Raw genomic sequence first — 276,430 nt, 5'->3', positions numbered from 1 at the left:
GGCATCAAGGGAACTTATAATCCATTTATTATATTACATCCACTACAGAGAAATTCCAGTTCCAGGCCAGCCTGTTCAGCAGAGTGGTGGGCCAGCCAAGGCTATCTAGTGAAACCCTGTCTCACATATATTTGTGTGCGAATGAACAAATAATTATTATTACTATATAATACAATATAGCAGTGGTTAAACAGATGTGTGGTCTCCTGAGCCTACAAACTTCACTAACTGTTGAGGATACCATAGGCAAGAGATGGAAAAAGAGGCAAATCTTGCCTCTGTCACTTGTCTTCTTGCCATCGGGAGAAACGTTTGCCTCTGTGTCACCGCCTTTAGGAATTGCCATCACATGCAAAAACTGTCCAATCTCAGTCCATTTTCTGGTCCTGAGGCCCCTTCCCCCACAAGCCCACCTTCCTCCAGTGCTGAAAGATGCCGGAGAAACCAAAGGCAGTCTCCATTTCACACCACGGGGAGTCGACCTTAGGGGCTCATTATCCCAAGCGGGAGTGCAGTTTGGGGCTATAAATAGGTCTTTAACAACAGGTTTAACTCAACCCTAGTGGCCTGGAGAGAAATAGTGACTAGCAACAGTGCGCCTGCCTGGCCTCAGCTCCGTGGTAGTGGTATCTCGGGCAAGCAATGGACGGGGGCACTGAAGTGATAGTAAGGAGATAACCAGGACTCCACCGGGTGAACTCCTGAGCGCACGACTCTGGTCAGTCTCCTCAGGTGTCACAGCCATGTTAGGAGTATCTAAGGACCCACCTGTGATTGCAGCACACAGCGCATTTGCAGCACCTGGTGAGGGCTCAGTAAGCACCTGTTATGACAGCGCAGCCATCTCCTGCAGAAGATCCGGCCTGGAGTCCGCTAGACCAGATGTTGGGTGCCTTTTCCTGGGAGACATGAACCAACATCTGCTCACTCCAGATATGGACAGCAAACCAAAGGAGCAGCTCTCCTCCAGTCTATCTTGGTGAACCAAGTTCACCGAGTTCACTGGGGTTGCTATGGGTAACTCCAAGGCATTGCATCTCAAAAGCCCACCCCATGGATGATTCACAAATGCTGTGCCTTCAGGGCTCTGGCCTAGCTTGCAGGCAGCTCGGCTGAAGAGACTCCCCTCCCCCAGCAGGTATGTAGGATTTGTATAACCTTGGTAGGGGGGTCTCAAGAGTTTTTCCACTTTGAGTTTCCTGGACCTTATGAGTTTTGTTTCCTGAGCCTCGGAGGTTCCATTTGCTAATGCCTCGATGGCTTGCATCCAAAACAAGACAGGTCTTTAGAAGTAGGGTCTCACACCTCATTCTGCCGTGTCTGTTCCTTAAGATTTCCATTACTGTGATGGAACAGAGCACCATATCCAAAAAACAATTTGGAGGAGAAGGTTTATTTGGCTCACACTTCCACATCGATGTTCATCATCAAAGAAAGTCAGGGCAGAGGTTGGCGAGATGGCTCAGCAGTGAAGAGCACTGGCGGCTCTTCCAGGGGTCCTGAGTTCAAATCCCAGCAACCACGAGGTGGCTGGCAACCATCTACAAGGGGATCTGGGATATGTGGGTGTACAGGTGCCAGAGTACTCATAAATAAATAAGTAAACAAACAAACAAACTCAAGCAGGGCATAAACTTGGAAGCGGGAGCTGATGCAGAGGCCATGGAGAAGTGCAGTTTACTGGCTTGCTCTAGCTTGCTCAGACGGCTTTCTGATAGAACCTAGGACCACCAGCCCAGGGATGGCACCATACGCAATGATTTGGGCTCTTACCCAATCAATCACTGATTAAGAAAAATGCCCTATGGGCTTTTGTAGAGTCCAATGTCATGGAGACATTTTCTTTCTTTTTTTTTTTTTCTTTCTTTTTTTTTCTTTTTTTTTTTCTTTCTTTCTTTTTTTTTCGGAGCTGGGGACCAAACCCAGGGCCTTGTGCTTGCTAGGCAAGCGCTCTACCACTGAGCTAAATCCCCAACCCCCATGGAGACATTTTCTTTCTTTTTTTTTTTTTTTTTTTTTGGTTCTTTTTTTCGGAGCTGGGGACCGAACCCAGGGCCTTGCGCTTCCTAGGCAAGCGCTCTACCACTGAGCTAAATCCCCAACCCGAGACATTTTCTTAATTGAGGTTCCCTCCTCTCAGATGACTTTCACTTGTATTGACAAAAAAACTATCCAGTACACGACAACAGTTTTTACTGTTTTGGAGGCCTCAGAGGACTCCATGTCCAGAAATGTATAGAGGTAGTCCACCCCTGGCACTGGGGTTTCCACTCAACAGTATATGGCTTCTGGGGGTGTCTTTCCCAAGCCATAAGCTGCTGCAGTCATTCTTCCTTCCTGTTGATTTTGTTCTTTCAGACATTCTCCCAGATCTGTAAGATGCTCAGGGTTAGCACTGTGTACTGAACTCTTTCTGTAGAGGGTGGGCAGGGGCTCTGAAGGCTCTACCAACTGTTCCAGGAAAATGATAATTCATCTTTGGCAGCTAATGGAATACTAAAAAAGAAACACTAGCAAGGCCCAACGCAGCAAGAAAAACCTATTGTTTGTATCAATTATTTCTTTAAAAAAAAAAAAAAAAACCTGTGTATGGGGCTAGAGAGTTGCCTCAGTGGTTAAGAGCACTATTCTTCCAGAGGTCCTGAGTTCAAATCCCAGCAACCACGTGGTGGCTCACAACCATCTGTGATTTTTTTTTCTTTTCTTTTTTTTTGGAGCTGGGGACCGAACCCAGGGCCTTGCGCTTGCTAGGCAAGCGGTCTACCACTGAGCTAAATCCCCAACCCCGCTAACAATCATCTGTAATGAGATCTGTTACCCTCTTCTGGTGTCTGGAGACAGCTACAGTAACTTATAATAAATACATAAATCTTTTTAAAAATATGTTTATGCATGTAGGTGCATATATGTCTGTGCTGTGTCCCAAGAGGCCAGAAGAGGGCATCAGATCTCCTGGAACTGCATTAAGTCAGTGAGCTGCAGTGTGCTTGGTGGAAATTGAACCTGGGTCCTCTGGAAGAGCAGTCAGTGTTCTCATCTACTGCAGGGCTGTCCCTCCAGCCCTTTAATCAATCATTTCATCAAAAAGGCAGTGCTGATAGCTTCAGGGAGAATGTCACTACCTGTCCATCTCTCTGCAATCTGATGTCATTCCCCCCAAAACATCCCCGTTTTCATCCTGATGCATGGTTGTGGGGCTACAGCTCATCTCCATACCCACTGGGCTTGCTGGGGGCTGTCTGGCATTGCTCAGCCTAGAACAGGACCAAGAGGCAGCAAGCACTGGGCTTGGCAGTGTGTAGTTTTAATCCCAGCACTGGGGAGGGAGGCAGGTGGTCTCTGAGTTCCAGGCCAGCAAGCGCTATACAGTGAGACCCTGTCTTTAAAATCAGCCATACCTGCCTGCAGAAAGGGCCAAGACTGAACAGACAATCTCCATTCCTGATACACTTTCTCCCATGGGACAAGTGCACACAGCATACCTAAGAGAAGTAAGCGACCAGTTCTAGAAGCCTAGTGATTTTCTCCTGTAGTGTGTGAGCATCTGCTCCTTCTTTGGTAAACTGTTGCTCAGGCATTAAAGCTTTCAACAAACTCACAAACAACAGCATTTCACTTCCTTTTTCTTTTGGGGGGTTGGGCGTGGAGTGGGGCAGGAACTCTAGCCTCACTCCAACGCTCGCTGCCTATGTGCTTTTGACTTACCACATAAGCCCTGGTCTGCTTTGCCACTCTCTCGCCACCTCCTGACTGCTTTAGCACTTTATGAATCGATTTACAGGTTGGTCTGAATCATTCAGCCCTGATAGAGCCCCGCCTACCTTGTAAAGGTCATGCCTACCCCGGGCTTGTCAAAGCCACTAAAGTTGCACATCACAGTCCCTTTTGGATGAACTTGTCACCTGTGAACACAGCTTTACCAGGCTGAGCAAACTACATATCAAATACCACTGGCTCCGTGTCTCGTCTTCTTAGTAGCGTCTGTCCTTCCTGCTATCTACCAATCCCTGACGCTCATGGGACTTCAGGTTGTGACCTTGAGTCCACATGGTTTACAGCAGCCAGTCCATCCCGGGCTAGTTTTCCTTGAGTTTCCTCAGGTAATGCGCTCTGTCTAGAAGAGGTAGGTACTTACTTTCCCATTCCTATAACAATCATAGGAATCCCACCTGCCCTGAGTCCTACAGCCTCCGGAGCTAGGCCCTTCCATCTCATTTTAAAAGCTTCCCCAATTCATAGAGCTCAGAGGGAGAAGACTTCTGATTCTCGGTTTTCTACACCGGGTATTAGTCAGGTCAGTTAAATGCTGGGTCACAGGTTGCTCTGCACAAGGCTAACGGTTGGCCCCAAGACACCATCAATCAATCCCACCTCTCTCTCCATCTCTGTTCTCTGAATTTTTCTGTTTTTTTTTGTTTTGTTTTGTTTTTTTAGTTTTGAGTCCCAAGAAGGGCTAATTTGTGCCCTCCCGTCAGTCCCGGCCCTTAAAGGAAATGATTGCCAACATTTGTGCCTCATCTCTCACCATGTCTTCGGCCAAATCAGAGGCTAATGTCGTCAGCTCATCGTGACTTTGCACTGTCGTATTGCTGTTTCGAGGAGATACCATGACCAAGGCAACTATTACAAGAGAAAGCACAGCTTTTTTTGTGGGGAGGAGCTCAGCTCTGGCAGTGTACCTGAGAGAGCTGCATCCTTATCCACAGGCAGAGAGGCAGGCAGGCAGGCAGGCAGACAGACACTGGCCCGGCTTGGACTTCTGAAACCTCAAAGCCTACCCCTACACACTTCCTCCAACAAGGCCACACTTTCTAATCCCTCTAATTCTCAAACAGTTCCATGCTCTAGTGACTTGAGCATTCAAACATTGGAGGCCATGGGGACCATTCTCATTCAGACCAGCACAGCTCACACCCCACCACTCTTCTGTGACCCTGGAGAAGTCTCTCTTCATCCTCAGGTTTCTTCTCTCTGTGTGGAAGACAACCTTTTGCTATGAACTTGGGCATAAGGTCTCTCTCTGCCCCAAACTGTCTGTATGGAAGGCTTGGTCCTCGGTTGATGATCGATTGAGAAGTGACTGGAGGGGGTTGGGGATTTGGCTCAGTGGTAGAGCGCTTACCTAGGAAGCGCAAGGTCCTGGGTTCGGTCCCCAGCCCCGGAAAAAAAAAAAAGGAAAAAAAAAAAAAAAGAGAAGTGACTGGATTGTGAAGTGCTAAATTCACCACTGAATTCATAGCAAAGTTACTACTAGGTGGTACCTTCTTGAAGGGTCACTGCCTTTGAAGATATAGTACTACTTTGTCCCTGTCCCACCCACTCCCCTCTACCCACCATGACTGGTTCTTTACATTTGTCCCAGGCCCAAAGCAGACATCTGACTGGACAGAAACCTTTGACATGATCCAAACGCAATCATCCTCTCCTGTTGTTACTGAAAGGGTTCAGATTTGGGGAGTATGCTGGCTAGTTTTATATCAACCTGATAAAAACTAGTCAGAGAGGAGGGAGCCTCAATTGTAAAAATGCTTCCATATGACTGGGCTGTTGGTAAGTAAGCCAGTTTAGTGATCCAGGTAGGAGGGTCTGGACCCATTGTGGGTGATGACACCCTGAGCTGGTGGTCCTGGGTTCTATAAGAAAGCAGGCTGAATATTCAGATGAGCTTCTGCTTCTGTTGAAAAGGATGCTGTGTTTGATTGTGGTCCGAAGCTTTGAAGCACTACTTGGCATCTCCTTCCTTGGAGGTCTCACTGTTTTAACATAACAGATTTGATAGCTTGTTGGTAAGGTGAGGTCCAGCTTGTCTCCACTAGGTCATCTTCATGTGAATCCGGTGGTTATACGGTTTTGTTCTAGGGATATTTCATTTTTTTAATAACGGTTTTAGCTGACATTCATGGAGAGAATGAATCCTTAGAACTGTGCCACTAGTGAAAGGAAATCCTGTCTAGAGTATGTTTCTTTACAAAGCTGTGTCACACCATCCTTTGGGCCCTCTGCTGGAAAAGTAGAATCAAGTCTCAAATAATGCCTTTTAAATTGTATCCTCTAGTATTGTAGATGTAGGACAGTACTGTATCATACCTCTGTGGATGTAAAATAGCTTGTACCTGCTTTATGATACGTAGTAGTGACCGTGCTTTATCAGAGATGTTTTTAATGATGTTGCTCAGAATGTTTTCTTTCCAGATGATGATTGAGAAGCTAATTTAAAAAAAAAATGGTGCCAGGTACCACAAGAGTAACAGAACTGTGCTGTTTCTCGGGTTTTGTTTTTTTACTTTTTTTTTTTTAATGGAGTGTGCTGGATGTCTCTACAGTTTTGTTCAGATGACTGCAGAACCTGGAAAAGCTGTTGCTGCTGTTGATGCATAACACACTGCTATTATTGGTCTTTTTATATAAATATAAATATATATATACAGATATATAATTTGAATTTTTTGAAACTTTACCTGTGCTGTCAACTTTCGAAAAAAGCATCCCTGTTTACTGTGTTGAGTTGGCACTGTACAGAAATTAACAGCCATATTGGTCTAGAAATGTTGAACTTAAGTTTTTTCCATTTGTACAGGGGTAACACACTGTATTAAATATGTAAGGTCTTATATACGTGGGTTTGATTACAAAAACTAATAAAGTATTCTCTAAATTAAAAAAAAAAATAAAAGAAAGCAGGCTGAGCAAGCCAGGAGGAGCAAGTGAGTAAGCAGCCCCCCTCCACGGCCTCTGCATCAGCTCCTGCATTCAAGTTCCCGCCTTGGTTGAGTCCTGTCTTCATTTCCTTTGAAGAGGAACCTGATAAGGAAGAGAAACAAAATAAACTCTCTCCTTCTCAAGTTGCTCTTGGTCATAATATTAAATCACAGCAAAAAAAAAAAAAAAAAAAAATCCCCAAACAGGGTTCAAAGGCCATATTGAAGTTGATTTTTCTTTGTAAAATAAACTTACTAGAAGAATATTAATGAATAGACAGCAACATGGCAGGGCACTGAGGGGACAGCAATCTCAAACCTTTTGGTTACCTCAAATATTTTGCCAGTAACCACAACAACAATTAAAAACAAACAAACAAAAACAAAAATCCCCAATATCTTAGATATATTTCTATTGCTGTGAAGAGACCCCATGACCAAGGCGATTTATAAAAGAAAAAAATTAGGGGCTGGGGATTTAGCTCAGTGGTAGAGCGCTTACCTAGGAAGCGCAAGGTCCTGGGTTCGGTCCCCAGCTCCGAAAAAAAAGAACCAAAAAAAAAAAAAAAAAAAAAAAAAGAAAGAAAAAAATTATTCAGGCTCATGGTTCCAGAAGGTTGAGTCCATGTTCATCATGGCCAGGAGCCTGGCAGCAGGCAGGAAGGCATGAAGCTAGCCCAGTAGCTAAGAACATACGTACATCCTCATCTACAAGTCAAAGGCGGAAAGAGTTAACTAGGAATGGGGTGAGCTTCTGAAACCTCAAAGCACACCTCCCAGTGACACACCTCTTCCAACAAGGCCATAATCCCTAACCCCTCCCAAACAGTCCTACCATTTGGAAAAAAGCACTCAAATGTAAGGGGGTGGGTGTTCTCATTTAACCCCTCCTCCTGTGCTTTAAGAGGTGCTGGGCATGGCGATATGCGTTGATAATTCTGATGCTCAGAAGGCAGGAGTTCCAGGCCGGTGTGATTACACAATGACACACTGACATGCCCATAGTGCCTGGTACAGTTCCTCCTCTTCCTTCTGGGTTTCTCAACTGTCCACTTTAACATCCTTGGGTGAGAGCAGCTGTCTTCACTGCTTTCAGAATTTTTTTCCAACAACACGCTCTGCTGAGAACCCTGGACTGGTGGTCAGGAAAGCAGGGTTTGAACTCGGCTTAGTGGCTCATGCCTTATAATTCAGGCTGTTGTCAGGAGAGGCAGGAGTATTAGGAGGTTGGGTCAGCCTTGGCTAAGCAGCAAGTTCAAGGCCAACCTAGGTCTCATTAGTGTGTGTGTGCAAGCACCTTTTTAATTGGCTTAATCTCTGTTCTTGAAGTTGTACATGCATGCATGTCTGTGTTGAGGTATGCAAAGTGACTGTACATGCATGCATGTCTGTGTTGAGGTATGCAAAGTGACTGCAGCTGTCCAGGAAGGGCCAGAAGAGGATCCCCCTAGAGCTGAGTTACTGGTAGCTGTGACCACCAGAAGTGGCCGCAGGAACTGTCTATGCCATTAATCACTGAGCCCCCTCTCCTGCAGACCTAGTTTCCCAAACCCAACACAACAGAGGTGGGAAGCAGAGGGTGAACCAAGGAAACCAGCCACCAAGAGAACCTGAGCCATCTTTGTCTGTCTTGGCCCTGCTCTTTTCTGCTCCATGATCAGGCTGCTAACACCCACACCAGGATATTCTGGAATCCTGTCATCAGGTTAGGGTTGGAATTGGGTAGCCTGACGTAGGTGACTTGGACAGAGAAAGAAGGCACCTATAGAAGTGTTAAAACCAGCCTGCCATGAAGCCAGCCTGAACACAAGTCTCGGGGATTGTTCTAGAGGCCTGGTAATGCTGGGTGGGAAGGAGGGTCAGACAGACAGAACACAGACCTCCTGGCCTATTTCTACCAAAGAGGAAACACGAGGAAGGGAGGACTTTTTGTGACAAGATCGTAGGAGCCCTCGTGTCCAGGTGCTGGCAATTAACTCAAAGCAGCTGTCTTTTTCACTACATTGCTTTTTCTTCTCTCCTCCTCCTCTTTTTTTTTTTTTTTTTAAAGACACGGTTTCTTTATGTAGCCTTGGCTGTCCTGGAACTAGCTCTGTAGACCAGGCTGGCTTTGAACTCACAGAGATCCATCTGTTTCTGCCTCTCCAGTTCTGGGTTTAAAGGTGTGTGCCACTATTCCCTGGCTCTTATTCCTTTCTTTTGGTTGTTTTGTTTTGAGATAGGGTCCCAGAGCAGGTTGGCCTCGAAGTCACAAAATCTGCCTGCCTCTGCTTCCCAAGTGCTAGGACTTAAATAGCATGCACCAGCACTGTCCGGCTTTAAGCATTTATTTATTGTTATGTCTGTGAGGGCACACATGCGACAAAAAGCATGTGGAGGTGGGAGGACAGCCTGGAAGAGACTGTTCTCTCCTTTTACCATGCGGATTCTGGGAAAAACTCACTACGTAGCCCCAGCTGGTCTATGTGAACTCAAATGAGGTTAGCCTGCCTCTCCCGAGTGCTGGATTAAAAGTCTAAGCCACCACAGTGGGCCCAAGAACTGCAGGCTTCTAAAAATACCTAATACTGCGCACGTGTGTATGCTAAGAATCGAACCCAGGGCCTCATGTTTGCCACTGAGCTAATTCCCCAACTTCTAAACACACCTACACTATCTACAATGACCAGAGGACAGCTGGGTGTCTGAACCTACAGTCCTAATAATGTTAAAAAATACATGGGTTGGGGATTTAGCTCAGTGGTAAAGCGCTTGCCTAGGAAGCGCAAGGCCCTGGGTTCGGTCCCCAGCTCCGAAAAAAAGAAAAAAAAAAAAAATACAGCTCGAAGTGCACCATGGTCCAAGCATTAAATCTCCAAAACTCCCTGACCTCCCTATCTGCCAAGTCGCCTTAGCTGTGACTCCGGATCAGCCTTTCCTGTCCTCAAATCTGTTTTCCCATCTGTATACGCTCCCTCCCCACGGTACAGCAAACCTAACCCCGGAGGACCCGATCCGGATCGAGAGGACCTTTAAGCTATAGGTGAAAAGCCAAGAAAAACACTGACGTCTCCTCCCCTCTGAACGCCTCTAAGCCATCCTAGGTCGCTGCGGTTCCCTAAGCGACCCCTGGAGGTGTGGCTAGACGCTGGAGGCCACGCCCACGAGAGCTCGGAGCCTCCGCCGCGCCTCGTCCTGGGAGCCTAGGATGGGACCTGCGTGACGTCACTCCACTTCCCGTGTAGCCATCCGCCACGAGAGAAAGTAGTCCCCGGGCCCAGCTGACCGCAGCCCCAATACTAGGCAACGTACAAACTTCTAGAGTCCTTTTGGGCCCGACGACGGTTCTGAGTCCTCTGAGAGACCTTCTGAAACTCCGCAAATCTGCCTTTCCCCGGGGGGCGGCGGCGGAAGTAGTTCCGGTTCGAGGGAGGCTGATGGGTTCCTCCGCGACGGGGGTGAGAGGATGGCGACCTCGTCGATGCCGGAGTCGGAGAGCGACACAGCAGCCAGAGGCTCAGGTTAGTGACAGCCGGAGGCGAGCCGCCCCACTGCACACTGCCGTGCACTGGGGCTCTACCGCGGGGCTGCCGGGTGGCGAGCTCCCGGGCCGGCGGGGCTGTCCGAACAGGGCCCCGGGGTCCCAGGCCCTTTAGCCGCTCTCGCATTTGCCTGAGCGGAAACCCGGCGCCGCCACAAGATGGCGTCGGGCCTGGAGCTCAGGCAGCGCCGGGGACAGCCCCGAGTCACCAGGCCCCGCGACCGTCTCTGTCAGCCCCCTCCGCTGGGGAGCCCGGGGAGGGGGAGCGAACCACTGACCCCGGGGGCCTGCGGGCTGTACCATTGGCTCCTCATCCGAGGGGACGCGAAGTCCGGAGGGCTGAACTGCCGTGTCCGCCCAGGGTCGATTCACGCCTCTGGGAGGAGCAAAGGGTCGTGATCACTCACCAGGACTACCCTTCCTAGAGGGGCCCTACCCTGAGAGGCCAGGCGTCCCTGTTCTTTTCTGGAAGGTTCCCTTTCCAGGAAACCCCGCCCCGTCTAGTCTGATGCTCAGTCTGTGCATCTGCGGAATGGGCACACCCGTGCATCTGTGTGGGTCCTGCTTGTCCGGGCCCGAAAGGTGGACCACTTGTTGCAACCATGGTCGTATCATCCGGCAGAGTGAAAGCCTCATACCCTGCGCTTCGCTGTCAATCGGTCCCCAGAACCAATGGAGGAGAACGAGGTGGAGAGCAGTAGCGACGCGGCCCCTCGGCCTGGCCAGCCGGAGGAGCCTTCTGAGAGCGGCCTGGGTGTGGGCACCTCGGAAGCTGTGTCCGCGGACAGTACGGACGCTGCGACCGCCCCAGGATTAACGGAGGCCGATGACTCTGGAGTGGGGCAGAGCTCAGACAGTGGCAGCCGCTCTGTGGTATGGATCAGTCTGGATAGTGTGGGCCGGGGGACCGTATGCAACGCTTACTTGTAGAAAACAATTGCTTTTGAGGCAGACGCCATGTGGTGACAAACTGCTATCTTAGGTTTTATCGTCTGACACGCCTCATAGTTAAGAGACATACTTAAACCACTTGTTTCCAGAATCTGCAGAAAGGGAAACTGAGGCGGAGCATGCCTTCAGAGCCACAATTCATTATCTACTGTCTTACCCTCAGGCTCTGTGAGCCCTTCCTGGTTCAAGTGTTGATTGTCTTAGTTAGTTACCTTAGTCCTCCCATCGGTCAGTTGGAATGGGAGGGCCTAGTTCTGTGAGTTCTAGGCTGTAAGGGGAACACTGAGCCATCTCTTCCCCACCCCGTACTTTGTGATTTCTGCATGCTACCCAGGTTCTGGCCCTCTGTTAAGTGAGAATGAGAATATATTTATCTCTGGTAGCTTCATGAGTAATTTTGGGAGGTAGGGGTTGTATCTGGACTCCCCTTGATGGAGATATGAGGCAGTGGCCCTGGATGGGCAGTCGAGGGTTTCATTATGTCAGCAGAAGTGGCCCTACTCTGAGTCTAACGTATGCTAAATTACAGGGTTACTGCTAGGGACAGGACAGGTGTGGTCTAGGTCTTTGCAGAGAACACAGCATGGTGTGGAAAACGTTGAAGTGCAGAGGTGGGATGGACCTGGGTCCATATAAGAAGGCTTCTCTTCTCAGTGTAGACCGAACCTGTCATTCCAGAGTGATAAGGTGACAGAGTCTCTGCAGAGTGCTGGAGGAGAAAGGTCCTAAGTGAGATCTAGCTTGTCCTCCAGAGCGGGCAGTGCCTAAGTGGTTGTGAGAGGACTGGTGTAGACTTGGTGGGCAACCATCGAAGAGTTTGCAGCAGAGGGAGTTGATTGATGCAAAAGCCCAGAGACAGTTGTCCCTCCTGACTGGGATGATTGTCCCTCCTGGCTATGGCCTGTAGTCTAGAGAGGTTCTTTTCTAACCCTGGGGGAGTACCTGACCACACCCATAGGCTCTAGAGCTCTTACTGACTACAGCACTTTCCTAGTCCTCTGTAGGGTTGAAGTATGGCTGGCTTTGTTCGGTGTTTCTTGGATGTCTACAGGCTGCTCTGCCCTGCCCCACCCCTGGCTCCTGAACTGCCCTCTGCTTCCTACTCCTAGGAGGAGGTATCCGAGAGCATTTCAACAGAGCCCTTGCCTCAGGGCTACCTCCCTGATTCATCTTCTGTGTCCCGGGGACCAGTGGCAGAAGTGCCAGGTGGCCCCCCAGCCCTGGTGCATTCCAGTGCTCTCCCAGACCCCAGCATGCTGGTGTCTGACTGCACAGCTTCCTCTTCAGACCTAGGCTCCGCCATTGACAAGATCATTGAATCTACCATTGGCCCGGACCTCATCCAGAGTGAGTAGGGAGAGGGTGTGGCCCTATAGAATCCCACAGCCATCCGAGTGAGCGAATGAATGAGTAAAGATTAGTTACCTTACTGTGGAATGTGTAAGGGAGACTTCTAACTGTCTCCTAGTGGTAAATAGCACAAGAATCAAAGAAGATGTCACAGTAAGTTCTTAGTATGATGCCTGGATGTCACAGTGCTCAGAAGTAGGGAGAGTTGTAGCTGGGGGCCAGTAAGATGGCTCAGCTGGTAATAGTGCTTGCCAGGCAGACATGGTGACTGCCGCTGAACCCACGTAACAGCGGAATGATGGAGCCAACTCCCAAAGTTGTCATCTAACTAGCACATGCATGCACGTACACACATGGAGTACATGCAACAGTACTAGTTTTTTTTTGTTTTTTGTTTTTTTTTTTTTCTTTTTTCTTTTTTTCGAAGCTGGGGACTGAACCCAGGGCCTTGCGCTTGCTAGGCAAGTGCTCTACCACTGAGCTAAATCCCCAACCCCACAGTACTAGTTTTAAGAAGTAGAAGCAGTTGTATCTGGCCTTGTGCGGGGGGGGGTGGGGTGGGGGGGGCAGTTATAAACACTTGACACATGGGAGGTGACTGATCTTCCAGGAACCTCCAGAGGAGATGGCTGCCATTAACCTAGTCCATATGAGAAGTATAAGGCACTTGAGAGAGACACCAAAAAATGACTTACCCAGTGACACTCTTAAGTAGAAGGTGCTCCTGGCAGTAAGCCCAGACAGCTGAGCCCTGAGTTCAAGTTGCTTACTGTTATGCTGGGTCTTTATGGTTAGTAACTTTCGTAGAAGCACCAGCATTCCAAAAGCTCTGGCATAGTCTGAGAAGGAAGCATTCTGAGACAGGGTGCCTGCAGGATCTGTGTCCCGAGGAAGTTTAGAGAGGATAGAGGACCACTAGGCCCATTTGTCAAACCCCAGGCAGCCAGGGTAGCTCTGGCATCCTGGTGACTGGGCCAGCACATCACCTACAGCAGACCTTGCACCAGCCTGCAGTGGGTGTGCCCAGGGCGCAAGGGGGTGACACAGCTGGTCTCCAGTTGCCAAGTAGAGTCTAAGGGTGTGGGCCTGCTGCCAGGATCCCTCTGAGAGTGTCACCCTCTGCCTTTTCTGCCAGGCTGCATCACTGTGACCAGTGGTGAAGAGGGAGGAGCTGAGACCACACAGTACCTGATCCTGCAGGGCCCAGATGATGGTATGACTACCCCCAGGAGCCTGTGATGATGGGAGTAGAAGACGAGACTCCATATGACCCTGCAGGGTTAGCCCTGGCCTCTGATAAGATGGCCTCTGGGAAACTTGGACCTGCCAGTGAAGAACAGCTGAAGCTCATGGTCAGTCTTGCCTTCTATTTTCTCTCCTGTCCTCAGGTGCTCCCATGGCGTCATCAATGTCTACTTCCACCTTGGCCAACAGTCTGGCAGCCATTGAAGCCCTGGCTGATGGTCCCACATCCACATCTACTTGCCTGGAGCCTGCTGAGCAGCCACCGGGAGAGCCTAGTTCTCTAGCACAGCCCCCAGCACCTGTTGTCGAGGAGCTGGACCTGCAGGGCCTGGAGGCCATGATGGAGGTGGTGGTTGTGCAGCAGTTCAAGTGCAAGATGTGCCAGTACCGGAGCAGCACCAAGGCCACCCTGCTCCGCCACATGCGGGAGCGGCACTTCCGCCCAGGTGCGCTGCAGTAGCCAGTGGGCCCGATGTGGGGGGACACGCCAGATGGGGGGACGCAGCTGGAAGTGGCAGCTTGTTTTGTTCTCATTCTTTCAGCAGCACTAGCAGTAGCAGCAGCAGCAGCTGGTAAAAGGGGACGTGTACGGAAGTGGGGCACTTCCACCAAGACTACAGAGGAGGAGGGGCCCGAGGAAGAGGAGGAGGACGACGACATTGTGGATGCTGGGGCAATTGATGATCTGGAGGGTGAGGCAGCGTACTGCTTAGCCCTCTGTCCTCACACTCATGTATAAAGACAGAGAGAACCAGGAGCACAGGAGAAGGTTCAGCTGTGGAGCAGAGCAAGAGTGCCAGTGAAAGCATAGATGCACTGCTGTTAGTTGATTACCTGTGCATCTGAAGTGATTCAGTGTGTGCATATAAAAGCTGTTAGTAAAACTAGGCATGGTAGCAAACGCCTACGTCCCAGCACTGGGGAGGCAGAGGCAGGAGGATGGGGAGCTCATCATCACTTTAACTACATAATTTGAGGCCCACCTCAAATGAGACCCCAATTCAACCCAAAACAAAAATAATTCACTTTTTTCTTGCCCCGCCCCATATGTGTTGTATGTGAGTGTATGTGCAGCCAGAGGCAGTGTCAGGCGTCTTCCACAATTGCTCTCTGTCTCACTTTTTGAGGCAGGGTTTCTCGCTGCATCTAGAGCTTGCTGATTGTACCAGAACAGCTAGCCAAGAAGTCCAGGGACCCTCCTGTCTCTCTCTCCAGTGTTGGACTGCTGTCAAGCTCCACTTTTTGACATGGGTTTTGGGAGGTTGAACTCAGATCCTAATGTTTCACACCAAGTACTTCATCGACAGGGCCGCTTCCCTGACCCCTTGATTCGCTCCCAAGTGTTTGTTTTAATTCTGTGTATGCCTGTGTGTGGGTGTGTGCATTGTTGAGTGCAATGCCGATGGAGGCCAGCAGAGGGTGCTGTCCCCGGGCTAGAGTTATAGGCAGTTGGGGCTGTTCCCTGTGAGTGTTGGGAACTGAGTGTGACTCCCTGCAAAAGCAGCAAATGAGCGCTCTCTCTCTAGTCTCTTTTCCTAACTTAGGGGTGGGATTTCCCTGTGGGTAGTCCTGGCTGGGCTCAGATGTTTTCCTCCCGAATGTTGGGATTCAGTAACTGGCTCACTTTTCCCCCTAAACTTTATGAGATCTAGCATGCATTTTTGTTAATAGGATGCTTGAACCTGATTCTAGCTAGGGTGTGGCTCAGCCAGTAGCACACACCTTTAATCCCTCTGGCTGGAATACACACATGCCCATAGTACAGGACACACCTCTAACCCCAGGCAGTGAAGAGAAAGTTTGTTTATGGAAGGAAGCACCGTGTTTGAAAGTCTAATTGAGTGGCAGACAAAATGATGACTAATCAGAAAGATTTGACAGAATAGGATATGCCCAACTCATGAGAAGAGAGGGAAGCTACTAAAGGTAGAGATAGTACAGAACAGTGCAGGGCAGGAATACAGTCGAGCTCACCGAGAGCCGTGCAGTAGAGTTGAGAGGGAGAGTAGAGCATCAGGGAGGGAGAAGGAGGCAGGTTGACTGGGAGAGTTTTACAGAAACAGGTGGAAGACAGAACAAACTAGACATGGGTAAAGACAGATCGGAAAGAAAAAGGCAGAAGGCTAGAAAAGGTTCCTGGAGTTATTTTGAGGCAAAGCAGAGCAATTCAGAGGCTGAGAGAAAAGCCAGATTGAGTAGTCAGCAGGCTTTTGAGCCAGAAGAGCTGAGTTAACAAGCCAGCCAGAGCTCAGAAGGAACTAGAAAGGGTGAGCTTATTCAGCAGCAAGTGTCAGGCTGAGAGTGGTCTGGGCCTAGATAAGATTGTATGGAGGCCAGGAAGTTTCCAGGACCAGGCCTAGGTCAGCAGCTTCCCAAACAACAGAACAGGAGAGTAAAAGTTACTTTTTACACATTACTTTATAAAGTTTCTCTGTGTTGGACTGCACCCATTTTACTATTGAGTGTTTTTGCTGTTGTCCACCTGGTGGGACAGTTCAGCTAGGAGTTTGTAGACACTGCTTTCTACCAGTGGCTCAAGTGGCTTTAGAACCAGATACCTCTTTGTGCTTCTGGTTGAGGTGAGCTATTGGCAGGTGCCAGGAGAGGTACAGAGAAAGGAGGGATAGTTAGACCCTTGTAGGGGAAGATGCAGAGGGCCTCCTAGGAACACCTCACTGGTGGAGAGAAGTACGCACTGACAGATGGGGCAGTGGGTGTCAGCAGGGTAAGGGTCAGGACTAGAAGTGTGGGTCTACACGCTGTCCTTTACTGTGGCCACAGAGGACAGTGACTACAACCCAGCTGAGGATGAGCCCCGGGGCCGGCAGCTACGGCTTCAGCGTCCCACACCGAGTACCCTGAGACCTCGACGGAGGCCTGGCCGGCCCCGAAAGTTGCCTCGCCTAGAGACCTCAGACCTCCATGATGGTAAGATTTGGTCATGTGAAGGGCTGTATGTGTGGATAACATGTGGCTCTGCCGCCTGGTGCTTGGGTGCACCAGACACTGAGTGTACGCAAAGCAGCCATTTCTAGCCACTGGCTGCAGGCTTCCCAAGAAAGGACCCTCCTTTGTCGGTCTAGAGAAACCTAGCCTTGGTGGCTATGCAGGCTTTTGGAGATGCCCTCTGGCAACAAATTGTCACAGTGAGAGAAGGGGTTGGGCCTTTTTACTGAACAGGTAAAAGCTTAAACTGATTAGGAAGTGAGAGAAGCCAGTGGTTGAGTGGTGTCTGAGACACTGACTGGTCAGAGCGCTGCAGTGGGCACAGGAATGGCTCAGCACAGCCGTGAGAACAAGCTCTTTCACAGACTAGCTCTGACTGGAGCATGCCGCTTTGGGGCTCTTGTTTATGAGTGGAGGGGTGACAGTGTCTACTTGTGTGGTGGCCACTGTGTATGCACCATTCGGAGGCAGATTCTGCAGTCTGTCCAGAAGAACTGTCCTGCACAGAAAAGTAAACATGCCCCCACAGGCCGAGGCTTCATGAAGACAATGACGGCCTTGTTTCAGGGGACCAAGGAAGTGGCTCAGTGGGTGAGAGAATCTGCTGTGAAAGCATGTCCTGAGTTCAAACCCCAGCACCACAAGGAAAACTTGTGATGTCAGTGTGTGTCTGTGTCCCCAGTGTTGGGCTACAGAAACAGGATGACCCTGGGAGTTCATTGACCATCAAGCCTAGCCAAGATACGGAACTTCAGGTTTGGTGGGATATCCTGTCTCAAGTGAATAAGGCAAAGAGAGGAGCACTTTTGCTGGTATAAGAACTGCTACATGTATTCACACACACAGACACACACACACACACACACACACACACACACACACACAGGAGACACTGTTTCTAATCTGTATCATTCTTAATTTTTTAAAAAGTAGTTCATATTTGTGTGTGTATGTGTGTGTGAGCATGACACAGCATGTGCAGGTCAGAGGACAACCTACTAGAGTTGGTTCTCTCCTTTGCCCAGTGGGCACTGGTGATTGAACTCAGTGGGCCGGCTTGGCTGCAGAGGACTGTTTACTCACTAAGCCTTCACTCTGGATCTGGTCTGTCTGTCCGTCTGTCTGTCTTGTTGTATGATCTGAGCCAGGGTCTCACTTATGTAGTTTTGGCAGGCCTGGAACTCACTATGTAGAAAGATCCACCTAAATTCTGAGATTAAAGGTGTGTAGCACACTAGTTGATGTCACTCTTAATATTAACACAGGACTTTGTTTGTTGATAATGCTAGGGATTGCAGTAGATTTTTTTTTTTTTTCTTTTTTTCGGAGCTGGGGACAGAACCCAGGGCCTTGCGCTTGCTAGGCAAGCGCTCTACCACTGAGCTAAATCCCCAACCCCTTGCAGTAGATTTTATGGGTTTGTTTGGTGTTTTATTTCTACATGCTCAGGCATCTGTATGTATGTTTACCATATGTACTCAGTGCCTGTGAAGGCATCACATCCCTTGGGACTGGTGTCACAGACAGCTCTGAACTGCCCTGTGGGTGCTGAGTACTCTGAAAGAGCAGCCAGTGCTCATAACCACAGAGCCGTCTCTCCAGCCCCTTAGATGGTATTTTTACACACTGAAAAGCTATCACATTCAAACTAGACTTCAAAGAGTTTATACGCTGTCTATGGAAGTCCTCTTGCCACAGACCCTCCCTTTCATCAGCCTTTCAAGGGTGTGCCAGTGTCAAAGACACTGTTGTCTCAGGAACCCACAGTATCCCTGTGGGTGACTAGATCAGTCGGCAGATGGGACAGATGAGGCTCAGGGAGAGAAGACTTGCTTGAGGGTGCACAGCCACCCAGGGAGGGTGCTGAATCTGGAACTGAGCTGTGGGAGCCATTGCTGAGACTATCCCACTTCAGTCTTGCTTTGCTGAGTAGGTCAGGTCCGAAGCGTGTGGCATCTGTACTGCCTTCTGACCGTGGGCTGTCTGTGTGTGATCTGATGTACCCATCAGTGCTCAGCTTGGGGGTTGACTGGCCTTGGTCCTAGCACGTGCGACTGATGGTTGTGTTCTTTGTGTCCATGGCAGGCATAGGAGAGCCGCTAGTGAGTTCGCAGAGCACACAGAGCCCTCCAGAGCTTCAGGATCTCGAGGCTCCCAGCTCCTCCGACCTAAGGGCCCTGGGCAAAGTGGGGAGAGGCCTGGTGGAAACTGGTGTGAGTCAGTCAGATGCTGAGAATGCAGCCCCGTCTTGCCAGGATGAAGCTGATGTCCCACCCCGCCGCCGTGGAAGACCTTCCAGGCGGTTCCTAGGGAAGAAATACCGAAAGTAAGTAGAACAGAACATAGGTGAGCTTGACTGGGTGTGGGGATGAGAGGGGGGTGGGGAGGGTGGGTGCTCCCTGAGCCTGCAGCCCAGCCAGTGCCTCCACCCCTTTCTGGCAGGTACTACTACAAGTCGCCCAAGCCACTGCTCAGGCCTTACCTGTGCCGCATATGTGGCTCACGATTCCTGTCCCATGAAGACCTTCGCTTCCATGTCAACTCCCATGAGGCTGGTGACCCACAGCTCTTTAAGTGCCTACAATGTAGCTACCGCTCCCGCCGCTGGTCCTCACTGAAGGTGTGGTGTTCAGGGGCTCCCAGGGCTGGAAGGACCACCCAGGAGTGGGGCGCTTCTGCACTCCAGTCACGTAGCTTGTGAAGGATGCTGGGACATGGGGTCCTGAGGAGGCTGCCACAAGTGTTCAGTGAGCAACACCTGACCTTCAAGGATTCACTTCACATTAGAGAGAACATAGACCTGCTTATTCTGACTGCAGGACTGGCCTGTGGGTGATTTCTTCACAGTGAATCCTTCCAGCAGATGGCAGTGGTCTGTCTCAAGGAAGGTTCCTTTCCTCTTACCTGAGAATGTAGTCAACAGCAGTCCAAGCTGCAGTTGGTCATTCTGTGCCCCAGTGAGGTTTGGTCTGTCGTACCAATGTGCTGTGGAGGACTGCACCTTGGCTGCAGCCGTGCTGTGGCATAGTGGCCTGTAGGTGGGGTCCTTCAGGCCCTGGCGGCCTGGCCTAGAGACCGTTCCATAGGACATAGTTAGGAAAGGCGTGGGCTACAGAGCCACAGTGCCCAGCTCCAAACTCTATCTTGGCAAGGCCCCTGCACTCTTGAGCGTTTGTTTCCTTTCTGGTCAGATGGTAAGCCAGCAGCAGAACTGGCACAGTAGGTGCTATCTCTCCGGGGAGGATTCTCAGTGTTGCACAGGCTCTGCTGTCCACATTCACCCCAAGGGTGTGAACACAGGTGGGGAACTGGGAGAAGGATGGGACACTGAGCCTCCAGTGCTCTCTCTCTCTCCCAGGAGCACATGTTCAACCACGTGGGCAGCAAACCCTACAAGTGTGACGAATGCAGCTACACCAGTGTCTACCGCAAGGATGTTATTCGGCATGCGGCCGTGCACAGCCAGGACCGGTCAGTGAGTAGTGCGGGGGCAGTGGAGGGTAGACAGGGAGAACATGTGTCCTGTGTAGCACACCCACTCTGGGCCTGTGTCGTTCATATGGTATTAGAAATATTCAGAGTCCAGGTGAATCATCCCTGACAGTTGTCCGAGAATCCTCAGGGCCTTGAGGGCCCCAGTTCAGGCTCTTCCTTCTTCTGGGAAATGGAGGCAGTGTTGAGGAACCTGAGGGAAATTGTGAGACTACAGGCTTTACACATGATCAGAAGGCCTTATGGTCAGCTGCAGCTCCCCCTTCCCAGTGCTGAGAGCAGATGAGGACTGGGCAAATCAGATGTCTCCAGGCCTAGTGCCTACTCAGGGACTTACAGCTAGGCCTGTGGCTTCAGCAGCAAAGAATTGGTTTCTTTGGCATATGACCTATGAACAGAGAGTAGATAGAGACCTGAGAACCAGGGTGTATGACAGTTTTCCAAGATGTTACTGGTTTCTTTAAAGAGGAGGAGTTGTGTTGCCAGCTAGGATTCTGGTCACCAGGTTGAAGCCCGTTCCCCAGGGCTTTCTCCTGTGGAACTTGTTTGAGCCTGTCATGTCATGTAGTGTTCTGTAAATGGCGAGAAGACCCTTGTCCCAGATTAACCAGCATAGGGCGGTCACCAGTGGAGACTTAGTGTTCTCCCCAGAGGACACCAGCTGGTTTTCCATGTGTTCAGAAGACAGGGCATGGGTAATGAGGAGTGATAATCAGGCCTAAGGCTGGGCGGCCCATGGGGAACTGTGGTGTAATGCTTTCTTCTTTCCTAGAAAGAAGAGGCCGGATCCGGTGAGTGTGGGGCCCTGGTCTGGGAAGAGCCCTAGACTGCTGATGGGTGGTGGGTGGGCAGGAAGTGAGCACTCCTGCCGTTTCCGTTTCCCCTCTTTTTCCCTCTGACCTCTCATTATACCTTCCCAGACCCCAAAGCTGAGCTCTTTCCCTTGCCCAGTGTGTGGCCGTGTATACCCCATGCAGAAGAGACTAACACAGCACATGAAGACTCACAGTACGGAGAAGCCACACATGTGCGATAAGGTGGGTGAGCCAGGCAGAGCCGTGACTAGAGGCAGGACTTGCTCCATCCCCATCTAATTCCACCTTCCCCACCCTCAGTGTGGAAAGTCCTTTAAGAAGCGGTACACCTTCAAAATGCACTTGCTCACACACATCCAGGCTGTTGCCAACCGCAGGTATGTCCCCACTGGAGGCCCATGGCCTAGGGAGAAATGTCCCCACTAGAGGCCCATGGCCTAGGGAGAATGTCCCCACTGGAGGTCTGTGGGCTAGGGAGAATGTTCCCACTGGAGGCCCATGGCCTAGGGAGAATGTTCCCACTGGAGGCCCATGGCCTAGGGAGAATGTCCCCACTGGAGGTCTGTGGCCTAGGGAGAATGTCCCCACTGGAGGCCCTGGGCTAGGGAGAAATTCTTGTGTTTTTGAGCTTCCCTTCTTCAAATCACCTCCAGATTCAAGTGTGAGTTCTGCGAGTTTGTTTGTGAGGACAAGAAAGCACTGTTGAACCACCAGCTGTCCCATGTTAGCGACAAGCCCTTCAAATGCAGCTTTTGTCCCTATCGCACCTTCCGTGAGGACTTCCTGCTGTCTCATGTGGCTGTGAAGCACACAGGTCAGGCCAGCCCACCAGTCCCTTCACCCACGGCAGAGCTCAGCTCTCTGTCCCTCGCCATAGCCCAAGCCACAAATGAACTTTTCCTTGTGCCATTCTCTCTGGCTGAGCCCAGTGCCAGCAGCAGCTTTCCCTGACTCAGTTATGAAGGAGGAAGTGGGCTGTATCTGCTTGGTTAGGAGGGTGGCCTTGAGAATGAACCCTTGGAGAAAGGCTAGAGATGGAAGTAGGTCTGGTCCTTTCCGCTCTGACCCACCAGAGTGGACAGTAGTGTCTGTCCAAATGGTAATGACTTGCGACTAGGGACCCCCGGGGCAGGGCTGCAAGCTTTGCCTTGTTCCCATAGGAGCCAAGCCCTTCGCCTGTGAGTACTGCCACTTCAGCACTCGCCACAAGAAGAACCTGCGCCTGCATGTACGGTGCCGACATGCGAACAGCTTTGAGGAGTGGGGACGGCGCCACCCTGAGGAGCCTCCATCCCGTCGCCGCCCCTTCTTCTCTCTGCAACAGATAGAAGAGCTGAAGCAGCAGCACAGTGCGGCCCCTGGCCCTCCCCTCAGCTCAGCAGGCCCCGAGGTAGGCTGGGACCCAGCACAGGCATGGGGACAGGTGGTGTCTCGCTTGCCTCTGCCGCTGTGGCAGACACCAGCCTAGATGTGGGTGCACCTCTCAGCTCAGAGAAAGGCAGCTTTCCAGTGCTGGTCCAGACAGCAGAGAAACCTACAGCAGCAGCTTCTGATGCTTACATGTGAGACATGATGTGACTAGGAAACTCAGTGGTCCTGAGCGGCTGCGTCCCCAACTCTTGAATATTTTTGCACACTGACATTGGATCTGACATTGGTCTTTGTGGTTACCTTCATGGTCCAGCAGAGCTGCAAGAACACCCTCCTAGCTACATTCCAGGCCAGAAGCAAAAGGAAGGGCTGGGGAAATGGTAAAAAAGATGCCTGCTGTCATCTACCCATGTATTCCTCATAAATTCCTGGGAATCCCTGCTTAGTTAAGTGGCTACACTTTGGAAAGAGCCCTGAATGAATGATTGAAAAGTCTAGTCTTGTCGATGGGTATGCTGCCCTCCCTGACGAAACATAAGATACTTGTGACAAGAAAGAGATAAATAAAGGTGCTTGTGAGGTGGCTTGGCAAGTCAGGGTGTTTGCTGCCGAGCCTGATGATGTGACTCAGATCCCAGGTCCTAGAGGTGGAAGTGGAACGCTGACTCTCCAAGTTGTCCTCTGATATCACTATGTGTACTATGGCGTTCATGTGCCTATAACACGCACACACACACACACACACACACACACTAAAATGTATTTAAAATTAAAGAGGAGGACGGATTGGACTTGGGGTGAGCAGGCTTGAGATGAGCAGCTAGTATTCTGTCCCGGGAGTTCCCAGCGGTCCTGGGAAGATGACCACACTCAGTTCACGGGCTCTAAAGTTGGCTGTTTTGAGTTCAAATTCCAACCCTTCATTTTTCTGATTCTCACCATTCCACTGAGCACTGAGCTGGTAAATACCTTTCAAAATAGTAGGTGAGATAAAAAAGGGACTGGGAGGGAATGGTGGCATCAGATGTACTTGGGAAATGCACTTCTGGATACCCCCTCAGGCTCTACCCATTCCCCTCCTCAGGCCCCCCAAGAACCAGCACCTTTCCAGCCACCTGAGACTCCCCCACTACTCTGTCCTGATGCCCTAGGTGGTGCCACAATCATCTACCAGCAAGGTGAGCCTTGAATAAGGCAGGGTTAAGGTATGAACATGACAGGGGTGGCATTGGGTGCCAGGTGTACAGCCTGTTCTCCCAACCCAGGCGCTGAGGAGTCCACTGCAATGGCCACTCAGACAGCCTTGGATCTACTGTTGAACATGAGCGCCCAACGAGAGCTGGGGGCCACAGCCTTGCAGGTAAGCACCCAGGACTTCCCAATGCCCAGTTACCAAACATCAGCTCCTTTGTGGGACACGAAGCAAAGGAAAGTAGTGACTCCAACCTACCCTGTCAGGGACAGGTCACCTAAGCTTGAAGAAAGTGGACTCTGTAGGGCCAAGGTGGGCAGTCTTTCCCAGTGCACTCCCTGGCTACTAGTAACCATTTGTATTAGGCAACCATTTGTATTCTGTTGCTGTGAAGAGACACCATAACCAAGGCAACTCTTATAAAAGAAAGCATTTGAGAACTTGCTTACAATTTCAGAGACTAATTCTATGTGCTGAGGAGTAGCTGAAAGCTAGATCCTGATCCTGCAGCCTTAGAGACTCAGAAGAGACTGGGTCTGGCATGGGCTTTTGAGACTTAGAACCCTTCCCCAGTGACACACTTCCTTCAACAAGAGCACACTACTAATCCTTTCTAAGAGTTCCACTTGGTGGTGACTAAGCATTCAAATATATAAGCCTGTGGGGCCGTTCTCATCCAGACCACCGCACGACTGCTGTGTGTAGGCCATGCTCTCCTTGGCTTGCTGTCTCAGTCTACCATTCCTGTGAAGCTCCTGAGGGTGAAACAGCTCCCTTCTGTACAGCATATTCCCAAGCCCTTGTCTCCCCAGAGGCAAGGCTAGAGCTCTCTTGGCTCTTAAGCAGCCCTAACACCATCTCATACCCCACACACCTCCCCCCAGTTCACCAATACTCCTCCATACCGACAACCTAGCCCTCCTTCAAAACATAATTCTGTTCAGGTGTAAGCCAACACCTCGATGTCCCTAGAAGATAGGCTCCCTACTCAGCCCCTCAGTGAGGTTGTGCAGGATGTCACGCACAGCTTGGCCACTGTGTGCACATGTCATTCTTCGTAATGTGCCTCTCAAGGATGGAGGTATAGTTTATGATCCTACTTTTTAACTTTGTTAAATACGGTACAGGGATAGATGTCTGTCCACAAGTTCAGTCTGAATCGCCTGTTTGCTGCTCTTTTCTCTAAGTTGCTAGTCCTTTGTTACTTTTTGCAAAAGCATACTCTTTGAATATGAAGATGCCTATCTCTCATGTAATTCTTGATAATGTCCCCTCCATATTCTGTCTCCTTTAATACATGGTTTCTTTTAGTTGGTCATGGTTACAAAACTCTCCTATGTACATTGGGTTTTTGTGAGACCATGTTTCATGTAGCCTTAAATACCTCAAATGGCTTTAAACTCTGATCCTAGTGCTTCTGCCTGTGTACTGGAGTTAGAAATGTGTGTGTCACCACACCTGGCTATGGGTTTTCACGTGGTTTGCCATTTGACCCTCTACCCCAAGGTGTCATGGTTACAGTGCTGATGTCCTTGTTGTGGAGGTCACTCTGCACTTTGTAGGGTGTTTAGTAGCCTCGCTGGTCTCCACCACCACTTGACAGCATCATTCTCCATACCTAGAAGGTTGGCAGATATTGCTAGATGCTCCCTCCCAAGTCCATTCTTGCCCATCTGTCTGCAGTTGCCAAGTGTGCTTTGCAGTACCACTGTGTGTGTGTGTGTGTGTGTGTGTGTGTGTGTGTGTGTGTGTGTGTGTGTGTGTGTGTGTGTCCTGGAATTTACTCTGTAGACCATGCTGGTTTGACTCTCAGATCCGCCTGTTTCTGCCTTTGAGTGCTAGGAGAAAAGCCCAGCTGCCAAAAGTGTGTTTTAGGAAGGACTTGGGCTGGGTAATGAGAGGTGACAGCAGAGGCCCAAGAAGGGCCTTGGACAGCGGCTCTGTTCCGGAAGTGCCTGTTGGTATTACAGGTGGCTGTGGTGAAGTCAGAGGACGTGGAGGCAGAGTTGACATCTACTGCTAGGCAGCCTTCCTCTGAAGACACCACTCCACGGGTGGTGACACTTCATGTGGCAGAGTCAGGGAGCAGTGTGGCAGCTGAGAGCCAGCTAGGCCCGTCTGACCTACAGCAGATTGCCTTGCCACCTGGGCCATTCAGTGGGGCCAGCTACAGTGTCATCACAGCACCCCCCGTGGAGGGGAGGGCATCAGCTTCCGGCCCACCTTACAGGTAACTCTACCCCTTTCAGTCTTTAATAGGGGCTCCCCATTCCTTAAATGTGCCTATGTGCATCTGTGTACTGTGTGCATCTATGTGCACCATGTGCATGCGGGAGCCTTCAGAGACCAGAAGACATTGGATCCCCTGGGCCTGGAGTTACCAGGGTTGTGAGCCATCATGTAGGTACTAGGAACCAATCCTGGTCCTCTGCAAGAGCAGTCAGTGTTCTTAGGTGCTGTACCATCTTGCCACCTCCCCACCCCCCAACTTTTACCATCCTGAGCATTTGAACAAGTATGGGCTCTTTTGTTGACCTGCTGCATAAACCTGTGCTTGGCTTCCCTCTGCTGCAAATCTGTGACGTTTCTCCACTCACTGAACTCTTCAGCCATCTGAGGAACTCTGACCTGTGCTAGTAGCCACACTAGCTACTGTTGTTGGCTTGGCACCCCACCCCACCCCTGTCCCTTTGGCCAGACCTGACTGAACTCCTGGAGCTATCTTCTTCCTACTGAGGGGATGAGGGTCACCCTTTAACTAGGGTGAACCACTGAGCTCTTGGGAGTCATTTATGAAGAGACAGCTGGGGTCCAGGTTGGAGCCCTACATTCACTCAGATTCCTTGAGTTTGATTGTTGCTTGAAGAGGGATTCTTAGAGCGTTTGGTCCTTTTCTGGAGCCCTACCTCATGCCTCCATTCTCTGTGCCCTCAGGGAAGAACCTCCAGGAGAGGCAGCCCAGGCTGTGGTTGTGAACGACACTCTCAAGGAAGCTGGCACCCACTATATCATGGCAGCTGATGGGACCCAGTTGCACCACATTGAGGTGAGCCTTGAGCGTGGACACCCTACCCAGTGTCCCGCCTCTCCCCCTCTACAGCATCTCATGCTGTCTTTTCTACAGCTGACTGCAGATGGCTCCATCTCCTTCCCAAGCCCAGATACTCTGGCCCCTGGAACCAAGTGGCCCCTGCTGCAGTGTGGAGGGCCACCTAGAGATGGTCCTGAGGTTCTGTCTCCAACGAAGACCCACCATACGGGAGGCTCCCAGGGCTCTTCCACCCCACCCCCTGCAACCAGCCATGCCCTAGGCCTGCTAGTACCCCACTCCCCACCGTCTGCAGCAGCTTCATCAACAAAGAAGTTCTCCTGCAAGGTGTGCTCAGAGGCCTTCCCTAGCCGTGCAGAGATGGAGAGTCACAAGCGGGCCCATGCTGGGCCTGCTGCCTTCAAGTGCCCTGACTGCCCCTTCAGTGCTCGCCAATGGCCCGAGGTCCGGGTAGGTGCTCTCTGCCATGCCTCTGCCTTCATTCCTGTGGCCACTCATTTATATAACAGCTCTTTATTGAGTATCTCCTCAAGCCTGGTCCTCTGGTCCCCTTTAGGGTCAGAGATGACTCTGCAGGATTCCAGCTCGAGGAGCTGCCTGGTCAGGAAACTAACCAGATATAAAGTGACTAATGCCATACTGTTCCCATTGTGAAGGGCAGGGAATGTAGAGCAGGGACAGCAAGGATGGGAGGGGGAGCCAGGGAGACACCAGGTGACAGTGGAGCCAGGCACAGAGGATGACAACATGAGCGAGGGAGAGGGGGAGGGGGAGAAGACATCAGGGCAGCTTCTGATGTGTTTCTGGAGCTGCTTCCACTTGCCAGAGGGTTCCCAGCTTCCGTTCTACGTCTTCTGAGCGCTGTCGTCTTCTGAGCTGTAAGCCAGGGCCTAGAGACCAGGCCTCCAGTAGGGAAGCTAAGACCCAGTGAAGCAGGGCTGAGCCCAGGCGTGGTGCAGGAGGCCCCTCCCCAGTTCCTCTAAGTTACAAAACAGCCACAAACTGACATAGAATTGACAGTGCAGCCTGTGGCTTCAAGCTTTCTGTCTGGTAGACCAATCCCTATCAAGTCCGCGTTTTTGATCCTCACTGACACATGGTTTAGTTCTCATGGAGACTTACTGCCTTTCATGCTGACCCACTGGCGCCTGGCCTCTACCCTGTCTAGGCTCACATGGCACAGCACTCCAGTCTGAGGCCCCACCAGTGCAATCAGTGTAGCTTCGCCTCCAAGAACAAGAAGGACCTCAGGCGGCACATGCTGACACACACCAATGAGAAGCCTTTCTCATGCCACGTCTGTGGGCAGCGGTGAGACGGGAATGGCTAAGAACGGGACTTGCATGCGCACACCTGGTGGAGCTACTTGCTGCTGACTCTCCTCTCTCTTCTCAGTTTCAACAGGAACGGGCACCTCAAATTCCACATCCAGCGGCTACATAGCATCGATGGTAGAAAGACTGGGACTTCTACAGCCCGAGCCCCAGCCCAGACCATCATCCTCAATAGTGAAGAGGAGACACTGGCCACACTGCACAGTGAGCCACCCCTGGGCCACAGAGTGGACCATTTGGGTCCAAAGACTAGAACCACAGCACAAGGGAACCACAGGGATGGGTCAGTCAAGTTTTCCCTAAACCCTGAGTCCCCTTCTCTCTGCCTAGCTGCCTTCCAGTCGAATCACGGGACTCTGGGGACAGAGAGGCTACAGCAGGCACTGAGCCAGGAGCATATCATTGTGGCCCAGGAACAGACAGTGGCCAATCAGGTAAGACCTGCAGAAAGGGTAGGACAGGCAGGCAGAGGCTAGAAGGCCTACAGTGGTAGCTCAGAGGGGTAGAAGCGTTTGCACAGCCACATAATAAGCCAGGTGTCTGCGTGTCATGCTCCAAGAAGGGCGGAGAACAATGTGCTTGGCACCCTGTTCTGGACTCTTGGCCTCCATGCCAGGTTGGTGGCACACAAACACACCAAAACCACTTACTATCAGCATATGAGTTCAGTAAAAAACCGAAGCTACTCTGGCTTGGCCTTGTCAGGAGGAAGCTACCTACATCCAGGAAATCACGGCAGATGGCCAGACGGTACAGCATCTGGTGACCTCAGACAACCAGGTAACTTGTCTCCTGGGCCCTTGCCCATAGCTGTGTCTTCTACTCTGCCCTCTTGCTCAGCTCCCACTGAGTGGAACCCTGGCATCTGCCCCGAACCCCCTTAGGTTCAGTATATCATCTCTCAGGATGGTGTCCAGCACTTGCTGCCTCAGGAGTACGTTGTGGTCCCTGATGGCCATCACATCCAGGTAGGCCAGGCCTGGGGCAGGGTGGGGTTTAGAGGAAGGCTGCAGCCTTATAGGAAGGATTACTGGCCAGCTTCTCTCTATCTCTAGGTCCAGGAGGGCCAGATCACACACATCCAGTATGAGCAGGGCACCCCATTCCTACAGGAGTCCCAGGTAGGGTGCCTGGAAGACCAGGCAGAGCTGGGGTAGGGAAGCTCCTTGGGGACTGTTCTTACTGGGTTCTTTCTCTAGATCCAGTATGTACCTGTATCCCCCAGCCAGCAGCTTGTCACCCAGGCTCAGCTTGAAGCTGCAGCACATTCTGCTGTTACAGGTATGGACTGGACACTGAAAGCCAGGAGACTGAGGTGAGGCCTGGCTCTTGGAGCCTCAGGCTTACTGTGCTTTTTCCCTCCCCGGCAGCAGTGGCTGATGCTGCCATGGCCCAAGCCCAGGGCCTGTTTGGCACTGAGGAGGCAGTGCCGGAACACATTCAACAGCTGCAGCATCAGGGCATCGAGTACGACGTCATCACCCTCTCGGATGACTGAGCCTCAAAGGCCCAACGCTGATCGTGGATATCGGGGCCAGCTCTCCTGGAGACTAGGGACTTTCCTGTCCTACTTAGGGCCTCCAGATACTGGACAGTTAGTGTCCCTTGACTCCAAAGGAGCCAGACCTGTGCTCTTGGGGGGCAGCCAAGGGCTCCAGCCAGGACATGCTGGGTGTGTCAGCCTGCTGGCAGGCTTTGGGAGAGAAATTTATTTTTGTTTTGATGGACCCACTGGCTCCTGTCTCAATAAAGGGACCAGAGTCCAGCTCTTGCAGCTCTCTTTGTATATGTGCTTAATAACCTGAACCAGGTAAGGGGCAGGAAACCCGGCAGAAGTCCTAACAAGGGAAGGCTACCTGGCTCCAGCCAGCTGACCCTGCCTTCTCTGCACAGTGGTTGCAGTATGGCCAAACCAGCCCCATCTCAGGAGAGAGCTGAGCTAGTAAGAACGCTGCTTCCTCCATGGCTCCCTGTCCCCAGGGTCTCAGAGGGCAGGTACTACATACCCTGAAGCCCTTCTAAAGCAACGCTTCTCCTAACCTCATGGAAAACATTTAGCAGCCCGTAAGTCTGGTTTAGGCAGGAATTGGATGTCTCTTCCAACCTCCTGAGCTCAGGTAGATGCCTCTAGGGGTTCAGTACCACAAGGACCTGTGGATGGGTGTGAAGGCCTGGGACCTTAATAAAGGGCACCTAGGGAATGGTCACCGAGGCAACCACCCCAAGACCCTCACACACTCTTGGGGAGTTTCTGTATTTCCTTTTACAAATGAAACAAGGCAGCAACAGGGTCAGTATGGGGCTGGGGAGGCACGGGCCTATTTACAAGGGACTTGGTGAATCTGAAAGGGTGGGAGCAGGAAGGGGGAGCCCTGGCAGAGCCATAATATTCCTATGTCCCTGGCAGCTCAAGTCCTGCTGCCACCCCAGGGCCCTCCAGCCCTGAGGACTGAGTCCCAGCAGTCTGTAACAGCACCCCTGGAGTTCCTCCTTCCCCGCAGGATATGTTAGGTGGGGTGAGGCTCTCGACTAGGGCCCTGCTCCCGGCCGGAGTCCCGGTCCTTGGCCTCTGAGGAGGAGGAGGAGGAGGAAGAGCTGGAGCCATGGCTGCGGCCCGACTGCTTATAAGCAGCGGTGAGCTCCTGCAGCCGCTCTGGCGTCGGCCCCCACTTGGCGAACCCGGGGTCATTCTGCAAGAAGAGCACTGCCGTGTTGTGGACGGCCTTGTAGTGCATTTCCTCCCTGTGGGCAAAGGCAGCTGTTCAGGGCAGGGCACGGACCAGGGCCTGCTCACCCAGCCTGCCATCAGACCTGGCTTCCTCCCCATTGCCCCGGGCACCTACTTCTTGCAGATGTGCTGGGAGCCACTGCGGTACTCGTGCTCAAAGGCAGACAAGACCAGCTGGTGGCGTTTGAAGCGGCTCTGCTCCATTCGGGTGAGCGCTGGTGTTGGGGGCTCCCGCCACTCCGGGATGAACACAATGAAGGACAGGGGTTCTGGTGAGCTCTCCAGCAGTTTCTGTGGGAGGGACAGTATGGGGTGGACATGAGGTACTGCCCCCAGGAGGCTTGCAATGTTGCCTGCCCCATCAGCTGGCAGCACACCCACCTCGAAGTGAGAGACCATAGCATCCATGAGCTCCTCGCAGAACGGAGGGTTGGCCTCAAAGGAACCACTCAGCGGGGTGAAGTCCAGGCAGGGCCTAAAGAAAGGTGAGCACTGTAGCCCCACCAAAACCTAGTCCTTCACACAGACATAAATGATGTCCCCATCCCTAAGCAGCCACAGTGTGGGCGATCTCACAAAGAAATGGTGACAGTTGGACCAGAGGCCAACATTCTCTTTTAATTGTGCTGGGACAAGGAAATGACCTTGCCCTCAGATAACTAAACTTGGAACGGAGGCTAAGCTCTGGGTGTGCTGGGTGTGCGTGCCTGTGTCTACTAAGTTGAGGAAATAGTCTCAAGCCACCCCAGCAGAAGCCACACCCAGGGCTTTCCCAGCCGCCCGAGCCTGAGCCTCTCCTTCCTCCAAGCTTTCTTCCTCCTGGACATCCACCCTCCTCACCTGCTATCTCTGAGGTCTGTTTTACTCCCTGGAGCCCAGGATTCCTATTCCAAACCTAAGCCACAGGCCAGCTTAGGCAGTTACATGTTGCGTGTCTGTTACATGTCTGCCCAAGGAGCCACAACCTGGAGGCTCCCAGTGTTTACATAGCATGTCAGAGGTCAGAGGTCACTGGCTGGTAAATGGTAACCTGGGAGCTGCCTCCCAAAGTGCCTAAGTTCTAAGCATTAAGAAGCAGCTAGTACGGGGGGAACTGTGCCGTAGGAGACATCTTTCTGGGTAGAAGGGGCCCAGGAACTCCTGGATCTCACCCGCGGGAGCCAAAGTAGCCATCTGTGTCAGGGAAGGCAGAACAGTACTGGCGGAAGTAGCAGTTGAGGGGTGAGGCGAAGCACTCGAAACTGACACCAAAGAGTCTGTGGAGGGCCTCAAAGACGTGCACTGGCAGTGACCCCTGCAGGCCAGTCCCCTCATAGAGGCCCACACCAAACATCATCTGCAAATTAGCCTTAGTCAGTGTGAGGCTTCAGTCTCCCTGCTCCCTTCCAGGGGCTCCGTTGTCCCAGCTCTGTACCTGATATCGACGGAGAAGACACCAGACTCTAGGCAGGAACCTCTCAAAGGCAGAGTCATCCACACAGCTGTAGCGGTAGAGGAGCCACTGTAGACAGACAGAAGGAGGGATTCCCCAGTGGCTTCATGACCTTACAGTGGCCAGCTGATGAGGACTCTGCTCAGCGAAGATCCCAAGCCTCCACTCAGGCCATCAAGGGCCTCCCCAGTTCTTACCAGTTTGCTGAAGTAGCTGCGGCTGACCTTGACCATCTCTCCCTTGTAGCGGATGCAGACTACACTGTTCTCCATGTGCATCTCCACACTAGGCATGGGGGGTGCAGACACGGCCAGGCGCACTGGGTAGCAGTATACCAGGCGGGGCTCCAACTCTGAGGCCTCTACTTCCTCTGTGGATAGGGAGGACAGTGAAAGACTGTCCACAGTGGACAGCCTCCACACCCACTGTGCAGTGCTTATGAGATGAGACTCCGTTTCCATAACAAAGGAAACCATGCCATTAAGAAGTGCTGCCAGGGGGTTGGGGATTTAGCTCAGTGGTAGAGTGCTTGCCTAGCAACCGCAAGGCCCTGGGTTCGGTCCCCAGCCCCGGAAAAAAAAAAAGTGCTGCCAGGCAAATCACAAGTATGAGAAAGGCAGCCTTCGTCTGGCTAGGTGTTAGCGTGATAGTTTGCGTGGACACTTACGTTGCCACAGCAAGTTACTATTACACTTGGGTCTGGGAAAACAGGTTAAGGGACAGGAATCCAGGTCAGCTTCCAGCTTCTCTGTTCACATCACATCATTTCCTCAGTGAGCACTGACTCCCCAGGGTCGGGACACAGCAGGCCCTACCCAATGCTCTTCAGAAATCAGATTACCCCAAGTCCATCCAGTCACTGCTTTGAGGCACAGCCTTGTGCGCTCCGTCAGGGCCTAGGACAGTAGATGAGTCTGCTCGCCATGCCACCCTACCTGGGATGTTGTTCTCCTTGAGGATGGCAAGGTGCTTCTCTCGGATCCGTTTAACATATTCCAGGGAGATGTGGTAGATCTTGCTGCAGATGCCCTCCACAGAGTCCTTGGCTGCAGCAGAGACATGGGGCCCACACTGCCTCCGCAGGTGCTCCAGGCGGTCCTGAAGAAAAGCCCTCATCAGGACACTGATGACAAAAGCACCTCGGTGGGGCTGGCAGGTGGAGCTCTTGTGGGGCTATTGAATCCCAGATGTCCCAGTTTTGAAAGTGGCTCTACTGTTTACTAGCCATGTTGCTTGGACAGATCCCTTGGCTTCTCTGAATCTTGTTCCTATCAAGGTAATTCAAACTAGCAAATAGGACATTGTGAATAGGAGTGTCATCCCCCTCCACTCACCAAGCCCGTCATGTAAACAGTTTTTGTTGCCACTACATTGGCAGAACCCAAGACGGCAGAAAGCGGCAGCCCAGGCGAGCTCCACCTTACAGCACTGGGTGTTTGCTGGGAGGGCCGTCAAAGCACAGGGAGCCTGTTGGTCCACATTTAAAAGGTTTTGCTTTTTAGTACTTAGAGATTCCCCCATGATCTGCCGTGTGACGATGAGTGACTCTGGATAGTGAGTCAGGTACACTTGCTGATGTGATCTATGATATTTGTCTCTTGTGAAAAACAGTACTGAGAAGAAAGCCCACTGCGAGTTGATGGAGATGGTTGAGTGGCAGACATAGCCAGAGAACATGATGGCTGTGGATACACTGAGGAGGGATCGAATCTGAAGGTGGCCAGCTGTTTTATAATATTTATTTTATTTGTGTATGTATGTGTTTACCTTCATTCATGCCAGAAGAGGGCATCAGGTCCCTTGTAATAGGAGTTAACAGTTGTAAGCAGCATGTAGGTGCTGGAATTGGACCCCAGTCAACAGAGAGCAGCCAGTGCTCTTAACTGCTGAGCCATCTCTCCAGCCCCCTAAAGGTACTTTTTTTTTTCCTGGATCTGGGGACTAAAGGTACTTTTAATTGTGATATGGACATGCACAAGGAAAGGTAGATCTCTTCACAAAGATACACTGAAGTGGTGTGTTGGTAATTCATCAGGTTGGAAGACAGCATCTATGTGTCTGAGCTTCAGATTACAGAAACAATGTTAATGGAATTGTTCTTTGGGAGAAAACCGCAGGCCTTAATCATCTCTGTAGTTATGATTCTGGGGACTGGTGTGCATCAGGTCTGCCACACTACAGCCCAGGCTGTTGTGGAAGCCAGCCACCTCACAAACAGTGCCTATCAACTGACCTCTCCCTGGGCCCTCTCACCATGTAGTCCTCCTTCGAGGCTGAGTGCTCCTTCCGCAGCCAGCTAAAGGTGTCCTCCACATTCCACTTGACCACTTTTCTGCTGTCAGGGGATGCACTCCTGCAGGTTGATAGCAAGAGAACACTGTGTTTTGTGTGGGGCTCAGCTGTTAGGTGTCTTGTTCCTTGTCCCGATAAGACTACCATCTCAGACACTAGCCTCTAAGCTTACGTCCCATCTGTCTTAAGCATTGACACACCTGTGTGAGCATTAGGCAAATGCGCGAGCACACACACACGCACACGCACACGCACACACCATTTTCATTGTGTGGGGCAGAAAAAGCCAAACCTGGACTCAATGAGCCGCCTGGCAGCTTCTGCATATTTAAAGAGCAGGCGTTTGGCTTCCTCCCGGAACTTGATTCGAGATAACCTGGTTTTAGAAAATAGGCAAGAGTTAGAACCCTACTACCGGTGACTTGTACGAGGACCAAGCAGCCGAGCTGTAGAGCTGTACCTGATGGGAATGTCATTCATAATTTCACGAAACATGGACGGAGACACAACTGGTTCACAGTTGCTTGGCAACAGAGGATCACAGCCTTTGTCCACCACTTTGCGCTCTAGCATCCAGCGGTTGAAAGATTCCCGGGGTGGCTCAATGCCTATGGGACAAGAGCTGTTAAGGACCTGGAGTAGTTAACGAAGTCCACCAAGACAGAATGGGCACAGCACTTTGGAATTCAAAATCCCCTGAGCCTCCTGAGCTAGGAGGTGTGGGCTCCAAGCTTTTGCTAAGCCTTTTCCCAGTTTCAGGTATGGAAACTGCAAAGAGGTTGAGCAGCACACTCAGCATCACAGAGCCGGGGCCCAACAGCTCTGTTTCCCCACAGTGCACTGAGAGCCACCAGGCCCCTTCCCACATGAGCCCAAGTGGTAAATCTACGGCGAGGCTGCAGAGCTCTCACCCTCCCGCTGCTGGCACAGTTCCCGGTAGTGCTGGCGCAGCTTCAAGATGAGCTGAGAGCGGAGCAGCTCAACCTCAGGGTGTGGGGGCAGGACCTCAGAAGGACCCCTGTGCTTGATGACAGCATTGGTCTGGATGTCCAGGTCCCAGTACACCCTAGGGGCACAGACAGAAGTTGTGATGAAGGCCTGTCCACCACAACCACCCCACCACAGCCCTGAACAGTCCACTCATCAACAATGGAGGTATCCAAGCCAACCAGCGAAGACTCACTCAGTGGGTCGGAGGAGAGCTGCTTGTTTATCTTCAGTGGATGCACCCCAAATCTTTAGTATTGGGGTTCCTGGGATGCTGGGGGAACTGGGCACCGACTGGCTTGTGGGTGTCACAGGTATTTCAATCTGAAGGAAAAGAATCCAAAAGGCATCAAGTCAGAAGGCTCAGCAGCCAGACCCAGCATCATGTCCAGCAGCTGCACTTGGGAATCCCTCCTGACACAGCCTTTGCAGGGACCTGCTAGCCACATGCCCAAGGTAACCACTTAAGCCAGGTCCTGGAAGCTCCAGATACTCACCTTGGGCTTCTTCACTCCATTGCCACTTGGCTGCTCTTCTGAGAGCTGTCGCTTTCTGGGCTTGTTCTCTACTGGGGGAGTTTCCACTAAGGTTGAGTCTTGGGGCAGTGGGGTTGCATTTAGCCCCAAAGGGTCCGACTACAGGAGGGAAACCAGCAGAAATGTAAACAGGGCTGTAGTTTTGTCCGACTTTCATGCCTTCCCACCCTGCACTGACTCAAGGAAGCCAGAGGTCTGGAATGTAATAAAGAACCCAGCATGGGCTCCTCCCCTGCCTGCTACCTCCAACTGCAGCCAGGGGTGAACTACCTACTTCCTGGTTCCCTGACCTTCAGAAAGGCCAAGTTAACCCTACCTCACCACTGACATTATGACACAAGTCAGTGCTATGATGTCTGACCTTGGATTGGTGCTTTAAGAACAAAACTGAAACCAGGAATCAAGAGAAGTCAAAAAAGTCAAGGCTTTGTGTGGGCCTCCTTAAGTGACATCAAGAATCCTGCACATGCCCCTCTGCCTATAAGCAGCCATGTGGCCTTGGCCTGGTTACTTTGAACCTGTGTCTTCACCTGCGGACTGGAGAGGTCCCTGCCTGATGGGTAATAAGGCCTGCTCCAACTGAGGGGGTCTAGGAGCTCGGGTGGCTGCCTGACCCTATGGTAACTAACACTCTATAACACCCTTCCTTTCCCACTTAGCTTTACTTTAAACCCTGATTCTCAGAGGAACTCTTCCTTCTTCCCCAGATCAGGATCCCCAATGAGTTTCAATACCATATTTTTATTTTTTAGTTTTTTAAAAACAGGATTGTCTGTGTAGCCCTGGCTGTCCTAGACTCACTTTGAAGATCAAGCTGGCCTAGAACTCATAAAGATCTACCTGCCTCTCGTCTGCCTCTCAAGTTCTAGGATTAAAGGTAGGCACCATGCCTGGCTCAATACAACTGGAATCCTGCTGTCCACCACAGAGCAAGCATATCATAAAAACAGGAAGGGAGCGAGTCAGCCTTGCTCATCTCATTTGCAATGTGTTCTGGGTTCAGAGTGCTACACTAGTAATCTGACACTTGTCACTCTCTCCAGTCTGAGGGCAGACTGACTTGCTTTATGTTTTATCTATAGGTATCAGCGCACGGCTAGATGCCTAGTTGTTCAGGATAGCATTTGTAGAAGGAGAGAGACCTGCCCTGAGACCCTTGCCCCAAACTGGCACTCACAAGCACATCGTGCTGACCCAGCACAGGCATCTCCCACAGGGACTGGTTGGTGAATCGGTTGAAGTAGTAGGGACGGCTCTCCCTTCGGCTCCAGCACTTCTCCCAGCCTGCATGTACCAGTTCCTCTGCAAACAAAAGTACAACCCAGACAGTCAGGGCTGTGCACAACACTCCTGCTATCTTGCCAGCCCACACCACTGCCCCCAGTACCTGGGAGGTCCTGTACCAGGCGAACTGGCTTTGGAGAACAGGGCTGGTTCTGATTGGAGGTGCCTGGAGAGTGACTTAGAAGGGATGCTTCTTCCCGGGGGCTGCCGTGATTCTCATTGGCCATCTCAGCACCCACTCGGGACCTGCCGCACAGGACCAAGAGTGTCAGCTCCATCCCACCCACCAATTACAACCTAGGGCTCTGGTGACTTATCTAGAGATTGGAGAAGTCCAACAGTCTTGCCCTGGACAGCGGCCAGCTGACGCCACAGATGCACTGAGATTAAAGTTGTTGTCCCCTCTGTTGTACAATGGAGCACCCACTGTATATCCTTCTAATTGCCTAGCTTGCCCTTGGGCTCATGTTCTCCAGGAAGCCTTTCCCCCCACCCTCCCTCTCCCCTGCTCCATGCCCAGGTTTGATGGGCAAAGCTCTTCTAATGCCATGGAAAATGCATTGTAGTTCTAGATGGCTAGACCCGACAGTGGAACTCTCAGTAGACTGGGTCCAGGGCATTGGTCTCCAAGGCTAAGAATGCCACCTGGGCCCAAGAGGAGCTCTACTAATCTTGCATATATTTAAAGAGCACCAGAGCAGCCAACAAGAGAGAAGTCATTCCTACGAGGACCAGTGCCTTCCTTGGGATAATGGTTTTACTGTTCCCACTAGGTAAAGTCTCAGTGGACCAGCCCAGCTGAAGAGGAAGCATGGACTCTAACTGGTTGCAGTCTCTTGCTAAAGGAAGCAGTGTAACTAAAGAGTATCATCTGGTTCAGTCCTTCAGAAGCCCCAGGCAAACACTGACTCTTAATGCAGCAACAAAGCCAGTTTCTTCAGCTTTCTATTCTCTGCTACCCCTGTGCACACCTGGGACAGGCCCCAAAGGCCAGGCCCATCCTAGTCTGGATCTATTACACCCCTGGGGACACCTGAGATTAGACTGGGGAGTTTGTTGTTTTTAATATGTTACAAAACCCATGAGAAACCTTCCCCCACAGTAAGACCACAAAGGCTGATTCAAAGACTTTCTTTGAGCTGATCAGGAGTCCTGACTGGTTAACGACATCATAGGAATCATAGAACGTTTATTTTATTTAACACTCAAAGACGCCTGTTAATTTGGAAATGGAAAAATCAAATAGTTACTTTATCTGTACAGTTTGGCAGATAAAAATCACAGGGCAACAGGACATGTAACACAAGAGCCTTGATCACAGAAAGGTTTGGAATGGCTTCTTGAGGGGCTGAGCCCATGGGTTTCAAGGCTGAATAAAGTCCCCTTTTCTCTCACCCTCTGGGGTCTGCGATACTAGCATGAGAGTGTTTTCTTCTCTGGCTGATTGAACCCACGTCACGGGGTCCCACAGAAGAGGGGGGAGGCCCACAGGAAGGCGCAGCAGAAGTGGGTGGGCTGGTCAGCAGTTCAGTTGACAAGGACCCAGGGGACTCCGTGAATCAGCAGCTGGAGAGCAAATAGAAAAAAAAAAAAGTCATTGGCCTATGATATGAAACCTTGCGAGGCAGGAACAACAGCAGAGGGACAAGGCCACACTGGGAAGGTCTAGAGGCTCAATGAATCAAAGTTGTGCTTCTTAGAGTTGAAGATCAGCCTGAATGAGACCCTGTCTAAATAAATATGCTGAGACAAACATCCCCCCCTTTTTATGGTGGTGGAGGTTCTTTGGTTCTGAGACGGGTTTCTCTATATAGCCTGGCTGTCCTGGAACTCACTCTGTAGACCAGGCTGGCCTTGAACTCAGAGATTCACTTGCCTCTACCTCCAGAGTGCTGGCCTCAAAGGTGTATGCCAACATCCCTGGCTTTTTTTTTTTTTGTTTGTTTAATGTATTTGAACGTCCAACCAACAAAGCTTGCATGCCTAGGCCCTGGACCTGGTTCATCAACAGAACCCTAAACTTGGTTTAATGCTTTCCTAGCACCTCGAAGTTGATTGGTTTGTTTTTGTAGCACTAAAGATAGAACTCAGAGTCTTATACATGACAGGTAAGTGCTCTTCCGTGTACTCTATCACCGGCTCTTGATTGAGACCATTATGCATAGCTTAACACATGTATATGAGGTTCTAGGTCCTTGTTCATGCTACATGAACTTTCTGCCACTGACCCAGACCTCTAACTTTTGAGACAGGGTCTTAAAAAAATGGACAAGATTGTCCTTGAACTTAATCCACAGTTCAAGAAGGCCTTGAATACTTAAATATATGATCCTCCTGCTTTGGTCTCTGGGACTACTGAGATTACAGCTCACCCCACCCGGACTAGGAGACAAAACTTGCTTTACTGGCTATGAAGGCCAGGTCTGAGATTGCTTAAGTAGTAAGGGTTCCAATAGGCAACCCCACCTGGGAGTCTGAGGTTGACTTTCTTTTCTCTTTTTTCTTTTTCCAGTTCTTGGGTTGAGATGAGAACTCAAATAGTCCAAGTTGGCTTCAAACTCACTTTGTAGTTGAGTATGATCCTGAATCCCAATGTCTTCTTCGACCTCCCAAGTGTTAGGATTACGGTGAAAGCCACCAAGATCAGCTTTCTTTTTGAATTGGCTCTGCCTGTGTTGCCTAGATCAGCCTTCCCATGAGGTAGAATATAGACACATGCCAATGGGAATCATGTTTTCATCTTGCACAACAGAGCCCCCATACACTGCACAGCCAGCTGTGCCAATCAAAGTGTCTACACCAAAGCAATGGAAACAAAGGACACATATGGAAAGTCTGGGGCAATATCTTAGGCCACCCACAATTAGTGAGACACACTTCTTTGAATGTCTTGGAAAAAATAAAAACATGCAAACACATATAACACATCTCATCCACCTTTATTGAAAAATGTGTGTCCCAGAAAACGTGAAGGGTGCACCTGGTAGATGCATTTGTTAGAGAAGGCAGAAGCAGGCTGGCCCAGTGCCACCTAAACAGGACACTACTGCAATCCCAAACCAGCTGAACGCCATGACACCTGTGAGCAGTCAGAAGCTTGAAGGGTGGAGCTACCAAAGAATTTGTAACTTTAGGGCAGGGTCTCACATAGCTGACACTGGTCTTAAACTCAATCATCCTGTCAGCATCTCTAACTGTTAGAATTTCAGATCTGTGCCATCACGCTCGATAAGATTTTGTACTTTTTAAACGCACTCCAGGAGGGGCTGGGAGACAAGATGACAATTTTTTTCACTTTACGCTACTTGAAAATGTTATCAACTTAGAATTTAAGTGCTCACAGTGAAGCTGCTTTGTACACTGACTGCCCAGCATATGTGAGACCTAGGGTTATACCCCCAGCACCACATACACACACATCAGAGTCCGGTGTAGTACCGGACACCTTTTATCCCAGCACTCAAGACGCAGGATTTCTGTGAGGGCAACCTGGTCCACATAGTGAATTACAGGATAGCCAGGAGGTGTAACACAGAGACCCTGTCTCTTTTTTTTTTTTTTTTTTTTTTTCCGGAGCTGGGGACTGAACCCAGGGCCTTGTGCTTGCTAGGCAAGTGCTCTGCCACTGAGCTAAATCCCGAACCCCGAGACCCTGTCTCTTAAATAAGATAAATTCGCATAGATGGGTGCAGCAGGTCTCTGGCTAAAACACCAGTTCTAAATAAAGCTAGCCAGACCCAAGTTCAAGGCCGTACTGCCATCACGACTTTTGCGGCAGAACCATTTGACCCCTGCGCCGTAGTCTAGCGTTCTGTGCACTCTCGCTGCTGCTCCCAATTGATTAATGTATTCACTAAGGCTGTGTCTTCCGGACCCCCACGCATACCAAAGTCTGAGAAACGCAGAGTAGCCTACGAACAAACAAGAGTATCTGCGCAACCAGCGGAACTCAGGCGAGAGAATGCATCCGATTCCCGGATTGGAGGAATATGGGGCGGGAGCGCTTCCCACTGTACCAATCATAATGCTCCGGGTCTGGTGGGCGGGGCCACAGGACGTGCGAAGTGCGCACGCGCGCAGTCGGGACCTACCTCCCCAGCGCGCTCCCGCGTACCCCTCCCCCAACCCCAGCGGGGGCGGGATGTTTGGCGCGCGCGCGCGCCGGCCCATCTCCCGGGCTCCGCCCCCCGCCCTGCCGCGCGCTCCCGCCCCCGGGCTGAGGCGACTCAGAGTCGGAGCCCGGCACAAAGGCGGTGGCGACGGCGGCAGCGGCAGCAGCGAAGGGACCCTAGAGGCCGCTCCACCCGGGCTCTCTGGGCCCACTACACTCACCCCAGCCAGCGGCCCTGCTGCCCACCCGCGGGTCTAAGATGGCGGCGACGAAGGAGACCGGGCGAGCGGCAGCCCCGAGCGGGAAGCGCCGGAGGGGCCTCCGCCATCCTGCTTCGGACTCCCAGACCCTGGCGCGGCTCGCAGCAGGACCATGGCTTCCTGGGGCTCTTACCTGCTCGAAGCGGACTCGAGGGGATGCGGCCACACGTTCTGCTCGACCGCCCGTTTTGCCGCCTCCGCCTCGCCCTCCCCAGCGCCGCTGCCGCCATCTTGTGTCCCGGGCCGGGACTCTGCGCTGCGCATGCGTTGGTACCGCCTCTGAAGGACCTCGCCACGGCCGCGCCGCCATCTTGAGTGTGGCAATGTTGGCTGGTTCCCCAGACCGTGATTGCTTTCTCCCTCCCCCTCCCCAACTCCCCATTTTCCGGTCCTTCTCTGTGTCCCTTGTGGTCCTCAAGAGGAGGAAAAGCAGCTTTGCTCTTCTTGAAATGTAGGTGGGAAGGAATGAATCTATACGTACGCCCCTGCCGAACACGCTCGCAGGGGCCGAAGATCTACTTGGACACTTTAGGGGGCATGAAGCTGGTCTAGAATCTTCTGGGGGCTCTGGCTCAGTTGCCGACCCAGGAGCGGAGTGGTGACGTAGGCCCTGCACGTGGTAGATGCCTGGGTCCTAGTCTGCACAGTGCTCTGCTGCTTCCAACCAGTCTCGTTCTCTGCGCTCTAAGGGTCCTGGAATGTTTTCTCTCTCTGCCTAGAGGCCAGATGACGTGCAAATCGAACCTTTTCCCGTTAGCAACCTGTTCACAAATTGCTCTTGCATAATCGTAGCTTTTGGAGGAGTGCTGGTAGGGCAGAGCTGGCTCTGGGCAGTTGTAAAGTTGTGAAGACTACACAGCTTAGGAGACGCTTCTGCAAGTCTTGGACGGGCTCCCTGCCACAATTAGGCTACTAGCTCCACCCACTTGTGGCCTCCTAAGGAAGCTATCACCATTTAAGGTATCTTGAAAGGAGGACAAGTTTGCCACCTGCTGCTGGACTGGGATAGCCACTGAGGTCTGTGACAGTGATGATACTGGCTGCCAGTAGTTTGGAGGTGGAATGTTAGGAGGTCAGGAAAAATGGTGATCAGCAGTATAAACTAGTAAGAACTGGAGGATCTTATCTAGTCTGTCCTCAAACACCTGACCCTTGATCCCAGGTGTGTCCATCTTGTATGTCTTGGGGGCTGGTGGGGATAGTCTTGCTATAACCCTGGCAGGCCAAGAACTCAGATCCATCTGCTTCGTGAGTGCTGGAATTAAAAGTGCACCATCATGCCTCTTAAAATCTTTAAGGGTGGTAGTGGTGTGCACTTGGGGAGGTGGAGGCAGGAGAATCAGGAATCCTTGCCTACATGAGACCTTATCAAAATAAAAGCATAGCAGCTGGGCCTCTTGGCTTACAGCTGTAACCCTAGTACTTGGGAGACTGATAAAGAAGGATCACTAGTTTAGGAGGTCAGCAGGGCCACAAGAAATCTGCTTTTAAAAGGAAAGTTTGAAGGGGATTAGTGGGCTGGAGAGATGGTTCAGTGCTTAAGAGCACTGACTGCTCTTCCAGAGGTCCTGAGTTCATCCTAGCAACCATGTGGTGGCTCACAACCATCTAATGGGATCCGATGCCGCCTTCTGGTGTGTGTGAAGACAGCTACGGTGTGTTCATATACATTAAATAATACTTTTTAAAAAGGGGAGGGATTGGTGGTTAGGGGTGTAACCCTGTGTTTCTCTAGTCTCTAACTCTGTCCTTGTGCTTTTTTTTTTTTTTTTTAATGCGAACCAGGTATGAAGGTGGTGGGTTCCTTTAACCCCAGGACTGGTAGCTACATAGGAAGTTTCAGTCCTGATCCTGTCTCAAACAAAAACCAGATGGAGTAAAGTGTGCACCCTTGAAACCCCAGCAGCACTCTAGCCCTGGAAAAGCTAAAGCAGGAGGGTTCTAAGTCATAAGTCAGCCTGGGCTACATAGTGTCGTGAAACACTAGCAAAACCAGAGCAGCGCAAAAGAGTTGGACATGGCAAGTCCTTGTCTCTAGATCCAGACACTAGGAAAGCTGGGCAAGGGGCCGGATAACACGGGGAAGTGCCATCTGAAGAGAAGAGAAGCATGCCTGCAGAAACAGTCATCGCATCAACTCCATAAGGAGAGATGGTGGCACTCAGGCCAATTTACCAACTCGGCAAAAAAGCAGAATCTCCTGCAGGTGGTGATGTTCTACTCTGGTAACAGTCACCCCCTGCTTTTTATAGCCCTGCTACCTGACATTGAGGCCTTTTGAGGCCAGCTTGATCTAGCCAGCAAGATGCTGTCTTCTCTGCCCTCCCACCTCCTTTGTGTATTCTGATGTCACTAATTACTCCAGGCTTTACATAATTCACCCTTCAGGTCCGGACCCACATGTGGCTAAACACCAGGTAGCCTCCCTGACAAAGTTGTTTAAGCCTCTCCCACCTCCCAATTCATCCTCCCATTTCTGTATTCTCATAATGTCCTGAGCATACAGTGTCAACTCCCTTTGCCTGTACTGTACAGGACTTCCTTCCTAGCTAAGCCTACCATGTTCAAGAGTCTTGGTCCACCAACCTTTGAAAGATCACAGTTAGGGCTGTTAACTACCTTCAGCCACAGGTGGTAGGGAAGATCTCAGGACTGTCCAACCAAGTATCCAGCTAGCCATGCAGTTCTGCCCTAATAGCATGTAGTCTTAGGGCTAGAAGGTGTAGGTGGCAGAGGAGAGAGGGCTCCACATATGCAGCCTTGGGGGAGCTAGCATTTCTTGGTGCAGAGCTTGGTTTTGGCTGCAACTCTTCACCTATCTTTATGTATGTATGCCTAATAAATACATTGCTACCCAGGAGAAATCTGTGGTGGAATTCTGCCTTGGGGTGCTGTTGGAACATAAGCAGTAGGGGTGACCATTGTATACATCTTTCTCAGGTCTATTTAGCAACAGCCATTAGACTGCTTCAGGATGAGGAGGGCTTACTCCTATCTGCCTGGTCCATGCTCGGCCCTGTGACTACTTGTTTGATGACCAGAGACAGACCACAGTGTAAAAAAGAGTGGCTGTTTTAGGCATCCTGGTTTCTATTCTAGGCTTTGGCTTCTGCAAAGGAAACATGGAAGTGCTGTCCTTGGGAAAACCAAGAAAACCATGAGCACCATGCTAAGGCCCTGTGGTTGGCTTAATCTTCTGTCCTATATACCCCCACTCCCTGACTTAAGATGCTGGGGAGCAAACCTAGAGACCCATATTCCTGGAAGAAACACCCTCAGACACTGAGACTGGCTTCAGAATACCCAATTTTGGGGATAATGGCTTTTTTTCTCAATCTGAGTTTGGTTCCCAGCACCCACATCTGGCAGTCACAAACACCTGTACCTCCAGCTCCAGGGGATCTGATGTCTTCTGGCTTCTGCAGTCTACACACACACACACACACACACACACACACGCAACTAAATCTTTTTAAAAGTCAATTTTAGGGGTTGGGGATTTGGCTCAGTGGTAGAGCGCTTGCCTAGGAAGCGCAAGCCCTGGGTTCGGTCCCCAGCTCCGAAAAAAAGAACCAAAAAAAAAAAAAAAATCAATTTTAGTTTTCTAATGCAGAGTTTTAAAGGTCTGGCAGAGATCATGCCTGTGAACCCAGCACACAGGAAGGAGAATCCTGAGTTCAAGGCCAGTCTGTGCTCCATAGCAATTTCAAGAGCATCCTGGTCTAAATGAGACCCTGTCTCAAGAAAGATCAGTAAGATGGATCAACTAAAACCAGCTTTAAGAACCTTAGAGCTGGGGTTGGGGATTTAGCTCAGTGGTAGAGCGCTTGCCTAGCAAGCGCAAGGCCCTGGGTTCGGTCCCCAGCTCCAAAAAAAAGAAAAAAGAAAAAAAAAAAGAGCACTGACTGCTCTTCCAGAGGTCCTAAGTTCAATTCCCAGCCACCACATGGTGGCTCACAACCATCTGTAATGGGATCTGATGCCCTCTTCTGGTGTGTCTGAAGACAGCGACAGTATACTCCTAAATAAAACAGATCTTTAAAAAGAATCTTAGAGCTGCTGCTGTGGCATACGCTTTCCATCCCATTATTAGGTGTATTGAAAAATCCCACGCAGAGAGATCCTTATTCAAGTCTTGGGAAATCGCGGACCCCAGACACAGAGAGACCATTTTGGATGTAATAAGCAAAGGCGAGGTTTATTACGGAGACCTATTACAGAGATCTCCGGGCCGACACATATCCCACGCAGGAGACAGAGGTGTCGACCCCGAGAGGCTGGGAAAAAGAGTATTTAAAGGCAGAGGCTGTGAGCACCAGGGGATGGGGGATGTCCAAGGGGAATGCACCACAAGTTACAGGATTGTTTTATGGCACCAGCCAGAAAGTTTTATGGCCCCCTGGTTCCTGGAACAGAGCTACTAAATCAGGAGAAGGGTAGGGGCTTCAGGTCCTCATTATTTTTAAAAGTTTGTCAAAATTGATGGAGCATTTGTATTTGAAACACCTCTGGTTAGGCTTGGGCTGCCCGGTTTCTTGGAGTGCTCTCTGCAGGACACAATGGCTGAAAAGCACAAGTAGGGGCTTATCAGGGTCTGGAGGATGGCCCTGAGTGAGCTGGGGGGAGATGTCTTTGGATGGTTTATGGGTCAGTCCTCGATAGCCTGAGCTGGTTCCTGCATTCCTTCTCTTTATCTTTATGGCCTGCTATTCCTGGCGGCAGGGCTTAGCCCTGAGTTTGTGGCTTTTGGGGCTAACTCTTTTAATTTTATATTTTTAAACCTAGAATTCGTATAATTTTCTTTTCAGTATGTGGTGCACATATGTGCAGGCCAAGATTCTCACACAAAAAAGTTACTGTGATCCAAGATCCTTCAGAGGCAAGGGCGAGCAGATCTGAGTCCCGGGCTGACCAGGGCTACACAGGGAGACATTGTAAAGATCAAAGGTGACCAGAAGAGGGGATCAAATCCCCTGGAGCTAGTTACAGGTGGCTGTGAACTACTTCGACTTCAAACCTGGACCCTCTGGAAGATCAGCATTCTATTTCGGTTTCGTGGGACAGTCTGCCTCCATAGCCTCTGACTTCTCTTTGTAAATCAGATTGGCTTCAAACATACACACATAGGGAGCAGGTGAGATGCGCTCAGCGGATAAAACTGCTTATTGCACAAGCCTGAGGACCTGAGTCCAATTCCCAGAACCCATGAAAAAGATGGAGAGAACTGGCTTGACAAAATTGGCTTCTGACCTCTGTACACGGACCCACACATACATCGTGCAGGAAAACAACTTGTATGAAAAAAGCCTTACTCGCCCAGGTTCCCATGCATGTCATTCATTCTCTGTCACTGCAGCAAGAGCCCCTGGGAGGGAACAAGATCGCACCCTGCCTCCCAGGCCGTGGCAATGGTGGGAGGGAGGCTCTAGCATGATCCTTGAATGGCTGCAGCTGCCCTGGGACCCTGTTCTGTGGTTTCAATTACACTAAGGTAGTTTGTAAAGCAAGAGGGCAGGCTTGCCCTGGAGTGAGGTTACTAAAGGGAGTGGCTTCCTGGCCATTCTGGGATCACATAGAGAGAAACCCTTTTAGACAGAATAGACCAGGGAAAGGCGTGTCTCCTTGGGTCTTCCGGGCCCCTGTGTGATGTGGTGGGAGGGTCCCTTCCATTTCTTCGTTTGGCTAGGCAGGATATATGTTGACGCTTGTACTAGAGCCTTGGAAATAAGCAATAAATAAGACAGGCTTTGTGTTCAGGGAGCCCCCACAGAGTTGTGGGGGAAGCAGGTACATAAACAATCCCTCTGTGCTGGGAGATAAGGCCGCAAGGGGGTACCAGGCCAGTGAGTGTGCCAAGGAGCCTTAAAAGGAGATGACGAGGGATTGGGGATTTAGCTCAGTGGTAGAGCCTAGCAAGCGCAAGGCCCTGGGTTCGGTCCCCAGCTCCGAGAAAAAAAAAAAAAAAGATGACAAGTTCTCCAGGTCACTGAGGAAAGGGAATAGAGTGTAACAGGGCTGAGAGGTATGGCAGGGGATGGTGAGCTTGGAGAACAGGCCAGTCTTAGTACAAAATAGGAATGGGGATGGTGCAGGCCTTACCAGGGCCTTGATTTGCAATACTGTTCCAGGTTTGTGGACAAGACTGGTGGCAATCTTCTAGCCTTCACTACATCCCTTACAGTGTTGTTTCCCCACTACAGTCAATAGCCAACATATTTACAGCCAGAGGAGTTGCTGAGTCTGCAGATCTAAATCCCAGAAGATACCCAGTGACAACCAGGTGCTCTCAAAGCTCTAAGATCACAAAAAACTATGTCCCACAGAAGAGGGAGAGGAGGCCAGTTGGCCAGGTAATCACAGCTGAAGGGATCCTAGGACACTTAAGTTCAAAATCCGGAGGGTTTGTCAAGACAACCTTTCTCTGTGTAGTCTTGGCTGTTCTGGAACTCACTCTGTAGACCAGGATGGCCTCAAATTCACAGAAATCCACCTGCCTCTGCCTCACTGGGTTTAAGGGTACTTGTCAGGCTGGAGAGATGGCTCAGTGGTTAAGAACACTGACTGCGGGGTTGGGGATTTAGCTCAGTGGTAGAGCGTTTGCCTACCAAGCGCAAGGCCCTGGGTTCGGTCCCCAGCTCTGAAAAAAAGAAAAGAAAAGAAAAAAAACAAAAAAACAAAAAAACACTGACTGCTCTTCCAGAGGTCCTGAGTTCAATTCCCAGCAACCACATGGTGGCTCACAACCACCTGTAATGAGATCTGATGCCCTCTTCTGGTGTGTCTGAAGATAGATAGCTACAGTGTACTTATATATAATAAATAAATAAATCTTTTAAAAAAATAAGACAAAATAAAATGAAAATTAAAGGCGTTTGACACCAGCATTTGATTCTCAAGCTGCTTTAAATAAAAAATAAAAAGTAATAAAAAGGACTGCTGGTCTTTTGCTGGGGCAGTCTCCTATCCTGACTCACCCGCCATTGCACCTCTTCTTGTGCTTCTCACTGCTTGCTTCTGGTTCCATTCCCACCCCACCCCCACCCCCGGGGCAGGGGACTGACGTTGCGCCTCCTAGGCAAGTGCTCTACCACTGAGCCAAATCCCCAACCCCTCTGGTTCCATTTCTTTTGCCTCCCTCCTACCTCCTGCATCTCCGCCTTCCCAGAAGTTCTGCCAGCACTGCTGGCCCAGCCTTAGCCGCTGGCTCTTTATTATACAAACAACAACAACAACAAAATCCATCTCTGTGGGTTGCTTTTTAATATGATAATCTCAGGGGGCTGGGGACTTGGCTCAGTGGTAGACCGCTTACCTAGGAAGCGCAAGGTCCTGGGTTCAGTCCCCAGCCCCGGGGGGGGGGGGGGGGGGGGAGAAAAAGATAATCTCAGAGAATCTTCTTTTGGGCAGGTCAGGAAGGACAACATTTTCATATAGAAGGCTGTGGAGAGGACAATACTAGCCATTCTGCCAGCACTTAGCTCTCTTTGCACAGCAACCAACAACTGAAAATACCGGGGTACAGCTTCATACAAGGTCATCCCAACACCTCTGGATACTCATCTGTTCCAAACATACAAACATCAGGTGCTTTCAGCACGTCAGCACTGTACAACCATAACGATTCAGTTTTGTGTGTGTTCGTGTTCATGTGTGGGCACATATGTGTGTGGAGGCCAGAGGACAACCTCCCAGGCCAGCGTTCCCCATTCCTTAGCTGCTGTCCTCCCCCCCCCCCCCCCCCGCCCACACACACACACACACACACTTTGATCACAGGGTCCCTCGCTTGCCTGAAGCTTAGCATTTAGTTTGGGCTGGTAGCCAGTGAGCCTCAGGGGTCCACCTGTGTCTGACTCCCCAAGGCTAGAAAGCTGGGATTACAGATGTGTTCTAGGGATTGAACATATACTTTAATGGCAAGAACTTTACCAATTAGCCCATCTCCTCAGGCCCCCTGGATGGACTCTGACTCTGTCTGTCCGTCTGTCTGTCCATCTGTGCGTGTGTGTGTGTGTGTGTGTGTGTGTAAATGAGTGTGTGTGTGTGTGTGTGTGTATTACATAGGGCACCTCACCCATGTTCCCTCGTCAAACCCAGAATCCCCCTCTCAAACCCCCTTTGTTCTTGGAGGCAAATTCAATTGTACTCTCTTTCTCTCTTTTCCCCGTTACATTCATTACCAGTCTTGTAGGTTTTACTTAAGCACAAACATGACTTTATAGTAGCTGTATAGACTGTAGACCTGGCTGGCCTTCACCTTACTACCTCTGTTCCTCAAGAGCTGGATTCAATGTTTACCCTCCATATAAGTAAGAGAAAACACACAATATTTGTCTCTGCTCAGTATCTGTAGTTTCCTGTCCATTTTTCTGCAAACAACAGAACTTCTTTATAGCTTCAAAACACTCTGTCATGAGTTGCTGTAAAAGTAACTTTTTTTTTCTGGAGCTAAGGACCGAACCCAGGGCCTTGCACTTGCTAGGCAAGCGCTCTACCACTGAGCTAAATCGCCAACCCCAAAAGTAACTTTTATTTGCCTGATGTAATTGTGGTTTCAGAGTCATATATACTGCCTCAGCCTGCTAACCTAATCCTGGAAGCTTCTAGCCTCTATACAATCTTATCTAGGCTTAGAATGTTTTCAGCCTCTGAGACTTAATACTGAAGAAACTCACCCACCCTTTTGTTCTTTCCAGCTCTGCCTGGCTGACTCCTCTCCAAGCTGACTGATTCAATCTGGCTTCTCTCACGGATTTCTCTGCTTGACCTCAAACTAACTTCGGCAATGTGTTCTAATCTTCTGGCTCTTCACCTGTGTCTAGTTTGTTCTTTTATAAATTTTTATTTAAGTTATGTAAATGAGCACTGCTGCATGTATACCTGCAGGTCAGACGAGAACACCAGAGCATGTAATGGTTACTGGGATTTGAACTCAGGACCTCTGGAAGAGTAAACAGTGCTCTTAACCACTGAGCCATCTCTCCAGCCCAAGCTCATGGTCTCTGTAAAACTCACCAAGTAGAACTGCTCCCTCCTCCCTTTGTCTGTGTGTCTGTCCCTTCAGTAGCTTCCCTTTCCTCTCAGATTCTATTCAGTCAAATCTCTCTCTGATTCGTCACTTTGCCACCCAATCAGACATCACTTTCAAACACGGGGTCTTCTATCTACAAACTAACTTTACCTACCGTAAAGGAGTGAGCCACCATTCCTAGGCCTTAGCTTTTTTTTTTTTTTTTTTTGGACCTGAAACTTGCTCTATACCAGTCTGGCTTTGAACTGAGAGATCTGCTTGCCCCTGTCTCCTGGGATAGAAGGCATGCCCGTATTCCAGCCAGAGTAGCCATGTCCTGAACTAAAATTCTTCTACAAACTGCCCATTTTCTCCATCCATTCTTCTGTTCATGCCAAGACTGGTTCCTGTCCTAGAATGCTTCTCTGTCGGTGTGACAGAGGGGCTCCAACAGAATATTGAGAGAAGCCCTGCAGGAGCTGAAGACAGGGCCGACAGGAGGAGCCCTGCCTTCCGCCTTGCTTCCCATGCCTGCTCAGCTGCTTTTGCACCCCTGCTCCAGGGGCTGAGGACCAAACCCAAGGCCTCATGCTTGCCGGACAAACACTCTACAACTGAGTTAAATCTCTCTCTCTCTCTCTCTCTCTCTCTCTCTCTCTCTCTCTCTCTCTCCCTCTCTCTCCTCTCTGTCAAAATTATTTTATTTTATATGATATGAGTGTTTTGTCTACAGCTAGTTTACGTACACTACATGTGTGCTTGGTGCCTGTGAGGTCAGAAGGGGACATTAGCCACCATGTGGGTGCCAGGAACTGAACCCAGGTCCTCTTCCAGAGCAGCCAATATCCTCAATGACAGACAATCTCACAGGCCAGTCATTCCTCAATGGAAACCCCCTTCCTGGTTTGAGCACAGTCCCATAGTTTAGCTCTCGTGACTAGAGCTCCACTAAAAATTGCCATTTGATCTCTCTGTGACGTGCTGGTTTGGGTCCTTAGGGCACACGCCAAGGAGTGGCATTGTTGGGTCCTATATCGAGGCGGAACTCTACAACTGCAAAGAGAGGATGAAAATGTGGTAGTTGACTTCATCGGCCTGGAGCACAGCTGGAGAGTCTGAGGCCAGGCAGTTCATTCCTGACAGTTTAAACAGCAGGAGTTGGAGGGGGAAAAGGGTTCCTGGTGTAACACAAACCCCTATGCACACAGAAACAGAATTACATTGAAACTGGACTCAGGGTCCATGGTATTTGTCCCAGGAGGATTGATTCTAGGGATAGGCTGCCTATATTAGCTCAAGGGCCCGAGGAAGGGTCCGGTCTGGTCTTGGCCATACAGATAGGGTACAGGTCTTTAGGGCTATTAGCCAACTCTGGTCCTGATTGGGGGAGCTTGTGGGCACTCCTGGCTATATGGGTAATGTAAGGGTCGTTTGGACTGTTAGGGGCTTCTGGTCCTGGTTGTGGAAGCCTGGGGAGCCCCTGACTGTAAGGGTCCTTTAGATTATTAGCCACCTCCACTCCTGGATATAGGAGCTTGGCATGGCCTGGCCCTCCAGATAATGCAGATTTCCAGACTATTAATGACTTCCAATTCCCAGATCTCTTGATGTAAAAACAGGTTTTACAACTTTTCCATTGTAAAGATGACCCTGCATACTTAACATGCCTGGTTTCTCTAGGGGTCTGTAGGTGCAAGGACCTTCCCAATGGTGTTCAAAATACATGTAAAGGTTTTCTATCCCCACACACGTGCGTACGTGCATGCATGCGCGTGTGTGTGTGTGTGTGTGCATGTGTGTGTATGTGTATGTGTGTAGGTGTGCATGTGTGTTTGTGTATGTGTGTATGTGTGTAGGTGTGTGTATGTGTATATATGTGTAGGTGTGTATGTGTGTGCATGTGTGTATATGTGTGTGTGCATGTGTGTATGTGTGTATGTGTGTGTATGTGTGTCGGTGTGTGTATATGTATATATGTGTAGGTGTGTGTATGTATGTGTATGTATGTGCATGTGTGTATGTATGTATGTGTGTGTATGTATGTGTGCATGTCTGAGTGTGTGTGTGTGTGCGCGCAGGTGTATGTGTGTGTGCATGTGTATGGCGTGTGTGTGCATGTGTATGGCGTGTGCATGTGCATGTGTATATGCGTGTGGATGTGTATGTGTGTGCATGTGTATATGCGTGTGGATGTGTATGTGTGTGTGTAGATGTATATGTGTATATATGTGTATGTGTGTGTATGTGTGTGTAGATGTGTATGTGTATATATGTGTATGTGTGTGTATGTGTGTGTAGATGTGTATGTGTATATATGTGTATGTGTGTGTATGTATGCATGTATGTATGTATGTGTGTGTGTGTGTATATGTGTGTGTGTGTACACCTTGTTATTCTTTCTTGAGACAGAATCTCATAATATTACTCTGGCTGGCCTGGAACTTACTATGTACACAAGCTGGCCTCACACAGAGATCTGCCTGTCTCTGCCTCCCGAGTGCTCTTATGAAAGTTTGGGTACCAGTTTGGGCATCTGACTGATTTTTTTATCCTCCTGCCTCAGCCCCCAAATGCCAGGAGTATACTACTATACCAGCTGGTTTTCTGTAAACTTGACACGTTAGAGTCATCAGAAAAGAGGGAACCCAGATTGAGAAAATGCCTTCATAAAATCCTACAGATATGTGGGGTGCTTGTGGACTCACACCTTAAATCTCAGCACTTGGGGGCAGAGGCAACAGGATCTGTGCATTTGAGGCCAGCCTGGTCTACAAAGCGAGTTCCATGACAGCCAGGGCTACACAGAGAAACCCTGTCTCCAAAAAAAGGGGGAGGGAGGAGGAATCCTGTAAGGCATTTTCTTACTTAGTGATTAATGTGGGAGGACCCAGCCCCGTTGTGGGTGATGCCACCCTGGGCTGCGTTCTCTAAGAAAGCAGGCTGAGCAAGCCTGAGGAGCAGTAAGTGGTGCCTCTCAATAGCCTCTCCTCAGCTCTGCCTCCTCTTTCAGTTCCTGTCCTGACTTCCTTTGATGATGAATGGTAACAAGAAAGTGTAAACAGTGCCTTCCTCCCCAACTTGCTTTTTGGTCACAGTGTTTCTGTTTCAGTCTCAGCCATAGAAAGAACCACCATGCTTCCCCATTTCCCTCTCCCTCCCCTCTCTTTTCTTTTTTTTTTTTAAAGATTTATTTATTTATTATATATAAGTACACTGTAGCTGTCTTCAGATACACCAGAAGAGGGCATCAGATCTCTTTACAGATGGTTGTGAGCCACCATGTGGTTGCTGGGAATTGAACTCATGACCTCTGGAAGAGCAGTCGGGTGCTCTTAACCGCTGAGCCATCTCTCCAGCCCCCCTCTCTTTTCTAGAGACAGGCTCTTGCTGGGTAGCCCTGGCTGACCTCGAATGCCCTAGACAGACCAGGCCACCACTAAGTCCTCTCACCTCTGCCTCCCCAGTGCTGGGATTCCAGGTCTGCAGCATCACAGCCATGTTCCCCATTTTGGGGTAATAACCACTGCTGCGAATGTTCACACACAGCATTCCTGCGAGCACACAGTTCCCTTTGTTGCTGAGCAGTGCTTAGGAGTACGAGTCTCTGTGTAGGAAATACACCTTTAATTTCAGGGAATGGCCAAACTGTTTTGCAAGCAAGGCGACCATGAGGGTTCTAGTCAGTTGAATGGCTATGACAACTCCAGAGGCCAGCTGATTATTTAAGAACATCTCAAATAGGGGCTGGGGATTTAGCTCAGTGGTAGAGCGCTTGCCTAGGAAGCGCAAGGCCCTGGGTTCGGTTCCCAGCTTCGAAAAAAAGAAAAAGGGAAAAAAAAAAAAAAAAAAGAACGTCTCAAATAAATGCCTACCTCTGTCCTAATCCAGTAAAGACAGGATCCTGCTTTTGGTTTGGGATAAAATTGTCTACCTTGCCTTTCCTTCTTTCCTTGTTTTTGTTTGGTTTTGGGCCTTGTTGTTGTTGTTGTTTGAGACAGGGTGTCATGAAACCCAGCCTGGCCTCAAAACTACTATGTAGCCAAGGCTGACTTTAAACTTCCAGTCTTCCAACCTCTATCTCTAGTCTTCCGGGATTACAGATGTGTGTACTATGCCACTGAGGAACAAACCTAAGGCTTTGCCAAGCACTCCTAACAAATGAACTACATCTCCAGCCCCTTGTTTTTTCTCCTCCTCCTCTTCCTCCTCCTCCTTTTCCTTCCCTCCCCCCCTCCTCCTCCAAGACGGGGTTTCTCTGTGTAGCCCTGGCTGTCCTGGAACTCACTCTGTAGACCAGGCTGGCCTCAACTCAAGAGATCCTCCTGCCTCTGCCTCCTGAGTGTTGGAATTGAAGGCGTGCGCCTCCCTGCCTGGCCCCTTATTCCTTGTGAGTCAGGGTCTCACTGTGTAGGCTGTGTGGGACTCATGGCAATCTTTCAACCTCAGCCTCCCTCCCAAATGAATGCTGAGATGACAAGTGCGAGCCTCCCACACCAGAAAAAAAAAAGTATCTATTTTAAAAGCTATGGAGATGGCAGGTCAAAGTGCCCTCTGCGCAAGCTTAAGGAGCAGATTCAATCCCTGGACCCCACACAAAGGTGGAAGAAGAGACCCCAAAGCCGTCCTCTGACCACCTTTACATGCCTGACCCAGCATACCCATGTCCTACACATGGCACACACACAATGGCACCAAAGAACTATTAATTGGCTGTTTCTTTTGGAAACTAAAAGAAAGGATGGAAGGAGGGGAGAGGGAGGGAGAGAGAGAGGGAGGGAGAGAGGGAGAGAAGTTGCTGTTGGATCTGGAAAGATGGCTCAGTGGTTAAGAGCAGCAACTGCTCTTTCAGGGGACTGATGTTTGGTTTCAGAAGCTCAACAGCCTGCAACTCCATGTTACAGGGTGTCTGGTGCCCTCTTCTGGCCTCAACAGGCATTGCACACATATGAGGCCTATACACAAAAATACACATAAGTAAACATAAATAAGAAATCTCTCTTTTGTTGAGGATTTAGCTCAGTGGTAGAGCGCTTGCCTAGCAAGCACAAGGCCCTGGGCTCGGTCCTCAGCTCCGAAAAAAAGAAAAGGAAAAAAACAAAACCAAAAACCAAAAACCAAAAACAAACTAGTTATCTAAAAAAAAAAAAAAAGATTTTTTTATTCTATATAAGTACACTGTCGCTGTCTTCAGACACACCAGAAGAGGGCATCAGATCTCCTTACAGATGGTTGTGAGCCACCACGTGGTTGCTGGGATTTGAACTCAGGACCTCTGGAAGAGCAGCCAGTGCTCTTAACCACTGAGCCATCTCTCCAGCCCCAGTCCCAAGCAATTTATAATACAGCAGCTTTGTAATGGTGAAGATAGCTACAGTGTACTCATGCATAATAAAATAAATTTTATCAAAAACAAAAAACAAATCGTTTGGGGTCAAAGTTGGTCTAACCTCAGGCCTGAAGAAAGAGTTCAGCATGGCCAGTAGCCTTCCTCACTCCAGGACACATGTAAGCTGTGAGGAGGAGACAAGGTACCTCCCATACAAAGGCACTGACGCTGCTGCTCCAGGGCAGCCTAGCTGGGGAAAGGGATGGGGGGGGGGGGTTGAATTAGAAGTGCAGATGTTTGTGCAACCAACTGAGATCCCAAGGGGGTACCTCCCATGACCACAGGGATCTGCAGGGCCTCAAAAGAGATTAAGGGAGTATGACATTCCTGGCTGCAAACCAGTCCCACATAACCCGGAGAACTGTGAGAGACCGACAGTGCCAGCATGAAGCAGAAAGGAGCTTAGAGGCTCAGCCAGGAATTAGGCCAGGGCCCACTCGGCCACGGAACCTCCTCCCTTTGAAGGGTCACACATGGTGACACCCACCCATCCTTGAATTCAACAAATGTTTATGGAGTTAGTGTAAACATGAGTACTAGCATGGCCTGAGGTGGAGCTTGGAGTAGGTTGGAAGACACAGGAAATAAATGACCAAGAAAACAACTGGGTGTGGTGGCTCACAAGCCTGTGACCCCAGCAGTTGGGAGGGGAAGGTGGCGGCAGGAGGAAGTTCAGAGTTATCTCCTCCAGCTACAGTGAGTTCAAGGTCAGCCTGGGTCAAATGAGATGGGCAAACAAAACAAAACAAAACAAGAAAGATAGAAAGAAAGAAAGAGAGAAAGAAAGAAAGAAAGGGAGGGAGGAAGGAAGGAAGAAAGAAAGAAGGAAAAAAGAAAGGAAGGAAGGAAGAAAGAAAAAAAAAGAGAATCAAGCAAACACAATGACCATGGATGGTAGATGTTGAGATGTTGGGAGGGGACTCTCAAGAGACTCTGCATGGCAGGGAAAAGGCACACAGAGCCTGAGGCTGATCAGGTTCCTTGCATGGTCCAAATAGTGGCAGATTGATGGAATTACAGGAGGAGCTAAATCCCTTAGAGCTGCTAGAGCTGCGCGCGCGCGCGCGCGCGCGCGTGTGTGTGTGTGTGTGTGTGTGTGTCTATATGTGTGTTTGTGTGTGTCTGTGTTTCTGTGTGTCTCTGTGTGTGTCTGTGTGTGTGCACATCTGCATCTGTGTGCATGTCTGTGTATGTGTGTGTTTGTCTGTATATGTATTTGTATATATGTGTCTGTGTGTCTGTGTCTGTGTGTCCGTGTATATGTCTATGATTGTGTTTGTGTGTGTCTGTGTATTGTCTGTGAGTGTGTTTATGTGTGTGTCTGTGTGTTTATGTATCTGTGTGTGTATGTATCTGTGTGTGTGTGTGCACACGTTTTCACCACTTCCTCCTTTTTTTTTTTTGGTTCTTTTTTTCGGAGCTGGGGACCGAACCCCGGGCCTTGCGCTTCCTAGGTAAGCGCTCTACCACTGAGCTAAATCCCCAGCCCCCACTTCCTCCTTTTTTTAACCAGCTGGTTTGAACTTTTTTCTTTCTTTCCTTCCTTCCTTCCTCCCTTCCTTCCGTCCATCCGTCCTTTCTTCCTTTTTGTGAAACAGGATTCATTTGTATCACTCTGGCTGTCCTGGAGCTCGCTCTGTAGACAGGCTGGCCTTGAACTCAGGTCTGCCTGCCTCTGCCTCTCTAACACTGAGATTTTAGGTGTGCGCACTAGGTGGAGCACCCTTATTTCCTCCTTCTTTCTCTCCCAGCTTATTTATCTCTGTTTTAATTTCTTTTCTTTTTTTTTTTTCGGAGCTGAGGACCGAACCCAGGGCCTTGCGCTTGCTAGGCAAGCGCTCAACCATTGAGCTAAATCCCCAACCCTCTGTTTTAATTTCTATCCTTCATGGTTTGTTCATTTGATATAAGACAGGATATTTTCATGGAACACAGAGATCCGTCGCTTTCCCCCTCCTGAGTGCTGGCATTAAAGGCATGCATTATGGCTGCCTGAGTCTGTTTTAATTTTCAATAAAAACAATGGAAAGGGTTGGGGATTTAGCTCAGTGGTAGAGTGCTTGCCTAGCAAGCACAAGGCCCTGGGTTCGGTCCCCAGCTCCGAAAAAAAAAAAAAAAGAAAGAAAAGAAAAGAAAGGAAAAAAAAAGGAGAGATCCTGTCTCAAAAAATAAATGACTAAGGGGTTGGAGAGATGACTCAGCAGTTAAGAGCACTGTCTGCTCTTCCAGAGGATCTGGGTTCAATTCCCAGTACCCACTCAACAGCTTACAACTATGTGTAACTCTGGTTTCAGGGGATTCATTGCCCTCTTCTGACCTCTCTGGATACACAATTGGTGCACATATATACATGTAGGCAAAACCCTTCACACACATTAAATACATATATACATATATACATATATACATATATACATATATACATATATACATACATACATACATACATACATACATACATACATACATACGGAGAGGAAGAAGAGCTGAGAGTAAAAGCAGAGTAGAGAGTTGGGGATTTAGCTCAGTGGTAGAGCGCTTGCCTAGCAAGTGCAAGGCCCTGGGTTCAGTCCCCAGCTCCGAAAAAAAAAAAGAAAAAGAAAAAGAAAGCGGAGTAGAGTACTCGCCTAGGACAGACCTGGCCTGGTGCCACCACAAGAAAACAGCAACAGCAATTAATGAAATAAGGAAGTCAGATGTAGCTCAAGGCCCACATCACATTGAGGGGGCAGGTGCCAAGACAGAAAGACCCAGGTCAGTGGGTATAATGACCTTGGGAGTTACCACCTTGAACGAAACTTTATTTATTATTTATTTATTTAATTTTATATGCATTGGTGTGAGGGTTCCAGATCTCCTGGAACTGCAGTTACAGAAAGCTATGATCTGCCGTGTAGGTGCTGGAAATTGAACCCAGGTCCTCTGAAAGAACAGCAGTGCTCTTAACCCCTGAGTTATCTCTCCAGCCCCTGAACGAAACTTTGAAACGGGCTAGTTTCGAACCTGGAAAGGCCACCTGGGACCAGGCAGATAGCTCTTCCACAGAAAAAGGAACTGGTTTTCAAGGAGGAAATGGGAAAGAAAAGAGGAACATGGGAGACTCCATCTTCAAACATTAGTAATCTCGGAGAGGCAGGCCACAGTTCTTCCCTGCTGAACTCAGAAAGCCCTAGCCTGTATTTCTTTCTTCCCTATTTGGTGAGTGTCCAGCTCTGCTGGGACTGTTTTGTCCTCTGCATTCTGGAAACAGATGTAATCACGGTCTTTATGGTCAGACAGCTGCCCTTTCTCATGTCCCCCACCCCAGGGCTCCTGTCATGTGCTCCCAGGCCTGCTTAGGATGACCCGCACAGGCACATGAGCCGAGGCTCCCTGGATGGGGGAGGTGGTGCAACTTGGGTGGGCACTGGAGCGGGGGGTGGGGGTGGGCAGGAGGGGAGACGGCTGATTCAGCTTCCCCAAGCTGGGCCGGGATCCAAAGAAAACACAGCTGGAGATGAAAGGAAGACGGTGTCAGGGGAAGACTATATATGCTGACATCTTGGGCGTCAATCCAGCTTGGCATCCCGTGGCCAGAGGAGCTTCTGTTTATTTGCTTGGACCAGATATTTGCTCCAATTTTACTTCAGTAGCTCAATCTGCTCAACAGAGAGACATTAATATGGCCACAGTGGCCCTTTCCAGTCACCCTAGCTAGGCCAGAGGCCGAGACAGGAGGATCACAAACTCAAGGCCTGGCTGCATTGCTGTGTAAGAGCATGGTCAACCTGGAAAACTCTGTAAGACTCTGTCTCAAACAAACAAACAAACAAACAAACAAACAAAGTAGGAGGAGGGGCTGGGAGGCCAGTGACTTGTCTCTGTGGGTGAAGATAACTGCAGCCAAGCCTGAAGTCCTGAGTTCAATCCCTGGGACCACACATTGGAAGGAGAAAAAGGGCTCAAGCAAGTTATTCTCCAGCCTCCACCCGCTTGTGACATGCACCGCCGCTCTCCAATAAAAACCTAGATAGATAGGTTTTTTTTTTTCCCTTTTTTTGCAGAGCTGGGGACCGAACCCAGGGCCTTGTGCTTGCTAGGCAAACGCTCTACCACTGAGCTAAATCCCCAAACCCGATAGATAGATAGAAGGCTGGAGATGGGGGTTGGGGATTTAGCTCAGTGGTAGAGCGCTTGCCTAGCAAGCGCAAGGCCCTGGGTTCGGTTCCCCAGCTCCGGAAAAAAAAAAAAGAAAAGAAAAAAAGAAAAAAAAAAGAAGGCTGGAGATGTAACTCAGGAGTCCAGGGCTTGCCTAGCATGTGCAAGGGACGGGAGTTCCATCCCCCAACACCTAAAGAACTAAAAGAGAAGACCAACAGCCTAAGTGTGGGCTCGGGATCACACATTACACTGGATTGGGCTGACTCCTAACCCAGTTGGAAGCCATGAGGCCTATTTTATAGGAGACCCAACAAACGTGGTGTAGTGTGAATGAACAAATTCTCAGTGCTGTCTGTCAAACAAGTAAAGAGTAATTATCAACTCTATCTAATGAGTCCTCTGGCACCCATATACGTCATATACATTGAATACATTTTGTTTACTTTTTTGCATAAGCCCTCACTGCTGCTTCATTACTCTCATTTTGCAGAGGTGGAAACTGAGGCACGGGATCAGACTTGCTTTTTCCTCTGGAACAATGTGCCCCAATCCAGGCAGCAGCCTATCCACTTAGAAGTTGGTCATGTCTGGTCACGCTGCAGCCGTAGAGCCCAGCAAAGGCTAAACTGTGTCTCCTCTAGCCCTCTCCCAGAAAAATTGGATGGCATGCTATAGCAAAAGACTTGAGCTCAGGTCTGTGCACAGAGCACTTGGCTAATGGGCTAGCCTGGTGATGAGGACATGGCTGGTCTGGATGCACTGAGGATTCCCTTTGAGTTCCGGGAGGCCTCCATTTTCCTCAGAGCCAGGGGCAAACACAAAGAGCTTTGGCAGGGGCTCCCCCTCCATCACTTCAATCATTTGCAAGGCAAATTCTGACACTCAGGGAGAAAGCCAAGGTCCTCTCTGGGCTGCACTCTGACTCTGCCAGTGGTCACTGAGGGATGAGACCACAACACACTGTAGGGAAAGGGGAAATCCACACAAGAGAGGCTGGGCCTGCAAGCCCTGAGTCCGGCTCAGGGAAGGTACATTTGCCTGTCCTTGCCAGGTCACATCCCTGCCCGGGTTAAAAAGTGACTTTCATCTTAGATGTCCGTCAACATAAGAATGGATAAAGAAAATGTGGTACATTTACACAATTCAATACTACTCAGCTGTTTTAAAAATTATGACGTCAGGAAATTTGCAGGCAAATGGATGGAGGTAGAAAATCTACATCGTTAGTCCCGGTCTGTGTGGTGCTGGGGAGACTGCACATGCAACCTTGTGCGTGCTGGGTCCTATCAAGTGAGCTGCATCCCCAGGCTTACGTAAGGTTATTGTAAACATAAATGGGTCTAGGCAGGCTGGAGAGGAGGCTCAGTGGTTAAGAGCACTGACTGCTCTTCCAGAGGTCCTGAGTTCAAATCCCAGCAACCACATGGCGGCTCACAACCATCTGTAATGGGATCCGATGCCCTCTTCTGGTGTGTCTTAAGACAACGACAATGTACTCATATAAAATAAATAAATCTTTAAAAAAAAAATCATGTTATAATCCACAGACCCAGACAGCTAAATAACAAGGAGGGGAAGGGGAAAGGAGGGGAAGGGGAAGGGGAGGAGAAGGGAGGGTGGAGGGGTGCACATGAATCTCCCTGTGATAAGGAAACAGGATAGATTTTGTGGGTGGGTGGAGGTGGGTGGCAGTGTCTGGGTAGGGGGTACAGGAACAGGAGGGTTCAGGTTGGGGCAGCATGTAGGGAAAACTGGAATGGGGAGGGCATCTCTGGGACAAGCTAGAAACCTAGTGCAGTGTAATCTCCCAGGAATTTAGGAGGGTGACCCTAGCTAAGACTCCTAGCAGTGGGGGCGGAGGGGTATGGAGCCTGAGGTGGTTAGGCACGACTTTCAGTGGAGGGACTGGGACACCAACTCAGTCATGGAACCTCTGACCTACATACAGTTTGTCCTGCCTACAGGATGCTCTGGAATAAAGGTAGCACACCTAGTGACTGGTCCAGCCTGAGAGGGAGCTGGCCTGTGACAGTGCCTGGAGGGCCAGGAGCCAGATAGCCTAGAGACATAGGGTAGAGAGTGACTCCTGTGGTGTTCTGCTGTACTCAGAGACTGGCGTCTTTCCCAGTCATCATCAGAGAGGCTTCATCCAGCACCCAGGGGAAACTGATACAGAGACCCACAGCCAAACACTAGGTGGAGCGTAGGCAGTCCTAGAGGGGAGAAAGGACTGTAGGAGTCAAGAAAACCCACAGAATCAAACCAACCAACCTGTGCTCAAAGAGGCTCACAGGGTCTGAGCTGTCAACAGGGAGCCTGTATGGCTCTGACCTAGGTCTTTGCGTATATGTCACGGTCATGGGGCTGTCTCTGACTCTTATGCCTGCTTTAGAGACCCTTCCCTTCAACTTGTTTACCTCATAGAGCCTCAGGACAAGAGAGGGAGGTGCCTAGTCCTACTGCAACTTCATTTGCCTTGGTTGATTGCCCTCCCTGGGAGGCCTGCCCCTTTCTGAGGGGAAATGGAGGAGTGGATGGGAAGTGGACAGAGGGAATGTGAGGGGAGGGACTGGGAGGAGAGGAAGGAGGGGAAAGTGTGGTCAGGATGTAAAAAAGAAATACATTTATTATACACATAATATATATTAGGGAGTTCCAGGTCAGCCAGGGTTACTTATTGAGATAACTGGATTGTGAGGTTGGGAAAAAGTGCTAAGTCAGCAGGGAAGGAAAGTTGCTGAAAAAGGTCGGTCCCCATTTAACCAGAGGACAGAAGGACAGGAGCCAACCTTAGGTGGAAGAGCATTCTAGGTAGAGGGAACAACAGATGCAAAGACCTGAGGGAGAAAGGTGGATGCTCAAAGGGCTAGAAAGGACCACGTGCAAAGGCAGGATGAAGGGTGCGTGACAGGCACTGAGCTGCGAGACCCCAGGCTTGCTGCTGCTCCTCCCCCCACCTTCCTTTTTTTTTTTTTTTTGAGACTGTTTCTCTGGGCAACAGTCCTGGCTGTCCTGGGAACTCCCTCTGTAGACCAGGCTGCCTTTGGAACTCACTGAGCTCCACCAGCCTCTACCCCCAAGTGCTGAGATTAAAGGCTTTCACCTGCCATATCAGACCTCTGTCACCCCACGCCCACCCCTGAAGGTTATTTACCTGAACTCAAAGTCACAGAGGCCTGTAGTCCTCTGCCTGGCCTCAGCTTGGGTGTGGTGTGCGCCTTTAACACTAGGGATATGACCCAGAATATACACAGCACTTGACTAGACCCATTTTTTAAAAAAAGATTTCTCTATTTTATAGATAAATATATATATGAGTACATTGTATCTATTATATGAGTACAATGTAGCTCTTTTCAGACACACCAGAAGAGGGCATCAGATCTCATTACAGATGGTTGTGAGCCACCATGTGGTTGCTGGGATTTGAACTCAGGACCTCTGGAAGAGCAGTCAGGGCTCTTAACCACTGAGCCGTCTCTCCAGCCCCTCCCCCAAACCTTTAATATATACCATTTTAGTTAAGCTTTAGGAGAAGAAAATCACCTGAGTCCTAAGGCTAACATCCTAGGACATAAGTGCTGGCCCCTCAGAGAGAAGAGTCAAGGCATCTTGCTGGGCTACCAACCCTACCTCACACTGTTTAGAAACAGTCCTTGAATTCTCCAGTAACAGTCACAGAATTGTCCCAACCTCCAGTTTCCTGCCAGAGAGAATTCCTAAGAGAGCCAGCCTCATAGACTATAAGAAGGTAAAACTTGATCTAGGGTGATTAGCCAGGCTGTCTCGCCTGGGACTGAGTGGATTCCCAGGCACAGTTCTGAATCCAGGAAGGTCCTGGACAAAACAAGACTATGGAGTCAGCTGAGCTGGCTGGGTGCTGAGTGATAAATATATGCTCAGGAAACATCTTTAGCAGTTCCCTCTTTCTATTTCTCCCGCATGGCTAGAGAAAGATAGCCAGCTACTGTCTGTTTTCCACCGGGTTGCCCGCAGTGCATGAGGTTAGAGGTCACTCCAGAGCAGCCAGCCCCAAGGCTTCACTAAAGAACTCAGACTCCCCCCAGGAAGGCCAAACCTCCCTCTGCGATGATTGCTTCTCCAATAGGGGAAGGTCCCTGGGCCTCTAAAGACCCTCAGGTAGCCTGGGGTCTCATAACTAAGCCAGCGGGAGATGGTTTTGAGAGGAAAGAAAGGGAAATTAGGCTTGGACCTTGGCTTCCGCGGGCCTTCATGGAAGCCAAGTGGGAGTTCCCAAAAGGAGGCACTCTGTGCTGGGTGAGGAAACTGAGGCTTCGCAGCCAAATGACGGAGTTTGTTGAAAGGCCGCGTGACTGCAATTTGACAGTAGTGACTCGGCAAGCCGCTTTCTAAACTTTTCTCGCTCTTTTAGGAGCGAGTCCCCCTCTTGTCCAGACAGCAGTCGGGCTTGTCACAGGCTCCGTACTGCCCTCTCCTCCACCCTCCCGACTGCCAGCGTCCCGCCCCTTCCCCTTCCAGCCCCCAGGGAGGAGGGGAGAACAGCGGCGAGGAGGGGGGTCGGAGGCCCAGACTTATAAAGGCGGCTGGACCCGCGCTACCCGCCAGACCCCGCCGCTTGGATCCCCCGCGCTGCCTGTCGCTCCACGTGATCGCACCACTAAGTGAGTTGGGGCGCGTCCCCATTGCATCCCCAGACCCTCCTGAGCCGCGTGGCTCACTAAAACCAGGTGGGGAGGAGAGCGGATGAAGAAGGGCGCTGGGATGGGGCACCAGACCGTATGCCCTACAGCAGAGACTTAGGAGCTAGGGGAACCGGGGGACCAAGGGGACAGCGCTCGGCGGGGCCACCCCGGCGCGCGGCCTGGGAGACCTCAAGCCACTCAGCAGGAATGCGCTTGTGGTTGTCGCCATACCAACCTACAAGCTAGCACACGCCCTCCTCTGAAGGAAAAGGGAAAGTGGTGGTGGGGGATGGGGGGCTCATCCTCCTGAGATCCAAACTCGTCACGCAGCAGTTGCTCCGGGGGAGGGGGAACCGAGCCCCAAATCCTTCGGAGGCTGAGCGCGAGTATTATCGTGCTTGGAACCTCGGTTTCGCATCAGGCAAAAGGAGACAAGATGATTGGTTCCGAGTGTCCCAAACAGTTTTATGGGGAGTAACGGTCCAGGCCAGCACCCTGTTCTAGTTGCACGTCCAAAGAGTGGTTTTGAGCCGCCCAGATGACACCTGCGACCCGACCCTACCCTGCCTCCAGGCTTGGTTACCATGGCCCTGCTCCCGGCCCTCTTCCTAGCGCTTCTGGCAGGTGCCCACGCCGAGCTCCCGGGCTGCAAGATCCGAGTCACCTCTGCGGCTCTGGAGCTGGGTAAGGCGCGCGGCCGGAGACAGGGACCGGGTGGGGTGCCCTGGCCTCGGGCGCGGGACCTGAGTGTCTCCATGCTACCTCAGTGAAGCAGGAGGGGCTGCGCTTTCTGGAGCAAGAGCTGGAGGACATCAACATCCCAGATGTGTATGGCGCAAAGGGCCACTTCTACTACAATATCTCGGAGTAAGCAGGCCTGGGGGCAGGGTGGGGGGCAGGGGACGGGTCTCAAAGGACAACCCCCCAGACTGGGCGGGCCTGGGCGTGGCCAATTAAATGAGGTGGGACCCTAAAGAAAAGGGTGAGGTTACTAGGTAAAAAGACTGGAGGTAGGTGGACCTAAGAAAGGGAATATGAGGGGGTTGGGGATTTAGCTCAGTGGTAGAGCACTTGCCTAGCAAGCGCAAGGCCCTGGGTTCGGTTCCCAGCTCCGAAAAAAAGAAAAAAAAAAAGAACCAAAAAAATAAAAAATAAAAAAACAGAAAGACGAAAACTGGTCTAACAAACACAGTGTGGGCCGAGAGCAACAAGACCATGGAGCTTTTACTTATTTATTTTTAAGATTTTATTTAACTAATGTATGTGCATTGGTGTATGTCTGTGTGAGGGCGTCGGGTCCCCTTGGAACTATAGTTCCAGACAGTTGTGAGATGCCTTGTGGGTGCTGGGAGTTGAACTCGGGACCTCCGGAAGAGCAGCCAGTGCTTTTTTTTTTTTTGTTCTTTTTTTTGGAGCTGGGGACCAAACCCAGGGCCTTGCGCTTCCTAGGCAAGTGCTTTACCACTGAGCTAAATCCCCAACCCCAGCCCCCAGCCAGTGCTTTTTAACCGCTGAGCCATCTCTCCAACTTCTATTTATTTATTCTTGAGACAGGATCTTACGTAGCCCTGGCTGGTCAAAATTCACTGTGTAAACCAGTGAATATAATATAATATAAAAAAATATATATATGTAATTCCAGCGAAAGGTTCACTTGGGCTCACAAATTCAAGATCAGTCTGAATACCAAATGAACATTCCCTGTCTTTCATCTCGTTCTGTTTTGAGACAGGGTTTCCTTTGTGTAGCCCTGGCTGTCTTGGAACTCACTCCACAGGTCAGGCTGGCCTCAAACTCAGAAACCAGGAGGTTATCTCTGCCTCCTGAGTGCTGGGGTTAAACGCGTATACGTGCCACCATGCTCAGTAATTTCCTGTCTTTTAAATATTAAATACAGTAAAAAAAATAAATAAATGAGGAAGGCAATATTGAACTCCTGAATCCAGGGAGCAAATCTCTTGAGTTACCCAAACCAGATTGGGCTCTTGAGGGGCAAGGGAAAAAAATTCCATCCCACCCACCTAGATTGCCTGGCTTGTGGTAGAGGAGGAGGGATGGGTTCCTGTGATTGGGTGAGTCCAACCCCTTGGTCCCAACACTGACCCTGACCCCTGCCCTCTGCAGCGTGAAGGTCACACAGCTGCAGTTGATATCCTCCGAGCTCCACTTCCAGCCGGACCAGGACCTGTTGCTGAACATCTCCAATGCGTCCTTGGGGCTGCACTTCCGGAGACAGCTCCTCTACTGGTTCTTGTGAGGACCCTGAACCCTCAGGAGTGTGGTTGGTGGCTCTGGGCCCAGTGTCCTTTAGCCTTCCCAGGTTTCAGTTTCTCCATTCAAGAGGAGAGCTTGGTAGGATGTTTGGCAAAGGCAAGAAGAGGTTTCAGGAGGGCCTTTAAGGCTTCATCCCTAGCTCAGGGGCTCTAGGCAGTGAATGGCTGTGAGGGAGGAGGGAGTCATTTGTCTAAACTGGTGTAGATGCTGGTAATTTGATGCCGATGCAAGCAAGACTCATTAAACTCATTGGTCTGTTCAAAAAAAACAAAAGCTAAAAGTCAGGGCGGGTCATCTCAGGGAGAAGAGTTCAGGAACGGAAAAACATGAGAGAACAATGGGGGTGTATAAGATCACAAACACTTTGTACATACTTGAAAAAAGAAGGTATTGTGTTGAATAGTGTAAAGAGAGGGGTGAACTTGAATCTGCTTTTCACAGCTATGATGGGGGCTACATCAATGCCTCGGCCGAGGGTGTGTCCATCCGAACAGGTCTGCAGCTCTCCCGGGATCCCACTGGTCGGATTAAAGTGTCCAATGTCTCCTGCGAGGCCTCTGTGTCTAAAATAAATATGGCCTTCGGGGGAACCTTCAGGTGAGTTCCAGCCCCAGAGCACATCTTTTGGGGTCCACTGAATTCGTCCAAATCCTGGTTCCGCCACATCTGGGCTATGTGAACTTGGGCAAGACATCGGTCTTCAGAGCCTCAGAGAATAAAATCTGATTTAGCAGATACAGATATAGAATATTTGGACAGTCCCTGGCATATGATAAATGTCTAAGTGTTAGAGTTAGCATGACCGAAGCTGGAGCTGGCTCAGTGGTAGAGAGCCTGTCTAGCATGCATGAGGCCCTGGGTTTGTTCCTCAGTACCTGCGTTTAGAAAATAAAAACTTGGGTTGGGGATTTAGCTCAGTGGTAGAGCGCTTGCCTAGCAAGCGCAAGGCCCTGGGTTCGGTCCCCAATTCCGGAAAAAAAAAAAAAGAAAAGAAAAACTTGAGGCAGGTATGGAAGCAGACACCTTTAAAAGTCCAATACTGGGCTGGAGAGATGGCTCAGTGGTTAAAAGCACTGACTGCTCTTCCCGAGGTCCTGAGTTCAAATCCCAGCAACCACATGGTGGCTCACAACCATCTGTAATGAGATCTGATGCCCTCTTCTGGTGTGTCTGAAGACAGCTACAGTGTACTCATATATAATAAATAAATAAAATATATATATAAAAAAAAAGTCCACCACTCAGGAGGCAGAGGCAGGTGGGTCTCTGTGAGTTGGAGGCCAGCCTGAACTAGATCATGAATTAAGTCTAGGTCAGTCAGGGCTATAGAGTGAGAAACTGTCAAACCAAACCAAAGCCACCCTGAAACTCACAGGCTCGGCATGCACTCACGGTTGAGCCTGTATTGTATTCTCAATTATCATAACAAAAATAACTTGGCGCTGGTTGTTTGAGGTAAAAACCTGATAGATGTGTCATCCAGTGTTTGCACACTGTCGGATTTTGTGTGTTCAGCAAGTGTACTATGTCCCAGGCCCTGAGGATTTAGGAAGCATTCAAAGCTCAGCTAGAAAGATTAAAACAGTTGTTGTGAGGACCAAGAAATGAAACCAGAGTGGTGAGATTTAGATAAAGGGGGATATGAGAAGCCTGTCTGGAAGAGGGGGCATCTGAGCCCAGTCAGGAGGCCACAGCGGGCAAAAGCACGGGGAGGGCATCGAAAGCATATAGATTAGATATGGGGGTCTCTGAGAGGCTTGAGAATGGGAAGCAGGTGGCAGGGGAGGGGACCTTGAGGGTCAAGCTAAAGAGGGGCTGGGGCTTGGCTCCTGGAGAATTCTATCAAGGAGCTGGCTGAAACCCATATGTCCCCATTATGCCTGTTTCTTTTGGACACTGTCATTTCTCCTGGGCCTGGCTCATGGTCAGGGCAGGGCTAACCCAGCCTCTCCTCTCCTTGCAGGAGGATGTATAACTTTTTTTCCACGTTCATCACTTCTGGGATGCGATTCCTCCTCAACCAGCAGGTGTGGGCAGTGGCAGGCCTGGGTAGCAGAGTGGGGTAGCCTGGTTCTGAGAATCCCTGACTCTGCCCTGGTCTCCCAGATCTGCCCTGTGCTCCACCATGCTGGGACGGTGCTGCTTAACTCCCTCCTGGACACAGTGCCCGGTGAGTCAGTGTGGGGACCGGAGCTGGGGCCGGGGATAGAAGGAAGCTGTATGCTGCTGTCATACAGCGACTCAGAGTCCCCTTCCCAGTCCAGCCGTGGAACGGTCCTGGGCTCAGAGGTGTCATTGACTTGCTGTGTAATCTTAGGTAAGTAAGCACTTCTCTTGGGGCTCTGGTGTCTTGTTTGACTGGCAACACCTCCCCCAGGAGTTGTCAAGGTCTTAAATACATGCTTGCTGCCCACAGGGCGGCCATTAGTCTTCATCAGCTTCTATTTCATACGTGCTCAATTAGCACAAATTCCTACTTCCTATGCTCCTATGCCACCCCGTGTGTTTCCTGTTGGTCAGCGATCTTGGCCTATCAGGCCCATTGGGTAAAAAGGATTGAAAAGGAAAGCAGGGGAAATGACTCCTTACTTACTTAGCCATCTTAAACATTTAAAACACGTTATCATAACTGTGTGTGCAAGCATGTGTGTGCTTGCATTGTCTGTACCTGAATCATGGTGTAGGTGTGGATGTCAGAGGAGAACAACATTGTGGAATCGATTGTCTCCTTCCTATGCACCCTGGGGATTGAACTCGGGTTGCATAGCTTTGGAGGCAAGCTCCTTTTACCCGATGAAGCCATTTCGCCACCCCCCTCCTTTTCAGTCTTGCCTAGTGATTTGACCAAAACCTTACAATGTCTTAGTAGTACATGGGACTGACAATGGCCTCCTGACTGAGCACCTACCAGCACACCAGACTCTGGCTGCTTTCCACTTAAAGTCACTTAGATCTTCATAAGACCTCTGTGAGCGGAGTGTCACTGCTTATGACTGAAAGACAGAGAGGTTAAGCGCCGGACCCAGTGTCACCCAGCTTGGACTGATTCTAGCCCCTCTCTCCAGTGCGTAGTTCTGTGGATGAACTTGTGGGCATCGATTATTCCCTTCTGAAGGATCCTGTGGTCTCCAACGGCAATCTGGATATGGAATTCCGGGTGAGCTGCCTGGGTTGGTGCCTGTGACCTCTGACTATTTGATGGGCTTCCCGCCTCTCTGGGGCTGAGCAGGGCTCTGAGGGGTCACTCTGATCTGCTGTGGCTCCCGCTGCTGCCGCTGCTGTTACAGGGTCAGGTTCAGCCTCCTAGATTAGAGCTTGAGCCCCAGCTCTCTTTTTCTTTATTGTTTTATGTGAGTACACTATCAATGTCTTCAGACGCACCAGAAGAGGGCATCAGATCCCATTACAGATGGTTGTGAGCCACCATGTGGGTGCTGGGAATTGAACTCAGGACCTCTGGAAAGGCAGTCAGTGCTCTTAACCTCTGAGCCATCTCTCCAACCTGAGCTCCACCTTTCTAACTGCATTCTGCATCTCTGCAGCTCCTCAGAAGTCCTTACTCCAGGGACCTGCTTATGACTTGCCTATCTCCTGCCTGTTCCTGCCCCTGCGAGTGAGGTGCTGATAGACTTCTTTTGGTTTCTGAGGGGGGTCGAGTCTAACTAAGCTCTCCATGGATACCACGATCTAAGGATGTTCAAGTTCATTATTTAAAATGGTGTCCCACGTGTGTGACATATTCTCTTCAAGCATCCACTAATAGATAGTGTGTGTGTGTGTGTGTGTGTGTGTGTGTGTGTGTGTACGTACACATGTGGAGGTTAGAGGACAGCTTGTGAAAGTTGATTCTCTCCTCCCATCTAGGGTCCGAGGGATCAGGGTTAGGTCCTCAGGATTGGCCCCAAGCTCCCTTACCTGCTGAGCTATCTTGCCAGCCTGACAAGGCTGCTTGTTTATTTGTTTGTTTGTTTGTGACAAGGTAGTCCTGGCTGTCCTGGAACTACCTCTGTAGACTAGGCTGGCCTTAAACTCACAGAGATCCTCCTGTCTCTGCCCCCAAGTGGTGAAATTCAAGGCAAGAATGCTTCTTCTTTCTTTCTTTCTTTCTTTCTTTCTTTCTTTCTTTCTTTCTTTCTTCCTTCCTTCCTTCCTTCCTTCCTTTCTTTTTCTTTTTAAGATTTCTTGATTTCTTTTCTTTTTTTCTTTTTTTTTTTTTTTTTGTTCTTTTTTTTTTTTTTCGGAGCTGGGGACCGAACCCAGGGCCTTGCGCTTCCTAGGCAAGCCCAGGGCCTTGCGCTTCCTAGGCAAGCGCTCTACCACTGAGCTAAATCCCCAACCCCGATTTATTTTATTTTCTGAGTGTGGGTGGTTTTGTGGGCATGCATGTATGTGCACCACATGTGTGAAGAGAGTGTCAGATACCCTGGACTTGGAGAATAGACAGCCATGAGCTGTCATATGGTTGCTGGGAACTGAACCCACATCTTCTGGAGAAACAGAAGATTCTTAACCACTGAGTCATCTCTCCAGTCCACAACTGCTATTTTTACTTATGGTTGAATTTGTGGGTATGAAAAGGCAGTTGTATTGTTAATTTTTTTTTTGAGTTTAGAAATAAGTATTTTAGCTGGGGTGGGTGGTAGTGGTGAACGCCTTTATTCCCAGCACCCACTAAGTTTGAGGCCAACCTGGTGTACAAATCGGAATGACCAAGGCTACACAGAGAAATCCCATCTCAAAAAAAGTATTTTATTACAGGGAATTTAAGAGAAAGAGTAAGGAGTTCCTGGCTAGTAGGAGGGCATCTCTGGAAGCACAGTGCCATTGAGCTGTTAGTCTGGGACCTTTTATACGACTGATGGCTGAAACCAGGGTGAGGGGAGAGGTGAATGAGCTGGTCAGTCCGGTTGGCTTACCCCTGCAGGGGCCAGGAGCCTTTTTGCTTTCATTCTCCTCCTCTGGTATAGCTTCGAGGCAGGATTGTCAGAGAACCAGGAAGCAGGAAGCAGAGCACCTCCTGGTGTTCCCGCCCCCACTAGGACTCACTCACAACTGGTGCTGTGGGGATTTCTGTTCCACTGGCCTGTTTCTCCCTTCTCATCCCCTCCTACCCAAGGGGTAACTCTAACTGCCTTGAGGGAAGAGTTTGAGTAGCTATCAATCTGGTTTCTTGGAACTGAGTAGGTTGGCGGGTGTGGCAGTTGGAGTACCCCTCCAGTGGGCCCCGTCTAAGGGACCTTGAAGTTTGTTTAACCTTGGGGTATTAGTAAGGGTTCTTGACTGACCAGGGTGGCCCTTGGGTGGAGGAAACAATTCCCTCCCAGTGGGAACAACAGAGTTTATGCAGCTCCAAACTACAAGTCCTGGGCAGAGAACCAGGAGAAGGCTGAAGGAAAGGCGTGCTCATCAAGTTAGGTCTGGTGGGCATGCCTTTTATCCCAGCCAGGAGCTGGTGGATCTCTGTGAGTTCGAGGCCAGCCTGGTCTATATAGGAAGTTCCAGGACAGCCAGGGCTGCACAGCATCCTCAACAGACTCAGATAAGCACCCACCCAAGACGAGCTTAGTGGACTTTTCCTTCTCCGTCCTTTGAGTGACGGATCCACTGTGCCTTCCAGCATTCTTGACATCTGGAATGGCCGGACTCACCAGGTGAGATCCGTCCCAACTAGACACCCCCCCTTCAGTTCCTGGGCAGGAAATCAGGAATTACTGGGGTGCCTTTGAATTGGATTGAGGCCTTTTCTTTTTGCTCAATGTGTGCTTAGAGGTAGGGGAGCCATCCTGAGCCAGTAGGTTTCAGGGCTGTTTTTAGACACAGTCTCACTACGTAGTGCTAGATGGCCTGGAGCTCCCATGTAGACCGGGCTGGCCTCGAACTCATAGAGATTTATGTGCAAAAGGTGTGCGCCTACCCGGCCTGGCAACTTCAGGTTCTTATTTCACAAATTTGAAGAAAAAAATTATGGACCGCAGCAGGGGCTTTTTATAAGTATTTTATGATAGGGACAGGAGGAGGAGGGTTATAGGGCACCCCGCTGTCTTGTTTTAAGGATGTGAAGACTTGCCCAAGGTCAGCAAGCAGGTGGTATGTGACCACCTCTGCTCCTCTCTGTGGTCAGTAGCAGAGAGTTCTAAAGATTCTGCAGCTCCAACGTCTTAAGTCCTAATCCTGATCCCCATCCCCACGCAGGCTGAGTGTCCTTAGGCAAAGGGTTTCGCCCACCTGGGCCTGTTGCCTAATACTTAAGCACAAAGACAGCTTGAGAGAACATGCCTTCCAGGGCTGTGGTGGGGACACACTTTACGCTAGAGAGACCGAAGGAAGTACTTCTGGTGGCACATGTCTATTCCAACACACAAAAGGCTGAAACAGGAGGATTGCCGTGAAGTTGAGTCCAGCCAGGGCTACCTCTCAAAATCATACAAATAGAGCAGGGAATGAGTACCAGGAACTGGGTAGCCATGATTGATATGTAAATGCAGCTGTAACCTGTATTACTGTGCCCCTTAACCCAGGTCATTTAACCCCTCCTTTGCCAGGTTACTTTTCCTGGCCCCTCTGCCTTTTCTTTTTTTTTTTTTTTTTTTTCCCCCGGAGCTGGGGACCGAACCCAGGGCCTTGTGCTTACTAGGCAAGCGCTCTACCACTGAGCTAAATCCCCAACCCCCCCCCCTCTGCCTTTTCATTCTGTTTCTTTCTGCTTATTTATGTGTATCAATGTGTTGCCCACTTGTTTGTAAGTGTACCAAGGGGTATGCAGTGCCCACGGAGGACAGAAGGGTGAATTCGGATCCCCTGGAACTGGCAGACTGTTGAGCCACTCACAATGTGGGTACTGGGAATTGCGCCCCAGTCCTCTGGGAGAGCAGTACATGCTCTTAACGTCTGGGACAGCTCTCCTGCTCCACACCTCACTTCTTGTGCTCCCTGCTGTGCTCCTCCCGACCTCCAAGCCTCTTTGCAATGCCTTTTGAGGGATGAGTTTGTGGCCCCTCCAGAGCAGCCATAGAGTCCAGTTCCCCGTGGCTCCTGACTGTGCCTGGCACAGATAGATCCAGTCTGCCTTGACCCTGATACTGAGCTCCCACCCCAGGGAGCATTCTTCCCTCTCAAGGAGGGCAACTGGAGCCTTCTCAACAAAGCGGTGGAGCCTCAGCTGGATGACGACGAGAGGATGGTGTACGTGGCCTTCTCTGAGTTCTTCTTTGACTCTGCCATGGAGAGCTACTTCCAAGCTGGAGCGCTGCAGCTGACGCTTGTTGGGGACAAGGTAGACCAGGGCTTGTCCGAGGGTGGGATAAGAAGGGCCCATGATAGACAGAGTCAGTCCAACTACTCCATCTCATTTCTAATTCCCCTGTTCAGGTGCCAAATGATCTGGACATGCTTCTGAGGGCCACTTACTTTGGGAGCATTGTTCTCCAGGTGAGTATTGGTTAGAGGCTAGGGTGTGGCCAGAGTTGGAGGCTATCCCACCTACACAGCTCTGAGGTGGTAGGTGGAGGGTACGTGGGAGGTCTCCAGCCGTGGCTGTGGAGGAGTCGGAGGCCTTTTGCCTGCGGCCAAGCCCCTTGGCTTTGCCAGGTCTATTTCCCACTCCGTGAAGCAGGGTTGGCACTTCTTGCCCGTCGCCCTCACAGAGCGGCTGTGAGGTTGGGAGAGAACCCGAGTCTTCCCAGTGCAGGGGGCCTTAGGGATGATTAGAATGCTTGTTTGCTTACTTTTTTTTTTTTTTAATGCAAGAGGAGAGAGGGAATTAAAATTTTAAAACAGGGAGTTAGAGATATATTTCGGTTGGAAGAATGCCTGCATAGCATGCCTTAAGCCCTGAGTTCCATCCCTAGTCTGCAAATTTAAAGATATACACTGCATGGGACTGGGAAGATGGCTCAGTGGTCTTGCTGCTCTCACAGATGACTCACAGTTTGGTTTCTAGCACCTACATGTGGCTAACAACTGTCACAGAGGACGCAATGCCCTCTTCTGGCCACTGAGGGCACTGCATGCATGTGACATACAGACCTACATTTGAACAAAACTCAAAACTATCCATATACACGAAAATAAATTACATATAGTATCATTATCCCATATAGTATGTATTATATTCTATAATGTATACACACACACACACACACACACATATATATATATATACACACACACACACACACACACACATTCTATGTGCTATTAGTGAGCATCTTCTTGGTTCAATTTTGTAAATGACAGGAATCTGTGTGACTCTGGGTCATGCTAGCCTCTCCTACATATACCACCTTGTAAGCTTGTCATGAGTTTCCAATGAAGTAACACATGTAATTAGAAGGGCACCTGCCAGGGAGTGTATGCCTGCTGAAACAGTGATGTTGTTACTGCCGTCAGCGTCTTTGTCATGCAGCTGCTGAGTAGTTAAGAGCATCAGCTGTCAGTCAGGCTGTGCTGTCAGTCTGTCAGGCTGTGCTGTCAGGCTGCCCACATCGCATCTGTCAGCTCTGCAGCTGAATAACCTCCGGACCTTGCACAACCATAATTTGTCTGCTTCGATTTCCCCGAGGGAACGCTTCAGTTGGCAAAGTGCTCACCTTAAATGTATGAGGACCTGAGCTTGGGACCACATAAAGAGCTGAGGGTGGCAGCTCTGGTGAGGAGACAAGACAATCCCCAGAGCTGACTGGCGAGCCAGCCGAGATGAATCAGTCAGTGACCTCCAGGGTTCAGTGCGAGGCTCTGTCTCAAGAAATAATGTTGGCTATATAAAAGTGATAAAGGAAGTCACCTAAAGTTGACCTTTTAGCAGGGATATATCACACACACACACCACACAAAGTGAGGATTATAATAGTACCTGGCCTACTTGGTTGTTTGAGACTTAAATGAGCTAATATGTATGCTGTGATCAGAATTATGCTTAAGGGAATGTTTGTTTTTGAGACCGGATCTCATTCACCTAGGGAAATGTGTGTGTGTGTGTGTGTGTGTGTGTGTGTGTGTGTGTGTGTGTGTGAATGCTGCCTGATCCTCCTGTCTCTACTCCCAAAGACTGGGATTACAGGTTTTGCTACCACACCCAGCTCGGCATCACGTTTAGCAATGAGTGAGCATGCACATTCAATAGTATTCCATGACCTGTAGAGCAGCTCAGAGATGTTTAAGCAAAAAGGCCGTACCTAGGGAGTCCCAACTGGGGTTTGGGTCTGAATTGAATGTTGAAGAGGAATCCGGGTGTGAGTCAGAGAGGGACACGTGCTATAATTTCAGTACTCGGAGGCTGAGGCAGAAGAGCATGTGTACAGGGTTTCAGGACCAGCTAGGCAACTTAGCAAGAGCCCATCTTGAGAGAAGGAAGGATACTACTTTGACTAATTCTTGGGGGCAGGGTGTAGGCCGGAAGCGGGTGGGGTGGCAGCCCATCTTCTGTACTTGCAACCCCTTGCCTCCAAACGGGCTGAAGCTTTGTCCCGTAACACCCACCCCCAGTGGTCATGGTGATCTGCCTCCCTTGCTCTGCCTCCAGAGCCCGACAGTGATTAACTCCCCGCTGAAGCTGAAGCTACAGGCCATAAGCTCTCCGCGTTGTACCATCAAGCCGTCAGGCACCACCATCTCTGTCACCGCCAGCGTCACCATCTCCTTGGCCCCACCTACAATGCCTGAAGTCGAGCTGTCCAAGATGATCATGGTACGGACCCCAGGATGAGGGTACCTGGGGGCCGGTGAGAAGTGGGCTGCGGACCTTTCCTGTTTATAATGTTCCCACGCACTTTCCTTCAGGAAGGTCGTCTCAGTGCTAAGTTGACACTCAAGGGCAAGGCGCTGCGAGCGAAGCTGGACCTTCGAAGGTATGCAGTCGCTAAGGATCCTGGTTGAGTCCTTAATTTCCTGGCCTTAACATCTCCAAGGATAGTTAACACCCACTCAACAGAACCGCGGCGCTAAAACTGAGCTACTCCTGTAAGCCTCCGATAAGCTGATGTCCGTCCTTGTTAGTACTCACGGAAACTGAAATCAAGGCCGGGTGTTAGCGGTCACACCTTTAAGCCCAGCACCTAACATAGGCAGGTGGATCTCTGTGAGTTTAAGATCACTCTAGTCTACACAGTGAGGTCTAGGCTATCCAGGGGTATCTAGTGAGATCCTGTTTTGAAAGGGAGAGAGAGAGAGAGACAGAGAGAGACAGAGAGAGAGACAGAGAGAGAGACAGAGAGACAGAGAGAGACAGACAGAGAGAGAGAGACAGACAGACAGAGAGAGACAGACAGACAGACAGACAGACCTGAACTCCAGGCTGCAGAGATGGTTTTGTTGATGAAGTTCTTGCCTTGCAAGCACACGGCCCTACTCCTGGAACCAATGGGAAAAGCTAAACATGACACACGCCTTTAATCCCAGTGATGACCAGAGATAGGAGGATCCTTGCAATCTTAGAGGAGAGCTAGCCTGGCCTGTGTGGTGAATTTCCAGGCTAATGAAACACCAGTCTCAAAAAGCGCTACGGACTAATATCCTGGAGGCTGTCTGCTGACCTTCACACGCATGCCAGGTACACACACCTGCACCTACACATCCAAAATCTATCTTACTGTGTAGCCAAAGACGCTCCCGCCTGCATCTCCGGGATGCTGGGATTGCAGGCACACACTGCCATGTCCTGTGTATACAGTGTTCCGGGGCTGCACCCAGGGCTTAGTGCCTGCCCACACTATACCAACGGAACTACAACTCCCAGCTCCCTAAGTGCTTTTATCTCTAGTTTTCTTTTTCTTTCTTTCTTTCTTTTTTTTTTTCGGAGCTGGGGACCGAACCCAGGGCCTTGCGCTTGCTAGGCAAGCGCTCTACCACTGAACTAAATCCCCAACCCCTCTAGTTTTCTTTTACGACAATGTCTCACTGTGTAGCACCACTGGGTAGACTAGCATTGGATATATGGACCAGGCTGTCCTCAAACTCAAACTCAGGGAAGATCTGCCTCTTTAGAGCTGGGATTACAGGCCTGTGTCACTGCTCCTGGCTAACAGTGGTTTCTTTTTTTTTTTTCGGAGCTGGGGACCGAACCCAGGGCCTTGCTCTTGCTAGGCAAGCGCTTTACCACTGAGCTAAATCCCCAACCCCGGTTTCTTTTTTTTTTAAACTTTTTTTTTTTAATTTTTATTTATCTAATGTATATTACAGATGGTTGTGAGCCACCATATGGTTGCTGGGAATTGAACTCAGGACCTCTGGAAGAGCAATCAGTGCTCTTAAAACCACTGAGTCATCTCTCCAGCCCCTAACAGTGGTTTCTTTTTTTTTTTTTTCTAACAGTGGTTTCTTAAGCAACTCCTTTGCATTCTCTCACCTTCTAGAAGCAGGCAAAGCAGGTATTCTTAGAGGCAAGCAAATGGTTTCAGTGAGGGTGAATGACACACTCATGTAGCCGAGAAGATGGAGACATCGGTTTGAGTGTCAATCTCAGCTCAGCTCAGCGGGAACCTGAACGCAAGTCATTGTATCTTTCTAAGGTTCATTTCCTCCTGTGCTAAATACAGGTGAAATTACCTCGTACTTTCTAGGGCTGGGTATTTAATGTCATCACCCGGGTCATATGCGACTGGCTACATTTGTGTAATTATAAGTCAACAGCAGTTAGGTTAGGCTGCAGAAGCCAGGGTTAACTAGTGGCTACACAGTAGACAGTGTAGATACAGAAGCTGCTTCAAAGTGAGACAAAGCTGGGTTGCAGCTGGGAAGCTAGAGGCAGGGTCTAGTCCACACAGCCATGTCACTTCAGGCTATTTACTTAACCAGCTTCTGTTTCCCTCATCAGTAACAGTTTCTTTTTTTTTTTTTTTTTTTTTTTTGGTTCTTTTTTTCGGAGTTGGGGACCGAACCCAGGGCCTTGCGCTTCCTAGGCAAGCGCTCTAACCAGTAACAGTTTCTAATAGTCCCAGATTCTCAGGTCTCAGTCACTAGGCGTAGCAAGACACTGTTTCAAGCAAACACCATTAACTCCAAAACAAAACAAAACAAAACAAAACAAACAAACAAACAAAAAAACCCAAGGACTAGAAAGTTAGCTGATTTGAATGAATTTAGGGATGAGGGTATGAGTTTGAGCCCTAAAACCCATTTTAAAAACTGAGCGTAGAGACTATGGCTTGGGATTCCAGCACTGGGAAGGAGACAAGGTCCCTGGGGCTCACTCCCCAGTCAGCTTAGCCAAACGCTGGAGCCTTGGACCAGTAAGAGATTCTGTTTCAAAACATGGTTGGATGGTGTGACCCATCCTCCATATGCCCAAATTTACTCCCCCTCCTCCCACAGTGTACCTTTTGTGCAGGCGCGCACACATAGGTACACACACACACACGCACATGCACACGCACGCACACTCACAGTGTATATTTATATGGCCCTGGGAATGGAGCCAAGGTTTTGTACATGCTTGATGTCCTCAGCATTTCAGCTTCCCCTTTTTCTTTGCTTTTTGTTCTTTTGTTTTATTTTGTTGTTTTTTAAGCTAAGGTTTCTCCGTGTAGCCCCAGCTGTCCTGGAACCCACTCTGTAGACCAGGCAGGCCTCAAACTGAGAGGTCCACCTGCCTGTCTCCTGGGTGCTGGAATTGAAGGCATGAGACGACACTTCCTGCTTTTTTTTTTTTTTTTTTTTAATGAGACAGGATCTTATTATGCAGACCAGGCTAGCCTGGAACTCACAGAGATCTGCCTGTCTCTACCTCCTGAGTGCAGAGGTTAAAGGCAGGATGTTGGGGTTAAAGGTATGTGCCACCACGGCAGCTCTCAGGTTTGTATGTGGTTATGTGCGTGTGAGTGCAGATGCTCAGAGGCCAGAAGTAGTGCCTTCTGGAGCTAGAGTTTCATGTTGTCGTAGGTTGTGTGTCATAGGTGATGGTCCCCTGGAGGAATATGAGTGCTTAGTTGCTAAACCATCTTCCTCCTATCCCCTGTTTGATGTGTGTGTGTGTGTGTTATGTATAGTCTGTGTGGTGTGTATGTATGGTGTGTGTGTGGGGTGTGTATGTATGTTGTGTGTGTGTGTGGTGTGTATGTATGGTGTGTGGTGTGTATGTATGGTCTGTGTGGTGTGTTTGTATGTGGTGTGTGTGTGGAATGTGTATGTATGGTGTGTGTGTGGTGTGTATGTATGGTGTATGGTGTGTATGTATGGTCTGTGTGGTGTGTTTGTATGTGGTATGTATGTATGTGGTATGTATGTATGGTGTGTGTGGAATGTGTATGTATGGTGTGTGTGGAATGTGTATGTATGGTGTGTGGTGTGTATGTATGGTGTGTGTGGTGTGTTTGTATGTGGTGAGTATGTATGTGGTATGTATGTATGGTGTGTGTGTATGTATGGTCTGTGTGGTGTGTTTGTATGTGGTGTGTATGTATGGTGTGTGTTTATGTATGGTCTGTGTGGTGTTTTGTATGTGGTGTGTATGTATGGTGTGTGTATGTGTGGTGTGTTATGTGTGTGTGCCATGCATGGATAGAGCCTGAAGAGGTCAGAAATGGGCTGCAGATGTCCTGAAGCTAGAGTTAGAAGCCATGCGAGCTACCAGACGTGGGAACTGGATTCCAATTGTCTGGAGGAGCAGCCAACCCTCTTGACCTGTGGAGCCATTTCTTCAATACTGTGTCCCTCTTCAAACCCCCTCTGAGACAAAAATCTCACTCTGTAGACCGGGCTGAGCTCAAACTCAAAGAAATTAACTTGTGTATGTGTGCGTCTAGGTGTATATGCATTTATGTGTCAGGGTACTCACATGTCACACAGAGCACATGATGGTCAAAAGTCAACATGGTTCTCTCCTCTACCATGTGTGCCCTAGGGATCAAACTTAGGTAGTCAGGCCAGTTACCTTCCAAACTGAGCCATTTTACCAGTGCTATTTTGATTTTTTTTTTTTTTTAATAAGCTTGGTATCTGACAGGGAGTAAAGATTATTGAATTTTGTTGGATAAAACAAACTGTACTTGTTGACCTAGCCACAGAGGCATGGCACACAGGCATTCCTAACTAATGAAAATCAGCAGGCTTAAAGAAAGGGGCTCCAGAGACAAGAGGGTCACTCAGGGATGCACACCTGGAAAATGGCAGCTACCTGGAAGGATGATTGGGTGGGACTGGGAAAGCTGTCACTCTGGGCCAACTTTTACGTAGGGCTCAAGGAAAGGGTGTCCCAAGGTTTCATGTTGCATTTCTGTCCCACAGGTTTCAAATTTACTCCAATCAGTCTGCGCTGGAGTCTCTGGCAGTGAGTTGGGGATGGCATTGGGTGGGTCCAGGTTTTGCAAGAGGGCCGCTCACACAAACCTGTATGTGCATGCGCTGTCTGTGTCCCTTTTCCCTCAGCTGATCCCACTGCAGGCCCCACTGAAGACGCTGCTGCAAATCGGAGTGATGCCTTTGTTGAATGGTAGGGGCTGAGGGTGGGAGGAAGGAGTGAGGACAGGGAATAACAGGGGTGGAAGGGTGTGTGGGGGGTTATGGGGTAGTGGACACGATGACGCCGACGGACTGATAGACGCCCAGGCTGAGCTTGCCTCTTCCATCTACAGAGCGTATCTGGCGTGGGGTGCAGATCCCCCTCCCTGAGGGTATCAACTTCGTGCATGAGGTGGTGACCAACCATGCAGTAAGTACATTGTGGAAAGGAGGATGTAGACCAGGGGCTTCCTGTCCCTACAACACCCCAGTGCTATCTGCTTCCTCTAAACCCCCTAACACTAGCTACTCCCTCCTTTTTTTTTAAGTAGTAAAGGACTTACACTGTCAGGGAGCTGGGGCCCCTGAGGAGATTTGCTCCAGAGTCCTGCGTTTGTTTGGACGATGTCTCCAAACTGAACTGATCAGTGAGCCTCCCTGTCCCCTCCCAGGGCTTCGTCACTGTTGGGGCTGACCTCCACTTTGCCAAAGGACTTCGAGAAGTGATTGACAAGAACCGTTCTGCCGGCGGCGCTGACACTGTGGACTCCAGTGTCCCTCCACCCTCTGCTGCAGCTGCCTGAGCCCTTCGCCCGCCCCTCCTGGGCAGCTGGCATTCAGGAACTGAACTGAGGCTTCTCAGCACCTCCTGCCCACCCCTTGCCATCAGCCTAGTGGTCCCAGTGCCACAGAGAAGAGCCCAGCTGGAAGCTATACCCGATTTAATTCCATAATCAGTCAACCATCAATTACAATCCATCCAACCCTCTCCTTGGGCTTCTCTAGAGCTCTGTTGGGGTCCTGGGATGGGGCATTTTTTATGCAGACCAGGGAAGGCCATCCTATCAAAGCCAGAACAAAGTGTTCATTTGGTCCCAGACTGTCTGTGAAGCCCCAAGGCCCAGGCTGGGATGCACAGGGCTGTAGGAAGCCTGGGCATTTTTAAAGCAGGACTTGCCCCACGGGAGCACTTTGCATAAAGGAGGAGTCCTCCACATCGAGAGAGGCTTTGAGGGTCTGATCAGGTGCTGAGGACTTCCATGGGTCCTCGAAGCTATCAGTAAGGCTCCTTGTTCAGGAATCGAGAGAACATGGTAAAAGCAGCTCGAGGCTTGTCCGTGGGGACCATGTGTCCGGCACCCTGGAGGGCAAAGCTTGATGAGATTTGGATCCCCAACATGATTACCCCTCACTTCCGGGCACTTCCTTCACCCCTTCCTCTCTTCACCCCACACGCTCGCCCGACGAATCACAGGTGACCCAGAATGAGTGAGGACTGGGAGGTCATGCCACTCCCCCCTCTGGCCCCAGCTGTCCCTCAGTCCTACCTTGATGGTGAGGAAGGTGATGTGTGAGCATTCCTTCACGAAGCCAGCTACCTGCTCTCCACTCTCCCCGTAGTCCACTAGCCAGGGCCGGCGCTGCACCTCCATCTGTCCCACGGGGAAAGACGATAGCCAGTGGCTCCCACCATCTTTGCTCAAAGCTGCTTTTGAGACTGGAGACTCCTCTCCAGGTTCGCCCTCTCCCAGCACACCAGCCCAGCTACCCCAACAGCACTTTACCTTCTGGTTGAGGGAATCCACAAACCACTCATCCCCCATGAAGTTGCAGGCCATGTCCACATCGCCATTGTAAAGCAGGATCTGGTATTTCTGGAGTAGGACAATGGGAAAACAGGAGTGTGGGCTAGGCCCAGGCTCTCTAGCCCTTCTCTGGTTCAAGCCCCAGGGATTCAGAAGCCCAACTAAGAACAGAAACCTGAAATTCTCATGCTGTATGCTACACGTCCAATATGCACCCACCAGATGCTTTAATAAATAGGGGGGAAGTTACTATGCCCCATATAAGACAGTCTTATTGTGGAGCCCAGACTGGCTTAGACCTAAGGTCTCTCCATCTCCCCAGGGCTGAGCTTACTCTGATGACTCATTGTGGCTCGCTCATTAGCCTCCTTTTACAGAGGGAAAACCATAGCTAGGAACTCTTCCCAGAGCCAGACGTAGGTAGGCATACATCGAGATAAGATTGTTATGAGTTCAAAGCCAGCCTGGGCTACAGAGCAAGACAAGTCTCAGAATAACAATAACATAAAACAACCAGGGCGTGGCTGCAAGCGCTACCGAGATGCACCACTCGATGCATTGTTACTCTAGAGCCTACAGCTACACCGGCTGGAGGTGGGTGGGTCCTGCTGTGCCGTGGACGTTTACCTGTGAGCTGAGCAACTTCAGGTACTGGGAGTTCATGCTTTCGTAGAGACGGCGGTACTGTAAGTTCACCATGAGGCTGTCGGAAGCATGCGCGTAGGATGCAGGGAAAAAGGACAAAACGGGGAACTGAGCAGGACAGTCGACAGGACAGTCAGACATTCCCGATTCCCAGCTTCGGTATATCAGTTCTCTAGGACTTGCTTATCTGAACGGGAGCTGGAGATGTGTGGGCATAGTTTTCGGCTGTTACAATGATTGAGATACAACTGGTGTTTGGTGTGTAGGCACCGTTGGGTGTGACTGTAATGACGGGAATGGAGAAAGGGCACCAGCCCATCACGAAACATTTAACTGGGCTCCGATGAGCTAGGGTGACCTTTTTATTTAAAGGGGCTCAAGGATGAACCGGGCAGCTCCAGGTGGCAACAGAGCTGTAGTCAGGACAGTGTCTACTCATTAAATGTCAGAGATAACTAGTTATCAACTAATTTTCACCCCAATTTTCATCTAAATGTCCACACCACCCCCTCTTGGAGAAGCCCTAGTAACAGGACCCCTGCGAACCCAGCTGATGGCCACCTCCTACACCACGAGCAGTCACAGAAGCTCACTTGCACATGTCCCAGCGGGGCAGCGACTCCGGGATGTGGAGAGCCTTCCGAACATATGGGTTGTTGAGGTAGGTGGAGGGGGCTGTGGTGTTGGTGCATGGAGGATCCAAGCGTACCTTGTCCCCAGACCGAAGCAGTAGAGCCTGAGGGCATGGACATGGGGTGACCGTCCTTAATTATTTAACCCACCTACTCCCCCAGGGAGAGCCCACACCCTTGCATACCTCAGGAAATCTCCTCTTGAGTGGCAAGCGAGTGAAGATATTGCCAAAATCCTGGACTACAAGTGTGTCCTCAGACCTGTCGGAGACAGACAGACAGACAGACGAAGAAAAATTATAGGATGGGTGCTGGGCCTCTAGAGGCAGTAGATATGATCCAAGGCACACCCAGCAGCACTTACCTATCACGGCCGGGTACCCCACCAGCACACGGGGCGTAGAGATTGTATATGTTGAGGCCAGATTTGCCCACAATTCGAGACACTTCCTGGAGCTGTGAAGACGGTAGTCCTGTTATTCAGATCCATATCCCTTCAGGACCTTCCCTACTCACGCTCAGGATTAAGTGATCTCCTACCTACCTCATCTCCCTCCCGACACCGCCCTTTACCTACTTTTTTCACAGGTAGAAGGCTCATTGGAAGGAATCTTCCAGATCTGGGCCCAGTCCTAACTCTACTCTCTGCCAAGTGGCTTAAGCATCCTTGGCTTCAGTTTCCTCCCTGGACTTCCCAGAGGAGACCACAGTATTGGATAGATTTGGGACAGAAAGCCGAGGGGGTGAGTCGGCAGAGTGCTTGTCTTGCATGCATGAGGCTCCCCATGCATGCTCCCATGTTCAATCCCCAGAACGGCCACAAAGGGAAGCCACGGAGCTAGAGAGCTAGGTTCCCAAAGAGAGGTTTGTGTGATCCATTTCTCGGGACTGGGGTGGAAGGGCTGGCACAAAGACCAGGGCAGAGGCTCACATTGTTTACACAATCTGGATCTTTGTTGTCATAGAAGTTACACTTGTTCTGAGAACAGCAGTGGGTCTGGAGTGAAGTCCAAAGCCTGCGGATCAGAGAGAGCTGAGGCTGAGCAGAGATGCTAGGAGATACAATAACCTCCCTCCCCGCTCCCATCAGACCCTGACTCTGGTGGCGGAGAGGAAAGACGTGTAGGCTACCAAACCTAATTTCCAAGGATTTGTCCCCTAGTCCATAAAAGTAGCCCCAAGCTCACCCCAAAACTGGCGCCTTTTTAAAAAGAAGAAAAAAAAATGTTTTTGAGAGGTTTTTCTATGTAGCCTGGGCTCAATCTTAAACTTACTATGTAGCACAGGCTGGCCTAAAAGTCATGATTCTTCTGCCTGGTTCCAAGTGTGGTCACCATGTCTAGCTTCTTTAGTTATTTCTTATAAGTACACTGTTGCTGTCTTCAGACACACCAGAAGAGGACATCAGATCCCATTACAGATGGTTGTGAGCCACCATGTGGTTGCTGGGATTTGAACTCAGGACCTCTGGAAGAGCAGTCAGTGCTCATAACCACTGAGCCATCTCTCCAGCCCCTTTTAGTTTCTTTAAATCCTAGTCTTTATTCTTGGCCATCAAACCCTTTGGCCAACTCCAGCCCCTACCTGCTTATAAACCAAAGCAGGAATAGCATGGGCTGAAGGACAGGTCTGAGATGGCATGACCTGCCCCACCTTAGACGTTGCCCAACTGTCCCTCTCCCATTACCTGTTCCCCAGAAGACCATGGTAGTAGGCAAAGTAGACCAGGGAGTTGTCATTCTGCTCATAGGAGGAGAGTCCATTGCCCACAGCCAGCCCCTGTGAAACACCCAGAGGGCTCAGCTCATCCCAAGGGCGAGAGCAAGGGGACCCTCCCTTGACCTACACTCAGACCTGCAATCTAGAAGCTGAAATCCAGAGTGGCTTGTGGGTGTGGGTGAGGTCATTCAGTCTAGAGAACAGAAGTGGCAGCCTGACAGGTTAGCTTCCTGTAGTAGGAGGCATTCGAGCTGTTGGAGTAGCCAGTGGCCAGTTAGTAGGCTGTGAATAAGCGGCTAAGCTGACCTTTCTAATCCTAGGTCACACCATCATGGTGCCTCCCTTCACCTGAAGGTTCATGCTGGGATCCTGCATGACCAGTACAGCCAAGGTGGGGATGTAGATGCCAGCATAGCTCTCTCCGGTCAGGAAAAGTTTGTTGTCCTTGTACTCCGGAAAGAGGTGGTAGAAGTCTTTAAGGGCTTGATAATTGTTCTCAGCCACCTGAGGATGACATGGAGGAGTCAGGTGGCATTTAAGCTAGAAAGCTGCGCAGAGATAAGGAGTCCAACTCATTTTATTTTGTGCAAGAGGAAGTAAATTGGTTATGAGCTTACCACAGAGCACGTGACAGGGCCAAAAGTGGACTCTGAGGTCATGCTCTCCCCCAATCAAGCCATCTTGGGGAGAAATGGGGAATGGGGCAGGTGGTCAGGCAACAGACTCACCTCTGTGTCATTGGTCACATACATCTTGTCATCCGAGTAGGAGAAGCCCACCCCAGCTGGGGACTCGATATACAGCATGTTGGCAATCTAGGGGGAGGAGGGAATGAGCGGAAGAGGGTTCCACACCCCTTCGAGTACCCAGACACCCTTACAAGACCCACAGCTCCAAGCGTACCAGGTTCCAAGAATAGGGGTTGTACTCCAGGGTGACACCATCTGGCTGGATCTGGGGAGGAAAGAAATAGCTCCTGTGAGTCCCAGTGAATAGCTGGGTGGAGAGAAAGGGCCACCGTGCTTTATATATTGTCACACTCCAACAGAGGTACAGAAAGTTAGGCCAAGGGTCAGATAAAACAAAACAGAATTGTTAAGAAGGAAAGCAAACTTAGGACACAGTTTCCTTCTCCCCTCCCCTTTCCTGCCTTTTCCTTGAGGAGCTGCCTCTTCCCAGTTCTCCCTCACAGGGGAGAGGGGCAGTGGTCAACTCACCAGGAAGGGACCGTGCTCTGTAAGTAACCCATCTAGGGAGCTGCAGCCAGGACCCCCATTGAGCCAAAGCACCACGGGGCTGTTCTTAGGGTCGTTCTGCGATTCCACAAACCTAGGAAAGGCACAGGGCGGGATTGGTACAAGTAAGAGGCCCAGTCCTGCCCAGTTATCATGCCCTCCTCGGGAGCTAGGGCGGATCACCAGTAGTGGAAGTGCTTGGAATCCGATGCTTTGAGATAGCCGGAGTACTGCCGGAAAGAGGGCTGCTTGGCCAGGCCCGGGAGGCAATCGATTTCATCCTGGTCCGGAGCTGCTTCGTCCCGGGACGCCCAGGATAGGAGCAGCAGCAGGAGCAGTGGAGACAGTGCTGCTCGGGGCATCTGCGGAAGGAAGCATCGGTGGAGGATGTTTACCAGTTCCCCAGATCCTTTGCGCTTCGGTGCTGCGGTTCCTGGGGAGATGGCGCACATCTCCGGGGGAAGGCCCCACCCCGGTCCAACTCCCGGCCACAGAGACACGATCGCTGCCCACCAGTCCGGGCATCTCCGTACCTCTGCTTCCTTGTGTCCTTGCTCTCCTGGAGCCGCCTTTGGACTGGAAGTCATGTGTAGTTCTGGTCACGTGAGCTTCTGCAGCACGTGACAGCTTGCTCAGCGTTCACTTTTTTTATCTGAGGGTCGGGGGCGGTCAATTACCAGGTCAAAGTGCACAGCCCAAAGTGCACAGTCAGGGTGCCAGAAATCAGATGATTTTGGTGTTGACAGCAAAGTTCCTCAGGCTCGTGGGGACCCCTTACTGGTGATATGCCGAGAAACGGCGCTAGGACCCCCGGGCAGAGCCGGGGAAAGTTAGACAAGGGGGAAATGCCTTACATGGTCCCCCCGCAGTCACCATCTGAGCCCGCCGCCCAAAATAGCCCTTGGCATGAGCTGGCCTGCTTAATGGCGTGGAGATGGCTGCTCCCTCCAAACCTGTAGGATTGGGTGGACCACGGAGCCCTGCGTGCCCGGAGCCCCCTCCCACCCGCTTCCACCAAGTGCACGGAGCCAACATCCGGATGGACCCGTCGGGGACGCGAGCCACACGCGTGGAGAGTTTCGCCCACGGTGTGTGCTTCAGTCGCGAGCCCCTGGCCCCCGGTCAGGTATTTCTAGTGGAGATAGAGGAAAAAGAGCTGGGCTGGTGCGGGCATCTACGTCTTGGCCTGACCGCTCTGGACCCGGCCAGTCTGGCTTCTGTACCCGAGTTTTCACTGCCTGACTTGGTCAGCCTTGGCCACAGCTGGGTCTTCGCTATCACGCGCCACCACAACCGTGTGCCCCGGGAAGGTCAAACAGAAGCAGAGGCAGCGGTCCCCAGCGGTCCCCAAACCCTACTCGTCGAACCCTATTTGCGCATCCAGCAGTTCCGAATTCCCCGGGACCGTCTGGTGGGCCGCAGCCGCCCAGGGCTTTATAGTCACCTCTTAGATCAGCTCTATGAACAAAACGTGCTGCCTCCCACTGCGCGCCGTAGCCGCCTGGGTGTTCTCTTCTGCCCCCGTGAGGATGGGACCGCTGACATGCACATCATCATCAACGGGGAGGACATGGGTCCCAGCGCCCGGGGACTGCCAGCTGCTCAGCCCCTCTACGCTGTGGTAGATGTGTTTGCCTCCACCAAGAGTGTGCGCCTGGTCCAACTGGAGTATGGCTGTAGGTATCCCACCCCGGGAGGGACCTTCTTCTGGTTCAGGGTGGAGACAGGCACCGGCTAGGACCCCCACAGCCAGCTAGCAGGGCCTTGGACTGTCCAGCCGTAGTTTTGGCCTCACCTCGGGCTTGTGAGTTTGCACACATCACACCTTGGCTGTGGGCCGGCCTTGGTGTCCTCACCTCAGCTGGTTGACTGAGACACCCTGCAGGTTCTTTTGGTTTGAATGATGTTTCAATAATAGGGTAAGGGCGTCTGTGTTTTTTAAATTTTGTCCTAGCAACCAAGTCAGGGTCTCATCGGTACTAGGCAGGCACTGCACACCCCAGCTTGATAGGGATTCCAAAACCAATTTTTTAAATTTTTTTAAAACATTTATTTATTTATTATGTATACATCATACAGCTTTCTGCCTGCATGTATGCACCTGCAGGCCAGAAGAGGGCACCAGACCTGATTGTGAGCCACCATGTGGTTGCTGGGAATTGAACTCAGGACCTCTAGAAGAGCAGTCAGTGCTCTTAACCTCTGAGCCATCTCTCCAGCCCCAGCCAAAACCAATTTTTGATCCGAGACTTCTTGAGAACTTGACGCATTTACTTTTGGTCTTCTGAGAACAATTCACTCGGGAGACAAGGCTCCTCTGGAATTCAGTAAGTAGCCCAGGCCAGCTTCCTACTTTTGACAATCCTTTCTGCCTCAGCCTGAAGAGGGTTGGGATTAGCCTTGAGTCACCACATTCCGCTATGAGTTGTGTGTTTTTATTAGGAAAATATTCTTCTGAGATTTAGGCCTATGGGTTTGGAGCCATCGCAAACTCCAGATTGAGAACTTTTTTTTTTTTTTTTCTTTTTGAGACAGGGTTTCTCTGAGTAGCCTTGGCTCTCCTGAAACTCAGATGGACAACTTTTAAAATCAGAGGTCTGGCTCACTGTAGCTCAATGGACCTTTCACCTATATCTCTGGTCATGTGTCATGAATCCGTTGAGCTGGAATCTGCTGTTACCGTGCTGTGGTTGCATAGACGGAACAGACAAAGCTGCTGGGTTAAGGGAGGAGGGTTAGGCTGTGTTATAATGGCAGAGGGTCTGATCAAAGTCCTCGGAAAGAGGTGCTATGTCAGCTATACAAGCAGCCCCGCCAGGCAGGCCGAGCCTGAGAGCAGAAGGTAATTCCCAAGTTGACGGCAAATGAAAACCCAGACGTAGATCTCAGTTCCAGTGTTACCTCCCCCAGACCCCTTTGCCTTTGACAGTCATCTCTCCACAGTGCCGTCTCTGCAGACACTGTGCCGTCTTGTGATCCAGAGGAGTGTGGTACACAGGCTGGCCATTGATGGGCTGCGCCTGCCCACAGGACTGAAGGATTTCTGCAAGTATGAATGAAGGCCTGTCTGTGGCCACCAGAGCAAAGCGGCCGTCGTGCGTCCTGCCGCCAGAGCAGTGGCTGGTCTGAAGCTGGTCACACGGCGGCACACAATCAGGGCCAGAAATAAAGAGAGCTTATTTATGTTGGAGTTCTGAGCATTGGAGGGTCTCCTTGCCTCTGCAGCCTTATGAGAGGCGCATGTAGAGATGCCCTGTCAGAGAAAGTATTTTAGAACCTGTCTAGATCAGGGCCTCCTAGTGCGCACACTCCTTTGAATTATCTGGGACACTTGATGAGTGCCAATGTGCCTGCCTCTCTCTCCCTCCCCCCTCTCCCCTCCTCCTCCTCTCCCACTCCCCCTCCCGCTCTCCCTCTCTGTCCTTACCTCCTCCCCTCAATATTCTCCTTTGGTGTGCGGTTTGTCAGGGAATTGAGCCCAGTCATCATGGATTTTTGTTTTGTTCTAGACAAGGTCTTGCCAACCGTATTCTGAGATTATAGGCGTGAGCCTCCATGGCTGACTTGACACTGTTTTTTTTTTTTTTTTGTAAAAGCCCCTTCAGAGATTCTAATGCATGGTCAGAGTGGAGAAGCATGTCCTAGATCAGGGGTTGCAGCTTGGAAAAAGATGGTAATTTTTCATTGTTTTGTTTTTGGTTTGAGACACAGGATGATCCTGAACTGTGGTAATTTGATCTCAACAGGAGATTACAGGCATAGTCTACTATTTCTGGCTTCCTTCTGTCTTTTACAGTACTAGGGACTGAGTTTAGTGCCCTGTGTTTGCAAGGCGAGCGTTGTACCACCAAACCACAGGCCCTGGCCTATCCCCAACCCCCTCCCCTTTAAGGACAGGGTCTCAATATGTAGCCCTGGCTGGCATGTCACTCACAAAGATCTGCCTGTCCCTACCTCCTGAATCCTGGGATTAAGGTGTTCGCCACCTTGTCCAGCTGCCAGCCCTCTTGTTGTTTATCCTTTAGGACAAAGTTTAAGTTGCTTGCACTGGCCTTAAACCTGGGGCCCTTCTGCCTCGGCTTCCCAGGCAGCTGGATTCTGCCTGTTGCATCAGGCCTGACTATAATGTCTTTAAGAAGTTAGAAATATTGACACATAAGTCTGCCCCTGGGATTCTATTAGCTGATCTAAGATGGAGAGGGGCCCTAATGTTATTCGAAATGTCCTAGAGCCTGTGCTGACCACCAGTGACCTGGACCAAACATTTTTTCAGAGGCCAAAAGATGAGAATATATTTGTCTAAAAACAAATAGCAAATGAATATTTTATTTTATTTACTTGAAGATAGGGAATTCAGCCTGTAGATCAGGCTGGCCTCAGATTCAAGAGATCCGCCTGCCTCTGCCTCCCAAGCACTGCCATTAAAGGTGTGAGAGCCACCATGCCTGGCTCCAGCAGGTGATTTAAAAAACTAACAAAAGCAAACAAACAAAACCCAGGGTCACCTGTACCCCGGTTTGCCCTCAGACTTGCTTCATATAAAATGGTGGGTGAGCTTGCATTTCTGATCCTCCTGCCTCTACCACATGAGTGCTGGGTTGCAGGCCTGTGTCCCACGCTTGGTTTCTGTGGTAGCAAGTGATTCACTACCTTGACACAAGACACAAAAGCCCTGGACTCATTTCTCTGTATGGGTGGTTGCTGGCCGCCTCGGGCATCTCACCTCACCATCACAACTCCTGGGGAGTCAGGGGGCAATGTCGCTCCCATTTTGCAGATGAAGATACTGAGGAACAAAACTGTCTAGGTGGAGCAAGGTGTGGTGACACCACACCTATATTCCCAACACCTAGAAAGCTGAGACAGGAAGATCAGGGGTTTGAGGCCAGCCACACAAAAGCAAACACAGGCTGGGCATGGTGGTTCCTGACTTGTAAGCCCAGCAAGTAGGAGACAGGTCTGGAACAGGAAGTAGACCACAGGGCTTTCCGGGTCAGCCGGGGCTAAGTAGTTTGATCCTGTCTCAACAAACAAAACCAAGCAATCAAACAAACCCTGGCACAACAAAAAACAAAACACGCACAGTGAGAATGTCGTTCTGAAGTAGTTCGCTCCTCAGACCGGCAAAGTCCCGGGTTCTAGCCCCAGCACCAGAGAAATGCAAGACAAAAAACTACCTGTCCAGGTGGATGCTGACCAAGATACTGACAAAAGCTGGAACTTCCTGATCCAGGGCCAGTGCCCATTTAATCCCTTCCCATTGTGACATGTACGTTCCATAATGAACAGGTTAGTATTGTGAGGTAGGGTCCGGGTGTAAAGGCGACTATGAGGTGACACTGTAGAAAACTGGAGACGAGGGCAGGAGGAATAGGACTATTCCCTCACAAACAGGGACTCTGGGGCAGCCATGTCCTACTTCACCTCTCCACAAACTCATCTGGGTCTTCTGCCTTCTGGCCAAGGTGAGAGGGGTTCCTGAAACTGGGGGTTGGGGAGACAACAGAGCTTCCCACGTGAAGTTGCTTCCTGGCTTTGGGGGAAGTGGAGCTTCTCCTGAAAGCTTTTAGGCTGACCCTGGAATCAATCCTCTGGAAATTATATCCAAAAGGCCTTGCCAATTGCTAATTATGCACCCGCTCACTTAAACACTTCCCCAGCACCTGCAGTATCAGGACTGGCTGGAGTTATGGAGATGAGTAATTGCTTACATTCCCAGCCTCAGACTGTCCTCTTGGGCTTGTTCCAATTGCCTCTGGTCCCAGGCCCTGCCCCTCAGGGCCTCTTCCTCCAAGAGACCAAGAATAACATTCCATTTCATTCTTGTCTCTGCAGGTGGGGCTGCTTCTTCGGGTTCGTCCCTTGGCCTCTATAGTCCTGCAGAGCCAGTGCTGGTGGCACCTGGTGGATTAGGCCCACTGAGCCAGAAAGCTGAGCAGGTGGCACCTGCTGCCCAGGCCTGGGGTCCCACCTTGGCAGTGCCTGAAGCCAGGGGCTGCCCTGGGGGTGTTAGCTGGGAGACACCTCGGAGAAAGGAACACAACCGATACTGCCCCAAATTGCCCCCTGTGAGGCAGCTGGAGAGCTTGGGCTGGGCAGACCCCTGCTCCAGAAGCAGAGCTCCTCCCTATCTGAGTGGCCCTAGCAGGCCCCGGCCCCTGCTGCTGTGTGGGCTGTCACCTGGGGTTCTGCCAATATCCTCCGAGGCAGTGGGGAAGGAGGCCAGCTCCCAACCTGACATCTGCATCCTTACCCTGGCCATGATGATCGCTGGTATACCTACTGTGCCTGTGCCAGGCCTGCGGGAAGAGGACCTGATCCGGGCAGCTCAAGCCTTCATGATGGCCCATCCAGAGCCAGAGGGGGCTGTGGAGGGGATGCAGTGGGAGCAGGCGCATGCCCACATGGCTTCTGGACAGATGCCTTTAGTGAGATCCAGGAGGGGCTCCTGCTTGTAGTCAGATGAAATAGCATGAGACACAGGGCGGCTTCTCCGTATGGTTTTTGGGCAGATGAGGTTGGGAATGGCTCTCTCTGGCTGCGATGGGAAGAGGGTGTGGGTAACTGAGCCACCCTGACAGACTGCACGGCTGGGTTAGGACCACTCTGCAGGAAGTTCTTCGTGCCACCACAGATCTGAGCAGATAAGGTACCTACCTAGGAAGCCCTGTTGGGAGAGTAGAGAAAATTTTCTGTCTAAAGTCCTAGACAATGTGGATTTTCCTCTTGCCTTGTGTCCCAGTTTGCTGAGGGGAGATGGCACTGTAGACGAATGATGGACACTTGGCTGAGTCAACAGACTTGTTCTTCACTCCAGCCAACCCTGTGGGAAAGCCCACTCTACAGAGAAGCTGAAGCCTAGGGCGCTTCCTGGAGCCTCAGTGCCAGTAAAGGCAGAACCAGGCCTGCAAACCCTGGCAGGTAAACCAGAAACAGTCAACATCTCAGGTGGCACCACTGTGCCAAGGCTCCTCCTTTCACACCACAAAAGGACATCCATTAAACAGACAACAGGACAAGCACGGGGAGACAACATTCACTTTATTGATCCCATCCCAGGGTGGGACAGAACTGGGAACTCTGGCAGCCCCACCAAAGTAGCCTCTTCCTTCATGGAGAGTTCCAGGGTCAGAGCCAAGTGAGTCCCATCATGACTGAGCAGGAGTTACCAACACAGAACCTTCAGCCTTACCACCCATTATTTCCCTTAAGGAACCAGCTGTTTCCAGAAACTTCTTAAGTTACAAATCAATCTTACTTATGAAAAAGTTGTCAAAACTGAATCCAGAATGCACAACAGTGACTGTATTTGGCCGTCAAAGCCTGTGATATTTACTATTGAACCCTTAACAGGAAAGATTTTCTGACTTCTGTGGAGCATGACACAATCTAGACAAGAGGCTAGAGCAGAGCAGACTTCCGGAAGGAAGCAGAGTGTGTGTAGAGGGGCGGAAGTGAATGATCCTATGTACATGAACATGTCAGGGCACACATACAATCATAAGTTAGGCCTGTTGACACAGGCTTATAATCCCACTTACTGAGCAGGCTCGTTAGGAGGCTCACAAGTTCAAAGCCCGCCTGTCTACAGTGGGAGTCCAAGAGTAGCCTGGGCAGCCTAGTGAGAGGCTATCTCGAAATAAGAACTAAAGAGGCAGTAGTAGAAGAGTCCCTGCCTAACACGTGTACTACCCTGGGTTCAGTCCCCAGAACTGGCCATGCCCATGTGTGATTAGAGCTGTACCTGCTCATAAGGGCCGATCCAGCTGTCGGCAAGTTCCCGAAGGGTGCTATAGCGGCGCTCAAACTCCTCCTTGCTGCAGTGCTCTAAGAGCCGACCGACCTCCTCAGTGAGGAGGGTCACAGCCAGGTGCTTATCCAGGCTGGCACTCCACTTGCTGCCTAGGATACTGTCTAGACTGGTGGCACAGCCTGAGGTCCACTGAGTCTGCAGCATGTCAGGCTGGAGCACCTGCTGGCGGGCACTGAGCATGGCGAGGATGTGGCGGCAGGGCAGGTGGAAGGCTTGGTTAAAGTAGCAGCTGCAGCTGGCAGGGGACTGGGGCTGGACGTTGTGCGTGTCCTCCAGAATCTGTATGTTCATTTTTTCTGAGCCAGAGCCAATGAGATGCATGGACTTCTGGACTACAGCGAGCTCACCTAGGCAGAGTTGGGCAGCTGGCCCTGTGCAGATGGCATTGAGGGAGTGCTGGATACGGGCTTCTACCAACTGTTCTGTGTTGGGGTTTTCAGGGCTGGCATCTGAAGGAGGCTGACTGTCCTGGGGACTCTCCACCAGGCTGAGGTTTGCTTTGTCTGAAGGGTTCTGTTGCATGTATCGGAACACAGAGGCCATGCCTTGTTTCTCAAATGGGGTGGTGCCAAAAAACTGACTGAGGACGTGGGCTGTTACCTCCAGAGTCTGGAAGTATCGGTTGCTCTGGGCTCGGCTTCTCCAGCGGTGGGCCAGCCAGATGCGGTCATTGAGCAGCCAGTGTGAGTGGAGCTCAGGCAGCCTGCTGGGGGGGATGCAGGTATTCAGGAGTGTGTACAGCTTCCGCAGGTTGCCGGCCGTGGCCGAGCACATTGTGCTCTGCAGGGAGGACAGGAGCACACTTTGTACGGGCTGCTCCAGGGAGAGCTGATAGAACTTACCCTGGAGGAATTTACAAATATGGAAGGCTGAGAGCAAGACCTCAGCAGCAGGGAACTCCATGGTCAGGGTGGGCAGCAGGAGGAAGTGGGGGTCCACCAGAATGGTAGTGATTCTCTCCCAGGCTGGGTTAAACTTTTTGAACACCTGGAACATCTGGGCCAGGCCTCGGGCATCTTCATTGGTAGGGATGGCAAAGTATACTGCTCGGGCAAGAGGACCCTCAACCTGTACCCGGGGTCCATCCACCAGGAAGGTGTATAACACCTTGCCTCTTGGGTTGTAGGTCCGGTGTATAAATAAGACATCAGGGAAATGAGCAAAGAGGTCTTGCATGAAGCAGCTTTGGTAGTTGAAGGCATCTAGCTGAGGAGTCTTGCTAATCTGGTGCAGCATGGGTGGGCTGGAGTCCTTAATAAGTAGACCATTCAGCATTGTGAGGGCCATGGAGTGCTGGGAAGTGTCTAAAGCCCAGGCAAGGATCCTTCCTCTGCAGGATCGCTGACAGGGAAGCAGTAAGTTTCTCAAATGCCACGTAATTTGATGCTTGAAGCTAGACTGTAGTTTTAGGTACTGTTTCAGATGGGCCTAGAGAAAGGAAGAGACACTTAAGAGAGTAGGGACCTGGGTTTTCAACTATTTATTTGGACGATGTTTCAAGGCTTATAAAACACTATATATCTTCTAGGGGCAGATATACAACAAACACATAAGAACACACTGGATGATTATAAAAATCGCAAAGACGAGAAAGAGGCCAGAGAATATACTGGGGAAGGCAGGGCGCATTAGCTAAAGTGGGAAGCGGTCAAAGGGGAGATTCCCCTGGGTATGAGATAGAAATAACAAGCCAGCCATAGAGACATGGCTCCCAGGGACTAGAAGGGGCAGGAAGTCACGTGCAGTGGTATACACTTGTGATCTAAGCTACCAAAAGGCTGAGGCAGAAGGATCACCAGGCCAAGGTCCCCTGGATGAGCTTAAGACCAGCACAGGCAATTTAGAACCTGTCTAAAAAAACAAAGCAAAAACCCCCTAACAACAACCACACACTCACATACATACTAAAATCCCAAACCAAACAAACAAAAGGACTGGGGAGTTGGGTGTGGCCACAAACACATATAATCCCAGCGCCCGGGAGGTGGAGGCAACAGGGTCAGTTCAAGGTCATTTTAGATTATAGCTCATTGGCAGTATAGGGGACTGAAAACATATAACCAATCCCGGCACTTGGGAGGCAGAGGCAGGCTGATCTCTGAGTTCTAGGCCAGCCAGGGCTGTTACACAGTAATCCTCTGTCTCAAAACAAAACAAAAAACCCATATGACATGTGGCCCTTCTTTTCTACAGAAGGATTCTGCTGTGTAGCCCTGATTTGTCCACAACCCACAGCAATCCTCACCTCAGCTTCCAAGTGCTGGGTTTCAGGCACGTGTCACCTCATTTCATTCTCTTTTAAAAAATAGCATTCTAAATATTTGTATGGCCTTTCTGTTCACAAAGTTATAATTCTTGCTCTTTTGGTCCTGGTATATACCAGGAAAAAAAATTGCTCAAAACTTGCTGTGAAATATAGAGCAAGCCAAGTGGCCTTCTCTGAAACTCAATTCCTTTCACTATAAAAAGGGGCTAGCACGTGTGTAACTTCTGCGCCTACACAGATCCCGATAGGCTGTAGTTAGTGCTTTATGCAAATGATTCCCGTTTGGCTCCATTTACTGTCCCCATTTCGCAGATGAAAGACTCAGGTTCAAAGACACATGAGAGACTGAGGTACAAAGACATAGGCTATTTGTCCACCATTACGACAGCTGGAAGCCGAGTCTGGCTCCAGATCCTGATGTCATCCTATAGAGTCCCAAAATATGGACCAGGAAGGGAAGGCGGCCTCTGACCTCACCTGAGCCCGGGTTGGGGACGCGGAAGGCTGAGATTCGTTTTCAAGCCCAGCGGAGTCGAAATCCACCTTCCACTGGTGGAAACTGTATGCACTAACCGCTGCGACCGGTTTCACGCCTCCACCACCGGGACCGTTCACGCACACCCGACGCAGCAGCCATTTCTCCCACTGGGCCCGCCTCCGACTGACTGACGTCCAGCCTAGCCAATCGCCACGCCAGCTTCACAATGACTGAGACCAAAGGAGCTCACTGTGGAAATTGAGAGCTACCGACCAATCCTAGACTGGCAGCTCCAGGACGGGGCTGTTGCCAGGGTTACAGGGGCTCGGCCAGAAATAACCAATGAGAGCTTGTGGAAGGATGTTCACGCCCGGAACAGGCCGCCCTCGGGCGAAGACTCCCTTCTGCCTAGGGAGCGGGAAAGGCGGTACCTTTTAAAGGCCAAAATAAAATAAAGAGCAGTATTTTATACGGAAACAATTAGTTTGTCGGGTATCGAGCTGTCAAGCTCCGAAGATACAGAATGATGGAAAAAGGTGCAAATGTTGTACTGCATTCTTTGCCTCAAGGAGAAACTGAGGCTTGTAATTCAGGTTATTCAGGGCGTGAGATAGGATCAAGAGTTTGAAGCTAGCTTAGGCAACCTAGTCAGACCAAGTCTTAGACAGCTGGATGTGGTGTCACACTATTTAATCCCAGCACTGGGGAAGCAGAAGCCAGCCTGGTCTACATCAAGTTCCAGGCTAGGCCTTGAAAATTAAAACATTTCTATTAGGAATTTGCCTACAGCATTCCAGCAAGTGGCTTGCAGTAAAATCTAGGATTCAGGTCACTCTTCCCACCTGGTCCACTGGTCCCTTTTCCTGAAGAGAATGAACAAGACAACCCAAGATCTGTATGTTAGGCTTAGTTGGTAGGAAGAGGGCAGAGTAAGTGGTGATACATTATTAATCCTCTGAATGTCAATCACCATACCCCATTAGACAATACTCAAGTTTCCTTTAAAAGGAGAACGTTTGGGCTGGAGAGATGGCTCAGCGGTTAAGAGCACCCGGCTACTCTTCCAGAGGTCCTGAGTTCAATTCCCAGCAACCACATGGTGGCTCACAGCCATCTGTAATGAGGTCTGATGCCCTCCTCTGGTGTGTCTGAAGACAGTTATGGTGTACTCATATATAATAAATCTTTAAAAAAAAAAAAAAAGGAGAACGTTTGAGGCTGCTAGTCTGGGCTACATGAGGCCCTGTCTCAAAAAAACAAAAGTGGAGCAAAAACAAAAACGGACTTTATTAGTGTGAATAAAAATACATAACATATTATTTTCTAAAGAGCAGCAACAGTCGACAATCCAGGGCTACCCTCCTCCCCTCTGTCTCTGAAAACAGAGCTTCTTCCTAGGCCCATCATGTTCTATCCTAACCTGGGCCAGGGTTCATCTCTGTGGGCTGGGAGAAAGGAGCACAACCCCTTCGATATGGAGTAATTTGGCTTTGGACAATGAATGAGGTGTCTATAGAACGCCAAAGGTAGGGCTCAAACAGGGCAGGGTCAAAGGGCTGTCACAGTGAGGTCCTTCTTCCCCCAGTTTTAAGATCTCCTCAGCCCTTACCTAGGAAGACACTGACCCACCACTTTGAACTGTGCAAAGGTGGCTTTTAGATGAGTCTCATTAGTGCAATTGCCTCAATCATGAACCATGGCTTCAGCAGGAGGGGGGCTGTCTCCTGTCTCTAGCTTTCCCCAGAGGAAAGGGAGGCAGCCCGCATCTCTGAAGTCAACTGGCTGCTGCTGACTGGACTCAGGCCGCTGATAGGGGTCTGCCCAGATGTCCACAATCTTGCGCAGGGTGGAGCAGCGCTCCTCCAGCTCTGGCCCCTCGGTCTGCATCAGCAGGTTTGCCAGCTCCCTGCTTAGGTCCCGAATCTTGTGGTTCTGACCTTGCTTTTCAGGCTCATCGGTGTTTGGGATTATTCCACGGTCTTGCAGCTCCCCATTGGGGTCAAGGAGGTGTTGGTATTTCTTCTGCCACCGGCAGCACACCATGGCTTCCCCTACTGGCTGCTGGCTGGTATGCAACAGAGCCAAAATGTGGCGGCATGGCAGATGGTAGCACTGTTGAAAGGAGCAGCTGCAGCTGCAGCCGTCTTTGCTCACCTGGTGTGAATTCTCCAGCAGCTGAACAGCTACTGAGGCGCCGGCCTCGTCTACCAGGTGGGTGGAGTTCTGTACCACCTCCCACTCATTATGACACAACTTGTAGGCTAGTTCAGAGCCACTCTGGTGCAAGATGTCTAGCATGCCACCCTTGGAGGACTGATCTTGGGGCTGTGGCGACTTAGACTGTGCTGAGTCTGGCTTTGTCTCTTCTACCTCTTCCACAGGAAGCCTGGTGGCACTCCCTCCACAAATTCTAAAAGGCTTCTTGGGCCTTGGAGGCGTGCTTGGGAGCCGAGTTCTCTTTAACTTGGGAGAATTTGTGGGCAAGCTCTTCAGCCCTTTGGTATTAAAGAAGTCTATGTAATCCACAAAGTGAAGGATGCAGTCCAGCAGAGACCGCTGCTCCCGGAAGAGGCTTGACACCTTGCTGGTGACTATGTCCAGGCTGTCCATGTAGGTGTTACACGCATGTAGTCCTTTCCTCACATGCATGTACCACAGCAGTTCACAGGAGAACCAGTGGGCCTGGAGGAAACTGAACAGTTCCTCATCCAGTAGGGCTTGAGACATCTCACAGAGATTTTTTAGGCTCGCATCAGAAGAGACAAACACAGCCTCCCTTAGAGCTTCTTTCATGAGTCTTTTAAAAGATGCATTGACTGAACTCTGATGTAACTTCTTCTCCAAGAGACGAGTTGTGTGGTAGATGGAGAGGAGGGTGCGGGCAGCGGGGAAGATCTCCTGTAGAATAGCTCGGTGAGGGAATGAAGGGTCCACAAAAACCACCTTGACCTTGGGCCAATCAGAGTTGAATTCTGTAAAGATATTGAGCATCTTGGCCACAGAAGGAGCTGTCTCAGCCTTGAGCACAGCAAAATGCACCACTCGACTCTCTCGCTCCTTGTTCTCCACCAAGAAAGCATACAGGATATGGCCCTGGCTGTTTTCCACCCGGTGCAACAAGAGAGTCTCTGGGAAGCGGGTGAACAGGTCACTCATCTTGCTGCTCTGGAAGCTGAGTCGGTCTAGGTCTTGGCTGGTACCTACACTGAAGGAGGCCATTGAACCCTCATCCACGGTAAGGAAGTTCTTCATTACTTTCGCTATCTTGGCCATATCAGAAGGACTGATGCCCTCCTGCTCTGGATTTGAGGGCTTGTGTATCTTATCTAGGCAAAAAGATGGCTCCACTGGGGGCTTCTCTGCTGTATCGAGGTCTTTCTTGATGCTGAGCTGCACCGGCTGGAGTTCGTGCAGACAGAGTGCCTTCTGAGGTTTGCTAGCAGGGACCCCTCCAGCAGCAGCACTAGAATCCGCATGTATGTGCTGGGTGTTCAGTTCACTGATAAACAGTCTATCTAGTCTCTCGTTGTACTGCAGGAGCAGGTACGCTGGACACCTGTCCACCTTCCGTGTTTTCTTCCTGTTTGACTGCGTCCGAATACAGACAAATTTCACCTGCACATATCTAGGGAAGGCAGAGGTGACAATGAGAAAGGTGCTGGTTGCCCCTCTCTTAAGATAAGACCTGGTAGCCATTTATACTGAGCAGTACATTCCCTGGAGACCACAAGTCTTTTTTTTTTTTTTTTTTTTTTTCCGGAGCTGAGGACCGAACCCAGGTCTTGCGCTTGCTAGGCAAGCACTCTACCACTGAGCTAAATCCCCAACTCTCCTGGAGACCACAAAGTTGTTTAGAATGTGAGGAAGAAGACCAGGTGGTAACTCTCTAGTCAAAACACTTTCAGCTCCCTCCTTCAAGACTGTCTCTATCACAACACCCCTTAGTTTTTCCCACAGAGTTCTAAAGCCAGCTTTTCTGTTTGTATTGTTTTGTTTTGTTTTAGCTTGGGGGACTGGCATGGCACTCATAATGTAGTCCCGGCTGGCCTTGAACTTACTGTAACCTTCCTGACTCAGGCTCCCATGAGCTGGGCTTACAGAAGTGAGCTACTTATAGACCTGGCCTAAAGGCCTAATTTTTGCCATTCTGTCTGTTGCCATCTGTGGCTGCCAGCGAGCCCACTCTGAAGCTATAAGGGCAGCTGACAACAGCAGGGGTGTTTAGCTAGTCTGTTGAGCCAATCCTAGTTGTGCTATAACCTAGTCCGAGCACCTGGGAGGCCATGGCAAGAAGATGGAAGGCGACTTTGGAGCTATGCAGTAGGGCCTTGCCTCAAGAACCAAAGTCCTGGGGGCTGGAGAGATGGCTCAGTGGTTAAGAGCACTGACTGCTCTTCCAGAGGTCCTGAGTTCAATTCCCAGCAACCACATGGTGGCTCACAACCATCTGTAATGGGATCTGATGCCCTCTTCTGGTGTGTCTGAAGGTAGCTACAGTGCACTTATATATAATAAATAAATAAATGTTTAAAAAAAAAAAAAGAACCAAAATCCTTCTCTTTTTTCTTTTTTTTTTTTTTCGGAGCTGGGGACCGAACCCAGGGCCTTGCGCTTGCTAGGCAAGCGCTCTACCACTGAGCTAAATCCCTAACCCCCAGTCCTTTTCACTCATTCAGGACACTATTGCCTTAATCTCCTCCACAGTGACATTCTGGGGGCCAGGGCTGCTCACTGAGCTCCTCAGGCTCCTCCAGCATGTGTCTGGGTTTATTTGTAGGAGAGAAAATTTCTGATTGTTCCTGTAAAGAGAAATGTCTCTGTCCTAAGGTGTCTAGGTTTCCATCTGTGATGGGGCGAGTGAACATCTAAGAAAGCCTCATCCCTGTAGCTTCAGCGCTCGGGATGGAGAGGGCTGATTCCAAGGGGATAGTCATCAACTTATCTGCTCTCTCTCTTTTCTTATTCCATTTGACTCCTGGGCTCAAGACCCAATGAGGAGGGTTCTCCCTTCTCATCAGCCTTTATGAATGACCCCAAGATTCAGTACTCTTTTTTTTTTTTTTTTCTTTTTTTTCGGAGCTGGGGACCGAACCCAGGGCCTTGCGCTCGCTAGGCAAGCGCTCTACCGCTGAGCTAAATCCCCAACCCCTGATTCAGTACTCTTGAATCCGATTTACTGTATTCAATTAAAAGGTCTTACAGACCTATAGATATCAATACAAGTAGAGGTGAAAGGGGGAACACTGCGGGCCAAGTTGAGTCTTTTAAGTCCTGGTTGCTATTGGGAAGCTGTTTAACAATGGACAAGTCACTTCGCCTCTGTGGATACAGTATGCCCATTATAAAATGAGACAAGCTCATTAGGGTTATCGTAAGACTGAATGAACCACAGCTAAAACATCCAGCCCAGAACCTGCCCTGGGCTTTTGTTTATGCTAGAGCTAAAGCCAGCTGCTTCTGCAGTTCCCGTGCCGAGAACATTTAGTGAGGATGTCTCAAGTGCCAAGACTAAATCACTCCTCAGTGTGTTCCTAAGACCTAACACAAGGCTGCCGCTCCTTCAGCAGGTGCTTATCAGTGATATAGTGGAAGGATGAGTCATGGCCACGAGTGGGTGGTACAGGCCACACCCCTGCCTCCTCAGGGAGCAGCCCAGCTGAAAAGCCAAGGGAGGGGGGAAAAGAAATCTAAGCCTCTAGCCTGACCTGGCAGCCCAGGAGCCTCACCTACTCTTTCCCAAACACTTACTAGCTGGTCCAGTTTGCCCACCCTGTGGGGCAAGTTTAGGGAAACAGGATATGTCAGTCTTATGATAACAGGGTGGAGGGGCCCAGGGCTGAGAACATCTGTGTCTGTTCTGGACACGATGCAGAGGTGGCGCCATCTCTAGTTTTAGTCAGAAGGCCTGGGGCAGGCCAGGCCAGCAAGAGAGGACCAATGAATCTTAGTTTCCACTCTTCTCCACCTTGCTTGTGCCTTAGAACAACCAACTGCCCACAGCTTCCTGTGCCCACTATAAAGTGTCTTCTGGCAGGGCTTATGTTTGTACCTTTGTTTGAATGACCCTCCCACTCTTCATCTCAAAGTATATTCATCATTTAGGACACATGGAGCCATCATCTTTTCTAGAAAGCCAGGCCTTACCCTTCTGCTAGCTCGACATCTTAGCCCAATTCTTGTCATTCCATTCCATTGACTTGCTGTGTACTTAGTGACAGTTTCAGGGAGAGCCACTGCCAACCACAAAGCTTTTTACGATTCCTGATACTTCTCAGCCAGGCTGGAATCCTGGCTTTTAATGCTTTTAATTCTTCCTCCTCATTCTTCCTCCAATTTCCCTCCTTTCCTTGCTGCTGCTTCTTTTTTCTTTTTCCTTTTCTTTTTTTGGAGGGTAGGGAACAGGGCCTGACTTCATGGCCATCTTCCTGCCTTTGTCTACCAAGAGCTGGGATTCCGGGCATGACCACCCTGCCCAGCATCTTCCTCCCTTCCTTTCTTCCCCATCATGCTAAAGATCAAACCTAGAGCTTTGCACTGTGAGGCTGCCATTCTGCCACCAGCCTGACTCCAGCCTGTATCTACTATGTGCACAAAACTTTGGATGCTGCCCCACAGTCACCATGCATGGAAGATCCTGATGTCTCAGTTCACACTAGAAAGAATTCTAGTTTGTCCTCATTTTACAGAGGAGGTGTCTATAAGGAAGCTCTCTGAGGAGTCTGAGAATCTAGGATTTTCTCTTCCAGCTAAACCAGCACATCTGAGGTTTGAACCAAGTTTGCTTGTCTATAGTCTAACTAGTTAACCATTATTTTGCTCAGTTCCTTTAAAGATATTTCTGTCTCTGAGTTCCTTTTTTATCCTCATTTGACCTTAACATTGGTTAGGTTCAACAACCCCCTTCTAGATCTCTAATCACGAGCCAGAGATGCCTCAAAAGGAAAGCTGTTGAGAAGAGACTCCACAAAGCTGTCCTCTGACCTATACACATGCGTGCCCTGCTCTCTATACATCCTGCCAGCGCACTGACACCTCAAATCTCATGGCGTTAAGGTGGGGATGGAGGCTTATGCCTTGGGGAACTGAAGCAGAAAGATTAACATATGTTTGACACCAGCCTGAGCCTCATAGCAAATTATGGGCTAGTCTAGACTAGAAAGCAAGACTCTGTCTCAAAAACAAACAAAAAATAGTCTGGGGTTGTAGCTCAGTGGTAGAACCCTCTTTGCCTTGATTGTGTGAAGCCCTGGGTTTAATCCCCAATACAATCCAAAACGAGAAACAAAAACAATTTGTCCGTGTTCTGAAAATATACAAACACTTCCCTTATCACTAACCACTGATGACTACATCCTCAGTGCATGAAGGTGGCTATGTGTAGGGTATGTATGTATGTATGTATGTATGTATGTATGTATGTATGTATGTATGTAAGTACTATGCCACTCTTTATAAGAGACTTGAGCATCCAATAGTTTTGATGTCTGAGGGGCATCCTGCAGCCTACCCACCTACTGACACTGAGGGGACAATCCTAATTTCATCTAATCCAAAACTGTTGCTTGTCAACTCAACTCCTTCAGTGTCCCTGCCAAACAAAAGGCCAGTTCTGTCCAGGCTGCGCTCCTCCCTAACACCACTTCCTGAGGGCAGCAACAGCCAGTTAACCCAATTAAGGTAATGTTGTGAGGACTGGGCATGAACACGTGTCCAATTATGGAGAAAGAGCTACAATAGGAAACCCAGGAAGGATTCCTCTTTTGGATATGACTTCTGCATTTGTGTCACGGGGAGCTGTGTGGAATATGTCAGGTTTGAGGATATAGAATGGAGGAGGCAAGGAGCCCAATCAGAGACACAATCACATTTGGAGGCTCACTCTGTGCTATGCAATAGTGACTCGTAAGCAATTTCAAGTTAGCTGTTAGTTCACTGAGAACTAAAGGATCCAATGACTGGTGTATTAGCATGACTATTTCCAGAATCTGGAGCAGGAGGAATGCCATGAATTCAGGGCCAGTTTGGGCTATGTAGTACATAATAAAATAAACCATCCAATTTCCCTCTCTCAACACACATACACACAAAACAACAACAAAAACTACTGCAGAAATATTTTATAGAAATTAATAGGGAAAAAAGATCTGAATAAAAATTTACCTTAAAAATTGAGACTACAGGGTGGGGCTGGAGAGGTGGTTGTAGTGGTAGTGGGTCAGCTTGAGGCTGCTTGTATTCCAATGCTAATACTGGTTTCTCAAGACCCGAGGGTTCACACACAGACCCAAGTGACTGCTATGAGACCTTGCCCCCAAGTTATTTCTGATTGGTAAATAAAAATGTTGAAGGCCAATAGCTAGGCAGAAGAGACAGAGGTGGGGTTTAGAGTTCCCGGGTCTGGCTTATCTATAAGAAAGTAGACTCTAGGGTTGGGGATTTAGCTCAGTGGTAGAGTGCTTGCCTAGCAAGCACAAGGCCCTGGGTTCGGTCCCCAGCTCCGAAAAAAAAAAGAAAGTAGACTCTAACAGCATAGAGGGGGGTATCTGCTCAGGACTTGTGCTGTTTAAGGCTTATTGTGATAAAAGCTGTGTTGTTGTTGTTTTTAAGATTTATTATTTATTTATTTTATGTATGTGTGTACACTGTTGTTGTCTTCACCAGAAGAGGGCACCAGATCTCATTATGGATGGTTGTGAGCCACCATGTGGTTGCTGGGATTTGAACTCAGGACCTCAGGAAGAGCAGTCAGTGCTCGTAACTGCTGAGCCATCTCTCCGGCCCCCTTGTTGTGTGTTTTTTTTTAACTGGGAACTGAATGATCAAAGGTGGGGTAAAAACCCCTGGATTGGGATTAAATAAAGTCTACAACAGGTACAGGTGGCTCAGTGGTGTGGAGTGGTGTGGAGTTTTGCTCTTGCAGAGGACCCAGGTTCGGTTCCTGGCACCCACAATTACTAACTGCAGTTCCAGGGGATCCGATCCCTCTCTGACCAACTTGAGCACCAGGCACACACATGATGTGTACACATACACGCACACACGGTGCATATATACATACATACAAAAATTACTCCTACACATAAAATAAATATATTTTTAAAAATTGAGACTAAAAGGGGATGGCTCACTCAGTAAAGTGCTTGCCAGGCAAGTGTGGGGACAAACGTTTAGTCCGTAGCATTCATGAAAAAACAAAACCGAACGAAAATGAAAAAACCAACCAAATCAACAACAAAACTATTGGGTGTGGTTGTATGCAGTCCAATGCTGAGCTGCAGACAGGAGGATCCCGGGGCCCTGCTGTCCAACTAATGGAGCCAAATCACTGAAACAAACTGTCACCAACCAACCCAAACCAAAACAGTGGAGAGGACCAACCTGTGACCTCCACACTTAGTATCACACAAGTATGTGTACCTGTGTGACACACATACACCTGCGTGTACGCACACACGTGCACACACGCGCACACGCACAAGATCACAAGGTACAGTTGTACATGCTTGTGATTTAAACACTGGAATGTGAAGCAGGCCTGTGGGTGAGACCCTGTCCTTCAGACAGACAGACAGACAGACAGACAGACAGACAGGGCCTGGGGTTGTGGCAAATTTGTAATCTCAGCACCCTGCAGGCAGAGGCAGGAAGGCCTTGGAAAGTCAGAGCCAAGCAGGACAATACTAGGCAGAGATGCCTCAAAGGAAGCAAAGCGGGGCAGGAGACTCGAAGACCCAGACACACACAGTCTCTCAGTGTGGCCCTCCCTGTCCTGAGACTTGCCATAGAGACCAGGCTGGCCTCAAACTCACAAGGTCCACCTCCTTCTGTATCCTGAACGCTGGGATTAAAGGAGTGAGCCACCACACTAGGCGAGAAAGAGAGGCTCTTAATTAAAACTATTAATACCTCCCTAAGACTGCACTGCAGGCAGCAAGCCTGGGGTACATTTTCCTAATTAATGATTGATATGAAGGGTCCCCATCAACTGTGGGTGGTGCCACCCCTGAGCAGTGACCTGGATGGTGGAAGAAAGCAGACTGAATAGGCCATGAGGAGCAGGACTCTGCATCAGCTCCGTTTGTCCTCCAGGTTCCTCCCTTGACCTCCTGCCCTGATTTCCTTCAACAACAGTGTGATGAGTGTAGACTGCTAGCTGACATAACCATTTTCCTCCTCAAGGTGCTTTTGGTCATAATGTTCTATCATAGTAACAGAGACCAAGCTAGGAGTTAAGAGTGCCTGAGGCTTAGTAATGAGGGTTGCAGTTCCAACCCCAGCAACCTGTACTGCGAATTTCAGTTCAGAGGGATCCACGGTAGCCTCTGGCTTTAGTACATGTACAGGTGGAGGAACTCACACTGAAACGCATGCTCACACAAATATTTAAAAAACCAAGTCAAACAAACACAAAACCCAAAACTAACTTTTTTGTTTGTTTTTTGAGACAGGGTTTCTCTTTGTGTGCAGTCCTGGCTGTTCTGAACTCACTCTGTAGACCAGGCTGGCCTCAAACTCAGAGATCCTCCTGCCTCTGCCTGCTCGGTGCTGGGATCAAAGGTGTGCACCTTCACCACCTGGCCCGACTTCCCCAGAGCCTGTGGTATTTCTCAGTTACTGCCCTGGTCTTTCTCAGGCTTCCTGGGGTATAACTCCTTGCTAGACAAAGCCTCTACACGGCAAGCCTCTGGCACCTCTGCCTTCTTGGCTTCCTGCTTCCACTTCCCACTCCATAAGACCTTCATTATTTTCAAGGTTCCAGCAGTCCTTCAGCTTCTGAGAGCTGTGTGTGAATTTCAGTTTGCATGGTTCTGCTGGCGCCAAGTTAGTCTGATGATTAGCACTAGTTAGTCAGTACACACTGTCAGTGATGCTAAGGACACTGCGGATCTGGCAGGAGGAACAGCACGTGTGCTGAGAATTAAGTGACATATGTCCAAAGTACCTAGCAAAGAACCTGGAATGTGTAATTTCAGACAACATGTCTGAAAAGGGTAGTTACTGAACTGAACAGCGATGGACAGAGTCGCTGGAGTGTCTTACGGACTCTGAAGAAGATGAACTCTCAAACAGAGGGACTGGGAGAGGCTCGGTCTGTGAAGTGAATTAAAAAAAAAATCATAGATTTTCTCACTTGATAGGGGTTTGAAAGAAAAATAAAAACAGAAGTCTTGATATATTTGTGTTACTATGTATTTTGGCCGTTGTCCTGCTCCTTGGTCTATATGCCTAAGTTGCTTTTAGTTTTCAAAGTGTAGGCCAACGAAGTGTGGAAGGCTGGAGGCTACTCACTGGAAACATCAGGACAGAATTCATTACAGGCCAGGGTAACGTAAAACGCAGCCCAGCTGTCCTCGAACTCACCAGCAACAAAACCCAGCTCTCCTGCAGGGCACGGTGGCAGGTGCTTGTAATTCCAGCATTGAAGAGGCAGAGTGAAGAGGGTCTCTCCGGTTCAAGTCCAGTTTGTGTTACATGGAGCTCCAGGCCAGCCACACAGTGAGACCCTATCTCAAAAGCAAAACCACACAAAATCCAACAAAGACAAAACAGCCCTAATTACGGTAAAAAGAATGATAACACAGGGCAGCCAATCAATAAAAAGGTCTAAATATTTTCTCCTTTACGAACTGCTCCCATGACCCACAAGAAGGATTTCTTACAAACCTGGGTTTGAAGAAGTCTTGTTTGTTTGTTTTTGAGACAGGGTTTCACTGTGTGGCCCTGTTTTACCTAGAGCTCTCTATATAGATCAGGCTGGCCTTGAACTCACAGAGGTCTGTCCACCTCCCTAGTGTTGGAGTTAGGATAGGTACCATCACATCCGGCTGAAGTCTCCACTCTTAAGTCATTTGCCACAGTGAGCCTTTGAAGACTTTGCTAACTAGGGAGCCAGTGTATAAGAGCTTGCGGCTAAGCCTGACCACCTGACTTTGATCCCTGGGATCCATATGGTGGAAGGAGAGAGAGCACATGCAGTGTCCCTGAGGCCAGGAGATGCTGGATCCCTGGAACTGGAGTCATGGATAGTTGTGAGCCGCCACACGGGTGCTGAGAATCAAAGTTGGGTCTTTTGCATGGATAACAAGTGTTCTTTTTTTTTTTTTCTTTTTCTTTTCTTTTCTTTTTTTCGGAGCTGGGGACCGAACCCAGGGCCTCAAGCGCTCTACCACTGAGCTAAATCCCCAACCCCATAGCAAGTGTTCTTAACACTTAACTGCAACACCTCTGTAATCTTGATAGAAATATAAACATATTATATTAGAGATAGAATCTCATTTTGTAGCCCAGGATAGACTCTTATTTATTTAGATAGGGTTTCTCTGTGTTAGACCCCAATTTATAATCCCCTTCCTTAGACTCTTGTGTGCTGGAATTAAAGGCATGTGTTACCATGCCAGATTTTGATTTTATTTTATATTTCTAATTAGTATACAAAATAGTGCATTACAATGTGCCATTCATACATATATATCATTATATACACCATACTGATTTCATTTATATATGTCTTTACTGTGTTTTTGAGGCTGGGTCCTACACTGTAGCCCAGGCTAGCCTGGAACTTGCAGTAATTCCCTGTGTTAGCCTTCCAAGTGCTGGATTTATAGGAGTCTACACCACATTGGTTGAGAGACAGAACCTGGAGCTTTGTGTATGCTAGGCAAGCACTCTAGTCAACTGGGCTACATTCCCAGGCTGCCTGCTGCCCTCTCATAAGTAATCCCCCTTCATTTTTGTTTTCTGCAGTGCTGATTATTTAAGCCAGTCCCTTAAGAGTGCCAGGGAAAGTGGGGTTTCTACCACCCACGGCTCCTAAATTACACTCTCTTGTCCCCTTCTCTTTGTGATGCTGGTATTAAACCCAGGACCTCGCTCAGGAGGTTCAAGGTCATCCTCGGCTACATCGTGAGTTTGAGGCTAGCCTGAGCTACATGAGACCCTGTCTCAAAAAAATCAATAATAGTAAAAGAAAGAGATGGGATAGAGAGATGGCTCAGCGGTTAAGAGCACTGTCTGGGGCTGGAGAGATGGCTCAGTGGTTAAGAGCACCGACTGCTCTTTCAGAGGTCCTGAGTTCAAATCCCAGCAACCACATGGTGGCTCACAACCATCTGTAATGAGATCCGATGCCCTCCTCTGGTGTGTCTGAAGACAGCGACAGTGTACTCATATACATTAAATAAATAAATTAAAAAAAAAAAAAGAGTACTGTCTGCTCTTCCAGAGGTTATGAGTTCAATTCCCAGCAACCACACGGTGGCTCACAACCATCTGTAATGAGATCTGATGCCCTCTTCTGGCCTTCAGACATGCAGCAGAAAGCTGTATGATGTGTACATAATAAATAAATATTAAAAAAAAATTAAAGATGAAAATAAAGGCCTAAATTCATATTTTTTAGAGCATTTCCCTAAATCATGCTTAACACTTGACCAATCATTTAATCAACAATTAATGTCTACCATGGACAACTGCCATGCTGGACGCTGGACGACCTGCCTGTGGGGGAGCTTAGCTAGGTACCAGCACAAAGGACAGCGTCCAGGCGCCTCAGCTGTGGGAAGCACTTTGACAGATTGCCAAGCATAGCAGCCCAGTTGCTACAGGATGCCATCTTCTTCACAGATCTAGCCTTCACTCCCATAGGTCTGTCTCATCAAATGTCTGATGCTTGGTACTTAACCAACACTCTCCATTCCTGGCCTCTACTCATTCACAGGCTCAGGGAAAACCAGCCATTTTAGTGGGAAGCCTTGTATGCATCATGCATCTCCAGTTCTCTCTCTCTCTCTCTCTCTCTCTCTCTCTCTCTCTCTAATGAGGGTTTGGGGGGCGGTGCAGGGTCTTTCTATGCCGCCCTGGCTGGTCCAAAACTCACTATGTAGACCAGACTGGCCTTGAAGTCATAAGAGTCCCACCTTGCCTCTCTAGTGCTGGGATTAAAGGTGTATACCACCATGCCTGATTTTTCTTTTATAACTCTTTTATAGTTTACTTATTTGGTTTTTAGAGAAGGGCTTCACCCTGTAGTCCAGGCTGCTTTGGAGTTCACTGTGTATCGTCGGCTGCCTTCAAGCTGCATCCTTTTGAGTGCTGGGATTATAGGTAAGAGCTGCCACACCCACTTTTGAATATCTCTTTGAAGGCATTTACTACTTAGAGGCATGGTTTCCAGATCCCACATCGCGTGGCTGTTCAAGTCTCTTACATAACACGGTATGCTGTTTGCATATCGCTTCCCATATACTTTAAATCATCTCTAGGTTATAATAACCAAAAATGTAAGTTCTATGTAAATAGTTTGGTTGTAGTCAGACACAGCAGTTCATGTCTGTAATGCCAGCACTTGGGAGTCTGAGAACCGCCATGAGTTTGGGGCTACTTAGGCTACAGAGAGAAGGCTTGTGTAAGGACGAAACAAAAAGTGTATTTGTTCAGGAGACTTTTAGTTTCCTTTAAAATATCAACTTTTTTTTTTTTTTTTTTTTTTTTTGGAGATAGGGTCACACTTAGGAGTCCTTGCCGCCCTGGATCTCATTACTTAGGTCAAGTTGACCTTCAACCCACAGCATAGACCTGCCTGTACCTTCCAAGTGCTGGGACTTAAAGGCACTCACTCACCAGCACACCTGACATATAGTCAATGTGTGTGTGTGTGTGTGTGTGTGTGTGTGTGTGTGTGTGCCTGGGTGTATGTGTGTGTACTGTGTGCTTGCAGGAGCCCTTACAGGCCAGAAGGGTGGAGTGGAACTCCTAGAACTGGAGTTACAGGTGCTAATAATCCACCATTGGGTGCTGAGGGCAAGTGTAGAAAGTCCTCTTGACCACGAGCTGTCATTCCAGCCCCATTCGTTATTTTGGTATTTTAACCCATACTGGCTGCCAAGTCCAAGTAGCTCCTTAGGGACACTCATTCATCTTTACGTGTACCCAGGAATGACCCTGGACGTCAGAATGGAGCCAGAACACAGTCAGGTTCCATAGTCTGGAAAGTACTGTCCAAAGAGCTCAGTCGTGGGCTCAGACTTTGGTGTACTCTGACACTCAGTTGGCCTAGATATTGTAATTAAAACTTGACTTGACTATTGTAATTGACTTTCACATTGATTCATACAATGATTAGATTTCACAGCAAAAGTCTGGCCACATGAGCCTTCCTTTTCACAAGGGAGTCAGGGAGCCCTGCTTCTCATCTCTCTCTCTCCCTCCTTCTCTCCCTCCCTCCCCCTCTTCAGTTTTTCTTGGTTCTTTTTTTTTTTTTCCCCCCGGAGCTGGGGACCGAACCCAGGGCCTTGGGCTTCCTAGGTAAGCACTCTACCACTGAGCTAAATCCCCAGCCCCCCCTCTTCAGTTTTTCAAGACAGGTTTTCTCTGTTAGCTTCGACTGTCCTAGAAGTTGCTCTCTAGACCAGGCTGGCTTCAAACTCACAGAAATCTGTCTGCCTCTGCCTCCCGAGTGCTGGGATTAAAGGCAAGCACCATCACCATCCTTTCCCTGTATTTTTTAAGAGCTGATTGTCTCAAACTCATGCTCCTCCTGCCTCAACCTTTTAGCACTGGGATTCTAAACCTGCACCCTTATCATTCTTTCTTTTAAAGTAAAACTAAAAGCTAAATTTATAGTAGGTTGTTTCACCCGAACCCTAAAAACACTGGAGCCTTCCCCAGCTTTTTAGCCCCTAGAGTCAAATGAGTCCGAGAACTACCATCAATAATTCTAACATTCATCCCTGCAGAGTAAAGAAGGCACCTGGGAAGCACCTTGGATAAGGAAGGTGTTTGAAAACGGCTGTATCTGGAGCTCAGGAATCATTTACAAAATCAATCAACGAAAAGAACCAACCAACCAACCAATGAGCACATTACTGCTTTGTAAACGGGAGACTAATGGAGGAAATTGCCAAGGCGTTTGGATTCACTCCCCGACAAGCTTTGTGCTTGAGAGAGATGCTCTCAACAAACAAACAACGGGGAAAAAAAAAACAAAAAAACAAAAAACAAAAAACAACAAGAGGCAGTTAACTGCGAATTCCCAGAAAAGCTTGTGAATGAAGGAGTGGGACCAAGCACAGCGGGTAGCCCAAGCCTAAGCCCGTGAGGTTTCCCTCGCTTTTCAGCAGGCGTGGGCAACGTGGCCCCATGCACGCCCTCCTCCTCCAGGCAGCCCTCCTCCCCACCCTCCTGCCCCGCCCTTACAGGATGTCCTCGCGGAAAGAGGTGCCGTTGTTGAGGTTATGGAAGCGGACCGAGACGCAGTCCCTGACAATGAAGGAGCACCTGGTCTCCTTTTTGTAGGCGCTGAAACACTCCTTGAAGTCCTCGTAGGTCTTAAAGCAGCTGCCTAGCTCCATGGCGGGGTACTGGCCCTCACAGAGCCCAGCCAGAATCACGCCAGGGGTCAGAGGTCACTGGGTAACGGCTGGCAAGGGCCCAGGTGTGGCCCGGACTGAGTGGCTTATTGGGAGCTTGGGAGGAGCCGGAGAAGAGACCGGTAACAGCAACCTGGGGGCGACTTTGCTCTGTGACAGAAGGGAAATGACACTCATCCCTTATTATTCATCTCCAATGCTCCGCCCCTTCGCTGATTCACCCAATCACACGCGGATCTCCTAAACTGGCACAAATAGTCTCCAATCTTAAAATAGATATGGCCACACCCACTCAGAAATTGACAAGCACAACGACCAATCAGAATCTGCGTCTCGCACACGGAAACCCTAGGGATTTCCGGCCCCTGGAGCGACCTGCCGGAAGCGCTGGGTGCCTATATAAGTTTCCGCGTTTCTCTCATCTGCAGCAAGCAGTGAAAATGTCAAAGCCAGAGGACCTAGGAGATGCTAATGGCGACGCCGACCGCGGCGACCTTTCCGGGGACCTGCGTAGTGTGCTGGTCACCAGCGTGCTCAACCTCGAGCCTCTAGATGAAGATCTCTACAGGTAGCCGGCGGCACCTCTAAACTAGGCTCGCACCCTTGTTTCAGTAGAGTCGCGATTACTGCCATCTCCCCGTGAACCTCAATTCTGGGGTTAAGAGTTCAGTGCCCGGTGCATGCTCTGCTGCAGTTAGAAGGCATGTCCCTGACATCCATCCTTGCTCTTCAGGAGGCGATCTGGGGTGGGGGGGAAGTGTGTGTGTAAGAGAGAGGGGGAGAAACAGAGACAGACAGAGATAGAGACAGAGAGACTGTTACTCTACAAGGCAGCTTAATCTGAGTCAATAAAGAAAGGGCAGTGATTTTCCCTGAGGGTAACAGCTGATCGGGGTGTGTGTGTGTGTGTGTTCAAGCCATCCCTGCATCATTAATTGGGGTCTGGTAAGTTATTACTTAACTTGGGGTATGTTTTCTTCCAGGCATCACTGAACTTGGTGATTGCAGAGTGGGTTTGTAACAATTTTTTGTTTTGTTTAGGGACAGGGTGTCACTAAATATAGTCCTGGATGACCTGGAATTCACTATAACCCATAGGGCTCCACCTGCATTTGCCTCCTAAATGCTGGCAGGAATTCACCATCAAGCCTGGCTGGTTGTTTTGTTTTGAGATAGGCTCTCTGTATAGCCCTCCCTGGCTGACCTGGAACTCTGTGTCATCCTGGCTGGCCTTAAACTCACAGAGATCAGGGTATCACTGCCTCCCAAGTCCTGGGTTCAAAAGGTGTGTGTCACCATGCTTGTTTAGTGACAGTTCTGACCTGTACAGTTATTATGGTTTTATCAGAAGCTATCTTTCTTCCAGCTAGATAATTACTGTCTTAGGGCAGGAGTGCTTTTCAAATTGTATTGTAATGAAAAAAGTGACAACCTCCGGGCTGGGTGCTAGGACTCAGGGTTCAGGCTCTAGCACTGGGCAAGGCCTTTCACCTAGAAAGCTAGACCAATGTGCATCTGCATTAAATTTCACAACCTCAGACTCTGACAATTAGACCTTTTTTTTGGGGGGGGGGAGATAAGGGTAATCTCGGAGTCTTTTCAGCTCTGAAACCAGTTCTTGTAAGAACTGCCTTGTCAGGTTAAGGAGTGCCAATGGCAAGCCTTCATCATATGATCCAGCCCCAGATCTGTTTTTTGGAGTTCCTCACGTCTACTCAAAGCCTCAGTAAACTTCTGGTCTCTCCCTTTCCCTGGTTTGGGGTGGGGAAGAAGCTGTGGACTTGAAACCATCCAGGATTGGTAATGGTTGAGTTGTGTGGACTTGCTTCCTGTACTCCTGCTGTAAACGAGGGAGTTAGCTCGTTCTATTTGACTGAAGTCCACGGAAAACTCGGGTAGATGTGAAGACTGAAGGTTTATGCGGTGATGTCAGAGATGTGAGAGTGGACTCCTCGGCCTTGCTCAGGTTCTGAAAAAGGACCCAAATACCCTTAGATCCTTTTGAGGCTTATGGGGTTCAGAGCACCCTCAGTCTTTTCCACTTTCCTCTCCCCACAGAGGAAGGCATTACTGGGTACCTACCTCCCAGCGGCTCTTTGGGGGTCAGATTGTGGGCCAGGCTCTGGTGGCTGCAGCCAAGTCCGTGAGTGAAGACGTCCACGTGCACTCCCTGCACTGCTACTTTGTCCGGGCAGGTAAACCCCGCACCCTGGCGCCTTGCTTGCAGCCCCCCTTGGTGGCCCAGTGGTTACTTCTTGCTTCCTGGCTTTGAAGGCTGATGCAAGAGAAAGGGGAGAATTAGAGAAGAGGATGAGGAAGGGGGAGAGGCGAAAGGTACCTAGGGGCTGAGCATGTGGCTTAGTGGCAGCACACTTGACTGGCACAGGGAAGGGTTTGTGTTCCATCTCAGGTACCAGGAAAAAGCAGGGGGAGGGAGCCCATTGCTTGGCTCAGGTCTGTAACCTCAACGCCTGGGAGGCTGAGGCAGGATCCGGAAATATCCTGAATCCTTATCACACTCACTGAGACTCATTACGTGAGACACAGTCTGTTTCTTCATGATGTGGACCAATGCTTGTCTGCTCTCGGTGGGCCTTTCCTGGAGCTTATTTCTTTATTCTCTTTTGAGATGGGGTCTCATCGTGTAGCCCTGGCTGGCCTCAGCCTTTATGTGTGACATCAGGCCTGGCTCTGTTCTTTATTCATTCTTTCTGCTTGTCTCTGCCTCCCAAGAACTAGGATTAAGGGCATTCGCCACCATACCCAACTCTCATTCATTTAAATATATATACGTGTGTGCGTGTGTGTGTTTGCTTATTTTAAAAGATATATGGGTATATGTATATGCATAAATGAGTAGCATGTTGCTTTCCTTCTGTCCGAGGAGGCATTGGATACCCTGGAATTTGGAGTTACAAGGGATTGTGAGCCACCATGCAGGTGGTAGGAACCTAACACCGGTCGTCCGCAAGAGCAGACAGCGTTGTTAACTGATGAGACCTCACCTTCCTCGATTTTGTTGTTGTTTTGAGTCAGGGTCTCTCTATGTAGCGTGACTGGCCCGAAACTCACCATTCAGACCAGGGCGGCCTGGAACTCACAGAGCTCTGCCTGCCTCTGGCTCCCGAGTGTTTCGGACTAAGGGCCTGCGACGCCACACCTGGCTCTCTTCTTTATTCTCTTCTAGTGTCAGCACTGCTAAGTCCTCATAGGGCTGTAAACTGCTATGGAGACAGAAGGTAAGCGGTTTGGAAGTTGAGCGTCAGCTTTGTAGTCATGGCCGCGGTGATCTTGAATGAGGTTACTTTCTTTTGCTACGATGGAACTCATCTGTGAAACAGAGGCGAGGCGGGACCAGCGATGTGTCAGTAGGATCTCTTAGACTCTTAAAGCTCTGGGCTCAGAGACAGGGGAGTTCTCATTGCAAACTCTTGGTCTGGACTGGGGACGTAGCTCAGGAGTTATCTGCTGCTAGCAGGGTGGTAGCCTCTTGTGTCCCTGGCTGACCTCAGACTTGCTGTGTAGCCATGGATGTCCCTGACTAACAATCTTCTCGCCTGCGGCTCCTTGGTACGGGGATTGCAGATGCCGCCAAACCTTTGTGCTGTGTAGAACCCAGGGTTCTCTACACATTAGGCAAGTCCTATCCCAAGAGGACCTCGTCCCAGCTTAACCCTGGCCTTCTTATCCTGTGGTTCTTTCAGCTGAGGAGATGCCCCACTGGGTTTTGTTTGATTTTTTTAAGCTAAATTAGCAACTCTGACTTGGAATTCTAATCCTCCTGCCTCAACCCCCTGCATATTGGTATTACAGACTGGTGCCTAAATATATTGATTGGTTTTAGTTTTGATTCTGAAACCAGGGACCACTTCGTTTCAAAAGTAGAATGAGTTGCCAGGCGCACACCTTTAATCCAGCGCCTGGGAGGCAGAGGCAGGCAGATCTCTGTGAGTTCAAGGCCAGCCTAGTTTATAGAGTAAGTTTCAGGAAAGTCAGGGCTATGCAGAGAAACAGCTTTGAAAAACAAAAGAAAACAAACAAACAAAAGAGTAAGTGTGGATCAGCATGGTGGCTCATGCCTTTAATCTTAGCACTGGGGAGGCAGAGGCAGGCAGATCTCTGGGAGTTGGATGCTGTCCTCTACAAAGTTCCAGGGCTACAGTGAGATCCTGACTCAAATAAATTAATTCATTATTTAATCAAAAAGAAGAAAAGAAAAAGAAGAAGAATCGTGTTTCAGTCAGGCAGAAGAGACTGGTATTTATACACAGAGAAAGGCTAAAAACAGGAAGCGAGTTGGCCGTCTCACTCTTGTGGGGCTGGAGGTGCATTTCAGTGGCAGGGCACTGGTCTTAGCGTGCATGAAGGTGACCCTTTTCAGCCCCAGACAGCCAGGACTTGGTGAATAACTGACAGACTAACCAACAGCTCCCCTAACTTCACCAGTTTCTGACTTTGTACCAAGTGGAGAAAGCCAAATGTGTGTCCCTAACCAATTCCATAAGTGTCCCCTTCTCTGTGGTTCACCTGCTCCCCAGGCCCACAGTCTCCAGTCTGGGCACACCCAGCACGTCCTCTGATCTCTGCTGTAGACATGGCCCACCATCATGCCTGTGTGGGTCTCTGGCAACAGCACGTGACAGCAACACATTGAGAAGTCTGTCTTTGAGAAGAAAAGAAGATGGACATGATAGCTCACACCTGTAATTCTAGCATTTGAGAGGCAGAGGCCAGAGGATTGCCCCGAGTCCCAGGTCAGCCTTGGGCTATAGAGTGAAACCCTGTCTCAAAACAACAAAAACCCCAACCAGCCAACCAAGAAATTAGGATGAGAGGAACAGAGGTGGTGTTTTACTAACTGTAACGAGGACGACCCATGGATTTACTTAGGGTCATTGTATCCCTTATGCCTACTGCAGGGGACCCAAAGGTGCCAGTGCTGTACCATGTGGAGAGGACACGAACAGGAGCAAGCTTCTCAGTGCGTGCAGTGAAGGCTGTGCAGCATGGCAAGGCCATCTTCATCTGCCAGGCCTCCTTCCAGCAGATGCAGCCCAGCCCCCTGCAGCACCAGTTCTCCATGCCCACTGTGCCCCCCCCAGAGGAGCTGCTGGACCATGAGGCCCTCATTGACCAGTACTTAAGGTGAGGCCAGAGGACTCCAGAGAGCTGGTTGTTGTTGTTTACTTTTTAAGTTTCTTTTATTCTTTAGTTTTTATGGTTCTGTGGATCACACCTAGGAGCCTAGTGTGTGGTAGGTATGTTCTGCCACCCAGCTACACCCCAGACCTTAAAAACATTTACTACCTTGACCTATAGTAGAAACTACATTTAGGCCCCAGGCATAATCTGCATGCCTTTAGAGACAGGCAAGTCTGGGAGAATTCAAAGGTAGCCTGGTCTACATGAGGAGGCCCAGCCAGCCAGACCTATAGAGAGAGATCGTGCCTTTAAATAAAACAGTACTCAGATGACTAGATTTAGATGCATTCTGATATTTCTATACTACTCTCCATTTCATTTTAAAAAATCAGTATTGTGTGTGTGTGTGTGTGTGTGTGGCGTGTTTGTGTATGTGCATGTGCAGGCCACAGCATACGTAAGATATGTTTGTTGTGTTTGCACGTGCACACCACAGCATATGGAGGACAGAGGATGACTTTGTGGAACCCTCTCTCTTCTGCCCTTACCTGGGCTTGGAGGGTGGAACTCAGGTCCACAGGCCTGTAGGCCATCTCACCTGCCCATCGATTTAAATTTATGTATTTACATGTGGGAGTGCTCTGCCTGCATGTACACCTACACGCCAGAAGAGGGCATCAGATCCCTTCGTAGATGGTTGTGAGCCACCATGTAGTTCCTGGGAATTGAACTCTTGACGTCTAGAAGAACAGCCAGAATTCTTAACTGCTGAGCCATCTCTCCAGCCCACTCCTTTATTTTTAATTAGTGTATATTGTATGAAGTCATGGATTTCATTTTGACAGCTTTATGCATGTGTATAATGTATTTTTATTATATGGCCCCGCATTAGCTTTCTCGTCCCTTTCTTATACAGTCCCAGGGCAGTGTTTTCAAGCTCTGGCTCCTACTCATTAGTGGGCCAGAGAGCCTCTAAGTGGGTCTTGACTATGGACTAAAAGTATAAACTGGGGGGGGGGGGGCTTGGGGATTTAGCTCAGTGGTAGAGCGCTTGCCTAGGAAGCGCAAGGCCCTGGGTTCGGTCCCCAGCTCCGAAAAAAAGAACCAAAAAAAAAAAAAAAAAAAAAGTATAAACTGGGTCCCAGCACTTGGGAGGCAGAGGCAGGTGGGTCTCTGTGATTCCCAGTTTAGCTGGGGCTACATGAGACCCTATCTCAGAAACATGGGGGATGGCTGAAGAAGGCTCAGCCATTAGGAGCACTTGCTACTCTTGCAAAGTGTGGGTTCCAGCACCCACATGGTGGTCCATAACCACCTCTAGTTCTTCTTCCAATGGCTTTGACACCTTTTTCTGGCCTCCACAGCCAGTAAACACAAATGTGCACATGCATGCATGTAGGTAAACACTGGTACAAATTATATATGTATATGTGTGTATGTATATGTATATGTATATGTATATGTATATATACATGGATGAGAGAGAAGCGGGATTGGGAGGTGGAAATGTATGTATATTCACAGAAATGTATGCATTTTATATGCATATGTAGAAGCAGGGAAGGAGCTATTAGAGTCCAGTCGCACGTAGGGCAGGAGCCCTCTGAACCACTTGAGCTTCAGTGTTAGCACAAATGCACGGGGGATCGTGGTGTAAAGGGCAGAGCTCACACTCAGCCAGCAGCCGGCACAGACATGGGGTAGCTTTACTGTTACTGCAATATTGGCTGGGGCCAGTGAGATGGCTCAGCAGGAAGAGGTGCTTGCTGGGCAAGTCTGATGACCTGAGTTCAATCCCTGGAACCCACATAAAGCTGGAAGTAGAATACTGATGCCTCAACATTGTCCTCTCATCTTCACATGCGTGCTGGAGGACATGTACTCTCCACGCCCACCCGTAATAAATGAAATATTTTAAAAGTTGACCCTACGTTCAATTCTCAGTACTTGAATCCAACAGTAAACAACCTTTACAACCACTCGGTAAGTAAATAGCCTCGAGTCCTGGGCTGATCCCCTTCCTGCCTCAGGCTTATGGCGCAGCAGCTTGGTTAGTGCATGGCAGAGGGAGGCCCGGGACCCCGCTGCAGGGTGTGGCCCACTGGTCAGTGTGTCCACTTTAGTGTCTTCTGAGTATTTTGACTCTTCCTTGGTAACACATTTCTCATTGACATCACAAGGAGTAAAGTTTGACAGATGTTGGCTATGGGGAAGAGCTCTGGATCTAGACACAGACAGACAGTCAGATAGACAGACAGACAGACAGACACACACACACACACCACACACACACACACACACACACACACACACACACGGAGGCTTGCACCTCTTTTTTTTTTTTTTTTTTTTTTTTTTTGGTTCTTTTTTTTGGAGCTGGGGACCAAACCCAGGGCCTTGCGCTTCCTAGGCAAGCGCTCTACCGCTGAGCTAAATCCCCAACCCCAAGGCTTGCGCCTCTTACTGTGGGATTTTCTATCCCCCAACCTCACAAGGCCCTAGACTCTTCATCCAAAATACAGGAGCAGTCATTTCTCCAGCTGTGCCAAAGGGGAGAGGTCTTGTTGCTTGTGTTACATACTGGGGGGCAGCAGTGGGGCCTGAGGGGTAGGTGTGGGTTCAGAAGGCCCAATGGCCAGGATTCAAGTCTAGACTCTGTCCCTGATAGCTGTGTGAGGTTGGGCAAATGCTTGCCCACTCTAAATCCATACCTTTGGTTATGATTCGAGCTAATCATAACTTACACTTCATAAAATTGCTTTGAGGATCCAGTAAGAGGTATATAGGCACTTAGCTATGTAGGGGTGCATAAGGCTGCCATGTGAGTAGTTACACCACCAACAGACATGAGGCTTCGTGTGTGCAGAAGTATAAATAATGTATTATTGTTAAAGGAGCCCGAATTTAGCCTGTGCTCGTCAATAAGGTAGCCACTGACCCTGTAGGCTATATTAAATTTATGAACTAGGATGAGCAATTCTTTAGTGTGTGTGGTGCTAGGGATCAAATTCCCCAGGGCTCTGTGCATGCTAGGCAGGCTCCCTGCCATGGAGACACCTCCTCAGCCCATACCCCTCATTGATCTTGGTCTCTGGGGAGGATAGCCACATTTCAAGTTCTCAGTTTTGTGCGGCTAGTGGCTGCCACAGTGGACAGTGCAGAGCAACAGTCCACCAGACAGGTGGGAGTGGCAGAGCCTAAGAACTGAGGGTTCCACGGAAGTGGTGTCCCCCGGCACACAGTGCTTCCCACTGAGGGTTGCATGGAAATGGTGTCCCCCGGCACACAGTGCTTCCGGCTGCTTAGGATAGAGAATGCAGACACAGCAGGAGGTTCTCTTGAATGTTCTCAGGAATGGAGTAGATAGATACATAAACTGCCTGACATGAGATCTCCCTTCATGCTCTGAGCTAGCCACCTGGGTTCCTGTGCGCACCTTTTACCAGCTGACCACACTTGTCACGTGAGGTTGTGCCAAGGCTTGAGTTATGGCCGTGTGCAGTGCCTGGATCCGTGTGCAGACCTTTGCTGTGTATAATGTTTGCTGTGAGACAGGTCACATCATTACTCGCATGTTTCAGGGGAAAAATAGGCTCAGAGAGATGACTAACTTGCCCAAGGCTGACTCAAGGAAGGGACTCAAACACTCTACTGTTTTGTCAGCACCGTGAGGAAGCTTTGCAGAGCCCCTGTGGCAAATGGTGGGGATCAGAAGAGGCAGCAGAGAAGTCCCATCTCCTTGGACTTCCTTGTCCCTGTGTTTACTTCCAGGGATCCTAACCTTCATGAGAAATATCGAGTGGGGCTGAACCGAATTGCTGCCCGAGAGGTGCCTATTGAGATCAAGCTGGTGAACCCACCCGCCCTGAACCAGCTGCAGACACTGGAGCCCAAACAGATGTTCTGGGTGCGAGCCCGGGGCTATATTGGTAAGAAGACCCACGATTTGGAGGAATATACTTCAGGAGTCTAGGCCTTACCACTCGTTTGCCCTCTGTGGCTTGGGCATACCACTGTCTCTTTGGCCTGTTATGATAATGACAAGGTGACTGTAATCTCATTGTTGGACCCTACTAGGGGGAAGCAAGCTACCTTGCTGAAGTTCTTACCTAGGTCAACAGCTAACCATGTATGTCTTTGTGCAAATTGGTTCCAGGACCAGAGAGAATGGCTGGGGCGAGAGAGAGACTTGAGAAGAACAGGGTTGCATTTAACTTACCTTGGTCCCCTCTTAGTCCCCCTTTATCCGTACCCACAAACCCCTACCCTGGTTCAGGTGCCCTTGCACTATGACTAGCTTGTGTGTGGCAGCCCTTTCTCCCTGCAGGTCCTGAGCTGGAAAGGCCAGGAGCCCAGGGCTGATGGGATTGGGACCTGTTGCAGGGGAAGGCGACATCAAGATGCACTGCTGTGTGGCTGCTTACATCTCTGACTACGCCTTCCTGGGGACGGCACTGCTGCCTCACCAGTCCAAGTATAAAGTGAACTTCATGGTCTCGCTGGACCACTCCATGTGGTTCCACGCCCCATTCCGTGCTGACCACTGGATGCTCTACGAGTGTGAGAGCCCCTGGGCTGGTGAGTGAGTGTGGGCCCGTGGGTCGGTGTCTGTGGGATGCGAGGGAACCGGCTTTGTTTTAGGATAATGCTGCCTCTTCCCACTTCCTGGGGCTGCCGCACTGGCTCCTTGCAGCCCCTCTGGGTATTTGTGTTGTCTTTAAAAGTACGGGAGCATGCCAGGAGTGATTGACTTTGTCTCAGAGACCAGTTCAGGTGGCCAGACAACCACTTCAGATCCCCCATGTGAACTTGGGCAGATCCATTTTGAAACTGTTTTTTGTTTTTTGAAACCAACCAGAGTCTCACGTATCTGCTGGTCTTGAGCTCTGTGTGGAGTGGAGTTTGGCCTTGAATTCATGCTCTTCCTGACTCCACCTCCCAAGTGCTGGGAGCCACCTTGCCCTGCTTCTCAGTGTTTTCGTTGGAATAAGTAGGCTTATGTTAGACCTCGTACGCCATCAGACTGCCACTAGAGGGAGCTGTTTCCAGGAAAGTCTTTTTTTTTTTAAAGACAGTTTCCTGTGTCTTAGGTTAGCCCTGAACTCACTATGTGACTGAAGGTAATCATTACTGCTTGATCCTCCTAACTCTTCCTGAGTGTGGGGATTAAATCCAGCACCAGCACCCTGTTAACGGAGTTACAGCCTCAGGAAACTGTTTTTTTTTGGGGTGGGAGGTTTGGTTTGGTTTGGTTTTTTGAGATAAAGTTTCTCTGTGTAACCCTGACTTACTGGGAACCTGCTTCTATAGACCAGGCTGGCCTTGAACTTACAGAGATCCACCTGCTTTTGCTTCCTGAGTGCTGGGATTAAACGTGTGCACTGCCACCACCTGGCTATAGACTGTCCTTCTAAGGAGCTCCCTGAGTGATTCTGTGAGTTAGCACAGTGGGGCAGGGCACTGTGGTCTGTAAGGGTTCCACTCCCAGAAGCTCCTTGTAGGGAACAGAGAGAAACTCAGACTCCTCAGGGTCTACTGTTAGAACCCGGCTTCTTTATAATGAAGTCCCCTTCAAAGGCATAAACACTTTCCTTTAGAAACAGATGAAACTTAAGCAGCCCCTTATCATCAGGAAAGGGTTACTCAAGTACAAACAACATTGCTGCCCAAGATTCATGACCTTGAAGTTAGGACACTCAGTCAGCTTTGGCCTGATCCCTGGGGCCAATTCCTGAGCTGGTTTGTACTTTAGTGTCATTGTCTGGAAAACAGGACATGGAGTGAAGTCCACGCTCTGTGGCTACAGTTAGATCTCAGTGGGCTCTGCTGGGTAAGGGAACCTGAAGTTAGCCTCCTGAGATAACCAGATCAGGCTCAGAGTCACCAAGGGAAAGACCCTCCAGATGCCAAGGGAAGGGAGGCCACACCTCCCGGGCACAGGTCCTCTCAGGTGCCCCCCTCCCCTTGTGGTGGTTTGGGTGAATCTCCAGCTGGGAGAACTTGGCTTGGCTTCTCAGAAAGCAAAGAATGGGATTTCTGACGAGGGGCCAGAGATGTGGCAGTCTGCTTGGCCAAGCCTTTGCAGACTCTTGTCAGAGCCCCTCTGTGTTTGAGGAAATGAGCAGATAATGTGAAAGTGCTTTTAAACCATCAAGAGGTGCTGGGGTGTGGGCAGCATGCCCCCTGGCGACTACAATAGGCTCCCACAGGGCACTTGGCACTTTGGAATCATGATGTCCCAATGTGCTCTTGTATGGGGGCAGCTCTGCCCTGTATCAAATCAGCAGGTTGTCTGAAGCAGGGGCCATTCTCACCCTTCTCCTTGCTTACAGGTGGCTCTCGAGGGCTGGTACATGGGCGGCTGTGGCGTCGGGATGGGGTCCTTGCTGTGACCTGTGCCCAGGAGGGTGTGATCCGATCGAAGCCTCGGGTATCCGAGAGTAAACTATAGTTGGAGATTAACTCGCTCGCCTGGGGCTCTAAGGACTCTTTCTGCTGCCATTCCTTTGGCAGAGGTCACAGTTGAGCTGGGCTTCCTGCCTCTTACATCCAATAAAGAGATTGCTAACACTGGAGTACTGACCTTTAATACAACTACAGTCCTCCCCGTGCCTCTGAATCCCAGGACTCCAGTAGCAGTCCCCAGCCCTTCACCAAGCTGTCTCACTGGGTTAGAGGCCCATGGAAAAGAAAACATTGCTCCTGACCTTGGCCACAGTCTCCAGATGGGGTAGGCTGAAGAGCCCAAGCCAAGACTTCCTCCTGGTATCATCCTAGGGTAACCCCAGCCAAAGCCTGTTCCGAATTCTGTCTGGCAAAACAAAGTTCCTCTCAGTCTGTTGCAGACTTTCTGGAACTACTTTAGGGTCTCCCCTGCCCCCTAACCTGGGGCAGCCCTTCTCCTAGACATGGCCTTAAGACGGGAGCAAGTTAGTCCAGCACCTCTTTGATGAGCAGCTCCTTGAGGCTGGGGGGTGGGGTAGGGGTAAGACCTGCCTCCTGCAGGGCCTGAAGCTGGGCCTCTGACTGCCGTTTGTCTAGGCCCAGGCGCCAGGAGAGCCGGACATGGGCCTCGAGAAAGGGTGCCAGGAAAGGATGGGGTCTCTTGTCCCCCAGCAGCTGCAGAGCCTTCTCACTACAGGCTCGTGCTTCCCCAGGATCCTCCAGCTCCTGATGGCACACAGCCAACCCAGCCAGAGTCAACAGGGGGCGGTCTGGGCCAGAAGGGGTGCCCAACTGGGTCTGCAGCTGCCAGGCGTTGGCCCACAGTGCCAGAGCCTCACGATAAAGGCCAGTGCAGGTGAGGCTCTGCGCCCGCCGCAACTCGGGCAGCACAAAGAAGTCCTGAAGTTCTGGAGCTTGGCGTAGCTCGGGCACTGCCTGCAAGTGGCCCAAAAACTGTTCAAAGGCCCTGCTGCGACGGGCAATGGTTTCTGCAGTAAAGTTCCGGCGCAGGCGCTTACGGGGAAAGGAGATGGCAGACATGGGGCCCCGGAATTGCCTTTGCAGGTTTCTATGCAGCCGTTCAAAGTCTGAGTATCGGCGAGAGATCTGGGCTGGCTGGCGATCTGGTGGCCCTGGGCCCATCACGGCGAGGGTGTAGAGCTGTAAGAAAGGTGGATGTCAGGGCTGATGTAAAGCGTGTGGGTCTCTTCCCTCCCCTCCTCCCTTCTACATGCTGGCCTCTGCTCTTCCACCTCTTCCTCCCGGGACTGCAGAGCGGGCAGAAGCTGCCGAGCGGTGGCCAGGAACCCATTCCCATCCCATCTTACCTGAGGCTCCTCTGAAATGACCCAGGCCCAAGACAGCATGGGGGGGAAAAAGACAGAAATGAGCTTCAATGTCTGGGGTTGCCACCATGTAACTGCTCTGGGAAATGTTCCTGCTCATTGGGAGTTCGTTTTTGGGAAGGCCTTAGGAAAGCCAGTAGTGAACTGAAACCCAGACCCTTCTTTTGGGCCTCTGAGCCAATCTGAGAGCCAACTTGGAACTATGTGCCACTCTGGATACATTACTGGCCAAGCTCGTTCAAACCAGACCAAAGGACAGGTCTTCAGACAGCCTCAATAGCAAACATTATGAGTTCGCTGGACTCATGTAACCGCAAGTCAGCCTGTGACCCCAGTAACCCTCAGATTCACCTCTGCTCTAGTGAAAGGTTCCTAGGCTAAGGTCATTGTTTGCTCAGGTATAGAATGCATTGGTGCTCAAGGTTTTTAGGTGACACACATTAGAGTATACTGCAGCATAAACATGATGGTTCCTGATTCTGTCTTGATTCTTTTCTGGTTTTGGCCCTTGAGATAGCCTTACCGTTCAACCCACAATGGCCTCTAATTCACAATCTTCTGGCCAGACTCCTTCCTGAATGGTAGGATTAAAGGAATGTGTCACCATGCCCAGTCCCTTTAATTCTTTAGTTCTTTTTTGTCGTTTTAGGTTTAGTCTCTCTCTCTCTCTCTCTCTCTCTCTCTCTCTCTCTCTCTCTCTCTGTGTGTGTGTGTGTGTGTGTGTGTGTGTGTGTGTGTGTGTGGTTATTGTGTTTGGACACACATACCTGAGCCTGATGCCGGAGGTTACAGATGGGGGTTAGAGGGAACCTTTCAGGATTCGGTTCTCTTCTTCCATCATGAGATTTGAGGACAGCTCAGGTCATCGGGTCATGAAAAGTGCTGGGCTATTTTGCTTGGCAAGATTGTGTTTTGTGTTCTGAGATAGTCTCATGGGTCCTGGCTGATGAGCTGACCTCAAGCTTGTTCTGGAGTCAAGTGCTGACACCACAGGATACTCTACCACACCCAGTGTGTGCTGTGCCGGGGCTGGAAGCTAGCCAGACACTACCAGGGAAACGAGCTACACCTCCAGTCCCCTGCAGTAGTCCAAGGTCTCTGTAGCCCAGGCTAGCCATGAGCCTTTGCTTGCCTCAGCTCCAAGTGTGCTTTTGCTTACAGGCATAAGGCACCATGCATGGCTTTCTCTCTCTCTCCTTCCTTCCTTTCCTTTCCTTTCTCTTCCTCCTGGTCGTCGTTGTCCTCCTCCTCTTTTTGAGACAGGGGATCTGCTGTTGTTGCTTTTGGCTTTGACCACCTAGGCTCAGGTGATCCTCCTGCCTCAGCCTTCTAAGGAGCTGGGACATGGTCATGTCCTGCCATGCTCGCCCTTGTCTTAAGCACACACTGAAGTTCCTTTTACACAATTCACCTTTACTTTTAGGAACGAGCCAGACTCTCAACTCAGAGCACTCCTCAGGGAACAGCATCTGGCAAGGTTTAATGACCCTTGGGCCTTCTAGGCACGCTGTACCTCTGACTGGCATCTTCAGCCTCCAACTCCGTGCGTGCGTGCGTCCGTGCGTGCGTGCGTCCGTGCGTGTGTCATTGAACCTAGGCTTTGCCCACGCTGGGTAAGTATCTTACTACTGAGCTGTATCTTCAGTCCCTGACTCCAGTGTTCCAGACAGGGTCTCATGTAGCCCAAGCTGCCTCAGACAGGCTATGTAGCTGAGGATGACCTCCTCCTGATCCCCTTTCACTTGCCTAGTTCTGTCTGTCTGTCTCTGTCTGTCCCTCTTTTTCTGTGTATGTGTGTGTGTTTTACTGTGAGATGGGGTCTCATTAAATTGCCAAGAGATTGCCTTAAATTCACTACATGGCTAAGGCGAGCCTCAAACCTATGACCGCAGCCTCCCAAGGAGATGGGGTACAGGCCTGAACCACTGGCCTGCTAGCTGTTTACTTTGGAACTTTTCTTTCTCACAAGCAGTGCTATAAAGGTGGCTTTTAAATGTATTTTAGAAAAAGAGGAGCTGGAGAGATGGGTCAGTGGTTAAGAACACTGACTGCTCGGGGTTGGGGATTTAGCTCAGTGGTAGAGCGCTTGCCTAGGAACCTCAAGGCCCTGGGTTCGGTCCCCAGCTCCGGAAAAAAAGAAAAAAGAAAAAGAAAAAAAAAAAAAAAAAAAAAAAAACAAAACACTGACTGCTCTCCCAGAGGTCCTGAATTCATTGAATTCATTTCCCAGCAACCACATGGTGGCTCAGAACCATCTGTAATGGGATCTGATGCCCTCTTCTGGTGTGTAAAGACAGCAACAGTGTACTCACGTACATAAAATAAATACATCTTAAAAAAAAAAAAAAAAGAGGGTTCCTTTAAAGAACAATGTTACAAGAGCAGGGCAGAGGCAGGCAGGACCGAATGTTCAAGGGCTGCCTGGGTTACACAGTTCAAGACCACCCTGGGGCACTTAGTGAGACTATCTCAAAATAGACATTACAAAAGAAAAGACTGAGAATAAAGCTCAGGTATGAAGCACTTGCTTAAACAAGCACAAGGCCCTAGTTTCAGTGCCACCTGCCCCTCAAAAGTTAAGCAAAGAGTGGCACAAGTTATACTTTATTTTAATTGTATGTGGTGATGGTGGTGGTAGTGGTGATGGTGGTGGTGGTGGTGATGGTGGTGGTAGTGGTGGTGGTGGTGGTGGTAATGGTGGTAGTGGTGATGGTGGTGGTGGTGGTTGGTGGTGATGGTGGTGGTGGTTGGTGGTGGTGATGATGGTGGTGGTGATGATGGTGGTGGTGATGGTGGTGGTGGTGATGGTGGTGGTGATGGTGGTGATGGTGGTGGTGGTGATGATGGTGGTGGTGGTGATGGTGGTGGTGATGATGGTGGTAATGGTGGTAGTGGTGATGGTGGTGGTGGTGGTTGGTGGTGATGGTGGTGGTGGTGGTTGGTGGTGGTGATGGTGGTGGTGGTGATGGTGGTGGTGGTGGTGGTGGTGGTGGTGGTGGTGATGGTGGTGGTGGTGGTGATGGTGGTGGTGATGGTGGTGGTGGTGGTGGTGGTGATGGTAGTGGTGATGGTGGTTGTTGTGTGTATGACGTAGGAGTTATATTTGTGCATACGTGCCACAGTATCATATGGGGGTCAGAGCAACTTTGGGAGGTTGGTTCTTTCCACCATGGGTTCTGGGGATTAAGCTCAGGTTGTCAGGCAAACACCTTTTCTGGCTGAGCCATTTCCCTGGCCCACTAGCAGCATTTTAAAGGAAACAAAAGGATATGATTTCTGTTTGGTAAACATGAACCAGGAAGTCTGCACAGTGTCCCACAGATCCGAGATCCGATGTGAGGATTAGTTAGTGCTAATAAGGATTGGTGCCACGCTGAAGGCTTACACGGGGGACAGTATACACAGACATCTTTCTCAAATGTAGCCAGTGGAACTGCCAGTAGTCCCACTATTCCAGTTAGGTTTACCTGGCCTTTCTTCTTTGAAGATTCACAGTGCATTAAAACAACAAAAACCATTTCACACCCATCAACCCTGTATTGTTCAAACATACTGACTAGATTACATTTCCTTTCAGTTTTTTCCCCCCAGGCTGGCTTTGAACTCCTGATCCTCACTCATGCCTCCATCTCCCAAGTACTGCACATATAAACCTGCCTGCCTCATTCTTTCTTGTTTTTACAAACCCAAGAAAAGTTGTTTTCCACAGGACGCACTGTTGGAAGCTCTGCAGCAGACTTTTATGTATGTAGGTTGATCTTAAAAATGCTAACATGTTCTTTAAGAATACATTTGAACACACTTTGATCATTTTTTTTTCTTTTCTTTTTTTCGGAGCTGGGGACCGAACCCAGGGCCTTGCACTTGCTAGACAAGCGCTCTACCACTGAGCTAAATCCCCAACCCCCACTTTGATCATATTCATTCTTCACTCCTCCCTTCTATTTTTATTTTTACTTTTTTGCCAAAGACCATTTTCTATCTGCTTGTTTCACCTGACGCTCGTAATGACCCACTGAGTTAGGTAACCGTGGTTGTGGGGGGGCGGTGCAGGGGGGCTCAGCTGTAGGTCAGTGAGGTCATGGCTTCCATCCGCAGGAGCACAGCATGGCATGACTGCTGTTCTGTTGACTGCCTCGTGCTGGATCACATCACTCTGTCCTGGTGTCACTTAACCATCAACAGCCCTGCAAGGATAGTGTCTTGTCTCTGTCGTCTGAGGAAGCAGGCTCCACAGAGGAGGATATAACACTGGCCCCGAGATCTGGTGCTAAAGCCCTTACTCTTGACCTCCAGGAGAAGAAATATGGAGATACGGGGTGCCCAGTGTACAGAGGGAGAGGCTTCATTTTCTAGACACAGGAGGGGACAAAAGATGGCCCCTGCCCTTTTTAAGGCTTTTCACCTAGGTCTCCTGAGTCACCCACATTCCTTTCTGAGAGAGCTGCTCTTTGCTGACTGGTTCTTGGTGTCTCCTTCTTGTGCATGACCTCCTACCCACCTCAGAGCTCTGGAACATTTGCCACTTAAGATTGGACCATCAGGGGGCTAGGCGTGTGTAGTCCGTGGTACAGCAGCTACTTAGCAGGCATAGGAGTTGATGCTTAACAAGATACAAAGCCTGCATCATGTATCAATCCCTGCACAAAGTGGAATGGTCACCCCATGGGTGTGGTCCTTGTTACTAACAGCAACAGAGAAGGGTGGAGAGACCCAAATGTGGGACAGGACTCCAGACCTCATGTCTGGCTGAATCGGAGGGAGAAGAGAGAAGAGACAGGCTGGGAGTTGTTACTGCCAGGACTGACCAAGGGTCCAGCTAGCTTAGATGGGTTTTAGACCTGAAGGGAGCAGAACCTGGTAGACCTGACTCTGCCAGTCTCTCCTCTTCATAGCAAGGAAAAGGGACTCTAGGCCTGGCCCCAGACTGTTCTCTACTCCTTAGCCCTGATGGTGCTGGAGGTGGGAAGGCTGGGGAACTGACTCATCAGGAGGTTGCAGCAGGCTCTCCATACCTTACACTGCCAATCTAAAGTTAAATCAGAAGACAGGCTGAATATCCCTTATCGGAAGTGCCTAGGATCAGAAATAAGCAGTTCAGATTTGGGAATATTTGCATATTTATGTACATATATTTCTTAGAAATGAGACCCGACTCTAAATACAAAATCAGTACAGTAAATGAGTGTTTTGAGGCAGGGTCTCCCGTCTTCCAGGAGACTGGGCTTGAGCTTATGAATCTGAGGCTGATCTTGAACTCCTGATCCGACTCCCCTTTCAAGAGCTGCAACCACAGGTGTGTGCCACCACACCTAGTTTATGTAGAGCTGGGCAAACACCAACTGAGCACTGCATCTTGGCTCTTAAAACTCACATTTCTTCTTCACTCTAGAGACTCAGCCTGAGGTTGGTTTTTATAGGGCTGCCCTTAAACTGACACTTTGGCTCTGCTTCCCAACTGCACCAGCAACACTCAGCTCTGGAGGTAGTTTTATACCATTCCTGGGGGTTTGTGACAAAGCTCAGAATTCTTGAGCATTGTAAGCAAGTGCTGTATCAATGAAATACATTCCAATTTGTTGTTGGGCCTTTTTTTTTCTTTTCTTTTCTTTTCTTTTCTTTTCTTTTTTTGAGCCCAGGTTAGCCATGAACTTGGGTCAGTCTTTCAAGTCCCTATGCAATATTTTTAAACATTTTGAGCACACATCAAGTGAAGTTACGTGTGGAACTTTCCACTTGTGGCATCATGCTGGCACTCAAATGCTTTGGATTTTTCAAGCATTTCAGATTAGGAAATTTGAAACTGTATAGCTGCCATTTTAATCTATCACAGTGTCAGACAATGCTAAGGTTTCCGTGCCTGGTCTCACTTACCTCCTACTAATCCCCTATATTGTCCTACTGCTCAAATGAGGAAACTGGGGGCCATTGAGGTCACAGAACCCACCCAAGGGGAAGCCACTGGTAAAATACAGGGGATGTGAATCAAGGCTGATTTGGGTCCAAGGCCCATTTCCCTAATCTTGACCCATGCAACCCAGTCTCAATACTGTGACCTGCTGCAGTTGACAAAAACCCACAGGGTACAGGACAGCACACACACCAGTTTTCTTTTTTTCTTTCTTTTTTTTTTTTTTTTGGTTCTTTTTTTTCGGAGCTGGGGACCGAACCCAGGGCTTTGCGCTTCCTAGGCAAGTGCTCTACCACTGAGCTAAATCCCCAGCCCCACACATCAGTTTTCTTAACCTCAAAACCAGAACAGGAGGCAACTCCCTAAGGCCACTTTCTCAGATTCGGAGAAACTAAGTCATGTGTTGTTCACTGTGACACCCATCTTCGTATCTGGTCTCAGTTCCCCAGGTATAAAATAAGGACACCATTTATAACTGCATGACCCGACCCCCCAAAAACTGTGGTATTCCATACTTTCTCTCAGCAGAGACTTCTAGACATACTGCTTAAGGGTTCCTGGAACCTCACTCACCACGTACTTGGAGGGAGGGTCCTTGACAACATTGGCGCTGGTCACCTCAAAGAGCAGTCGCTGTGGAACTAGGGTGTTCCGAGACTTTTTCCAGAAATCCTGCAGCTGGCGAGCCAGGAGTTGACTGCTCCGTTGTCCATCAGGTGGGGGACTTCGTTCTGCACAAGCACATGACCAGTCATTATGGGGCTAGCGAGCTCCAGAGTTAACGTAAACAAAATGCCATGACCTCATTCACGGGAGCGAGATGTGCTTTATCCCAGCGCCTGGCTTACAGTAGATGCTAAATCTCCACCCAGCTAGCACACCATACATTCGTTTCCCTGGTTCTTTGCATTTAACACCCACAAAAACCCAGAGATAGTGTGATTCTCATAGTATTTGACTCAAGGTCACACAGCCAAACGGTGTCTGGAAGAGCTTATAGTGTCAATAGTTTCAGGGAGATAACTCAGAGCCCCCAGGATGCTCTCGGATCGCGTCCAGCCGGGAGGCCTAACCGAGCCCCGGGGCTCCTGTCTGTCCTCCCGCACTCGCCTGCGTCTTCTCCCGATGTCCCGTCTCCAGAGGGCGGCGAGTCCAGACCCGCCTCGTCGTCCTCGTCTTCTTCGTCAGGGTCATCCTCTGCACTGGTGAAACTGAGGGTGCCACTGAGGCGGGAGGACAGGCCCTCGGCGTCGTCGTCCTCCAGCTCCGAGCTCTCAGGGAACTGCTCGGCTTCTGGGCCCGCCGCCGCCTCTCCGGGACCATCGCTGGCCAGGGCGTGTCGCAGTCGGTGCAGGAGCCGCGAGGCCATGGCACCCAGGGGGGAGCGCGCCACGCTGGGTCCAGGGCCGAAGAGGGAGGGGACCCCAGCCCGGAGAGGGGGCTGGGGGCGTGTCGGGGGCGTGGCAAAGAGGCCACGCCCCACGGGCAGCAGCGGCCTCCACCCACCCGGTCCCAAGTGCGTTCAGGGCGGGCTCCCGGGATTTGGTGCAGCGGTCCGCGGCTTTAAGAGGCTCTCCGCCCAGGCAGCTCACGGCGCCGCCTCGCTGCTTCCTGCCGCCGCTCCGCCCCGGCCCCGCCCGCTCCCTCTCTCGGAGCTGTTAGAATCCCGGGCCCCTGCGTGCGGGAGGAACGCGGAGGGTAGCCCGGCGAGCCAAGACTTCCCCGTAAAACCGTCCGGGATCGTGCTGGACCCTTCTTGCACTCGTCCCACCCCCTCTGGACTCCAGGGGCAGCCCCAAGCTTTACCTCTAATTTCCATACAGTGCTGTGTAACTTTACAGCAATTTCACAGCATTTGGGAGCTCGGTTCTCCCTTGAAAGAAGCTTAAATCCGGCCTCGCCCAGCTTAGGTTTTCTCACATGAAACAAGATTACTAATACTCGTACTAAAATTTCAGCTTTTGTAAGAACCTCAGTCCAGTGCCTTTGTGAGTGACCCTAGGCCTTCCCAGTTTCGTTTGAACTTCCCATCCAGAGAGGCTGTTACTTGTCCAAGGCTGCACAGTTTGTCAGAGATTTCTAGTGTGGAGCTCTTGGGACGATTCATTTTCCCACGCGTGCGGGTCCGGTCGGGTAATCACCGTAACTCTCTTGGAGAACTGCAGTTTATCTTTTACTGCAGGGTAGCAGTAGTGAAGAAAACTGCTGATCCCTGTCCCAAGGCTTACATGTCAGGCCTAGCAGGGCAGATTCGACTAGTTAGACAATAAAACAAGTTATCTCAAAGGCCAGGTGTGGTGTCACTGTGCCTCATGCCATTAATCCCAGCCCTGGCACTGGGGAGACAGAGGTAGGAGGATCACTGTGAGTTCAAGGCCAGAGAGAGAGAGAGAGAGAGAGGAAGGGTGTCCTGTTGTATTTCATACACTGTCACACGTTGAGCTCAGAGGATGAAGTTATAGTAGTAGTGGTTTGTTTTTAGTATGAAGAAACTAAGGCTGGGGCTGCAACCATGGCTCAGTGGTTGGGGGCATGTACTGTTTTTGTAGAGGAACAGAACTCACTTTTCAGCACCCACGTCGGCAGTCATAGAAGCCAGTATCTTCAGGGGATCTATCGCCCTCTTCTGGCCTCCAAGGGTCTACATGCACACATGTACACAAAACCCAAACCCAAACACACACATACACATAATTAAAAATAGAATAAATCTTTTTTTTTTTTGGTTCTTTTTTTCGGAGCTGGGGACCGAACCCAGGGCCTTGCGCTTCCTAGGTAAGCGCTCTACAATAGAATAAATCTTAAAGAAGGGGTTGGGGATTTAGCTCAGTGGTAGAGAGCACTTGCCTAGCAAGTGCAAGGCCCTGGGTTCGGTCCCCAGCTCCGAAAAAAAGAAAAGAAAAAAAAATCTTAAAGAAGAGCCAGGTGTGGTAGTGCACACTCTTTTAAAAAAGATTTATTGATTATATATAAGTACATTGTAGCTGTCTTCAGACACACCAGAAGAGGGCATCGGATCCCATTACAGATGGTTGTGAGCCACCTTGTGGTTGCTGGGAACTGAACTCAGGACCTCTGGAAGAGCAGTCAGTGCTCCTAAACACTGAGCCATCTCTCCAGCCTCACAGTGCACACTTTTAATCCCAGCACTCGGAAGGCAGACAGGTGGATCTCTATGAACACAAGGGCAGCCTGGTCTACATAGTGAGTTTTATGTCAACCACGGTCACATGGTGAAACCTGAGAGAAAGGGGGAGGTGGTCTCCTGTGGCAGAAAGTCAGGGAGCAGGGACTTAAGCTCATTGGTGATTTGAAGCTCTGACTATTCTGCATTTGCTTACAAGGCAGACTGTGAGGACAAAAGAGACGTCACACATTTTCCTACCATTGGCTGATTATTAACTTTTCCTCTGGTATATGCCATGCAAGTCTGGGTGCACAGCTGAGGGTCAGCCAGGCATGATCGTGCACACCCGTGATTCAAGTACTTGAGAGGCTGTGGCAGAAGGGTCATCATGAGTTCAAGACCTAACTCAAAACAGCAAGTAAACAAACAGGAGGAAATGAAGGGGAAAAGGGCTGGTGTTCATAGCTTCACAGCTAGAAATCTGGTCTGTCTGGTCAGGCAGGATGGCCAGCATACCCGCAATTGTGGCACTTGGAAGGCTGAGGCAGGAGGATTGCAAGTTAGAGGGCAACCTAAACTATGTAGTGAGGCCCTGTTTCAAAAGAAGGAAAGAAAAAAGTAAAAAGAAAGAAAGAAAGAAGGGAAGGAAGGAAGGAAGGAAGGAAGGAAGGAAGGAAGAAAGAGCGAGCTCTCCCTACCCTCAACATAAGTGGGTCAGTGAGATGGCCCAGTGGGTAAAGGTGCCTCCAGGAAGCCAGACATCCTGAGTTCAATTCCAAGGATCCAGATGGTGGAGTGAGAGAACCAGCTCCTGCAAGTTGTCCTCTGACCTCTGACTGCCACATGTGCACTGTGGTGTTCCAGCATGTGAATGCGCTTGCGCTTGTGTGTGCAGATACACCACACACACACCATACACACACACACACACACACACACACACACCACACATACATACACCACACACACACACACACTCACACACACCACACATACATACACACACACACACCACACACACACACACACACACACCACATACATACACCACACCACACACACACACACAGAGTACTTCTAACACCATTAATCTATCAGTGAAAGTTATAGACTACTTTTTATTTGTGTGTGTGTGTTTGTGTGTGTGTGTGTTTGTGTGTGGTGTAGTGTACCCCATGTGTATGCATGGAAGTCAAATGTTATTGGAGCTAATTCATTTGGCCAGTGAGTACCAGGGATCTACTAGTCCCCATCCCTGCCCTGTCACACCTCCCTTTGCTGGGTTTATGTTCCCACATGACTAGTGAGAATCTGAATCCATCATGTCCCAATGGGTGTGTGGTATGTGCTTCACAGACAAAGCTATCCCTGTCTCCTTCTTTCTCTTTTTTCCTACGATGTGTCCAAGGCTGGCATCAAACTCCTTACGTAGCTGAAGGTGGTCTTGATTTCCCCATCAGCTTACCTCCTCACAGCTACCACCCTGGGCTTTTGTTTGCTTGTTGATATTACGACTGTGTGACTGTGGGCCCACATGTGACATGGTTCAAGTGTGGAGGTCACAGGACACCTTCCGGAAGCACTCCCCTCTCTGAACCACATAGCTGGGGTGTAGGGGAGAAGGACACAGGAGGAAGAGATTTGAAGGTTCAGGAAGATGGCAGGGAGCGTCTAGCATACGCAAAGTCCTGCTCTTCCTAACGGGTGGTGTTCGGGGCTGTATTTAAGGAGGATGCAGCGGAGGAGCGGAGCAGCATGTAAGTCAAGGAGAGGAGGTGGAATTAACGTAGGAACAGTTATGATCTTGTTTGACTACACGCAGGGCCTTGGTTCTTAATTGTTTCACCAAATAAACATAGGGACAAATGGCGAGGGATGTTGCTAAGGTTGGCCTCCCTTTCGCTGCCCAGACAAGTGACCCCAGTGTGCATTGTCCGAACTGGATTCCCCTGAGTGCAATGCCTTGATCCTCCGCCTGGCAGGGGGAGGCCTTATTTAGCCTGGCCTGGCTCCTCTGAGCCTTCTTGGGAATGTCTATATATAGGGGAAGAGGGCAGCCCAGTTGCCACTGTCCATCTGCCTTCCTTGGACTCTGGTCCACCACTCCCTGGCCCTAGACTTCGCTGTCTCCATTTTCTCTCTGTTGAAAGAAAGCAGTTGTCCATGAGCCTTGCCCACCTCAGTGCTTAGCCTGGACCCTGTGGCTTCTCAGAATGTGTTCCCTTTGGGTTTGTCCCCTCTCTCTCCACTACACTTTCACTCCACAGAGGATCAGAGGGACTCTAAGAAGGGAGCATAGCTGTATGTGTATTTATGAATATTTCGGATATAAGCTCATGTCTGAACCCTAGGGTTTCACACTAGGAATACAAACTGGAGTGACTCCATTGCCGAATGAGCTTTACGCTCAGAGAAACGAAGCCTCCAGTGCTGGGGCTGTAGCTCAGAGGGTAGATTGCTCGCCTGCCACACACAACGCTCTGCTTTCAGCTCAGCGTCAGATAAAAACAGGCGACGTACGGGTAAAACCTCACGACCTGGGAGATAGAGGCTGGAGGCTCAGGAGGTTCAAGGTCATCCTCGGCTACATCGTGAGTCTGAGGCTAGCCTGGGCTACATGAGACCCTGCCTCAAAAAAAAAATCAATAATAGTAAAAGAAAGAGATGGGATAGAGAGATGGCTCAGCGGTTAAGAGCACTGACTGCTCTTCCAGAGGTCCTGAGTTCAATTCCCAGCAACCACATGTTGGCTCACAAGCATCTATAATGAGATCTGATGCCCTCTTCTGGTGTGTCTGGAGACAGCTTATATAAAATAAATATGAAAAAAATAAATAAATCTTATTTATATATTTATTTTATATAAGTACTTATAAATTAATAAAGTACTTATAAATAAATTTATATTTATTTTATGTAAGTACTTATATAAAATAAATAAATAAATCTTTTTAAAAAAAAAGAAAGTAAGAAAGATAAAGAAAAATGAGAGAAGCCTGGGCTTCTAATCCTCTAAGCCACATCAAACAGGCCACTCGCACTCTAGAACCTAATTTTATAGTGGCGGGTAAGGTTCTAGGTATACAATGTCTAGGACAAAAAACCCCTTGCTGTCTTTATTATTTAGAGAACCTAGCATTCTCACCAGAGAGTGGGCGTTTGCCTTTCCCCGGGTGAGCGACAGGGAGAGAAGCTTTTGTCAATGCTCATTTCTCCTCACAACATGAGGCGCACGCTCTTTACTCTGAACGCTTCTAGGTGGGCCCCTAGGGTCAGGCTCATCCTAATTTTTCCACAACAAAGGTTAAGTAATGGGAGTTGCCAAGGCCGCAGCTCAGTACTTAAGATCACTTGCTGCTCTTGCAGAAGACCTTGGTTCAATTCCTAGCACCTACATGGTAGCTCGAAACTGTGGGATCCGGTGCCTTCTTCCGGCCTCTTTGGGCACTAGGCATGCACATGGTGCACAGACATACGTGCAGACGAAGCACATTAAGAAAATTAAGTTTTGAAAGAATCACCAAGGCTGGGGGTGTAGCTCAGTGGGTAGAGTACTTTGCAGCACGCACATAGCCGAGGCTTGACTTCCCACCCAGCACCCTAATCTAGCATGCCTATAGCCTCGGTGATTCGGTGATTCCGGAGACTAAGGTGAGAGGATCGCCTGAACCCAGGAGTTCAAGGGCAGCTCAGTTGACAGGGAATACTCTTTTGCAAAATAAATCAAAGGACTTAAATGGGCTTGGTATATGCCTGTAAGCCCCAGCACTCTGGAGGTGGAAGTAGGGGTGATTAGAACCTCAAGGTTGAGCTGGAGAGACGGCTCAGAGGTTAAGAGCACTGACTGCTCTCGCTAAGGTCCTGAGTTCAACTCCCAGCAACCACATGGTGGCTCACAACCGTCTGTAATGGAATCCAATGTCCTTTTCTGGTGTGTCTGAAGACAGTGACAGTCTAGTGCACATACATACAATAGATATACAATCTTAAAAAAAAAAAAAAAAAGAACCTCAAGATTAACGTTAGCTACTATCAGGTGTTCGAGGCCAGTGTTCAATATATGAGATCTGGCCTCCGAAGTGGGGAATAGAGTTCCTCTGTGGATGCACGACTTATGCTCTAGGCAGATGGAATAATAATAGTTACCTCTTCACGGGATGAAGAGTAGATGAGATCACAGAATCAAGACGCTCAGCCCAGTGGGGGGACAAGTTGTGGGAGTTCACGTCGCTACCTCAGTACTGCGTATCACTTCCCCTTCTTGGGCCAAACGCCAACCCTAGGCACCCAGCGCAAGCTTAGGTGTCTTAGTCATCTGGGCTCACGCTTACCATTTCTGTCTTGGAGGACGATGTGCCTGGAGGGCCCTCGCCACCCGCCCCCACTCACATGGCTCAGAGGGAGAACAGAGTCTTGAATGGATTTTGGACCTCAAGACTGGCCTCTTTCCACTCTACTGTGCTCTTGTTCTGAACATCCTTCCCCCATTTTGGAACAAGTGTGCTGGGGGTGGGGGAGGAGCTCCCTAAGACAGTGGAGCAGGGCGGGGGCCCCCTCCTAAGAATCTAGGAGAACGTCAGAGACTGCCACCTGCTCCAAGCTTAAATTTCCCTGCAAAGGACCCTGGCTAAATTAGGTAATGGGCTAGGACTCTGGGAGGGGAGGGGCTTGCTGCCCCCTGCACCTGATTGGTCAGGGTATCCAGTTCTGGGGAGTAGGGAGGAGGGAAGAGAGGATGCCCCTACAAATCCTGAAGGCTAGAGAGATCTGGGGCACCTTTGGGTGGTGGAGTGCGGAGGAGAGGACCCACAGCAGAGGAGTCCCAGTCACCAGCAACCATGGTAAGGACAAGAAGGGTCTTCACGCTTTTGTCCACAGGCCTCTTTCAGTCCTAGAACTGTGTGCTCTGTGGGCAGTAATGTGGGTGCCTGAAGGTAGAAGATAAGGGTTGTTGGAACCCAAGTCCTGTGGAGACATCCTGGGAAGGCTGGGGGAGGGGGTCAGGATAGTCCAGGAGTTGATCCTCAAGGCTATGACTTCCTGGCCACCTTGAGGCTTGGGACAATGTTATTGGGTACCCAGAGCTGTGTGGGAAGGGTCTTAGCCTGTCTGCTCCCTAGGAGAGACGGAGACCATGAAAGCAGAAAAGTCTCCCAGCAAGGCAGACAGAGTAGGTTCCATGGGCCCAGCCAAGCCTGTGGCAACCAGAGAAGGAAGGTTTCCTCTAAGAATCCCGAGGAGAGGATGGTGGTTAGTAGGGCTGGGTGACAGGGTAGAGGTAGAGACCCTGACCATCCACAGAGGAGCCCTGATCTGGGGCTGCCACTTTCTTCTGAGTACCCTCCCGCTTCACTTGAAGGAGTAATTGGACTCCAGAGACCAGCTGCCATTGACAATGCCCAACTAAAAATAGCCTATCCTCCTGGATCAGGCCAAGGGACGGAGGAGGGAGGAGGAACTGGGCCAGCTGGCTAAAGAATGTCTTGGGACTCACCCCTTCCTCACCACCTCGAGTCCAAAGCCCTGACCCAGAGTGGCCTGGAAAAAATTCACAGAAACCTTACTTTCATGGTTACATGTGGAGCTCCAGGCCAACCCGAGCTACACAGCAAGACTATCTAAACACCCAAACCAGGACGTCGTAACAGAACAGAGGTGTCTTATTTTCACACCAACGCATGGCCCCATCACATTTGACAGTGAGAGAGGTGTTTACCCCGATGACCTAGTGAGAAGTTTTGCCCCCGAGAACCCTCTGACACAAAGCTGCCCATCTCTTCTTGTGGTCTCAGCGTCCGAGGTGTTCTGTGGCTTTGCATTCTGCTATTTAGTTGAGGACAAATACTTATTGACCAGCTAGTCAAGTCCCAGGCAGCATTAGAAGACAGGGACATCAGAAAATCACACTTGAATAGTGCTAACACATTCAAGCCCTCTCTTACCCCCGATGTCCTATTATCCCAGCAAAGTCACAAGAAGGGTGACTTGCCAAAAGTCACTGCTGGGATGGGGGTTTCTTGATGTGGCTCTCCGAAGATAAATGGGAAACTGTGGGTATAACCAATGTCCCCTTTGCACTGGGGATGGTCACCAAGGGTACCTGGGAGGTGCAGCTAGCTTTGGAGTGGCTCTGGAGGACCTGGGGGGTGGGGCACTTCCTAATATAAGAGAGGGCTGGGGAAGCTGAAGCTGGGGTGAGAGTCTGCCCTTCCACGCTCTGATTCTCTCTGTTTCCTATAGACGGACCAACAGGCTGAGGCCAGGTCCTACCTCAGCGAGGAGATGATCGCTGGTGAGTGAGGGTGGGCCGTTGGGGGAGATTAGGTGTAAAGTTGACCATCCAACTGGCCTCACCCATCGCTTCTTCCGTCTCATCCCCGCTAGAGTTCAAGGCTGCCTTTGACATGTTTGATGCTGATGGTGGTGGGGACATCAGCGTTAAAGAGCTGGGTACCGTGATGAGGATGCTAGGGCAGACACCCACCAAAGAGGAACTGGACGCCATCATCGAGGAGGTGGACGAGGATGGTGAGCTGGGCTCCCCCAAGGCAGGGACGGGGAGGAAAGGCTCAGCACACACTGGGCTAACACCTCCCGCCCCGCCCCCGCTTTGCTCCTTGCAGGCAGCGGTACCATCGACTTTGAAGAGTTCTTGGTCATGATGGTGCGCCAGATGAAAGAGGATGCGAAAGGGAAGAGCGAAGAGGAACTGGCTGAGTGTTTCCGCATCTTTGACAGGTGCGTGGGGCTTCTGGGATTCCGGACTTGGGAGCAGATGGAGCCTGCGGGCCTGAAGCGAAGGGGCAGGCTGGCCAGGGTGAGGCTGACCCTGTGTCCTGTTCTGTTCCTCTCTCCCAAAGGAACGCAGACGGTTACATTGATGCCGAGGAGCTGGCTGAGATTTTCCGGGCTTCTGGGGAGCATGTGACAGACGAGGAGATCGAATCCCTGATGAAGGATGGTGATAAGAACAACGATGGCCGCATTGACTTCGACGGTGAGGGCTAGCTTTGTGGGTGGGACTCTTGGTTTTGTGGGTGGGGCTCTTGGCTTTGTGGCTGGGGCTCTTGGCTTTGTGGCTGGGGCTCTTGGCTTTGTGGCTGGGGCTCTTGGCTTTGTGGCTGGGGCTCTTGGCTTTGTGGGTGGGGCTGGGCTTAGGCTAAGTTTCCTCCCACTCTCTAGGGGGGCCCCTTAGGATGTTCCGCAGCTTAGTGCAATGTCCCCATTAAAGACTAGGCACCCCTCTGCGCCCTGAGCGGTACGCCTGACATCATCCCACTCTTTCTCCGCAGAGTTTCTGAAGATGATGGAGGGCGTTCAGTAAGGAGCTGGTCTTCGTGTTCATCCAGACTGCAGGTCCCCTGGGCGTGGGCAACTCCATCCTTGCCTCCTTGCCCTACCAGGGAAAGGCTGCTCCTTTGGGCTCTGTGGCTGGAAGGAATAAAAGCAGACAATGTAAAGCTGGCCTGACTGACCAGGGGACTGATTGAGGGCAAAGGATCTTAGGGATTGCCTGGCTGGATTGACGCACAGAGCGTCCCCCGGAGCCGCTGGGTATGGAAAGAAGGAGGGGTCACGCGGGCCGGAGGCTTGGGTGGCTCAGTGCCGGGCGAAGTTCGACCTGCTCTGCGGGTTCTCAGCCGGCTGGCTACCAGCAGCTGGCGCTGGCAGTGGGCGACTCTTGGCAAATGGCCTGCACTTGCGCCTGGCGCTGGAACAGGGCGGTCGCAGGGTGAGCCGGCCGCCCATCAAGCGAAGGCACCTGGGATGGATAGGGTGAGGGTGCGCGGAAGCTGGAACTAGGGAAGAAGCAACGCTTCTTTTTCCCCAGCATTTCTGGAACCTCTTGGATCTTGGGTGTGGTACGTTCAACTCTCTGCAGGCCGCCCTGCTGAGGAGAAAGAGTCTATCCATCCAAATAAGAGGCAGCGTCCCCGGCGCAAAGCGGGAAAGGGGCATCAGCCACCCATCTCCCTCCATTCAGCCCCCTTTCATTGCGCTCCAGAGGGTCAAGGGTATGACCTAGCTAAACTGAAATTCTATCCCGAGGTAGGGTGGAGTTTTTCTCACTCCTGGCACGTCGTTCCTCTTACGAACCCGGCAGATTTGTGCCCTCCCTAAATGAGTGTAGTACTTTAGCCTCGGAGTCGGGTTGTTTGGGTTTAAATCCTCATTGCCTATGACAAATTCAACCGCTCTGTGCCTCAGTTTCCTCACCTATAAGATGAAGATATCGAATATTTAGCAGGGGACAGGAGTTCAAGAATACTTGTGTGTCAAGTGTCACATAGCAACTGTCATTTAGTAAATGCTGGCACTTACTTGGCTCTGGAGAGGGAACTAAGGATTGCTAGGCAAATGCTTGCCACTGAGTCACATTTCCGTTTTTTTTTTTAAGATTTATTTATTTAATGAATATGAGCACACTCTGTCTTCAAACACACCAGACCCCATTACAGATGGTCGTGAGCCACCATGTGGTTGCTGGGATTTGAACTCAGGACCTCTGGAAGAGCAGTCAGTGCTCTTAACCGCTGAGCCATCTCTCCAGTCCCCTGCTTGTTTGTTTTAAAAAGATAGGACCACTTTATGTAGCCCTGGCTACTCTGGAACTCACTCACTTTATGTAGACCAGGCTGGCCTCAACTCAGAGATTCACCATGCGTCCTGAGTGCTGGGATTAATGGTGTGCACCATCACACCCAGCCTACCGTCATTCTTGAAGATCTGAGCTTCATTCATACTACAGCCCATCTACTCCATCCTGTCCTGTCTTCTTTGCCCCACGTAAACAACTCGATTTATTTACCCATGTAAATGTTTTACCTGCATGTGTGTCTGTGCACCACATGCATGCCAGACAATGGCACTGAATCCTCTGGAACTGGAGTTAGAGATGGTTGTGAGTCATCATACGGGTACTGGGAACCAAACCCAGGTCCTCTTGCAAGAGCAACAAGTGCCCGTAAGCACTGAGCTGTCTCTCTAGCCCCTCAACTTAAAACCATTTGAAAATTACATTTATGTTGCATGTGTTTGCTGGTGCCCATGGCATACCATACATGTAGAGGCTAGAGGACAGCTTTTGGGAGTCATTTTCCCTTTGCACTTTGTGGGGACTGGGATTGAACTCAGGCAGGCTTGCTGGCGAGCACCGTACAGTTCCTCTTCCTCCTTTCTCTTCCATCACATACTTCACAGCTTCTGGCTTCAGCCCATACTGGTGCTGGGGTCTAGAAACCGCCAAGTGCCTACTATGTGCTGTGTCATTGCTCCTACTATGTGCTGTGTCATTGCTCATTCTGCCTTGTAACTCAAGCCATTGTTTGCCTGGTTCTTGATAACAGGTAATGTCTCCCCTGCTCTAAAGTACAGCCAGGAGGATCTTTCTAAACATGCCGTTCCTGTGTCCTTTAGCTTCTGTCGCCTTCAAGATGAAGCTTAGGCAGCTGTCCTTTCCCCTCCTCCCTGCTGTCCTGGGGCCTGAACTTAGATTCTCAGTAACTGAACTCTCCCAGACACCTAAGCATTTGGTATGGTTGCAAGCCCTGAGGAAGCGACCTTAGCAACCTGAACTCCTCCCTGGAGAGCTTGCACCCCAAGAAACAGCCTCCCTTCTTTCCACTCCAGTGCTCTGCAGCATCCGAGACTGAGTTCCTAAAAATCTTTTGACTTTTATTTAAGAGAAGGTCTCACTCTGCAGCCCAGGCTGGGCTCGAACTCTCAATCCTCCTGCCTCAGCCTGCTGAGTGGTGGGATTACAGGTGTGTGCCAGAGCACAGACTCCTTTGTTCCATCTCTAGAGCTTCTCTTTTGGCAATTCCACTGGTAAACCTTTTCGTTCCACTTGTAAAGCTTTGATGTTATGTGTATGACGGTGGTGGTGGTGGTGGTGGTGGGGGTGGTGGTAGTGGTGGTGGTGTGTCTGTGTGTATGCTACAGTGCGCATGTGGAGGTCAGAGGATGCTGTTCTGAGTTGATGGAGCTCACATCATCAGGATAGATACTCTCCAACCACCCACGTCCTTATGTGGCTTTTAAGTAGTTACATACAGCTCTGAGTCCTCGGAACTGGGTAGGTCAGTTGACTACATAGGGAACTGAACACCATCACGAAGGACCACACAGTACAGCCTTCCAAGGCAGACACAAATACGACCACTTCAGCATTTATCTGGAATGGATTTAGTGCCAGTTTCTGGGCACTCCCGTTCTCAGGCATTCTTTGTTCTAGTCAGTCCTGGGTGGTGCCTGTGCTGCTTCAAGGACCATGCCCCTTTCCTTTGCTGGAATTACAGGCTTGTTCCACCCTGTCGACCTTGAGATAGAGCTTGATAATGCTAAGGATTCTACGTAGACCAGGCCGGCCTTGAACTCTTAGCCATCTTCCTGCTTCTACTTCCAAGGGTTGGGATTACAGGAGTCACTACCAGCATCTGGCTCACTTTCCCTCCCTTAGATAGGGTATAGCTCAGGCAGGCCTTAAACTATGACCTCAAAGATGATCTTGAACTCTCTGCCTGTACCTCCTGGAGTTTTGGGATGACAGGCATACACTAGGATAATGTTCTGGGGACTGAATGCAGGGTCTCATGGATGACAGGCAAAAACTCTTCCGACGAAGTCACAGTCTTTGATGAACAACTTGTATGTTAACTAGACCACAGCAAAAGTAACCTGGGGCTCACCAGAAGTGCGGCTCTTCCGCCTCCCTTCCTCCCACAGTTGAATTTTAACAAGATCCCAAGTGGGTTTGTCCACATTAAGATGGATTATAAAGTTCTATGCCCTGGGGCTGCAGAGATGGCTCAGTGGTTAAGACACTGGCTGTTCTTCCAGAGGTCCCGAGTTCAATTCCCAGCATCCACATGGCACCCACTGTCTGTAACTCTTGTTTCAGGGGACCCAATACCCTTAAATATACATGTAGTCAAAACACCAATGTATATAAATTAAAAATGAGTAAAGTATTTAATAAAAGCTCTATGCTGAGGAGGAAACTAAGAACACAACTCACTTCAGAGCGGACTTTTTCCCACTAAAAGCCTAGGGAAGAGCAGGGGCTAACAGTAGTTAACAGGGGCCCAGAACCTTCCTGACAGGCCAGGCCCTCTGCCTCCCCTCCCCTCCCTCTTCCCACAGGGCTGTACAGCCAGCTGCTTGACACTTGGGTAGGACCCATAACACCCTGTGGAGATGGAGCAGGAATCACCCACCTGGGTCTAGAGCTCAATCTTTCTTATCTTCTGAGCTTGAGCCTGCTACAGGGCAACTTGAGTGGGGTCTCCCATCCTCCAGATCTTTAACATCTTAGAAAGTGGGTGTCTAGCACTCCCACACTACAGACTCTTGAGCTGAAGGTCTGGTTTAGCCTCCTCTGCATCCCAACCGGAACTGTTCTGATGGAGTATTTGTAGTTTATGCTGTGACCCCACAGAAGTGTGAGCTTTGGTGCTGGGCACCTCCCTCGGATTAAACAGGCTCTCTGCCCGGGAAGCTATACCTCCAGGCAAATACACAATGTGACACCCACTTGAGAAGAAATATATGCAGAGCGATAAGGTAAGACACAAAGTCACTTCTCAGTGACCACACTGTCTTATCAGCTGCTTCCAACCCTGTACACGTCAGGTCAGAACCCAGATTTTAAGCTAGTGCCCCTCCCCCATCCTCTGGCTGAGGTTAACTTTGAGACAGCAATTTATACAAAAACAATCAACGTGCATTTATTTAATATACATTGTATGGGTTCAAGCAGACTTAATTTAAAAAAACAAATAAAACAAAACAGCACAGCTCAGAAACCACGGAGAAAGGACAGACATCTAAGAAAAGAGACGACACAAGAGAAAGCTGGAGAGCTGGCGTCAGGGCTCTTGGTTGGAGACCTGCTTTGAATATGTTTCTTGCAGGTACTTCTTAAATGCTGGAAGAGAACATAGGGGGCTCGGGTGAGTGATGGATGGGGGAGGCCTATTCTCCCTGTCCAGCAGATACCCCAGTGTTGCCATCTGGTTGGCTCCCTGGGACACTGGTTTCCAGAGTCCAGAAAGGAACAGGAGATATATTCTACCCCCCCCGACCCCTTCATCTTTGTGAGTATGGAGAAGCAGTGAGGGGGATGAGGGAGAAACCAACCGAGTCCCCAGGGTCCCTTTGTACGTTAGCAAGGGTCACTCTGAGCTGGACAAGGCCCTACCTGTGGGGTTTTTCCAGAGCTCTGCAGCATGTGTGTTCAAAGGGCTCTCGATGTTGGGTTCTCCTAGCAGGCTCTGGATGGAGAGCAAGATGGTCCTGACATCATACAGTGCAGACCACTTGTCCTTGAGGATGTCCAGGCAGATGTTGCCCTGGGTGTCCACGTTGGGGTGGTAGCACGGTGTGAGGAACTTCACTGTGGGTGCGTTGTAAGGGTAGCCACTGGGGAACTCTAGGGAGAGTTTATACCTCAGGTCTTCATATACCTGGCATTCGGGGAAAGAAGGGCAGGGTAAGCCTGTGTTCACCTTGTGCCCTCACTTCCCCCATCCCACCCCAGCAGGCCACATTCTATCCAAGCCCCAAATAAGGGCCATGCAGGTAGGAACTTAGGAGTGCGTCTGCGTCTGACTAGCAAACTGTATGCTAAGTTGGCCTATGACATCAGTGACCTTCTGGTCAAAAGATTGACCTGGCATCCTGAGCGAGGGCTACCAGAGTGGTCCGACTAATATCTCAATTACTAAAGGGAAAATTTAGATCCAATTTCTGACTTAAAACCAGATCTGCAGTAACTGGAAGCTGTTAGTGCCCTCCCACAAGCCAAGATGCCCCGCCTACTCTATCACTCACTGCCTTGAGAGTGCCTTTCCCTCACACTGAAGAACACAACCACAGGGCTCAGAGCCTGTGAACAGGCTCAGGGCACTGAAGCCGACCTAGCACTTGGAGTTCACTTCCTCAGCTAAGTTCACCACACTTAGCAAAGTGCTGCCCACTTACAGTGCCGGCGGCTCCATGGATGGTTCCTACCCATTTGAACAGGTTGTCTGATTCGGGGAAGGCGGAAATTCCTTTGTCACCAGACATCTGAGGAAGGAAACACCCAAATGATGCATTTGAGCATACACTTATAGGCACAGCAAAAGGGATCAGTGGGTGAGCGACTGCCCCGCCCGAATCATGCTATGCCTCTAAATAAAGCAGCCAAGCCATGGGCTGATCACCACGCTAGGGCAGCAGGGAAGCACCTTCAGTGCTTCCAAATTTTGCCTCTTCTGTTTTTCACCTGGGATTTAAATGTCACTAAAACATGTAGATTGCTACTTAGGGGTAATGTAGCAATGGACAACCAGAGGAGAGAATTCTCTAAGGGATACCAATTCCAAGAAGGGTGGGGATGGGCAAGGTTAGAGCTGGGGCCAGAAAAGTAAGTAGGGATGAACCCAGATAAGGTTATGACTCCATACACAGCTGCGGTGCTCAAGTGAGGGCTGGCGTTCAAAGGGCTTCCCGTAAGAGAGAGAGTGAATTACACCCATAGTATGTATGAGCAGGTAGCCACAGTAGTAAAGGAGGCTACTGATAATTGGGTGGGGGATGGAAAGATAGGCCAATTGATCTTAGAACACGCAGTCACTCACCATGAGGGTCATCAGCTCCTGCTGTAGCCTGCAAAGAGAAGTCAAGGTTACTCGGGGGCACTGTGGAGGTGATACATCACTTCCCACCAAACTATCCTGAAGAGTTGTCATGGAGGCCTTGCCCCTTCTTCAAAGGCAGGTTTAGCTTGGGCGCTTATCATCTACAGGAGGACCCAGATGAGCCTTCTGGCCGCATGTTAACCCCAGCGCTCGCCGAACCACCTATGAGAGTTGCCTGGCAGCGCCGTCAGCCTTCCATTTCCTGCGTTCCTGGTGCCCCTCTTGTGTCCCAAGGCCCCCGGGGTGACCTCCGCACCACTCACCTCTTGCCCACAGGGCCCCGGGCGGCGCCCCCGCAGGGTTCTGCTCCTTTTCGAACGGCGGCAACGCTGGCTGCAGCTGGGTCGCGGTTCTGCGAGGCCATCCCAGAGGTGCTGGCACGGAGACAAGCGTGTGGAGAGGAAAGAGCAACTGCGGGGCTGCGGGCCGCCGCCCGCGTTTGAATTGTAACCCTCCTGCTGCGCTAGCCAATCAGAGGCTCGCTTGGGTTTGATCCAGCCAATGGGACGCCCAGGATTGCTCTGCCTCTGCGCAACTGCTAGGCCACCCAGTAATGCACTGCGATTGGACGGCGGGGCGTACTTCGGATAGCCGATTGGTGAAGAAGGCTGCCATTAACTAACGAATAGGTGGCAGATTGGTGGCCTTTGGACGACGCCGACCATTAAAGGGTCAAAGGAAGGGTCCACGTGTGTACGCCGCCCCTCCCCCGCCGGGTCTCTTGGAACCCTGACTTCTGCCGTCAGTCTGTAATTTGGCTATGCAGCCAGGTATGAATTTGACTTCTTGATCCTCCTTGCTTTCACTTCCAAGGGTTGAGATTTCACGAGCGAGTGCTCCACACGCCCGGCAATGGTTGGACCTCCGTCCAGATCCGCTGGTCGGTCCAAGCACACACACGCCCAGCAGGGAGCACATCTTCCGGAAAAGGGAGAACTTGACAGTGTTATTCTCCAAGCCGGAAGCCTTTTCTCCTCATCCTAATAAAAATGTTAGTTACTTTTTTGGGTTCCCAAGAACTTAAAAAAAAAAAAAAAACTTAGAAAGGCGCCGGTTGTCAGAGCAGACTCCCCATCTATTAGTAAACGTGGGTTCAGGTGGCGCATGCCTGTAATCCCATGGAAGGTGAGGACAGGCAGGTCAAGAGTTGAGGGTTATCTCTAGGTTAGCCTGGGCTATATGAGACTGCGCCTTAAGGAGACAAAAACAAGGTCTGATGGTGCTCAACGCCTTTAATCCCAACCAAGGCGGTTAGCCATGGCTACATGTCAGAGATCCTGTCTCAATCCCAAAAGGCAAAAACAAAACAAAACAAAGAACCCCCCCAAAAAACAACAACCAAAAAACCCATACTCTACTAAGTTTGCTTACAGCCTCAGCAGTCAGTGAGTGTGTTAGCCTATAGCCTATAACATTGGGAAAATAAAAGGCAACTGCATTTTTCCTTTGGTAGGCCATCCTTCCCTTTGGGCTAGCCTTCACACTGTGCAACATTCCTAAGCTGGAACAAGGACGGAGACTGTGGGAGAGCACAGATGAGGTGGGCAGGCATGTAGGTGGTCCGTTTCTGGTGTGCAGACTTATTTGGCCCTTGCTCTGTCAGGTCCCACAAGGCACTCATTACAGCAGGCTCACCACCTGTGTTTATTACAAACTTGTTTAATTGCTTCTTATTCCAATAACTTTAGAAACAGAACCACAAGCCAGTCTGGGGGGCTCTGCAGTGAGTCACTACAAACTAGCTCATGTACAGCTTGATGCTGCTAAGAGCCAACTAGACCGCATCCCCATGATGGCCTCAGCCGGGCCGGGAAAGAGGGTCTGGGAGGCAGACTGCCAAGTGTAGTAGCCAGGACACTCGGCTCAGGTCTGGGGAGTTGCTTCAGCAGCACGATGCTCATTTTCTGTCCGTAGTGTCTCCATGTATTTCCGCATCTTCTCAACCATCCAGGATGGCAGAACAAAGGACTTCAGCTCCTCCAACTTCAGGTCCAAGCATCCTCTGTAGGAGACATTGGGTGGAGATTAAAGGGAGGGTGCCAGCCTCCTCTGTGTGCCTACCGAGGCAGAAGGAGATTGGGGGAAGGGGCCCCCTTCTGTATACCTGTAGTCATCGCTGGCAGCCAAGTCTCGGATGTCTTCCTCAATGAGAAGGTACGCCTGAGGGCAAGGGAGAGGGATTCAGGACTCTGATTCATTTCACAGCAAATCAGAAACTCTATTAGGTAGAAGATGCAGGCTGCAGCTTACAGGTCGCTAGGGAGGAGGACGCAGGAAGACACTGGGAATGGTTCCTTGACAGCATCTTTCACTTAGAAACTTTACAGGTGGAGGAGTAGATTCCAGTGACAAAGGAAAAGAATTGCCCAGGCTGTACCCGAACTTCCTGACTCAAAAAATTTATCTATGGCCTTCCCACTAAACAACTACTACAATAACTGACGTGATTTACAGCAGATGGTAAGAGCTAGCAGAATACAGAGATGAGAGTAGGAAGCGATATTTACCCTGGGGACTCGGACAACGATGTAAGGGTTTGGTCAACAATGCCGCTGTGCAGTGGTTGTAGCACTGAGTTTTCCTGGGGCCCTGAACTCACACACTATTTGTTTCTGTTTTTGTAGCTGGGTTTGGCTTGTAACTCCTGCAGCCTAGGCTGGCCTTGAACTCATTGCCATTCAACTGCTTTAGCTTCTAAAGTGCTAGGATTGTAGGCAAGTGTCACACAGATAGGCACAATGTACACTAAATAACGTAATCATTTTTTAAAAGAATTGGTATTGGGGATTAAATCTGGGGCCCTCCATAAGTCAGATACGCACTCTACCCCATATATATCTCCAGCAGCCTGCCTTACCCCCCCCCCCCCAACTGCTTTTTTGAGATGGGGTTTCATGTAGCTCAGGCCAGTCCTAACTTTTCAGATAATAGAGGCTGGCCTTAAACTCCTGTCCTTGCCTCAATTTCTCAAGTGCTGGGATTACAACATCCCTAGCCTTTTGGAAAAAGCAGCCTACTCTAAAAATTTGACACAACTTCTTGCGCTAAGCCTGGTCTGTAGCCTAGCAAGCTTTGAATTAAAAACCCTCCTGGCTGGGCTGATGGCATCTTTAATCCTAGCACTCAGGAGGCAGAGGCAGGCTGGTCTACACAGTGAGTTCTAGAACAGCCAGGGTTATATATTGAGACTGTATCTCAAAAGAAAACAAAACAACAAAGAAAAACACAGAAACCCCCGCCTCACCTTCCTGAGTAGCTGGGATAATGGGCTCATGTCACCAGGCCTGGGCAGCCCAGCTTTAAAAGACCAGTGCTGAAGCTCTGGGCCTCTACTGCTGCCCTCTTCCTCCTTCCTTCCTTTGGGGCAGGGTTTCACTGTGCAGCTTTGGCTGCCTAGAACTCACAATCATTTGGTTTCCTCTGCCTTCCAAAGAAAGGCAGGCTGAGGTTACAGATGTGCACTCCATGTCCACCTCTGCTCATGTTTCTACTTCGAGTCCTGCTGCATTCTGTTACTTAAGTGAAGCAATTTGGAGTCATTTATAAAAGTGTGGCACTGAGTCACAACATAAAAGAAAGCTCTCACTGCCAAAAGGCAGGTGGCGTACACAGGAATTCAAGGCCATCAGAGTACACTGCCTGAGGAGAACGCTGTCCACAGTCATCTGAGGACACACAATGATCCTGACTGCTGCTTGATTTGAGCTGAGATGTCTTGGAGTAGATAAGAATCTGGAAAGTGCTGCCAGGTATGGTGGACATCTTTCTTTTTTCCTTTGTTCTGTTTTGTTATCTTGAGACAGGGTCTTTCTGTTATGTAGCTCTGGCTGCCCTAGAACTCACTCTGTAGACCAGGCTGCCTTGTACTCACAGAAATTCACCTACCTCTGCCTCCAAAGTGCTGGGTTAAAGGTGTCTGCCATTATGCCTGGCCGTTAACATCTTTAACTTGTGTCCCTACTGTGTTGAGAAAGCATTCTATAGCTGTATCTGTGAAGATTCCCTGTATCTCTACTATGCTGTGGTCAATGAATAAAAACCCAGGTACAGACATATTTGGAAAGAAGCATTGCTGGGCGATGAGTTCCAGGACAGCCAGGGCTGTTATGCAGAGAAACAAACAAGCAGCCTTTTCTATGGGCATCTAACATGATCCAACTTACAGGAGCGGGAGGGAAGTTGAGAGGGAGCCCTGGAAACCTTAGTCTGCTCTTCAGCACCAAGGACCAGGTCTCATGGTTCCCTTCCACCATTGTGAAGCTTAGGGTGTCTACAAAGTTTGGAGACAAGCTGTGGCTGAGAGCTGGGCCATGACCCCTGGCCCGGGTGCGTCTCTGGCAGTGAGTGGTGCATTTGAGCAAGCTTACCATCTTTCCTCCTGTTGCCCGCATATGATGCTGCTCAGCCAGCCAGTGCTTGTCCTGAGGATCTGCTGCATACTGTGAAGGATAAAGTTGGTACGAGAATGTTAGCTTAGTGGGAAGGGTTCTTCTCTTTGCCCCTTGGCCAGTTCTTACCAGTGGACCTTGTCTTGGCAGGTGTGTAGAACCAAGGGGTCACGAATCTCTACAGTGCAGACTCAATCATGCCCAGGGAGCCCGGGGTTGCAACCTAGTTGTCAGAGTTCAGGTACATGTCCACGCTCCCTAGATCTCCTTTCTTAAATTATAGCATCCCTGGAGACAGGCGACGGTTATTTTAGAGTCCATCTAAATTGACCATAGGTTCCTTCTAACACCTATAGTTATTGGGCTCAGTATTTTTTTTTTTTTTTTTTAAATCTTTGGTTTCTGATAGGGTATCACTGTGTAGCCCAAGCTAGGAGTACCTCTGGATACCCCATCCCTGCTTCTGAGTACTGAGATGATGAGCATGTGCTATTACTGGCAGGAAAAGGACCGTATTTTCTAAAACAAAAGTCAAGAAAAAGCACCATGTTAAACCACCTGGTTCTAGATTTCAATATGGAAGACAAATACGGCTAAACCTCCTACAAACCTGGTAGTAATTGCCTCCAGATTTTGGTTTCCTCATTTGTAGAGTGGAGAGCACTGCCACCAGGCATGGTGGCACACGCCTGTAATCCTAGCACGTGTGAGGTGGAGGAAGCAGGACCTGGAGTTCAAGGTCAGCCTGGGCTAACTAAGACCTTGTCAAGAGAGAGCCAGTATTTACTTCACAGGTTCTTGTTAGGAAGCAGAATGGTAGTCCAAAGTGCTAAATGCACTGTGTGACACACACACTGTGTGACACACACAAAAGACCTAGGTCATAAGCTGGGCAGGCTATTTAAACAGAGGGGGGACCTTAGCTAGGTGACTGATTGCTAGATAGCCCAGGTAAACCTCGAAGTCATGGCAGTTCCTCTGCTTCTGCCTCTCAAGTGCTGGGATAGCACATGTCATCACACCTGGGTAGGGAATCACGAGTGCTAGGTCAGTGCTCTACCACTGGGTCATCCCTGGTCCCTCTGCTTAAAAAACTGTCATTATTTTGTGGAGACAGAGTCTCATATGCAGAATAGGCTGATCTCTAATGTGATCTTTCTGCCCGTGACCACATCTGGTACATGCATGCACACGTACGCATGCACACGTACGCATGCACACACACACACACACACACACACACACACCACACACCCCTTTTGCATTTTTAAGTGATAGCTCACTTCTCAAGTATTGTTGTAATAAAAAACTAAGAGGGTATGACTGCAGACACAGAAATTCCATTTTCGGGCATTTACCCTTAGACTCATCTAGAGATATAAACAAGAACACTTGTTGGAACAGTTTTTATTACAAAAGTTTGGAAGAGACTATCCACCAGTAAGGAAGGGCTGGCTGGGCACAGGCCTGTAATCCTAGCACTCGGCAGGTGGAGGCTGAGGGCCTGGAGTGAGTGAGGGAACAGCCTGGGCAGCGTGAGACTCTGTTTAAAAGCAATCCTGTGACGTCTATGCTGTTGTTACAAGTAAGATGATGGCAAATTATTTGTGTAGGACAGATAAGCCATCGAGATATCACTGACAACAGGTTTTTCTGTAAAAATATCAGTCAGTTGCCTGGTGGTACTGGTACATGCCTTTGGTCCCAGTACTCAGAAGGTAGAGGCAGGAGAATTTCTTAATTTGAGGCTAGCCTGATCTACAGAGCCAGTTCCAGGACAGCCAGGATTACACAGAGAAACCCTGTCTCCAAAACAAACAAAATAAAACTGTACAAGACTAAAGGCAGAAAAGACGCTGGGCAGGGTGGACCGTGCCTGTGTGCCATGCTTTAGCTTGAGCTGCAGAGTGTAGGGGACTGCAGACTTGCACCTGGCTGCACTTCCTTTCCAGGAACAATCCCATGAGGCAGGCAAAGGGAGCTCTCTACACTGGGCTTGGCATAGCTGGGCAAAGGGTGCAGGTAAGGGAACCCAATTCCAGATGTTTTGACTACCAAGTCAGTGTTTGTCCAAGCTTCTCTATGCCTCAGTTTCCAAGGCTGTCTACAACCACAGTGGCATGGCTCTCCCCTCCAGCGCTCACCTACCTTTTTTTTTTTGTTCTTTTTTTTCAGAGCTGGGGACCAACCCAGGGCCTTGCGCTTCCTAGGCAAGCGCTCTACCACTGAGCTAAATCCCCAACCCCGCGCTCACCTACCTTAAAGAGGTGTGGGTGCTTGATGTAAATCCTCCCTCTGGTGCCTCCCATCCCTAAGGCCCTGAAAAATGAAGGAAGAGTGGCAGTAGGTGCTGGCCCCGTTAGTGAGCCGTCAGCCAATCCTCCCCATTAGTACCAAGGGTCTCAGACTTACTTGTTGGCTCGAGACCCCAAAACAAAGGTGGTAGATTCATTCAGCCGAGCTGGGTCCCACTGGAAAAACAAAAACAAAAACAAAAACAGGCCAGTAAGGGGTCGTGACACTCCTTCCCTGTCCTTTCTTCCTCCCTCCTTATCCATTACTTGATAGTTTATGCAGGGAATAGAGTACTTACAATGTTAGGCTCTGTGCTAGACACTGAGGATAGAGAGATGAGTTAAGACACAGACTGATTGCAAGACTATCTGATGGACCATCTGAGGGGGCCATGACATGGCTGGGTGCAAGACATGGGAGGTGTATAAAGGGATGGATAAAACAGACAGGTCTCTCTTGAAGAGCTAACCCCTGAAGTTACCTCTGGAACGGTGAGTGCAAATCAGACAGGTAGGGAGGGAAGGGGCATCCTGCAGAGTGCAGTATATAAAGGCTGAGGAGCACTGGTTTGGAACACTGAACAAACTAGGTAGTTTCTGTGTTACGCTAAGAAAGGGAAAATGAGTGAGAGGCAAGTGAGAAAGCACAGACAACTGGAGTCCCTCGCCACACTGATGGGTTGTGCTGTGGTCACACAGAACCACTACAGCGTCTACTGGAGTAAGCCTGATGTGCTTTAAGGATAGTTTACTCTTTCAGCAATGTGGATGACACACAAGAGAGTGAGGCTGCTATGACAAATCAGAATGGAGGGCCTAAGCTATGGCAAAAGTGAGGAGGAGGAGAAAGCAGACAGGAACTGTAGTGCATTCATAGGTAAGGGCTGGACTGGATGCAGAGGCGAGGGAAGACAACAGGCAACATTAGCTAAGGTAAGAAATAGACAGGAGCTGAACACGGGAGGCCCTGTGTTCTGTTACAATCATCAGCACATAAAGTGGAGCTCACTTTTTGTCACAGTGGTACACACCTGTGAGGCTGAGAAGGATACTGAGTTCAGGGCTAGCCTAGGCTACATACAGTGAGAGCCTATCTCAGAATAACAAAACAACAAACACTAATGTTTTATGAAGAGAGATCCTCATTACAATGTTGGATCTGCTGTGTCTGAGAGCTTATTTGGAGGTTCTGGCTGGGGGCATAGCGCCTGTGTACCTCTGACCAGAAAATGACCGTGCTCTGCCAAGGAAGGTGAGTCACTCTCTTAGAATGAGATGCAGCTTTAGGAGGGGTGCACATGGAATGGCGAGGGTGGGACAGTCCACCTGCCAAGCCTGCCACATCACCTTAGTCAACTCTAGGCACCACTGGAGTGACATATGTTGTAGGCAGATGGCCCTCACACCCTAGATAAGCTGTTTGCCACGCCTGTGCAACTTCCGGCAGTGAGGACTAGCAAAACAGGAAGAAACTACAAGGTTGAGAGCTGAAGGTATGAGAGGGACAAAGAAACCTGGGAAGTGTGTAAGACTTGGTCTGAGAGGGTTGGGGATTTAGCTCAGTGGTAGAGCGCTTGCCTAGGAAGCGTAAGGCCCTGGGTTCGGTCCCCAGCTCCGAAAAAAAAGAACCAAAAAAAAAAAAAAAAAAGACTTGGTCTGAGGCCATAATCGTGGATAAGTAAGATCCCTGAGCCCACCATGGACAAGAGGCACTGGAGGTCTTACAGAGGATGAGTTTGAATCAGGCAACTTACAACCACCAGCTTCAAGGGAATATAATGCTCTCTTCTGACCTTAATGGGCACCCACATACATACTCACATACATATAAAAGCTTTATACTAAAAAGACCCAGAGAGCTGGTGAGATGGCTCAATGGGCAAGAGCATGTGCCCTGAGCATGGTGATGTGCATCTGATCCCCAAGACCACACAGTGGAAGGAGAGAACCAACCCCTGGGAGGGTCACTGACCTTCAGATGATCTTGTGCACGCATGCACGCACAGTAAGTAAATGCATTAATAGCCACACAGAGGAGATTTGGGTGAAGTGGGCCAGGGAAATAGTACTGGGGATGCCTACCATATGGGTCATGCTGAGGAAGACCTCTTTTTAGGACCAAAAAGGGGGTTTGGAGAAAACATAAAGATTCAGGAGAACCTGGATCACCAGTTTTAGAACTCGAGAAATTTCTTGAAGATTTTAGAATCTAGTGGTTCTATATGGTCTGTGCTGTGGTCACACAGCACAACCCATCAGTGTGGCTATGGACTCCAGTTGTCTGTGCTTTCTCAGTTGTCTTTCACTCACTTCCCCTCTCTAGAGCAACACGGAAATTACAACTGTAGGGAAGCAGAGGGAGGGCTAGATGAGGTGGATGAGGTGGCTCATTCAATGCCAATGTCTGGGAAGAGGATTCTTTCTTAGCTGAGAAGATGCCCCTCTCTGCCTGCAGAGCAATTTCATAATTAGTGATTTATGGGGAGGCCCCTGCCCATGGTGCACGCCGCCACCTCTGGGCTGGTGGCCCTAGGTTCTACAAGAAAGGTTAACAGGCACAGTAGCTCATGGCTTTAATCCCAGCATTTGGGAGGCAAAAACAGGCAGGTATCTGTGAATTCAATGGGGGAGATGGGGACGAAGCAGGCCAAGTGGGCCGGCCACAAGGAGCAAGTCATTAAGCAGCACCCTCTATGGTCTCTGCGTCAACTTCCTGCCCTGAGTTCCTGTTCTGACTTCCCCTTGCTGACGGACTGTGATGTGGAAGTGTAAGATGAGATTAACCCTGTCCTCCCTAAGTTGCTCTTGGCCATGGCATTTTACCACACCAATAGAAACTGTAACAAAGACAGTAGCTAACTTATTTAATAAAGTTCTAACAAGGATGCCTCACTAGGCATCCACATTTCAATAAAGAATTCTGATCATAAATAAAATTGCAAAAGTATCTTGGAGGTGGCAGAGGCTAAAGGCATTAACAGATCAGGGCCTCATGCTTGGCTTTATCACCAGCAGCTGTATGCCGAGGCAAGCTTCAAGTGTATTGGGAGCGTGAGATAATGCCAGGAAACAAGATGCCACCAGCCCAACAGGGGATGGCAGGAAGGACTCTCAAGCCCAAACAGGGACACGATCTGCATCTTGTCACAGCATCACAAAGATAAGTGAGCCAGCAGAGCACAAAATCCTGGGTGGTGTCTTCACAGACAAAGCAGCAAGTGTTAGCAGCTGTCAGTTTAAAGACTTAATTCTCCCTTTTAGAAACTTACTTTTAGCCTTGAACTTGCAGTGATCTTCCTGCCTCTGCCTCCCAAGTGTTGGGATACACGCGTCAGCACTGTGCTCTGAATTTTAAAATTATCTATTAAAAACTAATCAAAACCAGGGCCTCGTTCATGCCAGACGAGAGCTCTACTACAGGGCTGAGCCTTTAGCCCAGCTTTTAAGTTTCCCTCTAATTCCAGGAAAGAAGGAAGTCATTCCACCTGCAGGAAAATGATGCAACTGCAGGGGTCACATTAAATTAATCAAGTAAGTTTCAGAAAGACAATACTGTACGCTTTCTCATGTGCAGTTCCTAGATCCCATATATACATATAAATCACCTATGTATATATGACATGAATGTAGACATGAAGCTTAGGGAGCAGAGGGGGCTGATGGAGGGCCAGACAGGCAAGGGAAGGCAGCAGAGCGCGGACAGGGCGTGTCCTCAGTACAGCGTGTGTTAGGATCACACCTAGGGCCTTCATACGCCAGACAGTATCTGCTGCCCAGCCCAGCTCTTTACTTTCCTTCTAATTCTAGTCCTTCCTTGGAACACTGTCTGGAGGCCATAGTGGCCGAAGGCAGGGAGACAGGGAAGATGGGTCTGGAATGGTGTGAACATAGCACGTATCATCACTTCCAATCTCTGCCTCACAGGGGCCCAGAGTCTCGGTCACTGTCATGTTCACACAAGCGTACCTTGGGGCCTTCTCGGCGAATTGGTTCACAGGATTTTGGTTTCCATCTGCTCAGAAGAAAAAAAAACCAGGTGAATTCTCCAAGTGATGGAGGGAGGGATGTCACTGGAGGGCCAAGTGATGATGGTGTACTGTTTTCTGGCAGTCATTAGAAATAAAAAGGAGGGGCTGGAGAGGCGGCTCAGCAATGAAAGGCACAGCTGCTCTTCCAGAAGACCTAGGTTCAGTTCCCAGCACCCACACAGCAGTTCACAACTGTCTGCAATTCCAGTTTCAGGGGATCTGACATGCAGACATACATGCAGGCAAACCACCAATGTACATAAAAATAAAACCCTAATTAAAAAAATATGAAGAAAAGAAGGCCTAGAGCAGAAACTACCTCAGAGCCTAGCAACGGGCAAGGCCAGGTGTGTCCCACTGCAGCTTTCTCTTCTGTGGGAAGGAGGTCAGGCCGGCAGCTACCCTGTCCACCTTGTGTTCATGAGGGTGAAAATGCCTGGTCTACTTAGTGAGTTCAGGCCAAAAATGGTTTAGAGTAAGACCCTGTCTCCAAGACAGGACTTTTAAAAAGGCTGCAGAAAGGATGCTGTAACTGGATACAGATCGTTATAACTTTGCCCAAACTCACAACAGCAGGAATGAACCCCACAGCAGCCTGCAGGCTCCATGATGGCGGTAAGCTGAGGCAGTCATAAACTCTAACAAACGTGCCATTCTAGTGTCAGTTGTTGCTAACAGGTACACATGTATGGGGCAGGGAGGGAGGATTTATTACCCTGAATCTTCTACTCATTTTGTGATGTATCTAAGAATGCTCTCTAAATAGAACTTAAAAGAGCTCTTTGAAAAGAAAAGAACCATCCTCTAGTCTCTAATAGTGCTTCTAATAATTGTATGATTAGTTTTTGTTTTTGTTTTTGTTTTTTTTTTTTTTTTTTTGTGACAGTGTCTCATATAGTCCAGACTGGCCTTTAAGCCACTAGTCACTGTGTAGCTGAGGATAACCAGAATCATCCTGACTTCACCTCCTAAGTGTAGAGATCTCAGGTGCCTGCTACTGGAGCCTACTAGGGCAAGTAATAGTGACTTTAAAAAAAAAATCTGCTAAATTTTTACAGAGTACTCTTTACAGAGTACTTGTAAGCTTGTACTTAGATCAACTCTGAACATTCAGACATGAATCAGGTCTGGGGTTTAATCAAGTTGGAACTGTTGTGGGCTGTGTAAAGCAGGACAAAACAACTCCATCTCTGGGTTGGGAATCCTCTCCCACAGTAGCTTACACCAATGGACCCGAGTCTGCCAGACTTTCATTCCTGGCTTTTTCCCACTCATGGCAACCCACCTCACCCCCCAATTCCCTTTAGCTCTTACAGCACTGGTAACCCCTACTCACACCATGCCAGCAGCTGCGCGGTCATTTGACAGGACATGTCCAGGAGGCCGACCTTTCCTCTGCACAGAGAAGAGCTGTCAGAGCCCTGGTCTGGGGGGGCATCCCTGGTCTAGTCTGCTGGGGCCAGGTCAGTCTCCAGGACAGATGATTGTCCAGAGAAAACAAATGACATTGGAAGTGCCTTGGAGAGCGACTGTTTCTCTCCTTGCCACCCCATGCCTGGAAAAGCCCAAAGGTAATGAAAGCCCAGGTCTTCTTTTGGAACCGAAGGGCCCTTTCCCAGCTGGAAGCTCCAACAAGGACTTACTTGCTTACCTTTTTGGGAATGGGGCTTCCTCGGTGGGACTCCTCTTCTGCCTGCCGGCCACGCTGTAGAAAAAGGGAAGAAGTCCGTGCAAGGCTGGTGCCTGGGAGCTGAAGTCTTATGCGGCTACAGTAAACGGGCCCTGGACTCCAGAGGCTACCACCTGACCTAGGTCTCAGGAGTCTTGAATGGTGGCTTTGGACCTGGTTCTACAGATGGTGTGTCATTTCCCAGGTCCACATACTTTACCTGCCTCCCACTTCACTCTCCTCTCCCAAGGCCCTAGGCAGTGATTCTCACCTTGATCCCTGGAAGTTCATGGGCCAATCTGGGTATCACTTTTTCTCCATCTGAAAAGAGTAGCTTTGCCTGAAAGGGAAGACCAGTGCTGACAGTCAGTGCTTGGTGGGGAGTACGACTGTAAATCTCCGAACGGGTAGTTTCCTGTAGTTCACACTCACATTATGTTCAAAGAGGAGCAGGCCAGGAAGGCACCAGCACACACATCCATTTATGAAAAGTGGCTATGAAGCACATTCTGTTTCTGCCTGTGACTATGGAGGAAAGGGAAGGGGCTGGTGAGGCACCAAAGGCTGGCCTGTGCTCAGTGTGTATGAGGCCTCGAAGCACAACAGCCAACTCACGTTAATCTCAGCACTTAGGAGGTTGACCCTCAGGACTGCTGCACATTCATGCAACTCTAAGGGAAAAAAGATGTGTATGCATTTGTGTGTGTGTGTGTGTGTGTGTAAGTCAGACCTGTCAGCTGTCTTTCCCACGTGCTGTCAGGCAAGCACCTTTAATTTTGGAGCCATCTTGCCAACCCTTGTTTTGAGAAAGGGTCTTTCCATGAGGCCAAGCTCACTGAGGACTTGCTAGGTAGCCAGGCTGGCATCCAACTTAAAACTGCTCTGCCTCTGCCTCCTCGTTGCTGAGCTAGAGGCTTGGAATACGCCCAGCTACGTCTATACTCTTAAGCATTACTCGGAGAGCTTGTCATATAGACCAGGTTGGCCTCAAACACAGAGATCTGCCTGGTTCTGATTCCTCAGTGCTGAGATTAAAGACGTGTGCAAACACCTCTCCCTCCCTCTAATTTCTGAGACAGGTTTTTCAGTGTGGCCCTGGCTGTTCTGGAACTCACTCTGTGGACTAGGTTGGCCTTGAACTGAGACCACCTGCCTATGTGTGCCTCCTCAATGCTGGGATTAAAAGTACGCTCCACCAGTGCCCTGCTGTACAAACCCTCTCAGTGAAAAATGCTATCTGCAAAAATAAAGTGAACAAACGCAAACGAGAAAACTCAAGGGAATACATGGGAGGGGAGCTCAGCCATTTCCCCCAAACAAACACAAGGAAGGGTCAGAGAGAAGGAACACTGAGAAGGAAAAAAGGGCATAAGGAGTGAAGGCAAGAGAACCAGGACTTAACCTACCCGAACTAAAACACTGGGCTGGAAGTTGGCAGTGGGTAAGGATGCTTCGGAACCCACAAGGTTAGTGTAAAATAAATAACTTCCACCAGCAGTGAATAAAATAATCCTAGTGTAAATCATCACGTGTAGTCTGAAGAATTTTCTAATCAAGTAAATGTGTATGTTTTAGACAAGGGAGGCCTAAAACAAATTTTATTAATGTGTGTGTGTGTGTGTGTGTGTGTGTGTGTGTGTGTGTGTGTGTGTGTGTGTGTAAGTAAAACATTTTCTTTTGACAGTGTTTCTCTGTGTAGCCCTAGCTATTCTGGAATTCAACTCTGTAGACCAGGCTAGTCTGAAACTCAGAAATTCACCTGTCTGTGCCTCTCAGATGCTGGGATTAAAGGTGTGCACCACTATGCCCAGCTATTTGTTCCCATACTAGAAGAGGGCATTGGATCCCATAGGACTAGAGTTATAGACAACTCTGAGCTCTCCTGTGGGTGCTGGGAACTGAATTCATGCCCTCTGGAAGAGCAGTCAGTGTTAATGGCTGAGCCATCTCTCCAGGCCTTTTTTGTTGTTTCTACAGACAGGATCTTACTGTGTAGCACAGGCTGGTGTAGACTTCACATGCCTTCACCAGGCTGGCCTTAATCTCAGAGATCCTCTTGCCTCTATTCCTGAGCCCCAGGACTACCACACCTGGCATTCAAAAGCAGGGGACAGGGGTTGGGGATTTAGCTCAGTGGTAGAGCGCTTGCCTAGGAATCGCAATGCCCTGGGTTCGGTCCCCAGCTCTGAAAAAAAGAACCAAAAAAAAAAAAAAAAAAAAAAAAGCAGGGGACAGTGAATGCTGGTCATGCCTACTTAACATTCTAAAAAAAAATTATTATTATAACTACTATTATTGTGTGTGTATGTGTGTGTGTGTGTGTGTGTGTGTGTGTTTGTGGCATATATGCCTCAACCCCTACACACACGAGGGAGTCAGATGACAGCTTTATGGCGTTGGTTCTCTCCCCTTTAGGTGGGCTTGGGGGGTTAGTCTCAGGTTGTCAGGCTTTTGTGACAAGCACCTTGCCCACTGAGCCATCTCTCCTGACCCTTCTTCATCTTTACATCTTATCCGAATTCCTCAGGAGTCTCCTAAATCCTTTTCCAATCCAGTGTCCCCGAAGCAGCCAGGACGATGTTTCTTTTACCTTTTGATTATTGGGGATGGAGCCCAGGCAAACACCTTGCTGCTGAGCTGTACTCCAGTTCATAGTTATCTTGCTAAAATGCAAATGACACTAGGCCACTCTGTGATTACACACCCACACCATCCACTGGGGCTGCATGCTCTGCCTACTACAGCCGTGCTGTCTATATACCACGCCATTACCCTATGGAACTGGTAACACTCTCCTCACTCACTCCTTAGACACACCACACCCTTTCTTGCCCTGAACTCTTCATCTTCTAGGAAGCTCTCTTACTGGACATTTGTTGGGTATTGTCATGGGAGTGCACATCGATGGTGCCTGATACTAAGAAGCACATAGTAGGCCCTCAATAAATAACAAGTGGAGTGAGAAATAAAAAGACAGGGACCAGTGAGCTAGCTCAGAAGGTAAATGCATTTGCCGCCTGATGATCTGAGTGAGTTCAGGTATTACTTGGAGGAAGGAAGAATGTCAGACAGTCATCTTCTGACTTTATTTATATACAGTCATCTTCTGACTTTATATACTTGCCGTGGACCACTTACACACATGCACACGGATACACACAAACACCCAGAGGAAAGGGATTTGAGATGCAGGTGAATGAAGAGAGATCTTTCAATTTATCCTCCTTCAGTTCAACCTTAGGGACACTATCAGCAAATGTCTGTTAGCAACGGTTACAGTTGTTCACACATGACGCTCATTCCTGCAGTAAACAGTCTGGCCTCTTAGGAATTTGTTGGCTAAAACAACATAGTCTCCAAGAAGCAGGTCTGTTTCCAGTGTTCTTCTGGGGAGCTGTGCCCTCCCAGAGCTGGGGATCAGGCAGTGTCTTTGCTCCTTTCTGAATCTCGTCACAGCCAAGCAAGGCATCGTTAACAAGTTCACAGTCAAGCAAAGCACATGCTGGATGCTGACAGTCTCCATTAATAGCACAGCTGACACAAGCATCAGGTTCTCTAGTGTCTGAAACAGTCAATTATAGAAATGATGTCAAGTCTCCTGACCACACCTGAGATGCAGGAGGACAAAAAGGGTGCCAGGCCCCATGACCCAAAGAAGCTAAGACTACTTGAAGGGGATTCACCAACCACTTGCAGAGGCGAGGCAGATCTTAAATTACAATTTGTTTTCCTTTTTAAAAACGTGACAAAATTTTATTTATTTATTGACTGCATGTATATGTATGTGTGTGGACACTTATGTAGGTCAGAGGACAGCTTGTGGGAATGGGTTCTGGGAAATTAAACTCCGGCTATCAGGCTTGGTAGCAAACATCTTATTGGCCCTTCTTTGCCTTTTTCATTTGCTTTATTGTGGCAAAGCTAACAGATATTACATACATGAGGGGGTATAATGTGTTGGTTTATATCACAATACACTGTTACCACTGCATTTGTGTATGTGTGTACAATTTACAAGTACTTTCCTAAGCAGATATCAAGTAAACAAGAATGACAACATGTACCAAACTGAATCAACCTTCTACCCGCTAGCTACTGTAGCTTCCCAGATAACCACTATTTCCTTCGGTTTCTGTCAGTTTGGTAAGCAGTTTCTTCCTTGGTCACACAGGGATGAACATGCATGACCTGTATGGCTCCTGGCACATGTGTATGCTGCTTCAGTTGTCAGCAGCTGCCCTAAGCTCAACCAGATGTAAGTGGCTTCCTCATGTCCCCCACTCTTAGCCCACCTTGAACCTTTGTCTGCATCCCTTGGCCCTTACCTGCTCCAGGCAGCTGCGGCAGGCCTCCTGAATCAACTGTTCTGCATCCACCTCTTCACCAACGTTGTCTCGCACATTCAGCGCTGCCTTCTGGAAGAACTAGGGGAGAACATCAGCACAAAGTCAGAAGACTTTCAAGAATGCATTAAGCAAAGGGAACACATGTGTAAGGGGAAGGTGGTAACATTGTGGAAGATTGTTGGCTTTGCTTATGCACAGCCTCTCAGTTTCATAATCACTTGTAAAGAAAAAATGCTATGCCACAAGCAAATGAGTCAACATAAGCAGAAAATCAACACAATGGAAAATCATGACTGCATTTTCATTAGTCAGTCCCTTATCTTCTGGACAGGGAAGGTGACCCAGGACCCCAGCAACACCAACAGACAAAGGTTGAGTAAGGCATAAGATAACAGGGAGAGCTTGGTTCTAAAAATGCTAAGAAAGTGTATGATGAGGCCAAACATCTGAGGTGTCTGAGAACACATTTATTTAAGTATACAAGTTGGACCAAGGGGATGCCTCCGTGGGTTGTAAGTATCCAAATTGTATCTCTAAAAGAAAGTTATCAATTCAGGCTGGAGAGATGGCTCAGTGATTAAGAGCACTGACACTCTTCCACAGGTCCTGAGTTCAAATCCCAGCAACCACATGGTGGTTCACAACCATCTGTAATGAGATCTGATGCCCTCTTCTGAAGATAGCAAAAGTATACTCATATATAATAAATAAATCTTTAAAAAAAAGTATAAATTCTTAGATATAAGAAAGTTCTGGAAACTACAATGTTTCTGTTGTGAGAGGCAGCTATAAGGATGCATTGCCACTTTTTAATTAGCAAGTCCAGTGCCTCTGTTGTTAACATAAGAACCAGACTAAATGTGCCAGCTTTTAGTCCCAGCACTTGGAAGGTAGAGGCAGGTGGATCTCTGTGAGTTCCAGGACAGCCAGGACTATGTAGAAAGACCCTGTTTCAAAATAAAATAACAGACAAAATAAAAGGGAGAACACATGAAATGACTGTATATAGCACCACCTTTCTGGAGAGCAACTTTCTTTCCCTCATACCCCTTAATTCCATCTCAAGGAACTGACTCTTCAGAAACCCTCAAGTGGATAAGGATGTACACTTACAGTGTCATCGAAGTATAATTCTTTTTAATAAAAAAAAAAACAAACTAGGGGTTGGGGATTTAGCTCAGTGGTAGAGCGCTTGCCTAGCAAGCGCAAGGCCCTGGGTTCGGTCCCTAGCTCTGAAAAAAAGAAAGAAGGAAAAAAAAAAAACCCCTATATGAACTGTTTATTTGGTTAAATGTAGACACCATGCAGGAATTGGTGCTTTACTTTTGTGATGTCTTGGGATTTGAACTCAGGTCTTCAGGCTTGGTGGCAAGTGCCTTTATCTCCTGAGCCATCTCATTAGCCCCCACTGAAGTATTTCATGCAACATGAGAAAAAGTAAACAATCCCAAGGAATCTCCTAGGCACTAGCTAATTAAGTCATGGCATATCGGTGAAAGAGATGCTCTGTAACTATCATGAAGAGTCAGGATGAAGTACTACATGATGATCTAGAAACATGACTCATATACCAAGTGAGGTCAGTCAAGGTGATGAGGTTTGTGCAAGTGACACAGCTAGAGGGCTGTAGAGCCACTGTTGGCAGTCAGCTATTACTACTATTGTGCATGTGTACAGAGGTCAGAGGGCAATCCTGTTTTCCTTCCATCATGTGGGGTCTAGGATCTACCTCCAGGGTATCAGGCTTCATGGGAAGTGCTTTACCCACTGAGCTGTCTCACTGGCCCTGTTTTCTGATTTTAGAAGGAGGCCTCACAGACCCTAGGCTGACCTCCAACTAGTGGAGGATGAGCCTGAACTCCTGATCTTCTTGTCTCTACCTTCTAAGTGCTATTACAGGTATGTGCCACACCTGGCTTTAGAGAATATCACAAAACTGAAACAGAAAAATTGAATTATAGAATAAAAACCTAACACTCTCTACACAGACAGTCCAAAGTCCTAGTGTTTTACTATATATCTACTCATTCTTTTGCCTATCTATCCATCAACTCAATGTTATTAAATATTATTATTTGCAATGTTAAGGTGCAAACCCAGGGTCAGTGTATGCTAGGCAGGCTTATGCACACTGCTAATCTTAAAAAGTGGTATTACATTTATACATACATATATATACATATAGTGTGTGTGTGTGTGTGTGTGTGCGCGCGCGCGCATGTGGGAGCACATGTCTTGGCATGTGGTAGAGGTCAGAGCATATCTGTGGGGCTGGATCTTTCCTTCCACTATGTGTGTCCTGGCGATTATATTCAGGTCATGAGGCTTGGCAGCAAGTAAAGTACCTTAAGCCCCTTAGCTCGCTCAATGCTCCAGCCTTTAGTTCTTTGAGACAGAGTCTTAGTAGGTAGCTCAGGTTGGTCTTGAATTCATAATTTTCCTGATTCCGCCTTCTGGGTACTGGGGTTACAAGCATATGCTTCAGTGCTAGGCCTGTTATTAAGCATTATAATATTAAATAGTCTATATTATAATTTCTTTGAAAAAGCCTAAATACATTCTTTAGATTTAGTGTGTGTGTGTGTGTGTGTGTGTGTGTGTGTGTGTGTGTGTGTGTGTGTCTGCTGCCTGAGGGACCAGAAGAGGTTGCTGGTCTCAAACTAGAGTTAGGAGTTATGCATGGTTGTGAGCCACCAAGTGTGTGCAGGGAACTGAACCTGGGTCGTCAGTAAGAGCAACAGGTGCTCTTCTTCTTCTTCTTTTTTTCTTTTCTTTTTTTTCAGAGCTGGGGACCGAACCCAGGGCCTTGCGCTTGCTAGGCAAGCGCTCTACCGCTGAGCTAAATCCCTAACCCCACAACAAGTGCTCTTAATCAGCCTTGATTTTTGTTTTTTTTTTTAAAGATTTATTTATTGTATATATATATGAGACACACCAGAAGAAGGCACCAGATCTCATTACAGATGGTTGTGAGCCACCATGTGGTTGCTGGGAATTGAACTCAGGACCTCTGGAAGAGCAGTCAGTGCTCTTAACCGCTGAGCCATCTCTCCAGCCCTTGTTTCTTTTTCTTTTTCTTTCTTTCTTTTTTTTTTTTTTAACATTTATGTATTTGTTTTGTGGACCCATTCCATGGCATACTGTGGAAGCCAGAGGATAACTTGGAGGACTTGGCTGTCACTCTTGGTGGAAGGGCTTTCACTCGCTTAGCCATCCTGCTGGTCCTGGAACATCTTTTTTAAAGCAGCAAACATTTAATAGACATGAATAAAGACTCACTTGAGCAAGAGCAAAGGTTAAAGAGATGGACTGAAGAGATGGCTCAGTGGTTAAGAGCACTGCCTGCTCTTCCAGAGGTCCTGAGTTCAAATCCCAGCAACAACATGGTGGCTCACAGCCATCTGTAATGGGATCTGATGCCCTCTACTGGTGTGTCTGAAGATAGTGACAGTGTACTCACATAAAATAAAAAACAAAACAAACAAAAAAACTTTACTGAGAACACTGTTAGGGTGCTCAGATGAGGCCAGGCTTCACAGGAACGACACCACTGGATTTATTTTTATTTCAGAGGTTTCTCTGATAGTTGTATGGAGGGTAGATTTAAAGAAGGAAACAACAGTCAGAGCTGGATGAGAAACAGTGAAGGTGTCAAGCAGAATGGGGCATGAACTCTGCAGGAGAGCACTATACATGAAAGACAGAACAGAAGGTCTCTACACAAATGACCCCAAACTGAGCTCTGACCCTGACTGTTCCTGCCCTCCTCACAGTATGCCAGTAGCAGCTCTGCTCTCATAGCTGCCCAGGGGAAGTGAGTTGGGAGGTGTACACCTCCTCTCAGTCTGCATCACAGTTGTGGATGTGAAAATACACAAGCTACTGCCTCACTGCTGGGGCTCCAACACTGTCACTTCCTGCTGGGATTATTTCAGTCCCCCTGCAGTCTATTCTCTACATGATAATAATTCTTTTTTTAAATACAATTATATTAACTAATTTATTTCTCACTATGCACGTATTCTCATTGTGTAGCCCTGGCTCATCTAGAACTTTCTCTGTAGACCAGGCTGACCTTACCCACATATCTGCCTGCCTCTGCCTTCCAAGGGCTGGAATCTTGAATTCCAAGGGATTAAAGATTATGTGCATGCCACCATGCCTGGCTTATAAAATTATTTTTAATTATATTTATGTGTTCAAATGTGCTTGCAGAAGTCAGAGATGCTGAAGCTTCCAGAGCTGGAGTTAGAGCCAGATGGAAGCCAAGCCACCTGCCCTGAATGCCAAGAACCAAACGAGGATTCTTCATCCACAGTGTGTGCTCTTAACTCCCAGCCCTCCCTAAAAACAGCCAGTCATTCCTTTAAAGCATTACATACAGAAGCAGGAGAATCAGGGTTTGAGGCTATCCTGAGCCATGTAGTGGATTTTAAGCCTCTTTGAGCTACTTTAAAAGCCAAACCAAACCAAAAATGGTTGGGATTGTAGAGATAGCTCAGGGGTTAAGAGCACTGGCTGCTCTTCCAGAAGACCAAGGTTCAGTTCCCAGAACCCACATGGTAGCTCACACTGCCCATAGACTCTAGCTCTAGGGGATCCATTGCCCTTTTCTGACCTCTGTGTATACCAGGCACACACAGTACATACCTACATATGTAGGCAGAACACTCATAAACATAAAAACAAAGGAGGGGGAAAAACAACCAAAACAAACCCAAAAGCCCAACAAAACCCCTAAACAATCCAGAAGACAAAAACCCAAATGGCCTCAAAGCCTTCACATGATCTGCAGCTATTTCTTTTTATGTAGTCCGAATTATCCTGATACCAAAACAGAATAAAGAAAATTATAACCAAGCTCCTTGAAGAAGAGAGAAGAAGAATTCTCAACAACAGAGTTGCAAACTGATTTCAAGAAAACATGGTAAATATCATGAGCAAGCAGGCTTTAATCCTGAGACATAGGGATGATTCACATTTGCTAATCAATAATGGAATTCATTAAGCAATAGACTTAAGACAGAAATCAAATGATCATCTTACTAGATGCAGAAAAGGCTTCTGACAAAATAAAACATCATTTTGTGATAAAAATCCTGCGAGAGATGGAATGTATCCCAACATAACAAAGGCTACAGATGACAGACCTACAGCCAACATCCTATTAACTACAGGAAACTCAGAACTGAAATCAGGAACAAGACTCTCCACTCCCATTCAGTACAGTAAAGTCTCAGCTACAGCAACCAGACAAGAGAGACAAAAACAAAGCACACAACAAGGAAGAAAGCAGCCAGCGGAGCTTACTTGCAGATGAGGCTTTACACTCCAGAAAACCATGGGATTGACAAGCACTTTACACACCAGAAAACCATGGGATTGACAAGCACTTTACACACCAGAAAACCATGGGATTGACAAGCACTTTACACACCAGAAAACCATGGGATTGACAAGCACTTTCAACAAAGAGGCAGAATTAAAAAAAAAAAAATCAACATTCAAAACCCTACAGCCTTTCTCTACACTGCCAGCAAAGAGGCTGAGGAAGAACTCAGAGAAATCATTCCATTCACAATTATTACAAAATAAATCTTCCAGTAAAGCTTTAAAAACAGAAGGAAATTGGTGAAGACCCTACAGGATGGAATGACACCCCCCTCCACCCCCCCAGCTCATGGACTGGAAGAATCAATACTGTGAATTGGCATTACCAAGCAATCCCCCTCAAAATGCACAAGTGTCTCTAATAAGAACAGGCACCCTAGCTCTGTTTTTGAGTAGCCCAGTGGTCACCTCTTCTTTTCCCTCATTCCCTACCACTGTTTAAAGTGAACAAGGGCATTATTTGTTTTATACACTGTCACCATCTCAGACATGCCTGACAATATGCTAATCATGAGTTACTATTTTTTCCAGTGTTTGGGATCAAACTCATGGCTTTATACTCATGGCTTTAGACTTTTCATGGTCTAAGCAAGGGTGTTGAATACATTAAAATGAAACCATTTGGCAAAAAAAGCAGTGGAAAAGTTATTGGGGTGTATATTCAGAATGGAAGCCTATTTCCTCTGTGTAGCATGCATGTGAACAGAGACTGTTGACAGGAGGAAGGACCATCCTGCTTGGAAGTACCCTCTATCTCCCCACCTCTTTTCTCTTCTTTCTTTCCTGATAGGATCTTTCTATGTAGACCAGGCTGACCTCAAACTCCAAAGATTTGCTTGCTTCTTTCTCCTGGGTGCTGGGATTAAAGATATGTGCTACCATGCCTGGCTTTTTCTAAGAATTTTTAAAAAAAATTATTTATTATATATATGAGTACACTGTCGCTGTCTTCAGACACACCGGAAGAGGGCATCGGATCTCATTACAGATGGCTGTGAGCCACCATGTGGTTGCTGGGAATTGAACTCAGGACCTCTGGAAGAGCAGTCAGTGCTCTTAACCTCTGAGCCATGTCTTCAGCCCCACCAGGCTTTTTCTAAAAATTTTTCAAAAAATTTTTGTGTATGTACCTGTGGAATTTATACTCCAGGTATAATCTGCAGAGGCCAGAAGAGAGCACTGGATCCTGGACCTGGAGTTACAGGTGGCTAGGAGTGGCCTGATGTGGGTGCTGGGAACTACAACTGAGTCCTGTGCAGGAGCAGCAAGCACTCCTAACCACAGAGGCTGTGTTTTCCAGCCTCCATTCTGTTTTTCCCTCGTCCAAGGGGTCTTACTGTGCTGCCCAGGCTGGCTGTCAGCTGCCTCAGCCTCCTGCATGGTTGGGCACACTGCAGCACCTGGCTGTACGATCTTGTTCAGCAGTGCTGTTGGCTTTAATCACCATGTCCTCACCTTCATGTACTTGTTGAAGACACTCTGGATCTCCTCATTGATGCTAGGCTGCAGGACAGCACGGAGGAGATCCATAGAGATGGCTGGATCTGTGAAACTGCATTTGGGGGTGGGGGTGGGGGAGACAGAATCAGGGGAGTGTTCCAAACATACATTCCCAGATTACTCAGCCAGTTGGCGACATGGGATTTTAAATTTTTATTTCATTGTAACTCTGTGAAATGCAAATTATTTTCCAAGTGTTTTTTTTTTTCTTTTTTTTTTTCTTTTCTTTTTTCTTTTTTTCGGAGCTGGGGACCGAACCCAGGGCCTTAAGCGCTCTACCGCTGAGCTAAATCCCCAACCCTTTTCCAAGTGTTTTATGAACTATAACATATACACATATATTTTTTCTTTTCCTTTTTCTGAGACAGTCACACTATGTAGTCTGGCTGTCTCGGAACTCACTATATAGATCAGGCTGGCCTTAAACTCACAGAGGTCCACCTGCCTCTGCCAAGCGCTGTAATTAGTAAATGATTATTAAATCATTAATAAATGATTATCGCTACCCCAGGTCAAAAATACAAGAATTCCAAAGGCTCATACGCAGTTTTTCCCCTTCCCCAGACCGGACACTCACTAGTAGTCCCCTGTCAAAGCTGAGAAAACAGAATCTAAGAAAAGCTAAAGGCTTGCCCGAATGTATCCAGTTAACAAACATCAGAGTCTGCATTAGAACAGATGCCTGAAACTTGAATTCACAGTCTCTGACTTACAGATCTCAATCGCTGAGATGGTACTCGACTTTTTATTCCTTCTCTGCTTTGTAGAGGAGTTAGGGCAATAACTGTCAAGGTTACAGGAAGTTAGAGCACCGGAGTCTCTCTTCCCCCGATTTCTGTGCTCTTTCTACGTGTTGTTGATCTCAAATTCCTGCAGTTGGGGGGTCTCAAAGCACTCAAAGTCCACATAACGGATATCGGTCTTACCTTGTGGTCATCTGAGATCGGCGGCCTCTTCGCTGCACCTGCCGGTGTTTGATCATTATGTTCCAAGGGTTCTGTGGGGACCAAGTGGGCAAATGTCACCGAGGCCTCTCACAGTGAGGATGAGGAGAAAGTGAGTATGGAGCGAAACCTAGACGTTCCTGCTTCTCACTTCTCCCACCTTGGGGTGAAGGGGAATTCAGTGGCTGGAAGACCCTGTCAGGGTGGAGGAACTGGGAAAATGTTTTCTGTCACCAATGTCCAAATCTCGCTTTTTCTGGAAGAGCAGCAGCGTTTACCGAGGGTCTTATGAGGCGGGTGAGTCAGGACGTTCTACCCGCCTTTATCAGCCCATCCCACCACAACTCCATCAAGCTCGGGTTAATGTTGTTCATTTCACAGAAGAGAAACCTGGCGCTCAGAGGGTGTCACATCAGGCCCAAGTCACCTAACTAGACTCTGAATCCGGGTCGTCACACGGAGAAAACGGCACCCCCAGAGCCGCACAGCCGCCGCGTTCTTTCGCCCGCGGGCCCGGGGCCCGGGAGCCCGAGGCCCTGCCCGGCCCGAGCCCCGGCCTCGCCCGGGCGCCCTCACCGTGAGAACCGGCTGGCCCGCCGCGCCCGCGTCGCCCAGCTCCAGGCCGCCTCGCTCCGCCCCGCCGGGGCCCCGCGGCTGCTCGGTGTCGCCAGTCGCCCCCATGGCGCCCCCGGCCCACAACAACCTCAGCTCGACTCAGTCACCGGAAAGCGGCGCCGTGACGTCACGGGAGCGCCCGAGCCACCCGGCCGGAAGCGGGATGCGGGTGCTCCGAGGGTTGCTATGGGAACCGAACTGCCGCCTAGGAGCCGCGTCTGAGTGGTTTTCTCGATCTTTGGTGTAGGGCACGACGTCGGGGCTTCCGGATCTCTGGGAGAAAAACGGCTGGGGACCGAGTGTGGGTGTTCGGGTCCATTCAGTCAAAGGACGAGGGCGGTTGTGAGGGCAGCAGAGCATACAATTCAGCTGGGGAGCATAGGACTTCGGATGAGGGCAGTCCGAAGTTCAGTCTTTGAAAACCGCAGGAACATCTGAAAACTTGGCCCAGCCTCTCCCGAATTGGAATAGTCCGACTCAGGAACCAGGAAAGCCAACAAAAGAAGGGCTGCTGGTGCCACCCGAAATGCCCAAACACCTAAGCACCCTATCACTAGCCTTTGCGGGCTGCCGCTTGTGTCGGAAGGCAGCAGAATGAAGGTTGGGTTTGGGCTTGCAAACTAGTCCTGTTCTGGAGAGCTGACCTTCTCTCCTCTAGATGGTTGATTCTGGGATAGGTAGGGGACAGAGGATTTAACAACTGTGGCGTTCTCCAGAGCCCCCCTTAGCATTGTCTCAGAGGTGAGCTGTCCGTGAAAGAATTGGATTCATTTACGGGTGATGAAGTTACTCTTCTCGGGTTACAATAAGCGGGTAGCGTAACGTGTACGAGTTTTGTGTGAGGAAAGATCTAGATTCAAATCTGATGTGATATGATCATAAATGCTGGATAGGGCCTGGTGTGATAACATAACCCCAACACTGAGGAACAAGTAGTAGAAAGCTCACTCTGTGCAGCATAGCAAGATACTGTCTCAAAGTCAAAGCCTAAGAACATTGGCTGCGGGACTGGATCACCTACCGTTGTTCTCCTGCGTACTCACTCATTGCACGATCATTCTTCCACAGTCTCAAATGTTCCAGGCTGGACTCAAATTCACCGTGTAGCTAAGGAGCGGCCTTCACCTCCACAGTATGCCGCACCATGTTTGGTTTATGTGGTGCTGGGAATTGACCCCAGAGTCACATGGTTGATATTAGGGCTGGGTTATTTTATACAAAGCACTTAAAACTACGGTACAAGCAACTCCTTAGATTATTCTAATACAATAGTAATTTTCAGCCTCCACTTAAGGACGTTTTCCTCTGAAATATTATTGTGTGGGTTAAAGTACTGTACATAAAGTCCGTATTAGATAATAACAATACCAGTTTTTTCCATGTTCCAACATCCACTTTTTAAAAGGTTTATGTGTACAAGTGTTTTGCTAGTGTGTGCGTATTATGTACATATGTATCTACGTACATACATCATGTATGTGCCTGGTGTCCGCAGAGGTCAGAAGAGGGTATTGGATCCTTTGGAAATAGAGTTATGGATAATTGTAAACTTCCGTGTGGGTGCTGGGAACTGAACCCTGGTCTTCTACAAGAACAACACAGGCTCCCTGAGTTCTGAGCCATCTTTCTAGCCCCAACACCCACCTTTTAACAAGGGCACTTCCTTGCTTTAAATGATGGTGGCTCCCCACCTCCCACACCCTGGGCAAGAGCCTACTCTGTAGCTCTAGGCTGGCCTTGAACTTTGGCTCAAGCCGGTTTTGTAATTTACCTGCCTTTCTCTGCCTCCCAGAGCCTGGAATCACAAGTAAACCCTACCATGCCTGGTTTTGGATCTATGAAGATTTTTTTGTTATTTTGTTTCTACCTATACTCTGCCCCTAACCTTATTGGGCTCGGCAGTGTCAGTGGACACCATTAGACATCAAAGCCAACCGAGGACACACGCTATGCAAATAAGAAGAAACAGGGGAAAAGGAGACAAAGGAGACATGTGAAAGAGTCACAGCAGCTGTCCTCTCTGAGTTTGATGACTGCCCTTCATTTTGTCTAAGAGTGGCATGTGTGGTCTTATGGGGACCAAGCTGCAAACTTTTTGTGCTCTTGTATCGATGCTGAGACACTCTGATGCTGCTTTCCCATGGGTTGTGACAGTTCCCAGAGATGGACAGGAATCGTGCTTAAGTTATATCCTTAGCTCGGCTATTTTCTTCTCAGGTTGTCCATCCAGTTCTTCCCTCTGTCTAGAGGCCCTTCTAGATCCTGTGGACGGAACAAGGAACACAGAGCTTTTTGTTCCCTGTCAGGGTCATTCTTGGCAAAGCCAGCAGTGGACTGGTGCCAGGGCTCTGGGGGGCTGAGACCAGGTTTCCATGTAAGCTGTGGTTAACTGTTCCAGACCCTGAGGTATGGAATGCTTGCTTACCGTACCAGAATACACCTTGCAAAAAAGAAGCTAGAGCTCCCTGCAGTCCTGCTGATTTCCCTGTAACCTTGCTGATTCGTATTCTGCTGCTCCATCCGAGGCTGTGTAAAGAACTGTGAGGATAATCAACTTGCTGGCTTGAGTCATCAGCCCTCGGCCCCTCACACCCCCAAGCCCCAGCTGTGGACTGTTCATTTTTCTCATCTCTGGTCCTCTCCCTCAGAATCCCAGTGTGAACCCAGCAAGAACTGCTGGTCTGGTTCACCCTCTGTTGTTTTGACTGCAACTGAATCCTTCCAAAGCCCTTCTGGTCTCTCTTTGACCTTTAACCCAGAGGCTACCTCTCCATTTTTCCAGCCTCCCAGGGGACCTCATCACTTGTTATGTATATGCGTACATAACAAGTGTTATGTAGATATCGACATAACAAGTGCTATGTGTATGTCTGCATAACAAGTGTTACGTATATTGCATGGCAGTATTTGGTCCCTCCCATCACATGTGCTCTTTGGTAGTGCCAGGAAAGTTCCCACACACCAGCAGCCAATCACTGTTGTCATTGTTAGGAGAAGCTGTTCTTAGGGGATAATTGCTTAAGTGAAACCGTTGGGATTAGACTGACAGGAGCCACCTAGTCCTTCCTTCAGCTGCTACCTCTTCCCTGAACCGAGCTCTCGACTCTCACAGTCAGCAGGATGTTAAGATACCTCTTCCTCATGAACGCACTTCTTGCTCTTGGGCTCCTGGCATCTTGGGTAGCTGCAGGAGAGCACGGTGAGCTATCATTTGGGGTCCTTGGCTAAAACTAATAGAAAGTTAACCCGGGGAGAGGACATCTCCCACCTAAAGTTCCTCATTTGTGGAGCTGATCGTCTCTGTAGGAAGCACTAGATGGAGAGGTTGGATCCTGAGGAGCAGCTTGCTGGGCTTTTGCTACCCTCACTGCACCAAGGAGCTAGGACGCACAAGGATATGTGTTCCAGTTATCTTCTAGAGCTCATGAAATGAGGGCTGGACCGTGCAACAGGCCCTCTTTCCCTGTCTGTCTGTCTTTCTCTGCAGCACTACTGGTGCATTTTTCTTGTAGTAGTAGTAGTAGTAGTAGTAGTAGCAGCAGCAGTAGTGTGTTAGTCTCTGTGTGGCAAGGAGAGGTGGAGGTCGCAGAGATAGTCTGCATAGAGATGCATGGAGACGCCGAGTTCCTTGAGGTACAGTTGACTCTCATTCCCTGATTATTTTTTAAAGATTTGTTTATGTGTGTGTGTCTCTCCATGTGTATAGTGTGTGTGTCTCTCCATGTGTATAGTGTGTGTGTGGGTGTTATGTGTGTGTCTTTCCATGTGTGTAGTGTGTGTGGGTGTTATGTGTATGTGTCTCTCCATGTGTGTAGTGTGTGTGTGTGTGTTATGTGTATGTATCTCTCCATGTGTATAGTGTGTGTGTGGGTGTTATGTGTATGTGGGTGTTATGTGTATGTGGGTGTTATGTGTATGTGGGTGTTATGTGTGTGTCTCTCCATGTGTGTAGTGTGTGTGGGTGTCTGCAGAGGCCAGAAGAGGGAGCAGGGTCCCCTTGAGCTGGGGACACAGGTGGTTGTGTGGTGCCAGAGACTGGTACTGGGCAGCACACTGTGTCCTCTGGAGGAACATCAAGCATTTTCAATGTTAGCAGCTGAGTCATTTCTGCAGCCTCCAATTCCCATTTCTTTGATGCCTAGCCAGTTGTCTGAACTTCTGTGAAATCTTTTTCAGTTAAGGAGGACAGTGCCCGACTGATCAGAACCCATGCAAAGATTTGTGCCAGAGCAATAGGTCGTGTCCCGCGGGCAGAAGTGTGCAGGCTGAGGTGAGGCCTGCTAAGCAGACCTCCCTAAGGGCTTCTGGTCATGATGGGTGGGATCTAAGTGTGTTCCCTGGCCTTACCTCTCGGATGGACAGAACCATGGAGTTTCTCACCTGCTAGATTGTTTTGAGACTCCAGTGTAGGCCCCCTTCCCATTTTGAGGTCTCTAACCATTTCTTGCCCCAGCTCTTTGTCTTCTCCTATCAGGAAAGAAAGTGTCATTGATGACACATGTTGTTTGCTTTGAACTTGAGTAGTGAAGGGAAGCCTGGGAAGGTGTGTAGGCGAGACACTCAGCAGGTGAAGGTGCTTGCCTACCTGGTCAAGAACCTGAAGACCTGGGTTCTACCCTCAGAACCCATGCTAAGGTGGAAAGAGAACGGTCCCCTGAGTGCTACATGGATGCCATGGTACATGTGCCGCCCCTAAAGTAGTACTACTTAGAGAAGGAGGCCCTAAGGAGTCAGGGATATGCCTCAGGACCTCACGATGAGCCCATGCTGACCATACTCACGATCCTCCTGCTTTTGCCTCCCGAGTGCTGGCATTGCAGGTGCGTACCATTATGCCTGGCTTTCCCCAACCTTCTAAAGTCAAGGTCTTGCTTCGTGGTCCAGGATAGTCTTGAACCCGCAGTCCTGCTGCCTCCCCTTTCCAGAGTACTAGGATTCTCGGTGTTAGATCACAGAGCCTCTAGTTGCCTTTCTCACTCTTCCTGGGGTTCTGGTCTCGGTTTCCTTCTGGTGTAGCAAGGACTTGTAAACCAGTGCTCTTCCTCGGCTCTGTAAAGGACTCTGATGCCTACCCTGAAACAGGCTCCTGCTCCCTGTGAACAGTTATAAATCTAAGAGATTTCTCTGAAGAGCCCTCCCTTCCCCCTGCCTCCCACATGTTCAACACAGCTGTTTTGTCTTTCACTTTAAACTGTCCCTCTAATCCTCTCCCTGTCCCACAGGCCCAAGGCCTGATCATGGCCTCCATGGTCCTAGGTATTCCCTAGAGCTCGTTTTGAAGGGTAACTGATCTCAACTTCTTTCTACTGAACCCACCTCTTTAAAAAAAAGTTATTAATTATTTAGCGTATGTGCACCAGCTAGGGCATGCATTTGTAGATCAGATGATAGCTCGTGGGAATTGGTTCCTTTAACTATGTGGGACTCGAGGATCAAACTCAGGTCTTCAGGCTTTCCCTAAGCACCTTTATCTCACTGGTCTGCTTTGTTTTTTGTTTTTAAATAAACTTCTTGTTTTTCAAGACAGTTTCTCTGTGTAGCCCTGGCTGTCCTGGAACTCATCCTATAGACCAGGCTGGCCTCAAACTCAGAGATCCACCTGCCTCTGCCTCCCAAGTGCTGGAATTAAAGGCTGGTGAGCCACTACCACCTGGCTTTTTTTTTTTTTTAAATGTGGGTGCCAGAGATCGAAACTCAGGTCTTCAAAGTCATTTCTTCATGCTTGTGCAGAAAGCTCCTTACTGATTGAATTCTCTCCCTAACTCATGCCTTTAAACACTTATTATTATTAATTATTATTATTTATTTTATTTTCTCTGTGTGTGTGCTTGTTGAAGTTTATATGCGCCATAGGTGCATGGGTACTCTCATAAGTCAGAAGAGGGTGTCGGATTCCCCTGGAACTGGAGTTACAGATGGTTTGGGGACTGAACCCCGGCCCACTGTAGGAACAATAAATACTCTTACCTGTTGAGCCATCTCTCCAGCTCCTTGAGCTGGGGAGGAATGGAGACCGCTCCAAAGTTGTTCAGAGACCATGCTATTCTGATATGTGCACCCCAGATGACCATAGTGCAAAGAAGTGCTGCACATCTGGCTGCAGCAGGACACCTGCGGCCTCACTCTTCAAACAAAACCTCTCCATACCCCATGAGACGAAGCTTGCTCCTTTGTCATATGCACAGTGTCTGGTGCCAAGGCACCAACCATTCCCTGACAATTGATTTTAGTTTGCTGTGAGAAGCAATATAAATGCCAGATACATTCTGAGAACTGAACAAAGATGTGCAGAACACCCAGGTCACATTCACTTGTTGGACTAGTGCTAGCCAAGCAGAGCAGGATGCCAGGAGGCCATGCCACATAGCCTTGTGTGGAGGTGGACTAGGAAGTTGCTGACTAATCCCCGATCCACTAGGTCAGTTGAGATATTCTCTACTAAAATCCACCCCAAGGACCCACAAAGAGGCAGCAGAAGAGAATCTTGATGTCTGCAGAAGACAGCACACATTCCCCTGTTCATCTGCTTCAGAGACTTTCCCCTCTCTTGGCTCTCAGGCAGGCCAGTCTCTTGTTAAGAGTTGAGGCAAGATGTCTTTTATTCTGGCAATGTTAGACTTCTCCCTCATCCAGGGTCATCATGAGCTAATTAATCCTAGGCTAACATATTTATCTTTTTTCCCATGAACATCCATTAGATGTTTATTATTTGCTCCATCCAGTGCCGAGTTTTGGATACACTGTGCTGGACTAAGCCTGAGAGTAAATACATGATCTTAAACCATGATAAGGACAACACAAACCATTAAAGGGTGCTTAGAGAATAATGGGTTCTCATATTGCGTTTGGCAGTTCAGAAGAGTATGTCCCAGATTGTGACATTTAAGCTAAAACCAGGAGAAGAAAAAAGTAAATGGAGTGGGGAGGGTGTGGTTGGATATCAGAGAGAGAGAACCCTTTGTAGAGGTCTTGAGAGGATAAGGCATATGTACGGTTAGAGACAGAGATGGGAGGACAATGCTGGTGGAAGACAGAGACCGTTGACACTGGGGAGGTGGAGTGGAATGGAGAAAAGCCCTCTGTTCTGGGCCGTGTTTCCTTTACCATTAAAGAGACTCTACAAGTTCTTAGAAGCTGGTGATGTTGCCGGGTGGTGGTGGCAGGTGCCTCAGGAGACAGAGGCAAGTGGATCTCTGTGAGTTGTGGGGCAGCCTGGTCTACAAAGTGAGTTCCAAGACAGCCAGGGCTACACGGAGAAACACTGTCTTAGGGAAAACAGTTGTTGATGCTGCCTGTGTGGAGCCCCTCCTTACTTCCCTGCTCTTTTAGAATTTTCGTGGATACTTTTGCCTTGTTCATATTTTTTTCCTTTATGATCATATTTCCTGCCTCTCTTCATTCCTCATACTACTTTTCTGGGAGGGATGTTAGATATATACACTGGCTTTTGGAGAGCTAACCCAAATATAATACTCAACTCTGTATGTCTGCCTGCTGCTCAGGTTGTAGACTTATAGGATTTTTTAATAGATTTAAAATATTTCTTGATACATTTATTTCTTGGGTGATTACCTTTCTTCCATGATTTTTTTTTTTTTTTTGGTTCTTTTTTTTCGGAGCTGGGGACCGAACCCAGGGCCTTGCACTTCCTAGGTAAGCGCTCTACCACTGAGCTAAATCCCCAGCTCCTCTTCCATGATTTTTGAAATGAGGTCATTTATTACTTTATTCTCTTTTTTATCTTTCTGAGACAGAGTTTCAGGTAGCCCAGGCTGGCAACTAATTCTCTGTATAGTCAATGCTGGCCTTGAGCCCCTGGTCTTCCTGCCTCTACCTCCTAAGTCCTGAGATTACAGACATGCACCACCAAACCTGGCCCTTTTTCTTCTTTTTGTTCTTTTCTTCTTTTGGAAACAGAGCCTCACTGTTTTTCCTAGCCTGGCCTAGAGCTTGTGATTTTCCTTCCTCTGTCTCCTGAACGCTATTCCGTTGTCTGTAGAACTTGGAGCCAGTCTCACACCCGAGAACGCCTGGCAGTGCGTTAGAGTTGTAAGCATAGGTTTGGGTTGTCTGAGACAAGCAGATTCCCAGGCAAGATCTCTTGTGCTTCTCTGTTTCTTTCTCTACAAGATGGAAAGAGACTGGAGAGAGCGTGCATTTGTCTTTAGTTTACGTTAGGTCCCTTTCTTTTGGCTCCTGGGAGGACCAGGTCGGGGTTGTAATTTCTTTCCTCCCCCTCCCCTCCCCTTCCCCCTCCTCTTTCTCCTTTTCTTCCTCTTCCTCCTCCTCTTCTTCCTCCTCCTCCTCCTCCTCTTCCTCCTCCTCCTCCTCCTCTTCCTCTTCCTCCTCCTCTTCCTCCTCTCCCTCCTCCTCCTCCTCTTCCTCTTCCTCCTCCTCTTCCTCCTCTCCCTCCTCCTCCTTTTCTTCCTCTTCCTCCTCCTCCTCTTCCTCCTCCTCTTCCTCCTCCTCCTCCTCTTCCTCCTCCTCCTCCTCTTCCTCCTCCTCCTCTTCCTCTTCCTCCTCTCCCTCCTCCTCCTTTTCTTCCTCTTCCTCCTCCTCTTCTTCCTCCTCCTCCTCTTCCTCCTCCTCTTCTTCTTCCTCCTCCTCTTCCTCCTCCTCTTCTTCTTCCTCCTCCTCCTCCTCTTCCTCCTCCTCTTCCTCCTCCTCTTCCTCCTCTCCCTCCTCTCCCTCCTCTTCCTCCTCCTCCTCCTCTTCCTCCTCCTCCTCCTCCTCTTCCTCTTCCTCCTCCTCCTCTCCCTCCTCTCCCTCCTCTTTCTCCTCCTCATCCTCTTCATGCCTTTCGGTTCATCTTCTTCTAAGATAGTCTTTCTATGTAACATGTAATGGCTTTTTTTTTAAAGATTTATTTATTTATTATATATAAGTACACTGTAGCTGTCTTCAGACACACCAGAAGAGGGCATCAGATCTCTTTACAGATGGTTGTGAGCCCCCATGTGGTTGCTGGGAATTGAACTCAGGACCTTTGGAAGAGCAGTCGGGTGCTCTTAACTGCTGAGCCATCTCTCCAGCCCCATGTAATGGCTTTTAATCCTCCTGCCTCAGCTTTCCAGATGCTGCAGTTAATAGACACATGTCTCCCACGGATACAATTTCTAGCCAGTCCTTTAAGTTCAGAACCAGGATAGTTCCCACTGCCCACCCTGCTGATCAACCGTCTCCGAGACCCTGAAACTCCACAGCACGTGTCATCTTCCCTTTCTACCATGCCTCCCTGGTAGGAAGCTCTTTTCCAGTAAGTACCCAGTGGGGTGATCTGTACTTGGTTCTACAGCTTTCTTGGACAGACTGCCCATGAGAGAGTTTAGAACACTTGTCATCTTGCCAGGACTCTCAGTGCCCAACCCTGGGACCAAATCTGGAAAGCTGTTGTGAGAAAGTCACTCACTGTTAGCTTGCAGAGGGCTTCCTACAACCTCCTCAGTGTCTGAAGTTGAAATCTGAATTGTGGGTATTGAGGGCAAGACTGGTTCCCAGGTGTGGTGTCTTTGTGAGCTTCTCTGGCCTTTGGCCATTAGAGATGGACTTCCTTTTCCCTTGGGACTAGGCAGTCAGACTGGAAGAATTCTCCAGACCCCTCAGAGCCTGAGGACCCTGCCAGGCTGAGCAGGAGCCCACCAGTTGCTGAAGTTGGTATTTAACTGCTTCTTCAGCATCTATAGCTCCTGCTGTAGAGAAGGGTTGCTTGATGAGGCTGATTCCCAGGAAGCACTCCTTCCTGAGCTTTCCCAACCTTTGATGTCATCAGAGGCATACTGGAGCACAGCTGGTCTGTCTGACAAAGGTGGAATGTCAGTCAGGTTACCTGGGGCACAGGGAGACACTGGAATGAATGTACTCTCGTAAGTTCTGGTCTAAACATGAACTTGTGGTGAATCTTCTGTCTGTCTGTCTGCTCTGTGGGCTTGGGCAAGTGTGTTCATCTCTTTGAATCTCCTCTGTCATCTTCATAGAGTGATGATGTAGTTTGGAAGAAATGCATTTGAAGAGCCAGGTAATGCTCGGGACCTCCCTACAGCCCAGCACTGCTCTGGTCTGTTTCCTGCTCCACTCATTTGCATTTGACCCACCTACTTACCTGTCAATCATTCACTTACACTGTGAATGGAGAGTCAGCCCTACCTGGCATGTGGGTGTCTATGGTGAGCAAGGTCCACACCTTCGGTGGAGTGTTGTGAGGAGGGAGCCACAAAGCCAGAGAGGCTGGCGGGAGGGAAGAGCTGCGTTCCTAAGAAGGTGATTGGAGACAAAGAGGGTGGTTCAGCTGTGATGGGGGAGGTGGAAGGCCTCAGATTTGGGTCAGCTTCCAACTTCTTTCCCGGATTTTATTCTAAGTGCAAAAGGAAACAGAGCCGGGGAGATGGCTTATCAGGTAAAGGGCTTGCCACACAGACCTGAGGATCTGAGTTTGGCTTTGTGGTATAAGAAGAGGACTGACTCCCAGAGGCTGTCCTCTGAGCAGACAGGCACACTGTGGTATTTGAGCACCCACAGTCACACAGATCACTCACACACACTAAGTACAAACGCTAAGACACGTATAAAAGAAGTAACCACGCCAGGCGGGGTGGAAGTGTAATCCTAGCACTGGGAAGGCAGATGCAGGAGGTTCATGAGTTCAAGGCCACTCTCAGCTCCATGGTAAGTTTTAGGTAGTCTGGGAAAATGAGACCCTTATCTCGAAAAGCCACCCCCTCCTCCCAAAGTCACTGAGGCAAGTCTAAATGAGGGAGAGGCCTATTCCACTTTTTATTCTGAAAAGGCTGTTGAGGTGTGTGAAGAATGGATGACAGTGAGTGTAGAGGACCAAAGTCCAGCTGAGCAGCCACCAGGGCAGAATAGGTGAGAGGTCGGTCACAGGGCAGGTGTGGGAAAGCAGAGACTTAAAGGACCAGCTGAGGAAATAAACAGCTGTGGACACTGAGGGAGAGGGGCGTCAAGGATGCTATGTTGTGTCTAGCCTGAGCGATGGGGGCAGTGATGCTCTCTGACAGAAGGGAATGGAGGGCAGGGGGCAGGTAGAACTGGAGTTGATGGCGGAGGGAAGCCGGCATCCTGACTACAGCTTCCTTGTTTTTTGGTGCTTGGTGGGGTGTTGGAAGAGGAGCAGATAGAGGGTGGGGGTGCCCCCCCAGTCCTGTTTCTTGTCCTGATCCCTGGTAATGTGATAGTTGTGAGCTTACTGAGGTGAATGCTTTGTAATGGCCGAGTTCACCTAGGCTAGCAGAACCAAGACATTGAGGGCAGAGTGTTCTGTCTAAAGGCATCGCAGGGACCATGTCTTTACAAGGTTCCTGGGGACAGGACAAGGATGGGCAGTTAGGGACTACAAACACCATCTGGCTTAAGAATGAGAGCTGGCTCAGCAGTTGAGGCCACTGCTCTTCCAGAGGTTCCAGGTTCAATCCCCAGTGCTCACATGGCAACTCCATTTCCGGGACGCTAACACCTGCACACAGACGTGTATAGACTGGGAAAACACCAATGAACAGAAAACACATAAATGAAAAAAATGAGGGTGACATGCACAGTCTTAGAGGCAGTGATGTTCCATCGTGGCCAGGCGTTTGAGCTGACAGGAATTATCTGACATGGGTCTGAGTCTGAAAGGACGGCAGTGTGAATGGTGGACAGCCATGCTCTGACCCTTGGCCCTGGCCTGCTTCCCAAGGGCTCCATTCCTTGTTTCTAACTCAGGGCAGACCAGGTGAGAGATAGGCCAAGCAGGTCGGTCATAGGGCAGATGTGGAAAAGCAGAGACTTGAAGGACCAGCTAAAGAAGTAAATGGCTATGGGCACGAGGGAGTCAGAATTCTGTGAAGTGTCTAGTTGAGTGATGAGGGCAGTTCTGGGCAAAACTCTGGGGAGCTTAATGGAAGCTGGGCTAGGAGAAAGCAGGGGCTCCTGGCCTTCATCCACCAGACTCATTAAAGAGGTGACACCTGGTACACTGGCTCTCTTTCTAGACTCATTGGTCAGTTCTCTGGATGATTTCCATATCCGGCTCTCTCAACTATAACATTTTATTTTATTTTTTTATTTTTTGCCAAGAATATTGCAGTGTTTGCCAAGTAGATGATGAGTAGGTCTGGAAGTACATGAAGTAGTTATCATGATGACATATTCCAAATTAAAAAAATCCAGGTCACCTGGTTTTTGAGTGACATCAGAACAGAGCATACCTGTTCAGGAGAATTCCAGGACACAGGACTGTTGTGGTTTGCCTTTGGGCCTTTTCATCATGGCTGAGTGCAATCACACATACCTGTCGCTTTTGAGGCTCTGGGACAGACTTGTTTTGTTTTCTACATAACTTTTCATTGCCTGTCATGCCTCCATATTTAAAGAAGTGGAAATAGCGAAATGAGTTGTGGTGTGTGAGTCTATATCATGGGTACTGGAGTTCTCCCATTAGCACCTCAGCTTGTTGTTGCTCTGGTTACAGGAGAGAATGGCGGATGTGAATCATCTGGGCTGGGACTTTATGAAGGAGTCTCATTTCCAGTATAGCAAACTGTCCCCAGTGGCCTAAGACGACATGGCCTAAGGTTCATTCCTTATCCCAGCTGTGGGGGGCCCAGGCTCTACTGGATAGTTCATCTCCTGATGTGCTACGGCTGAGGTCATCCGTGCATGCAGCTGGGAGCTCAGGAGAGCTGGAATGTGTGGGTCGGTGGTTATTTTAATTAGCTTATCAATTAATGTGTACATTTCTGCATGCTTGTATATGTGCCCGAGCATGTGGTGGCCTGAAGTTGACCTGATGCGTCTTAGGAGTTTTCCACCTCGTGTTTTCTGAGTCAGGGTCTCTCACTAGGACTCAGGGCTTGCTGATCAGGCTGGGCTGACTGGCTGGTGGGCTCTAGGTGTCTGCTGTCTCCACCGTGTTACTCCTGGTGATACCACACCTGGCCTTTTGCATGGACACTGGGGATCATGCATGGCAAACATTTTACAAACTGAGCCTGTCTTCAGCCCCCTCTGATGGTATTTTTCCTTTCCTGTCCCATGCCCAAGTGGCATCTCAGCACACTACAGTCTAACCAATAGGATGAAGCCCAGGTCAGTGTGGAAAGGGACTTCACCAGGACACACATCCCGGGAGATAGTTGACTGGGGACAAATTCTGTCTGTCTGTCACAGTACAAAAGAAAGGAGAGTGAACATAAGGTGTGTAATTCATATGTTTGCTACAGTGGGTTAGAGCTGACACAAACACCAGAACCGGGGGAGCAGTTCATGGCCAGAAGAAACAGAAGGATTGTGGACTATTAGGGTGTATTGTATATTAAAATCTATATTAACATCCACTGAAAAATGGATTTTATGTTCTTGGCTTAAGCACATCCGAGTTTTAACGCTTTCATTCTATGACAGAATTAAGAGGTGAATGTCCTGCTGACCCTCTCCCATGTCAGGAGCTGTGTACTGGGGATGCATCCTGTCCCCAGGGGCACAAATGCTGCAGCACGGGGTGTGGCCATGCCTGCCGAGGAGACATTGAGGGAGGTACGTTGGTTCTTTGGGAGGAGTCAAAAGTGCTCCCTGGGCCCCAGGTCAGTTTGGAGGAGCTTCCTCAGGACACCTTCTTGGGGGGAACCAGCTGCCACTTTTACCATGCCCTGGTTTCCAACCAACACAGTCCTTCTAGGGTCAAAGGGGCACCATTGGCATGAAAAGAATTAGCAGAGGGAGGTGCGGTGCCTCAGCTTCTGGTCTGAGCTCTGCTGTGGGTTTGCTTTGTGACTGGGGGTAAATAATCCCAGCCCTGAGCCGGTTTCCTCTGTCCAGTAAAGAAGTCGCCCAGGACCACTGGTTTCTCAGATCTTTGTTTGTTTGTTTTGATATAGGGTCTCATTATGTAGCTCAGGCTGGTCTACTCATAATCCAGGCTTTGTCTCCCATGTGCTTACTCCACAGGCTTGAGATAACTATTCTTGGCTTCAGATGTCTTACACACACACACACACACACACACACACACACACACACACACACACACTTTCCCTCTTCTTTCCCCTCTCTCTCCCCTGACCCTCCCTCCCTCTCAGTCTTTTTTTTTTTGGGGGGAGGTGGGATGGGGACAGAGTCTCATGCAGTAGGGCTGACTGAACTTCCTATGTAGCACCACCCCCAGTTGATGCACTCCTGGGGACTTGAACCCAGGGCTTCATAGTTGTTGGGCAAACATTCCACCAGCTGAGCTGTTTCTAGACCCTTACTTTGTTTACATTCCCGGGCAATGCTTAACCTTTGTCCTTACATGCATGTAGCCTGTTAGGGAAGAGAAATGAAGAATTACCGAAGCATCTTAATTATAACAGGATCCCATCTGACAAATCCCCTGTAAACGGCAACTCTTGTAAGCCGAAAGTACCTTTAATACTTGGCCTAGGTAGGGGTGCTGTTGCTGTGATGAAATACCATGGCCAGAAACAAACTGGGGAGGAAAGGGTTTCCTTGGCTTACATCTCCACACTGTAGTCCATCCCTGAAGGAAGTCATGGCAGGAACCCAACAAGGCAGGAACCTGGAGGCAGGAGCTGATGCAGAGGCCATGGAGGGATGCTGCCCACTGGCTTGCTCCCCATGGCTTCTCCCCTTCCCCTCCTCCTCTTTTTTGTTTGTTTGATTTTTGAGGCAGGGTCTTCTAGTGTAACAGCCCTGGCTGTCCTGGAGCTTGATTTGCAGACCAGGATGGCCTCTAACTCTCTGCCTCCAGAGTTTGGGATTAAAGGCATGCACCATCGTGCCTGGCTCAGCCTGCTGTCTTAGAGAATCCAGGACGACCGGCCCAGGGATGGCACTACCAAGAATGAGCTGGGCCCTCACTCATCAATTACTAATTAAGAAAATGTCCTACAGTCAGTTTCTCAATTAAGGTTCCCTCCTTTCAAATGACTTTAGCTTGTATCAAGTTGACCTAAAACTAACCAGTACAACTCGGGACCCACTTCTTTAAATCTGCTAGCTTTGCAACACATACACAGCCCACTGTGGAGTGTCAGTTATGTGCCATGGCAGACCATGGATGACTGGGTTGTGGCTGCTGTTGCCCAACATTGAATGAGTCTTGTACTGTATATTGCTGACCTGGGGAAAGATAGGACTGGCACGTTAAGGACACTTCCTCCCGAGTCTGTGCCATTCTCATACCTTTGAGAAATGATTCCAAGACAAGTATGCACGCACGCATATCACATACTTTATACATATACACCACACTACTCACACACATACATACACACCACAATACACATTGCACATACATCATACACATATACCAGACATACAACACACACATACCATACATAGAATACACATACACATACAACATATACACACTTACACAACCACTCCACATATACCACACACACACACACACACACACACACACACACTAAATTTTGATGAAAGAAGATTTACACAGGATTATGGTAGCACAAAGAAGGGGCATAAAACCTCCTTAGGGAAGAAGATGGGACCTTGTCTGTCTGCTGTTATCTCTATTGGGAAGCCTGTACTCTACCAACCACTAAGGAACTGGCTTTGGGAGTTCGGGAATTCCTAGGTCAGAGTTGTTTGGATGTGTAGTCTCAGCCCTCCAGCTTCCCTGCTTCCAGTCACATCTGTTGGAAGTCAGGGGTGATTTACCTGGACCCTGCATCTAAGTTGTAGATGGGAACTTGGGAAAAGAGGATTCAACTCCGTGTGTCTCTCCCTGTCCTGGTATTCACCACAGGGCGGGATGGTCAATGTCCCAGAATTCTGGTAGGCCTGTGTATTGTCCAGTGCATGATGGATGAGAACTGTCAACCTGGGGAAAGGTGCTGTAAATCAGGCTGTGGCCGCTTCTGCATCCGGGGACTCCGGCCCCTCCAACAGCTCACAGACTCCAACCGGACAGATGGCTTTAACTCTACATTAGGTGAGTACTGCCTATAGTGACCTTTGACCGGGTGTGAAGGTAACAGGCTTCACTGCTGGGTGGGGAGGCTTAGATACTGAAGGCCATAAAGAATGTTGTGTGGAAGATCCCGAGTCACAGACCACACCCTCAAATGGACTCTTCGGGATCAGTGTTTATAGCGGGCGTGGCTCTGTGGGGAGGTCTTTCTGTGAGAGATGGGATTTGATCCAGGCACTATAGCCTAGATCAGACAGTGAGTATGGCACAAGCCTCAGAGGGTAGGATACATCTGATTTGTTTGGGCCATGAGGGCTGGGGACAGGGCCAGAACAGAACAGATACTGTTCCAATTTGATAACAGAGGTGAGGCTAACTTCTAAGTGACAAGTTCCAGTTAGGAGGTCTGGAACCTTATAAAGCTTTGAGGAGTTGATGCACGGGGATGGAGAGATGGCCTAGTGGTTAAGAGCACTGACTGCTCTTCCAGAGGTCCTGAGTTCAATTCCCAGCAACCACACTGTGGCTCACAACCATCTGTAATGGGATCTAGTGCCTTCTTGTGTCTAAAGACAGTGACAGTGTACCCACATATATGAAATGAATAAATAAATCTAAACAACAACAACAAAAACCCAAAGAGTTGATGCACACTGATGCTCCGCAGGGTAGGAGGGAAATAGCTGGGTAGCTGGAGCCAGTATGGTACAGTTGTGACCTGAAATCTCCTCTACTTACAGAGGCTCAAGTACCCTAGCTGACCTGATTTGCCTGGAGCTCCAGGAAGCTGCTGGAAGGCTGGAAGGGGTGACATCCTGGGGTTTGTGACACTCCCTGGAGTATCAGGCCTTCTCCTCCTCGTTTTTATTGCTACTTACTGCACATGGAACTGCCCTGATGATGGGTGCTTCTCTTTCCCAATAAAATGCTGGCATGGACCCTCTTGTCTGTACTGTGTAGGGGCCACTGAGGCAGGAGACCTAGTGAGTCTACCTGTTGCATGGCTTTTGCACTGGGAAACCTATGGACTAAGGAAAGATAGCACATTCTTTTTAAAAATGTAGCATATATGAGGAAGATATTAATGACCAACATAAGAGGACTAGTTACATGAACTAGCCATTGTCTGGAGAAGTAGTACAAGAGTTATATGGAAAACCTTTGGTGATTGGAGCTGGAGAGATGGCTCAGTGGTTAAGAGCACTGACTGTTCTTCTAGAAGACCTGGGATCAATTCCCAGCGCCCACATGGCAGCTCACAACTGTCTGTGACTCTTCTTATCTGACACCCCCTCACATAGGCATACACGCAGTCAAGTCACCAATGTATGTAAAATAAAAAAATAAATAAATAAAAATAAAACAAAAAAACCCTAGGCAGTCTTGGGTGTGAGTTTAGTCATCTTGGAAGCAATACATCCAGACTTGTTTGGTGGATAACAAGGTAAAAATATTTTTTCTTTTAAAAATGTTAATAATAATAATTGTGTGTGTAAGTTACATGTGCACAATGTGCATGTAGCTTTCAAATGACAACTTTGAGGAACTGTTTCTGTCCGTTCCCTGTGTAGGTTCTGGGGATTGAACTCAGGTCATCAGGCCTGTACTCCCCCACACATTCTAAAAAGCCTTTCCACTTTCCTCTTCTGTCTTCTGCCAGATAGTAAAAATGTCATTGTATTACACCAAGTGTGTTACCCTGCCTTAACCTGCCCTTCCTCCCTCCTTCCCTCCCTCCCTCCCTCCCTCCCTCCCTTCCTTCCTTCCTTTTTTGTTTTGAGACAAGGTTTCTCTGTGTAGCCCAGGCTGCCCTCAAACTTAGAGATCCCCCTGCCTTTGCTTCCTAGGCTAGGATTACAGGTATGCACCACCACCCTTCATACAAAGTTGTTTTCTGTTTGCTTTTTTGACTTTTGAAGTTTCTCATAGCCTAGCATTAGCCTCAACTTTCTATGTAGCTGAGGCTGGCCGTGAACTCCTTCCTGATCTTATGCCTGCTTCCCTAGGTCTGGGATCACAGGTGTGCACCACCATCTCCTGCTTGGGTTTTCCTTGGTTATACTCAGGGTCTGTTCCCACTGGACCGCTCAGCTCAGGATGGAACTTTGACATGGTTTCTGGTTCTCTCCCCTTGTTATACACCAAACAAATCAGGATACCACCTCCAAGACGGAGATTTACTCTAAGATTGTTTCTGGTGTCACACATAACTCTTTACTTAGAAGACCACCTTGCGGGGTTGGGGATTTAGCTCAGTGGTAGAGCACTTGCCTAGCAAGCACAAGGTCCTGGGTTCGGTCCCCAGCTCTGAAAAAAAGAAAAAAAAAAAGACATTGATACCCTTTTATATATACCCGCTGCCCTCACATCCTCCCAACACCCATACACACCCATATCCCCCTCTTCCCCCTATATACATACATACCCCTTACCCACCCCGCATTTTTTTCTTTTGCTTGATGGAAAATTTATTATGACTCTCCAACCGCGCATTACCTTTTCTTCTCAACGTCTTGCTCTGCGGCTTCTTTCGCCCTCTTTGCTCGGATGCCAAAGAGCCAGGCATTGGCTCGGGCCATGCGAAGGCTGGCGAAAGCCTTAAAGTTCTTCTCTTCTTCCGTGATGGCTCTGGCCTTTTCCTTTTTGTACACATTCCGGATGGGCATCACAGATCCTGTTAGCTGCGTGGCCAATTTAAGTTCTTCAGCAGAACTGTCTCCCTTCTTCGGAGCAGAAGGCTTCCTGGGGAAAAGTATGAGCTTGGAGCGGTACTCCTTCAGGCGCTGCAACGTTGGCCTGCAGTGACTCAGTGGATTTGTTTCGCCTTCTTGGGTCCACAGAGATGCCGATGGCGCGTGCCATTTTCTTGTGGATACCAGCCACCCTGAGTTTTTTCAGGCTGAAGACCCTGCCAGCCCGGACCTTGGTGTGGTATCTAACTGTAGGGCACCTCACGATGGGCCTGATGGGACTGGACACGGGGCGAGGGGCGATACGGCGCGCTTTCACCTGCCGGGCCTTGCGTCTGCGGATCTTGCGTGCCGGCTGGTTAAACCACGTGTCCACTCGCTGCTGCCAGTCCTTGTGGAAGTGGGGCTTCAGGATCATGCCATTCCGGCTGGGTGCCATGGCTGCCTTCTGTACAGGAGAACGGCCGAGTGGAAAGCACCCACCCCACATTTTTTATGTATATATCTTGGTCTATATTTTTTTCCCAAGGAAATGGGACAATTTCTTAGCAATAGAATTCTAGTTTATTTTCTTTTCTTTTTTTTTTTCCCGGAGCTGAAGACCAAACCCAGGGCCTTGAGCTTGCTAGTCAAGCGCTCTACCACTGAGCTAAATCCCCAACCCCAGAATTCTAGTTTCTTAAATAGCTTCCCTTCATAGCTCTCAATACATCTTTGAATGAATAAAAGAGTGAATGGCATTTCTTAGTACATCAATTGAAAGGCTTTGGGCTGCAAGCAGTAAGAAATTCAACAAGCCAGGGGCTTTGGTCAACAAAGACACAGTGAGAAACAGCATGGGGCTGGCTCGGTGGCTCAAAGCCTCAGGTTTTGTCTTCGTGCTGCCTGCTCCTTGCTTCACAGGTAGAGCAGGGTCAGCTGGAACTCTAGATGGCACAGCAGGGAGAAGCCATGTGTGATGGCAATGCAGGAACACCTTCAACTCACAGCACCCTCTTCCTGCGAGAAGTTGTCACAGAGGGGCCTGGAAAGCAGATGTTTGCAGAGGGAATGGCTTAGATTGGTCTTACCTGGGACAAGACATAAAAGCCAAGCCTCTGCCAGCGGAGAAGGAAAGGATACTGTCTGGGTAGCAGGGCAATGTAGAAAGAAGCTGTGCTGGCCCAGGGGCACATGCAATTAAATCAGGGTTGCTAGGTGTGGGCCACTGAGATGGCTCAACGGGTAAAGTGCTGGTCTCCAGGTTTGATGGCCCAAGTTTGATGCCCAGGACTCACATGATGGAAGGAAAGAATCTACTTGGGCAAACTGTTGTCTGACCCTTTTACATGTGCATTGTGACATGCACACCCACAGTGTAATACGTATAAAAAGTGTTAAGTGTGATTCTGGATATTAGTGGGTTGAGAGCACTCATTTTTCTGAGGAGACGCGCTGGTCTTGCCTGATCTGTTGACAGGTGGCCACATTGTGCCACAAGCTGTGCAGTGGCAGCCCCAGGACTCAGGAAGGGCTGATGTGAGGCTGCTGGGCTGCTGACCACTATTTTGCTTATCATTTTTTTTTTTTTTTGGTTCTTTTTTTCGGAGCTGGGGACCGAACCCAGGGCCTTGCGCTTCCTAGGTAAGCGCTCTACCACTGAGCTAAATCCCCAGCCCCAATCATTTTTTTTTTAAAGATTTATTTTATTTATCTGAGTGCATGGTAGCTGTCTTCATACACACCAGAAGAGGGCATCGGATCCCATTACAGATGGTTGTGAGCCACCATGTGGTTGCTGGGAATTGAACTCAGGACCTCTGGAAGAGCAGTCAGTGCTCTTAACCACTGAGCCATCTCTCCAGCCCATTGCTTATCATTTTATTGTTTTCTTAAAAATCAAAAGTAAAGGGGCTGGGGATTTAGCTCAGTGGTAGAGCGCTTACCTAGGAAGCGCAAGGCCCTGGGTTCGGTCCCCAGCTCCGAAAAAAAGAACCAAAAAAAAAAAAAAAAAAAATCAAAAGTAAAAAGTGTGTTTGGAGTGTTGCTTGTGTTGTTCAGGCTGGCCTTGAACTCGTGGGCTCAAGTGACCCTCTTGTCTCCCAAAGCCCTCAGTGCAAGGCTTCTTGTATAGCTTTATGTACATAATTAAAAATCAGTATGATAGAGACTTCCATGAGAGCAGTTGATGCTGTCTGTCCCCGGGAACCCTCAGAGGCTGTAAAGTGATTTTCTGCCAGGTGAGAATGGGATCAGAGGCTGAGGCCTGTGAGCCAGCCTTTCCTTCCATCAGGTGGGGGCTACTCTGTGCAGTCTGTGTCCATAGCAATGGCATTGAGGAAGGAGGGATGGAGGAAGGATGAGAGGGGAGAGAGAGACAGAGAGGGGCATACCCATAGAGAGATACACAGAGACAGAGACAGGCATGGACACACACATATGGGTGGGCACATTCACATGGGGAGAGAGGATAGACAGACATACCCACAGAGAAATACACACACACACACACACACACACACACAGAGATAGAGACAGACAGACAGAGACACACACAGAGATGGAGAGAGAGATAGAGAGAGACAGAGAGATACACACAGGGAGACAGAGACAGAGATGGAGAGAGATAGAGACAGAGAGAGACACACAGGGAGACAGAGACAGAGAGAGAGACAGAGAGACAGAGAGAGACATATCCATAGAGATAGACATATCCATAGAGACAGAGACAGGCATAGACACACACATCTGGATGGACACACTGACATGGGGGGAGAGGAGAGACAGACAGACATACCCTCAGAGAAATACACACACACACACACACACACACACACACACAGAGACAGAGAGACAGAGAGAAATAGAGAGAGGTACAGAGAGATGGGCATAGATACACACAAATGGGTGGGCACACTCACATGGGGTGGGGCGGCAGACAAACATACTCACAGAGAAATACACATACACACACAGAAACAGAGACAGAGACAGGCATAGACACACACACATGGAGGGGCAGAGAGAGAGAGAGAGAGAGAGAGAGAGAGAGAGGGAGGAAGGGGGAGGGGAAAGGAGAAGGTGGAGGTGGAGGGGAGGGGGAGGAGGAGAGGGAGGGGGAGAGGGAGAGGGAGGGGGAGAGGGAGAGGGAGAGGAAGACTTAAATTTCAGATCTTTGTGGAATCTCTAGGCTGTTTTTTCCCCTGATGTGCCCTAAACAAAAAATGAAGAAACAAAACAAAAACCAACCAAACAAAATAAAACCAGACAAAACTTTCCTTCCTGGAGGTTTAAGTCCCTTTGGGCCTGAATTCTGCAAAGCAGCTCCCCATGAGTCCCGATCCTACCTGCTGCTCCCAGTCTTTGAGCCTCATATTAACCTTTGACCAGGCTGAAAAGCCACCCTGGCTCCCACCCTCAGCTTCATTACAGTGTGCTTCTGACCTCCCGTGTGGGGGCTGCGGATGACCCATGTCCTGTACCCCTTTCCTTGCCATCTGAGAACTCTGTTCCTCCCCTGGCAACACCAAGGGCCACCAGCATCACTCTCTGCGGATTCATTCCTTTATCCCTTGGGGCATGGCATAGATGGTAAGTGGGGGTGTAGGGTGACGAGGGTGGGAGTTGCTATTGAGTCAAGATCTGTTATGGAGGGAATAGGGTGTAGACAGACCAGCTTCATGAAGGTTGACAAACCCAAGAAGGAAGAAGTCCCTGGGGGGATGGCTTGGGGGCAGAAATTCTTTGCTGGGTGCTTTGGTCTCTGAGCCACCAGGGGGCAGCAGAAATCTAGGCCACAGACCACTGAAGGCCACAGTAGAAGCCTAAAGGCAAAGCTCACTGTGGTCAGAGTTTCTGCTTTCCCTACTGAACCACACCCAACAAATGATGGTGTCAGGTCATGTCCTCTCTTTTTGTGATGTGACATGTTTCTTCAGGTGGGGAATACTTATCTGGGGAGAGTTATTCCTGTTTCAGTGCTTCTTATACAAAGCATACAGGGTCAAATGGTTGAGATCAAGAACAGAAAAACATTTTTCCCCCTATGAGGGAAGATGAGTAGGGTAGGGAGTGCCTTGCAGGCATCACCAATCCTGCCAGGCTCCCTGGTTGGTGCTCTCTACACCCGACGGCTCTACCTTGGCACTTGTGCTTGTTAGTAAACGTCCCTCCTCAGCTCGTCTTGTCTCCGTTGCTTTCTGTTCCTCAGTTTTCCTGTAACTTCATAGCTCTTTTATGTTTAAGATTGGGGCACCTTCCCTATCTTCTCTCTCTTTCTCCTCTTCAGTTTTTGAAAAAAGGGACACACGATCATCTCTGGGGTGGTCAAGATGCAAAAATTCAAAGGTCTTTTCAACCACAGACACCTGTCATTAACATGCTAGAGAATGTCCGTCTAGACTTGATTTGTGAGTGGGGATTTGTAGGCATACATTTTTTTGGCAACCTTCTTTTAATAAGGGTTCGACCTCTCCTCTAGCCCGATACCCAGCAGAGGCAGTGGAAGAGAAAAGCTATTAGGATATAGGGGAAGTGGACCTGTTCAGCAATAGTTCTTTGGGGGCGAGCAGTACAGTCCCACAGCAAACGTCAAATACGATTAAGCATCTGGAGACCAGTCCTCTAGGCAGGAAGACACCAGACGCAAACCGGCAGCTACAGTTCAATCCTGAAGGAACCACAAGGCTCGCCAACCAGCCTGAGGAGAGGCCGTGGAAGTGGCAAACCACCACAGGAGTCTCTCACAGGCAGTTCTGGGGCGAGCTTCTCTCAACAGTGTAGTGAAGAATAGCAAAGTCAAATAAACCAAACCGATGGCCAGTGCTGATCTCCTACTGTCTATGGGGGCACATTTATACTCCTCCATCAAGTGTCCCTTCACACGTTTGCTATACCCAAACATCCTTTCACCTGTGTCTGCCTCAGGAAAACATGGTTTGACATAACTAGCTTTCCAAAGAAACTACAAGTTTCCACTTCAGGGATTAGTTCGTTTTTCATTGCTGCAATGACAAACCGGATGCAGGCTACTCTAGGGAGAGAAGTTTACTTTGGCTCTTGGCTCTAGAGGTTTATGATCGAGGGGCCACATCTTACGGTTGTTTCGCTAGTAGAGTGCTGGTGTGTCACAGAATATCAGCAAGGGACAGAGCATGCACTTACGTCTGTATATGTCTGGCCATTCCCTTCTTGTTGTTTGTTTTGACACAGGGTTTCCATGTGTAGCCCCACTTGTCCTGGAATTCATTTTGGAGACCAGGCTGGCCTTGAACTCAGAGATCCACCTGCCCCTGCCTCCCAAGGGCTCAGATTAGAGGTGGCCACCTCCAGGCTAAACATTATTTTTTTATTTCTTCAAGACAAGGGTTTCTCTGTGCAGCCCTGGCTGTCTTGCAATGGTGCTCTGTAGACCAGGCTGGCTTCAAACTAAGAGATTCCCTTGCCTTTGCCTCCTGGGTGCTGAGACTAACTGTGTGCGACACTGAGCCTGCTTTATTCCTTTCTCTTACAAGAGCACACGAATCGGATGAAGGGAACTCTGCTCTTTTCCAAATCCTATTCCCATTCCAAGAGCTCGAAACACTGTAGTCAAATGAAGTTTCAAGTTTGTCTAATGGGGGTAAAATTTTAGCATGAGAAGCCTTTGGGCTGTGCAAACTGTATTCAAACCACAGTAGCATTTGGCCTGGTAGCAAACCCAGGAGGCATGAAGTTACTGGTGTTCTCCCATAAAACTTTTGTCACTGGACACTGTGTCATAGCTGGATCTGGGTTTTACTTGTGAAGGGATTTTATTTCTTACAGATTTAGCTGTTTATATTTAACAAGAACCTGCAACTCCATGGCTACTGCTCGTCCTGTTCCTTTTCTATTGCTGCGAAGAGACACCATAACCAAACACTTGTAAAAGAAAGGATTTAATTTGTGAGCTCATGGTTCTAGAGGGTTAGAGTTCATGACCATCATGGTGGGGAGCACGACACTGGACAGCATACATGACATCTGAGCAGCAGCTGAGAGCTCAGGTCTGATCACAAGCCCTGGGCAGAGAGAGCAGGCTAACTGGAGCTGGCATGGACTTTTGAAACTCCAAAGCCCACCCCCATTGACACACCTCCTCCAACAAGGTCACACCTCCTAATCCTTCCCAAACAGTTCCATTAACTGGGGATGAAGCATTCAGACACAAGAGCTTATATGTGGGGTGGTGGACCATGAGAGGAAGCCTAGTAAGGTCAAGCAGGGCTTGACGCCCTGGGGACCCAAAAGGGACAGCAGGAGCTTTGCCTGCTCCTGAAACCAGGCTCCTGTCACAGCTCCCCATAGAGAGAATTGTGGCCATTGGTCACATAGGGGCAGTGTCTCCAAGCCCTTTCCACATGTAGATGAGGCATAACAAACACCTCAGACCAAGCCAATAGGAAGCACCTGCTGTCAGACCCCAACACACATCAAAACTGTATGTAAGATTCTATCCAGAAGGAATAAAGGTGTGTGTGAGAATTACGCCATCATCTGAGAACATCTGTCATAAGAGCTGTAACACAGCCTGGGAAGAGAACTCTTTCCTGAAGCCTTTGCCACTAGAGACTCCTGTGCACCAAGCTCCCATGTGCCTTTCTAGCTAGCCAGCCCTCTACTGCCTTGGTTCCCGCAGCCATACTTCCCCTCCTGCTTGAGTTCTTCTCTCTTGACCTGAGATCTCTGGTACCCAGACCGACACTTATGGGGACCATTCAAACCACCACCGTGGTTTGCTAAGATCTTTACCAAACGGTTCAAAGACTTCCATGACATCTCAGTTAAGTCAGCCGAACATTAGACAAAAAAACCTACATTCTTCCTGCCATAGTTTTTGGATTACGACTAAGTTATTATTGATATTTCTTGATGCATATAGTATTTTCAGTTGTCGTTAAACTCTTCTGTTCTACGGAGGCCATATTGTAGGTTGCGTCTTTTCGTTTTTAATTTTAATATTCCCCGTGTTTTACTCTTTTTCCTTTAAATAGAGGCTTTTCAAGCAGAGGCAAGACATAAGGAACAACTCGACCTCCTTTCTTTCCTCTGTTTCTTCTGTCTTCTTAGCACTGAAATTCAAAATCAAAACAAGAGGTTGGGGTCACAGCTTAATCGGTACAGCGGTTGTCCAGCATACACAGGCACACACTGGGTATGGTATGGCACCTCCTTGCAATAGTGGCACTTGGGAGGTGGAGGCAGAAAGAATAGAAGTTCCTTTGTTAACCTTGGCTATCGAGTTTTGAGGTCTGCCCCACTAGCATAGCTGCAGCCATTTTGTTCCATGCCCACCAGCTATCTCATATTGTTGCTGTAATGTGCCCGCCAGTCATTGACGCAGAAAAGTGACTCAGAGCAGGGTCCTGCTGACCACACACCCTGTTATGTTCTCTATGTTATGAGGTTTATTAATCCTAAGAGATTCCACAGCCACAAGCTTCATGTAGGACCCATCAAATGAAAGGTCAGTGTGAACCGTTGTGTCTAAAATGGCTTGAGTCAGGGGCTGACCACCTGCTGGAAGTTGGAGTTTTTGAGGTTTTAGCCTTTATCAGCTGACGCAGAAAAATGTTTCGGGTTGTAGCCTCAGCTCCCGACTTCTGAGCTATGGCCCTGATCAATCAGTCTGAAGGTATGCGTTCAATAAACCGTTCCTCTCTAACTGATATCAGTGTTTGTGTGATTTGCGGGGCGACTCCTGGAACCCCAACATAGAGGAAGTTTAAGGCAGGGACTCTGCCTCAACAACGAAAACAAGAAAGAAAAAAAATCTAACAACAACAAAAAGCCAAACAGGAGTAGACTGTGGTGGTTTGAATGAGAACGTTCCGTGTCGTCCCTCCCCCCCTCCCCCAGGCTCACGTATTTGAATGCTTGATCCAAAGTTGGTAGAACTGTTTAGGAAAGGGTAGGCTGTGTGGCCCTGTTGGAGGAGGCGGGTCACTGGGGATGAGCTCATACCATTCCTAGTTAGCTCTGCCTGCCTCATGCTTTAGGATCAGGATGTAAAGCCTCAGCTCCTTCTCCAGCGCTATGCCCACCTGCCTGCTGCCGTGCTCCCCGCCATGATGGTCAAGGGCGCACACTCTGAAACTGTAAGTAATCCAAAATTAAATGTTTTCTCTACAAGTTGCCTTGGATGTGGTGTCTCTCCACAGTAAAAGTAATCCTAATTAACCCGAACAACGAATGGAGCAAAATGAACCGAGTACGTTGGGGCTGCCATGATTCACGGAGAGATATGGACCCCGGCTGGGAACAATGACATCATGGAGGGTTTAGAGGTGGGAAGCATGTCACCTAAGCTGGGAACTCCCTCTCTCAAGATTAGGATTTCCTGAGACAGGGAAAAATATACAGCTGACAGAGGATTTCTCAACCTTGGTCTTATTAACATGTTTTAAGATTTTATTATTCGTGTGTGTGTGTGTGTGTGTGTGTGTGTGTGTGTGTGTGTGTGTGTGTTTTCCCTTGCATCTGGAGTCACAGGCAGCTGTGAGTCACCTGATGTGGATGCCAGCAACATAACCAGGGTCCTCTGGAAGAGCAGCAAGCACTCCACCCACGCCCCCCCCGCCCCCCCCCCCCCCCCCCCGGAGCTGGGGACCAAACCCAGGGCCTTGCGCTTGCTAGGCAAGCGCTCTACCGCTGAGCTAAATCCTCAACCCCAGCAGCAAGCACTCTTAAGCACTGACTCAGCTCGCCAGTCATAACTGTTTTGTTTTGGGTAATTGTGTGTGTCTGCTCCTTATGTGACATTCAGCTGCACTGTGGCCCCATCATTAGATGCCAGTGGTTCTTCCTTTTGTGACCAAAAATACCCCCAGCCACTGCCAGATGTCTGGTTGGGGGTGGGGAGCAAACTGGCACCTGCTGGTGAGCCTTGGTCTTAAAGGACCCAGTGTCCTCCTGCTGTGGTGTCTGGAATGTGCTCACCACCAGGAATGTTGCTTCTCTGACTTCTGTTGTGATAAAAAGGTGCGTGCAACCCCCCCCCCCCCACCCCGCAACCAGACACCATAAAAAGGGGAAGACGTGAATTTCATGAAAGGAAACCGGCTGCCACCAGGAAGAAAGGAGGCACGCTACTATGCACAGTTATGGGTAAATGTAAAACATTTACATTTCAAAAAGGATTATTTTATATGTATGAGTGTTTTGCCTGTGCCCGCAGAGGCCAGAAGATGGTGTCTGAAAGAGCTGTGAGCCTGTTTTATGTGAAACATGTGGATGTCGGGAATCAAACGTAGGACCTGGAAGAGCAGCAATTGCTCTTAACCACTGAGCCATCTCTTCAGCCCCTGTGTAGAGCCTTTTGAGACTATGTCCTATATGTATTTTGTGTGTCGACATGCATCTGTAGGCATGCATTCATGTTCCTGTGTGTGTGTTTGTGTGTGCATGCACACACATGCCCATGTGTATGTAGAGGTCAGAATCAACCTTGGGTGTTATCCCTCAGGAGCAGTCCACCTGCTCTTGTGGTGGTTCTCCTCCTCCTCCTCCTCCTCCTCCTTCTCCTCCTCCTCCTCCTCCTCCTCCTCTTCCTCCTCCTCTTCCTCTTCTTCCTCTTCCTCCTTGTCCTCTTGAGAAAGGGCCTTTCTACACAGCCCTGCCTATCCTTGGCCATATAGAGACCTGGCTGGACTTGAACTCACAGATATTCCCTTGCCTCTGTCTCCCCAGGGCTGGGATTAAAAGCATGTGCCCTCATGCCCAGGGTGTTGGTTTGTATATGCTTGGCACTATAGTGGCCTTGTTGGAGGAAGTGTGTCACTGTGGATGTGGACTTTAAGACCCTTGACCTGGCTGCCTGGGAGCCAGTCTTCTCCTAGCAGCCTTCAGATGAAGATGTAGAAAACCCTCAGCTCCTCCTGCGCCATGCCTGCCTGGATGCTGCCATGTTCCTGCCTTCATGATTATAGACTGACTTTCTGAACCTTTAAGGTGTCTCTTCACAACAATGCAAACCCTAACCAAGCCAGACAGCTACCTTGTTGTGGGGGGTGTTTCCTGGACCCTGGAGTGCACTGATGACCCCAGGCTGCCTGATTTACCTGTCTCTGCCTCCCCATAACCATGTGCCCCTGTGTCCACCATGCCCAGATTTTTAATGTGGATTCTTGGGATAGAACTCATGCTCTGTGAGTGAACGTTCACCCGAGCCCTCAGCATTTAACTTGTTATTGCAATTAACTGATTATTAATTAATTATTTGTGTGATGGGGGCAGAGGCTGATGCTGGGTGCCTTTCTTGATCTTGCTCTAGCTTATCTTTTGACGTAGAGCCTCTTGCAGAACCTGACATTTGCTGATTGGCTAGACGTCTCCACACGAGCTCCGGGGAACCTACACGTCTTAGGCCTTCCTTGCATTGGGATTATAGACATGCAGTCTTTTTACATGTGTGCTGGGTGTTGAACTCAGGTCTTCATGCTTGTGCAGTGGGCACTTTGCTGACTGAGCCATCTGTCCTGTGCCTACATTTGCCTTTTTTTTTTTTTAAAAGGAAGCATCATTAGGATCTATTGAAACTTAAGAGGAAATTGCGTCATGAATTCCTTGTCTCTACCAAACACGTTACTTATAGTCATCCTTTGAACTAGAACGTCGCTCTCAAAGACTTTTTAAAGAAGTTGCATTTGAGCCATTCTTATAAAACACCAAGTCTTTGTAAACCAGAGGGAGAAAACCGTTCCAGACTGCCATGAATGGCACCAGGTAAATCAACTCTACAGTGTCAGGCTGGAGAACAAAACTACATTTGACACAGCACAGCATGGGATGCTGGCCTTGGAGATTTCGACCCAATACTTAGAGGATACTAGAATCTTCTTGTTTCTTTGCCCTCACCACCTTGTATCATAGTAATCCCCTGGGAAAGGGAGTAAGAACGCTAAGGCCTCTGATATATTGTTTGTGCCCCTTCCTAATGGCTTCTCCAAGCTGTGACCATAACCTAGGGTCTGTGGATGTTAGTGTTCGCACAGAGCTGGAGTCATCACGGGCTGACTCATGTGGGACCACAGGTCCTATCAGCGTGTGCAAGCACTAGGGTACTGGCTCACGTGGATAGATTCCTCTGTGAGGCTCCACTGTTGATAAGAGTTTGAATAATCAGAGCTCCCCGATGCAATGCCATGGCTTCTACGGTTCTGCCAACTGGGATGCTAGAGACAGGTCCCCAGAATGCGAACATACCTGAAGGTTGACTAACAGATGATTTGAGGCAGATATGAGAATTAAATGCCAGTTATCTTGGTGGAAACAGTGCCAGAGAGCGAAGACAAAGAATACCATGGGGACTAACTCATGAAGGAAGAGGTGGGTGCCCATGAAGGGGTCATCTATGTAGCTTCTGTTGGAAGCATCTTGGATGGGAATAATGTATGAATTCGTACCGGGGCTGACGTTCAAGAAAATATCAATTAAAACTGCATACAGCTGGGGTTGGGGATTTAGCTCAGTGGTAGGGCACTTGCCTAGCAACCGCAAGGCCCTGGGTTCGGTCCCCAGTCCAAAAAAAAAAAGAAAGGAAAAAAGAAAAGAAAAAAAAAAAACTGCATACAGCTAACCAGCGGGAAAGGTCATCCTAGGCAAGGGAACCAGCAAGAATTTCGAATTCTAAATGTCGTCAGAAGTTTCGACTTTTTATTCACTCTGCATGAGTCCAGCGCCGCTTCTCTCATCCTTGGGTTTGGATTAGTCCTTCTGTTAATAAATAAAATTTGCAGTTGTTAGGGTTATCAGTACAGATAAAAGGACCCAATCGACTGGTTCTGAAGGTGTCACCCAAATATCACAGTTGTCTATAGATAATATTCTCCTATCAGCCGTGCTGCGGGAAGGTGCAGATTGAGTCCTCTGTAGACGGTGGTGTCAGGTACTGTATCGTGAGTGGGGTCTTCCTCACTTTCTGGATACTTCTGGAGCTTTGCTTTTAACCACTAGACAGCAACCTGTGAGGTTCTCAAAGAGCCAGGTCACTGTCATAGTAGTGAGATGCTGGGTGGAGAGTTAGGGTCTGTACCTGCATGTTCTTGCAAGTAATTACACACACACACACACACACACACACACACACACACACACACACACACACCTATGAGTTTTTTTGAAGGTTTCATATGACATATTTGATCATGCTTATCCCCTCCCCCAGTCTGTTTATCCCCTCCCCAGCCTGTTCATCCCCTCCCCCAGCTCTCTCCACATTCCTTCCCCACCTTTCCTTTCTAGCTTTATGTTTTGTTTTTTGTTTTTTGTTTTTTTTTTTAAATGTAGCCCAAGTTGACCTGGTACTCACTACATAGCCCAGGTTAGGCTCAGACTACTGCCTCAGATTCCTGAAGGCTGGGATTACACAAGTAATCCAGTAAGCCACCATGCTTGGCCAGGCTCTACTTTTCAGGTAGAAAACAACACAGGACCGCAGGATTTAAGACTCACATATCTGTATGTGGAAGTGATTTATTGATTCTCTGCTCATTTCCTGCTAGCCTCTTTCTAGATGTTGCCCTGTAAAGCAGTGATCCCAACCACGCAGTATCCTTAAAGGTGGGGTGAGGCAACAAGAGGCTTACCTCTACTTCTATGCAATGGAGTTCACAGAGGTATTTACTTTTAAAGTTGTTTCTGTTGCCCCCACAGCCACTGAAGATGAAGAGTTCACATAAGGCTGTGTCCTTGTTGAAGTAGTATCTGTAGAAACGGAAGGTGCAGTGGCCTTTCTTTACGGGTTGGTTGCATATTACTGTCGATGAGAAGCCCAGGTTCAGATCCTCTTACTAAAAGAATCATCACTGTTTTCTCTATGGACTCAGACTACTAATGCTCTCCTCTGTTCCCATATAAATCTGATTTTATCATTGGGGAGCAAGTTATAATCCCTCGAGCATGAACTTTGCTCTATATGTGAGACAGGGAACCTGGGCTGTCGCCTGGGTTGATGTTACAGAGCATACGTAAAGCAGGACCATATCCTCCAGCTTCCCCAATATTCCTTATTCACATTAAGCATCCCACTTTCAGAGTCTCTATGCATTTTCCTCGGCGCTACAACGAGCATCTAACTCAGTGCCCGTAGGTCCTCATCCATCGGAACCGTTCCTTTAGTCCTGTTTCTCTTCACCAGAGCACATATGTTAAAAAGCCTTCCCACCTTGCACGTCTACTCCTGAAGGCTAGGCTTCTGCTGACAGATCTGGCAGACTCTTTTCTCTTCATGTCTCTCCTGTCCTCCCCCCTCCTGTTTCTCTTCGTTCACACCCCTAGACTCACTTCTTTTCGCTGTCAGCATACACGTGTGTTCCAGCAGGAGCCATGGTGACCATATTGGAGACAAAGAGAGTTAATGTTGCTCTTTACGAAGTCCAGATATAGTCCTTTCCGTGGTTGGGATTTCCCGACCTCCGCTCTGAGTTTTCCCAAAATGCCCATTAGAATTCAGATTAAAAATGACAGGGGTGTAGAGGACGGCCTTGAACATTCTGAATCCAAGGAAGGTAGCATAGCGTTCCTATGATTATGTATCGAATAGAAATGAAACTCATCACACACACACACACACACACACACACACACACACACACACACACACACACACACACACGCGCATCAGAGAGAGGGGGGATCTCTTGAATACCCCTAATATCAATCCAATCTTTACGACTTTTTGTCACTTAAGATGATTCTACTTTTCTTTTTTCCTCTTTCTTCAACCTATAGTGGGAACTCAATATAATCAGAAGCCCCAACCCATGGGGTTTGGTAGAAAAGGATGGTTCGGCGCTGGTCATCTGCTGATACCATCCAGATTACCCGGATTTCCTTCTCCGTCACCATTTTTCTCTCTCGGCCACATTCCCATTTTTGCTTACTTCCAAGATGCCCACTTTCACAGAGTTGATTCCTGACTCCTGGAGGGAACATTAACTCAGTAGAAAGCATCGGCAGGAGCATGGTAAACGTTAGAAGCCACAGGGCAAGGTGGATCCCTGGAGCCTCCATGGCGCTCCTGACAGCAAATGGGAGAGACCCAGGATACACTGAAGTGCTCTGTCTTGGAGGTGGAGCCTCCATATTTGAATTTAATTTCCTCAGGGCCTGGACAGGGCTCCAGTGAAGCCAGAATCAGTGTAGTGAGCAGGACACTAAGAGCTTGGGTATCCAACCATGGAGTGTTTGAAAGACCATGTTTGACAGAGCCCTGAGGAGGAACCCCCACCTCTTTCTCTCTTGTCATCTATGAGTTAGAGCTGCTTAGAACTTAGTCAATACATTTCTTCTCATTGTTTTAAGAATGCGTAGAGAAAACAATGGGTTTCATCACAGAATTTTCATACTGTCCCCACTCCTCTCCGCCCCTTTCTGTCTCCATTAATCCTCCTGCCTTCATGCCATACCTGTCCCCTGACTCTTCTTTCTCTAGTGTCATTTGTCCCCTCTCAGATTTTATGGCTTGTTTCTCCTTATACATGTATCCACGTACCGAGAACACAAATCTGTTTTAAGAACAGCTATGTAGGATTTGTATTTCTGAGTCTTGAGTCTGAGTCTGGAATACGTTGCTTGAGGTAGTAACTTCCACTTCCATCCATTTCCTGCAAGTACCATGACCTCATTTTTGAACTTGTACATGAAATTCTGCTGTGTACACAAATTATCTTTCCTTCTTTCCTTCTTTCCTTCTTTCCTTCTTTCCTTCTTTCCTTCTTTCCTTCTTTCCTTCTTTCCTTCTTTCCTTCCTTCCTTCCTTCCTTCCTTCCTTCCTTCCTTCCTCCCTCCCTCCCTCCCTCCCTCCCTCCCTCCCTCCCTCCCTCCTTTCCTTTCCTTTCCTTTCCTTTCCTTTCCTTTCCTTTCTCTTCCTTCCTTCCTTTCCTTTCTTTTCCTTCCTTTCTTTTTTCTTTTCTTCATTCCTTTTTTCTTCCTTCCTTTGTTTCTTCCTTTGTTTGTTTGTTTCTTTTTCTTTTGAGATAGGGTCTCTTTTACATAGCCCAGGCTGTCCTGAAACTCCCTATGTAGACCAGGCTGGCCTTGACGTCACGGAGATCTGCCTGCCAGTGCCTCCCCAGTGCTGAGATTAAAGCTGTTCCTCACCATCCTGTGGATCACATTTTCTTCATCTCCTTGTCTGTCTGCAGACACACAGGCTGCTCCATTTCCTAGTCTTGGGAATCACAAACGACGAACGTGACCATGCAAATGTCACTCTGGTGGTACACAGAACCTTTACAGCTGGAGCATTTGACACTTTAATTGTTAGCTTTTTTTGTTTTGTGTTGTTTTGTTTTTGAGGAAATTCTTTAAGGATTATCATAGCAGCTACATAAGTTTGCATTTCTACCAGCAGTGAGTAAGTCTTTCTCTTCCTTTGCTCTGTTAGAAGCTTTGTTATTTCTACTTTCTTGGTGACAGGCAGACTTTCTGGATGGATGAGATTGAATTAAAAAGAAAGCAGTTTTAAGGGAGCTGGAGAGGTGGCTCAGCAGTTCAGAGTACAAACTGGTCTTGCAGAGATCCTGTGTTCTATTTCCAGCACCCACATGAGATGGCTTAGGCCACCTTTAACTCCAGATTCCTGGGGCATCCAATGTCTCAGGCATCTGCACTGACTTGCACATTCTGTCACCTGTACATATTAATTATACATGTCGATATATAATGGATGTAAAATAAATCTTTAAAATATTCTATTCTATGTGTATGGGTGTTTTTTGCCTGCCTGCATGTCTATACTGCTTGTGTGCCTGGTGCCTGCAGAGGTCGGGAGATGGCATTTCATGCCCGGAGACTAGAGTTGCAGATGGTTGTGAGCTGCTGTGTGGTTCTGGGAATCAACGTTGGTCCTCCGGGAGAGGGTTAGTATACCTCTATTCCGTTAGTATTTCTTGCATGCACTTCCACTAAGAAAGGCCAAAATGACTCCACTGAACAGAGAGAAGAAAGTGAGACCTGCTCATATGGTTAAACAAAAAAAAAAAAGTTGCCTGCCATGACTGACCTCGTGCAGCAGTAAAGAAGAAAGGATGTGATAAGTTCCTTTAAGCACTCAGTGCAGCCTTTATAGCAAGTAGCGATTAACAGAAGAAAGGGTGCTGGGGATATAAAAGGGCAAAATGACCATTGCAGCCCATTTTTTTGTCTTAGGGTTTCTATTCCTGCACAAAACATCATGACCAAGAAGCAAGTTGGGGAGGAAAGGGTTTATTCAGCTTACACTTCCACATTGCTGTTCATCACCAAAGGAAGTCAGGACTGGAACTCAAGCAGGTCAGGAAGCAGGAGCTAATGCAGAGGCCTTGGAGGGATGTTACTTACTGGCTTGCTTTCCCTGGCTTGCTCAGTTTGCTTTCTTACAGAACCCAAGACTACCAGCCTAGGGGATGACACCACCCACAATGGGCTCTACTACCCCTAACCACTAATTGAGAAAATGCCTTACAACTGGATCTCATGGACACACAAAACCAGCCAGTATACCTTTCCATGTTAGAAATGAAAATCTGGTTCATTACAGGACAATATCTTCAGATTATCCAAAACACCAGCTGGAGGGTTTTATCTTGTAGAGCATGCCTTAAATCAAATCAGAATGTGGCTGATTACTTCCTTGACATCTGCACCACTATTGTTCCCATAGGCATGTCTTGTCAGGCTGTTCATTGTTGTAGCTTATATTTTTCACAGCTGCAGGGTTCATAGCTGTAGGTTTCACAGTTGCAGAGTTCACAGCTGCAGGGTTCACAGCTATAGGGTTTACAGCTGGGCGAAACCAATGATTATTTTTCTCATCACTTTCTAGTGTTCTGAAAGCTAGCCAGTAGGGATGAATCTTCCAGAGGAGTATATGGCTGATTTCTCCAGTTCTATGACTAAAGTTTTATGGTATCATCAGTGGTAGAGCCTTATTACTAAGTTCTGGAGGATTAACAAAAAAATGACAATAGTCTGTGATGTTTGGGGACCTCACTGATCAAGAACTCCATAAGAGGTAACACACTCCTGGCACAGGGCCTTTTCTTTGTTCATTTGTAGTGTCTAGTAGGGGCACTGTCACCCTGTTATAGTGTGATTCCATTTAAACTCTTCTTGTGTGCACATTTGTACTTAGGAGGCTTCTACAATAGTAAGTTTCCACAGGACTTAAAAAAAAAGTCTTTGGTGTTAGTTATTTGTTTCTATTTTCTCTTCTACTATGCCCTCTCATTTCCCACCCCATTTAACTCTCCTGTTCCATTAGTTTCCTTTAACTCTTTAGACCACTATATCCTATGTCCCCTCTCTTGAAAGCTCCCCTCACCATGACCCCTTAGTAATCTCCTGACTTCAATGGGTATTCTTTTTTTTTTTTTCTTTTCTTTTTTTTTCGGAGCTGGGGACTGAACCCAGGGCCTTTCACTTGCTGGGCAAGCCCTCTACCACTGAGCTAAATCCCCAACCCCTCAGTGGGTATTCTTAATGAAGTACACATATCTGAAAATTGAAAGCTAACATCCACAAATGAAAGAAGCCACCTTTATCTTTTTGAGCCCGAGTTACCTCACCCAGAATGATGGTTTCCAGCTCTATCCATTTCCCTAAAAATCTCACAATTTTGTTTTTAAACAGCCGAATAATGTTTTATTGTGTAAATGTGAAAGTGTGTATTTTCATACATTTACTCACTGATAGACATCTAAAGCTGCTTTTATTTCCTGGCTAATTGTGACCAGAGCAGCAGTAAGCATGGATGACCGGTAATCTCTGTAGTAGGACATAGAATCTTTTCATGTGTTTGTGTAAAGGGAATTGTTAGCACCTGAGCAGAGCTAAGCTTATCTGGAGAGAAAGCAGCAGCAAGGAAAAAGATGGTTGCATAGACACTAATGTGGAGGCCGTTGATGTATGAGCAGTGTGTGTGTGCACGAGTGTGCATGTGTGTGTATGCACACTTGCATGTGTGTGTGAAAGTGTGCACATGTGTGCATATGTGAATTTGCATGTGTGTGCATGTGTGTGCATGTGTGTGCAAGTGTGCGCATCTGTGCGTGTGTGCATATGTGAGTGTGCATGTGTTTGTGCTCTCGTGTGTGTATGTATGTGCTGCATGTATGTGCGTTTAAGCACATACAGATCAGAGGCGAATGTGGGGTGTGCATGGGCTCCTCTTCTTTTAATCTGCGCCTTATTTTCCTGATACTCACAGATTTTGGCTCCCACTAAGCTGGCTGGCCAGTGCGCTCCTAGGATCTGTCTTCTTTTCTCCCAAAGCTGGGTTTACAGACACATGCATGTGGCCATGCCTGGCTTTCTCCACATGGCTGATGTGCATTTGAACTCAGGTCTTCGTGACTGATCAGGAAGCACTCTTACTCACTCAGCCATCATCCCTAAACACCTCTTTTGACGCACAGCTCCCCAGACCACACTTAGAAATAGTATGAGAGAATTGACTCAGAGAAGAACTGATAAAGCCAAAAGGGGGAGGGACTCTAAAGTCAAGAGTGAGCTACCTGGGCTGGAGAGATGGCTCAGCGGTTGAGAGCACTGACTGCTCTTCCAGAGGTCCTGAGTTCAAATCCCAGCAACCATATGGTGGCTCACAACCATCCATAATGGGATCCGATGTCCCCTTCAGGTGTGTCTGAAGACAGCAACAGTGAACTTACATACATGGAATAAATAAAATAAATCTTTAAAAAATATTAAAAAAAAGAGTGAGTTACCTTAACCTGGAAAATTTCTGCAAAATTCATATAGATTTGGGAAGTCTAAGGGCTTAAATACTTTATAGAAAGGATCGCATTTAAAAAACGTCTGTGTTTTACTGCCATAGTTTTGGTTGGTTCTTCTTTTTATTTTAGAATTTCTTTTTATGTCATGTGCATTGGGCTTTTTTGCCTGCGTGTATGTCTGTGTGAGGGCATCAGATCCCCAGGACCTGGGTGGGCGTGGCTTTGATACTTTTGTGCCACACTTTGAACTGGATTCTGGGCATAGTGAACTTGATAGAGTATAGTTTGTAGGTTCAAGGTGTGTGTGTGTGTGTGTGTGTGTGTGTGTGTGTGTGTGTGTGTGCGTGCGCGCGCGCCCGCACACATGCCTCTGGCCTCCTGCACTCAGACACACCACCTACACACACGCACACACAAAGGCATTTTTCACCCTGACCCCACAGATAGAGAACAGAGGCTAACATCTTGCTGCTTACTCAGTTGGAAAGTAATTCGGAGGTGCCTCACCCCATGCTCTAATAGAATAAATGTCTGTCTCTTCTGCGAACCAGCTCAGTCTTCAGAGAAGAAAAGGCGGGGTGACGGGGAGACGGGATGGGAGTTGAACACCTCATTGCTCCTCTTTTGGAGACCTGGGGTTGACCCCAAGGCCAGTGCTCTACAATGCCATGACCCCAGCATTCCTTTTATCTGTAGAAATTTATTTTTTATTATTTTAAAGTATGTGTGTGCACGTGTGTGTAGGGTGGTGTGTCTGAGTGCAGGAGGCCAGAAACGTAGGATCTCCTTGGAGCTGGAGTTATAGGAGGTTGTGAGGTACCCTATATGGGGTAAACAGACCAGGAACAGCAAGTGCTCTTAGTCATCCAGCCTCCTCTCCAACACCGTGTTTTAAAATTTGAGATAAGTTGTTATTAAGTCCCAGACTGGTGTTGACCTTACTCTGTAGCTCAGGCTAGTCTTGAGCTTGGGCACCTCCTGCCTCAGTGTCCCAGGTTGCTGAAATTCCAGACCTGTGTCACCTGTCCGGCTTGCTGAGTGGGACAGATTAACTCCCAGAATTCAGGACACCTTGATATTTTGCATTACACTCCTTTTTGTGGTTCCCATGCAAATATGGGAAAGGAAGTCTGGGGCTTCATGTCTCTGGGGAGAGAAAGTGAGGCGTTCCGTCTTGGAACACAGCGCTTCAGACGCAAGCCACAGAGCAGAAAGGACGGTCGTTAACTCACTCGTTTTTTTTTTTTTTTTTTTTAGATTTTTATTTTATATTTTACCATTGTGTTTTCTGCTCTGCCTCCTGGAAAACCAATGACCAATGGTTCATGATTAAGGCTTGGGGCACTGGAGTGACTGCTAGCACAGCTCAGGGGGAGGAGCGTTCTATGTCAGGCTAAGCATTCCCACTGAGATGTGTCTCCCTCTCAGTTCTTTGCTTTGGTCTATGACAGCGGCTGCCTTACCCTTCCTTTCAGCTCCAGTGCTAATTCTCACCCATTTGATGGGGGTGGAAAAGGAAGGCTATATTTTTATCCAAATAGAGTGAGCCTTAGGGTTGGAGAGAGGGCTCAGTAGAGGACTCCGGCTTGGTTCTAAGTGTCTACACAGTGGCTCACTGTCTACTCTGTAAACTTCAGTTCTAGGCGATCGTTGCTGTCTTCTGGCTTCTGTGGGCACTGCAGGCGCAATGTGTACATATATACATGGAGGTGTCTTAGTTAGAGTTGCTGTTGCTATGATGAAAGGCCATGAGCAAAACCAAGTTGGGGAGGAAAGGGTTGTTTCTTCAGCTTAACTTCCACCTCACCGAGGAAGCGTTATCATCTGAGGAAGTCAGGGCAGGAACCTGGAGGCAGGAGCTGATGAAGAGGCCACGGAGGGGTGCTGCTTACTGGCTTGCTCCCCCTGGCCTACTCAGACTGCTTTCTTAAAGAACCCAGGGCCAACAGTGTAGTAAAAATTATTAAAAACCCCAGCCTGGGGTTTCTTCCCCACCTTAGACCATCGATGAAAGAGACACGGTCTTTATGTTTTAATATGCCGTAGGCAGCACAGTAGCAGGCAGCTGCCTGCCCTCCATGCTGTTAGAGCTACTTTCCTATGATAACCCAAATTATTACTGTTTCATCTGGGCTGCTCTTAGCTCCAATTGGCCGGCCCACACGGCCATGTTTGTATGGCTCAGCTAACCAGTGCAGCTGTCCTTTCTCCTCCCCTGAGCGTTCTTCTATCCCATGGCGGCTTCTTTTTCCTCTCCCTTCCTCGTGGTCTTTTCTTTCCAAGCCTGTGAAACCTAAACCCCACCCATGTCTCTTCTGCCCGGCTATTGGCTGTTGGCATCCTTATTTACCAATCACGGCTAACTGGGGGCGGGGTCACTCAGTGTCTTATGTGCAGATACTCTCACCTTTGGGGTAACCAATCTTGGGGGTCCCTAGTTAGCATTAGAATACAAACAGCACTAGGCTGACCCACTATACAGCAGCCTTGGGTGGCACCACCTACAATCGGCTGGGCACTCCCCAGTCAATCACTAATTTAGAAAATGCCTTACAGCTGGGTCTTATGGAGGTATTTTTTTTAAATTGAGGGTCTCTCAATTATATATATTTATATAATACATGCATACACACACACAAGCACATAACTATAAAGGCTATTATGGTTTGTGATTCAGTGAAGAGGCTCTGAAGTCCTAGGAATGGCATAGTGCTGGGCCCCACCCTCCAAAGCTCACGTTTTGTGGATATTGAAAAAGTGATAACTCTTACCACTCAGGAAGCCCCATTGTGAGTTTGCATTTCTTCTCTGTAGGTTATTTATTTCAGTGGCATATGTGTGGTGAACACAGCTAAACAGAGGCTCTGGCCCAGGGTGGGGACTGTGGTAGGCACACCGGAGGAGAGGTGCTCTCAGACCAGCCACAGGCCTGCAAAGACTACACAATGTGGCTTACTTCCCCATGGCTGTGCCATAGAATCAAAGGAAATTCACTCTTTTCTGACTCATCTGCTGCTTTAAGGTGTGCCGGCTGAGGCAGAAGCTTACCGAGTGACACACTATAGGGTTTTCTGCCATGATTCAGTCTGTGATAAAAGAGACTGTGTGAAGGCCTGTGGAAGTCATCATGTAGGGCTTTCTGTTGTCTGTAATAGTTACTTTCCTTCTCCTGGTATAATTGTCATCTCTGAGGCTTACTGCCTCCTTCTGCTAACCTAGACCTAGTCCTGGAAGCTTCTGGCCTCTGGACCTAGGCGTAGAATGTCACAGCAATGGAAACGTTATTAAGACACTGGGCTATATGAGACCCTGTCTTAAACAAACAAACAAACAAACAAACAAACAAAAACCCACAATGTTTCCTCACACTTCCGGGTAACCCCATCATGGAGCCCATGTGGGAGTCAAAGGACCCCTTTTGTGCAGTCAGTTCTCTCCTTCTGTCTTTACATGGGATCCAGGTATTGCGTTCAGGTCACAGGCCTGCTGGCTTTTGCTGGCTGCGCCCCCCTCCCCCCACAGCACCACAACGGAGGACTTGAGTGTATCTTCTTCTGCACCATTTAGTGCCATCTAACACTTAGATGAGAGGCCTTGAGAGCTGACACCAACCCTCTCATATGCCACCTCTCAGGAGATCCTCATTGCCTTTGCTGAGATCAGTCCCGAGTCAAAGGATGAAGAACATTAGGAGTCTTCCTTCCATTCTGTTTTCTGTTTGTCCTTCCGGCTGAATGCTTTTCTTTGTGGTCAGCTTTCTTGTATATTTTCATCTGAGTATCTCTTATATGAAGAACTGATTTCTCAGTGACTCGCCCAAGTTTCATGCGAGCCTTTTGGGTGTCGCATAGATGTATGTCCTACGTGGTTTTGAGTGTTCTGGTCTAACACTTGAGTATGTTTGGTGGATTGTGCTTTTACTTTTTCTTTTCATTTAATGTGTTCAGGTGCCTCGCCTGCCTGGATATCTGTGCACCAGATACATGCCTGGTGCTGAAGGACACTGGGGGAGGACATAAGATCCCTGGAACTAGAGTTGTAGACAATTGTAATCTATCTCTCTATTCTTTCTTTGAATTCTTAGTCCTTTTATAACTTTAAGGTTCATATAAAAAAGTATTCAAGACCAGACAGTACAGACATAACTGCTTTCTTAGAGACGTTAGCAACAGTGTGTGTTCCTGTGTGTATGGTGTATACATGCGTGTGCACACATATGTGTGTGGACATATGAGGTCAGTCAACATTAGATATCTTCTATTGCTCTCTACCATGGTTTTTGAGACAGGCTCTCTCAGAATACTTGGGCCTTATCAATTGGCTAGAAAGGCTGGCTATTCCAGAGGTTCACTAGCTTCTGCTCCCTGTTCTTGCAGGTGCATACCATCGTGCTCCATTTTTTAATTGAGAGTTGGGCATCTGAACACAGGTCAAACTTACGCAGTGAGCGCTTTCCCCACCAGACGGAGCCTTTCTCTGCACGTTTCAGGTACTCTCTCATATTGTGAATTCCAAAGCTCTTTCTATTTCTCTCTCTCTCTCTCTCTCTCTGGAAAATCATCTACACCTTTTCCCCTGCTGATTCCTTTCTCCAGATCACCTGGAGGCACTTTCCACCCTCCCGGTTTACCTGGAAGTTCTCCATTTTTCTTACATAAGATATTTTTTTCCTACAAGAGTCTCAAATTTTGTTAGATTTTTTTTTTTACGTTTAAGTTTCACCTCTTCCTTCCTTCTTTCTTTCTCTCCTTCCTTCCTTCTCATTCTTGGCCTCATAATGTTCTTCTAGCAAGTCTCGAAGTCTTGGACTTGAGTCTGGAAAGGCGGCTCGTTAGATAAGAAGAGTTCGTCTCACTCTTGCAGAGGTCCAGAATTTGGCTCCCAGCACCCATGCCAGGTGATTCACAGCTGCCTGAAACTCCAGCTTCAGGGGACCCTGGTACTAGATTCTGGCTTCTATGGGGACATACACAGACACATGCACTTAATTAAAAATAAAATCTGAAAGGAAAAAAAAAGAAACATTGAACTTAAAGTATCCTCCTGTGTCCGTCTCCAGAGTAGCTGGACTACAGGTGTGTATCACCCCTCCCAGATTTATTTATTTATATGCAGCCCTGGTTGCCCTGAAACTGCCCATGTAGACCAGGCTGGCCTTAAACTCACAGCGACCTGTCTTCCCTTGCCTCCTGAGTGCTGTGATTAAAGGTGTGCACGGTCATTCCCAACTCAGCTTTCTTATTGTCACTTTAAAATCCATTCTTTAAATTTCTCCTGCAGGGTCATAAAAATTCACTCTAGTTCAGGCTGCCCTTGAATCCTCTTGCTTCCCCTGACCTGGTAGGATTACAGATGTGTACCACGACACTTGGCTTCTATTCTCTTAACAGTTTTAATTAATTTATTTATTTTATGTATGTGAGTACACTGTAGCTGTCTTCAGATGCACCAGAAGACAGTATTGGATTCCATGACAGATGGTTGTAAGCCACCATGTGGTTGCTGGGAATCAAACTCAGGACCTCTGGAAGAGCAGTCGGTGCTCTTAACCGCTGAGCCATCTCTCCAGCCCCATTTTTTTTTTAAAAACAGTTTTAGTTTATTTATTTATTTTATTTATGTGAGCTTCTATTCTCTTATATAATACATTTGACTTTACCTGTTGGTAGAAAGTATTTACTATTTTGGCATTTGAAAGCTTTCTGAGTTTTAACAATTATGTGTATGTGCTTATGAGTGCAGGTACTTGAGGAAGCCAGAAGAGGGTGTCTGGTTTCCTGAAACTGTAGTTACAGTGTGTTGGGAGCTGCCAGACCAGGACACTGGGAATAAAACTATGGTCCTTTGTGAGAGCAGAAAGCGGTTTTTTTTTGTTTTTTTTTGGTTCTTTTTTCGGAGCTGGGGACCAAACCCAGGGCCTTGCGCTTCCTAGGCAAGCGCTCTACCACTGAGCTAAATCCCCAACCCCTAGAAAGCGTTTTTTAACTGCTAGGCCAGCTTTTCAGTGACTTTTTACAAAGGTTTGATGACTCTTGCTTTTGAACACATGATTTTCTTCTCAGAACACAATTTTAATGTTTATCAAGTTTGCTGGTGACTTAGTTCATGTGCTAACATGTATCCAGCTTTCTGGTGACTTAGGTCATATGCTAACATATATCCAGCTTTCTGGTGACTTAGGTCATATGCTAACATGTATCCAGCTTGCTGGTGACTTAGTTCATATGCTAACATGTATCCAGCTTTCTGGTGACTTAGGTCATATGCTAACATGTATCCAGCTTGCTGGTGACTTAGTTCATATGCTAACATGTATCCAGCTTGCTGGTGACTTAATTCATATGCTAACATGTATCCAGCTTGCTGGTGACTTAGGTAATATGCTAACATGTATCCAGCTTGCTGGTGACTTAGTTCATATGCTAACATGTATCCAGCTTTCTGGTGACTTAGGTAATATGCTAACATGTATCCAGCTTGCTGGTGACTTAGTTCATATGCTAACATGTATCCAGCTTGCTGGTGACTTAGGTCATATGCTAACATGTATCCAGCTTGCTGGTGACTTAGTTCATATGCTAACATGTATCCAGCTTGCTGGTGACTTAGTTCATATGCTAACATGTATCCAGCTTGCTGGTGACTTAGTTCATATGCTAACATGTATCCAGCTTGCTGGTGATGCTCTGGTTCATTTGCTAACGTGTGTCCAGCTTGCTGGTGACTTAGTTCATATGCTAACATGTATCCAGCTTGCTGGTGATGCTCTGGTTCATTTGCTAACGTGTGTCCAGCTTGCTGGTGACTTAGTTCATATGCTAACATGTATCCAGCTTGCTGGTGACTTAGTTCATATGCTAACATGTATCCAGCTTGCTGGTGATGCTCTGGTTCATTTGCTAACGTGTGTCCAGCTTGCTGGTGACTTAGTTCATATGCTAACATGTATCCAGCTTGCTGGTGACTTAGTTCATATGCTAACATGTATCCAGCTTGCTGGTGATGCTCTGGTTCATTTGCTAACGTGTGTCCAGCTTGCTGGTGACTTAGTTCATATGCTAACATGTATCCAGCTTGCTGGTGACTTAGTTCATATGCTAACATGTATCCAGCTTGCTGGTGATGCTCTGGTTCATTTGCTAACGTGTGTCCAGCTTGCTGGTGATGCTCTGGTTCATTTGCTAACGTGTGTCCAGCTTGCTGGTGATGCTCTGGTTCATTTGCTAACGTGTGTCCAGCTTGCTGGTGATGCTCTGGTTCATTTGCTAACGTGTGTCCAGCTTGCTGGTGATGCTCTGGTTCATTTGCTAACATGTATCCAGCTTGCTGGGGACTTAGTTCATATGCTAACATGTATCCAGCTTTCTGGTGACTTAGGTCATATGCTAACATGTATCCAGCTTGCTGGTGATGCTCTGGTTCATTTGCTAACGTGTGTCCAGCTTGCTGGTGATGCTCTGGTTCATTTGCTAACGTGTGTCCAGCTTGCTGGTGATGCTCTGGTTCATTTGCTAACATGTGTCCAGCTTGCTGGTGACCTCTAGTTCATAGCTTTTCACTGTTGCATCTTTGTTTGGTGATTTGACACAAAATGTATTTTTTTAATTGAATATTTTCTTTTTTTTTTTTTTTTTTTGGTTCTTTTTTTTGGAGCTGGGGACCGAACCCAGGGCCTTGCGCTTCCTAGGCAAGCGCTCTACCACTGAGCTAAATCCCCAACCCCGAATATTTTCTTTATTTACATTTCAGATGTTAGCTCCTTTTCTGGTTTCCCCTCCAGAAATCCCTTATCCCATCCCTCCTCCCCCTGCCTCCATGAGGGTGCTCTTCCACCTTCCCACCCACTCTATCCCGCCTCCCCACTCTGGCATTCTCCTACACTGGAACATTGAGCCTTCACAGGACCAAGGGCCTCTCCTCCCATTGATGCCTAACAAGGCCATCCTCTGCTACATATGTGGCTGGAGCCATGGGTTGCTCCATGTGTCCTCTTTAGTTGGTGGTTTAGTCCCTGGGAGCTCTGGGAGGCAGTAGTGTTAGAGATATGGCTCCGTGGATAAGAGTGCTTGCTGCTCTTGGAGAACACCCAAGTCAGGCAGCTCCTAGCTGCCTCTAACTACAGATCCAGGGGATTGCATACTCTCTTCTGACCTGCACACACACACACACACACACACACACACACACACACACACACACACACACTTTTTCAGTGATTTGTAGTGTCTCTGAGGCTGGTGATTGCCAGATGAGGAGTTAGATTTTGAAAGTTAGACAGGGTAGGTATACAGAGGGCAGCTGTTCTTCAGTTAAAACTCATTTGGAATACCCAAGACATTTTAGAGTTTTATGGTCAACCCAAGGATGCTGGAGTTCAGCAGATCATGGCCAACCCCACCTGGTCACTTTCTATTCAGGCTTGAAAGTCTACACTAATGATCATTCTTTTGGTAGGAGAAACAGCTATGAGATTGAGGTTAAGGCTTCCTTTTCCAGGAAGGCTGACAATGGCCAAGTCAACCTTCAATCACCGAGTTCTTAAGGCTACCTAAATGATCACTAATAAACCAGGACCAACTTAAGAGATCAGTTAAACTAACTGGCCTTTGAGGATTGGTAGACATGGATCAGGAAGTCTGACAAAGAAAAATTTGTTTGAGTGGAGAAACATTTCAGGTAAGTGTGAGGTGTGCTGCTGTATTTGATTTCAAGATTAACATTGAACACAGAGCAAAGAATAACATAACATGTTTTGGGGATGTAGCCTGGCTATAGCCACCACAAACCATCTGGCCTCAATAAGGCCTGACTCAACAGTCCTGAAAAAAATGAGAATTAGGGTCAGCTTGCCCCAGAAGCAGGTTGGCCTAGAGTTGAACTGAGCCCAAGTTAGATCATGTGTGCCAATGTAAACCAACCATTGAAATTGCTTTGTATGACTGTTGCCAACTGCCTATGTAATTTTCCCTATAAATACCTTCCCCTGATTGGGCTCAGGGTCGACTCCTCTGTCTCCTGTGTGAGATACGTGTCATCCCCAGAGCTCTGGTTCCTCAAATACACCTCTTGTTTATTACATCAAGACCGGTTTCTCGTGAGTTCTTGGGGGGGGGTTGCTTCGTCTTGAGATTTGAGTGGGGGTCTTCCTCACCCCGGTGGTCTTTTAATAAGTTTGCTGCTCTTGGGGACACTGATCAGCCAGGTTTCATAAAGGAGGATCCCAATCTGGACACTTTGGACGGCTATCCTGGAATGACGTCAGCATGGTCTGGCTGTATGAGGAGTTAGAGTGAAGAGAGAGACCTAGGGTAGAACCTGCTGACACTCTCTGGATAAGGCAGCAGGATAAAGACACAGACAGAGAAGAAGGACTCACAGGGAGATGCTCTCACTTTTAATGATTGTAGTAATTTTTATTCCAGGAAAGACAAGACTAGGAACAGGAAAATAGTGAATTGAAGTGTCAAAGAATATGGACATGTTCCACAAATCTAACCATTGGTTCAGAATCTTCTTGAATCTTTACTTCAGCCCCTCCGAGAACCTCTGTGAACGCACATACTTTTAAGTTCAGGCTCAGGTTCAAGTTCGGGTGTTCTGTTTAAGTAGAGAAATCAGATTCATGTTGCAGGTTACGAAAAGTCTCCCTGGATTAGTGTCAGTCATCTCTCTCTTGGGACAATCCTAGAGGATGGTCCCTCCATTGGTGATCCCTCTGTTCCATTAATCTGTTTCATTCGCCCAGAAGATAACCACTACCCATGTTCTAGTCACTACAAAGATTCATTAAGAATGATCAAAAACAGCATTAGTGCTTCTGAGTCACTCCCTAGGCTACTGCACTTCTCATTTCATGGAAATGAGTCATAGCTCTGCCTGCATGGAATCCGTTGACTGTCTTGTTCTAATAACTTGGAAATCGTCAGTTGCAGGCAGGAACTTCAGGTGTACAGAGTAGCATGTCTCCACAGAGATTTGGAAGGTGCAAGGATTTGATTTGGGAGCATATAAGCAGGACAAGAGCCTTGTGATGGTCAGATCTAATTAAAAAAAAAAAAACAAAAAATGAAACTAACTTGTTATGCATTGGTTACCCCTCCCCCCACCAAGATGGGTTTCTTTGTGTAGTTCTGACTGTCCTAGAGATTACTCTGTAGAGCAGGCTGGCCTCGAACTCACAGAGATCCACCTATCTCTCTGCTTTCCAAGTGCTAAGTTTAAAGATATGCTCCACCACCACCAGGCTTCAAGTGGTTACTTCTAATGGACTTGTTTTCCTTATCTATTGGGTGAAAAATCACACTATAAATCTACTGTATAGTGTCTTAAGCTTAATCTTATTTTTTCAGATCATTTAGTAATTAATTCTTTTTCATACATACATGTATACAATGCGTTCTGCTTATTGTCACCTCACGTACTCTTGCTCTTTTTCACACCCAACCCCCAAAGGTCACTTGCTTATGAAGATTTATGTCATTTCGTTAGTGACCCGTGGACTTTTGCTTAGAGCTATGCATACGACCACAGCTGTGGACTTACTGGTGGACATGCAACTGAAGACTGACTGTCCGTTCCCAGCATCCTTTGGTAGGCAGCTGTTCCTCAGGAGGAGTCCTGAACCCCTCTCCCATTCATGCCTGTTTTCAAGCTTAGGTTTGTGAAGCCATAGCATGTGCAGCTGCAGCTGCAGCTGCTATGAGTTCAGAATTGCAGGGTCTACTCTACGCCCAGAGGACAGTGCTTCGCAACTCTACTTCTTAACAGTCAGCTCTCACACCAATTGGAGGAAACTATCTTAATCTCTCAGGACGTTGAGCAGCCATGAGTCTCTCCATTTACTGCTAAAAGGAAGCTTCTCTGATCAAGGTTGAGAGGAGTCATTGTCTTTGGGACTGGAGGAGGCAAAGCCTGGTTTCTCAGGAAAACAACCGGTTGGAGCCTATGCAGGAACTCTGCACTGACCTTTGTGGTTGCCTCAGCGTGATGCCTGGCCAGGGGTTGCCTTCCGGACTCTCTCCGTGCTCTCTGCCGCCCGGTCGGTTTTCTTTCTGTCTGCTTCAGTCCACCAGGCTGAGGACTGGTCACTCTCAAATGGCTCCGTGTCTCCTGGCTATTTTAATGTAAAATTGTGTCGTGAGATGGTAATTGCTCAGCAGACTACCTGGCCTCAAGGCAAGTAATCAATTGATAAGTGAGTATTTTCTCCCTGAACCTTTGTTTGTTTGTTTGTTTTTTCTCAAATTGCAAAGTCAACAATTTGTTGTTTTATTTTGTTTGTTTGTTTGTTTTCAAGACAGGGTTTCTCTGTGTAGCCCTGGCTGTCCTGGAACTCACTTTGTAGACCAGGCTGGCTTGGAACTCAGAGGTCCATCTGCCTCACCCTCCCAAATGCTGGGATTAAAGGTGTGCCCCACTACCCCTTGGGCGAAGTCTGCAGTTTATTCCAAGATCCAGCCTAACTGTTAGAAGCTTTTATAGGCCGATCTTCTTTACATCCTAAAATAGGGTAAGCCCTGACTAATTTTCTCTACCCTCAGGTCTCAGAGCTTTCTCTTACCGTTCATCTAAAAGGCCAAAGATGAGATGTGCTCCTTACCTCTGTGGCTTTACCTTGTATTCTTCATTACACATTACGTCACAGTCTATTTTAAGCATGAAGTTATTACGGTTACCATTGCAACCACTGAACACGAAAATCTGACACTTTTTGGAGGTTTGGTTGTAGAAAAATCTGTAATGGCTTTCATAGCAGCTGCCAGGATCCATTTCCAAAGCACAAGGATCTGCACAAGGAGTTTCCGTGGAGTTAGAGGAAAAACGATCAAGACACAACAGGAAAGGGTGTCTCTTAATTCAGAAACTCTTAAAAATTCCTGCTTGGGATGGTGGGATGGCTTAGGGAGTGAAGGTGCTGACAACTGGACTTATATCTCTGGAAGCCCATAGAGTGGGAAGAGAGAACCAACTTCTTCTAGTAACTAACCCTCTAACCTCCACATGCATACCATATTTCACGAGCATGCATGCATGTACAAGGGTGTGCATGCATGTTCGTGCATATATATGGCTTTTGATTCAGGTCATATAATGTATTAAAACACACAAGTCCAAATCTATTAGCATATATTGTTATATCCTATAATAACGTCACATATTGTCAGATGGCCGCAGCTCTTGGTAGTGGCTGAGTGAAATGTAATGACTCATGAGAGGATTCTAAAGTCATTAGAAAATGAAATGGGGGCTTAATTTCATAGTCCACCAAAGGAAATCAAAGCCAAGTGATTCCAGACTGAGAATGGGGGTCGTTTTTCCAAACGTAGAAAACAAGTCAAGCTCAAGCAGTGTAGCACTGTGCAAAACAAACAAACAAACAAACTGGTAGCTGAGTGTAGAGGCCTGGGACTGAAATCCCAGTGCTTGGGAGGCTCAGGTGGGAAGATCAGAAGTGTAAAAAACTAAAAGGGGAAAATTCCTGTCTTCAGCATGGAAACATTTTTGCTCAGAGACTCTGAAAGGTCTCTGCTTTTCTTATTCTAAGCAGAGTCACATGGTGAAGCCATTTTTGTCCAGTACAAACAACTTACCTCTCCAGGCCTCGGATAGTGATTTTGGGAAGGACTGGATTGTGCACGGCTCAGTTTGCACAGTGACAAGTCTCCTTATACTGCACACCTTCAAGGCTATCCCAACCTTCTGCCCCTCTTCCCTTTCAGTGCCTAGCTGAACCCCATGCCCTACTTTATACACACTCATTATCCACAGCTTACATTTCATGATTCAGGTGACCGATTTCTGTTGTTCTAAAGCTAGAAGAAGAACCAGGGGCATGGCGCCTTTGCACCCCCATACCTCGCTGTTCCGCATTCTTCCTCTTGTCTTCCAGGAAGCAGCTGTCTCACTTGTGGTGGGTCTGAGTGACTGAAATTGCCACACTGGTGATCATATTGATAGCCCAGTGCTTACCGCTCACTCTCTCCTCAAGCTGCCAGCTTGTAGTTCATTCTCTGATAAGGATGACTTGTCTAGGCCTAGTTGCATGCATGGTTTTATTTTATGTTTATAATACTCTCTGATTTTTCTAACTTTTGTTTTGCACATGGGCAAAGTGGGGTTGCAGGGAGGAGATGATAATTGGCCTTGCCTAAGGCACACATCTGCTGAGTGACAGGACCAGAGTTTGGAATTTGACCCAAGTGTAGACTGTACTACTTGGGCTCCAGAGAAAGTCTCTAGCTACACTGTAAACTCCTCTATATAGGTGCAGAGTGCTCAAATGTTTTCTGAGCCCAGAGACTAGACGTTAGATACACCTCAATTATCTCAATCTGAAAACTCCTCTCCTTCCAATGCAAGCTCTTGGAAGGTCTGATCTCCTTGCCCTATGCCACAAAGCCCCTATCTAAAAACTCGTCCAATCTTTGACCTCTTACAAAAGAATTCTCTATCTGGAAAGGACTTACTTGTACCATATATTGCTTTATCTTCATTAAACACCCACAAGTCCCTCAAAGTAAGTGACACCCTGAGTTAAGGGGTTGAAGGTTGCTGGGTATTGCCACCACAGAAGATCCTTCTGACCCACCCAGGGGAATTGTTTACATTTCTTTCTCCCACCTTCATAATTGGCCTTGGGATTTCCCTTCTGCTTTAACTTTGTCCATACCGTTGAATTCTTTGCAGAGCCTTGCAGCAACCTTCTCCACGAAGCTCAGTACTGGAGGACTGAGTAGGCAGAAGAGGGAGAATCCCAGGAGAAATCCCAACTTAGCAGACTTCATGGTGGGGCAAGCAGCAGAAAGGAGAGGCTGCGGCCAACTGCTCTTATACTTCGGGTGTGGTTTGGTGGGAGGGCTGAGCCCACCTACCCCAAGGGCCAGGGTTGAGCATTACTATGTGTTGAGTTGAAGGCTAAGCGCATGAGTGCCCAGCTGTGAAGCTAAAGGTCCCAGGCTGATTAGACCCCTGATAGCGAGCTTCACATTCATGTAGGAACAATGCAAGCTTAGGGACCAGGGTGTCCGCACGTGCTTAACTATGGAGGGTTGGACCATCGGAGCAAGGAATTTCAAAAGAATTGCTTCCTTCCCATATTCTGAAAGGCAGAGGGGAAAAAAAAAGGCCTGGCTCATTAGAAAGAATGAAAGAAGCATGACATCTAAAGGGTTTTCCTTCAGGCCATAGTCTACATGATGTAAGGCCTATGGGCCAAGTCATTAAACTATTACCCTGAATCCGTGAGGTGGGTCTCTTTGTCCCCACTGACAGACACTAAACAGACAGAGGTAATCTGTATAAGATCCCTCATCTGCTGTATAGTGGACACCTGATTTGAAGCTGGCTTCAGTGTTTAGCAGTGTGTTGCTATTGTTATTACTATTTGAGGTTTGGAGACAAGATCTGGCTGTTTACCCTGATTTGTACAGGAACTTGTGTAGTCCAGGCTGGCCTTGAACTTCTGATCTTCCCACCTGAGCCTCCCAAGTACCTGGATTACAGTCCCAGGCTTCTACACTCAGCTATGAGTTGTTTGTTTGTTTGTTTGTTTTGCACAGTGCTGCACGACTTGAGCTTGACTTGTTTTCTACGTTTGGAAAAACGACTCCCATTTTCAGCCTGGAATCACTTGGCTTTGATTTCCTTCGGTGGACTATGAAATTAAGCCCCCATTTCATTTTCTAATGGCTTTAGAGTCCTCTCATGAGTCGTTACATTTCACTCAGCCACTACCAAGAGCTGCGGCCATCTGACACTATGTGACGTTACTATAGGATATAACAACATATGCTAATAGATTTGGACTTGCGTGTTTTAGTATATTATATAACCTGAACCAAAAGCCACACTTAATTTCTTAAACTTTATGTTAGGAGTTTCCCTTTTCCACACAAAATTCAGGATCAGCCTTGTAAATTTCTGAGAAAACCTCCCTTGGTCATTGATTTGAACTGCATTGAATCTGTAGATCAATTTTGTATGTATCATTGGTCTTCAATAATTTTTTTTAAGACATTCCTTACAGAAATAAACAAAACAAAAACTGGTATGATCCTCAAAAGACCCCAAATATGTATATGAATGTATATATATGTGTGAGTGTATGTATATAAGTGTATATTTATATATGTATATATACATATATGTATGTGTATTTATATGTATATGTATGTATGTATGCCAGTTCTATTTCCCTAGAAAACCCTGAGCATATACACATACACATACACACACACACACACACAGACACACACACAGACACACATACACAAACACACACACACACACACACCGACACACATAGATACACACACACACACACACACACACACACACACACACACACTGAACTGGTCTTGCACTTTTCTTTTTTTTTTTTTTTCTTTTTTTCGGAGCTGGGGACCGAACCCAGGGCCTTGCGCTTGCTAGGCAAGCGCTCTACCACTGAGCTAAATCCCCAACCTGTCTTGCACTTTTCAAAAGTCTTGGTTTTACATCTTTTGGATAACCACCAATGTTTCCCTGCTCAGTTTTACTGATATATAGGAGAATCGTCTTAGGAGCTGTAAACTTCTGTACACTACTGAAGTTTGTGCTAGTGTGCTACATAAGACTTGTGCATGTCTAAGGATTCAGTCCTTCTCTCACTACCTTTATTGAATCTGAACATAACCTTCTATCGATTCTATGTAAGTCAGCTTGAGAACTAGTCACTCATAGCCTCTGGAATATTTCATATAAGGCTGGTATAGTTTCTTCCTTGTGGAATTTGATTATATGTGTCTGGGGATCGTGATGTCTCTGTTTTGATAGATTTCCACTAACTTACTTTTTAATGTTCGATTGCTTTAAACTTTCCTATCTCCTCTTCTATTTTAAAATTTTATTTTATTGTGGTAAGAGTCCTTAATATCAGGCTTGAGACGCAGCTCAGTGGTTGGGATGGTTGCTGTACAAACTTGAGAACCTGAGCTTTGGTACTCAGCACTACATAAAAGTTAAGCATAGCTGGCATATGCCTATAACTCCTGCCTCGAGGGAAAGACAGGCACTTTGAGGAGTCACTGATAGCCAGTCTGGCTGAAATGACGCTCTCAGACCCAATGAGAGACCCTGACTCAAAAAACTACAGTAGAGAGGGGTTGAAAAAGACACTGGATGTTGACCTGTGGCCTACACGTGCACATATATAAGTCTGTGCATGCATGCACATACATACACTAAACATACACCTATCTACACAACGCGTGGGGCTTTTAAAGATCTAGCCTGCCAGCATATTTTAAATGTGTAATACCTTGTTGTTGACAATTGTTTCAACATTACATACCAAATGTTCACGTCTTCTTTATCTTATTTGACTGAAACCTGCTTTCACCAGACCAAGTCAAACACCATTCCACTATGAATTCTATAACTATTTTGGCTATCTTCTCTAAGCAGACATATAAAATGCACTTATCTTCTTGAGTGCAGTTTATTTCCACCTACTGCAACATCCTCCAGGCACATTAATATGACTGCAAGTGATAGGATTTAATTATTTTTTAATGGCCAAATAGTATCCCAGTTCATGTATAAGTCAAAATTTGTTTGTTCTCTCACCATTGACAGATGATGGCTCTTATGAATATGGCTTACAAGAAACCCCGAGAGGCTCTACCAGCACCTGACCAATGCAGACTTATAGCCAACCATCGGACTGAGCCCGGGGACCATAATGGCAGAGCCAGGGGAAAGGACTGAAGGAGCTGAAGGGCATTGCAACCCCATAAGAAGAACAATATTCACTAATCAGAACACCCAGCGCTCCCAGGGACTAAACCACCAACCAGAGTACACACGGACGGAGCCATGGCTCCAGATACATATGTAGCAGAAGATAGCCTTATCTGACATCAATGGGAAGGGAGGGAAGCTTGGGAAGGGGAATATCATTTGAAATGTAAGGAAATAAAATGATTAATAAAAAGAGAAAGAAAGCCAGATATAAAAAGAAAAAGAAATATGGGAGAGTTGGTGTCCCTTCAACAGACTGATCTAGTTTACTTTGACTATGTGCTTAATATTATTAGAAATGCTGGACCATTGCTGCCTGTAAATTTTTGAGGAGTCCTCACATTTTCCATAATGGCTGTATTAATATATGCTTTCTTCAAAAGTATGTGGCCTCCCTCCCCCCTTTTCTATGTGTTGACCAACATTTCTCCTGGGATAAGGTGGTATTTCATTATAATTTTGATATTTATTTTCCCTTGTGATGAATGGTCTCGGGCATCTCTCATATGCTTCTTGGTCAGATGGAGACCTCCAATTTAAAATATTTGTGGGTTTAACAATTGTCTGAGTTCCTCATATTTCTGGTATTAAGCCCTTGCTAGAGATACAGCTTGAATGGTTTTCTCCCATTCTATCACCTTTCTCTTCACCCTGTTGATTATCTTCTCTCCGTGTAAGTGTTCGTGTGTGTGTGTGTGTGTGTGTGTGTGTGTGTGTGTGTGTGTGTGTGTGTGTGTGTCTATATTAGAGGGGAACCCTGGGTGTGTTCTTCAAGCGCTGTGCACCCTGCCCCTTTTGTAGAATTCTGAGACGGGGTCTCTCATTGGCTTGGAAGTTGCCAAGTTGGCTAGGCTAGCTGGCCGATGAGTCTCAGGGACTCACATCTATCTGTGCATCCGAGAACACAGATGTACACACTATCACATCTCCCCCCTCTTTTTCTAATGTGGAGTTTGGACCAAAGGCAAGCGCTTCCTCTGCATGTAAGCACGTGCTCTGTGTACGCATGCGCTTTGCGCACTGAGTGCTCTCCTCCGCTCCTCTCATTTTCTTTGCTGTGAAGAAGCTTTAGAGTGTGACGTAATCCCGTGTGTTCCTGTCAGATGCCTCTTGCATTTTCGAGCACTCGCCCAGTCTAACATCACGGAATGCCCGCCTTTTATTTTCTTCCAGTGTTTCCGCTGTTTTGTCTCTCACATCTTCAGTTTATTTTTAACGCGGTGAGAAATGCTCCTTCTTTTCCGTATGTGGATATACACTTTCCTCAGCACGGCTTACTACAGAGATTGTCCGTTGGCCAGTGTGCATGCTTGGTACTTTTGTCAAAAACCAATCGGTATGGGGGTTGGTGAGCTGGCTCAGCGGACAGAGGGCTTGCTGTCAAGCAATATGACGTGCATTTGGTTTCCGAGTCGTACATGATGGAAAGAGAACAGACTCGCACATGTTGTCTTCTGACCTCTGCACATGTATGTGCACACACACAACACAACACACTGAACAAATGAACGAATGAATGAATGAATGAATGAGTGAGTGAATGAATGAAATCAGGTGACTATAAATGGGTGGCTTTAAGACTGGGTTCTTGACACTGTATGTCTTAGTGTTTGTGTATGCCTGGTCCTTCATGGATCAGTTGCTGCAGCCTCTGATTTTTTCTTTTTTCCCCTCTCAAGATTGCCTTAGTTATTTGGGGGGGTCTTTTGTGAATCATACCAGTTTTCGTACTGTTTTTCATGTCTGTATGGAATGCCGTTGGTATTTAGATGAGGGTTGCGCTGAATCTGTAGATCATGTTGGAAGGAGGGAAACTTGAACAACGTTAGTTTCAGTTTGTGGTTTTCTGATTTGGTGGTGTCTTCTCCGACTCACTTCATCAACGTACTCTAGTTCTCACCAAGAGATTTCCAACTCTGGCTAAACGGATTCCCTGGTGTCTTATTTTCTGTTGCTATTGTAAAAATGATAGCTTTCTTTCTTTTTTTTTTCCTGGTAGTTACTATGGTGTGTGTGTGTGTGTGTGTGTGTGTGTGTGTGTGTGTGTGTGTATCTTCAATTTGTACTGTGAAACTTTGCCGCATTTGTTTATTGGATAGAGTTTTTTTTTTTTTTTTCTTTTTTTCGGAGCTGGGGACCGAACCCAGGGCCTTGCGCTTGCTAGGCAAGCGCTCTACCACTGAGCTAAATCCCCAACCCCTTGGATAGAGTTTTATGGAGTCTTTAGAGTCTCTGTGTGTGCGATCATGCTGTCTGCAAATAAGGCTATTAGTCTTTCTCGTTTTCTAGCCTGAGTGGGAATCTATTTGTTTCTCATGCTTAATTGTCTTGGCCAAGACGTCCAGTGTCATACTGAATAAAGACAATGGCAGTGGGACTCCTAAGGGATGTGCAGACAGCCCAGTGGGTAAAACGCTTGCTGTGCGAGCATGAGGACAGGTAAAAGCTAGGCCCAGCAGTGCATGTCTGCAACCTTAGTTGCAGGGATAGGAGGGAGGGGAGAGGTGGATTTTGGGGACTTGCTGGCCAGCCATGCTAGCCAAAGCCACAAACTTCATGTTCACAAAGACACCATGATTAAGAAAGTAAGGTGGTGAGTGATGAGTAAGGCAGCCCATGTGGACTTGTGACCTCTGTATGTGTGAGCACACGTGTGCACACACGCGTGCACACACATATAACCTCCTACTCCCTCTGTGGGTATCCTAATCTTGTTCTAGATGTTAGAAAGAACATTTTCTTTTCTTTTCTTTTCTTTTTTTTTTTTTTTCAGAGCTGGGGACCGAACCCAGGGCCTTGCGCTTGGCTAGGCAAGCGCTCTACCACTGAGCTAAATCCCCAACCCCACTTGCCTGCTTTTTAAAAATCTACCGTGGTTGTCATTCCTTCTACACCTCATCTGTTGACAGTTTCAGGCTTCAGTCCTCAGTTCTCCAGGCTGAACTGAAACAGGGTGGGCACAGTAGCATCTGGAAATGCTACTTCACCCTTACAGCACCAGCTGCTGCCTGGCATCCCCGTGAGTACGAAAAAGACGTTGTAAGAGCAGCTCCATGGCCAAGAAGACTTATTTCGACAGCTGTGGGTCTTCCAGTCTTCACATTCACCAAAAAAGGCAAACATGTACCCAAATCCTTTCAAACTGATTAAGACAAAATATTGGAATTTTATGTCTTGCACAAATTAGAATTAAACACTAATATGCTAAATGTAAAAATTTCTCCTGTACCACCAAACACTGTGAAAGTCTTTGTTGTCAAGCTTGAGTAACTAAGACGGTGGTTGCTGTGTTCTGAATGGGCCAACAGAAATGTAAGAGACCTGCCTGGCTCCCTGAGGGTGGCTGGAACCGCGTTTGTTTGGGTGTTGATGGTATGGGGAACCTGCAGGTTTTTCTGAACACTCTGCTTGCTCTCGGTGAGGGGGATCCAGAAAGTCAGCTGGATTGGAAAGGTTTCTCAGAAGAGAGGTTCAGAGTTGGAGGTGAGATAAAGTTCACGTAGGGGCTATGCAACAGACGGGAAAGAGGACCTGTGGACTAGGTGAGTGGAGGTCTTTCATGGGGGCTCTGCAGGGGGCGCACAGAGTCCCCTGCCAGCTTAGGACAGGCACTGAAATCACTGATCAGTTAGAATCGATTCACTGTGAGCTTAAATCCGTTTATCTTTCAAAGATGTGAGGAATATTCAGAACTGCATGCTGCTCTCGACTTGAGAACACTTGCCTCGTTTTCACCAACTTGAGTTAGTCCAGAAAGAGACTGGAGAAATTAACAATGGGCCAACCAGGCAAACATTTATTTATATTGGAACGTACACTTTATAGCAATTATTTATTTATTTAGTTAGTTAGTTTTGTCTCTGTGTGTGTGTTTTGTACATGCAGAGGTCAGGTGACAACTTGTAGGATTTGGTTCTCTTCCACCATGGAGGGTTTGGGGGAGTCAAATTTTAGGTTACCAGGCATGCTCAGCCATCTTGGACCCACTAGACACAGGTAATACGGATATTCTTGGACTCTGCCAGCAACCCTGTGTGGGGTTTGCATACGGAATCTCATTTCATCTTCACAGTACACCGGAGATATAGGAGTTCTCTACCCCTGTGCCTCTGAGGACTAGGGATGGTCCAACAGGACTACATTAGCAGAGCCAAGCTAGACAGATTCCCAACGATGTACTGGGGTTCCTACTCCTCTTCCCCTGGCTTCCTGCTGCATGGCCTTGGATTACCTAAGAGGTCAATGTGTTGACTGATGGCCAGGCTTATGCCTCTGCTATAACAAGAGGTAAGTGTGGACTTGGCAGGGGATGTCTAAGGGCCAAAACGATGCTCAAAATGTGCTGTGCTCTACTTGCTGACATAAAACATTATTTCTGTACAAGATCAGTCAGAGCACTTTGGAGCCTAGACATCAGTATTCTTATTTGAAAACTCTGGGGACATCAGACCATCAACAGACCTTAAATTGTATATTTAATTAAAAGAATTTTTTATTGTTTTTATGTAGGTGTGTTTGTGCACACATGTGCATGAATGTACCCATGTGTGTGCAGGTGTCCTAGTAGGTCAGAAGAGGGTGTTGGATTCCTTCGGGCTGGAGTTACAGACATTTGTGAGGTACTGGGACCCACGATGGAGCAGCCAGCCATCTTAACCACTGAGTCATTTCTCCAGCACAGCTCCGACGTTAAAAAGAACTCTACAACAACAGTCACCAAGTGATAAACAGCATCCTTGTTTTGGTGGTGGGGTAACAGGGAACTGGGTTTGATTAATCACCTCTTGTAATCTCAGTGAAATTATAGAGGCGACCCCCTCTCCACCTTTTCAAAGAACAAACACCCAGAACTCAGGAAGAGTGACGTCTATGTGCTCACATCTTTGCAGTCTCCTCGGCGAGCGTGCTCTCATCCGTGCATCCTTGAGTTATCCTCACCAACATTCTCAGGCACGGATGGCCTCTCTCTCTTTCGCATGAGCAGCTTAACTGTCTCAGAGAGGTACAGTGAGTTAACCAATGACTGACTCACAGAATGTGAAAGACCCAGTCTGAATTCCCATTCATGGTGCTTGCCCACTGGCGGACAGAACAGGCTGTTCTTTAGCAGAACCTCAGGTCTCAGTGTCCTGCACTCCCCTTAGGACATGACTCTGCTTCTCTGTCTTGTAGACCATACTCTGGCCCCCGGGGAATGAGTTCAAAGACTGGTGAAGTGAAATCGGGAGAACCTTACTTTTAGGCAATGCACTTGGGTGCATGCCTCGATGGTCAAGCCTGAGGAGTCTCAAATCTGCAGAAGAAAATATTTTCAACTGCGTGGGGTGACAGTTTGTTCTTGAAGGTGTAATTCCTACTTTTTGTTAATCCCACCCGAAGGTAGAACATGAAGCTGAGCTCAGTGAATTGTATGGAAATTAATCACGAGGCGAGAGACTGTCTCAGCTCATTTGTGGTTTTTATTTTAGTCTCGTGTTTACTTTTCTCTTAAGGATGAGCAGGCTGATTCAGAGAGAGATTGAGAGAGAGAAAGAGAGAGAGAGAGAGAGAGAGAGAGAGAGAGAGAGAGAGAGAGAGATCCCTTTGAGATCACCAAGTTAGAAATGGTAGAGCCAGCACTTGAGCCTAGGTGTCTGACTCCAGATGTGCACCATCACTCTGTACATTGTCTACACAGCTGGGCATTTGCTCTGGGCATCGGCCACAGCAAAGAACAAGGCAAGGCACTTCAATCTTTCCTCAGGAAACTCAGCAGCTGAACCTCCAGCCGGGGGTCTTTGGTCTAGACTTCATTTGGGTCTCGTGAGACATAGACAAGTGTCATCTGTTCAAGAGAGGGGGGGGGAGGGAGGGAGGGAGGGAGAGAGAGAGAGAGAGAGATAGATAGAGAGAAATAGGGACCGCCATATTAAAGGCGACACACATGCCTGGGTGAGAGGAGTAGTCGTGTCTCATCAGCACACTAGATTCTTCTCTCTGTCCCAGAACCCTTCCCTTTGGAAGATTCAGGGCTGATTGACCCTCATGCCTAGGCGGTCGGTCACAGCTCTCCTGAACTTAAGAATGCCAAGGGACAAAGGGGAACGAGCCAAAGGAGAACAAACTTGCTTCGTGTGACCAGATACATCATTCCAGGCAGATGCTGGGATAAAGGTAGACTCTGGGACCAGGGAGGTCCTAGAATAGAAACTATGAGTACATTCAGAGCGATGGTGGCAGAGAGTCACAGCTACAGTGCTGGAGGGAGAAGGATTATGAGATTTTGAGGATAAGAGTTTGTGGAAATCACTCTTGGTAAAGGCAGAGACCAGGTTGGCAATATGGCAGAACCAACAAGATTAAAGGGAAGGAAAGAAGACACCACAATCATGGGCTCGAGGCTCTACTGTCGTCCTCTGCCAACAGCTCTGGTGCCAGGGCTGGGAGAGGAGACCCTCAGGAGACCCCAACCACTGGGGCTTGGTTTGAGGTACACACTATCCCACAATAGGCAGAACAGCACTGAAGATTTGGTGAGCACTCCTCCTGCTCCGTACAGAAGGTGTCGCAGATGTCAGGCTCTGATCTGCAGGGCGGCGGTTCCAAGACATACTCTGGAATGAAGAGTAGGTGAGAGCGTGGCTGAAAGAACAGACAGCAGCAACCTTGTCTCCCCTTGCTGCTCTCCAGGGATGGGAATAGGGTTTGCCCCTAGCTACCATCTTCCTCTGGGAACTAGGGCTGGATATCAGATCTGAGACTATTTGGTGGGACCTTGAACTCATTGTCTATTCATAATCCTCACAGATCAGATACCGAGTCCCTATAGACCCTGTTAGGGTCTGTATTAAGGGTGTGAATGTATTCGTCTGTGTGTATGGTAAGTTTCAAACAAAGGTATTGGCCACCTAATTTATATTAACTTATTGTGTGGTCTTGAGAAAATCCCTCAACCTTCCCTTAATGATTTTTTTCCCGGAACCAACTGGACATAGGTAATTTGTGATATATATATATATATATATATATATATATATATATATATATATATATATAATTAAGAGGCCTAAACAGAAGATAAATGTAGCACAAAAACAAACCCAATAAACTGCAAGAGCTGCATTGGAAACTGGGATCCAATTCACAGTTGGGGTAGATATTTTTTCATGGTAAGGAGGGTGAGAATTTCAGAATGGGAGACCAACATCCGGCTTCTCCTTTTCCTCTCAGAAGCTCTGCAAACAGAACTGAGCCTCCACAGGAACGTGAGCTGTCAGTCATATCCTCTCACTGAACCCCCGAATGCACACAAGATAGCTCTCTTCCTACTGCGTATTGGCCCACAGTGGGCATTCCTGCCCCTGTCAGGTTGAGGGGCATTAGCGGCCAATGAGACAGACTCTAGTGGATGCTGGTTACTGGCAATTGTGCAGTGCCTCTAGATTTTACCAAGCATAAAATAAAATACGAGGTCCCCCTTCCCTTCCTCCCCAGATATCCTCCAAGTCCAATGTTATGCAGATCAAATCTTGATTTCTACCAGTTTCATTTTCCCATCTGTCTTAATGCTTGAAACATTCTTTCCATGATGCAACTGGGGCCAGCAAACTGAGCCAGGGGGACGAGGCTGACAACCTTTATTGTAACAAATATTTAGTGGGCTGTAAGAGAGCTCCACGCCTGGACACACCAGTTCCTCTTTTTTTCTTGACTCAGTATCATTATTTACATTATAATGTCACATTTGAAAAGGCAAAGCCTCTTCTTCTTGGAGGGTTTGGAGCCATGTTAGACGAAAATGGAACAGAGATTCTACCTAGAGTTTGCTGACTTTAACGTCCGGATCCTTGAATGCTGTACTATTCTACGCACTGTGAAATTCTCTAGAGGTGCCCCTGAGACACTCTCTTCTCCTCAGGAGCGATCCCCGTCCCTCCCCTGGAGCCCAGACCCAGGCACCTACTCAGAAAGTATTGCTTGGGACTTGCAGGCACCAGCTGTGGTGCCAGGCTGAGCACCAACAGGAGCTGGAAAGGTGGCACAGGTGTCATGGCGCTCTCAGGATGGGTGGTAAGTCCTGGCTGAGGGAGGTCAGGTTTGCCAGACTCGGCTGGGAGGAGAAGGCAGAGAGAGAGAGGCTCTGAGATGGCTCTAGGATGGCCTTTCTCTGCCCATAAGGAATGCTTGGCCGAAACCCTAACAAGCTCCTAGCCCTGCCCACTACAGGGGCAGGTCCTGATTCTGGGTTTGCTGTCCCTTCATTCTCTCATCTGAAACTTAAAGAGTGTGTGCTCTCTCTTTCTCCTCCCTCTCTCCTCTCTCTCTCTCTCTCTCTCTCTCTCTCTCTCTCTCTCTCTCCCCTCTCTCTCCCTCTCTCCTTTTCTCCTTTCTCTCCTTTCTTTCTCTTCTCTCTGTTTCTCTCCTTCCCTCTCTCCTGTCTCTCTTTCACTCTTTCTTTCCCTCTCTCCTTGGTCGGCCCCCTCCTCTCTCCTTTCTCTCTGTTTCCCCTGCTCGCCCCTCACTGTGCGCACACACATGTGTATTGCTAGGAATGGAACCCAGCACGTTGTGTATGCCAGGCCTCATCTATATCCCCAGTCTTTATGTTTTTTTTTTCAAAATAAAAGAGAGTGCCCTGTGGAGGTTTTCTACTTCTTTCTTATAGTCATCCCCAGTGGCATGAGCTCTTAAAGTGACTCTCTGGATAGCGGTGGAGATGATTACAGGAGAAACGGTCATTATGCTTTATTTTCCAGCAAATTAATACGCCACATCCTCCCATCACCTATCATTTTTTTTCTAGTAGTTTAATCTTGCGGCTTGACTCTTCAAACTCAATACCCTTAGCTCCCTTGGTGCTGACCAGTCCACTGCCAGATAGAAATGATGGCGTTCTTGCCTGCTGTCTGAATCAGGCCTGGAAGCTTAAGTTTCCCTGTTAGGCTGAGAGGATTGACTTTCATTCCTAATACAACACCGTATTTTCACCACCTTACGTCGAATGATCTATCACCATTGCTTTTCCCCCCATATAAACCTAGAGTGTTACATTCTGCCTTCAGTCCTTTGGTGTAGGAAATGCCCTTCCAGGGTTGCTCATGTAAAACCATTCTTCCGTTTCCACAAGCGTATAGTCACCATGTAGGGTCACACTGATCCCCGTGCTGCCGTCTGAGACAGGCTCTCACTATGTAGCTGCACTGGGACTCACAGTGTAGACCAGGCTAGCCTTGAACGCATAGAGCTCCACCTGTCTCTGTTTCCTGAGTACTGGGACTACAGGGATGCACCACCACACCACGCCCTTACACTATTCTTTTTGGGGCTTGTAGCAAATCACACTGGCCTTGTAGACTATGCTGACCAGAGCCCTTTCTTTTTCTGGTCCTGGGAAGTCTTGTGTACCACAATTAGTTCCTTGAATTCAAAAACCTTCCTGTCCAGCTGGAGAGATGGCTCAGCAGTTAAGAGCACTGACTGCTCTTCCAGAGGTCCTGAGTTCAAATCCCAGCAACCCCATGGTGGCTCACAACCATCTGTAATGGGATCTTGGTGCCCTCTTCTGGAGTACAGGCATATATTCAGGCAGAACACTATATACATAATCAATCAATCTAAAAAAAAAAAAAACCTAACCCAAAAACCGTCCTTTCTCCTACTTTTGGAGACAGGGTCTTGCTATGTAGCCCAGGCTAGCCCAGAACACGTGCTGCTTCTGCCTCTCTTGAGTGCCGAGATGACAGGTGAGCCTCCGTCTTCCTACTTTTTGTTTTCTTGAGCAAATATATTTATTTAATTTTGCTATTTTGATTTAACCTGAAGACGAATCTAGAGAAGTAGCAGTAAGTCTCACTTTTCAACTGTTCTCTGCTGTATGCTGGTACCTAGCCACCCAGCAAGACCCGTTTTACAGGAACTTGTGTAGCTACCGAGATCCAAGGCATTAAGGCCTGGGTAACTGCTGCCTGTCCAGCCAGCTATTTTAAGCTGTTACTAATGTTACAAGGAAACGTTTTCCTTTCTCATGCCCCAGTTGGTCCCATTTTCTGTTACGTTCTGTGCTTTGGTGTTCTCGGAAACCAATCACAAAAGCGTTCAGTTAGAACCGCCTTGTATAGTTAGCCACGATAAACCTGGCCCTGAACCAACCACATACCAGCACTTCCTGGAGCTGTGTGCAAGCTTCTGTGGTATTTAACTTTATAAGCTGCCCCTGGGATGGACCCCCAACATAAGAGAGACACCTGCATCTGTTTAGAATAAGACTTCCATTTTGAGTAGAGGTTGAGTAAAATTTTACATTCCTAAGACTTCCCTGGGAACTGACACCCTACTTGGCAGGAAGAGTCATGTACATGGGTAACTGACATTCTGGTTAGCGAGTTAAAACATGAATGTTAGATAAGGCAAGTCCCCACCACAGATGAATACCCCAGCCAACAAGAACAGGATAAATGTACAACGAAGATATGTTCCTAAGGAAATCCCCTATCCCTAAATCCTGATTGGTGGGATAAATTAGCACAGATGTGTGTGGATTCCAGGCTTAAACATTTTGTAGGATACTGACTCAGTGTCAAAATCAGCTTCTGAGTTCGTTTTAAGGCCATGACTGATCAGTCCTGGGGCAAATGCTCAATAAAGTCTCCCTGTCTGACAGATCAGCGTGGTTTGTGGGACTACTCCTGGGCACCAACACAAAGCCTCTTACAGCTCTGTATGAATTTGAAGACCAGACCAGCATTTTCATTTTTTTCCCCAAAAAGGGGATTACATGGTATACCACCTTAGTATTTTTTAACCTTCCATCCAGCATGTTGAATGTGTTTACACATATTAAAAGGTATTTTGTTTTTGTCTTTATAGTTTCAAGGTTCTCCCTCTTAGAGGGCTGCCTGCCAGCCAGCAGCTTCTGTGCACCCGCGTTTAGAATTACATATCTACTTGGCAAAAATGATCTTCTTACAATATGCAATCATCTTTTGGTCTCGCAATTGACTTGAAGCTTATTTCATCTGAGTATAGCTACTTTAATTTCTTTCTTTCTTTTTTTTTTTTTTCCCTAGGCAAGCGCTCTACCACTGAGCTAAATCCCCAACCCCCTTTAATTTCTTTTTACTGTTTTCATTAAGCACACATTTTCTATTCTTTTGAATTTCAGTCTTTGGGGCTAAAATAGTTTATTTACTTATTTATGCGAAAAGATTTATTTTATTTTTTTTTTTGTGCGTGAGCGTTTGGCTGCACCTGTGTCTGTGTGTGTGCACTGTGCTCATGCAGAACCTCTGGAGGTCAGAAGAGGTCATAGGATGCCCTGGAACCGGAGTTGCAGATGCTTGTGAGCTGCTGTATAGGTGCTAGGAATAAGCCCCTTGTCCTCCTTCTGCAAGAGTAGCCAGTGCTCTTAACCACTAACCACTGAACCATCCCCCAGCCCCAGAAGTAATTTCTTTGTCTTTCTCCTTTTTGAGACAACATCTCACTGTTGTTTCCGACTGACCTTAAACTCATAACCTCCTGCTCTCTGTCTCCCAGGTGCTAAGTTGCTGACAGCTTGTAATTTAATATTTCTGCGTGAGGTGGCTACTGTAGGACGGGCTTCTACTACTTTCTACCCTTTTATTATTTGATGAGTCAAACACCAACTTCTTTTGCATTTGTTTGATATTTTCTAGGGTGTCACTGTGGTCACCCCATCCCCCTTTTGCATATTTTAAAGTTATTTTCTAGGTAGTTTACCATCGGGTTGCAGTGAACGGTTCAGATAATCTAGTTCTAAAGGTCTTTTAAAGCGACTTTTGACCTCACAGAGTGGGGGAAAAGCTGGAGACACTTAACTCGCTTCCTTATTCTAAAACAACAACTCCCCAGCTCCGAAAAAAAGAACCAAAAAAAAAAAACAACCAAAAAAAACCAAACAAACAAACAACAACAACAACAACAACAACAAAACCAAAAAGCAGGGGGCTGGGGATTTAGCTCAGTGGTAGAGCGCTTGCCTAGGAAGCGCAAGGCCCTGGGTTGGTCCCCAGCTCCGAAAAAAAAAGAACCAAAAAAAAAAAAAAAAAAAAAAACCAAAAAGCAAAAACCAGGCTGTGGAGATGGCTCAGTCTGTAAAGCAGTTGTCACAGAAGCATAAGGACTTGAGTTTATACCCCTAGCACGGATGTGACAGAAAGCTGTGTGGTAGCACATGTCTGCAGTGCCAGTCCTGGAGGGGCAGGGGCAGGGGCAGACATCTCCATGGTGGTCATCCAGCCCAGCTAAACCAGAGCCCTCCAGGCTCAGTTTAGAGTCCCTAGATCAGAAAATAAGAGACAGTAATTGGGGAAGACCTCTGACCTCCACATGCACCACAGCCACACAGGCATGGACACACACACACAAACACACACACACACGTACACACACGCACGCGCGCACGCGCGCGCGCACACACACACACACACACACACACACACACACACACACACACACGTACACACAATACACACACCCTGAAATATTTCCTACATTTTCCACCCTTGGAGGCAGTAGAGGCAGTCATGGCCGATGCCTAGATTGCTGCCTGGATTCTGATTTCTACTTCTGGCTCCTCCATCAATCCCCCAATTCACCCAGAGCCCAGGGCTTCACTTAGATGGACAGACAAGTCCTTTGACTCACGGCCCTCCCAGGGATGGAAATTAACACTCATCATAAACTGAATGGTAAATGGGCCATTCTGAACCACCAGGGTTGCTAAAATGTGACTGGGGAACAAGGTTGAGGAGATAGACAGACGGACATACTACACCGTGCACCTGCTGACAGTGTGGAAGGTTTGATCTATTTCTACCTTTACGGTTAAAGTGATGAGAAAACACACAGAAGCCAAGTCTGTAGAACCTTCCCAGGGTTGCAGAGACAGTGGATTTTAGAGTCAAGAGTCAACCTCTTCCTGCCTATGGACAGGCCTTTGTTACCCAAATGCATATTCACAGAGCCTCTTGATGTTTTCATGTGGTAATTCTCATTCACACCCCAGTATCCAGAGGATTTGGGGATGCAGACATTGTTGAGTTAAATGTATTATTTGAAAGCTTAAATGACTCTCTTTTGCATTGCGTTCTCTCTCCATGTAGATGTGACGGATGAAAAGTTGGCTTGTCTTTTATCTAGGAATGCAATACTTCTGTTTTCAGCTACCCTTCATAGCGCTATGTCCAGACACCCGGCAAGGAGCAATCTGAGGGAGGAAGGGTTTAATTCTGGTCATTCCACCGCCGTGAGGAACTCAAGGCATGGTGACATGAACGGAAGGCCGAGTGTCACATCCATTTGCCCCAGGAGTAGAGTGTGAAAAGGAAGTGGGTTTGGGCAATGAAGCCTCAAGGCTGGGCACCTTTGACCCGCTTCCTCCAAGAGGACCTGCGTTCTAAGTTTGCACAACTTTTTAAAACAGCACCGCCAGCTTGGGGCCAAGGGTTTATTAAACACATGAGCCTTTGGGGAACAATCTTCATGCAAACTACAGCATTTTGCTACTTTGATCAAGGAATTGCATGGGAAAAATATTCATGAATGATGTAGGACATTAATATTCTCAGACACCAAAAAGAGGTCTATGTGTGCAATTATGAAAAAAATCACGTGGTTTCCTGTTGAAGAATGATGACGTAAATGTTCAAATGGGTAAGAAAGGACAGCAGAAGACAGGCGGAAAACAGAGGTGATTTAAGAAGTGAGGAGAAGAAGATTCTTCTTATTAAATATACAGAGAAGTGTAAGGGTGATACAGCTAATTCATAATAACTGTACACAAGGAGGTTTTATTTATTTATTTATATTTGTGTGTGTGTGTGCGTGCGTGTGTGTGTGTGTGTGTGTGTGTGTGTGTGTGTGTTACTAGTGTGACTGGAAGTGAGAATTTTCTCTAGAGTCTCTCATTTCTCTACATTACCTGAATGCAGAGGCGAGCCCAAGAACACCTATGCCAAACTTCCTTCTGTCCGTACCTTAACCTTATCTTTGTGGCCACTCTGATCACAAGGCCTGGGTTGGGCTGGCTGCCATTGAGGACTTCAGTGCGTCTCATTAACTGAGTGTGCACCTCTGTTCTCAACACTCCTCCTCTGGTCTCATCTCCTTTTATGACCCAAAAGAATACCAAGGGGGCCGCAGGTGACTTCTGCTGATGTTGCTGAAGATGAGCTGGCACGGGGATGGGGGGTGAGGAGTGGTGCGGTCCAGTTTTTGCCCATATCTGTGGAAAGCAGTCGCTGGGGTTAGAGTCCCACCTACTCTGTGCAACCACAATGCCTCTGAGTTGATTCTGCAGCTCGATGCAGGGTTGAGTGACGGCAGGTAACCAGGAGCTTGGGAGCATGGCATCAATGCGAAGAGAATTCAGATGGGCAGGTCTCAGGCAGCATCCAGTGCAGTGCTTCTGGGTCCCTCGGTGGGGACACAGCAGAGGAGAACTCTGCCATCAGACCAGAGCCTCTGACCTCTCTCAAACACCTCAGCCTGGCTGAGTATTTCAGGGTCACCCTCACCCGTGCCAGCCTTCCCTTGCCCAGGGATCCTTTGGAAAGTGATCGTCGTCGACACCAAACACAGACGTCATGAGAGGTAGGTGAACATCAAGAGCTGGCCCTCCCGGGAATCTAAACTATTGTCTCTCCAGGTAGCCCCATTACTTAGCATTTTTCCAGGCCACAGCTTAATATTGTAGTAGAGAGTATCAAAAGAAACAGCATCCGGACTGGAGAGAGAACTCGGGTTAAGAACGCTTCCTGTTCTTGTAAAAGGCTCAGTTTCCGTTGCTAGGACCCATGGTGGGAGGTTTATAACTGCTATAGCACTAGGGATCTAGCACCCTCTTCTGGCCTCTTTGAGTATCGCACACATGTGCCACACACATTCCCACACACAGGTATTAAAATAAAATGAAACATTACCTACAAGGGTCATACAGAGATGGACTGTTTACAGCTGTCCGCAGTTCTTCCGTGAACTCGGGCTTGATGTTTTTTCTTCGGCTCGCTTCAGCCTTCTAGCCGCCTTTGGTTTACCTCCCACCTCATCTCAGCGTTTCTTCTGCCATTCCTCTTGTTTCTGTCCTGGTTACTCTGCAGAACGTTGCCTTTCATGACTGTCACTGTGGTCACAGATGCCACCACGGGGCTCTGCCATCACTCTGCTGCTGCCTCCTGCTCTAGCTGCCATTACAAAACTGCTATTCCTGCCTTTAGTCAGCCCCACACTGCTGCCACTCCTGCGGTGCTGCTCTTCTGTTGTCTGCGGTAACTTCTTTCTATGTGTTACCAGCTCGGTCTGCTCTCATGGCAGGTATCAAAGTAAACGAGAAAAGGCCACTATGGGCTGAAGAGATGGCTCAGCGATCAAGAGCACCAGCTGTTCTCGCAAGAGAACACTCCCATGGCTGCTCGTATCTGTAACTCCAGGTCTAAGGAATCTGACGCCCTCTTCTGGTCTGCAAAGGCACTGCATGCATGGGATACACAGACATCTGTGCAGGCATAAATCCAGACACATAAAATTAATTAATTAATTAAAATTTAGAAAGACTATTGAAGATAAGCCTAACTGGGCCTAGTGTTGCAAGACCAGAAGGAACAGCACAGGAAGACAGCGCATAGAGTTTAAACCTGTTTAAACACCCGGAAAAAGGTGCGTTCTCACAGCAGCCTTGTGACAATGACGATGTGTTTGCAATCCTGGCACTGTTCATTTGCAGCGGGCATAACAGCTGCCCTGATAGGCCACTGGGGTCAGTTCCCCTCCCCCCTGGCCTGTGTGGAAACTGTTACAGAGCAAGTTCCACATAAATAAACTATTTCACAGAGTTCTGTCTGGAAGACAGTTTCCAGAGCTGGATTTGTGCTAAGACAGCAATCAACTGCAATTGTATGGCTTTCCCTAAGGTGGGCACAGTACTTAAAACGGTTGGCACTGATGCAAAGGTGGTCCAGGTGGCTGCTTAACTGACAGTCCCTCTCTTGAGGAAGCCAACAGCAGGTATCTAAACTGCTGTCAATTATGGAGTCAAAACACTCCGCCCCTAGCCACTTGGCTTTCTATAAAATGTCACCATTGCATTAACAGTGACAGTGACAGTGACAGTGTTTGACAGTGATTCAGTGATGCTAACACCTGCCAGCACCTTAAGGGAGAGGACTCTCTTGTCTAAGAGCATGCATAGAAAAAAGTACTTCCAATGGAAGGTGTGTGGAAACTAAACATCTCCAAACAGAATGGACCCTGTATCATCCTTTAGACAAGGATCAATGTACAATGACTAGCGTGTTCCGGGAAATATAGATGCAAACTTTCTTTTTGTTTGTTTGTTTATTTTTGAGGTGGAATTTTCCCTGTGTAGTCCCAGAACTCACTGTTGAAGACCAGACTGGCCTCAGACTCACAGAAATTCACCTGCTTCTGCTTCCCGAGTGCTGGGATTAAAGGTGTGCCACCACTGCCTGGCATTACAAATGTCCTAAAAGAAAACAGAAGGAGAAAGCACCCTGACATTGGTCTGGGCAGCTGTGTGTGTGTGTGTGTGTGTGTGTGTGTGTGTGTGTGTGTGTGTGTGTATGCGTGCATGCATGCATGTGCATGTGTGTGTGTGGGGTGTGTGCATGCATGTGTGTATGTGTGCATGTGTGTGTGGTGTGTGTGCGTGCATGTGCACATGTGTGCACGTGTGTGTATGTGTGTATGTATGTGTGTGTATGTGTGTATACATATATACATATATATGACAAAAGGCAACAAAATCAAGAATAGACAAACGAGGAGTCTCAAGCCTAAAAGCTCCTTAGTGCTCTTATAGGTTTATCATTGATCTCTGCCTGCTGGTGCCGTGTTCATCTTTTGGGTCTCTCTGTGGTTCATCCCTTTCTGTCACCAACTTCTCTGGTGAATTCTTCAGACCTGAGGAGATTCGGGGAGGGGGTTGATACTGGGTGTCTTGAACCTGTTGGGTTAGGGGTGGAATGTGAGAAAACTCCCCTCAGGTTTGGAAGCTTGGTGTTTGCTACGGGATTGCACTGCTGTCAAAGAAGATCAAGCTCACCCCCAATGAACTACGGTCCACTCCCCGATGGCCTAATAGCTTTTCTCTTCCACCACCTCTGCTGGGTGGTGGGGCTGGAGGAGGGATTGAACCCTTATTAAAAGTAGGTCGCCAAAAAATTTATCCCTACAATGTTCATAGCGGCTTTTTTGTTTGTAATAACCGGAAACCGGAAACTGTTTACAACAGAGGCTGCTCAGCTGATCGGGAAATCCCCAGCTCCCCTAGGGTCTGGGACCTTGAGTTTAGTTTCTCCCTTTGCATGGAGTCTGAAAGCGAAACGGTAGTACTTAGAACAAGTTTCTTTTGCTTGTTCCCAACACACACACACCAAATTGTCTAGATTGGCAAACTCAAAAGCTTCTGTCTAGCAGAAGCATCAGGGAGGAGAAGCAACCCACAGAGTGGAAGCAAACACTTGAAAATATTGACCCTGACGAGGAGCCGTGGGAGTGATGTCCTAAATCCCATTAAGGTAAGCAGAGGAGCGCTGGAGAGACGGCTCAACCGTCTGGCTTCTTTCTCGGGGAATCCTTGTTTGATTCTCAGTGTCCTTATGGTGGCCCATGGGATCCAATGCCCTCTTCTGGTTCCTATAGTCTCCAGGCATGCAAACCACGCACTGACAGACATATAGGCAAAAACACCCAGACACATAAAATAAACAAATAAATAAGTTTTAAAAGATATGCAGGGACTGGAGAGATGGCTCAGTGTCTAAGAGCTCTGACTGCTCTTCCAGAGGTCCTGAGTTCAAACCCCAGCAATCCCATGGTGGCTCACAACCATCTGTAATGAGATCTGATGCCCTCTTCTGGTGTGTTTAAATACAGCTACAATGTACTTATATAGAATAAATAAATAAATAAATAAATAAATAAATAATTTTAAAAAAAGATATTGGGAGAAACAACCCAAAACAATAAAATGTATTTAGAGCTATAGAAAATATTTACCATGTGCATTGCATTAAAAATATTCACAGAATTAGAGGCTGGAAAGATCTCTCACAGCCTGTTTGTTGCCCTTCCAAAGGACCCAAGTTCAGTTCAGGTGACTCACACAGTTGACTTCAACTCCAGCTCCAAGGGATTGGAGCCCTCTTCTGGCCTCCACAGGCACTGCATGCATGTGGTGCACATACACGCATGCAAGTATCAGATTCCCTGAACCCAGGATCCAGGTAGTTGTGAGTTGCATTGTGGGTGCTGGGAACCAAGCCCTGGTCCTCGGGAGAGCAATGTGATGACTTAAATGAGGATGTACTATTGCAGGCCACGCAGGAGGAACAGCAAATGACTTCAGAACTCATGGAATGCAGCCCGCTGGTTAACACAACCACAATGGGTATGCCTCAGAGAGGCACAGCCCTGAGGACTACGGGTGCTGAGGACTTCATGCTGTTATGCAGTTCCGCTCTGCTTGCTGCCCTCACATCCTTCTTTATCAAAGAATTGTATGAAAACTCTAAGGGGTCTTCCAGCCGCCTCACGGGGTAGTATCACAGGCACTCACAGTAATAATCTTGATCTCTTTCCGGCATTGTCACCAGAGCAGATTAATGACTCAATCGCCACCCTAGGAAAGAATTTAGAAATGTAGGTTGTCAGGAATGCACATCACCTATAGAAAGCATTTGGGAGAACGAACTGTTAGTAGAGACAGGTTAAGATGTTTTTGCTAGTGGCTCTGATGTGGAAAATCTTTGGGAGCAATTGGAAAGCAGGTTCAGAAAGGTACACTCAATAGCTAAGCCAGGGACTTTGTTTTTTTTTTTTTTTTTTTCGGAGCTGGGGACCGAACCCAGGGCCTTGCGCTTGCTAGGCAAGTGCTCTACCGCTGAGCTAAATCCCCAACCCCAGCCAGGAACGTTTTAAAGTCAGGGAGCGGGATCAACGGCTGCACTGGCTGACGTGACTCTTGCTGTAGCTGAGCTGATCAAGGCAGTGGAGTCCTCCTGCCCGTTTTTGCCCTCAGCTTCCTGGTTTGATTTAATAAGATTTGCTGGTGATGCGCGTTCTGAGGATGTGAAGTAGAAATGGCCGATTGTTTCGTAAGTAAAAGTTTGGATTTGTGATTCTTTTAGGATTTTTGTAAGATCGCTTTTGAAGATAAATAATAAAAATAATCGGTCCTTCCTTTGTGACTGCGCATCGCTGCCTGCTCGTAAGGAAAATTACTTTGATTGCTCACATTTTGTTAATCTGTAACAAGTTGCTTAGTTTTGAATGAATATGGGTTCTTGGGAATAATTTGTTTTCTTTCTTTCTTCCTTTCTTTCTTTCTTTCTTTCTTTTTTTTTTTCCAGAGCTGGGGACTGAACCCAGGGCCTTGTGCTTGCTAGGCAAGCGCTCTACCACTGAGCTAAATCCCCAACCCCGGGAATAATTTGTTTTCTTTACCTGTACCACATAATGTTGGTTCATGTGAAGAAGGTTTGGGGGAACATACTATTTTCTCACAGTCATTCAGTAGAAAGAAAATGGACGTGATCACATTGTAATTCTACACTGCTTGAAAGACTTTGCTGGGATGGGGGAGCTATGGGGGGGGGGGAGTAAAGTGGCCAGAACTCGGTGAACTTTTGCTCGGTGGACCAAACACACAGAGAAGTCTGTCAAGTGATCAGTCGGCAACTGCACACTTGGCCCCCTCCTCCGTGTACCCCGTGGTGTCCAACCTGGCCTTTGACAATGTCCTCATAAGCTCGTGTACTTGGACACTTGCTTCCCAGTTGTTGGTGTTGTTTGGGGGATGTTCTGGGGGAGGCGTGGCCTTGCTGGAAGAAGTTTTGTCTCCCTCAGAACAGTGGATGTTCTGAGTTATAGCCTCATCCTATTGCTAGTTGGCCCTCCCTAGTTCTAGTTAGATCATGGCTGGAGATAAGAGTGTTCAGTACCTTGGTCCTCCCAGTGTGCCTGCTGCTTGCTGCCGGGCCTCTGCCCTGGATTCTTACCCCTCTGGAACTATATGGCAACTATTTTTTCCACACATTGCCTTTGGTCATGGTGTTTTATCACAGCAGAAGAAAAGCAATAACAGTAAATACAAAACTAAAGACAGAAGGTGCTCTCAATCCCTGAGCCTTCTGTCTGTCCAACCCCCTCTGGCTTTTATATTTATATGGCACATATTGATTTCCTTTTCTTTTCTTTTCTTTCTTTCTTTTTTTTTTTTTTAGGAAAACACTTTGCAGTCCAGGTCCTTTACTATACATTAGGCCATGAGTCCGTATGGAATGGGCTCCAGCCGCTCAGGCTCCTTTCTGTTAGTCCTCACAAAGTGGGCTTCTCTGGGTGGTGCAGGCTGTCGCTTCAGCTGAACTCAGGTGCTTTTCTCTTTGGTTTCCTCTTTATTCTGATCGTTCTCCTTCACCCGCTTCAGGAAGCTGTCTCTGCTCTTTGAGTGCTTGATGTGCTCAATCCGCACATTGATCCTCTTGGCCAGAATCTTGCCTTTAACTTGCTTGTTTACAATGATGCCCACGGCATGCTGGGTGACATTGTAGACTCTTCCAGTTTTGCTGTGGTAACACTCATGGGGCTTTCCTTTTTGAACAGTGCCCATTCCCTTGATGTCTACAATATCACCCTTCTTGTAGATTCGCATGTATGTGGTCAAAGGAACGACTCCGTGTTTCCTAAAAGGTCTAGAGAACATATACCGAGTACCTCTCCTCTTTCCTTTAGTGTTCGTCATTTTGTCGAGTTACTGGAAGATGGCTGCCCCCCACATACTGATTTCTAACCTCTCCTGGATGAGTCATTTCCCCCTACTGGCAAAAACAAACAAACAAACAAACAAACAAACAACTTAAAAAAGACCCTAAGAAACATGTTAGGATGATGCTTTTAATGGAGAAATCAATAGAAAGGCAGATGGGACTTCGCAACGGCGTCATCCCACGGTCCTTCAGAGAATCAGGTGTACAGACCTCCCTCTCCCAGGCACAGCACCCAGACTTCTGCATGTGTTGGGGAAGGGAGCTGGGTGGGTGCATCTTGTTCTGGTTTGATCTACTCTGCCTGCAGCAAGAAGGAAAGCAGGAAACAGACATGAGGTCCCGTGTGTACCCACCTGGAGATCTGAGATAGATCTGACTCACTTCAAAGCACGATCAAAGTCTAAATGAACGGCGTTTATTCCTTCCATTACCTGGTCTGTGAGCAGAGGTTCCACTGCCCTGGAACTGAGGAGAGAACAGCACTAGCCAAGTGCTTATCAGCACCTCTGGCTGAGAGGTAGGTAGAGAGGAAGGCCCTGCGTTGTGAGAGACTCTGTTAGAGCCTGTGATCTGGGGTTTGCTTTCCAGCCGTTTTAATGCTACAGTTCCTCCTCAAGCTCTGGTGACACCCCCCACCATGAGAATTTTTCATTGCTACTCCATAACTGTAATTTTGCTACTGTTATGAATCATAGTGTAAATATCTGTGTTTTCTGATGGCCTCAGGTGACCCTCGTGATAGGGACATTCGATTTATGAAGGGGCCGAGATCCACAGATTAAGAACAGGTGGCTTAAAGAGTTTTCTTTGCCGCATGGTGGTGTGCAAGCCTTTAATCTGAGCAGTCAGAGGCAGAGGCGGGTGGATTTCTGTGAGTTCAAGGGCAGCCTGGTCTACAGAATGAGATCCAGAATAGCCAGGGACACACAGAGGAACCCTGTCACAAACCACCCCCCCCCCAAAAAAAAAGAAGAGAAAAAAAGAGAGAAAGAAAAAAGTTTTCCCCTGTTTAAATCATGCTAGCACTGTGTCTATGTGGAGTAAATTACTGCTTTCATAGTTTAGATAAAGAAACTGGGATAGAAAGATACAAGTGAGCTTGTACACCACCAAATACAATATGCTAGGAGAATTTATGTCACTTCTATAGTGTCCCCATCAAGACTGCCCGATTTCAATATGAGAAAGAAGAAATTTCATACAAATGTTCAATTAAAATGAAGTTGACTCGCTGGGTGACGGTCGTGCACGTCTTTAATCCCAGCACTTTAGGGGGCAGAGGCAGGCAGATCGCTGTGAGTTTGAGGCCAGCTTGGCCTACGGAGTGAGTTCCAGGACAGCCAAAGCTACACAGAGAAACCCTGTCTTGAAAAAACAAAAACCAGAAAGGAAAAAGGAAAGAAAAGAAAAAAAATTGACTCTTCAAAGATGTGGAGGTCATAAGAGATGAGACTATTTCTAGGTGTCCTGAGAAGATGGATTACTGAAGGTAGATGACGTCTCAGTCTAGTTTACCAATGTCAAACTCAATAGTAAATGTGTCACGTGCACGTAAGAGAATGTTCTTTTGATAAAAGACACTTGCTGAGGTATTTAGAATGAGAGCAACAAATCAGATGTAGTCTCTGTCTTTTTCGGCGACACTTCCATGCATACGTAAAATTGTAGCTCGCTCTATTGTCCAGACAGGGTCTCACTATGTAGCCCTGGCTGACCTGGAACTCGATTTGTATATCAGACTAACTTCAAACTGACCGCGGTCTGCCTGCCTCTGCTTCCTGAGTGCTGGGATTAGAGGTGTGCGCCACCAAGCCGAGCATGTACCTTACTCTTTTTTATTTTATTTTTTGAGATCTATTTATTTTTATTTTCCTGCGTTTGAGTGGTCAGTCTGCATGTCTGTCTGGGCACCATGTGCATGCAGTGCCTGTGGAGGCCAGAAGAGGGAGCAAGATTCCCCCTGAAACTGGCGTTTCCAATGGTTGTGAGCTGCCACGGGAATGCTGGGAATCCAACCTGAGTCCTGTGGATGAGGGGCTAGTGCTCTTCCCCACTGAGCGATTTCTCCCTGGCCCTTGCTGATAATCTCCCCCATGCCCTCTCCATCCCTCCTCCCGTTGCTAGTCTGGTCCTCCCTCTGAAGAGATATTTCTCTCTCTCTCTCTCTCTCTCTCTCTCTCTCTCTCTCTCTCTCTCTCTCTCTCACACACACACACACACACACACACACAGAGGAGAGAGAACGTAGTTTAATCTACAGTCTGTGTAGAACAGGTGATATTTAGTCTTACTGTCCTGCATTACTCTCTTCTGTTTCCCTCCCTCCCCATCGCATCTTTCCCGCCCCTTCATCAACTTCTACTTTCATTCCATACACAAACTATACAATTATATACTGTATATTATCATATTTATATTATACATTATAATGTGTAATAAATATAATAGCACAGTATTATACTTATGCAACACATTTTATATAACTATATAATTTATAACTCAATGTATAATTTATATATTCTATAATTATAATTTATATATACATTTATAACTATAATTTATAAATTTATGTCCACATATAAATATTTTATATAAATTACGTAGTACATTGCTAAATGTATACATTTAACTAGAGATCACACACACAAGGCAAAGTCTAATATCCTGAGTTGCCTAACTTCACAGTGGTGTCCAGTTCCATCCCTTTTCCTTCAAGCGACAAATTTTTATTCTTCTGTCTGAGTAGAACTGTGTTGTGTCTCTGCATTCATTTGCTACCTCCTTCCATTCGCTGGGTACCTAGCTTTTCCCACATCTTGGTTAGTGCAGCATGGATAACACAAGTCCCCCTGCTGGCCCCGGTTGTTTTTCAGGTATATACCAGGATGTGCCTGGCTCATAGAATGGTTCCTATAGAATTGCTGAGGAAATCCTCCCTGACCCCACAGTGCCTGGACCTCTTTGCTCTCCCACCAGCACTGGTTAAGGACCTGTCTGTCCCCACATCACCAGCCACTAGCATTTTTCCTGTTTCCACGGTGACAGCCATTCTGACTGGGGTGAGCAATCTTAATTTGCATTTCTTAGGTGACTAAGGACTCTGTGTTTGTCAGTCTCAAAGGCAGGCTGGATTGACTTTTTGGCTTACCCAGGAGCTATAACTCTTTAAGGGATCTCCACAGAGGCTTTACTGAGGAGACTCACTCTGACTGTGAGTGACACCAGGCCATGGGACGGGGACCTGCACTGAATTAAAAGGGAGAGAGGGGAAGAGAGCTGAGCGCCAGCATTTATTTGCTTCCTGACTGCAGATACCACGTGGCCAACTACATCATACTCCTGTAACCATAGCTACAGCAGCACGCCACCACTAACGTGCTGGGCTGTACCTGTCTCCCTTACTGTGAGGAAAAATAAGCCCATCTTTTCATGAGTTGCTTTTGTACGGCATTTTTGTGACAGTAATGAGGAAAGTAACATACACAAATGTGGAACGTTTATTCGACTATTTATAGATCGTGTGTATTTTGATTTTGAGAAATGTCCACTCAATTTATTCGATTGCTTATTTATTGTGATGTTTTAGGAGCCATTCCATTGTCAGATGCTCGGTTGGTAAAGACTTGTCTCCCATTCTAAAGGTTCCCTCTTTGACTTAATGATTTCCCCCTCATAAGCTGTGCAGAGGTTCTTAATTTCATTTGTCAGTTCTTGAAATTATTTTCTGTGATACCAGAGCTCTTTACAGAAAGCTCCTGTCTGTGCCTGTACTTTCCCTGCCTGTGCCTGCATCTGCCTGTGCCTGCACCTGTGCCTGCACCTGTGCCTGCACCTGTGCCTGTGCCTGCACCTGTTCTTGCATCTGCACCTGCTTGTGCTTGCATCTTGAAGTAATAATCCTCTATTATTCTCTAGAGCTTTCAGAGTTTCAGATCTTTTTGTTAGAGCTTTTTTCTAGCTTAATTTTAAGTTAGAATATGAAGTAATGGGCTTTATTATGCTGCTTTCTTTTTTTTTTTTAAAGATTTATTTATTAAATGTGAGTACACTGTCGCTGTCCTCAGACACACCAGAAGAGGGCATCAGATCTCATTACAGATGGTTGTGAGCCACCATGTGGTTGCTGGGAACTGAACTCAGGACCTCTGGAAGAGCAGCCAGTGCTCTTAACCGCTGAGCCATCTCTCCAGCCTCCATTATGCTGCTTTCATGCATTATACTTTGCTCTAAATTCCTCTCTTGCTCTCAGCAACCCCTTCCTTCTCTGTGCGTCCCTTCCTCCTTTACTTCTTTCTCACAAATACTCTTCTCTTCTGATGTCATGGTGCATTAGCCCTTTCCCCCTTTTCCTTAAGATTTCATCCTCCCTCTCATAATTGCCCAGTTTCACACGCATGCACGCACAAGGCTATAAAGTCTAGATTCCACACATGAGAGAAATCACACAGAATAGATCTTTCTCAGACTAGTTTGTTTTGCTTAACACGATGACTTGCAGTTGTGCCCACTTTCCTGTAAACATCATGACTGACTTTAATAGCTGAAAAAGACCTCACTCTGCATATGCACTGCCTCTTCTTTATTTCTTCGTCTGATCACACACTGATAGGACTTCATGGCTGTAAGCTTCCCTGATACTTCTAGAAGCCATGCTCTTCCAGCAAACTTCCTGTCCCTCTGACTCCTACAGTCCTTCCAAACCCTCTTCTGAGATGATCCCGGAGCCTCAGACGCAGGAGGCTGATGTATCGGTTGGGACTGAGATCCAGAGCTCTGCATTTTGATTAGTTGTGGTTTTCAATAATGTTCTCAGTTTGTTGCAAAGAAAGGTTTCCCTGATGAGAGGTGAAAACTACACGTAACAAAGGGAAACATCTGGAGTGTAGTTAGGGATTGTCCCGGTTTAGTAAAGTGATAGTTGTAGGTTCTCCTCCAAGATCTGTGTCTTAGGGTTTCACTGCTGTGAACAGACACCATGACCCAGGCAAGTCTTATAGAGGACAGCATTTAATTGGGGATGGCTTGTAGGTTCAGAGGTTCAGTTCATTATCATCAAGGTGACAGCATGGCAGCATCCAGGCAGGCATGGGACAGGAGGAGCTGAGAGTTCTACATCTTCATCTGAAGGCTGCTAGCAGAACACTGGCTTCCAGGCAGCTAGGGTGAGGGTCTTAAGCCCACACCCATAGTGACACACCTATTCCAGCAAGGCCACACCTCCTAATAGGGCCACTCCCTGGGCCGAGCATATACAAACCATCACAATCCGTGGATTCATGAGTACTGGGTATCAGCTGGGCTTCCAGTGCCTGACATGATTTTCCTTTCGTTAGATGAGTCTTACGTCCAATCGGAGGTCCATTGGCTATCGCCGAGGTACGTGTACCACTCTGGCAGCCTTAGAGCTGTTGAGCCACACTGGTCATTGTGGTTCATAGGCGTCATAACTGGGTAGGACTATGGATTCTTCCCTTCTTTGAAAGCTTGCACGATACCATCTGGTACCCCAAGAGCTAGCCCTCATTGAGGGGTGTTCCGACTGCTGTTAGTATAGTACTGTACATGGATGCCCAGGTCTCTATGAGACCTTGATGTAGTATCCTTCTGCTACGTAGCCAAGGGTGGTATCTATGGTAGTTCTAGTTTTGTTTTCGAGGAACACCCTCCAGAGTGATTTCCAAAGCAGCTACAAAAGATTACACCCCCACCAGCAGCGTGTGACTTTCCTCTTCTCCACAAGCATGCCAGCATCCTGTGCTGCTTCTTTTCTTTTTCTTTTGAAAAGAATTTTTGGTCTCTCTGTGCATTTGTGCATGAGTGTGTGTGGTGAGAGCATTGTGTGCAGGATGTTTGTGTGTGTGTGTGTGTGTGTGTGTGTGTGTGTGTGTGTGTGTGATCAACTCAAACTGTAAGAGCAGAGGACCAGGATGTCCACTGCAAGACAGTGTCTTCTATACGTGACGGGGAGCTGCACCCCAGAAACCTCAGCAGGATGGTTGCCTAAATGAAACACGCACAGTGACGACACCAATTGGCATGCCAGTGTGGGCAGGGGACTCTCACAAGACCCTGTCCTAGATAAAGAGCTGTAGGTGATAGTTAGTGGTTACTGAGAGAATCAGTCTTCTTCAGGGATGAGCCCCCACCCCCACCCCCACCCCATAAGGTTTTCATCCTCAAGTGGCCATTCCTAAATACATACATAGGTGAACAACACCAACACGAACCTAGCAGGTTGTTTTTCTAGATTTATGTGTTTACACAGGTGGGTAACAATAATAATTCAAGGAAAAGAAGCCCTGAATTTGAGAGTGAGGTGAGGGAACATGGGATGGGGCAAAATGAGGGAAGGGAAGAGGGATGTAAATACAGTGCTCACACATGACCTCTAAAAGTGCGATAAATAGAGAATATTTTCTAAAGAAAGAAACTTGTTACTTTGTATCCTAACTAAAAGCTAGATGTAAGAATAAAAAAAATCAAAAGAATGCCACATAATTTCAGTTTTATCAAAGCAGTTAATATACATTTGTCCATATATGATGATAGCATGTCGCACACCAGTCTAATGGATTTTGTTCCTCTCTTTTGTGACTTTTTAAAAGAAATATTTAAATTCTGTAAGGATTTTTAGATTTTGTAAGTCTCAAGTGACAGTTTGAATTATCCTTTAATCAAGAGAAGGAAGAATGTATGAAAAGTATTTTCTTCAGCAGGGGGAAAACGACAAGGCACTCATCAGGCAAAGCTGGAGGTCAGATCTGCCTGGCGTGGTGGGCGGAGGGCGAGGCGTTGGTCTAGAAGGTGGGATGTTTAAAAACCTCCTGGTGCTCCGCCTTGGCTCACACCTTCGTCCCCAACTTATCTACTTGCTCTCTAGCAGCAGCTGGGAAGGCAAAAGCAGCACATCCACACGCGCTCCGTCAACGTCATGAAGCCCTCGCTGCTCCGGTGTCTGGTGTTTCTCTGCGTGCTGTTGCTGCCGCCTGCCCTGGGAGGGACAAAGAACAAGTATTCTCGTAGGTGGTGAGGATGCCTTGTGACCCGGGGACGAGGGCTGTGCTCATTTCTGGATAAGGGAGTGGGTGTCGTGTCTGGCATTTCGATTCAGGTTCTGCCTTCCCAGGTCAGCCTCCAATTGGGAAACTTCCCTAACAGCAACGTTCGTACAATTACCACGAACAGTGAAGACTGAATATTTTCTTTTGCCTCTGAGCCAATAGAGAGAACACCCTTCCTCCATACTTCCGGAAGTCCTGTGATTCCTCTCACGGGAACCAAATGGGTATTTAGTAGTGACGCTTTAAAGTAGAGACATGTTTTAGAATGTGACAAGGCACTGGGCAAAGCTGTCCTCCGTCCTCCACGGCTGTGTCAAGGAACAGTCCACAAGGGGGCAGTGTAGAGAAAACCTAGTCCAAGCCAGGCACGATTGAGCTTGGCAGCAATCCCATTGTTGGGAGGCAGAAGCAGTAATTCAGGGGCGTCATCTTCAGCTTCATGTGAACCCAGGGATAGCCTAGGATACGTGAGATCCCATCTTGAGAAAAACAAGAACAAACCCAGAAATCTTATTTGCACTCTGTCTCCCCGAGGCAGGTATTGTAATGAGGCTAGCAGCCATCTTGGACTTTCACACTTCTTGTTAAATCAATCTATATATTATAGATGGACTCATGGATGCTGGGGATATACAAAGTTAGGTAAGGCCTTTGGGAGCCGAGGTAATGAATTCAGTGGAGAACCTGTAAGGTCAGGGGTCAATGCGATGACTTCTCCGTGCAGGCATTCAGAAGAGAGAGGCCGTGACAGGGATACGGAGCTCAGACTCTAGGAGGAAAGGGCTTGCTTCACTGACTCTGCGAACCTCTTGATTTCATTTCTGTTTCAGCGGGAGAACTGTTACTCGAGGAGTGCTGGGGACAGCCAAAAGCTAACGACTGTACCAAGAAGTGTTCTAGAACTTTCAAATGTGTATACAGAAATCACACATGCTGCTGGACCTACTGTGGTAACATCTGTGCAGAAAATGCGGTGAGCTGCAGATGTAGGGGGAGGGAGGGTGTTGAAATGAGACATCCTCTGCCTCAGACCAAAGTTGCCCAAATCAGAGGCTCATATAGACACAGCCCTTCCCCCAAGGCCTACACATAGACACAGACCCACACACAGACACAGACCCACACACAGGCACAGACCCACACACAGATCCACACAGACATAGGCCCACACACAGACACAGACCCACACACAGACATAGACCCATACATAGACATAGGCCCACACACAGACCCACACAGACACAGACCCACACAGACATAGGCCCACACAAACACAGACCCATACAGACACAGACCCTCCCTTAGGCTTATACACAGACACAGGCCCACACACAGACATAGGCCCACACACAGACAGGTACTCATACACAAATACACATACATACATACACATGAATATACAGACATACATCCACACATATACATATACAAATAGACAGACAGACACGAGCATATACACATTCCTCCACATACAGAAGTACATCCAGACACACCTACAAACATACACACAGACACACAGATCTAGACACACATATCAACACACAAACACACACACACACACACACACACACACACATACACATACACATACACATACACATACACATACACATACACATACACATACACATACACATACACACACAGACAGATAAAGGGAGAGAGGGACGCCACCAAGGTCTCTCACACCAGGAAAGCAATTCACTGGTACATGAAATGAGACACCAGTTTAGAAACCACAGCCTTTTCATTTTTTTTTTTTTTTTTTTGGTTCTTTTTTTCGGAGCTGGGGACCGAACCCAGGGCCTTGCGCTTCCTAGGCAAGCGCTCTACCACTGAGCTAAATCCCCAACCCCTTCATTTTTTATATACAGGTCTCTCTCTATGGCCCTGGCTGTCCTGGAACTCAATATATAGACCAGGTTAGCCTCAAATTCACAGAAATCCACTTGCCTGAGTGCCGGGATTAAAGGCCTGCCTCTTTTTTTTTTTTTTTTTTTTGGTTCTTTTTTTTCCCCCCCGGAGCTGGGGACCGAACCCAGGGCCTTGCGCTTCCTAGGTAAGCGCTCTACCACTGAGCTAAATCCCCAGCCCCAAGGCCTGCCTCTTTTAAATGCCTGTTTCCTAGTTTATCTGCATTTGCAGCCATCCGCTCCGCTCCGTAGTTCAAATTTGAGCTCAGCGATCTCTTAGTGAACCAGAGCCTCATTTACCCAGAAGTGGCCAGGCCCTGGCATCCGCCATGGCGGGTGTCAGTCAGTGGTAACTGGGTGTCAGTCAGTGGGAACTGGGCGTCAGCTTAAGAATGAAGGTTGGTTTCTTAGAAACTCCATATCTCTGAGAATCTAAACTTTCTCTTTTACAGAAATTTTTTGAAAGAAAGAAATGACCCTGACTTCTCGACAGCCTGGCCTCATGTGAGCTAGTGGCTTCAGAGCAGGGCTGTGTGGTTACCTTTAGAAATGCTGTGTTGATTGGGGACTAAAATGGCAAACATATTTGAAAAACAAACCACTTATGAACAGACCGGCCTCAGTGTCTCTTTATTTCCCCTCACAACACTCTGTGATCCCTCCTGAATACCTTGCTTTAAAAATTATTTATTCTTTTATAATTTCATATTTATATCACATTATTTGACCAAAGTCTTATTATCATCTCAGATCTCTCCATTCCCACCAAACCCCTTTTTTCAAAGTCCTTCTACTTTTTTTTTTATTAATTAAGTCATTTATTACTTTATATCCCAATTGCAGCTTCTCTTCCCAGTCCCTCCCTCTCACCCCCCTTCCCCCATTCACCCCTACTCCTATGGTTCTCAGAAGATGGGAGGCCTCCCATGGATATCAAACAGCCTTGCATATCAAGTTGCAGTGAGACTAGGACCATCTATTGAGGGTAGCCTAGGCAGCCCAGTTAGGGGAAAGGGTCTGAAGGCAGGCACTGTAGTCAGAGATAGCCCCTGCTCCTGCTTTAAGAGTCCCACCTGAAGACCCAGCTGCACAACTGGCTTAGTTTGTGTTTGATTGCTGTGAAGAGACACCATGATCAAGGCAACTCACTCTTATAAAGGACAACATTTAATTGGGGCTGGCTTACAGGTTCAGAGGTTCAGACCATCATCGTCAAGGCGGCATCCAGGCAGACATGGTACTGGAGGAGCTGGAGTTCTGTATCTGATCCAAAGCCAGTGTGATGATTTATGTATGCTCCACCCAGGGAGTGGCACTATGAGAGGGTGTGGCTCTGTTGGAGTAGGTGTGGCCTTGCTGGAGGTGTGTCACTGTGGGTATGGCCTTTAAGACCCTCACCCTAGCTGCCTGGAAGTCAGTACGCTGCTGGCAGCCTTCAGATGAAGATGTGGGACTCTCAGCTCCCCCCACCCCTGCACCATGCCTGCCTGGATGCTGCCATACTCCCACCTTGATGATAACGGACTGAACCTCTGTATCTGTGAGCCAGCCCCAATTAAATGTCCTTATAAGACTTGCCTTGGTCACGGTGTCTCTTCACAGCAGTAAAACGCTGACTAAGACAGGCAGAAAGAGACTCTCTTCTATAGGCAGCCATTGGAGACTCTGATTCCGCATTAGGTGGAGCTCGAGCACAGAGACCTCAAAGTCCACCCCTACAGTGACACACTTCACCCAACAAAGACACACTCACTCCAACAAAGCCACACCTTCTAATAGTGCCACTCCCTGCAGGCCAGGCACTCAAACACATGAGGCTATGGAGGCCAAACGTATTCAAACCACCATCATCAACTGTTACAAACGTGCAGAGGGCCTATGTCTGCCCCAGGTTTGTTTGTTTGTTTGTTTGTTTTAAAGACAGGGTCTTTCTACACAGCCTTGGCTGTCCTGAACCTCACTGTGTAGACCAAGCTGGCATTGAACTCACAGTGATCCACCTGCCTCTGCCTCCCAAGTACTGGGATAAGTGTGCCACCACCAAGGTTCTTCTCCGACTCTTAATGGAGTTCTTATAATCCCTCACTGTAGGGATTTTGTCCCCTTATGTGGCTTAGAATTTATTCTTATGAACTCTCTCAGGTACCATTTCAATGTGAGGAATTGTCAAGTCACCCCTTTTATTTTTTTTAAAAAGATTTATTTATTTATTATATGTGAGTTTACTGTATCTGTCTTCAGACACACCAGAAGAGGGCACCTGATCCCATTACAGATGGCTGTGAGCCACCATGTGGTTGCTGGGAATTGAACTTGGGACCTCTGGAAGAGCCGTCAGTGCTCTTAACCACTGAACCTTCTCTCCATTTTGTTTTTTTGTTTTTTTTTTTTTTTGTGTGTGTGTTTTTTTAAAGATCAAGTCTTTTATAATTTTCTTTTAGGTATGTGGAAGTAATTACGTTACATTAACAGATGGCAGGAGCCAGGTTTCTAACTATTAGGGGGACATTTACAGGGACGCCTTCATCAAAGGATGAAGACCTCTCTCAATGCTGGTTATCTCCAATGGCAACAGTCCCAGGCTGTCCTCAGGACCATGTACACACAGGCTTTGTGTTGTCCTATACAGGTACTGTCTTTAATCTCCCAGCATGCTATGCTAGACCATTCGCTCCAAGGCCAGCAACTTTAGACTGAGACTGGACACTAGAGAGAGACCACATCTCAAGGATCAAGGACAACTTGGATGACTCTCGTAGGACCAGGCCAATCCTCAAGGTCCCTCGCTTCAGGCTTGTGTTAGGCCCTCAGTCCTTTCTTTTTTTTTTTTTTTTTTTTTTTGGTCTTTTTTTCGGAGCTGGGGACCGAACCCAGGGCCTTGTGCTTCCTAGGCAAGCGCTCTACCACTGAGCTAAATCCCCAGCCCCCCTCAGTCCTTTCATGGCTAAGTTATAGCCTCTAAACTCTAGGCTCCAGACCACTGTAAATAGCAGGGTTTTTTCTTTTAGGCATAAGGCTCATACCAGCATGAGACTGACCATCACACCCGTGTGGACTAGGGTAGCACCTCTGGTTCCGCTGTCTAGGCTTGTCTCCACAGATTAAAGGATGCAGGCCCACTCAGTTCTAAGGTACTTCCTCTGGCTGTAGGTTTCAGGCATATCTTATGAAGAGTCAGCAGCCCTGGCCTGAAGTACCAGTCGGGCACCTGCACACACACACAGCCTCCAAGCCATATTGCTTGGCGATCCCTTATTCCAGTAGACTCATGTTCCAAGCCTGTCTCTAGACTCCACAACGACACTTGTGGGTCTTAGTTACAGGATGGCTCCAGAGAACCCAGAATCCAGATGGGTTTAGATCTTCCTCTGAATACACAGTCATTAGACCGGCACCAGGGGACACAGCTACAAGTCAATACGCATAGTTCTGGGCTAAATCGGAATGATTCTGCAGCCAGGCGAAGTCTGAGTCTACCCTACCCTACCTTGAGTAGATGAAAAACACTAACAAACCAAATCTCACACGAAAAAAGATCGCTCCTCATGAGGGTGACACAGGCCACACACACGGACATCTCTAAATGTCTCACAGCCCCAAACTTAGATGATCCTATTTTGGAAACAAAACAAAACTTTGATAATTGTCTTAGTTTGGGTTCCCATTGCTGCAGTGAATCAACCATGACTGAAAAGAGCATCAGGGCAGGAAAGGGTTAATTTGGCTCACACTTCCACACCACAGCTCATCATTAAAGGAAGTCAGGGCAGGAACTCAAGCAGGGCAGGAACCTGGAGGCAGGAGCTGATGCAGAGGCCATGGAGGGGTGCTGCTTACTGGCTTGTTTTTCATGGCTTGCTCAACCTGCTTTCTTATAGAACCCAGGACCACCAGCCCAGGGGTGGTCCCCCCTACAATGGGCTGGGCCTTCCCCCATCAATCACTGATTAAGAAAGTGTCTTACAGCCATATCTTATGGGAGCTTTTCTCCAATTAAGATCTCCCCCTTTCCCGTGACTCTAGCTTGTGTCAAGTTGACATAAAACTCTTTATCACAATAAAAAGTGCAGCACGCAGGGGCTGGAGAGATGGCTCATTAAGGGCATGTACTGTTCTGGCTGAGGACCCGAATTTGTTCTGTAGCACTGGCATTGGGTGGCTCACAACGTCCTATGGAGTACACACACTTAAAGTAAAATGTGGTGGGGGCAGAGGGGGGATGGGAGAGAGGAAACTGTGGTTGGGAATATATTGAAAACAAACAAACAAAATGTCAAAGTGCAGTGGGGAGCACTATATGTATGCCCACACGACACCCACGGCAAAATTCAGTGGATCACAAAGCAAGTGTCATGGAAGTGGGAGTTGGCTTGATGATAGGCAAGGATATGACAGGGTGTGGGGAAGGAATAGAGGATGCACACGGTCGGGGGAGAGAAGTAGGAGAAGATTCACAGGTGGGGGAGGGAAGTAGGAGAAGATGCACAGGTGTGGGGAAGAGGGAAATAGAGGGTGCACAGGATGGGGGAAGGAAATAGAGGATGCACAGGATCGGGGAGGGAAATAGAGGATGCACAGGTGTGGGGAGAGGGAAATAGAGGATGCACAGGGTAGGGGGAGGGAAATAGAGGATGCACAGGTTGGGGGAGAGGGAAATAGAGGATGCATAGGGTAGGGGGAGGGAAATAGAGGATGCACAGGGTAGGGGGGAGGGAAGTAGGAGAGGATGCACAGGGTAGGGGGAGGGAAATAGAGGATGCACAGGGTGGGGGGAGGAATGAGACCAGTAACTATCATTACATGTATGACACTGTCAAAGAACAAATTAAGATGAAAAAAATCGACACAATTTTCTGAGGAAAAAGAAAAAAAAGCTCAACCAGCCTTGGGATGTGGGGATCAAATTCGAGTCAGCAAGCTTTGACCAGAGGAGTCCTCTCACCTCCCCATGATGGTCTTAACTGTCAACTTGATCACCTTGATAAATGACCAAGAGATTAAGAAAGCAAATATCCAGGGATATTTTTGATGCTATTTCCAGAGACAGTTAGGTCTCAAGGTTTAATGAATGGATCTAACCCTTGACTTGAATGAGATACTGACTTCTTAGGATGGTGCTGAAGGCCCGAGGATGGGTTGGTTATATTGGATGAAGTGGGTCACTGAGAGCGAAGTATACACATAGAGCTATTCTTGCTCTGTCTCTTCTTGGAGTACGTTTGTTGGCTTCCTTGGCGCCATGATGTAAACAGCTCTTACTGTATCCTCCCCACCAGGAGCGACGTCACTGAAACTGTTAGGCTTCCATCTGGTTCAAGCAACATAATAATTCAAGACACCCAGGAGAGCATGCTCTCACTGCCTACCTGCCTCCAGCATCCATGATGGTTGATGGTGACCTTTTCCCTAGAGCTTCCTTGTTAAAATTCAGAATGAAAGTGAGGCCCCAGAGCCCTGTAATGCTTATGGGGTTAGACCAGAGGCTCTGGTTTGACATATAAGGTTTCCTCTTTTGCTGTGTTCTTCATTAAATGGCCCAGAAAAAGCACTGGACATTGCCTCTGGGCATTGCCTGATTGCCCAAATTCTCTTCACATTGGATGCCTTGTCCCAAGTGCTGGAGTGATGAACACATCCTCCGAAGATCTACGTGGCTTAGTGCCATTGGAAAGTTCTGGGGACATTTATTGCTGGGTCCCAGGGAGAGGGTTTCACCCCTGAAAGTGACCAGGGATCACTCTCTCTCCCCACCCCTCTCTCCCCCATCCCTCCCTCTGTCTCCTCCCTCCCCTTCCTGGCTCCCGATGTGCTCTCCTGATACAACGCTCCAATCTCATCAAGGGTCACAAACCCATGCAGCCATCTCCTGGTCTTAAATTCCAACCAGTGTTTGTGAGCATAGCCTTTCTAGGCTAGCTGCTAGTACAGCCACAGATGACTGAATCGTAAACTTAGTGCCAGGATCATTCCAGGGGAGTTTTGATCACACAGGGTGGGAGGGAATTAGTACACCTCATAGTTAATGTCTACTACCTGCAGCATATGGGTGAGCTACTTTGTGCCACAACATTTTCTGAAATGTCAACAGGAACCACCTCTGTCCCCTCTTTCTGATATGACTGTGGTGGATCAAAAGAAGAATCAAGAAGAGGGTGGTTTGAGGGTTGGTGGGGAACATCCAGGCAACGAAATCACCGGAGTCTCGGATCCGAACCCAGGCCCCGGCACTGGTGTGTCCGCACCTCAGTGGTGAACAAGAGGAGATTTGATGTGGATATGGGAAGGAAAAGTGAGCAAAATGAGTCCAGAATACACCCCCTCCTCCAGTCACATGAGACCCTGTCACTCTCTCCTAAGCCTAATCATACTGCCTGACTTCTCTGGATTGCCTATCTTCATTGTAAGCGAATCTTAGAAGGAGAATCCCAAGAGCAGGTGGGAGTGATCAGAGCTAAGGAAAGGAAAGCATTTGGGGGGGCGAGGGGACTCCCACCCTCTACCTCACCTTCTACCTCACCCTCCACCTCACCCTCTACCTCACCCTCTACCTCACCCTCTACTCACCCTCCACCTCACCCTCCACCTCACCCTCTACCTCACCCTCTACCTCACCCTCCACCTCAGATTTTTTCTTTTAAATCTCTACCTGTATGATGTTTAAAGGTCTTTGTGACCCCAAGGCAAGAAATATTCTCTTTAGCATTGTGGTTTGCTACGGAGGAACAATTTGCTGTGGTGGAGCTGATCTTGTGTGCTGGATCCTCCTGGAACTGGAGTGGGTGCACAGGACAGCAGGCCAAACTAGAGACGAATTTCCCACAAGGGGGTGGGAGTGGGGGTGGGGATCGGACCCGAGGGGAGCACACTGGGTTTCCAAGGTTACTAACAGTGCACGTGAAGACGGCAGGTGCTGCAACATTCCTTCTGGTTTATTTATCAGCGGCAGTGGAGAAAGGGGACAAGGGAGACGTGGGCAGAACCATATCTCCTTCAAAGCTGGGCTGGGAGCCGCTCTCCGGGTAGACGATGTCCGGGGGAGGGGTGACAGGCGTCTCCCACACACTATTATCCAGCAGGTTCACGCAAACGTTCCCGCACGTGGTGGAGCAGCAAATGTTATTGGCTTGACAATCTTGGTCCGATTCACAGTGGCGTCTGCACAGATACAATTTGGGCTTCCTCTCGCACTCCTTGACCTCGGAGCGACTTTGGACTATTGAAAAGGAGCGAGAGAAATGGGTAGGTGAGGAAAGTAGCTGCCTGGAGAGAAGCCCTCTTGGGCTTCAAGTTCCCGCAGTATGCTGAAACATTCATGTCACGCCTGGACTTTTCCAGGCAACTTTTCTCTGTGCGTCTCACCAAGTCCTGTCGATCAGTTGTGTTTCAAATCTCATGCTCCGTGATAATCCCACCACCTCCCTAGAGCTATTAGTGTCTGGGTCCCCTCTTCCTCTTCCTCATACCTACATCCACGACCAGTCTCTCCTAGTAGACAGAGCTGCGATAGCATCATCTCTGTGGAATATATGTTGTTACTCAGCTACCAGAGGTAGGTCTCGGACCCTCTCAACTCTTCAGCATTCGAAGGGCCCGTGAGGCTAACAGACCAACCTCCAGCTTTTCTGTTTCCTCTGCTGTCTCGATGTCCAGTAGCCTGTCCCTTTCATCACTTATCTTTGTCCCACCTCCCTCCCCAGGCGGCAACTCCATTCCTACCTCTTTCATGGTCAGTGTTTTTGTTTTCTGTACCCCCTTCCCCCTCTGAGCCTCTCTGCAAGTTTAGTCCTCCCAAATACGCATCAATCAGGAACAACCGTCTCGTTTGCCCCTTGGGTTGTCAGCCATGGGGACTTCTGTTTCTGGATCTTTGGAACAAAGGGCGGGAATCACACGTTCACCGTGCACCTTCTCGCTATGTCTGGAACCGTAGCCGAGGGGCTACCTTCTCGCTATGTCTGGAACCGTAGCGGAGGGGCTGTGATTACCCAGGGTCTGGACAGTGCTGCGGAGGAGCAGAGTATGAAGTCGTATCCTTCTGGGTCTGTTCTCGGCCACTCCTTGTCTGCTACCCATATACCCACCTCATCCAATCACCTACCTTCATATCTCCGTTTTCGCTGGACCCCTCCCTGGGCTAGGGACAGCAGCAACAGCACACCGAGGATGAGCAGCAGAGTCTTAGACAACATAGCTGTGACCCAGGCGGTGAGCTTAGACCTAGTCTGGCAGACTTCCCCACAGCAGGACCGGGCCTCTCTGCCGCCTCTACTGGCCAAGACAGGGCAGATCAGTAAGCGACCTGTTTCTGCCCCTTTTCTTGCCCCCTGACCTTTTCCGCGAAACCTTTGCCGTAAATGATATCCTTTCTCTCATAATCAGCCCCCTCTTCGCGCTCACATAATTTCCTCATGAAATATATCATTTAGGACTCAGGAGACGGATTACTGGGTAAAGTGTTTGCAGGTGAAAGCTGGCTTGGAGGCAAATGTCAGTGAGCCAGAACCAGGGTTGTTGGCGGAAACAGATGGCTCTCGGGGACTTGCTGGGCTGCTTGGAGCTGAAACTGTGAGTCTTAGGGTTGGTGAGAAACTCTGATGTCTACCTCTAGTGTCCACCCGCAAATGCACAAGCATACACATATATGTACATACAAGAAGAGAAATAAACTATTTTTGTTTTTTAGCTATAAATTATTTTATGGAACAAGGGGAATAGCATGATAGCTAAGAAGTCTATACCCTTACCAGTTAAAAATAGACTCTTTTTAAAAAAGATTACAGGGGTGTGTGTGTGTGTGTGTGTGTGTGTGTGTGTGTGTGTGTGCCACATGTGATTATTTAATCCTTTAGCGGTCTCCCAAGATGCCTTTCTGTCGCTGCCTTCACTTATCTCACACACACTGTCAAATATCCGTCCTAATTCACGCTGTTCTGCAAAATGTTCAAGGCTGGGCTAGATGGGGCTGTGGGCAGCAGACAAGGAAGGGTTGAGCCGAGACAGCAGAGCACCGAGGAGGTGGTAATTGACACACACCCAGATCCATCTGTGGCACTGTAAAGACTGACTTTTGTTCTTGGCTTTTAAAAATACCTTTACTTCATCTTCTGACAGCTTCGCACTTGTGTATAGTGTACATTGATCCTCTCCGTTCTCAACCTTCTGCATCCACTGCCTCTGAATTCTCAGTCCCCAATATGTCCACCTTCCTGCCTCCTACCCCCATCTCTGCGTACCAGAGAACCTACCTATCTCACGCTTGGCCCCACCTTTTAAAGATTGTATTGCTCTTACTGCTGCCACTCTGGGGACCACGACTCCAGCACAGGAACCTTTGGGGGACAAACTGCAAACCACAGCAGGTACCATTTTCTTTCTTCCCCAGTCAGTTCCCTCAGTGTGTTCCCACACTGTCATACTCAGGGTTCCAAATCCTGGCCTCTGTCTTTGTATTGGTTCATCCTCCTTGGCCAAGTGTGTGGAGTCTTAGCGTATACTGCACAGAGCGCCAGTGCTCGTCTCTCTCTCTCTCTCTCTCTCTCTCTCTCTCTCTCTCTCTCTCTCACACACACACACACACACATCTGTAATCCTATAGACCAATTCTGAGAGGAGGCTGTTCTCTTTGAGAGTGCTAGGCCTCTTTGTGTCTGTGTTGTGGGGGCAATGGAGGGCAGAAGAGGACATCAGGTACTCCCTACCTCATCCCCATGAGATAGGGTCTTTCACTGAACTTGAGGTTTGCCATTTTTCATCCTGGCTATGTGGTCAGCAAAAACTAATGATCCTTTTAACAGTCTGCCTGTAACATTGGGGCTACAGGTGTATCCGGTGCTGTTAGGATTTTTAAAAACTGTCAGTGCTGGGATCCGAACTCAGATCCCATGCTTGCACAGCAAACTCTCTTACCCACTGTGCCACCTCTCCAGCTCCTACTGGGTTTCTCTCAGGTATTTGGTGAGCACATTTCTCCGCCCACCAACCAACAGTTCTGTGGCAAGATCCCGACTGTAGGGTCGACCACTCCATTCCCTTCATTTTTGTCTAGGTGGCCATTCAGCTTTTATCCATCTTCCCTATCCAGTTTCTTTACCTCTGTAAAACCTGGAGGGCGTTTGTGTCAGGTTGGACTCGGACCATCCAAGGAGAGCCAATACTGAGCAGGATACGAAGTAAAAGACCCCACCACAGAGCTGAATATGAACCTGTAATTCTAACATTCAGGAGGGTAAGGCAAGAAGATTGCCCAGAGTTCCAGGCAAACCTGGGCTACGTGCCGAGACCATTTCTCAAAACATCACTACCAAGAGAGACCGGTGCCTTTGACTCCCTTCCTGTAGGGAACTCGGGTGCTTCAGAAAAAGACCCTGTACCCTGTGGCCAAGGAATTCTGGATTGGAGCTATAGCTGTAGGACAGGTGCACAATGTCCCCAGCCCACACAGAGGCACTGTCTATGACAACCCAGTCCAGTGCGTTCTGTTGGGAGAGTGCCAAAGAAATAGTCTGTGATATAGCCGACATGTTGCTCCTGGACTGAACCCAAAACGATGCTGCCTCAAAAGTCACCCTAACTTACAAGGCACCGAACCTCTGTTTTTCTGTTCTTTGGTGCTCCGTTCCAAATCTGGACAAAAGGGCTGTCAGTCTGTCTCACAATGCACTGTAGACAGGGCATTGTTAGGTGTGAATTTTATGGCTGGCTTAAATGAAGTGTTGCCTGGAATTGTGTCAACATTATCCCTGTGCTATGGGTGGGGTGTCCTCTTTGTTCAAGTAGCAAAACTGGAAAATAGGTGTTATGACCAATAAATAAATAACTAAGAAACCACAAAGGTAAATCCTGTAGGACCGTCTGCCCTCCTGGCTAGCTCATTTCTTTACACTGTTGTGAGAATCTTGGATTTGACGTTTGGGGAGTTGGTAGTGATGAATCTTTATGATGACTGTAGGATTTTTCTTAAACTTTCCCTCAGATAAACAAAAGAGTGGAACTGAACGTGCGAGGCATTCTGGGTCTGACATGAGAAGTACTGGGACGCCATCTTGCTTCCCTTCTCTGGGTTGATTAAGAATACCAGAAGTGTGCAAGGGAAGGGCATTGGGCATCACCAGGATCCTGAGAACGTTTTGGGGGCCAAGGTGTTAAAGTAAGAATGCAGGGTTGGGGGTCTGGAGAAGTAGCTCAGTGGTTGAATCACAGACTACTTTCTAGAGGACTGGAGTTCCGTTCCAAGCACCTGCGTGGTGTGGCTCGCAACCATCGGGAGCACCAGCTCCAGGGGATCTGATCTGAATCCCTCTTCATGTGCACACACATCCATGCACCATGTACGGTAAAGTAAAAATAAAAATAAATAAACTTTTTTTTTAAAGAGGATGAGGCCTTAGTTTCGTATTACCTTCAACATTAGCCAGAGAAACTTCTGTGGTGGTTACGGCAGAGCCTCATAGCTGGTCAAAGAACTGAGAGGTGACAGTTGAGTGCTTAGCCCCAAATGGGACATTTGCATCAACACCTCCAGCTCCACACTGTAGAAGAGAGGGTTGGCACAGCGTAAGCTCTGGAAGATGGGGGAGAGTGCCGTGAGACACTGTCTCCTGGATGCGACATAGCCTGTGGCTGTCAGGCTCAGGAGTTTCCTGCAGGAATGGCTGCCCACTCAAGGTCTAGCCAACAAAGCCAGTCAGCATCCCAGCTTGCAACACTGGTAGCATTCAGAGGGCTTCCCACAACCCCAGAGAAGGAGAGGGAATGAAAGCGGAAAGATCTGTCAAGGGAGTGGGGATGGGATTGGGCGGTGGGACATGATTAAGACACAGGGTGCACAGTTATGGAATTGGTAAAGAGTAAGTGAAGGGAGGGCAGAGGCTGGAGAGATGGCACAGCGGGTAAGAGAGCTAGAGGTGGCTTCCCAGCTCCCACACTAGGCAGCTCAGGGGATCCCTGCCCTCTGTGCTCTTTGTAGGCACCTGCATGCATGGGAACACCCACACACATATAAATAAAATAAAAACACATACTAAAAAGATAAAGAAGAGAAAAAAAATGAAGTTTCTAAATGAACGGATTCACAACTCTCGTCTAAGATAATATCTTAATACAAATAAGTCACTTCAAAGGAACCATGGCTTCCGGTAGGTCGTGTCACCATATGCATTCCCTTTGCCCTATGTGCCGGAGGGGGAGCCAGGAGTCCACACCCAATCTACGCTCATGCGTCACACCCAAGGCTGCAAGTGGACAACAGCGTATTGTACATCTGCCTTGTCGTGCGGTGGTGGCTTCACGGGATCAGAAGACCCGTGTCCCACCCCCAACTCTAGATCCTCAAGGAATGGGCCACCTGCCACAGTTAGATGTAACTTGTCTGGTGGCTGGAAGTTACTTGCCTGTGAGGTTTCTGGAAGTCCATACTTAAGGTAGCTCCTCCTTGGCCTGAAGCCTCGCCAGCAAAGCAGTGGTTTTAGTCTGAATACTGCCGAGTGCGTGGAGTCTCAAAACCATCATTTCCTTCGTCTGGACACACTGAGGCAAGACAGTGGGCTGTGGGTTCTGAGTGGAGAAGCTTGGAGAGTAGACACAAGTGTCTTAGAGTAGAAGTTGGACGGGGCTTGGAGGGATGGCTCGGCAGTTAAGAGTACTGTTACTTTTCCAGAAGAACCAGCTTTGATTCCCAGCACCCACATGGTGGCTCATAATTGTGCATAGCTCTAATACTAGGGGATCCCCAACACTGTCCAAGTATCAGACATACATGCATATCAGACATACATGCAGATAAAATACCCACACATACACTGAAGAAGAGTTGAAACTCACCAACGTGATTGTTTATAACTTCCGTGTGTATGTGTACATAAGTATGTGTGTGTGTGTGTGTACATGAGTGCATGTGTATATGTGTGCCTCTGTATGTGTGTGCATGCATGTGTGTGTGCATGAGTGTGTGTGTATGTGTGTGCGTGTATGTATGTGTTATGTGTGCATGTGTGTGTGTGCATGACTGTGTGTGTAAGTGTGTGTGCATGTGTATGTGTGTATGTGTGCATGTGTGTGTGCATGAGTGTGTGTATGCATGTATGTGTGTGTACATACATATGTATGCACATACGCAGACCTAGGCAATTTTACTTTTATCCTTCCAAAGATTTTCATTTTATATCCTGATTAAGTGTATATGAGTGTTGGGGGAGCTCTATGAATTCAGGTGCCCTCAAACCAGAAGAAGGCATCAGATCTCCTGGAGCCAGAGTTACAGGAGGTTGTGAACCACTTAACATGGATGCTGGAAATTGAACTCGAGTCCTCTGGAAGAGGGGTATGTGCTTGTAACCCCTGAGTCATCCTTCATCTTCAGCCCTGCAACTTTATCTTTGAATGATGTCTGGCCTTGCACTTGCTTTCCTGAAGAGACATGTCCATAAGCACCGGTCAGTAAAGTGGGTTTTTATGATTATGGATGTGCCCTGTGAACTGTCCGTGCGACGGCTCTAACTTACACATGGCTACTGAATTCTGAAATCACTGAAAACTTCACATCGATCCAATGAATTCAAACAGTCTCGTGTGTCTGGTGAACTCTGGTTTTTTTTTTTTTTTCCTTTTGTTTTTTTTTGGAGCTGGGGACCGAACCCAGGGCCTTGCGCTTGCTAGGCAAGCGCTCTACCACTGAGCTAAATCCCCAACCCCGTGTCTGGTGAACTCTTAGACAGGTGATAATAACTGTTTCTGTTCAAGTGTGAGTACAGGAGCTCAGCCAGGTCTGCACACTACACAGAGCAGGGTGCTGGTTAGCATGCTTCCAAGATGCTAACCGAACAAGAAAGAAACGGTAGAGCAGAGCGTGTGAGTGTGCAAGCTAAATACACGATGGTATCCTTAGAAAACACGTCCTGAACAAACAGAAGGTGGGGCAGAGGGTAAGGGTCTGGCTTTAGCTAACACGGTGGCATTCTCAGGAAACAAGCAAAAGTGACTGAAACACTGTGCAGTGGTATATTAAAAAAATGCTTCTGGGGGTTGGGGATTTAGCTCAGTGGTAGAGCGCTTGCCTAGCGAGCACAAGGCCCTGGGTTCGGTCCCCAGCTCCGAAAAAAAAAAAAAAAGAAAAAGAAAAAGAAAAAAATGCTTCTGCTTTTGTACCCCCTCCATACACGCATTATTGAGCCTTAACATGTTACATATATTTCTAAGTAAAATATCAGGACGCTTGATTTTCCAATTTCATAAAATGGTGAGAACAATGTAAAAGTGTACACACCTACTGGTTGGTGGAATCAGATAGAGGAATTATTGATATGTCTCTGTTTTCTCTTTTTTTGTATTTTAAAAATTCTATCGGCTAAGGATTTTTTTCCCCTTAGAGTAAGAAATGTATTCTAAAAAGAAGTGATTTAAAAAAGAAGGGACGCGTCTTGTAGGACCATAAGCAGCTTGAGGGGAAAAGATGGCTGATGAGAATCGGTAAACGTGTAGGGGGCAGGGGAGGGGCGGGGAGGGCAGGACATCGAGTAGCCATGCTCACTAGTGTGCTCTCCTTACCCAGTTTGCCTTCATTTCTTTTCTGCTTCCAGCAGCAGTGGGTGAAGACCTGTCTTCCTGTGAATGCATAGTCTGACATGAAGTTCTGGATCCTCCTCCTCACTGTATCCGCCCATGGGATTGTGGTGTTTCTGCATGTGTTTGGAAGCCTCAAGGGTAAACATGGAAACAATAGCACGGAAATGGGAGTGCTCTGCCCTCCTCTAGAACATACAGTGGAGAGAACTAACTCTCAAAAGTTGTCCTCTGGCCTCCACACGTGCGCCATGGCATGTGCATACACTCACAGGCATATACTACACATACATAGACACAACACACACACACACACACACACACACACACACACACACACACACACACACACAAATCAGAGCTATCCTTAAGCAGAGACACCCAAGCTAAATTATGTAGGATACTTCCAATCGGGGTATCCCCGCCCCCTGAAAGCAATACTAGGTCCATGGAAAGACAGCAAAGCCTTGTCTACCCCCGACAGAGCACCAGGAAACAGTTCTCCATCAGATCAGCTCAGTTTGAATTGCCTAGAAGAAATACTAACACCAAACTTCCCTTTGAGTCCACCTTGGCTAGGAGAAGGGGTCTCTGGGAGCAGTGAAACAAACGACTTAAAGTCAAACAGTGGGTACAAGCCGATGGCTTATGTTCTCTTGAGACAGCTTTCCAGACTGCTCCCTCTGTTCCACTCATGACAGAGACTCTTGCTATTCTCTCAGCTTTCCAACAGCTCTTCTCTCACAGATCAGAAGTCCAGTCTTTTATATGCAGTCTATTTAGGCATTTACCCTAGGTTCCCTTTCGATTATCCCATGAACTAGCATTTTATGACTTAGCCCCTTGATTCTTAGGAGACAGTAAGCACTTTTTTTTTTTTAACATTGCAAAAGAATTCAGAGATCTGCCTGCCTTTGTTAAGCACAAACAATAAGATGTCTGTGTGGGACCTCACTCTGAAGTTACCATGCCTGAACCTGGGCTGACCTCAAACTCAGGAATTTGCCTGCCTTTGTAAGCGTAAACAGAAACTTAGTTGTGTGGGGTCTTGCTCTGCAATCACCACTCCCTAAATCTCTTTATTTCCTTCCTTAAGATCTTCCTGATAAGCTGGCTCACAGCGCAGCTGCCTCTGACCCTTTAGATCTGAGAAGCTCCTTATACAATTCGTATTGCATCCTTATAATTTTGCATAGTTGGGAAATTATATATTTTTGAACTCATGTTTTCAGAGTTCTTTCCCACAGCTTTAAGGGCTGTCCTGAAGGTCATAACCTTTACCACTTTGCTGAGACATTAGCTATACCCTTGCCTCCTGGACTTGTGCTGTCTTTGATCATCATGGAGTCATTAACCATGGCAGAAAGGACATTGCTTGAAGGAGTAACATGAAGTAAAATATATATTTTCGAACAAACAAGCCTTACACTCACAGCAATCATCAACACTTGTGGAGTCCCACACCATGCTGGTTTTGTTCCAGGAGCAAGAACCATGTCATTCTGTCCCTTAAACATGGCCAAACAGGACTTGGCCTTCATAGTTCCAAAATTTGCTAGGTGAGACACCAATGGATATCATAATAGTGATATGAGACACATCCATTTTTTTTTTTTGTTTGAGAGCAGTTAGAGCCTGAAAAAAAATGGAGAAAACAAATGACCCCTTAGAAAATCATGTGTAGATGCTAAGATAGTGAGCACTGGAGAGACGGAGCAGAAAAGTTTCAGGACACAGAAGGTATGGATTGGGAGTGTATATTTTAGTGGCTATCGATGGGGAACACATGGAAAAGTAGAAAGTGGGGTTCCTATTGTCTCTGTCTCAGTTTTCCCATTCTGCAAGTTGGGTCTAGAACCAGAACTCGATGAGGTTGTAGGCTTTGAAATCTAAGGTTTTATCAGTATAGACTCGGTCAGGTGGTGTTTATTGGGAAGAGACCCCAATGCCGGAACTCCACAGTGCCCTGGGGACACACGGGAGAAGAAGAAATGTGTGTCATACAAGGATGCTGTCTCGTGGAGGGACAGGTTAGAGCTGGAGGGATTTCATGATTGCAGAAGTACTTCCTGGCATGGGGCATGCAAGCTATGGAGGGGTTCGCTCAGTTTGAAAGGTGTCTGCTGTGCATTCTGAGTAAGTAGACCCCGCCAACCTCTAGCCTCTCAATTCCAGAGAAGCCTGAAGAGATCGAGCAGTGCTGGGTACAGCCACCGGCAAGGTTCTGTGGGAGGAGGTGCACGAAGGTGCAGAAATGTGTGAGTCCGAACTACACGTGCTGCTGGACGTACTGCGGAAACATCTGCTTGAACAACGAGTGAGTGGCTTGGGGTCAGAGGAGCGGGTGTGAGCATGCCTGAGTGCCGCTCCTCAGACATTGTTCAGACGTTGCAGGAAATGGCAGTCACCTAAATTCCGGTCCCCGAAACAATCAGATAAAGCAAGGAACCCTCCTATCTCTAAATCCAGGTACCGTTAACCAAGAAACCCCAAGGCACTGACTGTTTCATTATTTTTCCACCGTGATCATTCACTTTCTTTGCTTCTCTCACACATCGCCCACTAGTTCATAGGTTCCCTCCTTTGTCCATAGAATCCAATTACTGGCTCCTTTTTCTCAGCCAGACCCTAGAAGACCTTGTATTGACCTGTCAAACATCAAACCTTTTCGGGGGGAAAGCACATCAGTCTGTTTTAAAGTTTATTTAGTGTATATGCACACTCATGTGCACCACAGTATATATGTGTACCTATGTGTGAAGGTCAAAGGGCAACTTGTAAGAGCTGTTCTCTTCTATGTATCTCCAGGGTCCTTGGGATTATAGCTTTGGTCTCTTATCTGCTGAGCCATCTTGCTGGCTCAGAAAGTTGATTTTGAAAGGGCAACTCCTGATATTACAGAGAATTTCTATCATTCTTCTGAAACTTGGGGCACT

General features: G+C 48.3%; 20 protein-coding genes, 4 long non-coding RNA genes and 1 pseudogene across 74 annotated transcripts in view; 12 read left to right on the top strand and 13 right to left on the bottom strand.

Moving 5' to 3' along the window:
• Positions 1-9,018: 9,018 nt before the first annotated feature.
• Zfp335 (zinc finger protein 335) lies at positions 9,019-29,737 on the top strand. Of its 11 annotated transcripts, none has more exon segments than NM_001100486.2 (28): positions 9,019-10,198; positions 10,841-11,091; positions 12,279-12,516; positions 13,655-13,732; positions 13,908-14,210; positions 14,310-14,456; positions 16,546-16,692; positions 18,796-19,036; positions 19,153-19,330; positions 20,069-20,181; positions 20,975-20,993; positions 21,123-21,239; positions 21,318-21,394; positions 21,671-21,831; positions 22,178-22,407; positions 23,473-23,566; positions 23,654-23,748; positions 25,551-25,810; positions 26,515-26,626; positions 26,705-27,079; positions 27,798-27,940; positions 28,025-28,167; positions 28,294-28,397; positions 28,669-28,743; positions 28,848-28,931; positions 29,019-29,084; positions 29,163-29,244; positions 29,334-29,736. In NM_001100486.2, coding segments are annotated over 27 exon segments (4,011 nt in total). In that variant the 5' UTR covers positions 9,019-10,198; positions 10,841-10,890; the 3' UTR covers positions 29,462-29,736.
• On the bottom strand, positions 18,360-22,312 carry LOC147995805 (uncharacterized). Its single transcript, XR_015684818.1, has 2 exons — positions 19,193-22,312; positions 18,360-19,016 (listed from the first exon to the last, which is right to left on the bottom strand). It is a non-coding gene; the product is annotated as an uncharacterized LOC147995805 (long non-coding RNA).
• A 385-nt stretch (positions 29,738-30,122) lies between the features above and the next one.
• On the bottom strand, positions 30,123-43,050 carry Pcif1 (phosphorylated CTD interacting factor 1). Of its 2 annotated transcripts, NM_001108605.1 has the most exons (17): positions 41,727-43,050; positions 38,618-38,788; positions 37,326-37,468; positions 37,116-37,240; positions 35,900-36,037; positions 35,599-35,726; positions 35,327-35,481; positions 34,876-35,023; positions 34,708-34,791; positions 34,377-34,476; positions 33,059-33,221; positions 32,321-32,493; positions 32,106-32,192; positions 31,843-32,027; positions 31,073-31,166; positions 30,807-30,982; positions 30,123-30,705 (listed from the first exon to the last, which is right to left on the bottom strand). In NM_001108605.1, exons 3-17 carry the CDS (start codon positions 37,447-37,449, stop codon positions 30,471-30,473), a joined length of 2,115 nt encoding a protein of 704 aa, NP_001102075.1. In that variant the 5' UTR covers positions 37,450-37,468; positions 38,618-38,788; positions 41,727-43,050; the 3' UTR covers positions 30,123-30,470. The 2 variants fall into 2 exon arrangements, with proteins under 2 accessions (NP_001102075.1, XP_087509596.1); XM_087653470.1 differs by lacking the exons at positions 38,618-38,788; positions 41,727-43,050 and having other exon boundaries at positions 30,202-30,705; positions 37,326-37,515.
• On the top strand, positions 36,330-38,616 carry LOC147995804 (uncharacterized). Its single transcript, XR_015684817.1, has 2 exons — positions 36,330-36,558; positions 37,996-38,616. It is a non-coding gene; the product is annotated as an uncharacterized LOC147995804 (long non-coding RNA).
• Positions 43,051-64,529: 21,479 nt separating the features above from the next.
• Pltp (phospholipid transfer protein) lies at positions 64,530-82,361 on the top strand. The gene is given in 16 exon segments (NM_001168543.1): positions 64,530-64,772; positions 65,367-65,477; positions 65,561-65,660; positions 66,918-67,046; positions 67,509-67,664; positions 69,031-69,094; positions 69,174-69,237; positions 70,133-70,224; positions 74,164-74,340; positions 74,436-74,495; positions 76,588-76,752; positions 76,845-76,912; positions 81,285-81,327; positions 81,426-81,489; positions 81,632-81,708; positions 81,950-82,361. Coding segments are annotated over 15 exon segments (1,491 nt in total). The 5' UTR covers positions 64,530-64,772; positions 65,367-65,377; the 3' UTR covers positions 82,082-82,361.
• On the bottom strand, positions 82,203-88,055 carry Ctsa (cathepsin A). The gene is given in 15 exon segments (NM_001011959.2): positions 82,203-82,638; positions 82,826-82,930; positions 83,063-83,152; positions 83,711-83,786; positions 84,322-84,464; positions 84,546-84,621; positions 84,725-84,816; positions 85,292-85,376; positions 86,048-86,139; positions 86,428-86,583; positions 86,808-86,894; positions 86,983-87,033; positions 87,297-87,408; positions 87,498-87,676; positions 87,848-88,055. Coding segments are annotated over 15 exon segments (1,482 nt in total). The 5' UTR covers positions 87,902-88,055; the 3' UTR covers positions 82,203-82,554.
• Positions 87,781-90,504, top strand: Neurl2 (neuralized E3 ubiquitin protein ligase 2). Its single transcript, NM_001107802.2, is given in 2 exon segments — positions 87,781-88,990; positions 90,258-90,504. Coding segments are annotated over 2 exon segments (858 nt in total). The 5' UTR covers positions 87,781-88,248; the 3' UTR covers positions 90,374-90,504.
• A 2,175-nt stretch (positions 90,505-92,679) lies between these two features.
• Spata25 (spermatogenesis associated 25) lies at positions 92,680-94,635 on the top strand. The gene is made up of 2 exons (NM_001025769.1): positions 92,680-92,779; positions 93,150-94,635. The coding sequence occupies exons 1-2, from the start codon at positions 92,725-92,727 to the stop codon at positions 93,770-93,772; spliced, it is 678 nt and encodes a 225-aa protein (NP_001020940.1). The 5' UTR covers positions 92,680-92,724; the 3' UTR covers positions 93,773-94,635.
• Positions 94,339-98,056, bottom strand: Zswim1 (zinc finger, SWIM-type containing 1). Its single transcript, NM_001398988.1, is given in 2 exon segments — positions 94,339-96,555; positions 97,871-98,056. A coding segment is annotated over 1 exon segment (1,368 nt). The 5' UTR covers positions 96,415-96,555; positions 97,871-98,056; the 3' UTR covers positions 94,339-95,046.
• Positions 98,057-99,137: 1,081 nt separating this feature from the next.
• On the bottom strand, positions 99,138-114,400 carry Zswim3 (zinc finger, SWIM-type containing 3). 2 transcript variants are annotated; one of them, XM_087652385.1, is made up of 3 exons: positions 114,069-114,398; positions 109,233-109,375; positions 99,139-101,496 (listed from the first exon to the last, which is right to left on the bottom strand). In XM_087652385.1, exon 3 carries the CDS (start codon positions 101,142-101,144, stop codon positions 99,555-99,557), a length of 1,590 nt encoding a protein of 529 aa, XP_087508511.1. In that variant the 5' UTR covers positions 101,145-101,496; positions 109,233-109,375; positions 114,069-114,398; the 3' UTR covers positions 99,139-99,554. The 2 variants fall into 2 exon arrangements, with proteins under 2 accessions (NP_001101271.1, XP_087508511.1); NM_001107801.1 differs by lacking the exon at positions 109,233-109,375 and having other exon boundaries at positions 99,138-101,496; positions 114,069-114,400.
• On the top strand, positions 114,056-125,958 carry Acot8 (acyl-CoA thioesterase 8). Of its 5 annotated transcripts, XM_087647314.1 has the most exons (7): positions 114,609-114,809; positions 116,300-116,436; positions 117,129-117,480; positions 119,161-119,386; positions 123,155-123,312; positions 123,767-123,961; positions 125,716-125,958. In XM_087647314.1, the coding sequence occupies exons 3-7, from the start codon at positions 117,468-117,470 to the stop codon at positions 125,832-125,834; spliced, it is 711 nt and encodes a 236-aa protein (XP_087503440.1). In that variant the 5' UTR covers positions 114,609-114,809; positions 116,300-116,436; positions 117,129-117,467; the 3' UTR covers positions 125,835-125,958.
• Snx21 (sorting nexin family member 21) lies at positions 124,917-134,498 on the bottom strand. 3 transcript variants are annotated; one of them, NM_001399714.1, is made up of 3 exons: positions 134,195-134,498; positions 133,658-133,815; positions 124,917-126,988 (listed from the first exon to the last, which is right to left on the bottom strand). In NM_001399714.1, the coding sequence occupies exons 1-3, from the start codon at positions 134,451-134,453 to the stop codon at positions 126,314-126,316; spliced, it is 1,092 nt and encodes a 363-aa protein (NP_001386643.1). In that variant the 5' UTR covers positions 134,454-134,498; the 3' UTR covers positions 124,917-126,313. The 3 variants fall into 3 exon arrangements, with proteins under 3 accessions (NP_001386643.1, NP_001386644.1, XP_087501882.1); NM_001399715.1 differs by having other exon boundaries at positions 133,665-133,815; XM_087645756.1 differs by having other exon boundaries at positions 133,649-133,815; positions 134,195-134,486.
• A 6,458-nt stretch (positions 134,499-140,956) lies between these two features.
• Positions 140,957-143,675, top strand: Tnnc2 (troponin C2, fast skeletal type). The gene is made up of 6 exons (NM_001037351.2): positions 140,957-141,052; positions 142,452-142,503; positions 142,596-142,739; positions 142,835-142,949; positions 143,072-143,208; positions 143,504-143,675. Exons 1-6 carry the CDS (start codon positions 141,050-141,052, stop codon positions 143,533-143,535), a joined length of 483 nt encoding a protein of 160 aa, NP_001032428.1. The 5' UTR covers positions 140,957-141,049; the 3' UTR covers positions 143,536-143,675.
• Positions 143,676-147,908: 4,233 nt separating this feature from the next.
• On the bottom strand, positions 147,909-150,310 carry Ube2c (ubiquitin-conjugating enzyme E2C). The gene is made up of 5 exons (NM_001106542.1): positions 150,157-150,310; positions 149,834-149,861; positions 149,193-149,279; positions 148,411-148,675; positions 147,909-148,137 (listed from the first exon to the last, which is right to left on the bottom strand). Exons 1-5 carry the CDS (start codon positions 150,255-150,257, stop codon positions 148,079-148,081), a joined length of 540 nt encoding a protein of 179 aa, NP_001100012.1. The 5' UTR covers positions 150,258-150,310; the 3' UTR covers positions 147,909-148,078.
• A 1,214-nt stretch (positions 150,311-151,524) lies between these two features.
• Dnttip1 (deoxynucleotidyltransferase, terminal, interacting protein 1) lies at positions 151,525-181,641 on the bottom strand. Of its 16 annotated transcripts, XM_087647511.1 has the most exons (15): positions 181,036-181,641; positions 179,897-180,161; positions 174,436-174,506; positions 173,465-173,561; positions 166,598-166,696; positions 162,544-162,612; positions 162,255-162,308; positions 161,940-161,998; positions 160,542-160,587; positions 159,845-159,919; positions 156,694-156,752; positions 156,540-156,600; positions 154,261-154,332; positions 151,998-152,053; positions 151,537-151,895 (listed from the first exon to the last, which is right to left on the bottom strand). In XM_087647511.1, exons 2-15 carry the CDS (start codon positions 179,897-179,899, stop codon positions 151,757-151,759), a joined length of 960 nt encoding a protein of 319 aa, XP_087503637.1. In that variant the 5' UTR covers positions 179,900-180,161; positions 181,036-181,641; the 3' UTR covers positions 151,537-151,756. The 16 variants fall into 16 exon arrangements, with proteins under 16 accessions (NP_599227.2, XP_087503637.1, XP_087503657.1 ...); XM_087647531.1 differs by lacking the exon at positions 159,845-159,919; XM_087647519.1 differs by lacking the exon at positions 181,036-181,641 and having other exon boundaries at positions 179,850-180,148.
• On the top strand, positions 160,500-172,162 carry LOC147995803 (uncharacterized). Its single transcript, XR_015684821.1, has 3 exons — positions 160,500-160,611; positions 166,444-166,527; positions 170,834-172,162. It is a non-coding gene; the product is annotated as an uncharacterized LOC147995803 (long non-coding RNA).
• Positions 177,984-192,050, top strand: Wfdc3 (WAP four-disulfide core domain 3). The gene is given in 4 exon segments (NM_001106541.1): positions 177,984-178,267; positions 188,467-188,598; positions 190,832-191,017; positions 191,737-192,050. Coding segments are annotated over 4 exon segments (414 nt in total). The 5' UTR covers positions 177,984-178,188; the 3' UTR covers positions 191,754-192,050.
• A 1,438-nt stretch (positions 192,051-193,488) lies between these two features.
• On the bottom strand, positions 193,489-194,149 carry LOC108350622 (60S ribosomal protein L13 pseudogene; annotated as a pseudogene).
• A 7,425-nt stretch (positions 194,150-201,574) lies between these two features.
• On the top strand, positions 201,575-229,736 carry LOC147995802 (uncharacterized). 2 transcript variants are annotated; one of them, XR_015684806.1, is made up of 5 exons: positions 201,575-201,782; positions 216,779-216,891; positions 222,855-223,596; positions 223,699-223,911; positions 229,017-229,648. It is a non-coding gene; the product is annotated as an uncharacterized LOC147995802 (long non-coding RNA). The 2 variants fall into 2 exon arrangements; XR_015684807.1 differs by having other exon boundaries at positions 201,579-201,782; positions 222,855-223,577; positions 223,703-223,911; positions 229,017-229,736.
• Positions 205,968-207,768, bottom strand: Spint5p (serine peptidase inhibitor, Kunitz type 5). 2 transcript variants are annotated; one of them, NM_001395121.1, is made up of 2 exons: positions 207,567-207,768; positions 205,968-206,440 (listed from the first exon to the last, which is right to left on the bottom strand). In NM_001395121.1, exons 1-2 carry the CDS (start codon positions 207,694-207,696, stop codon positions 206,133-206,135), a joined length of 438 nt encoding a protein of 145 aa, NP_001382050.1. In that variant the 5' UTR covers positions 207,697-207,768; the 3' UTR covers positions 205,968-206,132. The 2 variants fall into 2 exon arrangements, with proteins under 2 accessions (NP_001382050.1, XP_087509865.1); XM_087653739.1 differs by lacking the exon at positions 207,567-207,768 and adding an exon at positions 206,968-207,057 and having other exon boundaries at positions 206,073-206,440.
• Positions 221,917-226,255, bottom strand: Spint4 (serine peptidase inhibitor, Kunitz type 4). 3 transcript variants are annotated; one of them, XM_087645658.1, is made up of 4 exons: positions 226,072-226,255; positions 224,002-224,188; positions 223,368-223,515; positions 221,917-221,999 (listed from the first exon to the last, which is right to left on the bottom strand). In XM_087645658.1, the coding sequence occupies exons 1-4, from the start codon at positions 226,184-226,186 to the stop codon at positions 221,985-221,987; spliced, it is 465 nt and encodes a 154-aa protein (XP_087501784.1). In that variant the 5' UTR covers positions 226,187-226,255; the 3' UTR covers positions 221,917-221,984.
• A 4,894-nt stretch (positions 229,737-234,630) lies between the features above and the next one.
• Wfdc13 (WAP four-disulfide core domain 13) lies at positions 234,631-237,296 on the bottom strand. The gene is made up of 2 exons (XM_087655275.1): positions 237,124-237,296; positions 234,631-235,774 (listed from the first exon to the last, which is right to left on the bottom strand). The coding sequence occupies exons 1-2, from the start codon at positions 237,209-237,211 to the stop codon at positions 235,617-235,619; spliced, it is 246 nt and encodes an 81-aa protein (XP_087511401.1). The 5' UTR covers positions 237,212-237,296; the 3' UTR covers positions 234,631-235,616.
• A 9,200-nt stretch (positions 237,297-246,496) lies between these two features.
• Positions 246,497-259,549, top strand: Wfdc11 (WAP four-disulfide core domain 11). Of its 12 annotated transcripts, XM_087654442.1 has the most exons (7): positions 250,401-250,481; positions 252,838-253,023; positions 255,298-255,340; positions 256,678-256,718; positions 256,845-256,983; positions 257,856-257,998; positions 259,391-259,549. In XM_087654442.1, exons 2-7 carry the CDS (start codon positions 252,850-252,852, stop codon positions 259,412-259,414), a joined length of 564 nt encoding a protein of 187 aa, XP_087510568.1. In that variant the 5' UTR covers positions 250,401-250,481; positions 252,838-252,849; the 3' UTR covers positions 259,415-259,549. The 12 variants fall into 12 exon arrangements, with proteins under 12 accessions (XP_087510579.1, XP_087510575.1, XP_087510572.1 ...); XM_087654446.1 differs by lacking the exons at positions 250,401-250,481; positions 252,838-253,023 and adding an exon at positions 248,204-248,293; XM_087654447.1 differs by lacking the exon at positions 252,838-253,023 and having other exon boundaries at positions 250,417-250,481.
• A 6,284-nt stretch (positions 259,550-265,833) lies between these two features.
• Positions 265,834-267,186, bottom strand: Wfdc10a (WAP four-disulfide core domain 10A). The gene is made up of 2 exons (NM_001109461.1): positions 267,037-267,186; positions 265,834-266,151 (listed from the first exon to the last, which is right to left on the bottom strand). Exons 1-2 carry the CDS (start codon positions 267,125-267,127, stop codon positions 265,868-265,870), a joined length of 375 nt encoding a protein of 124 aa, NP_001102931.1. The 5' UTR covers positions 267,128-267,186; the 3' UTR covers positions 265,834-265,867.
• Positions 267,187-268,209: 1,023 nt separating this feature from the next.
• The window catches only part of Wfdc9 (WAP four-disulfide core domain 9), an 8,490-nt gene continuing 269 nt past the window's right edge, over positions 268,210-276,430 (top strand). The window contains exons 1-3 of one of the 3 annotated variants that reach the window (NM_001413044.1): positions 268,210-268,286; positions 273,513-273,635; positions 275,670-275,811. In NM_001413044.1, the coding sequence (NP_001399973.1) occupies positions 273,557-273,635; positions 275,670-275,811 (221 nt within the window). In that variant the 5' untranslated portion in view covers positions 268,210-268,286; positions 273,513-273,556. Of the gene's footprint in view, positions 268,298-273,511; positions 273,636-275,669; positions 275,812-276,430 lie in introns of all 3 variants that reach the window. The other 2 variants (XM_087653734.1, XM_087653735.1) reach the window with 2 other exon arrangements.

Source organism: Rattus norvegicus, chromosome 3 (genome assembly GCF_021556685.1).
Source record: "Rattus norvegicus strain SHRSP/BbbUtx chromosome 3, alternate assembly SHRSP_T2T, whole genome shotgun sequence".
NCBI classification, from domain to species: domain Eukaryota; kingdom Metazoa; phylum Chordata; class Mammalia; order Rodentia; family Muridae; genus Rattus; species Rattus norvegicus.
This window is presented reverse-complemented; position numbering and strand designations above follow the sequence as displayed.

What these genes read in the sequence shown, in the direction of transcription:
- Zswim3 (NM_001107801.1), bottom strand. Translation starts at nt 114,223, where the DNA reads ATGGAGCTAGGCAGCTGCTTTAAGACCTACGAGGACTTCAAGGAGTGT. An exon ending in TCTTTCCGCGAGGACATCCT is followed by an intron (nt 101,497 to 114,068) that starts GTAAGGGCGGGG and finishes TGCCTTCCCTAG; the next exon opens with ATATGTGCAGGTGAAATTTG.
- Dnttip1 (XM_087647551.1), bottom strand. Translation starts at nt 175,134, where the DNA reads ATGGGGGCGACTGGCGACACCGAGCAGCCGCGGGGCCCCGGCGGGGCG. An exon ending in ATGAACTTCCAGGGATCAAG is followed by an intron (nt 162,309 to 162,543) that starts GTGAGAATCACT and finishes CTTTTTCTACAG; the next exon opens with CGTGGCCGGCAGGCAGAAGA. An exon ending in TTGGGGTCTCGAGCCAACAA is followed by an intron (nt 156,601 to 156,693) that starts GTAAGTCTGAGA and finishes TTCATTTTTCAG; the next exon opens with GGCCTTAGGGATGGGAGGCA.
- Tnnc2 (NM_001037351.2), top strand. An exon ending in CAGCGAGGAGATGATCGCTG is followed by an intron (nt 142,504 to 142,595) that starts GTGAGTGAGGGT and finishes CATCCCCGCTAG; the next exon opens with AGTTCAAGGCTGCCTTTGAC. An exon ending in CGAGGAGGTGGACGAGGATG is followed by an intron (nt 142,740 to 142,834) that starts GTGAGCTGGGCT and finishes TGCTCCTTGCAG; the next exon opens with GCAGCGGTACCATCGACTTT.
- Wfdc10a (NM_001109461.1), bottom strand. Translation starts at nt 267,127, where the DNA reads ATGTTGTCTAAGACTCTGCTGCTCATCCTCGGTGTGCTGTTGCTGCTG. An exon ending in GCGAAAACGGAGATATGAAG is followed by an intron (nt 266,152 to 267,036) that starts GTAGGTGATTGG and finishes CCTTTTCAATAG; the next exon opens with TCCAAAGTCGCTCCGAGGTC.
- Zfp335 (XM_087649887.1), top strand. Translation starts at nt 10,891, where the DNA reads ATGGAGGAGAACGAGGTGGAGAGCAGTAGCGACGCGGCCCCTCGGCCT. An exon ending in GCCAATGGCCCGAGGTCCGG is followed by an intron (nt 27,080 to 27,797) that starts GTAGGTGCTCTC and finishes TACCCTGTCTAG; the next exon opens with GCTCACATGGCACAGCACTC. An exon ending in TGGTGACCTCAGACAACCAG is followed by an intron (nt 28,744 to 28,847) that starts GTAACTTGTCTC and finishes GAACCCCCTTAG; the next exon opens with GTTCAGTATATCATCTCTCA.
- Wfdc11 (XM_087654442.1), top strand. Translation starts at nt 252,850, where the DNA reads ATGTGCCTGGCTCATAGAATGGTTCCTATAGAATTGCTGAGGAAATCC. An exon ending in CTCATCAGGCAAAGCTGGAG is followed by an intron (nt 256,719 to 256,844) that starts GTCAGATCTGCC and finishes CTTGCTCTCTAG; the next exon opens with CAGCAGCTGGGAAGGCAAAA. An exon ending in ACATCTGTGCAGAAAATGCG is followed by an intron (nt 257,999 to 259,390) that starts GTGAGCTGCAGA and finishes TCTCTTTTACAG; the next exon opens with AAATTTTTTGAAAGAAAGAA.
- Spint4 (XM_087645658.1), bottom strand. Translation starts at nt 226,186, where the DNA reads ATGAAGTCTGCTAAGTTGGGATTTCTCCTGGGATTCTCCCTCTTCTGC. An exon ending in GCTCTGCAAAGAATTCAACG is followed by an intron (nt 224,189 to 226,071) that starts GTATGGACAAAG and finishes CTCCTTGTGCAG; the next exon opens with ATCCTTGTGCTTTGGAAATG. An exon ending in TACAAGGTAAAGCCACAGAG is followed by an intron (nt 223,516 to 224,001) that starts GTAAGGAGCACA and finishes ACATTAAAATAG; the next exon opens with CCAGGAGACACGGAGCCATT.
- Acot8 (XM_087647315.1), top strand. Translation starts at nt 114,520, where the DNA reads ATGGCCACACCCACTCAGAAATTGACAAGCACAACGACCAATCAGAAT. An exon ending in CTGCTACTTTGTCCGGGCAG is followed by an intron (nt 116,437 to 119,160) that starts GTAAACCCCGCA and finishes TGCCTACTGCAG; the next exon opens with GGGACCCAAAGGTGCCAGTG. An exon ending in CTCATTGACCAGTACTTAAG is followed by an intron (nt 119,387 to 123,154) that starts GTGAGGCCAGAG and finishes GTTTACTTCCAG; the next exon opens with GGATCCTAACCTTCATGAGA.
- Spata25 (NM_001025769.1), top strand. Translation starts at nt 92,725, where the DNA reads ATGTCCTACTTCACCTCTCCACAAACTCATCTGGGTCTTCTGCCTTCT. An exon ending in TCTTCTGCCTTCTGGCCAAG is followed by an intron (nt 92,780 to 93,149) that starts GTGAGAGGGGTT and finishes TTGTCTCTGCAG; the next exon opens with GTGGGGCTGCTTCTTCGGGT.
- Wfdc13 (XM_087655275.1), bottom strand. Translation starts at nt 237,211, where the DNA reads ATGACACCTGTGCCACCTTTCCAGCTCCTGTTGGTGCTCAGCCTGGCA. An exon ending in TCCCAAGCAATACTTTCTGA is followed by an intron (nt 235,775 to 237,123) that starts GTAGGTGCCTGG and finishes TCTTCATTCCAG; the next exon opens with AGTATGTCTTGGAACCGCCG.
- Pcif1 (XM_087653470.1), bottom strand. Translation starts at nt 37,500, where the DNA reads ATGGAGCTGACACTCTTGGTCCTGTGCGGCAGGTCCCGAGTGGGTGCT. An exon ending in ACTGTGCCAGCAGCGGGAGG is followed by an intron (nt 35,024 to 35,326) that starts GTGAGAGCTCTG and finishes CTTGTCCCATAG; the next exon opens with GCATTGAGCCACCCCGGGAA. An exon ending in CAAGGAGAACAACATCCCAG is followed by an intron (nt 32,494 to 33,058) that starts GTAGGGTGGCAT and finishes CCCTATCCACAG; the next exon opens with AGGAAGTAGAGGCCTCAGAG.
- Snx21 (XM_087645756.1), bottom strand. Translation starts at nt 134,453, where the DNA reads ATGGCCTCGCGGCTCCTGCACCGACTGCGACACGCCCTGGCCAGCGAT. An exon ending in GACATCGGGAGAAGACGCAG is followed by an intron (nt 133,816 to 134,194) that starts GCGAGTGCGGGA and finishes GTGCTTGTGCAG; the next exon opens with AACGAAGTCCCCCACCTGAT. An exon ending in CCAAGTACGTGGTGAGTGAG is followed by an intron (nt 126,989 to 133,648) that starts GTTCCAGGAACC and finishes CCTTTCTTACAG; the next exon opens with CTCTACACCCTCGCCGTGAT.
- Spint5p (NM_001395121.1), bottom strand. Translation starts at nt 207,696, where the DNA reads ATGGAGGCTCCAGGGATCCACCTTGCCCTGTGGCTTCTAACGTTTACC. An exon ending in TGAAAGTGGGCATCTTGGAA is followed by an intron (nt 206,441 to 207,566) that starts GTAAGCAAAAAT and finishes TCTCATCGACAG; the next exon opens with TAATATGCAACCAACCCGTA.
- Ube2c (NM_001106542.1), bottom strand. Translation starts at nt 150,257, where the DNA reads ATGGCCTCGCAGAACCGCGACCCAGCTGCAGCCAGCGTTGCCGCCGTT. An exon ending in TCCATGGAGCCGCCGGCACT is followed by an intron (nt 148,676 to 149,192) that starts GTAAGTGGGCAG and finishes CCCGAATGCCAG; the next exon opens with GTATATGAAGACCTGAGGTA. An exon ending in GCTCTGGAAAAACCCCACAG is followed by an intron (nt 148,138 to 148,410) that starts GTAGGGCCTTGT and finishes GTTCTCTTCCAG; the next exon opens with CATTTAAGAAGTACCTGCAA.